Source organism: Stenella coeruleoalba (genome assembly GCF_951394435.1).
Source record: "Stenella coeruleoalba genome assembly, chromosome: 8".
NCBI classification, from domain to species: Eukaryota; Metazoa; Chordata; class Mammalia; order Artiodactyla; family Delphinidae; genus Stenella; species Stenella coeruleoalba.
Genome location: NC_137154.1, coordinates 47,981,055 through 48,261,052, shown reverse-complemented (window position 1 = coordinate 48,261,052; position 279,998 = coordinate 47,981,055). Strand labels below are relative to the sequence as shown.

At 49.6% G+C, this 279,998-nt stretch overlaps 13 protein-coding genes across 26 annotated transcripts in view; 4 read left to right on the top strand and 9 right to left on the bottom strand.

The window, feature by feature from the left end:
- Positions 1-27,234: 27,234 nt before the first annotated feature.
- Positions 27,235-31,811, top strand: SMPD1 (sphingomyelin phosphodiesterase 1). Of its 2 annotated transcripts, XM_079928174.1 has the most exons (6): positions 27,235-27,724; positions 28,649-29,421; positions 29,959-30,130; positions 30,438-30,514; positions 30,718-30,863; positions 31,052-31,811. In XM_079928174.1, exons 1-6 carry the CDS (start codon positions 27,425-27,427, stop codon positions 31,459-31,461), a joined length of 1,878 nt encoding a protein of 625 aa, XP_079784300.1. In that variant the 5' UTR covers positions 27,235-27,424; the 3' UTR covers positions 31,462-31,811. The 2 variants fall into 2 exon arrangements, with proteins under 2 accessions (XP_079784300.1, XP_079784301.1); XM_079928175.1 differs by lacking the exon at positions 29,959-30,130 and having other exon boundaries at positions 28,649-29,461.
- A 142-nt stretch (positions 31,812-31,953) lies between these two features.
- On the bottom strand, positions 31,954-56,894 carry APBB1 (amyloid beta precursor protein binding family B member 1). 4 transcript variants are annotated; one of them, XM_079930441.1, is made up of 14 exons: positions 55,205-56,894; positions 46,998-47,726; positions 41,048-41,226; positions 40,897-40,953; positions 40,728-40,813; positions 40,550-40,613; positions 39,963-40,112; positions 39,460-39,587; positions 38,944-39,058; positions 38,711-38,795; positions 38,353-38,436; positions 32,932-33,047; positions 32,612-32,788; positions 31,954-32,519 (listed from the first exon to the last, which is right to left on the bottom strand). In XM_079930441.1, exons 2-14 carry the CDS (start codon positions 47,710-47,712, stop codon positions 32,352-32,354), a joined length of 2,124 nt encoding a protein of 707 aa, XP_079786567.1. In that variant the 5' UTR covers positions 47,713-47,726; positions 55,205-56,894; the 3' UTR covers positions 31,954-32,351. The 4 variants fall into 4 exon arrangements, with proteins under 4 accessions (XP_079786567.1, XP_079786568.1, XP_079786565.1 ...); XM_079930442.1 differs by having other exon boundaries at positions 55,255-56,894; XM_079930439.1 differs by lacking the exon at positions 55,205-56,894 and adding an exon at positions 54,800-54,922 and having other exon boundaries at positions 41,048-41,223.
- Positions 56,895-60,136: 3,242 nt separating this feature from the next.
- HPX (hemopexin) lies at positions 60,137-69,092 on the bottom strand (the record flags this gene model as incomplete). The annotated part of the gene is made up of 10 exons (XM_079928790.1): positions 60,137-60,396; positions 60,533-60,695; positions 60,776-60,906; positions 65,061-65,168; positions 65,432-65,644; positions 66,338-66,485; positions 68,093-68,214; positions 68,393-68,464; positions 68,563-68,627; positions 69,010-69,092. 10 exons carry the CDS (start codon positions 69,090-69,092, stop codon positions 60,137-60,139), a joined length of 1,365 nt encoding a protein of 454 aa, XP_079784916.1.
- A 7,619-nt stretch (positions 69,093-76,711) lies between these two features.
- On the bottom strand, positions 76,712-101,208 carry TRIM3 (tripartite motif containing 3). Its single transcript, XM_079930471.1, has 12 exons — positions 101,006-101,208; positions 92,819-92,984; positions 87,116-87,347; positions 86,740-86,891; positions 86,332-86,512; positions 85,318-86,050; positions 85,109-85,212; positions 79,218-79,385; positions 78,860-79,028; positions 78,535-78,605; positions 77,371-77,511; positions 76,712-77,248 (listed from the first exon to the last, which is right to left on the bottom strand). Exons 2-12 carry the CDS (start codon positions 92,947-92,949, stop codon positions 77,096-77,098), a joined length of 2,235 nt encoding a protein of 744 aa, XP_079786597.1. The 5' UTR covers positions 92,950-92,984; positions 101,006-101,208; the 3' UTR covers positions 76,712-77,095.
- A 1,303-nt stretch (positions 101,209-102,511) lies between these two features.
- Positions 102,512-108,201, bottom strand: ARFIP2 (ARF interacting protein 2). Its single transcript, XM_079929304.1, has 8 exons — positions 108,091-108,201; positions 107,147-107,287; positions 106,793-106,889; positions 105,942-106,060; positions 105,544-105,765; positions 104,868-105,025; positions 104,544-104,718; positions 102,512-104,101 (listed from the first exon to the last, which is right to left on the bottom strand). Exons 2-8 carry the CDS (start codon positions 107,243-107,245, stop codon positions 103,946-103,948), a joined length of 1,026 nt encoding a protein of 341 aa, XP_079785430.1. The 5' UTR covers positions 107,246-107,287; positions 108,091-108,201; the 3' UTR covers positions 102,512-103,945.
- A 137-nt stretch (positions 108,202-108,338) lies between these two features.
- TIMM10B (translocase of inner mitochondrial membrane 10B) lies at positions 108,339-121,811 on the top strand. Of its 7 annotated transcripts, XR_013829348.1 has the most exons (7): positions 108,339-108,429; positions 108,621-108,716; positions 108,914-109,046; positions 113,828-113,939; positions 114,653-114,894; positions 115,152-115,583; positions 121,695-121,811. XR_013829348.1 is itself a non-coding variant. In XM_079928738.1 (5 exons), the coding sequence occupies exons 1-4, from the start codon at positions 108,388-108,390 to the stop codon at positions 109,361-109,363; spliced, it is 315 nt and encodes a 104-aa protein (XP_079784864.1). In that variant the 5' UTR covers positions 108,339-108,387; the 3' UTR covers positions 109,364-109,408; positions 113,832-113,864. The 7 variants fall into 7 exon arrangements, 6 of the variants coding, with proteins under 6 accessions (XP_079784864.1, XP_079784863.1, XP_079784860.1 ...); XM_079928738.1 differs by lacking the exons at positions 114,653-114,894; positions 115,152-115,583; positions 121,695-121,811 and adding an exon at positions 109,320-109,408 and having other exon boundaries at positions 113,832-113,864; XM_079928737.1 differs by lacking the exons at positions 113,828-113,939; positions 114,653-114,894; positions 115,152-115,583; positions 121,695-121,811 and adding exons at positions 109,320-109,408; positions 109,693-113,811.
- DNHD1 (dynein heavy chain domain 1) lies at positions 115,364-180,774 on the top strand (the record flags this gene model as incomplete). The annotated part of the gene is given in 43 exon segments (XM_079929559.1): positions 115,364-115,490; positions 117,747-118,413; positions 121,695-121,868; positions 123,186-123,389; positions 123,469-123,579; positions 125,577-125,733; positions 131,622-131,876; positions 131,986-132,123; positions 132,257-132,308; positions 143,163-143,428; positions 143,519-143,762; positions 148,197-148,354; positions 148,836-149,005; positions 149,007-149,320; positions 154,517-154,644; positions 154,746-154,944; positions 155,316-155,410; positions 155,947-156,154; positions 157,540-157,665; positions 157,973-158,070; positions 158,175-161,070; positions 161,271-161,448; positions 161,619-161,811; positions 162,042-162,330; positions 163,491-165,090; positions 165,284-165,492; positions 165,693-165,897; positions 165,973-166,075; positions 169,816-169,965; positions 170,215-170,397; positions 170,523-170,954; positions 171,171-171,642; positions 174,908-175,189; positions 175,434-175,586; positions 175,762-175,940; positions 176,073-177,035; positions 177,235-177,421; positions 177,616-177,738; positions 177,824-178,025; positions 178,827-178,918; positions 179,080-179,229; positions 179,453-180,240; positions 180,424-180,774. Coding segments are annotated over 43 exon segments (14,271 nt in total).
- Positions 180,775-202,695: 21,921 nt separating this feature from the next.
- Positions 202,696-207,138, bottom strand: RRP8 (ribosomal RNA processing 8). The gene is made up of 7 exons (XM_079930321.1): positions 206,880-207,138; positions 205,308-205,677; positions 204,651-205,104; positions 204,431-204,560; positions 204,172-204,278; positions 203,991-204,087; positions 202,696-203,762 (listed from the first exon to the last, which is right to left on the bottom strand). The coding sequence occupies exons 1-7, from the start codon at positions 206,976-206,978 to the stop codon at positions 203,643-203,645; spliced, it is 1,377 nt and encodes a 458-aa protein (XP_079786447.1). The 5' UTR covers positions 206,979-207,138; the 3' UTR covers positions 202,696-203,642.
- A 72-nt stretch (positions 207,139-207,210) lies between these two features.
- Positions 207,211-213,809, top strand: ILK (integrin linked kinase). 4 transcript variants are annotated; one of them, XM_079930322.1, is made up of 13 exons: positions 207,211-207,292; positions 207,682-207,862; positions 210,978-211,143; positions 211,326-211,421; positions 211,609-211,705; positions 211,804-211,887; positions 211,999-212,084; positions 212,218-212,327; positions 212,438-212,565; positions 212,657-212,778; positions 212,878-212,977; positions 213,086-213,216; positions 213,400-213,809. In XM_079930322.1, the coding sequence occupies exons 2-13, from the start codon at positions 207,774-207,776 to the stop codon at positions 213,547-213,549; spliced, it is 1,359 nt and encodes a 452-aa protein (XP_079786448.1). In that variant the 5' UTR covers positions 207,211-207,292; positions 207,682-207,773; the 3' UTR covers positions 213,550-213,809. The 4 variants fall into 4 exon arrangements, with proteins under 4 accessions (XP_079786448.1, XP_079786450.1, XP_079786449.1 ...); XM_079930324.1 differs by having other exon boundaries at positions 207,228-207,292; positions 207,728-207,862; XM_079930323.1 differs by lacking the exon at positions 207,211-207,292 and adding an exon at positions 207,321-207,427.
- Positions 213,810-213,812: 3 nt separating this feature from the next.
- Positions 213,813-215,239, bottom strand: TAF10 (TATA-box binding protein associated factor 10). Its single transcript, XM_079930326.1, has 5 exons — positions 214,936-215,239; positions 214,642-214,796; positions 214,337-214,401; positions 214,134-214,248; positions 213,813-213,950 (listed from the first exon to the last, which is right to left on the bottom strand). Exons 1-5 carry the CDS (start codon positions 215,165-215,167, stop codon positions 213,861-213,863), a joined length of 657 nt encoding a protein of 218 aa, XP_079786452.1. The 5' UTR covers positions 215,168-215,239; the 3' UTR covers positions 213,813-213,860.
- Positions 215,240-215,826: 587 nt separating this feature from the next.
- On the bottom strand, positions 215,827-222,621 carry TPP1 (tripeptidyl peptidase 1). Its single transcript, XM_079928173.1, has 13 exons — positions 222,563-222,621; positions 222,376-222,447; positions 221,973-222,112; positions 220,993-221,143; positions 220,659-220,786; positions 220,345-220,556; positions 219,965-220,163; positions 219,647-219,835; positions 219,338-219,407; positions 218,789-218,909; positions 218,546-218,704; positions 218,252-218,377; positions 215,827-218,078 (listed from the first exon to the last, which is right to left on the bottom strand). The coding sequence occupies exons 1-13, from the start codon at positions 222,604-222,606 to the stop codon at positions 217,938-217,940; spliced, it is 1,752 nt and encodes a 583-aa protein (XP_079784299.1). The 5' UTR covers positions 222,607-222,621; the 3' UTR covers positions 215,827-217,937.
- An 849-nt stretch (positions 222,622-223,470) lies between these two features.
- DCHS1 (dachsous cadherin-related 1) lies at positions 223,471-258,581 on the bottom strand. The gene is made up of 21 exons (XM_079929049.1): positions 258,343-258,581; positions 242,339-244,243; positions 236,416-236,604; positions 236,094-236,325; positions 235,728-235,964; positions 234,371-235,396; positions 233,956-234,149; positions 233,649-233,745; positions 233,389-233,546; positions 232,354-233,218; positions 232,019-232,258; positions 231,799-231,924; positions 230,795-231,004; positions 228,887-229,765; positions 228,649-228,762; positions 228,266-228,477; positions 228,022-228,176; positions 227,696-227,826; positions 227,297-227,580; positions 226,830-226,968; positions 223,471-226,500 (listed from the first exon to the last, which is right to left on the bottom strand). Exons 2-21 carry the CDS (start codon positions 244,121-244,123, stop codon positions 223,889-223,891), a joined length of 9,885 nt encoding a protein of 3,294 aa, XP_079785175.1. The 5' UTR covers positions 244,124-244,243; positions 258,343-258,581; the 3' UTR covers positions 223,471-223,888.
- A 15,140-nt stretch (positions 258,582-273,721) lies between these two features.
- The window catches only part of MRPL17 (mitochondrial ribosomal protein L17), a 7,092-nt gene continuing 815 nt past the window's right edge, over positions 273,722-279,998 (bottom strand). The window contains exons 2-3 of the mRNA XM_079929453.1: positions 279,902-279,970; positions 273,722-279,548 (exon numbers count right to left, since the gene is read on the bottom strand). Coding sequence (XP_079785579.1) covers positions 279,273-279,548; positions 279,902-279,970 — 345 coding nt within the window. The 3' untranslated portion in view covers positions 273,722-279,272. The remainder of the gene's footprint in view (positions 279,549-279,901; positions 279,971-279,998) is intronic.

The window sequence follows — 279,998 nt, the reverse complement described above, 5'->3', positions numbered from 1 at the left end:
CCCCAGGGCCAGGCCACAGATTGTTACCAGTCCATGAAGAGACAGTTCAGAGATGAAGTGCTTAGAAACTTTTATATCAGTTTGACAGAATAATTATATGTCATTGGAACCTAATAATAAAAAGTGCAGTGTGGTATCCCAGATTGGATCCTGAAACAGAAAGAGGACATTAGCAGGAAAACTGCTGAACTCCAAAGAGAGTCCATAGTTTAGTTAATGGTACGATGTTAATTTTTAGTTTTCACAAATATACTTCAGTTATCTAAGATGTTAGCATTGGGGAAGTTGGATGAGGACTATACAGCAACTCGCTCTCCTCTCTCTGCAACTTTTCTATAAATTTACAATTATTCCAGAATAAAACCTCTATTTTTTAAAATATGGGCTTATACTTTATATGGCTTTTTTCTTTTTTTTCAGCTCTTTTATTCCTTTAACACCTTAACAAGATTCCCCAAAGTTTAAAAAAAAACCTTTGAAAAATATACGGTTTCATATTATTTACATAACATATGAGCACGGGTTCCAGTATCATACAAACATTGTGATGTAGAAATACAGTGGGAAGGCATGATGTAACTCACCTTGTATGGCTCTTTTCAATTTCATTTTTCTAGCAATTTAATTGCACTTTACAAAAGTGTCGGTCCGTAGTGGATCCAAAATGGAAATTTAAAAAATGAAACTGGTCTTCCATCACAAATAGTTGGCAAAGCACTGCTTTATACACTGTACCCTCCTCAGCACTTGTCACCATGATCATTATAGATGCCAATCACGAATTCTTGTTGATGACGGCCAGACCCACAGGTACAGGTTTTGAGACCAGTTATTGCACTCTCTGAATAAAGTCACAGCCCAGGGCCCTGTCGTCACTCAAATCCAGGCACATTTCAGTGTTTGGTCATGTACTCAATATGTCACAGCTCAGCTGTCACATCGCAGATACTATCACAGCTCAGGGCCAAGCATGGGCTGTGACAGCACCCTGGGAAGTACCTGTATATAAAGACTGACAGTCCAGGCCCCGGGCTGTTCTGTGTATGAAGGGTGACAGGGTCCTGCAGGATGCCTTTATCCACGGGATGACAGAGCACTGCTCTGTAACTGTATCTGGGGTATGACAAGGCCCTGGAGTGTGACACAGTTCTGGAACATGACCAGGCCCTGGGATGTGTGCTATCAACAAGTTCTGGGCTCTGACAAGTTCTGACCATGACAAGGTACAGAGTCTAATTCTGTCTGGGTTTTACAGGACACCAAATGCTCTGGGAAACAACCTCTCTAATGTTCAGGGTGGATCCTAGCTTGTCTGGGATTTATGGACGGGGACATCTGAACCAATCCAGAGGGGATAATATATCTGGGTATGTGTGGCCAGATTTGGAGTAGAGTTTGTTCTGGGCTCCGGAGCTATTGATCAAGCCTGTCCTGGCTCCTGGTGTACGAAACACACTCAAGACTCCTAACCCACAGCACAGAATTCTCTGCTTCCAGGGGATCTACCTTGGGCCATCACCCCAGGGAGTTTGGCCAGAGTTCAGCTAACTCCCCACCTCCCCTCCGACCCGCCCCTGCAGCTCCTGAATCTGGTGAAGCAGGCTGCGCCTGAGCCCATCTCAGCTGAGCTTCTCCACCCCAAGGACTACCTGCCCGGATGGCCCCCCAGTCTGAGATCAGGCCATGTGTGAGGCCACAGTGCCATCTGCTGGCTCTCATGGGCCATGCTGGTCAGGCCGGGAACATGCTGAACAGATTGGGGGCCCTGGGAAGCCTCCCCCATGCACCTCAGCTCAGGATTAAGAGTGTCCTCCCCCTTAAGCCCCCAGTGACCAGGGCCCCTCACTCAGACTTGAGTGTTCAGAGGCCCCCCAGTCAAGCCCTTTAGTGGCCATGGCCCCCAGGACAGGTCCTCAGGGATCAGGCCCCTCACTCAGCCCCCAATCCCCTCCCCCAGAGACCAGGGCCTCTTTCTCAGGCCCCATAATGACCAGAAACCTTCACTTGAGCTTCAATGGCCAGAACCCCTCACTCAAGCCCCATAGTGACTAGGGCCTCCCTCTCAGGCCACTCAATGACCAGGACTTGCAGCTCATGAGTCCCAGAGACAAGAGCCCCTCGATCAAGCCTCAGTGACCGGGGCCCCTCAGTGACCTTGAGTCCCCTCATTCAGGACCCTCTGCCCCTCAGTAACTAGAGACCCTTACTCAGAGCCCAGTGGGCATATAGAGTGGCATTTGGGAGGCTCTTGGCCCCCAAGAGCTGAGCAGGTCCCACCTGGTCTCCCAGCTACCTTCCCCCTTCCCCCCAGTCTCCAGAGAGGCCAAGACAGGGGCCTCTGGTCACCAGGGCTTTCCATGTTGTTTTGCCTTTGCTCCTGGGTCCCTATTTCAGACGTGGCCACAGCTGTGCCCAGGTCTCATGCGGAGAATGGGCCCTGCTGAGGCAATTGATCGCATCCCAGGAACCCTGGCCTGAGAGGACCAGATTCTGTCCAGAACAGAGAAGCCCACCCGCCCCCACCTGGGGCTCACATCTCCTGGCTCCCAACGCCAGGTCACACGTCTGGGTCACCTCACCCCTTCTCCCTCACAAACAGGGCCTCTGTCCCATCACAGTCCTAGAAAGTTGAGAGCTCCTCAGACCCAGCATCCCGCTAGGCCTGACACCTACCCCAGACCCTAGTGTTACCGGGGCCCTTCTCAGATTCTTGGACAGCAATACCATAGAAATGAATATCCCTTCCGCAAGACTCTTAGGCAAGCAAAGCTTTTTATTTTAAAGAGATAACTTGTGGGACTTCCCTGGTGGTGCAGTGGTTAAGAATCCGCCCGCCAATGCAGGGGACATGGGTTTGAGCCCTGGTCCGGGAATATCCCACATGCTGCGGAGCAACTAAGCCCATGCGCCACAACTACTGAGCCTGCGCTCTAGAGCCCATGAGCCACAACTACTAAAGCCCGCGCGCCTAGAGCCCGTGCTCCGCAGCAAGAGAAGCCACCGCAACGAGAAGCCCGCGCCCCGCAACGAAGAGTAGCCCCCGCTCACCACAACTAGAGAAAGCCCGTGCACAGCAACAAAGACCCAACGCAGCCAAAAATAAATAAATAAATAAAAGAGATAACTTGTGCACAAGGAAGAAGGCAGGAAAAAACAAAATGCCAACTCCCACAGAAGGGGCAAGTTGCTTTTATAACAAAAGAGATCTTGTGATCACTGAAAATTTCCAGAAATCGTCAAGCTTCTTTGACCAGCAGCAGGTGACTCCATGGTGGCTCTCAGGAATTGGGAGTGCTTCTGTGAGGGGAATGGAATGCATGAGCATTCTCTGCAAGAAAGCGCAGGGACACGTAAGTTTAAAATTTATAGCTGAGCTTCTTGTCTTGTGGCAACTAGGTATACTTGTTAGTGTGACGAAGATAAAGTTAATCTTTTACTCCTGCGAGCCTGGTTTTTGTCTCCAGGGCTCAGGTCCCCAGGGACTTTGTCTTTTTAACTTGAAAGGCCTCTTTTGTCCAAAGCTGTTCCCCAATCCTTTCCCCAAATGGCTGTACTCCTGTCTTCCTATCTCACTAGTGCAGACTCTCCCCGTCTCTCTTTCTTCCAGACCCCAGCACAATTCAGGCCCTTCCCTCCTCAGTCCTCATGCCACTCCAGTCCATCTATCTATTCAAGCAAACATTAAATGAGCTTCCACATGGAATCATGCAAAGGAGGGTTGGGGTCGGGTGCGCAGCGTACAGCAGCACAGAAGAGGCATTTGGGCTGAGATTTGAAGGACGAGTAGGAGTTTGCCAAAGGGTCAAAGGACAGGAGGGTATTTGAGGAAGGAACTGTAGGTACAAAGGCACAGAGAGGGCCGGTGGGTATTCCGAGAACTCCACGCCGACACAGCTGCACATAAAGTGAAAAGCAGGCAAGAGGGAGAAGAGAGACGTGGAGCGAGCTGACTGTGGGAAACAGAGCATGGGGTTGGGAGCAGGAGAGGAAGCAAGGACACCAGTTAGGATACCTTGAAGCAATCTAAGCAAGAGATGATAGTGGCTTTGGCTAAGAGGGGAGCTGCAGAAGTACTTAGCAGCAGCAAGTTTTAGGATAGACTTTGGAGGAGAAGTAGACATAACTTGGTGATAAATAAAAGTTAGAGATAAAGGGAAATGAGAGGGCTTCCCTGGTGGCGCAGTGGTTGAGAGTCTGCCTGCCGATGCAGGGGACACGGGTTCGTGCCCCGGTCCGGGAAGATCCCACATGCTGTGGAGCAGCTGGGCCCGTGAGCCATGGCCGCTGAGCCTGCGCGTCCGGAGCCTGTGCTCCACAACGGGAGAGGCCACAACAGTGAGAGGCCCACGTACTGCAAAAAAAAAAAAAAGAAGGGAAATTAGAAGCCAAAATCGACTCAAGTTTCTGGTACGAATAATGAAGACTGGAGCACCGCCAAATCCAGGAAACAAGATCAAAAGTTCCGTTTTAGACTTAGTTAAGTTAGACATGTCTGAGCTCAGCAGCAGAAACTGGATATATAAATCTGGAATCATCAGCATAGAAAGAGTCTGCGAGGCCGTTGGCGTGGCTGAGATCACCTGGTCCTCAGGAGGCGCAGGGATGCCTGGTTCAAGCTGACCAAAAACAGATCCCAATATAGGCAGCAGATCTTCCTTAGCACTTTGTGGACAGCTAGCTTCCCCTTATCTAATTTTTTTTTCTTGGTCAGGAGTGAATCTCTGCTTTCTAGTATGGCCTTTAGACTCCTACAAGCAAGGCCCCTGCCCCAATCGCACGACTCAGGGGATCCCTGCTTTGGAGTGCCTTCCTCAAAGTTTGCTGTCTCCTCTGGTGCCTGGGACTGGCTGGGGCCAGGAGTGCTGCCCCTTTGGGTCACCCTAAATCTGTATCAGGATCTCTGTGTGCCACAGTCCCTATTTTCTCCCTTCAGAAGAAAGCACAGGATTTTTCTAAAATGAATCCTGGAGTATAGAAGATCTTTCTAGATATGTCACAAAACTCATAACCCATAAAAGAAAAGATCAAAATTTCAACAATGTAAAATAGAAATTCTGTATTGCAAAAACCACCGTAAGCAGGCTTCCCTGGTGGCACAGTTGTTACGAGTCTGCCTGCCAATGCAGGGAGCACAGGTTCGAGCCCTGGTCTGGAAGGATCCTACATGCCACAGAGCAACTAAGCCCGTGAGCTGCAACTGCTGAACCTGTGCTCTAGAGCCCGTGAGCCACAACTACTGAGCCCACGAGCCACAATTACTGAGCCCACTTGCCTAGAGCCCGTGCTCCGCAACAAGAAAAGCCACCACAATGAGAAGCCCCCACACCGCAACAAAGAGTAGCCCCTGCTCGCCGCAACTAAAGAAAGCCCACGCGCGGCAACAAAGACTCAACACAGCCAAAAATACATAATAAATTTTTTTTAAAAAAGAATATACACATGGTCCTAAATATAAAAAGATGCTCAACTTTACTCATAAAAATAAAAGGTGCAAATTAAAACAACTCAGAAATATTTTTTATCCGATCAGATTAGCAAAGATAATGCTTTGTTATGGTGAAATTGTTAAGAGATGGGCACTCCCAAATATTTGTTTTTATATTCAAAGATCATCTCTGGAAAGATACCAAAGAAATTAGTAATAATGTTTGCCTCTGGGAAGGGGAACATGGTAGGGGGAAGATTTTTTTTTAAATTCTGTATCCTTTTGTTCCTTTTGAATTTTGAACCATGTGAATGTGTTACCTTTATAAAAAATTAATAAATTTTTAATTAATAGAAAATATAAATAAATATGGTTGTCTGAGTCCAAATCTATATTTGGAAATTTTTTTGGAGGATGCCGCCCCCGTTGCTTGGTCTATCCAAATCCTATACACCCCATAGGGCCCAGTTCAGGTACTGCTTTTCCTGAAGCCTTTTTTTTTTTTTTTTTTTCCCGCCACGCAGCACGTGGGATCTTAGTTCCCCAAGCAGGTGTCAAACCCACATCCCCTGCACTGGAAGTGCAGAGTCTTAACCACTGGACCGCCAGGGAAGTCCCCCCACAAAGCCTTTCTTGATCACTTAGCCCATACTGACCTCTCCCTCCCCTGAACACAGTGACCTTTTCTTTACAGTCTGGGCCAGGTAAGTACAAGTAGTTAAAGAACACCAAAGTAAAAATAGAAAGCTTGAATTCTTATCTAAGCTCAAGCCCTTAAGTCATTCAAAAATTCAGACCATTCTCTGAGCTTGTGTGGGCCAGACACTGTGCAGGGGGGTGAGTGCAGAGAGGGAATACCAAGATAAGTTTAATTAGACCTGGCGCTGAAGAGTTCCACATTGTGCTCTCCAAGAGCCCTGTTCCCTCCTTCCTCGGCCCACAGCCAAACTAGGTTCCCCAGGCTTTCTTTTCCCACTTCCTGCCAAAGGAATGTGGGCAGTGACGGTGGGTACTATTTCCAAACTTGGTGCATAAAACTGCTTCCAAGCCTGGATCCTCTGCATTACCCTCTCCCCCACCCCCACCTGCCGCCTCCCCCTGCCCCATCTGATGTCTGGATTTCCACATCTACAGGAACTTCAGGAGTCATGAGTTGAATATGATAGAACCTCTATCTCCCTGGGTCCCCCTCATTTCTCTTTCACCACAGATCCACGCTGGACAGTGACAACTTATATCAGGTTAAGTCACTGATATTTTAGGATGTTACTTATAGCAGCTAGTGTTACTTATCCTGATATACAAGTATGGAAATAGAGTCCTAATAGTCCTATAAACACAAAATTGTCCTGCAACATTACTATGCTTCCCGAATCAAATGGCTTCTGAGCTATCCACAGCACTATTTTTTTGTTTGTTTTTGTTTTTTGCGGTAGGCAGGCCTCTCACTGTTGTGGCCTCTCCCATTGCGGAGCGCAGGCTAAGCGGCCACAGCCCAGGGGCCCAGGCGCTCCGCGGCATGTGGGATATTCCCAGACCGGGGCACGAACCCATGTCCCCTGCATCGGCAGGCAGACTCTCAACCACTGCACCACCAGGGAAGCCCCACAGCACTATTTTTAACTTTCCTCAAATCATCAACTTCCCATCCACACGCCCTTCATTTACATCTTCATACTAAGGTGATACAAATCTGCCTGTCCAGGGAGAGACAGCCAAAGCCCCATCCTTAAGCTAAGGAATCGGATCACTTCCTTAGTCATTTCTTACACTTCCTGCTGTCTTCTTACCCAGGCAAGGAGTAGAGAAAAGACCTTTCAATTATTTGTTGTAAAGTTACTCATTATGTTATTGGTAGGCATTGCAGTGTCACACACGTTTCCCACCTTTGCAATAATGTCCCGTCCCTAAGGCACACTATCTGAGAGGCTTACACGGCACCCGAAAACTACTGTTTCCTAAATTGGAAGAAATCTGAACATCTCATAGCTTGTGTGACTGGCAAGATTTTCACAGTGGAATGCTGACAGAGAGAGGCAGTGCAATGGAATCACTGAGAGTACAGCCAGGCTCTGGACAACCTGGAAGCAAGTCCCAAGCCTAATTCCACCACTCACTGGCTGCATGACTTTATTCAAGTCATTTAATCTCTGTAAGTCTCCGTTTCCTATGAACTGAGGATAATTATAGTACCTGTCTCAGGGTCATGTGATAATTTGATTAAATTTTCTGGTCCTTCCAGGCTTCCTCTCCCCATTCTTAGCTGCTAAGATACTAGAGCCCAGCTCTAGAATCAGAATTTGTAAGCCCCTCCAGACTTTGTAGAGTAAATCTCTGACTGCAGCAAATAAAAATTAGAACTCCACCATTTGCATCCAAAGAAACGGTGAGAGGGACAAATTAGATTTCAACAGAAAGAATACCACAGGCCCGGCAAGTTCTGGAAGGTCACCTGCCCTGTCCACACTGCACAGCTGCCCAGCTCTGGGAAAGCAGCCAGCTCTTCAGTGAGGTGGGGACTACAGGCTTTTGGCCACAGAGACTCCCAAGTATCTTTGTGTGATTCATGTGTTAAAGCGTCTGCTTAAACACAGGAAAGTTAAAGCAGGAAGCCTGCTTTTTTTTTTGGGGGGGGGGGGGCCGGGGTACGCGGGCCTCTCATTGTTGTGGTCTCTCCCGTTGCGGAGCACAGGCTCCGGACGCGCAGGCTCAGCGGCCATGGCTCACGGGCCCAGCCGCTCCGCGGCATGTGGGATCTTCCTGGACCGGGGCACGAACCCGTGTCCCCTGCATCGGCAGGTGGACTCTCAACCACTGTGCCACCAGGGAAGCCCCTGCAACCCTCTCCCCAGATTTGCCTATAAAAACTTCCCTGAAACCCATCAGGGAGTTTGGGCCTTTTGAGCACGAACGGCTCGTTCTCCCTGCATGGCCCTTGCAATGAACCTTTCTCTGCTCCAAACTTCAACGTTTCCGTTCATTTGGCCTCACTCTTCGTTGGGAACACGAACTTGGGTTCGGCAACCGGAAGAGCGGGAGAGTGTGGCTGAGACTGCTATTGTTCTCCAGTAGCCACTCTCCCATATTCTGCGGTGCTTGAATCTATGAATGGGATGAAACAGAGAACAATAAAAGAAGTATTGGCCTTTGGTAGAAAGAGGAACACTTCCTCTATTCAGAACTGAGCTCAACACCTTGTGTGATCTTAGGCAAGTTCCTTAACCTTTCTGCACCCGAGTTTCATCATCTGTCAAATAGTGTAAGAGTAGATACACACACAATACAGTGCTATATAAATGTTCGCTGTGGCTGTTAGGACACAACAGAAGGGAAAGGGAGAGGATAGCTATAGATGTGAGTAGACTTTTAATTTGTTATAGCAAAAACAAGGATGTTTCTTTGTGGTGGCTCCTAAATCATCTGTGAAATAGAAGACAAAATCCTTAAATGCAACTTCATGGTGTGGGAGCAGATGAATCAGAGATACAAAAAGATTTACAAAGTCTACAAACAATAAATGGAGAGGGGGCTTCCCTGCTGGCGCAGTGGTTGAGAGTCCGCCTGCCGATGCAGGGGACATGGGTTCGTGCCCTGGTCCGGGAAGATCCCACGTGCCGCGGAGCGGCTGGGCCCGTGAGCCATAGCCACTGAGCCTGCGCTCCGCAACGGGAGAGGCCACAGTAGTGAGAGGCCCGCGTACCGCAAAAATAAATAAATAAATAAATAAATGGAGAGGGTGTGGAGAAAAGGGAGCCCTCCTACACTGTTGGTGGGAATGTAAGTTGGTGCAGCCACTATGGAAAAAAGTACGGAGGTTCCTTAAAAAACTAAAAATAGAGTTACTGTATGATCCAGCAATCCCACTCCTGGGCATATATCTAGAGAAAACTCTAATTTGAAAAGATACAATCACCCCCATGTTCATAGCAGCACTGTTTATGATAGCCAAGACATGGAAACAACCTAAATGTCCATCAACAGATGAATGGATAAAGATGTGGTACATATATACAATGGAATACTACTCGGCCATAAAAAAGAATGAAATAGTAATAGCATGGACGAACCTAGAGATTATCATACTAAGTGAAGTAAGCCAGACAGAAAAGGACAAATATCATATGATATCACTTATATGTAGAATCTAAAATATGATTCAAATGGACTTATTTACAAGAAAGAAACAGACTCACAGACATAGAAACCAAACTTATGGTTACCAAAGGGGAAAGGCTGCAGGGGTGGGTGGAAGCGGGGGATGAATTAAGACTTTGGGATTAGCAAATACAAACTACTGTATATAAAATAGATAAACAATAAGGTCTTACTATATAGCACAGGGAACTATATTCAATATCTTGTAATAACCAATAATGAAAAAGTCTATATATATATATGTATATATAACTGAATCACTTTGCTGTACACCAGAATCTAACACAACATTGTAAATCAACTGTAATTCAATTTTTTAAAAAGGATTTACAAAGTTATGGGACAAGCTGTAGAGAAAATTAGGGCAAGCGGACTAGAGGAAAGTAGAAAACTGCCAAGCAGCACTGATGGGCCATGTGAAGCTGTGGATTACGAATTTATCATCATATCAATCTTCTCCCCTACAGAATTTTCTATAACAATTTCAGCCCCTAGGATTCAGTAGTAGAAAAGCCAGATGAAAAGGACAGCGGGAAGAGGAGCTAGGGAGCTGCAGGTGTCTGTGGAGAATCATTATAATGTTGGAGTATAGAATATGATCTAGAAAGAACGTGAAGCCAGGAGGGGTGGATAAAAGAGGGAAAAAAAATAATGACAGATTGAAGGTATTAGTAAAGCCAGAGAGCTATTGCAGTGGTGAGGAGTGGTGAGCGCATCCAGGCTCACCACTCAGTCGCACATGTCCGCACAACTATATATATCGGTTTTCTAATTAAATTCCTGATTTCTGGCTGAAAAGTGCCACCATGGCTTAACTTCTATGGATAGTAGAGATGCTAATAAATGTAAATGATCCATAGGTTGTGGACCGGATTCCACCCCCCCCCCACCCCCCACGCCCCCCACCTCCCCCCACCCCGCTCAGCCCCACCCCAGTACAGGATGGTCCCTCTGGCATTTCACTCCACCCATGGTGTCAAAGACCTGATCATCTGCTTCAGTGGAGCTCAAAATATCCTGAGTCACTGAAAGTGGGGTGTCCGCATGGGGCAGTATGGTTGGGGTGCAGCACTGTCTCAGGACACCCACAGGTAACCTTCATCATTAGTAACGTGCACGCATAGTGGATGGGGAACCTCCTCCCGATGATGACTGGGAGATCGTCAGCCAACACTGGTGACATGGGGTGGTCGTGTGACTGTTGACAGGCCGTCCACAGGGCATGGCTTCTGCGCAGCTTCCTGATTCTGGCTGGTGGAGGTGGTACGGGCTCAGGCATCTTGGTGCTGACCCTGGAATAAGAGTCACTCCCGGTCCAGACTCCCAGCCTACCTTATCACTACCGTCTCCTTGCTATCAGAAGTCCCCATGATCCTTACCTAGTTTCTCCGGGGCAAGGATGTGGGATTTGAATTACCTGCCTATCCCTGTTCTGTTCCCTATCTATTGTAATGGCATAAACTCCATGCCTTGATCCCCTTCCTTTTTATTCCCCAAAGCTTGTTTGAAAATAAACACTACACCCAGTTATACACACACACACACACACACACACACACACACACACACACTACTCTAAACATTAGCCCTTTGCTTCTATTTGCATTCCTCCTACTAGCGTAATCCTAAATTTCCTTGAGGTAATATGTATTTCCCACTGTCTAGAGCCCTGGGCAGCAAATATTTCCTGTAAAGGGCCAGATAGGAAACACTTTAGGTTCCAGGGTCATAGAACCTCTGTTGCAACTACTCAGCTCTGCCATACTGGTGTAAAAGCAGCCATAGGCAATCATAAACTAGGGAGGGTGTTTGTGTTCCAATAAAACTTTATTTATAGGCATTGAAATTTGAATTTCCTGTAACTTTTATATGTCACAATGTATTATTCTTCTTTTGATTTTCCTTAACTTTTTTTTTGTTGTTGTTGCATTGGGTCTTCGTTGCTGCGCATGGGTTTTCTCTATTGCAGCGAGCAGGGGCTACTCTTCGTTGCAGTGCGCAGGCTTACTGCGGTGGCTTCTCTTGTTGTGGAGCACAGGCTCCGGGCGCATGGGCTTCAGTAGTTGCAGTACATGGGCTCAGTAGTTGCAGTGCGTGGGCTCAGTGGTTGTGGCTCGCAAGCTGTAGAGAGCAGGCTCAGTAGTTGCGGCACATGGGCTTAGTTGCTCCGCGGCATGTGGGATCTTCCCAGACCAGGGAGCGAACCCATGCCCCCTGCATTGGCAGGCAGATTCTTAACCACGGCGCTACCAGGGAAGTCCCCTCTTTAACTATTGAAAAGTGTAAAAACCATTCTTAGCTTATAGACTGTCCCAGAAAAACAACAATGGGCCAGATTTGGCCCATGGACAGTAGTTTGCCCACCCTCTGTCTAGAGGAAGAATATGCAGAAAGGAAACACACACACACACACACACACATACACACACGCACACGCACACACACATAAAGAAAAATATTCCAGGATATCTCATGATTATTTATAGTGGAATACTAAACTGCTTTTAAATTTTAGAGTAGAAGGTGCTTATTACAGCATTCTTCAAGTTTTCATAGAGGGGAAGTACTTCTGTTACATTTGTGAGCAGATAAGGTAGGGGGTCTCCAGGGAAAGAAAACCAGGAATGGCTTTCATGACATAAGAGAAGCCATTTTTTTACCTAAACTTTGTGGTCTAAACCTGGCCACAATGCTAGCCCTTGAACAGGTCTCAGTAATGAAGGATCTTAAAGGAACAAAAGAATGCAGAAATAAACTGTTATCAGGCAAGAGAAGTAGCAATAGCAAAGATAACAAATTAGCTGTAAAGGCTCCCAGTTCTGTTTCAAAGACTACCCTAAAGCACTGTCTCGAGCTGTTTTGCAGAATTTAAACCTTCCTCAGGTGCTCAACCACGAGACCAACTGGAACCTAAGGGATGAAATGTTGACCTTTTCTGACCCTCATGACTTCTCTCAACTAAAGCTTGGACTCTTCAGTCACCCAAGCCCCTTCATGGATATGCATGTGCCCTTAACTTGAAACTTCCCTGATTTTGCTGTTCGTGGAGACACTGCTTTGGGAAAGATCCCTAGTCTTTCCCAAAGATCCCTGGTTCTCCTAACTTGCTGCAGGTAATAAATCCTTCCTTCTCCCAATCTTTGCCTTGGTTGTGTCTTTTAGCTCGACACCCACCAAGAGGTGAACCCAGTTTTTGGGTAACACGTTCTCCACAAGAGAACTCTATTGAAAGAATACTTCAGGTCTCTTTCTCCTCTCGCCAAACTCGTGACTCAGTTGGTGAAATGAGGCAAGTGGCTGCTAAACCACAGCCCAGTCTTCTGGCTTTTGCTCTCACGTGGGACTTGCAGGCCCACACGGAACACACTCTTTCTCCACTCTCATTCTCCTCCTTCTGGAGCAGCAGAGTATACACATCCCAGGCAGTGCACCGATCAATCCACTGAGATGCGAGAATAAAATATGAGACTATTAGAAGAGGTATCTATTTTTATTTATTTCCTTCTCTTAAATTTATATTTTAATAATTTTTAAAGAAAAATAATGCAACAGTAAATTTATATGAAGTGATTTGTAAATGAATGAATATATGAGAACGTGTACTCAAAAATCATTAAAAAAATTTTTTTTTCAAAAATCATTTATTCATAGGAATTTGCCTGTAAAAAAGTGTGTTGCTCTCTCCCAATAGATGGGCTATGGGCCAGGCTGTGATCCTCGATGCTCCTTGCTGAGTAAAGAACTGCTCTATAGCCCCAGTTCTCCCCACAGATTGTCCCAAAGGCTGAATCTTGCTGCAGGGTGGCTTCAGGAGAAGATTCATAGGAGGTCTCATGCTGGCCTCCAGCCTCAGCGTCCTCCTCCAGCACAGCACCAGGTTAAAGCAGAGGGTGCCCCTCCATCCCCATCTGCCTCTGGCCATTCTCCCTCCACTCAGAATCCAGTGAGGACCCCTGTGATTAACTGGCTCCCTGGAACCACCCCAAAGTTAGCGCTCTATATGTTGACATGAAAAGATACTTTGCTAAGTGAAAGAAACAATGTACCTTTTTTCCTTTGTGTGTTTTGTATTGTTGCCCATAAGTACATATGCAACGGAATATTGAATGAACTGAACTCAGTGAAGTACAATCATGTCTCAGCTTTCTTTCCTACCACTGCCTTCACACAGGCTGCACTGAATTCCCTTTCACACCACCCTTCCCATGATGTCTCAAGCAGATCTCATAGATTTCTGGTCACTTTCAGATGGAAAGAGTCTCACATTGGTAATTAAAACTAAACTCAGGATTTCCCTGGTGGTCCAGTGGTTAAGACTCCATGCTTCCTCTGCAGGGGACACAGGTTCCATCCCTGGTCAGGGAACTAAGATCCCACAGGTCGCGCAGTGAGGCCAAAATAATAAATAAAATAAAATAAATAAAATAAAACTAAACTCACTTCGAGGTAGTGAAATGATTCTGTTCTGCCTAAATCAAAATTCAAGACATTTCCAATTCAGGATTTCCCCCATTAACCTTGCACTTCCAGCTTAGGCCAGTTCTGTGGCCTGGGGACATGTAGTGATGAAAGAAGTTGTGAATAGCTCTTTCATTCTCCATCCACCTCCTTCACCTCCCACAGCTGGCTCCGCCAGAGTCCCCAGAGCATGTTTGTACATGAGTTTACTTGAAAGACATAGCTGGAAAGAAGGCAGCAGACTCTGTGTCACATTTCAGCTCTTCCAAGAACTCTCTCACCACACTTTGCCCTGGTAACGTCACTGAGATTGCACTGGGTATATGTTTCTGCAACTCTCCCAAGACTTTCTCCCCAAGAAAGTTACCAGGTTCCCAATCACTCTGAGTGGTTTTCTTGGAACACCACGCCCCTCCCCCCATCTGACACACACACACACACAAACATACTTAGAAAACCATAGCACTTGCCCCTTATGCTTTAACTTTCATAGAATTTCAGACTTATTTTATATAGACTGAAGGTGGATGTTAGGGTGAAGGTCAAAGGATCTATTCAGCCAACTTTTAAGTAATCCTTTGGGTATGTGTATTGCCTAAGGCTACAGCTTTTGTCAAAATATTTAGATATCAGAAGTCTCACTCGGGCTTCCCTGGTTGCGCAGTGGTTGAGAATCTGTCTGCCAATGCAGGGGACACAGGTTCAAGCCCTGGTCCGGGAAGACCCCACATGCCGCAGAGCAACTAAGCCTGTGCACCACAACTACTGAGCCCATGTGCCACAACTACTGAGCCCACACGCCTAGAGCCTGTGCTCCGCAACAAGAGAAGCCACCGCAATGAACAGCCCGCCCACCACAACAAAGAGTAGCCCCCACTCACCACAACCAGAGAAAAGCCCGGGGGCAGCAACGAAGACGCAACGCAGCCCAAAAAATAAATCAATAAATAATAATAAAAATAAATAAATAAAATTAAATAATAAAATCAATTTATTAAAAAAACGAGTCCCATTCAACATTCTGTTACACAGATGTACACACACACACACGTTATGGCAGGAACATTCTACAAACACACAGAGAAGTAGTCATGTTTCTCTCCAGAGAAAGGCTCAGGAGTTTGGGGTAGGAAGAAGGCATCCTCTACCTAAAGTATACCCATTAAAGTACTTAAAAACAATTTTTAACATGTGTGTATATTACTTTTTCAATTTTAAGAAAACTGGCCGCTAAAAACATTGAAATCCTCCCTGTTCATTCTCCCATCTCCAACATGGTCTCTGAAACACCTTACCGGGGTATGGTGCCTACCCAGGTGTAACAGAAAAGTGTGGGGGGTCTTACACAAAGCCAAGCAATGGTCTTGTCAAAGCAACTTCTCAGACAAGTTGATTTAATCAAGGGTTAAAGTTTTATTCTAAGCTCTCCCTCAAGGGATCTAGGCTTCCAAGAAACCCAGTTGAAAAAAACTTTTTCTTTGGAGGAAAAAGGAGTATGTAGATAAAATTATTAGATAAGATGCAAGAAAAATACGTTTGGTTAAAGATCATTAGGCTCATGACAAGACTAATGGGCAACTGAGAGGGTCAAATTCTAACTTTCTAAAAGGGACTGTTAACCAGATCAAACAACAAAGTTCTTTGCCATTTAGTCTATCCAAGTGGTTCAACTTCACCATCAAGGCAATAGCATGAGAGTTCATCTTTTCTCAGGTTTTGGATCATTTTTTTTCCATATCCATATCTGGATTCCCAGTCTTTTTTGTTTTCAGTTTTATTGAGATATATTTGACATATATCTCTGTGTCAGTTTAAGGTGTACAGCATAATGACTTGACTTACATATATTGTGAAATGATTACCACAATAAGTTAACATCCCTCATCTCATGTAGATGCCAAAAAAGAAGAATAAAATGCATCTTTCCCCCTTGCAATGAGAACTCTTAGCAACTACTCTCTTAACTACTTCCAAATATACCATATAGCAGGGTTAACTACAGTCATCCTTTTGTACATGACATCCCCAGTACTTGTTTATCTTATGATTGGAAGTCTGTACCTTTTGACCCGGATTTCCAGGCACACTTGTCAATAAGGTTGGTTGTTTCTCCTTAAATTCTTTGTCCTTCTGCTATCTCTGTACTGTCAACATTCTCCTCCAGACCCCCGCCTCAGCCTCACTCCTTTCTCAGAAACAAACACACAGGGAGCGCCATTCCAGGAAATGGGGACAGAGCGGTGACATGGAAGCTGCGCCCTCGCAGACACCCGGTAATTGGGTAACTGTCTCAGGCTGGGTGCCTGACGTGTGTGTTGTGTGGAGACGCACCCTGTGAGTGCCCTGCCCGAGTGGCTGAGCTGAGACCTCAGCCGCTAGGACCTGTTAGATGAGGGAGAAGGCAGTACAGACCAAGGCCTGTGCGGCCTCAAACTCCTACCCGCTGGAGGCCACAGGGACTTTGAAATCCCTTCACTTTCTGTCTTCTTCTCCCCCTACACAAGGCTGAAGTACAGCACCTTCAGCCTCAGGGAAGCAGTATCTCTTTTCTTGTCCCGGTCCAACACTTACACATGTGCTCCATCTGCCTATCTCCCAAGCCGGAAACCCTGCTGTCTTTAACTCGAGTATTCACTTTTTTCACTTATTTACCTATGGATCTGATGTGGCTGCTTGGAAGGTATCAGGAGTTCCCTCCCCACAGTGTCCAGTTGGTTCTTTTGAGGCCGCTTTCAAACATCTCTTCTATCTGTATGCCCAGCAGAAAGCCCCTCTTCAATGCCACTTTTCAAAATTCATCATCTCTAACTTGACTTATCACCATTCTTCACCAGCTGATCTTCTGGCCCTTCCTCACTGCAACTCCATAGCTTATGGGGACAAACCCCTGATTAAAGGATCCTTTAGTGACTCACTTGTCCAGATTGTAGCTAAACTCTTCAAGATCTGGTCTCTGGCCACCCACCTCTCTTGCATCTCCTCTCAAAAGTGCCCTTCATCTAAACTTTCAAAAATTTCCCCTTGTTGCATAATATTTCATACCTTTTGTTCTTTACTTATACTCTCAAGTCTAATTTATTTAAGCAACCATTCTTTTTTTTTTTTCTTTTTTTCTAATAAATTTATTTATTTATTTGTTCTTGGCTGTGTTGGGTCTTCGTTGCTGCACGGGGGCTTTCTCTAGTTGTGGCGAGCAGGAGCTACTCTTCATTGTGGTGTGTGGGCTTCTCATTGCGGTGGCTTCTCTTGCTGCAGAGCACGGGCTCAGTAGTTGTGGCTCATGGGCTTAGTTGATCGGCATGTGGGATCTTCCCGGCCCAGGGCTCAAACCCATGTCCTCTACACTGGCAGGCGGATTCTTAACCACTGAGCCACCGGGAAAGCCCCCACTGAGAGACTTTTATTGTATTTTTGTGCGTTCTTATCTGTATCTTCCTACGGGTCCACAGAGCTGTCTGAGGGAGCTGCTGCTGTCTTTTTTTTTTTTTAACATCTCTATTGGAGTATAATTGCTTTACAATGGTGTGTTAGTTTCTGCTTTATAACAAAGTGAATCAGCTATACATATACATATGTCCCCATATCTCCTCCCTTTTGCGTCTCCCTCCCTCCCACCCTCCCTATCCCACCCCTCTAGGTGGTCACAAAGCACCGAGCTGATCTCCCTGTGCTATGCGGCTGCTTCCCACTAGCTATCTATTTTACATTTGGTAGTGTGTATATGTCCATGCCACTCTCTCACTTCTTCCCAGCTTACCCTTCCCCCTCCCCATATCCTCAAGTCCATTCTCTAGTAGGTCTGTGTCCTTATTCCTGTCTTGTCCCTAGGTTCTTCATGACCATTTTTTGTTTGTTTTTTAGATTCCATATATATGTGTTAGCATACGGTATTTGTTTTTCTCTTTCTGACTTACTTCACTCTGTATCACAGACTCTAGGTCCATCCACCTCACTACAAATAACTCAATTTCGTTTCTCTTTGTGGCTGAGTAATACTCCATTGTATATATGTGCCCCATCTTCTTTATCCATTCGTCTTAGTCATCTCTGTGTCTCATGCTCCCTGGCACAACACGGGGCACAGAGTAGACTCCCCCAAAGTGTTTGTCACCTGAATGGCCAGCTGGCCAGATGAAGGAAGGAATAAAATTAATAATAAATACACCCATTCCTTTGAGGATTAAGACTAAACTCTTTAACGCGATCCTCTTAATTTCAGCCTGTGCCGGCCTCTGCAGCCTCAGCTCTTGGCCCTTTCCAAGTCCCACTCCCTCTCAGGGCTCCCATCTTCTCTCCCAGTTCCCGACCCTGCCCAGCCCTCCCTCGCCGGAGGACGGTGCGAGAGGCAGCCCTCCTACATCTATGCACACAAATCTCTTCCTCTGGAAACCTCCGCGAGGGCCCTCAGTTGCAGGGGACACTCCTCCTCTCTGCTCCCACGACTCCGCTCGCTTAAACCGGTGAAGCACTCGTCCGACTGATTAGAATTGCTCAGTTACCAGCACGATCGGTCCTCAGTATCCATGAGTTTGGCATTCACGGATTCAACCATCTGAGTGGTTGGTTAACTCCACGGGTGCCAAACACGCGCATATGGAGGGCGGACTGTACTCATTGTACGATGCCATTTCATACAAGGGACTTGAGCATCTAGTGGATTTGGGTACCTCCCAAGCTCCTGGAACCCAATCTCCCACGGATACGACGGTCAACTGTATAACAATATAGAGAAATTTCTAACTATATTTTTCTTAGATGCAGAACTAATCCCTCTCCTTTCAGAGGAGAATTGTTTGTATTGAATGAATCCTTTGATGAGAAGTCTAGGGGTGGGGAGATTTAGGCCCCGGAAGGCTGCATGAATAACAATACTATACAGTAGGGCTTTTTTAGGGAGACTGAATTCAATGAGGGTTTTGTTTTGACAAATCAGTGTGTATGTGTTTTGAGTGAATGAATGCATGACTTCCTGGCTATAAAAGGAGCTGTTACTGTCTGTTAAATAAATGTTCCCTACATCTTAGGTGGATGGGGTGGGGGCGATTTTTCAAAGTTTCCCACATTCTTTCCTTTGGCCTTCACCTCACTGCAGCCAGAGTTCCTTTCCCCTGACAGTGGACACCGTGAATAGGGGGTGGGAAGCCGGGGAGGGCTGGGAGTTGGACCTCATTAAATTAAATCAATGATCGTCAATACAGACGGCAGATGACACTGTATTGCTGTGCATTGCTCTAAGTACTCTTTAGCTCACTGAATCTTCACCACAACCCTGTACTATTATCTCCACGTCACACAGGAAGAAAGTGAAGTTCAGAAAGTGACGTGTTTTGCAGGGTCACACAGCCAGCGAGTGGCAGAGCCAGGATTCTAACCTAGAAGCCTGATTCTAAAGCCCAAACCCTTAGTCACTGCCCTGCCACAGCGGGTTCTGTACTCACTGCGTTGGAACTGCCTGTCAGAAGAAACCATTTCTTCAGGGTCTCTGGTACTCCCTAAAAATTCCACAAGAGGGAGACATTTCGCCATCAGTTCTTCGCTGCTGATGAATTACAGATTTAATTTGCAGTTTCGAAAGCAGCCCAAGAATCGACTGGTCACCTGTATAGAATCTGAACAGGTTTCCTGACAAAATGGAACATTAGGTACCCTAAATGGGATCAAATTAGCCCAAATTAATTAGGAAGTTCACAGTCCCAACCAGGCAGCCCATATTATCCCTCTGCCAATCACTCTCCTAGACTGGAACCCAGTTTGCAATGGTGGCAAGGGCTGTGTGAGCCTTGGATCTTTAAACACTGGGGCCCCCCTTCCCTTCTCCAAGTTCTCCCCATTGTCCAGGAGACTGGGAGCCTCAAAAATAGGTTTCAGTGGTTCTAAAGGCTGGAGAAAATCGAGAATAAAGTTGTCCTTGACCACTCTCACTACCAGCCCTGCAGGGCCCCACTCATAATGACTCTTAGGCCACAGTATATCCCAGCTGTCTCTGTGCCCTATCCTAAGACAGACATTGGGAATAAGAGCGTGGTGGACGTGGTGTTATGCCCCCAGGTTCCCCTTCAGGTATGAAGGACTCACTCCTCCAGCTGCTGGGGTGCTGCTGGAACATGGTCCTCAAGGATGAGGCACTATAGGAGGCTCCACCTGGGACAGCCACCTCGCCCAAGGCTATACCCCCTTTCTGGGGCAGCCCTCATCCTATGACTGATCTGTTTTGGAGGAGAAAAAAGGTCCAATCCCCTTGCCTCAGCTTGGAACAATCCTGAAGGGTCATCTCAGCTTCAGAGTTCACTGTAGGGTCAGCTGCGGCCTCTGAAGGGAATGCATCAAAGCTAGTCCTCTCTCTCTGCCCAGTCCTACTTGCTTCCTTTCTGCCACAGGTGGTGATCCTGAGACCACTCCCTAATACACCTGCTGCAAGTTCATCTCCATCCTAGGGTCTGATTCTTGGGTAACTCAACCCGTAACGGTTGGTACCAGGGGTCTCTGAAAAAGCTGGGATGGGATTTGGGATCAGCTGGATCACTCACCACCCAGCTGACAATGAGGACCCTATCAGTGGTCAGGTGGAGCTTGGAGAGACCGTACTGAACTGGGATGGTCTACCAGTGGCAAGAAATGCATCAGGCTTTTGAGAAACATGAGGGAAATAGTAACTATAAGGATAAGGGAATTGCTCAGTCTTAAAAAAGAATGAGGGCTTCCCTGGTGGTGCAGTGGTTTAGAATCTGCCTGCCAATGCAGGGGACACGGGTTCGATCCCTGGTCCGGGAAGATCCCACATGCCACGGAGCAGCTAAGCCCGTGTGCCACAACTACTGAGCCCACGTGCCACAACTACTGAAGCCCGTGCGCCTAGAGCCCATGCTCCGCAACAAGAGAAGCCACCGCAATGAGAAGCCCGCGCACCGCAACAAAGAGCAGCCCCGGCTCGCCACAACTAGAGAAAGCCCACACGCAGCAACAAAGACCCAATGCAGCCAAAAATAAATAAATGTCTTCAGAAAATAAAAATAAACAAAACGCTCAGAAAGTGGGCATTGAGAATGGGTATATCAGGCTGGAAAACCCACTAAATAATTATGTTCCTTGGGGCAGCCTGGAGGATACACAATTTATGAAAGCAATAAGGAATGCGTGATGAGAAGGGCGCCAGCATCACTAAGAATCTCCGTCATGGCTCTCCTGTATAGGCCAAGACCAATGGTAGGAAATGTCGCTACTGAGCTGTGCGCACGGATAGCAATGGAAATGATAGTACTTTCCCCCCAAAATCGAGGCTAGGTGGCAGCATATAACCAACAGAAGCCCACTAGCATAGGCCCAATAGCAAGGGCTCCCACTTACCAAGGCTGACACAGCTGACAGTGCCTAAGCTGCTAGCAGCAAAAACAAGTACCATCTTCCAGCATGCAGTGTCTCCTTTAACACAACAACCTTTATATGGAGCTGTGTGCCCAACAGACAGAACACATGAGTCTAGAAACAAGGGGAGAGGGAAACAGGAATGGCGTGCTTACCATCACTCCTGTGATCCGCTTGGGCAACTGGTATTTCCTGCCCCTACAACTCTACGACCTCATGTTGAGAGTTCCTGGCTCCCAAACAGAAAACGTGTCCAACAGGAGAAGGAGTATGGCTGCTGTATCGGAACTCTGGGCTCCTTGTGTGAAGGGACCATCAGGCAAGAAGAGGCATCGCCATGTGGACTACAAAGTAAATCCTGATCACAAGAACAAGGGGAGGCAGGATGGGGGGAGTTCCCTGGTGGTCCAGTGGTTAGGACTCCGTGCTTTCATTGCCCAGGGTGCGGGTTCAATCCCTGGTCCGGAAGCTAAGATCCTACAAGCCGTGCAGCACAGCCATAAATCACCTAATATCAGGTTAGCCAAAAAGTTCATTTGGGTTTTCATGTTACAAAAAACAGGAACAAACTTTTTTGCCAACCCAATAAATAAATAAGGGGAGGCAGGATGGCTGTTACACAAAGGAGACGTAAGGGAATGTGTTTGGCACCAGCTGGTCCACTTGGGAGCCTCTTGATACTCCCCTGCTCTGCTCTGTTTGACAGTAATAACAAGTGCAGCTGCTATGACTTGAGGAGAGCATGGATGCCACGGCTCAGACCCCTGAAGGGAAAAGTCTGGGTCGCATCATCAGGTGAGCCACTGAAATCAGCAGGAGTGCTAGCTAAGGCAATCTAAAAGGTCTAGAAGAGGAAATCGATAGGTAACAGTTGCCGTCCTGAGATCAGCTACTGGGATTTCCCCAAATGAAGCTGCCCCTCACCCTATTTCAGGACAACTCTGAAGGGTCATCTCAGCTTCAACACTCCCATAAAATCCACTGGGTCTTCTGCAGAGACAGCATCACAGCTCCACTTGTCCCCCTGCTCAATCCCGCCACCTTCCCTTTCGTTCCACAGCTGTAGATTCCAAGAGCACCTCCTAATAAATCCCTTGCTTTTTCTTTTTGTTGTTTTGGCCGTTCCTCTTAGTTCCCCGACCAGGTATCAAACCCGGGCCCACAGCAGTGAAAGTGCAGACTCTTAACCACTGGACCACTAGGGAATTCCCAAACCTCTTGAATGTTAATCTCTTTCTCAGAATCTGATTTCTGGAGAAAAATGTCGCCCATGTCAGAGGAAGAGGGGCCTTTGATCACTTATCCATAAGGATAAGGATGCTTGATACGCAGCAAGTGATGGTTCCATCAAAGGCAACAATATATGTGAAAACACTGTGAAAAGAGGATTGGGCAAATGAAAAAGGAGGGAGTGATCAAGGATGGTGTTATTGGAGCTTCCCTGATGGCGCAGTGGTTAAGAATCCGCCTGCCAATGCAGGGGACACAGGTTCAAGCCCTGGTCCAGGAAGACCCCACATGCCGCAGAGCAACTAAGCCCCTGCATCGCAATTACTGAAGCCCGTGTGCCTAGAGCCTGTGCTCTGCAACAAGAGAAGCCACTGCAGTGAGAAACCCGCACACCGCAACGAAGAGTAGCCCCCACTCGCCGCAACTAGAGAAAGCCTGAGCACAGCAACAAAGATCCAATGCAGACAAAAAATAAATTAATTAACTAATTAATTTTTTAAAAAGGAATGGTGTTATTAAGGAGATGGGATATGAGTGAAGGATAAGACTGTCGACTGAAAGAAAAACGCGCAATGTAAATTTGTGAGTTAAGACCTTACTTCGGAACTATAGCCCAGGAGACAGTCTCTAGGATAGCTCTGAGGAATTGCTCCAAAGAAGTAAGGGAGGAGCCAGGGTATAGATGAGGTTTTTGCTGGGAAAAAACAAACATATAGTTGAACATCAAAAGATTGCTGCTAATCACAAGAACAGGCATCTCAAGTTAATTATTTTAGTTCTTTTCCATGTATGGGAAGATGCAAGGATCTTGGTTCATTGAAGTTATTCTTTGTTTTTGTTTTTTTTTGGCCATGCCATGCGGCACATGGGATCTTAGTTCCCTGACCAGGGATCAGGGCCGTGCCCCCTGCACTGGGAGTGCTGAGTCAACAAAATGGACCACCACAGAAGTCCCTGAAGTTATTCTTTAAACATGCATCTTAACTATCTAGGCAACTGCAGTGCTTGAGCCTTGTAGAACTGGAGTGATACGCAACATTTTTTGTTCATGAGACTTTGGAAGATAAGGTCTTGGAGAACAGATAGAATGTGGGCCCTGAGGGTCATCAGCGTCCTACATGAGGAAGGACAGAGACGCAGAGCAGTAGCAGTTGAGGAGAAATGGGGCTACTCGAAATCCCTTTCTTAATAACCATCTAAAGATATCCACCCTGTTGGGATGAGTCCCTTGATTCTCCCATCCATGTCTCCCCATTCTCTTGTTAATTAATATAATGTTTTTATTAGCATCTGTAAGACCCATGAAGGGAAGATAACAAATTCAATATGACTTCTTGGACTGGTGCTCCATTATGTAGCAGTAAAGTTACACGAGGTGTCAATGCAAAAGTGATGCCCATGCAAAAGGAGCCTGCTTAACCATAGCATTTCCCATGTCCTGCGTAATGGGTATAGTCAGTGGGTGAATACTCAGGTCATCATAAAGCCAGTTCCACGTGGCCTGCATGTGAAGCAGATCAGCTGCTTTATCTGACGTGTTCCACTTGACATTTATGAGAGTTGCTGAATAATTACCCTTATCAGGGTAAACAGACCTTACAGTGGCCTTTATCCAATCCAACAGCCTGGCCATTGCCTCAGGAACAACCTGCTGTGTGTCTGGATCATATAACCATCTGTAATTGTTCCCTAGTAAGCTATGGGTCCTGTATCAACCCAAACACCCTCTTCCATTCGGTAGCATTTAAAAGCAAAGATACTGCCACCAAATTAATCATTCTCACAATCCATTTCAGTGAAGATTATTTAGGAAGTTGATGACACTAATCTATAAAATATAACAACTCCTTCACATTCTATCTCCCGGTTTTAGTAGTTTCTTGGTTTTGTCTTCTCCCAACATGTACTACCTTCTTGGTGACCAGAGTCTTAGAGGTACCTGCTGTCATCCCCACATAATTTTTTCCCTGTGCAGGTGGCTCTGAGGCTAGAAGCCGAAGCTCAGACCAGTCAAGGTCCAAGCCAGCACTCTCTCTTACTTTCATTTTGGCTACTACAGATATCAATAACCAAGAGATTACATAGTTTGCTTTTTTCTTATCAGTTTCCATTTCCTCAAGTACCTAGTGAACCAATGCCCCAGGAATTGGATCTATCTCTAAATTCCACTGGTAAAATTTACCTCTTGCAATTGATTACAGCACATCTGCTGCTTCATACCATGGGTGCCTATGTGGCCACCCAGAAATCAAAGGTTCCTCGTCCTCTGCCCTTTCATCCTACCTCTTCCCAAACCACTTGTTTCCATGAGCCAGGGCCAAGCTAGCAAATCCTACTTCTGACACCAGTTCTGCGGGTGCTTTCTTTGACACCAACCAATTCTCCAACACCAACTAATTTTACAACAATTCAATTAAATTCTGATACTATCTACCTGGAGTTAGCATCAGATTCCACAAATTAAAGGGTTCAGTAACACAAGATTGTCCCCACTCCGGCGGCCAGTCACAATGTTAACAGAAAACTGGGTTAACCTCTCAGTGGATGTCAAGGCAAAAGACACAAAGGAGACAGAGATTAGGAGGAGGAAGGGTTTATTACTTGTAGCAAGTAAGGTGAACACCAGGAATCTTTCCCAAAGCAGCATCTCCCTGAACAGCATGATTGGGGAAGTTTTAAGCAAAGGGCTCATACGTATTCACGAAGGGGCCTGAGCAAGGGAATTCTTCATAGAATTGAGGCAAAGGTCGAGAGAGTCCCAGCTTTAGTGGACTGAAGTCAGAAAAGGTCAACATTATCATCCCTTAGGTTCCAGTGGCTCTGGTAATTGGGTGCTCACTCAGAGGAGGGGTTTAAATTCTGAAAAACAGCTCAAGCAAGCGCTTCAGGCTGATCTTGAAACAGAACTGGGAGTCTTTGCAACGGATTTGTTGTCTCTTTGCTATGGTTACTTCTCTTGCCTGCTAACAGTCTTGTTTTTTCCCTTAAGATCTTTATTACTGAGACCTCTTGAAGGGCAGGCATTGTGCCAGGCTTAGATCACAAAATGGCTTAGGCCAAAAACGGCTTCTCTTATGTCAAAAAGCTATATCTGATTCTTTTCCTCTGGGGACACCCTAACCTATCTGCTTACAAAAAGTCCCAGGTTGCCACCTATACTTCTGACCAACCAGCTGTAAGTTCTAGGGTTCTATGATCCTCTACTCAGGTTTGAAAATTTGCTTAGAACAGCTCACAGAACTCGGGAAAACACCTTACTTACATGTCCTGATTAATACAAAGGGTATAATTCAGGAATAGCCTGAAAGACATGCATAGGGCAAGGCACGCGTGGCGGAATGTCACAGAACTTCCACGCCCTCTGCAGGTATACCCCCCTCCCAACACCTTGATAATGTTCACCAACCCAGAAGCTCTGCGAGAGTTTTTATAGAGCTCGGTCTCCAACCCCCTTCCCCAACCGGAAGACTGGGGGTGAGACTGAAACATCTCACTCTCTGATCAGTTCTTTCTGGTGACCAGCCCCATCCTGAGGCTATTCAGGGGTCCCACCTTAACTCACCTTATTAGCATAAATTCAGGTGTGATTGAAAGGGGCTTGTATAAATAACAAAAGACACTCTTATCACTCAGGAAATTCAAAAGGTTTTAGGAGCTTAGTGCCAGAATCTGGAGATAAGACCAAATATATTTTCTATTATACCATAATTACTCTATCTGATATGATTGGGGTGGGAGGGGCGGGGAGTCACTTGAAAAAAATTCTCAAAGGCAAGCACTGACAGGACTTGGTAGACCTGTGGATCCTGGAGAAGCACTGAGTTACACAGTTTAGGTTTTAATTGCTATTCTGCCACTTAACTTTCCTATGCTTCAGTTTCCCCATCTGTGAAATGGAGGTAATAATAGTATTATACTTACTTCTTAGGGTTGTCGTTAGAACTGAGGATTAGTCATTATAAAGTACCTGTTTCAGTGCCTGGGGCATCCTATAGAGCTCAGTAAATGATAGCTTTCACCATCATGGTTACAGGAAGGTGGGAGACCCAAGTTCTAATCCCTGTTCCTGTCTGTATAGTCATTACCCCTTCTTGGCCACTTCACCATTTTTGAGTCTGTTTCCTCATCCATATAATGAAGGTATGGGTGTCCCCGCATGAGCCCAGGGCCCCTTCCATCTGGAGAAGTCTGAGTCGAAAAGATGATCAGTCAGGGCGACTCAAGGGTGTGGATAGCAGTGGCAGTACATAAGAAATTGAGGGTCGGAGCCCTCTGGGCCGGAGAGGTAACAGTGTGAGAATCCCCGCCCCGCGGTGCTCCCGGCCACCAACACCCCCCACGCCCTCTCCACTTCCCCAGTTTAAAGCCCGGTGGGCCAGGCACTTAGCTATTCCAGGAATTTGAGTGCAGGTTTGGAGAGAGGAGGGGCCTCTCACCAGCCACACAGGATCGGCTTCCGCAAGAGCTGGGCGGCTACAGCGGCCTCGCACAGCTGGCAGAGCCTGGGCGGAATCGCAGGCGGGATCCTGGGCGGGTCCCAGGGGCGCCCGGCCCACTCCGCCTGCACCTCCGCCTCGCTAGGCTTGCCCAGGCTGCCAGCCACCGCGATCAGCTGCGGCGGAACCGAGGCAGAGGAAGGGGCGGAGCTGCTTTGTGGCTTGTCGCCGAGCAGTCAGCCGACTGCCGCGGGGACTGATCGGTGTCCCTGGCACCGCCAGGGATCCTGAGAGCCGACCAGGGCCTACGCCATCCGGGGCCGGGTGCGCGAACCTGCCTGGTCTAGGAAGCCGGGCGATGCCCCGCCAAGGAGTGTCTTCCGGCCAGGGCCGCCCCAGGTCGGGCCGGGAGCAGGCACTGGACAGGTCCTCGGGGGCCCCCAGCCTGAGGCTCCTGTGGATGGGCTTGGCGCTGGCGTTGGCCCTGTCCGACTCCCAGGTTCTCTGGGCCCCTGCCGGGGCCCACCCTCTTCCCGCCCAAGGCCATCCCGCCAAGTTCATTCGCCTAGCGCTCCAGCTCCGGGAAGGCTTTAGCTGGTGGAACCTTACCTGCTCCGCCTGCAAAGGACTGTTCACCGCCATCGACATCAGGCTGCAGGTGAGCGCTCAAGGGGCTGCGGGAGGTGCAGGCCAGAAGGGAGGGCTGGCGGTGGCGGCTGGGGCTGAGGCCGGCGCTCCGGGGTCCCCAAGAGCATCGCTGATGGAGAGGCTGTCCTCCACAAGCCTTTACTGAATTTGCCCCCCTTTGGGGCCCCCCGCGGCTGCACACCACCACCATCACTACCTCCACTGTGACCTTCTGAAGTAAGGAAAGAGCGCGAGTTACATGCTGGGCACCGTGCCAACCCTTTTACACAGGCTGAATCTAGCCTGAAAGGTGGTTTCATGACTGTGGTTATCTCTGCTTTACAAATGAATAGAAGCCCCGGAGCTGAAGTCACTTGTAGGAGGGGCCGGCTGCTGGGGGGTGGGCTGGACTCCCACCCTGGCGTGCCTGACTGAATCCCCTCCGCCTTACACCTGGCACCTCCGGTGCCTGGGACCAGCTGCTCACTCAAAGGGGACCTGAGTCAAGGAGTATCCAGAGGTGTGGGACTCGTTGGGGCTGGGCTGCCTTGACTGACCCTGATGGGGGTGTGAGGAGCGCTGGTTGGTGGCCGTGCTTCGTGGGGCTCCTTGGGGCATCAGGGCCCTCTCCTCGTGTGTGTCCCCAAACCCTGGTCAGTCTGTCATTCCGCCCAGCCCAAATTCCAGAGCACTCAGCAGACAGTGCCCGAGAAAGCGAGCTGCGCAAGCAAAGGCTTGAAATGCCACTGAGCTGAAAAGGAAGTGCCGGCCTGGTGACGCCCGAGTCAGGGCAGTGTCTGTGAGAGGCAGGGGTGAACCGACATCTCTTCACCACGTGGTACTGAGTCCATTCTAGCCCCGGTGTGGATGTGGAGGCCCACGGGTCGTATCCAGGTGTTGGCCTGGTCCCTGTGCTCTGTTTCTGACTTCTCGCCACTGGTTCTTCCCGCCACAGAACGAGGCCAGCGTGGCCCACGTGGGCTCCATGGCCATCAAGATATGCACGCTGCTGAAAATAGCACCTCCGGCGGTGTGCCAGTCAGCCGTCCAGCTCTTTCAGGACGACATGGTGGACGTGTGGACGCGCTCGGTGCTGCGCCCGTCTGAGGCCTGTGGTCTGCTCCTGGGCTCCTCCTGCGGACACTGGGACATCTTCTCATCTTGGAACGTCTCTTTGCCGGCCGTGCCAAAGCCATCGCCCCAGCCGCCCGAGCCCCCGGCCCCAGGCTCCCCTGTCAGCCGCGTCCTCTTCCTCACTGACCTGCACTGGGATCAAAGCTACCTGGAGGGCACAGACCCCAACTGTGAGAACCCCCTGTGCTGCCGCCAGGATTCTGGCCCGCCGCCTGCCTCCCGGCCAGGTGCTGGATACTGGGGCGAGTACAGCAAGTGTGACCTGCCCCTGCGGACCCTGGAGAGCCTGTTGAGTGGCCTGGGCCCCGCCGGCCCTTTTGATATGGTGTACTGGACGGGCGATATCCCTGCCCACAATATCTGGCAGCAGTCTCGTCAGGACCAGCTGCGGGCCCTGACCACCGTCACAGACCTCGTGAAGAAGTTCTTGGGGCCGGTGCCCGTGTACCCTGCTGTGGGCAACCACGAGACCACACCCGTCAATGGCTTCCCTCCCCCCTTCATAGAGGGCAACCAGTCTTCGCACTGGCTCTACGAGGCGATGGCCAAGGCCTGGGAGCCCTGGCTGCCTGCTGAAGCCCTTCGCACCCTCAGGTATTTGAGGCCCACGGAAACCCAGGAAGGGAGGAGAAAGATGGATGAAAGTGAAGGGAGCAGGGAACCTAGCATTATGTGTGACTACTCTAGGCTGAGTCCTCAGCTCTCTTCGCTGGCCCTCCAAATCGGACCCCACTTTCCATTTCCACCCTTAGCTCCAGCCACCCTCCTTCACAGGGTGAAGGGCTAGCAGCGCACCTCCTCCGCGGTAGTCCGGTCTTCTCTAAAATGCCTTCCCCTCTCTAACCTCCCAGCTTTTCCCAGCTTCCCCAGGCCTAGGTCCTCTTCGCTCTGGATGGCCTTTGCCTCTTCTCGCTCACTTTTCTGTCTCCTAGAGCCTTCAGTCCTCGGAGCCGCTTGCTTCAATCACACGGGCCCTATAATCAGTGCTGTCTGATCTTCAGCTAGAACGTGGGCTTGAGAGTAGGGATGACGTCCTAGGTGCCTCTGCCCTCACCCAGATTCCCTGCACAGGACTGGGCATGCAGGGCTAGGGTTATGAATGCATGCTGACCCGTGTTCACTTTGTTTCAGAATTGGGGGGTTCTATGCACTTTCCCCACGCCCCGGCCTCCGCCTCATCTCTCTCAATATGAATTTTTGTTCCCGTGAGAACTTCTGGCTCTTGATCAACTCCACAGATCCTGCTGGACAGCTCCAGTGGCTGGTGGGGGAGCTTCAGGCCGCTGAGGACCGAGGAGACAAAGTGAGCAAGAGTGGTGGGAACCCAGTGGGGCAGGTGCCGGTAGGGTGGGAGGAATAGCAGGCCCTTCACAAGTAGACTTCTCTCTGGATCCGGAGCACCTGTGAGCAGAGAAGCTTGATTTTCGGGCACTCCCAACAGTGTTCCTTGGGGTTTCAGCTCACGGTCACCCTTAGAAAGTCCTTTCATTTGCTCCCCCTCTCTCTGGCCAGGAGTGCCAGCCACTGTAGGAAAGATGAGTACCAACTAGCCTGGCCAGGGCTTCCTGGACCCCTCTTGCCCTCATAACCTTCCTTAACTCTCCCCACAGGTGCATATAATTGGCCACATTCCCCCAGGGCACTGCCTGAAGAGCTGGAGCTGGAATTATTACCGAATTGTGGAGAGGTAGGAAGGAGGTGTGTTGGGGGCGAGTGGGTGAAGTCTAAAGGTCAGAAACTCCCTCAAGCGTCTCACCATCCCTGCTGCCCCACTGGGGTGGGGACGCTACTTCCTTGAAAAGGATGGAGAAAGAAAGCATCCAGTCCTCCCCAGGTCTCCTCTTCCCCCTTGCTTGAAACTTCTGAATATGATTAGTGTCTTCTGGCCAGGTATGAGAACACCTTGGCTGGTCAGTTCTTTGGCCACACCCACGTGGATGAGTTTGAGATCTTCTATGATGAGGAGACCCTAAGCCGGCCGCTATCGGTTGCCTTCCTGGCGCCCAGTGCCACCACCTACATCAGCCTCAATCCTGGTGAGTGAGGTGAAAGCAAGTTGTTGGGATAAAGGAGGTCTCTGGGATAGAGGAAGCTGATGAGAGGGAGGAAGTTGTTGGGGTAGAGGAAGGAGGGTTGGACCCAAGGCCGCCCAGGGGCAAGGTCTGCCTCCCCACTGGAGTTGCCTTTGTCCTTTCCCTCTCTGGTCAGCCCTCCCTCCTTGCAGGGTACCGTGTCTACCAAATAGATGGCAACTACTCTGGGAGCTCTCACCTGGTCCTGGACCACGAGACCTACATCCTGAACCTGACGCAGGCGAATGAGCCCGGAGCGACACCACACTGGCAGCTCCTCTACAGGGCTCGGGAAACCTATGGGCTGCCCAATGTGCTGCCCGCCGCCTGGCACGACCTGGTGTACCGCATGCGGAGTGACACGCAGCTTTTCCAGACCTTCTGGTTTCTCTACCATAAGGGCCACCCGCCCTCAGAGCCCTGTGGCACACCCTGCCGCCTCGCCACTCTGTGCGCCCAGCTCTCCGCCCGGTCAGACAGCCCTGCCCTGTGTCGCCACCTGATGCCGGACGCAAACCTCCCTCCTGGCCAGAGCCTGTGGCCAAGGCCACCATTATGCTAATACCCCTAGGGCCCAGAGGTGGGAAAGTGCTTGTCTTAGAAAAGGAGCGAAAACCCCAGAAGGCCACTGTGGTGAGAAGAATGTCTGGTGGAAGAGCTTATCCCTGGGCCCAAGCACACCTCGGAAACAAGACCTCCTTTCCTGGATCTGGTTTAGCAAGATATGGGAGCGGGGCTGGCTGCTCTGAGGCTGCTATCCTTTCATGGCCGTGGAGCAGAGGTCTAAGTTTGCACTGCCCTGGGAAGACCAGACAGAAGCTGTCACCCCAGGCCTGTGCTGGCCAGCCAGGAACCCTGTACTGCTGCTGCTGCTTGGTTGCCAGGCTGTTAAAATAAAAACAAGAGACTTGGACTCCAGACCCTGCTGTGACTGTCCCAGTTTCTTGTTTTGAGGCAGGAAGGTCAAGGGGGCCCTGGAAACGAGCCTAACTGAGGGATCAGGGTACCAGGAGTGATGGTGTGGTACAGGCACAGGAAGGCACACAGCTCAGCAGGGCAGACTTTATTAGTGATATCAGTACAGCAGAGGTGCCCATGGAGCAAAGGGGAGGGGACCCATGCCGGGACCGGTCCCCTCCTTCTGCCCCTGCAGGACCCTGCGAAGATGGGGCCTGGCCTAGACCAGTTCCTCCCGCTCCAGTGGAAACGTGGCGGTGGAGAGCCTGGGGCTGGCCTCGCTTCTTGCTCCTCTTCTCATCCACCCAGTATTGTCACTTCCTTGCAGGATTAGATCTCCCTCCCAGCCCCTAGGCAGGGAACCCCGGCTACTGGGGAGGGGCAGCTCTGGTGGGGGGGCCCTGAGGTCTAAGAATAACCTGTAGGGCCCCTCCCTGCCCCGTGCCCTTGAGTTCCCTGGGGCCCAATGCAAGCAGGTGGAGGGAGCAGAGGGCTTCAGGGCGTGTGCGCCCCCAGCCGTTTGGGCTTAAGGGAGCCCCACAGCGACTGAACGCCCCTGCGGACGGTCCACCCTACACGCCGCGCAACAGACTCAGCTGGGGGTGCCGGGAGGCAGGAGGTGGAGGCCTGGGAGCGGGCATCCAGACACTTCTGGTAGCGGAGCTGCAGAGAGGCGGGGGCGGGGGGGGGGCGGTCACGCTCCAGCCTGCCCCGTGTGGGCCGGGGGCCACCGCTCCACCACCCTACCCGCTTACCATGCACGCAGCCTGCACGGCCTCTGAGAGGCTGGCAGCATTGGGCTCGCACCAGAACATGTGGCAGCAGAAGGAGGCTGGGCCGGCAGCCATGATGAATGCAAACGTGTGGACATCTCTGCCCACGGCCAGGAAGGACAGGAAGCGCACTCGGCACTCCCCCAGCACTGCCTCCGTCTGCGGGGAGGGGAGCCAGTTGGAAAGGAATAGCCCGGCCCTCTTATACTGGGTGCGTCCATCTTACTGACGGCCCTTCCCCTCATTCCCGGTCTCCCCTCCCTGGCAAGGCCCCTCCATACCTTCTCCACCCAGGTCTTTACCTGCTGGTGCAAGATGGTGAGGGTGGCAGGGGCCACGCTGACGTGACTTGGGGTCCACTGCTCACGGCTACTGGAGGACAGGACCGATTCCAGGGCCCCATTTATCACATCTACCCCTGAAAGGTAAGGATATGAACATGGCACTGCCGGAGGTGGAGAGAGGATACCCCCGCTGTACGCTAGACTTTCCAGCTCTGCCCAGTCCAGCCCAGGGCCTTTGCTCCATCCCTACTTCACTAGCCTACAGCCCCGGCTGCTGCTGTATCCCTTCCTTGGTACTCTCCTGCTTGGCTTCAGTGACTGGCACTTTTCTAGCCTCTTCCACCTTGAATCCTAAGCTTGGTTTGCTTCACTGACTCTCCTTCTCCAGCCTCCTAGGCAGACTGACCCCCCAAAGCTGTCCTCTCCATACCCTGCTCTCCACATTCAGACACTCCAGCGCTTCACACCACAATCCCTTCCAAATCAGCCCCTATAGGCCAGTCCTATCCAGTCCTCAAGACCCAACCTTCATTTTTGTTTTAAAGATTTCCATTTGAGGAATGTTTACTCTTGTGTCATACCAGTGCTAAGTCATTACAGTGCACTATGTCATCTACAATCTCACAAAAGATCCCTTTATCTCCATTTTATAGATAAGGAAACTGAAGCTGATAGAAATCAGGTAATAAACCTTAGGTCACACTAAGAAATGGGGATCTGAAGGTAAGCAGTCTGATTCCAGGGCCTGGGTTCTTAACCAGGCCTCTCCCCTGCCCCTTGCCTATAGTCCTAGTTTCGGAACGAGAGTGCTGTCAAAATCTTAGTTGTGGGCTTCCCTGGTGGCGCAGTGGTTGAGAGTCCGCCTGCCGATGCAGGGGACACGGGTTCGTGCCCCGGTCCGGGAAGATCCCACATGCCGCGGAGCGGCTGGGCCCATGAGCCATGGCCGCTGGGCCTGCGCGTCCGGAGCCCGTGCTCCGCAACGGGAGAGGCCCCAGCAGTGAGAGGCCCGCGTACCGCAAAAAAAAAAAAAAAAAAATCTTACTTGTACTCAGTAATTTCTATGACTTGCTCAAAAGCCAAGGAACGCAAGGTTCCTGGCCTTTACATCAATCAACTTTCCCTTGTAACAATATCTCCTCTACTTATAACTGCTGCTAAACATTTCCACCCGTGCGCCCCACTTTTGCTTGTACTCAGCAGAGAACCAAGGCAGGAGCACACCGGCATGGTGGGGCATGGGTTCTGTTCCCTGCACTGCTCGTGAGCTGGCTGTGGCATCTGGGTACCATCGCAGTGAAGAACTTAGGGTGAACGATGCCAACGCAAAAGCACACACCTCTGTGGTCTGCTCTTGGGCCCTCGTGCCCCTTTCAGTGCCTCTGGGCTCCCACCAGGAGCAGAACACATGGACCCTTTGAGGGCAGAAAACAGATCTTCCTCGAAAGTCCTCCCTCTTGGCCTTGCTAGCCTTACCTCTGGCTGCATCAAAGCCAAGCTCCTCTCCTAAGCATGAGGGACTCCAAAAACTGGCCTCATCCGATCTGTCAAGCTTCATATTTTACTGCTCCGTGAGCTTCAAACGATTTATGTAGCATTATTAACATCTAATCTTGGCGAATGCCCAGCGAGGCAGATGGGGAACACAAAGTAAGAGAAGAGGATGCCCTTGAAGGACAGGCTGTAACTGAGGGAAAAGCCTCTGTCTAGAGGGCCCTTCCCCTCTTGACTGTCTGCGAAACTCCCAATTCTCACGCCTCAGAGTTCCCCCAGGGCCCACCTGGGAGGCCTTCCCTGCTGTAGGGCAGAGAGGGTGTTGCTGGGACAACTCTCAGCATATCTTGTAACTGCTGGGAACCCTTTCTCCACACTGGGCTGTGGCCACCTCAAGGACAGAAACCAAGTTTCATTCATGTCTGTGTCCCCAGTCCTAACACAGGGATTATCTACTGAAGGAATTCCAGATGCTTGAGCAAGTCACCCGCGAGGCAACATGGGCAAATGCACCCAAACCGGTATAACCAAGCAACCCAGAAGCCACAGGAGGGTGACAACACAGGCAGGAGTGGGTGGGCCAGGGCAGCCTGCAGAGGGCTCAGATGTGAATGACATTGATGCCAGTCAATGGAAAAGCTCAAAGATCATGCGTGTAGACCATACATCAAACTGCTTAATAAGCAGATGGAGCTGCGGAGGTGGCACCTGGCCCCAGGATGGGGAGCAGCAGCATGCAGGCGGGGAAAGCAGTGGAACTAGGTGGCCCGGAAAAAGTCTATTTGGTAACAGCTCAGGACTGAAACCTACACCCTGACCCCAGCCCCAAGCTCCCAATCCCCCTTATATCCTTATTTTTTTGTTGTTTTTGTTTTGGTTTTTTTTTGCGGTACGCGGGCCTCTCACTGCTGTGGCCTCTCCCGTTGCGGAGCACAGGCTCCGGACGCACAGGCTCAGCGGCCATGGCTCACGGGCCCAGCCGCTCCGCGGCATGTGGGATCTTCCCGGACCGGGGCACGAACCCGTGTCCCCTGCATCGGCAGGCGGACTCTCAACCACCGTGCCACCAGGGAAGCCCAATGTCCTTACTTTTTTTCCATCTCAGTTGTAGCCTTCTAACATACTATATAATTTACTTATTTTATCTATCCTGAATAGAATGGCAGCTACTTGAAGGCAGGAATCTTGGTCAGTTTTGCTCATTACCACCAAGAACCTAGAGTAGTGCCTGGCACAAATGAGGCACTCAATAGTCATTTGCTGATGAACGAATGATTAATGAGTGAATATTGCAGCTTCAGGAGGGACCAATGTTAAACTCATGGAGGTTAAAAAGGGAGCACAAATAAAGCATGAAGTGGGACTTCCCTGGTGGCGCAGTGGTTGAGAATCCACCTGCCGATGCAGGGGACACAGTTCGATCCCTGGTCCGGGAAGATCCCACATGCCGCGGAGCAACTAAGCCCGTGCGCCACAACTACTGAGCCTGCGCTGTACAGCCTGCGAGCCACAACCACTGAGCCCACGCACCCCAACTACTGAAGCCCGCGTGCCTAGAGCCCGTGCTCCACAACGAAGAGGAGACCCCGCTCTCCGCAGCTAGAGAAACCCCGCGCGCAGCAACGAAGACCCAATGCAGCCAAAAATAAATTTTTAAAAATAAATAAATTTATAAAAAAAACAAAAATAAAGCATGAAGTGAGTTTAGGGACTACTGTGTGAAAGCTGTGGCTTCCGCAGAGCAGACCCACTGAGCTGATGGACGGCAGAGGGGCCGGCGAGGGCTACAGACAGTTACTTTAACGTGGTGAGAACTTATGTGAGTGGCAGGGGGACAGGGGAGTAGGGTAGTAACTGCAAGAGGCATGAAGTTGGGGGTGAGGGAGAGGAGGAAACTAGCACAAAGGTGAAGGGCTCAGCCACACCTCCTTCCTGCTCCCCCAGCAGGACTTTCTCGCCTGCGGTGGCAGTGCCACGGAATCCAATCCACTCCTCTCTGCTAATCCAGGCCTTCCTTCAAGCCCCAGCTAAATCCCCACCCTCTCTAAGAAGGTTCCCTCACTGAATGGAAGGTGCTGGTCACTAGTCAGGATGGTTTGAGAGGAAGAGCAGAGAAATGAAGATGACCAGGGTTAGAGTCCTTGGTCTGCCATCTCCTGGGCTACGTCATCTGAGGCATTCTTTCATCTGTGTGTTTGTTTATCCATTCACCCAACACTGTCGAGTTCTTCCTAAGTGTCTTTTGACACGACACCCAAGCATTTCTTCAAGCCGTCTCTTTTCTTCCCCTCTGACCTCACTCCTCCACTGTCCATTAAATGTTGGAGGGGCTCACCGCCAGGCCCAGGCTCGTTTGCCTTCTCGCAGTGGCTGCCCACTTTCCGGGCTCGATCTTCTTCACACTCGTGGCTTTGATTACCTCTCTAACCCAGTGGTGCCCACACTTGTATCTCCAGCCCAGACCCCTCCTCCGTGAATCCAGATGCCAATGTGAGTTTGCCACTCACCTTCCTGAAGGCACATCAGACTCAGGATGCCTGAAAACTGAACTCAAACCTCCAAACCCAAACTGGCCTCTTCCAGTGCTTCCTACCTTTAGAGAATTGCACCACTATCCGGTTAGCTCCGAAAGCCAGGGGTCAGTCTTAGTGCCTCTGCCCCTCACGCCGCATCCAAACAATCACCAAGGCCTCTGCTGACTTTAACTGTCTAATCGTCTCTTGAATCCACACACTCCTCTTCAGCCCCAGCACAGTCCAAGATGTTCTCATTACTGGCCACAACTACTGCAAGGTCCTCCTGGGTTCCCCACGTCCCCCTCCCCCTGCTGAGCAGCCTTCTCCACTGGTATAGCCAAGGTGAGCGGTACAAAACTCAAATGATTATGCCTAGCGCGCTCCAGAGAAATCCTCTTATAACTCCCTGCCGCTCCTAGGACGAAGAACAAATCACTAACGTGGCCTACAAGGTCCCGCAGGGCCTGACTGCCGCCGAGATCCCAGCCTCATCTGGCATGGCTGGCCTTCTCTCAATGCCTTTGAAGTACCAAGGTGCCTCCCGTGATGGGTCCTCACACCGTCCACTCTGCCTGGAGCGATCCTTCCCACTTTACTCCTGTCTCCATGCCACCTGGCCACATTAGATCCTACTCATTTTTTAAATCTCAGTTCAAATGTCACTTTCTCAAGTCTTTTAGGACTCCCTAGCCTAAATGAGGCTCCTCTGTTACACAGTTTCATAGCATCTTGCTACTTTCTTTCAGCAAATGACTCAACTTGTAATTTGACATTTATTTATGTGATTATTTGATTTATTCCTCTTTTTTTCTACTGTAATCTCCTGTAACCTCCATGAAAGCAGGGCTGTGGCCATTGTTCTCCCAGGACCTGGTACATGGTAGGCTTCATAGGTATTGGCTAAGTGAATGAACAAGTGAATAACAGGTACCGTAAAAGCACTAGAAACGTGAGTGGACCTAACAGTCTCTAGCCTCGGTTTATCTATAAGATGGGTATCATCATAATCCCAACCTCACAGGATCCTCAAGGATTAAGTGACACATAAGGGAGTACTTTACAAGCAATAAAGCACGTTGACAGATATGCTCACTGCTTCCTCTCTAGATGCTCACAGCCCATACCCAACCCAGCCCCCGGCTGCTCCAGCGTTTCCAGTCATCGAAGACCCGCCTCCCAGCCTAACCAAAGCTTTTCTGTGGGATTCAGGAGTGGGTCTCCCTATATGCCCGGTTCACTGGTTCCCAGTGAGTGAAGGCAGGGTACGGAGTGCAGCTGGGACAGAAGTACAGGAGGTGGGATGCATTTTGAAGGGCAGGGAGACGTCAGCATGAGGAAGGTCTGGTAGAAGGGGCACTGGGAGGCAGAGGGTGGGAGCAGAGTTTGGGGATCAAGGAGGTGGTCCCTGCGTGAAAAAGGACACACATACCAACAGGCTTAGCAACAGGCACGTTCCCCAGGTAATAGACTTGGAACTTTTGTACCAACTCATTCTTAGGCGCTGGGAATTCCACTGCGGGGAAGAAAGGAGAGGATCAATCATAGCGGCAGACCTTGCTCACTGCCAGTCCCCACCACCAGGGTATAAGCTGGACATTCACCCGGCCAAGGCCCTACCTCCACCCCCTCCCCCTGCCTCCCTTTAACCAAAGTCCCTCCACTTATTTGACCCAAAGAATTGAGCCTCCATTTTTCTATCACTCTGTCCAGTAGCTCGTGCCTCTTCTTGGGTCACCCCACCCTTGCCCACAAAGCTGAGGCAGACCTGGCAGGGTTGTGACACTGACCTTGGAAAGGGACATCCACAAGTTTAGAGTGGTCCAGAGAGAGTCCATTTACCAAGCAGCGGGCGTTGCGCCGTTCGGCCATGATCTGCGGAAGGGGAAAGGGGGAGGGGAAGAGCGAGGGAGGGTGTGTTAGGCTTCACAGCCCTGGAGCCCCCCACCCCGCCTCAGTGACCCCACCCGCATCCTCGTAGAGCAAAGGTGGCAGCTAGCCCAGGGTGCGGAGGGGGCCGTGCCTTAGAGCAGATCTCATGCAGGCTGGTGGCGATGTTCTTGGCAGGTGCCTCACAGCGAAACACGTGGCACTTGAGCATCTGGGTCAGCTTATCGCGAGCCACGTAGGCAAAGTCCCTGTTGGGGGGAGGGGCACCTCAGCATCTCCCAGTGCCGTCCAGTGCCGAGCCTCATTCCGCCCCACCCACGCCCTCCCCATCCATCGCAGCTCCTCCAGGGCTTCTGCCCTCGGGATGGGGTGCTGCGGGTGCTGCCTCCTGGCCGGAGGATAGACAGGCAAGCATGCCGAGGTCGAGGAGGACGGGCGAGCACAGCGGGCAGGAAGGGGCAGGGCAGAATAGGGGAACTTGGGTGCTTCATGGCATCTGGTCCAGGTGTGGGAAGAGGAACGGTCAAGGCAAATTAGGCATAGTACCTCTCTCTGGGTCCGGCAGCACAAGAGAGGCAAAGAGCAGAGTTAGGGAGGAGGGCCCCACTCTGACTGCCCGCCCCCCCAGGACCCCTGGCCCTGCTCCCACCTTCCGCTGTCCCGCCCGACGCCCCACACGCGAATGCTGACGATGGGCTGGGCGTGCAGCAGGGCCTGACTGTGCGGCTCCACCAGCTTTAGCGTCTCATCCTCCAGCTGTAGCAGCAGATCCTTTCCCTGCAGGCCCAGGAAGCGGACGCTCAGCGGTGCCCCAGCTGGGAAGGTGGCTGAGCTTTGCCACTTCCAGCTTGAGGGAGGGTGAGCCCCAGCTCGAGGGCCCTTGCTTTGGTGTCGGACCAGCCACCCTGCAGCCTCCCTCTAGTAAAGGTCCCACCTGTCACCTCTAACGAGACTCCTTTTATCATCCCCATCGCCGTTAAACAACCGTCTCCCAAGGTCCCAACGTGGAGTCACACGTCCATCTCACAGGCTGTCACCTGGCGGGTGTGCACCTCCCTCCCCAGCCCTTGGGGCGGCAGCTGGGCTCTCCCAGCTCTCACAGTTCCCTTCACTTCTCCGTTGCCCGGCCCCCCTGCCAGCTCAGGCCCTCACCTCCCCCCAGCCCCCAGACATGGGGTCGTGCAGATTGTTTTTGTGGTAGGAGAGCTGACGGATGCAATTGTTGACTGCCACACTGCTGCGGCCAGGGGCCAGCTCCTCCTCCGTCATCTCCACCCAGCCAAGGGAGCGCACGGCGAAACACTGCCAGACACAAAACAGGGGGCGGGAGATAGAGGCTCTGAGCTAAAATCGGAAGAGCCCCCAGCCCAGGACGCAAGGAGGTTTGCTGAGACCAGAGGAGTTCCTGACTCAGAACACAGTGGGTGGGAGGGTATAAGACTAAGAGGCTCTACAAACAGGATATAGTTGCAGGAGGGGTGCTGGTCTCAGAGGAGACCCCTGCCAGTCGAGGAAGCATCTGAGCCAAGCCTGGAACGGCCCCCTGCCAGGCCACGGGACTGGTTGAGTTAAAAACTGAAATGCCTCCCACTCAGACACAGGGGTCTCTGCTGAGACTTCAAGAGCTCAGGACCTGGCAAGCTGTACTGAGACCACAGAGGCCCGCAGAACATGACCCAAGGGGCATTCCTGTACACAGGGGGGCCCAACGTGGGAACGGGCATTGGTCTTGAACAAACCTTGATCCCCGGGTTGGCATTCCGTGGGGGCAGCTTCTCCTCCTCTTGGGGCAACGGCTCTGGGCTGGAGGCAGGTGGTAACACTTGGTACAGGCCCCCAAACGGGGAGCTGTCCCATGGTCCCTTCCAGACAGACCCATCCCACTGTCAGCCCACTGTGTCATGCCTTCCCACTTACCTGAGGCTCTGAGCTGGGAAAGGCAACGTCCCCTCCTCAGGGTCCTTCAGTCCCAAATCCATCGGGGCCTCCTCACTGGGCTCATCCTTGGGAAGGGGAGAGAGGAATCAGGACCAAAATGATGCCCCTTCTCCAGCTCCTCCATTGTGAAGGAGGTCCCCTCACTCACCTTCCAAAATTCTCCATCCTCGAAGCCTTCTCCATGCGTGAAGCCGGTCCAGGTGAGCTAGGAGGGGTGGGAGCCAGGGGTGGGTGGCTCATCTAGCAACAGCAGCGCCACCCTCCCCCCCGGTCAAAACCAGCAGGCCCGCGAGCCTCACCTGGGACTCCTCGCGGGGGCTGCTCCCCTGTGATGGGGAGGCCTGGCCCGGGGGCTCCCACTGAGTGGTCCCTGTTGGGATGTGCCAGTAGTAGGTCCCTGAGGTGTCCTGGACCCTCATCCATCCAGCTGGCAGGTCGGAATCCGTCTCGAAGGCGTTCGGGTTCCAAAAGGAATCTGCTAGGTGGGGGGTCTTGGTGAGGGTCTGCCCACCCAACCAGCAAATCATGGGTGCTATGCCCAGTCCCCTCCCAAGACCCCATGGTGGAGGAAGGGCAGGGGAAGGGCTCCAGCACAAGGTTCCTGATCCTCCTAGAGCTTGAAGTCTGGAGTCACAGCATGGGGGGCCCCCAGCGTGAGACGTGACTCAGGTCTCCTCCTGGGCTCTGCTCCTGGCTAACATGGCCAAACAGAGGGAAGGAGGGAGGCAGAGAGAAGGGAAGGAGGTTGAGTGACCCCAAATGACCTCCTGTCAGACATGTCCGGATCCCAGGTGCACACACTTAGCGGCTCCTGCACACACGGGTGCACACAGACATACAACATATACAAGCCCTACGACATACCTGTGCAGCCACCACAAACCCAAGGGCGTACACACACAGGAGATACCCGCAGACAGCAGGTATCGCATACAGGTGCACGCGCACGTGCAGGGGCAGACACACACACACCAACTCCAGCCATCCACTGATGCGGCCACCATACACAGAGGAGCGCGCACACACAGCGATACAGTCCAGCCCCTGCCACATGTGTGTGCAGAGACCACACCCACAATGACCCCCAAAACATGTGTGGGTACCACACAGACACCGAATACACATTCAGACACACAACATATGTCAGCCTCTGCCACATGTGTGCAGATACCGTAGACACCCACAACCTAACCCTTGCCACACACGAGTGCAGGCGAACATTCCATGCACATGCACACACACCACGCACCTGTGACACAGCCCCTCCTCCCCCGGCAGAGCCACGCCACTCCGGCCCTGCAGCCCAGCTCAGGCCTCCACCACTTCTGTGCTCCCTGCCAGCCCCGCCCCACATCACGCCCGGGGCCCGTGCTGCCCCTCACCTGGGCTACTGTCCTGCAGGACGATGGCCAGGAAGAAGTCCTGGGAGAACATGGCGCTTGTTCCCAGCCCCTCCTGCCTCCACCCTCCCTCCTCACAGCCCCTCCAGCCCAGCCAGCTGGGCTCACAGCCTGGTGCTGGGCTGCAGAGAAAAGCTCATCCCGCCCCCTTCTCACCAGGGCAGAGCGCCTGCCAGGCAAGATCCTCCCCCGCCTGGAGCTCACTAGGGAGGGGCCAGGACCACCAGGTAAGGGGACCCCACTGGGGTGGGGATGTGGGGTAGGGCTCATGAGACCCCAGCCTTCCCTGCTCACATCTCTTCTTTCTAATCCTGCGTCCCCTCCCCCCAGTCCTGAATCTCCATCCCACCCCAAAGCGGTCACCTCGGTGCCACAGTCAAGCCCAGTCTTAGGGACACCAGGAGGCTCAGGCCTTCAGGAATCCCCCAGCTACCTGGGGCCCTGCAAAGCCTAGAGCTCTCAGTACAAACAGGGTGTGGCTTCAAGGCTCCCGGGGATCCCTCCCCTGCCCAGAACCTGCCCAGCAGTTCGAGCGGAGAGTGGGCTTCAGGGTCTGGGCCCCGGCAAGCTTGAGGCTGGGCTTGGGGCTTCCCAGCACCAACCCCCCTCACCTGCCAGGGCCCAGCTAGGCTGCAGCGTCTCCTCGGCAACCGCAGCACCAGGACCGGCTGGGAGCGCCCAGACTGCTGACGTGCTTCCCGTTACCAGGGAAACCAGGAATCCTGACTGGTCCAAGAGGCAGCACTGAGGGACAGGCAGTCCCCAGACCCAGGCTGCTGGGCAAACAGGCACGGAGGGCTGGGAGTGGGCGTGGTTACACCAAGGGGGCTGCATACCTGATGTGAGAGTCATTGGAGCGAGGTGCCTCACTGCCCTCAGCTTCCAAATGAGGTGGGCCCACAGAGGAGGGGCTCTTCTTGCCCATCCAGCCTCTAGGTACCCATTACTGCCTCTTTCCCCCCCACCCTCCCCTCCCCTCAGGCCCTAGGGAATTAGAATGCCCGCTTTTCCCCAGAGACCCTCCATCGTCTTCAGGGCTCTCCCACCAAACCTTCCAGGAACCCCACACGCAGGGCAGCCGTGCTCTGCAGAGCCACACCTTTCTTCCTGAAGGGTCACAGACCCCTTGAATCTGCGGACCAGTTCACCATCTTCTGACTGAGTCACACACACCAATCCATCTGCCATCCCTGTCAGCCTGCACCTTCCTGCTTCAAAGAGCTTCATCCTTCCGATCTGTCCTGGAGGGGCCGCTCTCCCCCCCTGACCATCTGGGAGGCCCTTCTGGAGCTTGGCACGTCTCCCTCCAAGCACAGCCCCACCCCGGCCTTTGCTTCCACAAGCACGCATTTATTCAGGAATGTACACTTTCACTCCTGCACCAATTCATTCCGGCGCTCCTTCACGCACTCAGAGGTTCATGTATCATTCATTCACCCACGCATGCCTCCCAGGCTAAGCCAGATGTAGTCATTTGCTCAGGAGTCAGGAACGCTCTCCTTTCCCCACCCCCATGCACGCCCGTAGTCCAGACTAGTATCTTCTACCTGGGTCAATGCAGCAGCCTCACGAAGGGTCTCCCTCTCCCTGTTTAGTCTCCTCCAGTCTGAGCTGCAGGCTACATCCCAAATGATTGTTCCAAGATGCTAACCTTCTCTCCAGTTGAATCCTCTAATTGTTTTCTCCTTGCCCTCAGGATAGAACCCAAATTCCTCTACAAGGTTTGTTTGCTGTTATGAGCCCCTAATCGCCTGCCTCTCAGCCTTACCTCTGACCACCCTCCATACCTCTGGTCTCTCTCTCCCTGCCTGGGACCCGCCCCTTATACTCCCTGAGCCCAGCCTCCCTCCCCTCAATCTTGACCTGGCACCAGCCACTCCTCCTTCCAGCATCAATGTAAAGGTCGCTTCTCAAAACTGACCCACCCCCTCTCCCCAACCATGCACACAGGCAGGGTGCGGGATGTCCCTCCTGCACCTCCCCCACCCCAGGGCCCAAACAACCTGTTTACTTCTGTCTCCACCCTAGACTGTGAGTGCCATTGAGGGCAGGAACATCTGACCCCTGCAGTATATATTCTTAGCATTTAGGACAAGGCCTAGCAATGAGTATGAACCCAACACAGTGGGTTCCCAGTATGAACCCAGCACAGGTAGGAAAGTTCATTCATTCAACATTCATCATTTGGTCATCATTCATTCATTCATATACGTATGCATGCAATCAACAACTTGGTGGAGATCCTAGGGTGGGAAGGAGAAAATAATGTTTGCTCAATTCTACCACATTCCTACAGGAGCCCAGACCTCCTCTGTGGCCTTCCTGGTCATAGCAACACAGTTACAAAAGAGGCAGTGGCGCAGCCCCTTCTGCTAGCAGCCCCTTCTCCAGCAGAGCTCGATCCTTGCCCATCCTCTCGCCACCCCAGCTCACTTGCTGAGGTCACTGCCCACACCCAGCATACCCTTCCCAGCTCTTCAGCAGTTCTGTCCTCCCACTCCCAGAAAGCTCATAGGAGCGGCCACTACAGTGACCATTCAGGGGGCCCCAGAGCAGCCAGGCTCTCCATTATTTGGCCCAGATTCACATCCCCTAAGGCAGAGGTTGCAAATAAGCAACCTGCAGTCTGATGTAAACCTCAGATAGATTTTGTTTGGCCTGCATGGTGCTTTTTTAAAAAACAGACTTGGTTGCTAACATTTAGAAATTGGGATGTTTCACATCAATATCTAGTTTTCAGTTTCCCTTGAAAAGTTACATGAACTGGCTCCATTGAGACTACATTTCCCCCCACCTAACCCTATAAAAACCAGCTGGAGTGGAGTAGTAGCTGTTCCCTGCAAAAGGGACCCAGGCGATGACCACTGACTGCCGCTAACATCCCCCTAAAGACAGGCAATCAGACTTTGTCCTTGGTAGAATTACTCAATACCGCCTGTGAAGTGTTCGTACAAAAACAAAACACAAAGAACCCCTCAAATCTGAATCTGATCAAGGCTCTAGAATTCACTGTCAATTTACAGGAAATCCAGGGAAAGAGGAACATGTTCAACACCACACAGGGAGGGTCTGCAAATCCAGACCACGGAAAGCCCAGGGCAAACAACACAGTGGCTTCAATTAAAACAACAACAACAAAACACCGAGCAAAAATAGAGAGATGGAGGAATAATGTATAGATCAAAAGAAATCTTGACGTATTGACTATCAAAAGGTCTGTTCCTGGGCTTCCCTGGTGGCGCAGTGGTTGAGAGTCCTCCTGCCGATGCAGGGGGTGCGGGTTTGTGCCCCGGTCCGGGAAGATCCCACATGCCGCGGAGCGGCTGGGCCCGCGAGCCATGGCCGCTGAGCCTGCGCATCCGGAGCCTGTGCTCCGCAACGGGAGGGGCCACAACAGTGAGGGGCCCGCATACCGCAAAAAAAAAAAAAAAAGGTCTGTTCCTATTTGGATATTGATGCAATGAATCAAAACTTTTTAAAGAGTGGGGAGACAACTGGGAAATGTAAACATTGACTGGATATTCGATGATATTAAGGAATTATTGCTAAATTTCCGTAGGTATGATATTGATATTGTGGATTTTTTTTCAAAAGAGTTTTATCTTTCAGAAAGGCATGAATGAGTGGGGACTTCCCTGGTGGTCCAGTGGTTAGGACTCCGAGCTTCCACTGCAGGGGGCATGGGTTCGATCCCTGGTTGGGGAACTAAGATCTCGCATGCCGCACGGTGCAGACAAAGAAAAAAGCATGAGTAAACATTTACCGACGTATTTGCTTCAAAATAACTTAGGCTGGGGCCCAGGAGTAGGTGCGGGTATAGATGCAGCAAGGTTAGCCACGTGTTGCTAATTGTTGAAACTGGGTCATGGGTAAATCAGGCTCGTTATTCTATTATTTTTGTATATGTCTGAAAATGTCCATAGTAAGTTCTTTGAAAGGGGATGACATGCTGCCCTTGGCTCATCTGAACTGCATGCTCCCTGCAAAGGTCCCCCAGTTTGGGGTCTGGGTAAGGTGCCTGCTGCCTGGTGTGGGAGGAGTCTTTCCTGACACTAACATCCAGCCCAGGCTTGTGGCCGCAGCCCATTATCTCTGCCCCTTGCTCCTCAGCCGTCTGCATCTCTATGTGACACTAGCAAATGCAGAGACTCAACTTATTTAAATGGGACACATTTAATGGTCAATCCTGGGAGTCCTAATATCTATCCCCCCCACCCCAACAAAGCATATGTTTATTCTTCCTTTGCTTCCTTTTAGTCAATATCTTATTCCTGACTAAACAGTACTCTTGCAACGTCCAGTGTGGTGCTCTGCACACAATACCCCATTCTTTTCCAAATAGACCTCTGTGGGGAGGAGCTGCCTCTAACTAACAGCCCGGAGTGCACCTGGGCTCACCGTGCTGTAGGCATCGGTGACAGCTAGGGCCAGGAGCTCGGGTCTGCACTTGGACTTGGTTTAGATCTCAGTTCTACTGTGATCTCAGACTGTCTGTGACCCTGGGAAAGGACTAAACCTCTCCAGGCCTCTATTTTGTCACCTGTAGTATGGGCATAAAAAAATAGGATTCCATACGACAATGCTGAGCACAGTGCCAGTACCTGGTAAGTGCCTCATACACAGACCTAGGCCACCATCCACCGGGAGTGTGGGATGGATGGGTCTAGTGCTTGTTCAAGCACTCTCTGAACGTAGGGGCCACGTCCTTCAGGAAAACCTGGGCGTGGCCTGCTGAGGACTGAGGATACAGGCTCTGTGACTCACGCCCAGGCTGGCCCTCTGTATGGAGGGACCCACCCCCCCGCCCTCTCGCCCTCCCACATTCCCCACAGCAAGCTCCACAAGGTACCTGTGTCCTCCGGGGAGCCATAGGAGGGGCTGCCCTGGGATAAGGTGGCCCAGCTCGAGTCCTCGTCACTGGCCGCGCTGTTCCGCATGCCAAACAGAAGGCTGGCACTCTTGCTATGCTCTCGGGGGCCATCTGCGAGGGCCTGGGGCCCGGGGGGCACCTCCGCACTCCCCAGGGGCGCCGGCAGCCCTGGGGGAGAAGACAAGTCGTCCTCGTCCTCCTCCTCGTCCTCGTCATCCTCCTCGGCCTCCCCTGCTGCCTTCTCCTCTCCCTCCTCTGGGCCCTGCTCTCGGGTGCCGATGATCAGGCCGGGTCCTCGGAGCCCTCTGTTGGCCGCATTATGGGCGGAGAGCTCCAGCTCAGAGTACAGGTGCATCAGGCCTTTGGGGCCCAAGGGTGCCATCTCGGGCTCCTGGCTGGCTTCCTCAGCCAGGGTCAAGGTCACGTTGCGATTCTGGTCACGGTGGGCTGTGGCGGCCCGCCGGAGCTGGTTCTGGCCCTCCTTTAGCCACTTGGCATTGGCGGGGCCCGGCTCGGGTCCCCCCCCCTCCCCCATGGCGCTGCGCAGGTCCTTGGGTCCCACGGCCGTGGCCTGCAGCTTGGCGTTGAGCAGCTGGTTGTGGGCAGCGTGCAGGGGCAGGGGCAGGCTCAGCGCGGGGCCTCCGTGGCTGTTGGCATTAATGGCCGACTGGCTCAGGGATGATGGAACAGACATGGCCTTGGCAGATCCTGCAGGCGGGGAGGGGAGACCACGTTGAGCCTCCAGGTCAGGATAGCAGCACCCCTGCTTCTGTCCCAGGCCTGTGCCCTGCACCTCCTCATCTCCCTGCGCTCAGCAGGCCAGCACACACCGCTGTGTCCGCTGAGCTATTTTCTCAGGAGAATAACTGGGCTCAACTTCTGTCCGCCATCACCACCACCACCGGCTCAAACCCCACCCCCACTGACAAGGCCCAGGCCCACAGTCCACCCCATCCCCAAATCCCCAGCGCTGAGCTTGCTGGGATAGCACAGCCAGCCCCTGCTTTGCCCTCACTCCCAACTGCAGAGACTCCACACAATGGCTCTCTGTGCATCCCCACCCCCAGCTCATCCAACTGGGGCTTGCTGTGCCAGGGGCACAGATGGTGAGGGACTGGCTCGTGTGTTCTGGACACTGGACACTGCCTGCCCCCTTCCTCCTGCCACACCGCTATGCACAGCCCCACCACTGTGAGCTCCCCACGCTCTGTTCCTATCGTCATAAATCGCTGGGTCCAATCAGCCCCCGAGCTCACCCCATCCTAGAGACCATGAGGACAAGAGAGAATGAGCATAGACCAAGCCCTCAAGGGCAAGGTCCTAGGAAGGCAGGTCATAAAGGAAGGGCCTTCAGCTCCAACTCGTGGTTCCTTTGACCAGTTGAAGCAACATTTTGGTGACTGTTTCGATAAAGTATCTCACCTCGGGTATCAATTCCTCTGCCAGCCCCTATAATGCCCCATGCCTGGGTCACTGCAGGAGTCTTTGATCTGGACCCTCCAGCCCTTCAGGTCTTTGCCCAAATGTCACCTTTTCAGTGAGGCCTTCCCCGGATACCCTTTGTAAATCTGCAGGCCACCGGGGCCCCTCCCAGCAATCCCCAAACTCCCCCCAGCACCCAACACCACCTGACAAGCTAAGTTATTATTTACTTTGTTCAATGATTGTCTGCTCATGACTGTAATTTCAGTTCCATGGTGGTGAGGATTTTGTCTTTCTTGATTTTTTTTTTCAATGTAGTATGCCTAGGGCTTAGCACAGTGCTGACACAGAGCAAGAACTCAATAAATATTTGTTGAATCAGTGTAGGAATCTGCCCTCCCATCTGCCCCAGGCCCCATTTTGCATCTCCTCTGCCAGTTTCAGAAAACATACTCCAGTCGTGTTACTGTGTCTCAACCATTGCTCACGATGCCCCAACCAAAACTCCACCTGCCCTTCAGGTGAGGTCTCCTGTCCCACAGTGAAAGTCCACCAGTCCTATCCCCTCGGACCCCCTCCTGCATCCTCAGAAGCGCTTCGTGGATCACCTTCTCCTCCGATCAGCCAAGCCCATCACCCTAACGACTGATCTCACCCTCAAAGCCCCATTCCACCCTCCCCATCTCCCTGACCTTCCACTGCTAGGCTTCTCTCCTTCCCTGACCCCGCTATAATGTGCTCACTCCCTGGACCCTCCCTGGCCACCCCCTCACAGTTTATTCTCCCTGACCAACCGTTATCCGACTGTGTCTCCGCCTGACCCTCTTAGACACTATCCTCCCCTCCCTGATACCCTCACTCAGAGGTCTCTTCCTACCTGACCTCCCCGCAACATGCAACTCTCCCCTACGGACCGCCTCCCAGGCACACCTTCCCCTCAGACTCCCGCTGCACAGTCCTTTCTCCTCAGTTTCTTACCTGAGCACTCTCCACCTGCCTGTGTGCCCTGAGTTCTTTCTCTCCTTGAACCCATGGCCCCAGTGTTCTCTGTCTCCACAGCGCAGCTCTCAATCCTGAGCACTGACAGCCCGGAGGTGTTTAGGCTGCCCCGCAAGGCTCTGCCGTCTCTCGGGTGCAGTGCCGGGTCCTGGGGCAGGGGCCATAGCTCGCCTTTCCATCACTCCTATCCCCTCAGACCCTAGCACAATGCTATGCACACATCTGTGAAATAAATGTGAGAAGGTCCCTGTCCACATGTCTGCCTCACGTGTAACCACCTGCTGGTCTGCTCGGTATGGCTCCACCTCGGCAATGAGAAAGCTCGTGGCCACCAGCATAAATGAGAAAGACAGACGGCCCTGTCTCTGCCCAGAACCACAGTAATCTTCCAGAAATGGAAACCAGATTGTGTCACTCTCCAGCTCAAAAAGTCAGATGGCTCAGGACTGCCTTTAGGATAATGTCTGTACTCGTTAGCAGATCACCAAGAGCCTCCTTGAGCCAATGCCTATGACCTCTCGGGCCTCCACCCCGTCCTGCCTCCTTCCCACCTTACACTCCAGCCACAGGAAGTATGGTGGATTCTAGAACACGTCACACTCACATGGCCCTGGCTCTTTGTTTACACTGATCCCTCGGCTTGGAATCCCGTCTCCCCTTGTGAGGACCTCTGCTTATGTTTCACTACTTGGCTCAGCGGTCAAAGCTCCTAAGCAGTAAGTCTTTTCTGTTCAGTCCCCTATCCTCAACCTCACGTGCCCATTCCCTCCCTGGCTCACCATACCCAGTACTGCATTCTGTCCGAACATCTGAGATCCTGTCTCATTCAACTTCGCACCCCATTAGCAAAGAGAGTGTGCTGTGCGTCTGCACAGAGTGGGCCCCTGGTCAGGATGGAGGGGTGAGAGGAACAGGAACTAGGAAGCTCAGAACTAATTGGGGATAGACACTGAGACAGGCTTGTGTGGCCTCATGGGCTGGGGATGGGAGTGTCAGGGAGGGTGCTGGAGAATGATGAAGGGTCCCTGAGCAGGAAGTAGGATGGGGTCCTGGACAGGTGAGGCCTGAGATCTAGGAAAAAAGGGAGGGAGGGAGCTAGCTTAAGCCGATACCCTAGCTCAAAGGCTGTTCCTTTGAGTGGCATCTCCAGGAGTTTCAGGAGATGGAAGGCCCCATGACTCTGCCACACTCAGAGCATCACAGGGGTACCAGGCCCTTCTCTGAAGCAGCAGTGTACGGAGCCAGGTTTCTCAGTGTTCAGGCCAGGACCAACCTCCTTAGCATCTGGAAGTGTGGTCGGGGAAGGGCACGTGCCCCGTGAGGCTGGGACAGTGAAGAACCAGGGTGACTGCAGGGCAGTCATGGGGGCAGAAAGCACTGGGGGAGGGAAGGGGGAAGTTCTGCTGTGTGAAGAGTGCTGAAGCCTGAGCGCCTAGCCCAAAGCAGTGCGGTCTCCTTCACCTCACTCTTTAAGGTCAAAGGATGACCAGTTGCCCAATACCTTCAAGAAGGGGCACAACCTAGCCTCTCCCCTCTCACTGGTGCTACCCATACCTGGAGCCTCTCAAAGGATGGAAAGAGACAAATGAATTCTGGCTCAAGGCAGGCAGCTGGGCGGAGCCCTCAGGGGAGGAGCTAAAAGAGTGGCCACTAAGCCTGAAGGGGCTGATAGGAGACCACACTGGTAGACAGGCGAGGCCTGCTCAAGGTCAATGGTCTTCTAACCTGACCACTTACTATATGCCAGGCACTGTGCTGGGCATGGGGGGAGAGTGATGAATAATAAAGAAATGACTGTTCCCCGAAGGAGCTCACAGTCTAGCAGGGAAACAGTCACTGAACACCTCGTTACAATGCAGTGTAATGGCAGTACCTGGCACTCGAAGCACTCCCTATTTGTTGAATAAGTGATTGACTATTTTGATGGGGAAAGAACAGGGCACTATAGGAGCCCGAGGCTTACTTTGACCGAGACATTGGCGAAGACCTGCCTGAGACAAGAACACGACTCTCCTTGGACCACCCCCTTCACCATCCCTCCCTCTCAGAGGATGACCCCCAACGCACTCCCAGTTCACGGAGGAAATGGCAGCTATCAGCCAGAGAACATCCTCCAACCTACAAACTCAGCACCTATCCTTTTACCTCCTTTTTCCTAAAACCAGTTGCTTCACCTGTCACTTAAATCCCTCCTTTCATGCCTTTCCAGGAATCGTATGCCACTGTTAATCCATGTTTTTCTTCTACCTAATCAACCACTCCTCAGCGGGATCCACCATTTCCCGACTTAAACACAGAGTCTTTCTTGACCTGACATTCTTCCAGCGCCACTTGCTACTCTCTTTTCTCCCCCACATCCGCAAACTTCTTGAAAGAGCTGTCTTCACTCATGGCTGCCGTGTCCTCACCTGGGTCTCACTCTTCAACTATTCCCAGTCCTGCTTCCACTCTCAACATGCTTCAGTAACAGCTCCTACCAAGGTCAACATGACCCCTGTGTCATTTAATCCAACAGACCCTTGGAGTGCTCACCCTGGTTGTACTCTCAGCAGCATCTGACGCCATGGGCCTCTCATCCAGCTTTCATCCATGGCTTCCACACACTACCTCTCCTGGTTTTCTTCCTACACTCTAGTTACTGCCTGGTGGTTTCTTACACTCCTTTGCTGGCTCTTCATCCTCCGCCAGCCGTTACACGCTGGAGTTTCTCACAGCTTGTTCTTATGCCCTTTTCTCTTTCTCACCCGATATTCGACACAGGTATTCATTCATGCCCGTAGCTTCAGGTGCCCCCTACAAATTGATGCTTTCCAAAAGTACACCTTCATTTCAGACCTCTCATCTGAGCTCTAGACACACACATTCAACTTTCTACTCAACATCTCCACTCGGATGTCTCAAAGGCCTCTCAAACCAGCATATCCACTCATGTTTCTCTCTCCCACACCTTAACTGGTCCTTTCAGGATCCTGGCTCATGGAATGACATGACCACCAGCTCTGTTCTATAAACCAGAAGTAGCAATACCATTCTTTTTTTTTTTTTTTTTTTTGCGGTACGCGGGCCTCTCACTGCTGTGGCCTCTCCTATTGCGGAGCACAGGCTCCGGACACGCAGGCTCAGCGGCCATGCTTCACGGGCCCAGCCGCTCCGCGGCACATGGGATCTTCCCGGACCAGGGCACAAACCTGTGTCCCCTGCATCAGCAGGCGGACTCTCCACCACTGCGCCACCAGGGAAGCCCAGCAATACCATTCTTGACACCACCTTCTCCCTCAGTCCCCACATTCAATCCATCCCCAGGTACTGACGATTTTCTATCCAAGAAAAATTTTTGGACTTGATCGACTCTCTGCATCCACTACCGTCAAGAGTCCACACCAAGGACAAAGACTTTAAGATCAAAATTCCTAACATGCCCTCGATTGTCCGGCCCAGCCTTCCTCTCCAGCTTTGGCACTCTGCTGTCCAGCATCACTGGCCTGCTTTTGATTCCTCGAAGACATCATGCTCTCTCTTTCCATCAGGTGTCTGCACGTGATTCCCTTCTGCCTGGACCCTCCTTCCCCTACCCTCTCAGTCTAATTCCTTTGCCTCTTAGGTCAAATGTCATGTTCTCAGAGACGCCTTCCTTGACCCTCTCTCCCTACCTCCTAGTCCAGTTTAGGTGGTGCTCTTGTGTGTTCTCAAGGCACCATTCACCTTTCCCTTCATGGTATTTATTACATTCGTAATTTTATTCTTATCTGATTTTCCCCTTAGACTGTCAGCTCCATGGGGACAAGGACACAGCCTATTTTGCTCGTAATTATATATTCAGTGCCTGACAGTACCTGGTATATATTAGGCGCTCAAAGTATACTTGTTGAATGAATAAATGATCAGATAGTTTTTTTTTTTTTTAAGGAAAACACTACGTTAGAGTATTAAGAGGAGGTAGGCAAGAGGGTAGCAATCAAGGAAAAAAGGGGGTGTGTGGCCTAGATTAAGTTTGGCAGCAGTGGGTAAGATGCAGTGAAATGAATGGATTTGTAAAATACTTAGGTAGTGGATGTAACAGAACTTGGTGACATAAGATGTACAGAGTGAGAGAGAGAGACATTAATCTAGAATGTGGCCTAGGATTCCAGCTTGGGTAGCTGATTGGAAAGTATCCATTTCTGAGAGTTGAAGGAGGAGCAGATTTGAAAGAAGGGGTAGAGAGGGAACATAGGAAAGATAATACAGCTTGGGATCAGTAAGTCTGGAAACTCCTGTTGGATTTCCAAGGGGATGTCATGAGGCCAGTTGGATATTGCGTCTGGAGTTCAGGAAAGAGATCTGGGCAAGATGTATAAATCCGAGAATCATATGTGTGTGTGTGTATATATATGAAATTTGAAGCTTTGAGAGTGAATAAAGGACCCGAGGAGAAAGTGCAGAATGAGCGAAGATGGCCCAGGAAAGAACCAAGCGCCTCGCCAGCATCTAAAGAGAGGGGAAGGAGGTAGCAAATGAGATTGAGGAGCAGACAATGCTGCAGGACAGAAACGAGGAAAACGTTTCAAGGAGAGCTGACGCACACCACTAATACTAGAAAATGGAAGGCGGATAATAGGAAAGTGTCCATTGGAGTTGGCCACATGGACATCTCCAGTGACCTTGGCTTGAGCAGTTTCCGCGGGTGCAGAGACAGAAGACCGAGTGAAGTGAATTAATGGGACGTGAGGAAATAAAGACATCAAGTGTAGGCGAGGTTCTGGCTTTAAGGAGTGGAGAGAGCTGGGCCTCTGAGGTACTGGGAAAGCAAGAAACGCACAGGCAGATTCAATAGGTTCGAAATATCCTCTGAATTGGCAGCGGGAAAACTGCTCCTAATGGGTGCTCCTGCCAGTGCTAGGCCTCCTGGCCGAGGGGGGGCCACAGCGGCCCCAGGGCACACCCCTCGGTCGCCGAGGGCAACAGAATGCGGCTTGACAGATGCCAGGCCTGGGACCCTGCAGGAATCCGTGCAGCCTCTGAGCTTACCTCACCACACGTCCTCTTCCCAGTCCTTGACCTCCCCTCCCCCATCCCCTAGTCCCCATCCCCCATCCCCCCACCGCCCCTCGCTTCCCTTCCCCTGTTCTCGCTCCCTATTCATCCCGGAGAGGCAGGAGGTAAAGGTCGGGGAGGGGACGGTGTGAGGACCGAAGTAGAGTCCGACCTTGTAAGGGGGAGAACAGGAGGGTAGTCGGAATACGCGGTGGGAGGGCCGCGCGCGGGGATGGGGCCTGGCGGGGGGACGCGGGCCGCCGCGGAGCTCGGGCTGCGGGGTCCGCCGGCCACTGGAGGCCGGGATCCGACCGCCCGGGCTGGGTCCCGGCAGGGGCAGCTCCTACCTGCGCGGGGAGGCCCCAGGCCCAGGTGGCGGAGGTGGCTCAGGCTGCAGGGCTCGGGCTCCGCGGCGGCTTCTCCATCACAACATCCCCCGCCCAGGAGCGCGCGGGCCGCGGGGCCGCGCCCGGAGCAGCGGAGGCGCGCGCGGGGCAGCGGGTGGGGGAGGGGCGCCATCTTGGGCCGGACGCGGGCCGGGGAGCGGGAGCCCCTCGGCGGCGTCACTGGTGGCAGCCGAGCGGAGGGCCCCTCCCTGCGGGACCCTCGGGCCTCGATGAGTCCAGCGGCCCAAAGCCCCTCGCCGGCCGCCATCCCTGCGCCCGGGTCCCACGGTTCCAGAGCGCTGCCCCAGCCTCCGCCGACCCCCGCCCAGCCCGGCACCGCCCTCCACCACGAGGCCTTGGACTCACCCTGTGCGGCCCACAGGGCCCCGGCCCCGCACCCCGGCGGGGCGACTCACCGAGGGGTTGGAGCGGGAGCGGCTGTGGCAATGCCAGGGCCGCGGCCGCGCGGGGAGGGGCTCCGAGGAGGCAGCCTGCTCTGCTCTTGCGGCAACACTCCGTGACGTCCTGGTGGAGAAGCGATGAGGGCACAGCGTTGGTGATAATAATAGCTCTTATTTAGTGGCCGCTTACACGGTGCCAGGCTCTGTGTTAAACCCGTTATATGCATTCGTCCTCACATCAGCCCTGTGAAGTCGCCACTATGATCATCCTCAGTTTTCAGAGGCAGATGCTGAGGTTCAGAAAGGTAAAACGACTTGCCTGCAGTCACAGGTAAGTGGGGGAAACAACCTGGAACCCAGATGTTTCTTAACACCCTACCACTGCTGCTGAACATGAAACTGTGACACCAAGGCCTTGCAGATGTGAAGAATGAATCGCTCCCCGGTGGAAATTCACAGGAGGGAAGGAAGAAGGGGGAATGTGGACGAATAGTGTGAAGGAAGGAATGATGGGGCCCAATATTGCACAGACTCCCTGGATAGTGAGATAGTTCCCAGTGGTCAGGTCAGCGGCACAGAGGCTTTCAAAGACAGTGAGGGGGAATATTACCATCCAGACCCTCTCCTGGCTCATTCCTCTAAGGCAGACGATTTAATTTATTGTAACTACTAAGTACTGAGCAACTGACTCAAGATGCCCTCAAGGTACCTAAAACTAAAAATGTCCAAATCTAAATTCATTGTCTCATCCCCTTTATTGACCTTCTAAGAAGTTTCACTGGGGTGAAAAAAACCCTCCCCAGTGCCTGTGTGCACGAACACGAACACACACTCATACACACACACACTCACACACACACACACACACATGACTGGATGCAGCTCCACTTTATCCATCCCAGTGAGTGGCACCACCATCTACTGCTTGCCTAAGCCAGGAGCCTCAAGGTCATCTCTGACTACACTTTCACTTGATTTGAGGTGAATATAAATGTCTTAACTTTTTGTTATGGAAAATTTCAAATATATGTAACATAAGGAGACAGAACAGTATAATGAACCCTCATATACCCATCATTCAGCTTCAAACATTATCAACTCCTGGACAAGAATTTATGATGACTTGACAAGCTTCTATGATATATGAATCATGTACCAAGTCCCAAGCTAAGTCCTAGGGACCCAAAGATGAATCAGATTTAACTGTCACCCAACCTGGAGGGGATAACATGTGACCTTTGTCCCTGAAAGGTGAGTAAGAGTTACCCAGAAGAAGAAAGGTGTCCTCATTCATTTGATCATTCTCTCTCAACAAATCATTATCATGTGGGAGGCACTGTCCTTGGTGCTAGGAACTTGTAAAGAAACAATATTGAGTCCTTGCCCTCAGGGAGCTTGAATAACAAGGGAAAGAGATATTAAACATATTAGAAATGTGATGAGTATTTTGAACATGTACATGATGCTATGTGAATGGACTAAATTTGGTCTGGGGAGGTTTGGGAAGGCTTTCATATGGAAGGGCACTTATGTGAAGGGAAGGGGTGAAGGAGATAGAGGTTATCCAAAAGAAGAGAAAATGATTCCAAGTCAAAGGGGAAGTCCAATAATGGGTGGCCGGTATGGGTGTGGAGAAGAATGGCATAAGGTGAGGTGGAAAGGTGGACAGGTACCAAATCAAGGAGGGCCTTGTATGTTAGGCTTAGGGTTTTGGACTTTAAGGGCAATGGAAAATCAACATAGAGTTTGAGGCAGGGGAGGGACATGTTCACCCTTGCATTTTAGATCACTTCTGGCTGCTAAGTGGAGGATAGATAGGAGGAGAGCAAAACTGGTAGGGTGGGGACCAGTTAGAAAGCAATTGATATAGTCTAGGTAGGAGATGACTATAGTGGTGGGAGTAGGGATGGAAAAAATTGCATAGGTTTAATAAATGTTCAGGAGGTGGAATTCACAAAAACTGGTGATCAGTTGATTGATCAGCTATGGTAGTATAAAGGGAAGGATGACTTCCGGATTTCTGCTTGAGCAAATGAAAAGAATCCAGAAATATTGCTCATTTACAAGCAGCCCATCAGAATACTTGTCTTGCCAGTCCCATTGAACAGAATGGCTTCAGTATCCAGGGAAGTCTCTTCAGGTAATCAGAGGTTCGCAGATAGGATGGTCAGGATGGGGAGAGGAGTCTACTTAGCTAAGATGAAAAAAGTAAAGTGTGCAGTTCACACACAGTGCAGTGTGACCCACACACCATCTTCCTGAATCCCTGATCTCCTAGGTCTGCAAAGCCTCCTGATCAGTGGGGAGTCAACCTGTGCCCTTCATCCATCCCTTCTCTATTGTATCACATCCCCCTTCTGATGCTTTCTAGAGCAACCAATAGCCTATGAGCCACCTCGGATGCTATGTGTGGTTTTGACCAATGTGGGTCCCTCTGAGGCAGCAAACTTTTAAAATGATTACCTTGGACCTATCAGGAAAAACTTGGATTAGAAGCAAATCCATCCAGAGTCATTAACCAAGAGTACTGGCTTTATGCTATTTGGTTTGCTAGATCAGCCTGGTGGACAACTGCATTACCAGGCAGTTGGCACCCAAATCACCTGTAGGGAAGAATAGAGCTTACAACTCAATTAGCGGCAAAGACACTTTTGGAGCAAAGGCAGCCTTTTCTACCACTACATGTAAATATTGCTTTGATATTGTAATTTTTCTTGTAGTTGATCCAATAAACCCTCTTTCTTCAGGGTGGTTGTTATCATTTGGGAAGTCCAAAGGAGTAGAATCTTCCTACATATTATATCCCAGTGGAATTCATCAGTCAGTTGCTAGTCCTGGCAAGGACTTCCTCAACACCCTTCTTGAACAGGATTGTTCTAATACATTCCCAGGAAGAGCATATAGGATGAGAAAAGAAAAGGTTGGAGGATTGAACTCTGGGAATGCCAGCATTTGGCAAGCCAGCAGAGGAAAAGAAGGCCAAGAGGAAAGCTGAGAAGAAACAGAGAGTAAGAGACGATCAGGAGAGAGCAATGTCATGGAGGAAATCCAAGGGAGGAAAGACTCAAGGAGGAAGACATGGTCCACAGCATCAAATGCACTGCCCTGAACATAGGAGGTACTAAATGCATGGATGGAAGAAGCATGAGTTGGACCTTTTCTGGGAGTCCTTGGACACAAGCTAGAGGCTTCCCTGCAACAGAGCAGATGGGAGAAGAGAAGAAAGAGGAGACTTAAGTTCTCCTTTCTCAATAGAGAGGAGGAAGTTAACCTTGAGTATCCAGCAGAGTTGCTGGATAACTGTTTAGACACCTCTAGCCTCCCTGACATGATGCAGGGATGGCCCCGTAGGTGACACATGGACTGAATAAGGCCCAGAACTGAGACTCTGGCCTTGTTCTCACCCCTCAGACTGAAGGAGGAGCAGCCATCCCATGAGGAGAACCATCCAGACATCTTCCGGGTTGGAAAAGAAAGCTCAAGACACTCCTTGGAAGTAGACCCCACAGCCCTGGTGCCTGGCCCCTACCTTAGTTCCCAGCCCCAGCCAACCGCAAGTGCTGGGTGGACCCTGATCTAAGGGGCCCAGGTTCATCCCCTGCTTCCCTTCCTAGCTATTGAGGCTGGGCAAGGAACCTCAGGCAATTCAACTGAACCGCAGGGGCCTGGTGCCTATTGGGAGCCACTCTATGGCCTGGCCTCCCAGTGCAAAGCTTGTCCATCTACTCTTCTACCCATGAAAGAGCAGGAGGCCACCAGGTCAGGAGGGGCTGACCCTAAACCAGGAGAGGCCATGGGCCAGAGTGTGGGTATCCTTTCAGGCCCCTTCCGGAGTGAATCCAAGAGATGGGTTGAGTTCCATCCATACTCATTGTCACTGGGAGGTGTCTAGTATTATACCCATTTTATGGAAGAAGTCACTGAGGCTAAGATATGGAAGCTCAGAATGAGGGCCCTCTGCTAGAGTCTGAGGCTATTTTTTTGAGCCCAAAACAAACAAACTTTCAAGCTCAGGTGGGTTGGAAACGTAGAGGAGGAAAAGGGTCTCACCTGAGACCCAGTTGTCTATAGTCCAGGCCAATCCCCAGTCAAATGGTTGTCAGTAAGTTTGGAGCCTAAAGCCTTGGTCAGCTTATGACCTGAAAAGAACAAACCACTGCAACCTCCACCCAGACGACACTTGCTGGCCTAGATGGTGCAGATACCCAGGGGACTTAGCCAGCAGGACCCCCCAAGGGCTGTGTGACGTTTTGCAGATGTGTTTCATGGTGCCACCCCCCCGAATCAGGCATCCTCCCCCTTCCCCAGCTTGCCCCAGGTGAGTGAAAACGCTCTGTTTTCATTCCACTTGTTATGCCTAACTCATAGCAACCAAAGACTTGTCTTCTGGAGTGATGCTCCCTGGACCCCCTGGACCTACGATTTGAGGGCCCCCGCGGCCCTCCGTGGCAGCACCGAGCCAACCCACTTTGCACAAACGTAGCCGCCTCCAGCCCTATTTTCCCAATGTCCTGGGGCCAAGCTGTGGTCAGTTATTAGCAGGTGGGGGCAGAGTCCCTGCTCTGCCTCTTACGTGCTGGGTAGACACAGGGCTTCCTTTCTCTACTTTGGTTCCTCTGTTTCCCTCTCTGTCTCAGTCGTCTGGAAGAAGTCAGTTTATGACCGGGGTTCAGGAATCACCTGTGCAGAAATGAGGTCTGTCCCTGAGCCCTCCCCTCCCTGGTCTCCCACAGCCTATTTAAGAGCCTCCAAAGAGAGGTTACGAGCTGCTCAACTCAAAGAAAGAAGGGAGATTGTTCCACAACCAGGCCCTTTGATCCAAGCGAGGGAGCACTCTGGCTTTATTGTAAGGAAAACCAGGAGAAGGAGCTGGGCCAGCCTCACATCAGCAGTGCTGTCAGTGAGGGCAACCCAGGAGGCTGTTTACTTTCTGGGGCTGGGGAAGGGCCTTGGCCACATTCAATTTCTCCACGTCTCCGTAGCAGTACAAATTGGGGCCTTGGACGAGGTACAAGCCGAGACCATTGGCGGAACACGAGCTGGGGCCCAGAGACTTTTCCATACACAGGGCCGTGTCAACCTTTTCATGGGGCCAAGGAAGCTCTGTCCACGTGGCTTGAGCTCCTAACTTCAGGTCCAGCCACCACAGCCGCCGTCCTGGGAAGAAACACCGGACATAACATGGCTTCCACGTCATGGGGATCCTGACCTGGCTCTTCTCACGCCATGACGGGGATCTGTGCCACGGAGAAGTAGCAGAACAGGCCCCCCCTCAGCGCCCGACACCCCTCACCTGCCATGATGTGGAGGCGAGAAGACCCAGGACAGGTAAAGGCTGCATCCACAGTATCAAGGTTGATCCCATGAGGGCTCCCGAATTCCTTCTCCAGCCGCTTTGGATAACCATCTACTAGGATATAGCCTCCCTTTGTCAGGAAGATATATACCTGGGTGCCCTGGAGGACAAAGGACATTAATCAGCACAGAGCTGGGTATTTTCCCAGTCTCCACCTCATGCGTCACTCCCAACACACACCTGGATCAGATAGACCTTATCATCCCAGGAAAAGGCAGTATCCACTGTTGAAGGACCATGGGGCCACAGATGCTCAATGGGCCAGCTATGCCACCCATCCTGGCTGCTGTCCAGACGCCAGTAGTGGGATCCTGTGGGGTAGCAGAGGTACCTCTAGTACTGGTGGTAAAAGGCCAGGCAGTGAAGAGGCAAGTGACAGAGGCAGGGGTGAGTCTCGAGAGGGAGGAAAGAATGCATCCAGAGGCCAAGAGGGAAGAGGCCATGTGAGGAGCTGAGGAAGACTTGGTTGGCAAAGTTGGGCATTGTGACCTAATTGGAATCGGAGTCAGTAGGGGCCTGACGGAAGGGCGAGCTTGGAGAACAGTGGCCAAGTTGCCAGGTAAGGCCAACGTCCGTCATGGGGTTCAGTGGGGTCTCCTTATGCATCTCAGATGTCTGTGTGCAGAGATGCTACAGTGAGACAGTGGCCAGGAGTTCAAAGGGAAGCAGCGCAGCAAGCTTCCCCTGGGCGTTCTCACGCTGGCTGTGTTCTCTAATCCCTTGAGATGGTAGGATACGGAGGGAGTAGCCAGACCAGCACCCTAATTTTCCTCTCCCCTTTTCATAACAACTTATTAGAGGAATTGTCTAAACTCTCATTTACCTTTGCTTCCTCAGCCCACTTCACTTACATTCCTGTTTCCCTTTGCCATTGAGATTTCTCTTTTCAAGGTCACTAGTATCCTCCAACTTGCCAAATCTAATGTCTACATCTTACTCTACCTCTCAGTGGCATTTGACTGCTCACAGGTCCCTTCTTTAAATATCTTTTTTGGATCTTGGCTCTGTGATTCCAGACTCTTCCAGGGTTCTTCTTAACTTTCTGACTCCTCTTCAGCCTGATATCTATTATTGGAATCCCCCAGTTTGGACCTCTGCTCTATGTATACTCACTCTCTTGGTGATTTCACCTAGTCCAGGGCTTTAAACACCACCTATATACTGATGACTTTTGATCTGTTCCCTTTGGATCTGATGGACTGCTTCTTTGAGTGTCAGGCGCAAACTCAGCTGCCTACCTGACCTGTCCATTTGGGACCATTAGACACCAAAACCCTAATGTGTCCAAACTTATTTCTGCCCCCACCAAACACACACACACACACACACACACACACACACACACATCTCCTTCCCTAGTCTTTCCCAATTTTAGAAAAAGAAACCACCAGTCACCTAGTTTCCCAGTCCCTAAAAGCCAAGTCATTCTTGAAACCTCTCTTTCCCCTTCCCCACTCCGATCAATACCCAAGGCATTGGTTAGATGCTATGGGCCCGACTTCCAGAATACGTCGCGATGACCCCTCACCACCTCTGCTGCTGTTATCCCAGTCCAAGCTGTCATCACCTCTAATCCAGACAGCTGCAAGAACTCCTTGCTGGATTCCCTGCTTACACAATTGTACCTCTGTGACTTATATTCCACAAGAAGCCAGGATGATCTTTTAAAAAAAATAAGTCATGGGCTTCCCTGGTGGCGCAGTGGTTAAGAATCCGCCTGCCAATGCAGGGGACACGGATTTGAGCCCTGGTCCGGGAAGATCCCACATGCCACGGAGCAACTAAGCCCGTACGCCACAACTACTGAGCCTGCGCTCTAGAGCCCGCGAGCCACAACTTCTGAAGCCAGCGTGCCACAACTACTGAAGCCTGCGCACCCTAGGACCCGTGCTCCGCCACAAGAGAAGCCACCGCAATGAGAAGCCTGGGCACCGCAACGAAGAGTAGCCCCCGCTCGCCACCAGCTAGAGAAAGCCAGCGCACAGCAATGAAGACCCAACGCAGCCATAAATAAATTAAATAAATAAATAAGTAAGATAAAAAGACAGATGCTTAAAAAAATAAGCCAGAACATATCACAGCTCTGATCAAGAGCCCTTCCCGGCTTCCTTTTACAGTTGAAAATCCTTACCAGGCCCATGTCATCTGACCCCTGCCTCCCTCTTTTCAAGCCACTTACCTGGCTCCTTCTCAGCGTGTCAGCCACACTGGCCTCCTTTCTTGCCTCCCCGAAGTATTTGCTGTCTACCCTCCCTAAAATGCTTCTCCTCCAGTGCTTTACGTGGCTAATTCCTTTTGATCACTGAAATCTCAGCTCAAAAATCGTCTCTTCAGTGAAGGGGCCCCTAATTCTCTTCACCTCTATCCCATTATCCTGTCTTATTTTCTTCACAGCTTTTTGGGGACACTTAACATTCTTTTATTTTATATTTTAAAACATCAACGACTCATACATTCATTTATTCTAGCTTCAAATGGTATTTGAGAATAAGAAGCATTCTGATGTTCCCAGAACACATCACAGCTGTTAACGCTGCCTGAAAGTATTCTCTTTCACTTTCTCTTTTTTACTGTCCTCTCTCCGTCTAGCAGGCTCTCTGAAGGCAGGTGTCTCATCTGCCATGTTCACGACTGTATCTCAGTGCCTAGAAAAAATGCCCAGTGCCTATCAGGTACTCCATTATTTTTTGGTGCTCGAAAAATAGCTGGTATTCCCAATGCAACCACAAGTTCTCCTTATGGGTATTAACTGGGCAAGTCCCAGTAACTACCTATCCACCTTCCCCTCCTGCTGAAACTACGCTGCTCGTGGCCCCTATTTTGAGAATCAGAGCTGCGCTGCATTTTGTGCAGAGGAAGTAAGTGCTGAGCCCCCAGTCCATTAGAAGTCGATGCAGAGGCCGACCAGCAGCCACTCGAATGTGGTCTGGAATAAAAATATAGGCTGAGCCAGTCCCATTCTCTCTCTGGAAATCCAAGTAGGAAAAAGAGAGCCGAGGCAGTTATCAGTCGGATCTGAGGCTGAAAGATCCTGACTAGAGAGAAAGTAGAGAGGGCGTGATGGTCCCTGTGCGAGCCGAAGTAGTGACAAAACGGAAAGAATGGATTAGCAGCTATGAGGTACAGACAAGAGACTTATCAATAAGGGAGAGGGGAGGACCAGCCCTGTGCTGAGTGGCTGGGTCACACTGGTGTTTTCACCAAGACAGTGAGTTCCCACCTCAGCTGGGTATTTTTAACATAACAATGTTCTCTCAACAGCTATAGAACATCTCTAATACTCCTGATTTAGGAATTCAGCTGCATTCTACTTATGGACACATGGTCTTGAGGTTCCGTGATCTCTCCATGGCTGGGTGTTCTCTCTACATCTCTGTGTGGTCCCTGTGGCCCTATTTTCTTAGTGTCTCTATCTCCATATCTCTCTATGTTTATCTCTCTATCTCTGTAAGCATTGCTATTTCGCTCTGTGTATGTGTCCTCCCCATGGTGCCTCGCTCTCACCGTAGCTGCATGTGCTTCTGACACTTTTGTGTTCTTACTCTGGCATATATTCTCAGCATAGGTCTACCTTTTCACTACAGGTGTGTGTTTCATCACGGAGGCACGTTCTCATTACAGCACGCATTCCTGCTGTGGGCATATGCTCTCCTTGCAGCTGTGTATTTTTCATTCTAGCTTCGTAGTCATATCTGATCAGATTTATTCAGGGATTAGGAGCAAGAAAGGATTTTCACTCTTCTGTATTCTCACCACTATTTTACATTTGTGTCTGGTCATACATATATCTTAGGCTGAGTGTAATGTGGTAGGTCACTCCTTCTCTTGGAGCTGTCCTCAAGTATAGATCAAGACTTATCACTACCTGTCTGACTAGCCCCAGAACATCCTTAGGTATCATCCGATGGTTTTTAATGTCACAGGTCTGGGGAGAGGGGTTTCTCCTGGTCACTCAGAGGAGAAATCTCTTCAGGCTGGTGAAACTATTGCCTAAAGGTCTAAGGGACTGAACAGTTGTTGGCCGGTTCTCAGCAAGGGGAACATCTCATCCCCAGGTAATGCTGTGCCCAGAGGCCTGCACATAGGAACCAGGCACCTGGAACAAGATGGAGCTCCTGATGAGAAGCTCAAGGTGGGGAGGGCCAGAGGACCCTGCGAGACATGCAAGAGCAAAGAGAATATGAGGAGTCATGGGGCCAGGAGGTCCCTATGTACCAACAGATGGTACTGGGAGGCAGACAGGTGAAGCTAGAGGCCTCAGCGATGAGAGACAGGTTGAACCATATGCATTGGACGAAGTGAGGGGTGAAAAGGGGCATGATAGCATGTAAGGATGGGGGCCGACGGGACAAAATATGGGGCACAGTGATGAAAATGGAGGAAATGTGCCAGAGATGGGAGACACACGTGAAAGAGACGGGAGGTATGGAGGGCAGAGATGGGGGAGTTGGAGGGCATCTCTTACCACTGAAGGCATAGGTGGCACCGTGTTTGTCAGACAGCAGTGCAGACAAGACTAGATCTGGGCTACAGCGTTTATCCCCATGGCGAGTCGCATTCCCGTGTGCATGGCCTTGGGGGAGAAATGGGTGAGGGGGAACACAGGAAGGCAAGAGGTCAGAATGAGTTCCGAGGTGGAAGAGATGGCTGGGGTTATTGGGGGTGCAGGTTGTCCCCATATGAGGACAGCTGGGGAGAGCCAGAATGGAAGTGGAGCTAGGGCAAGGGCCAAGGTGTCATTCCACAGGGTGAAGGTAGGAGCTGGCTTATATGGGGTCCGCGAACTCAGGGAAGGTGGACAAATTCCAGGAGGTCCCAGGGCTTGGGCTTTCTCACCTCTGCCAGGGCAGGGCATAAAGTAGTCTCGGACATCCAGAGGGTATTTAGGAAACACCATTCCCGTGACAGGGTTGAAGCGCAGGAATTGGTTACCCCGGAAGCAGTAGTAGCGGCTGAGCCATCGCATGGCAGAAGAGCAGTTGCCAACAGCCTGCCAGGAACGTTCCTTTTTGGTTTTTGTAGTGAAATCCCAGAACCACGTGCGGTTGCCTTTGTCCAATCAACCAACAAGCATTCAGTGAGGCCGGGCTGTGCCTTCCCTTGTGTTTGTACTGGCCCCAGGATGGACCAGATATGGTCCCCATCACGTGGAGCTCACAGCCCAGCAGGGAAACAGTTGAGGAAAGTAATCATACAATAAAATGGAGCAGCAAAGTACACGTGATCAGCTCAGCAAGGGCGGTGGGACGAGTCAGGGAAAGCTTTCCAGAGAAGGTGATACTTAAACTAAAATCTGAAGGAGGAGTTACAAGGCAGACAAGATGGGGAGATGTAACTCCAGAAACAAAAGTCTAAAGCATGAAGCAAATTGGGTGTACAGGGAACAGCATAGCGTTTCTGGGGCTTCATGTTCAAGGTAAGCGTTTGATGAGACTCAAGGCTGGAGGATCAATAGGGACTTGGTCATGGAGAACCTTGTATGTAAAACTAAGGAACCTAGATTTGTCCTAAGGGTCATGGGGGACAATGAGGGACTTTTAGCAGAATTACACCCAGTTACCTTCTCCAGGATGACTTCCCCTCCTTCCCCTACTTGACCACTAGACCATAATTGGCTTCTCTACTCCTTCCCTTCATCAGGAAACCATATAGTGGTTCCACCACCACCACCATCCCTACCACTACCTCTATAACCACCAACCTACCACTACCCCAGGCTCTCTTATTCCAGCCTGGACTGACCTTGGAAGAACAAGACACCCTCATTTCTGCATTCTTCAGTGTGACATTCCACAGCTGCATCCACTGGGGATGGGATTCCAGGAAACTCCTCTTGGAGCAACTTTGGATATTCCTTCTTATCATGAGGGTATACCCAGACTCTGTCCCCCTGCATGCAAAAACATGCTATTTTTAGTATGCACGCCAGATACTGCCACTCTGCCGTCCCACACATCTTTGATCTATTGCACTTACATAATATCCTTCTGCAGTCCCACACACTCTCAGTCCATCTGTGGACAACAGTGTGCTGTCCCCTTGCACAACTTCAGTTTGTGCAAATCCCATCACTGTTACTGTACCACACACAACTGTCTATGTACAACCAGATACTCCCATGGCACAATTATCTGCAATACCACTGGTTTTGGCAAACACATCCACAAATAGTCATCCTGCAATCATCCATCCATTCATACATTCATTTGTTCATTTATTCACTCAAGAAACAGTTGCTGAATGACTTACCATATGCCAGGCATTGTGAGAGGCACTGGGGATAAAGGGGTGGCAAGACTCTGTCTCTGCCTTCAAGGAGTTCACTGTACAAAAGCAGAAAGGATCCTACAATCCTAGCCATGTGAGCCCCAAGGTGGAGGCATGTGAAGTGCACTGGGAATAAAGGGGGAATACCTAAGTCAACCTAGAGAATTCCTGGAAGGCTGCACAGAGGAGGAGGCATTTGGGCCAAGAGTTAAAAACTGAGCAGGAATATTCCAGGTAGACAAGTGTGGACTGGGCGTTATCAGCAGAGGGAGTAGCATGTACACAGCATGCTCATGTGGCTGGCACACAGTGAATGTGGTGGAGGAGGAGATAAACCTGTAGAGATAACCAGGGTCCAGGTCTCAAGACCCATGTGCACCTGGCTTGCAGGAATCAGCACGTGGTGGTACCATTTGCTGAAACAAGGAACTGAGGAGGAGGGGTCAATTTGTACAGAAGATACTGAGCTCCGTTTGGGGGATGCTGAATCTGAGGTGCCTACGGAACGTCTAAGTTGAAGATGTCAGCCTGGAAATCAGAAAGAGATGTCTGGAGCTCCGGGGAGAGATCCAGATCTGGGGTCCACAACGTGGAGAGAACTCAGAGCCGTGGCAGTGGTTGAGATCACCCAGGCAGGGTGTATGGAAGGGCTGGGGAGGATCCCCAAGAAACATTCAAGGCGTGGCCCAGGATGAGAAGCCTGAGAAGAGCAGGAAAAGAGGCAGGAGGGAAAACAAAGCTGGTAGCGAGGGCCGCCCCGACCACACAGCATCCTTGTGCGAGTCAGGGGAAGGTGCTAGGAGCAGACACAGGCTGGGCCAAGGCCTGGGACTTGACAAGCACAGTGGGCTGGATCTCATCCTCCACTTGCCCCTCGGCCAGGTACCACTGTGTTGTGAACAACCTGGCAACCACAGGAAGAAGACTTGACGCAGGGTCGTGGAAGCAAGGGAAGAAATTTCCCGGAAGGAAAGGATGGTGGACAGATTGAGGAGTAGCAGAGAGGTGTGGACGCAGATTAGGACTGAGGAAGAGCCACTGGCTGTTGTGCTTCCCAGGCCCGCGTGCACACCGACTCCCCTAGCCTGAGCTTTCTCAGAAAAGGCAGGCGCAGGGGGAGGAAACCTGGAACCTGTTGGTAAGGGCTCCATGCCAGGGCCACTTGGCGGAGGGTCTCTAGTGTTGATTCCAGCACTTCCTGGCCTGGCCGTGACCTTGGCCCAGCCGTACCTTGATCAGAAAGACTCTGTCATGACCATGGCGGAATGCAGCATCCACGGGGCCAGGGACATCCTTCCACCTCTCTGAGATTAACTCCCGAGTCCAGTCTTGACCCTTCCACACGAACTCCCCTGCAAAACGCACACTCACTGAGGGACCCGGAACAAACTTTTGGCCTACTGAGCTAGTTACAAAGAAGCTATGGGTGATACTCTCAGATAATTCCTACGATCTCCTGCAGATGGATACACCCTCGATGAAGGGGACCAAGTCTGAGGTCCCAAATGCCCCAATCCCAGCCCCTCCTACCTTTAAAAAACAGCATAGTCCCATGCTCATCCAGGGTAGTAGCATCAAAGCCCCAGCCATCCGAGCAGCGTTCTGGGAAGGAGGTGGGGCGATAGCAAATAAAAGGCCAGTCAGATGATACAGCGCAGAGACACAGCTAGACAGATAGACTCAGGAAGTCAGGGTCTCACCGATCACATCGGGGTCCAACTTGGTTGCATTCCCATGTTCAGCTCCATGCCTAGGGGCATTAGCCCTAGAGAGAAGACACGGAGATGTCTGGCTCCACAGGGTCCAATCCCTCTCCTTTAGCTCCTGACCCCAGACTTGCCCCAGACCTAAAAACTGACCCTAGCCCACTCTTTTTTTTTTTTTTCTTTTTTTTTTTTTTGCGGTACGCGGGCCTCTCACTGTTGTGGCCTCTCCCGTTGCAGAGCACAGGCTCCGGACGCGCAGGCTCAGCGGCCGTGGCTCATGGGCCCAGCCGCTCCGCGGCATGTGGGATCTTCCCGGACCGGGGCACAAACCCGTGTCCCCTGCATCGGCAGGCAGACTCTCCACCACTGCGCCACCAGGGAAGCCCCCTAGCCCACTCTTAATCTGGAGCCCGGTCCTCCTCCAGCCCCGGCTTCACTCACAGAGAAAGAGGATGGGCGTTAGCCAGAGACCAGCACAAGCCCAACAACCACGGTACAACTGGTGTTCCCAGTGCCCGAGCCATGATGAGCTGGAGAGGCCACAGGACAGTTCTGGGCCCCTGGATGAGCCCCTATATAGGCATGGCAGCAGCACCACCCCACCTCCAAGCCTGCTGGGAATGAGATCTCTCAGGGCTATGCCAATATTGGCTGATTACATCAGTGCAAATAAGGTCAGGGTCTGGACAGAAATCTGAGTCCAAGACTAACTCTTCCCGGCAGGAGAGCCATCCCCCTTCAGTGACTTTTGAGCAGTGACTAGCCCAGCCCACTGGTGTTCGACTGTGACTCTCTTCACCTTGGTGATGGGTCTGAGTGCCCATAAGGTCGGGAAAGGGGGTAGATTGATTGAGGGCCACCTTTCTGTGGTTGGATTTACCTCAACAATGCAGGAGGAGAGAAGAGGAAAGGAACATTTTTGTGTACGGTGCCATGCCCAGCTCTGAGACCCCTAAGGACACTGACACTTACATATACTGAGTAACCACACACATACACTAACACACTTAGAACTGCTCAGAGAACAGCTTCTTCCAAGCTCCATCAGGGGCCTTTTGGGGGCATTCCCCAGCCTCTTTAGCTTTACACTTGATGGGTCAATAATATTTCACTGTTGCCAAAAGTCCAAGTTCCACCCTAGCCCCCACCCCCATTGACAAAGAGCTTTGCAAAACTCACCTGGGAGGGAAGGGCTGACAGTAATGGTGCAGGAAGAGGTGTCTCTCTTCCAGAGAGACCTACTAGTAATTAGACTTTCTCCGTAGTTTTATGTACCATTACATTTTTTAAAAAAAATTTTGCCACACCACGCAGCATGTGGGATCTTAGTTCTCCAACCAGGGATCGAACCTGTGCCACTTGCATCGGAAGGGCAGAGTCTTAACCACTGGACCACCAGGGCAGTCCCTGTACCATTACATTTTCTCCGTCTAGTACCTGGCATGTACAGGCATACCTCAGAGATATCTCAGGTTTGTTCCAGACCCTTGCAATAAAGTGAATATTGCAATAAAGTGAGTCAAACAAATTTTTTGGTTTCCCAGTGCATATAAAAGTTATGTTTACATGGGACTTCCCTGGTGGCGCAGTGGTTAAGGATCTGCCTGCCAATGCAGGAGACACAGGTTCAATCTCTGCTCTGGGAAGATCCCACATGCCGTGGAGCAACTAAGCCCGTGCGCCACACCTACTGAGCCTGCACTCTAGAGCCTGCAAGCCACAACTACTGAGCTTGCGCTCCAGAGCCTGCGAGCTACAACTACTGAGCCCTCGTGCCACAACTACTGAAGCCCACATGCCTAGAGCCCGTGCTCTGCAACAAGAGAAGCCACCGCAATGAGAAGCATGCCCACCACAACGAAGAGTAGCCCCCACTCGCCACAACAAGAGAAAGGCCGTGTGCAGCAAAAAAGACCCAACTCAGCCAAAAATAAAATAAATTTTAAAAAAATAAAAAATTTTAAAAAGTTATGTTTACACTATACTGTAATTTATTAAGTATGTAATAGCATTAGGTCTAAAAAAAATGTACATACCTTAATTTAAAAATACTGAGCTCCGTTTGGGGGATGCTGAATCTGAGGTGCCTACGGAACGTCTAAGTTGAAGATGTCAGCCTGGAAATCAGAAAGAGATGTCTGGAGCTCCGGGGAGAGATCCAGATCTGGGGTCCACAACGTGGAGAGAAGGTGCAGCTCCTTCAGGGAGTTGTAATCTTTTTACAACAGTAACATCACAGATCACCATAACAAATATAATAATAATGAAAAAGTTTGAAATATTTCAAGAATTACCAGAATGTGACACAGTGACATGAACTGAGCAAATGCTGCTGTTGGAAAAAAGGTGCCAACAGACTTGCTCAACACAGGGTTGCCACAAACATTCAATTTGTAAAAACAATGCCACATCTGTGAAGTGCAATAAAGTGCAATAAACAAGTATGCCTGTAATAGATGCTCAATAAATATTTGTTGAATGAAAAAAATTAATTTCAAGTACTGCATAGTGTTACTAATGTTGCAGCCAAATTGCTAACAATTTTCCTGCTTCTGGGGTAAGGAGAATATCGGGATTGGGGGTGTGTTACTTTGGAGGCATGTCGTGATCTAAGGGTCCCAGGTCTCCTTGGCACTGACCATCTTATGGTCTTGTTTCTCTCTCCAGTGTCCTTGCCCTACATCCCTCTCCTCCTCTTAGCCCTGCTATCTCTGGTACCTGCTATCTTCGGCACTCACTGGGGCTACTCCCAAAGTCTGCCCATTTCTATCTGAGATGTAGTTACAGGAGACAAATATGGGCAGAGTCAGCTCTGGGCCAGGCTGAGGTTCCAGGATCCCTGTTCCCCAGTCCAGCCTGAAGGAGCCCTGATCCCTCTCAGATGCCCTTGACATATATAACCTTAGCAAAGTTCTCACTTCCCTTATCTACTCTGCGAAGATTCCTCCTAACAGGAAGACAGAGATTTCTGGGACCTCTGGAACAGCGTGTCATCACGCCTCTGCCAAAAGCCTCAGCATCCTCTCCTGACTTGCAGTGGAGACAGCCATGTTAACAGCATTCCTCCCCTTAGGTTAGTGAACAAAGCTGGACTCCCCGGGCCCTTGGCAGTATGGACAGTGCCTCGGCTCCCTCAACACATACCTGACACCCACCTTCTCCCACTGCTGGGCGTCTCTGACTGCACCTGCTTCCCCCCAGCTGCTGGGCACTGGGCACTGGGGGCCGCTACTCCCAGACTCCCCCTCTCCTGTTCTTCAGCCTCTCAAACCTTATATAACCTTCCTGGGATTCTCCCTCCTTGAGCACCCCGTGAACCTTTCATCAGCAAACCCCTCAACAGCTGTCTCTAGCTCCAGAACTGTGTCTGCGTGTCCTGCAGATTTCACTGAGCCTGCCTGGGGAGATGGAAGCGTTCACACCGAGTCCCGGACACCCCTCAGAAAACCCACAGTGAGGGTCTTCGATAGTTGTACTGGCAGGGCCCCGCACGGGCCTGCGGGTCCAGGCAGCAGCCTCCCTGTGCCCTAGCCGGGCTCTTTGAGGGGAGACAGCACATATACTGGATGGCAGTTTTTCAGCTCAGCCTCTTCTTTCCCACACAGCTCTGGTCCCCTTCATGGCACCCCTATCTACCTGTCGCAGAAGAGTGATTTGTGGCACTTTTCCCGTGTTGTTTCCTAATTTGCTTGTCTACCCTAAGGTGGCTTAGATGCCATAATTGGAAGCCTTCCTCCTTCCTCCCGCCCACTCCCATCCCCCCAGCCTCTCAGGGACTAGACTAGCACAGAGTCTTCTACATGGCAGGCAGCTCAGGTCGAAGCTCATATTCTGAGCAGGGGCTGAGAGGCCATTTGAGAACCCAGGCTGTGGATATGTTGGCCATCCTGGTGCTGGTAACAGGGCACAAGGCAACTGTTCTCAGGGGCCTAAGATAGGGCTGGCCTTGCTTCTCTTCTCCTCACTTGAGACGGCTGTTTCTGCTTGTCCTGAGTCTTTCCCAGCGCGCTGGCTTCGGCTCAGGACAAAGCGCTTGCCCATACTTGGGCCTGAGCGCCCCCTGGAGGCCGAAGGGATCAGTGCGCTCCCATCCTTCGACCAGAGGCCACAGCCCCGGAGTTTTTCCTCCCAGAAACTGGCTCCCTACAGCCTTCCTCCTTCGCTCTTCTCAGCCTGGCTGTGGGGCCTTGGTGCCACATCCTCTCCCTCTGCAAATCTCTGCTGCCCAGAGCGGGTGTGGGGATCTCAGTCTCTTGCTTGATTTCTTGGGGAATTCAAGCCCAGAAATATACAACCGTCCCCTTTTCCATGTAGCCTTCCCAATCCTCATAACAAGCAGCTTTCTGGCTTCCCGCTAAGGCAGTCTGAATATGGGCCTGCAAACATCTTCATGGACAGAGCTTTCCCCTGCATTGCCAGGGACCACATTTAAGCCGGACACTGACGCACTGTCCCTTGGAATGGATGTGTACAGCCTGCCCTGCTGTCATCTGAGTTCTCTGACCTCACTTACTTCTCCTGGGTCCACTGAGTGCTGCCTGTGCTGGGCCTGCTGCCTGTGGCTGTGTACTCCAGGGAGCAGAGACTGGATTCTCCCTTGCCCTGGGCTTAGAAGAATTGGGATACAGCTCCAGGTACCAAAAAGTGCTTGCTGCTCCCAAACAACTCCTCCAGGATTTTCTCTTGCTCTGTTTCTAATGGACCTTCCTGCATAGTCTATTCTTGCTTCCCTATGAATAACTAATTATAATAATAATTTGCTCATATCTGTTGGGCACATGTACGTGCCTGGCATTGTGCTAAACACTTAACATGGATTATTTTATTAAATCATATTATTGGTATGATTTAATAAAATATATACTGTATTATTAGTCCCATGTTACACATGGGGAAACCGACTTTTGGTGTCTTAGCCAAAGCCCACTATTAGCAAGTGGTAGAGCCATGATTAAGATCTGACTGCCTGACTCCCTGGGGTGTGCTCTTTACCCTCTCAAGGGGTGTCTTGTGCATGTTTAACAGCCAGCTTTCCAGAAGGGAAAAAGCCCTGATTTGTAGCATTTATTAGTTTCTGTGGTGTAAATGCTCCTATCACGGCCATCTTCAAGCTACCAACAAGCATCTTCAAGCTGCATCGTCTCATGGAGTTGAGAAGAAAGGCACAGTAACATACTACTTACTATGTGGTATTTCCACCTTGCAGATAGGACACATATAAATAAGCCCAAGAGCACAGGTAATAGTAAAATGCAGTAAAATAATTAGGAAGTGATGAGTTTTGAGTATTTATTATATTTGATTTTAATAAAATGAATTTCATTTTAAATTTACATAATTTAATTTTTAAATAATGGCTGAGTTTTCAACAATCAGTTGTCAAAATTCCTGCAAATTTTGGGAATCCCCTGGTGGTCCAGTGATTAGAACTCCGAGCTCTCACTGCAGAGGGCCTGGGTTCAATCCCTGGTCGGGGAACTAAAATCCCACAAGCTGTGTGGCACGGCCAAAAAAAAAAAAAAAATTCCTGAAAATTTGACAGTGAGCCCTCGTGGGCCAGTATGAACCAGCTCCAGCACTGCACTGTTCACCATCCTGCTTTAATGAACAGGACCAGGATTTTATCTGCTTTATTCAATGCTGTATCTTCAATGCCTAGAGCAGGGTCTGAAACACTGTATGTGTTTAATAAATATTGAATTCTATTGTTCCTACTTCCTAATTAGACCTAAGAGTGCAAACACCATCATTTCTTATCTGATTAGTGAAACAGCCTCTCCCTCTCTGCTTCTCCTGCCCCTCTATAACACATTCTTTGTAGCAACCATGGTACTCTTCAAAAACATATCTGAGACCACATTATGCTCCGGCTTAAAAGTCTTTTTTCTTGAAGATAAAAATCAGTCTTAATTCTACTAGCCAGAGAACACCACTATATATTGACATTTTGTCTATTCCAGTCTTTTTCTATTCTTGCAATTTCCTTTTTAAAACAAAGGTATGATTTTATAAACCTTTTTTTCTGGGACTTCCCTGGTGGCACAGGGGTTAAAAGTCTGCCTGCCAATGCAAGGGCACGCGGGTTTGAGCCCTGGTCCAGGAAGATCCCACATGCCGCGGAGCAACTAAGCCCATGCGCCGCAACTACTGAGCCCACATGCTGCAACTACTGAAGCCCGTGCGCCTAGAGCCCGTGGTCCACAACAAGAGAAGCCACTGCAACGAGAAGCCCTCAAGCAGCAACGAAGACCCAGCGCAGTCAAAAATAAACCAAAAAAAAAAAAAACGCTAACTTTTTTTCTGTTAACAGTGTGTCTCAGACTTTGGCATTTTGAAAGGATGCATATAATTCCATTATACGTGTAAGCAGAACTTTATATAACCATTCCCTGCTGATGGTCATTTAGGTTTCCCCGGGATTTTTTTTTTTCTATTATAAATAAAGCTCTGATACACATTGCTACACACACCCTCTTTGGGCATTTGCCCAATTATTTTCTTAGCAGACATACCTAGAAAATTGCAAGACTATAGATGATTTTAAGGCATCCAAAGTCTTAAAGAGGAGCAAGTTAGAGATGTTTAAATTTCTTTTGTTTTTCAGATTCACTTCTCTTCCCACCCCACAGAAGCACTGTCCAGCTGCCAGTTCATCCCGTAAGGCATCCCTTTCATCCCTGTCACTCCGGGCCCGCGGAGTGGCTGGGCCCGTGAGCCATGGGCGCTGAGCCTGCGCGTCCGGAGCCTGTGCTCCGCAACGGGAGTGGCCACAACAGTGAGAGGCCCGCGTACAGCAAAAAAAAAAGACTTAGGCCAAATAAGTCAAGGCATAGCTTCCACTCCCTGTCACCCCTTCCATCTACTTCTGGGCCCAAGGTCTGAATTGGAAATAAAATGCCCACTGTGATCAGATCTAGGAAAAAGTGAGTGACTGCCCCCCCACACACCACCCCCCGCCCTGGCTTGAGATGACTTCTGCATGGCTTAGGCTGGTGCTGGGTGACTGACGATTGAGCACACCATCTCTGCTGGCCAGGGCATGGGCTCAGGCAATCCTACTCCTAATTGGCGCCAGGCCCTGTAACACTTGCCCTAGAGCCTTCAGGGAGTTCATCTGTCCCTCCACCTGCTTACCAGGTCCCAACCAGTGGGCCAAAAAGCACCAGGAAGGTGAACACACCATGTGGTCCACACGGTGTCCCTTTGATCTCTGCAAAGCCCCTATGGTCTTCCACAGGTCCATGGACAGGCCCTCCCACCCTAGCCCTGGGAATCATGCTACACCAGGACGAAGTCTTGAGCTTCCCCATGACCTCTTATAACCAACCTTCCCAGATCCATGACTCCCCAGATATTGTTGAGTGCCTTCTCTGCCAGTCACCATGCTAGGTGCAAGGGGCGTAAGAATGAGTAAGGTGCTATAACTTACCAGTTAGGAGTATGACACCTACAGATTCAAGACTGGGCTCTGCTCTTACTCAGCAATGAAGAGCAGCTTCAGCCTTTTGTAGACAGGGAGAATCACAGTCCCTACCTCCCAAATCACTGAGAGCTAGTGGTAATCATCTCTGGAACTGGCAGCCAAACCCTGGCAGAACAGAGCTCAGGAGGGGATGCTAGGACCCTTGTTCCTCTGTGGGGAAAGGGCAGCAGTCTTGGCATGAACAGCAGGAGGGGGAAGCAGAGCTCCGAGCCTCCAGGACTGAGTTCTAAAATCGGCCACGGAGCCTCCCACAGCCAGCTTCCACCTGGGCTCGCCCCAGGTCCCTAACCCAGGCCTGCGTTTCAAGGATTGCTGTCATCCCTCCAACTGTTCTCCCTACAGCTGCTGGCTGTGTTCTAGGCCAGGGTCATTTCTCAGCCCCAGAGCAGATAGCCAAAGGACTTACTATTTCTGCAGGAGACGTGGGTCTGGGGACAGGCATTCAGAGGTGGCTGAGCCCCAGGCGTTCCCCCTCTCTGCTCTCCTCTCCTGAAGCTTCAAAACATCAGGGCACATTTGGGAATCGGGGTCCCCTTCCCAGCTGCCTGCCCACCTTTTCGTCATGAGGTAGTTGCACCCTCCCCTCCCCTCCCAGCCCCGGCCCACAAGAAAGCAACAAAACCATCGTGGTGAACACATCTATTTAATGTGAGGGGTGGGTACTGCTGTCTCTGTCAGTGTGTATGGGCTGGTAGGGAGACAACCAGAGGGACTTCTGCCCTGGAGTAAGAGGCTGCTCTGGCCCCAGGCTGGGGGGGTGGGGAGCAGACCGAGGGATGGGGTGATGTGTAAGGAGGGGAGGGGAGGGTGAAGCTCTGCACACATCCTTGGGACCATGGTCCAGGCCCACCCAGTCACCAAAGCAAGAACCGAATAAATAAAGTGCAACCGTGGGGTTGGGAGGGGGGAGAGGGAGGGCACCGGGCGCACCCGCGCCCGCAGCCCACATTCAGTGCTGCCAGGTCTGGCCCACCTCCTGGCCAGACCATCTTGTCCAATCACCCCTATGTCCGTCCCTCCAAGAGCCAGGCAGGTCCCATGCAGCTACTGGAGGTAGCGATAGGCCTTAAAGCAGTGGTTGCCCGCGTCGGCCACCACCACGTGGCCATCCGAGGTCAGTGCCAGGCCCTGCGGGCCATACAGTGGCTCTGCAGATGTGTTGATATAGGACAGGAAGGAGCCAGAGCTGTCGAATACCTGAGGGACGAGCGGAGATTGGAGGGAGCCGTGAGATCAGGCAGATGCGTGGCATTTGGGGAGGGGGTGCCTGGGGCCCAGCGGGAAACCTCACCCTGGTGCCATCCCCGGGCCTTCCTCACCTGGATGCGGCTGTTGCCCCAGTCAGCCACGATGATGTTTCCATTGGAGTCCACGGCTACTCCCGTGGGGGCATTGAACTGCCCATTGCCCTCGCCGTGGGAGCCGAACTTGAAGAGGAACTCTCCGTCGGCACTGTACACCTGGCAGGGGAAAGGGCTGGGGACTGGGGACCCGGCCTCAGGCAGAAGGCGGGGCCTTGGAGGAGGATGGGGTGAAGCCCCAGGGCTGAGGACCCCCAGATGTGCAGCTATAAACCAGTTCTTCTTCCCAGGCTTCACGTCCATGCATGCCACTGCCTACTGGACATCTCCAGCTGATGTCCCTTGGGCAGCTTATCTTCCCTGGAAAAGTCCTTCCCATCTTTCTCCTTCCCAGTGACTGGCAACACCCAGGTAGCCATGAGTCATTCTCGACTCCACCTTCTCCTCTGTTCGACGGCCAATGAATTACCACAACCCGCTGATTGTATCGCAAATCTGTACCCTATGCATACATTGCCACTGCAATGGTCCTCAGCTAGATTACTGTAGAAGCCTGATCTTCCTGCCTCTAGTCTCGCCTCAGCCAGAGCGATCTTTCTAAGACACACAGGACTGCATCACCCTCCTGCCTGCAATCATTCAGTGACTCCCCATAGCTCTTAGGAAGAGAGCAAGCCCCTTGAGGGAATGAGCAAGCCTCATTCTCACCTGGCGCCACTCCCCGCTTCAAACCTCATCTGAACTACTTGTAGTTTCTTGACTACATGGTATGAGTTCCCACCTCCTTGGCTTCTCCTGTCCCCCTACCTTCTGGTGAGTTCCCACCTGTGCTTAGTTCCACCTGAATCAAATGCTCCTGCTACCCACCCCCCCCCACCTCACTCAGTTTCCCTGCACTCTCCTAGCACAGAATGCATCCCATCACACTGTAATATCCTGGTACTTTCTTCTCTTCCCCACTAGACCATAACCAATAAGATAGGGAATGTATTTGCTTTATTCATCACTGTATTCCCAGCTTCTAGCATAGTGCCTGGGACAACGCGGCCACGCCATAAATGTTAATTGTTCAAATGAATGATCTCAAGGGGGAGAAAAGGGAGGTAGGTGAGGGAGAGAGGAGTCTTGTGCAAGAGGAAAGGATGATGGAACTGTGGTCATAGAGGGAGGGAGAACACTGACCTTCACTGAATGGTTATGGAAATCCGTCACTACAATCTCATTCTTGTTGTTCACAGCCACAAAATGGGGCCCTGAAAATACAAAGTGGGCTCTCTGGCAGTAAGCCAGGATACTGAGTGGGATGGGGGAGAACATCTGGGATGACAAAGCTGTGGTGTGAGGAGAGGGGTGGGGTCTCTGGGATGATGGTGCTAGGGTATAGTGAAGGGACGGGGTCCCCTAGGGTCAAAATATAGGAGGAGGGGGTCTGTAGAGCTGGGACATCCAGGGGAGTTCTCTGGGACTGGGGTATCAGAGACTAGGTCTCTAAGTTCTTTCCCAATACCTGCAAAGTGGCGGTCGGTGGCCCCGCGGCCCCCAAAACGGCCAACCAGCTTGCCATTGGGCTGGAAGGTAAAGACGCAGCAGGACTTGTTGTCGACCACGATGATATGCCCGTTCCGGTCTACAGCCACTCCCTTGGGGCCCATGAGGCGGCCAGCTCCAAGCTTGGTCTGGAGGAAGGGGATATCCGTTAGGAGCTTTATCCCGCCCCGTGGGGAGAGTAGACCCAGCCTGGCACCAAAGCAGAACCTCAGGCTGAGGATGGATCGAGCAGTCCAGGCCCTGACCACCAGAAGGCACTAGAATGGTCATCTCAGCTGGCCACCAAGGGTGCAGAGTAGAGACAGCAGGCCTCTCACCTTGAACTTGCCCTCAGGGGAGAAGATGCTGACCCAACGGTTGTCATAGTCTGCCACGATAATGTCTCCATTGGTGTCCACGGCCACACCTGTGGGACGCTGCAGCTGCCCAGGCGAGCGTCCTCGGACCCCAAAGCGGAACTTGAACTGGCCTTCATTGGAGAAAACCTGGAGCAGAGGAGCAAGGGAGGGAGGGGGCAGGAGGGGAGAGACTGTGGTCACAGAGGGGAGGGAGCAGGACCCTGAGGGAGGAGACCCACCCCCATTCATTCAGCACTCAACAAGCACTTTCTGACACCCTGCCGTGGGTAGAATCAGACGTTGCCAGCGCAGACCTTAGGGGACAGGCAGCAGAGGCGTGAATGGGACTGTGAGAATGTGAAAGGGGTGAGAGGTGGTCCAGGAGCAGGGGCAATCTGAGCTAAAAGCCTAATAAGGACGCCAAGAGCTGAGCCAAAGTTGGCGAGTAAAGAAGGAGGAAGAAAGGTGTTTAAGCAGAGTCAGCAGTACGCAGAAGGCACAGAGTCCAATAGGGGCGCTGCTTGAACTCAGTATGGGCCCTACTTGCCTAGTGTGGATGGAGGGCAGTGGGCACTCCCGTGAAGAACAGAAGGAGTAAGGTTTTATTCTGGGTATGATGAGAATTCACTGAAAATTTCTGAGCAGGAAAGTGACAAGAGGAGATCTGACTTTGTAATATAATAAGAAATATATTTGAGGGACTTCCCTGGTGGCACAGTGGTTGAGAATCTGCCCGCCAACACAGGGGACACAGGTTCGAGCCCTGGTCCGGTGAGATCCTACCTGCCGCGGAGCAACTAAGCCCATGTGTCACAACTACTGAAGCCCGCGCACCTAGAGCCCCTGCTCCACAAGAGAAGCCACCACAATGAGAAGCCCGTGCACCACAACAAAGAGTAACCCCCGCTGCCGCAAATAGAGAAAGCCCACGCGCAGCAACGAACCCAAGGCAGCCAAAAATAAACAAGTAAATAAATTTGGGGGAAAAAAAAAAAGAAATATATTCGGCCTTTGTACCCAGTGCCTGGCACAGAGCTCCTCAAACCCTTAAAATTTCCTGATCAGTAAGTGTCTTTTGTCATTCATAAGGAGTCTCTTTTGAGTTTATGCTAATGAGGCGACTTGGGTGGGGGTGGGGGGGCTAGATTGCTTCAGGATGGGGCTGGTCACCAGAAAGACCATCTGATTAAAGGGTCGGAACTTTCAGCTCTACCCACCAACCTCTGGGAAGGAGAAGGGGTGGGGAGCACAGATTAAGCTTTATAAAAATTCTTGAACAAGAAGATATGATGAGCTTCCAGGTTGGTGCCAGGAGGGTGTGTACCCCAGTTCCACAGGAACCAAAACTCCTTATACTAGGGACTCTTCCAGACCTCACCCTATGTATCTCTTACCTGGCTGTTCATCTGTATCTTTTATAATATCTGTTACAGTAAACTGATAAACGTAATTAAATGTTTGTCTGAGTTCTGTGAGCTGCTCTAGCTAATTAATTGAACACAGGAGTGGGTTGTGGGAACTTCCACTTTATAGCTGGTTGGTCAGACTACAGGCGACAAACTGAACTTTCGATTAGCATCTGAAGTAGGGGCAGTCTCATGGGACTGAGCCTTCAACCTGTGGGATGTGATGCCATCTCCAGGTAGATCATGTCGGAATTGAGTTGAATTTAAAGGATCCCTGGTCAGTGTCCACTGAGAACTGGAGAACTGCTTGGTGGTGCTGGAAAAAGCACATGGGAGCTTTTTCAGAAAGAGCACTCTGGCTGCAGGGAGGAGTCGAGACTGGAAGCTGGCCGGCCAGGCAGAGGTGCTGCAGTGGTCCAGGTGACAACTGATGATGGCTTGGACAGGGCACTTGCTGGAGGGAAGTAGATGGATCGAGAGACATACGGGAGGAAGACTCCACAGGACTTAGGAGCAAACAAGAAAGGGGTAGGTGAGGGTGGGGGAATGGACATGGATTAGCCCGTCCAGGCTATGAGGCTGATAAGGTAATCTAGACAGAGGAGACCTTTCAACCTCTCACCCTCTTGTACTTCTTCCACCTTAGCAACATGCTCAGGTCTCACCCTCCTAAAAGCACCTACGATTTTAATGCTCCTCTCCTCTATAGCTAAGCCTTCTTGCTTCTCCTTCACAGCCACAACATCACTCACTGCATAAGGCTCACACATTGCTTTGTTATAACTCTAGGGACACAAGATAAATCAGAGCCAGGAGCAGCCTTGGAGGACTCAAGTTATGGGCCTTGGCCTTGTTCTTTGATCCAGATGTTCTCCCTCCTGCGTGGACTGAGCCCCCCGCCCCTGCATCATCTCTATTTCTTAGGCCCGCAGGGCTGTTTGAACTGGTCTCACCAATGGACATCACTTCCTCCTGATGTGGACCTCCCATCATGCCCTTCCCTGGCTGATCAGAAATGCCCCTGACTTCTGCCCTGGTCCCCTGTGGTTGGACAGCACTTGGAGAAGGTAGGCGCCATGGGCTAAAGAGGTGCTGTGAGAGGGACGAAAAGGTACCACCAGCTGGGTAGTGAGGCAATGTGTCTGCCTCCTCCACTCCGAGCAGCTTAGTTTCTAGCTCAACACTGAGGCTTTAGGGGGTCTTCCTCTTCCCAACCTATCCTAACCTATCCCACCCATTACACCTGGCCAACTCCTATTCATCCTCCAGTTCTCAGAATTTCCAGGTCACTTCTTCAGAGAAGGTTTTGTGTGTTTTTTTTTTTTTGTGGTACGTGGGCCTCTCACTGCTGTGGCCTCTCCCATTGTGGAGCACAGGCTCCGGACGCGCAGGCTCAGCAGCCATGGCTCACGGGCCCAGCCGCTCCGCGGCACGTGGGATCTTCCCGGACCGGGGCACGAACCCGTGTCCCCTGCATCGGCAGGTGGACCCTCAACCACTGCGCCACTGGGGAAGCCCCAGAGAAGGTTTTAATGAACAACTCCATCTCCTAAATCAATACACACACATAAAGTTAAGTCTCCGTGATATATGCTTTTTAGCTCTTTTCATAACGACTGTCACTCCTGTCACTAAATAACCGCTAAGTATCCTTGTCCCCCATGTAAGGACGTAAGCCCCAGGTGGGACAGGGACTGTGTCTGTTTTGTTCGCTGCTGCATTTGCAGCACTGGAATAGCAACTGGCACACAGCAGACATTCAACAAATGAATAAATCCGTCAGCTCCCTCCCAGACCAGAATCGCACACCTCCCCTTGGATGCCGCACAGCTATCTCAAACCCACCGCAGGCAAAAGTGAATTCATCAACTTATTCCCAGGCCCGCTCCCAAATGGCAACACTGCCTACTCAGGTCACCAAGCCCGGTGATTCTTGATCCCTCCCTCTCCCTGGATATCTGATGGCTCGTCAAAACCTGCCATATTCGCTTCCTTATCTCTAGAATCTGCCAGTGCCCTAATGTGATCCTTAACATCTCTCTCTTTTGCCACGGTAGCAGTAAGCAACTTCAGGATCTGAGTCTACTTGGGGGAGAGGCCAAAACAAAATAAAACGAACAAACCAGTGATTCTGGCAGAGAATGAAAAGTGCTATATGGCAAAAGGCTGAGGGAGCTTGGAGGAGAGTGTGATTAGCATTCTGCCTGAAGGAAATGAGGCTGTTTTCACAGAAGAGCTGATAAAATTTCTGGACTCAGACCATTACACAAGGATGTAATATATCCAAATCAAATTCTTCATTCAGAATCACAAAATGTTTCTTCTTTTCTGTCAGCTGATGCTGATTCAGCACAAGGAGAGGATTTGCCTCAGCTGCCACCACAGCCGGGTCCTGTGGAGAAGTTCACGAGAGCCCCAATCCTCATGAACTGAGGGGGAGTCACAGTGCATCTGGGAGCCTGGCCCATAGCAGACCCTGAGGACCCCAGAGTGAGAGAACCTCAGCTTTGGAATCGAGAGCCAGGCTCCTAGCAGCTATGAGGTTGCTGCATGGGTGGCAGCAGGGGCAAGGAGGACTGAGGTAGTAGAAGGAAGTGTTTGGAGGGGGAGGGGCTGCACTAGGCCCTCCCTCTTAAGTCCCCACCCTGAAACAACAGACAGACACAGGCCCTCGTGAGGGAGACCAAGTGGCACGTCTTTCCGGGGATATGAGTACCCGTGTGTGTGCACCCCAGGGGAAGTTTCTCAAACCTCAACTTTTGTGCCAAAAAGCATCCTTGGCATAAGAAGGCAGAACGGAGCTGGAGGGTGGAGGCTGCGACGGAGCAGGGCCTCAGCGCCACCCCTACCCATCCAAACCCCTCCACTTCTCACCATCCAGCCTAGACCCAAACGCCTCCCTGCGTGGACCTGAGCTTCTCCTTTCCTCTGCTCTTAGGAACAAGGTGGGAATAAAGGCGGGCTAGACAGGCTTGGGAATATAGCCATGGAAGAGTTCCTGGCTCTTTCAGTCGGCTAGGTGGAAAGCAAGGGCCAGGAGGAGCTGATGCTGAGGTGACAGGCCTTTGACAGAGCTGCATCTGTGACGGGGGTACTCAGGCAGAGGGTCAGGAAGAAGTTTAAATGTACAGATGGGAAGTAAGGATCTTCAGGGAAAAGTTTTACTACCTGACAAAACGTTTCCAAGAACTGAAAGCTTACAGTAGTTAGAAACAATCCTGTACAGAATAAAATCAAAATTCCACAGCTTCCTCTCCAAAGCCATTTACAGCGTGACCTCAGCTACTCCACTTCTGATAGCAATCTCCCTCCAGCCACTCTGGGACCCTTCCAGTTCCCTGAACAACGCCCTATAGCACCTTCCCACCTCCTGGCTTTTGTCCCCACCTGGACAATGGTATTTTCAACAACAGCTAAGAGTCAGAAGGTTCACTTGGTGCCAGGCTCAGTACATGATGTCATTCAATGCTCCCAGCAACCCTCTGAGGTATTCTTTTCCTAATTTTACACATGAGTTAACCTAAGCTCAGGGAGGTCACATGACTTGTCAGTAAGTGGCAGCGCTAGGATCCAAGCCCAGGTGTCTGGTTTCAGAGCCTGAGCTGTGAACTGCTCTGCTGCGCCTACCATACTGGTGGCCGTCACTGGCTCTGCCTGTTCGTAGGCTCACTACAAGGAAAAGAGAAAACCGCATTTTCTGGCTTTATGGAGCTCAGAGTGCAGCAGAGGCTACGTCCATTCAAGTGGCAGATGCTTTACTCAGGTGTGTGAGGCGCTGGGAGGGCCAGAGGCAGGACCACCTATGAGGATGCGCTATAGTCTAGCCACTGGAAGGCACCCCTTTTCACAAGTTATCCCCGTTTGACTGTCTAGTCAACTGGACGTTTGCAGAGACGGGCACAGACGACACGCATTCTGGGTCCACACAGGCATGTTGGAAGATAGTGCGGAGCTGCACTTTTGTGCCAAAAAGCATCCTTGGCATAAGAAGGCGGTCTTAAGAAGTCCGGCATAAGAAGTCAGTCCGGCGGACATAAGAAGGCGGCATAAGAAGTCAGCCTGCATCCTGACCACTGTGGTGGGCAGAAAGTGAGCCAGCCAGGGACTCAGGTGGAGGCAGAGGGGAGGGAACAATGAGCCGGATCTTTGGGGTCCAGGAGCTGGTCTGGCCTGAGCCACAGCCTGGGAGGCAGAGGCCGCCAGCACAGTCAACCCCAGTGCCTAACTGTGAAGGTGCTGGTTACTGCTGTGGCCCTTGTGGAACGGATGGCGAGTGAGTGGGGGAGGGGTGGTGCTGTGATTCATGGCTCTTCAAGTAAAGGTACTATCTGTAGGGTTTCACCCTTCAGGAGGCGACCTGTATACTTTGTTGGGTTTTTGTTTCTTTGTTTTGTTTTTGTTTTGTTGTTGTTTTACTAGGCTGTAGCTTGAGAACTTCTATTTTGGTGTTAGGGGAGAGCTTACCTGGATACATTGGTTGTTGCTGTCTGCTACCACTATGCGGCCGCTGCTGGCTGCGGACACACCCTGTAAATTGGTGAATTCACCCTTCTCCCTTCCACGACTGCCTGTGGGGAAGAAACGGGATGGAAGCAAAAAATTCACACTGAGGTCATTTTGAGTCTCTGGCCCCGCCTCATCCCCCCTCTGCCTCCGCCCAAGGCTCTCTGTACCAACGCGGAAGACGAGCTCGTCCTCAATGGGGTTGTCCTTCCGTTTGCCGCCGGTGCTGTACATGGAGCTGGGCCTACGCACCGCCTTCTGGCGCACGTGGCTGCCTGGGCCTCCAGGGGACTTGACGCGGCGCTTGACATCGTCCGGGGAAGGTGGCAGGTCCCCAGGACGCAGGGCCCTCACGCGGAAGGGGCTGCCGCGCACCGGCTGTCCATAGAGCAGCACCGAGAGGAGCAGCTCGCCTTCGGAGCGCGCCGTGTACACCAGCTCGTACGTGCCGTTCTTGTGGTCCACCACGGGCACCGGCAGGCGTGTGCCGTCGGGGCCTGTGATCTCCGCGCGCAGCTCGGCGCTGCCTGTGCGCACCAGCCGCCCATCCTTGTCTTTGGTAGTGACAGTGAGAGAGGCGGGCTGGCCCACCAGCGCCTGGCGCAGGCCCTCGCCAGTGGCCACCGTCTCGTGTGCAGTGGCGCTCGTAGTGAGCAGCGCACCCAGATTGAGCACCGATCGCCGCAGCCCATCGACCTCGAGGACCAGTTCCAGCTGCGCGTTCTCGTGGGGCCGCTCCGGGAAGGCCTGTGCTGCCAACGCCGCCAGCCGCTCTCGCATGTGTTTGCGCACGAGCAACACCTCCGGGGCCGAGCCCAGGCGCAGTGCCTGCTCAGCGAAGCTGCAGCTACTGCCGATGTGTTCCTGCCCCTGGCGCAGTGTGTCTAACTGGGTCTGCAAAACCTGAGGAGGGGTCAGGGGAGGGTTGGGTAAGCAGGCTTGTGGAGGGGAAGGTGAGGGGGGTGTCTCTGTGATCCCTGATGAACTTGTACTATGGCATGAAGGGAATACAAGAGGGTGAGTGTGGACGAGGGACACAGATGCCCGCAGTACCTACTGGCCACGCCAGAAGGGGGCAAGTATAGACTAGGGGAAGGGGTGCGCGCATGTGGGGAGCAGGGGACGCGTGGAGGCGACAGGCCATCTCATGATGGGCGGTGGTGGGAAAGGGTGAGCGGACACACCTTCTGCTTGGCTCCACAAATGGCCTCCAGGTCGCTGACCAGGGCCTGCTTGCGCTGCTGCAGCGCTTGCTCCAGGTCCTCGAAGGCCGCGCTGATCTGGGCCAGGGCCTCTGCCTTGCGCTCCTGCAGCTGCTGGTTGATGCCCCCCACTAAGGCGATGGCAGCGGACAGCTGTGGTAGTCTGGGGAGGGGAAACAGCTCATACCAGGGCTGCTTGAGGATGCCCTCAAGAAACTGTCCCTTCTCCCTGGAGACCCTACTGCCGCCCTCCAGGATTTCCGCTCCCTGAGACCCCCCCCTACCCTCCCTGAGAATTTTATCTCCACCCTCCCGAAGGTCCCTCCTCTGCCCCCGCTGAGACACCATCCCAGACGGCCCCACCAGCCCGGGCTCCCGCCGGGCGCCTACCGGCCGCGCACCGCCTCGAGCTGGCGCTGCAAGGCCGCCTTGTGCTGCTCCACCACGTCGCGCAGCAGCACGGTGCCGTGCTCCCGATGCTCGCCGGCGCGGCACTCGCCGCACATGGCCGTCTCACAGGCCTCACAGTAAAACTCCATCGTCTGGCGGCGCAAGGACTCCCATCAGGCAACGACTAGACACCACGCTTCTCTGTCCCCTGCCCTCCCCCACCCCACCTGCCTTCCTTGCCTCTCACCTTCCAGGTGCACCCCCGCTACCTGGACCACTTAGAATACCCTCTGACCCGCAGCCACTCGGCCCCTCCCCCGACCTCTCCTCCCCCTCCACCCCAAGTCCTGGCCTCACTGGGCCTGCTTGGGCCCACCTTGCCTTCATGGTTGGGGCAGGAGAGGGGGCGGCCAGCCACTGCGCTGAGGGGGTGGGGGTCCTCGGGGTCGTGGGCCCCATCAGATGCCTGCTGCATGGCCTCCATGAGGCTGCTGATGAAGAAGTTGTTCTGCAGCGCAGAGACGCCCTGCTCAGGGAGGATGGACGTCTGCCGACACACTGGACAGGACAGCGTCAGGCTCTGGGCAGGGATGTAGTTCTGGAGGCATCTGGCCGGGGAGGAGGGGGAGTCAAAGGGATGAAGCGGCAGGGCGGTGTCAGTGCACCCCTCCTGTCACCTGCCATGGGCGCCAGTCCTTGTGCTCACAGCTGTGCTGTCACATTCGTTTAGAAACCTCTCTGGCCAGCACACGCATCTTGTCCTAACAGCAGGGGTAAAAGGCCTCACCTCTCACAACTGAGTGGCAACACATCCCTGACGTCTCTCAGAGGATCAGACATACACGCATTCCTCACGGTGTGCACAGACACAAGTTCACCTTTCACAGGTGTTTACAAACCCTTCTCACAGAAAATGTGTGACTACCTACCCCCGCACCATTAACTCATTAAACATTTACTGACTACCTGCTCTTGCCAAATTTATGCCAAGCTCTGGGGATACAAAGATAAAGCACAGTGCCTACCTCTAAAATACTCCCCGTTTGTAGAGAAAAAAAGTAACAAAATTAGAGTTTGTAGAAGTAAACAGTGTGATGATTAAAGGCATGGGTCCTGGAGCTAGGCTGCCTGGGTTCAATTCCCAGGTCAGTCAACTATTATACTGTATGACCCCTGACAAGTTACTTAACTTTTATGAGCCAAGGATCTCTCCTTGGTAAGACGGAGACAGTACAGGCTTCACAAGGTGTGGAGAATTAAATGTAAAGTGCTGACATGCCTGACTCAGAAAGTACGATATATTGTAGTATTACAATACTATTATAATACTAATTATAGCTATTAGTATTACCTGTCATTAATATAAGGAACACAGAAGGGGCCTCTGGTAGTAGAGAGGGTAGCCAGAAAAGGCTGAAGAGGAGGTGACGTAAGCAAAATCTTCCTGGACAAATAATTGTTTTTTTTTTTTGTTTTTGTTTGTTTTTTTTTTGCGGTATGCGGGCCTCTCACTGTTGTGGCCCCTCCCGTTGCGGAGCACAGGTTCCGGACGCGCAGGCTCAGTGGCCATGGCTCACGGGCCCAGCCGCTCCGCGGCATGTGGGATCTTCCCGGACCGGGGCACGAACCTGTGTCCCCTGCATCGGCAGGCGGACTCTCAACCACTGTGCCACCGGGGAAGCCCAATAAATAATTGTTAGTCTGACCAAGAAAGGTGCAGGGAGAGGAGGAAGGGTGTTCCAGATACAGAAGGTGGCCAGAAACAGCATGTATGAGTAGGGAATTATAAGCAGTTCAAGGTGGCTGGAGAGGACGCCCAAGGCAAGGAATGGTAAGGGAAGTGTGGAGAGAGAGGCGTGGGCCAGTTCATGGAGGGCTCCTGGGTCACGTCAAGGAGCTTAGACGTTATCTCAACAGCACGAGCGAGCTGCAGGAGCATGGTACAGCCAGGTTTCCATTTCATCTGCCTCCGTGTGGAGGGTGAATGTGAACATGATGAGACAGCAGACAAGGGGCAGGAGCACCGTCCTCCTCAGCATCCAGCTACCATTTATTAAGCACGATGCGGCAGGCTGTGCTTTGCACTTGGTGTTTGCTAATGGACTCAGAAAGGGTAAGTGGCCCAAAGTCACAAAGCTAGTAAGCACGAGAGCCAGATCCGAGGCGAAGCACGTGCTTAACCAAGGTGCTCTTGTAATAGTCCAGGCAAGAGGTGAGGAAGCCCTGCATTTAGGCAACAGCAATGCAGACTGAGGTGGACCAAATTTGAGAAGTATTTAAGAAGTGCAGCCAGTGGGCAGTGTTGTCTGATTAGATATGGGGAGGGAGAGATGAGTCTCAGTTGACTCCCAGATTCCTAGCTTAGATGACTGAGTGACATTCACCACGATGAGAAACACAGAAAGAGGACTGGTTTACAGGGAAGTTCAGCCTTGCCCCGGTTGAGTTTACTGTAACGGTGGGACATCCAGGCAGAGGGGATCGGTAGACAGCTGGGGAGAAGGCAGGTTAGAGATAAAGACAGGGAGGCCATCAACATTTAGATGTAGCCATGGGAGACGATATGATCACCAAGAAGGGGATTACAGTGCCAAGAGCAGGACAGAGCACCCAGCAAATACTGAAAGAGGAGAGCAAAGAGGAACGGGCAGAGAGGTAGGAGGAGAGAGAGTGTCAGGGCAGCAAAGTGAGTAGTGCAATTTCAGAAGCAGGGAATGAGTGGTCATCCGTGTCAAAAGCAGCTGAGGAGTCAGGGAAGCTAAGGACTGGAAAATGCCCACGGAAACTGGCAACTGTAAGAGTACTTTTGTCTGTAAGGAAAACAGTGAGTGGAGGGAGGGGTAGAGGAAGGAAGGCTTGACTCTTGCCAGTTGAAGAGTGAATGGGAGGTTGGAAGTTTGAGTAAAAAGTAGGTTGATGGGTTAGATGGCAGCTGGGAGGGACAGAGGGACAAAGGAGGGTTCTTATCTGTTGGTAACGGGAGGCTTGAGCACGTTTCTAAGTTGAGGAGCCAGTAGAGAAGGAGGGAGGGAAGACACTAGAAGACATGGGACGAGGTCTGGGGATGGGAGAGTGGCTCAGGCTGGCTTGAAGAGAAGGAGTGGACCCCATCCTCTGGATGGAGGGAGGGGAAAATGAGGTAGATGCACTTGAGCACAGGGGGCAAAATTAGAGAGAGGATGCCCAACTTGCCTCCGGCAAGGTCAGCTGCTGAAAGCGAAGGAGTGGGGTGGTGGTGGGAATCCAGGGGGACAGGGAGGCTGGGATCAGTCACTGAACGGAGTGGGAGAGGAATCTTACTAGAAACAGACTGACGGTGGCTGTGTTTGGAGACCACAAATTTGTGGAGGGAAGATTTACCTGTTGCAAAGTTTCCCATATCCTCAATCTCTTCTCTTAACGTTCTCTACACTTCTTGATCTGAATTAATTAATTTTTCTTTATTTAACAAACACTATGTGCCAGGCACAATGCTAAGTGCTTCACAAATATTAACTTATTTGTGACCTAGATTCCCCTTCAGTCTTCTCGAGTTGAGAGTGTTTTTTGTCTCATACTCCACATTCCTCAGGACCAGAAGGTGGGGTTGAGTCCTCCCCGCCCCCAACTGGAACATTTCTAAATTCTTCTCCTCCAGCTCCTTGGAAGCTCAGGCCTGTCTACAACACCCCTCCCTGACGTTGTCTCCACTGACTCAATGGTTGCTTCCCCATTGGCCGAAGTCTTTCTTCTGGCTCACTCTCTTCTGTTACCCTCCCTCCCACCCCAACACACACACACTCCTGCCATCATTCTCGGTGGCTCTGACATCCACAGGGTGACCCACCCACCATCAAGATTTCTTAGTTCCTAAGCTTCCTCTCAGCCCCTCCCCCTGTGATCTTTTCTTCCAGTTCACCTCAGCTATCCACTCCCATGCTCCCAGCACTACCTATGTCTCATCACCCATCACGGCATCAACTACGAAATCTGCATTTCAACCATTCTACTCAGCTCCCCTGTAATTCTCTCCCCAGCTTTGCTGAATCTGGAGTTTACCCTGAATACCTTTGAACTCATCAAGATCTCCGTCCTGCGTGTCGCACATACCTGGCTTACGACTGCTTCCTAACTGGCTTCCTGTTTCCACTGTTGCTTCTCTAGAGTCCACTCTCCAAACGACAACCAGAATGAGCTTTAAAAAAAATCTAATTTATGGAATTCCCTGGCAGTCCAGTTGTTAGGACTCCGTGCTCTCACTGCCGAGGGCTCGGGTTCGATCCCTGGATGGGGAGCTAAAATCCCATAAGCCATGCGGCGCGGCCAAAAAACAAAAGTCTAATTTATGTCACATTACTTCTCTGCTAAAAAAAAAAATCCTCCGGTGGTTTCCCACTGCATATAGAACAAAATCCAAAACTTTCCTAAAACCGCCAAGCTCCCCCGTGAACTGTTCTGACTCTTTCAGACCTCACTTCATCCCACTTTCCTCCTCACTCAGTCACGCTGGCTTCTCCCCTGGTCTCTGAACATGCCCCACTCACTCCTTTCTTAAGCCCTTTGCATGGAACAGCACGAAGATAATCCTGTTGCCTGGAACAATCTGTACATGTCTGTTTCCTTCTCATCCTCAGGTCTCAGGTCAAATGTCACCTCCTCGGGGAAGCCTTCCCTGATGACTCTACGTAGACTAGCCCCTGGCCCAACCGCCCGCACTTACTCCCTGTTTATTTCCTGGAAAACACTTAGCCCAAGCTGTGACTCTCCTGTTTGATTATTTGCTTGCCTGTCTGTCACCTCCCACTAGAGCATAAGTCTTTGAGAGCAGGGACCAAGGGATAAATGAATGAGTAGTATTAAGAGAGAAGGCTCTGCAGTTAAACCTGGATTCAGACCTTGACTATTTACTTGCTGCGGAGCCTCAGAAATATCTCTTAATTACTTAATGACTCTGAACTCTAGTTTCCTCCTCTCTAAAATGGGGATAATAAAGTATCTGTTGTGAGGATCAAGTAAATCAATATGTGTAAATCACTTAGCCAGTCCCTGGCAAACAGTAAGCAGTCAATACACGGTAGCTGTTGTTATAATTTCTCCGGCACTGATTTTCTCCAAGAGTGCTCAGTGATCTGGGTATAGGAGAAGGTATGGAGCTTTCCAATTACAGCTCAGATCCAGGACTGAGCTTCTGCCACGTGGGTTTAGAAAAGGAAAAAGGCGTGTGGGAATTGTAGAGGCCTATGGTCCACCATGGGATTCAGGATGGGTAGGAAAGGAAGGGAGACCAGGAAGGAGATGGTGGCTGGGAGAAGACGGAGCAGTCAAGGGCATTGGACATCTACATCCAGTCAAAGCTGGTGTAGTGAGAGTGGGGTAATGGAAGCCAAGAGTGGGATACTGGAGTCTGTAACCACAGAAGAAGTGGTGTTATTCTGGGTGATGGCAAGATGCAGGGCGTCGTTGGGAGGGTGTCTGACGGAGGTGGCACGGACTACATTTATCTGTAGTCTGACTGTAAGATGATTTGATTACTATCTTTCTCCTTCACTATACTGTAAGCTCCTTAAGAGCAAGGATCATACCTGTTTTTGCTTATCACTGCTTGCCCAGTGCCTGGGACAGGTCTGGCACATAGTAGTTGCTCGATAAATAAATATTTGTTAAGTGAATGAATAATAGATAGAAGCCCAGAGGCTGGGAGGGGTTGCCTTTCATTCAGTGCCTCAGGACAACAGTGAGGACAGGCAGGGAGGACAGACCTAGTTTTGAACATCCTCCCACTGGTCAGAAAGTTCTGGTGCCAGAGCTGGTTGAGAGTCTCAGCTCTGCCTGATTTCTCTGGTGGTGTCGAAGGCTGCCTTGGGGTTTGGGCAGGGGCAGAGGAGGCCCTGTTCTGGGCAGGGGCCACAGCCCAGTGTTAGGAACCTCTGGTCCTCTCACAGGTTCTTGCACCGAACCCTTACCTCCTGTAGGCTGGGGTTCATCTCCTCCCCTCCATGTATGCACACACCTCCCTCACCTCTTACAGGTTTACACATGCCACTCCCTTCTCCGGGGGGCCTGCGAGGTCCTCATCCCTCCCCGGTACACACACCCTCACCTCTCACAGAAGGTGTGCAGGCAGGGCAGAACCTTGGGGCACCGGTACCGATCCAGGCAGATGCTGCACACCAGGAACTGCTTGTCCATTGGCTGGACCTCTGGGCCAGGGCTGTCCTCCCTCTTCGCCATGGTGCCCGCGGATGGCACCTGCCACTCACACCAGCCTGTGTACGGAAAGACGGTCAGCACCAGGGAAGCCAGCAAACCCTCTCCCCACCTGATCCCCCACAGAGCACTAGCCCCATCTCTTCTCTGCCAGGGACCGAGCAGGGTGAAGAACATGGACTGAGTATCCTCCGGGCCTGCTGCTCTGGTTAAAAGCACAGGCGTCAGGTTAGATTGATTTAAACCCAGCTCAGCCTCTTGCCAGCTATGTGACCTTGCACAATTCATATACCCTCTCTGAGCCTCAGTTTCCTAATTTGCAGTTATGGAAATAATAATCCCTACCTCAAATGGTTGTTTTGAGAATTTGCGCTAGTGTATGTCAAGTGTGTGGCACGGGGATGCCCTTCACTGACACACCCAGCCTTCATCTCCTCTGCCTCCCCCAAACCCTCCCCCGGGAGACTTTCCTGATGGAGTGTCTCTCCTCTGACCACCTGCAGCCCTTCTATCTATGCTCTGACCCACCTCCCAGCACAACTGCCCGGGATCACATTCTTTTCCACATCCAATCAGTATCCAGGTCTCGTGGATTCTGCCTCCCAAATACCTTATCCCCTTTTCTCCAATTGCACAGATACCACCCCAATTCAGGTGCCACCAATTCTCTCCAGCGATACAGCAACAGCCTCCTAACTGGTGTCCTTCTCCTCGCCTATGCCTTCTCATCCCTCTCCCTCACAGCCAGAAGGAGGCTTCTGAACACACATTCCACCTTATCACTAACTCCCTGTTTAAATTCTTTCAATGGTTCTCCATTGTCCAGAGGACAAAGTCCAAACTCCTTAAATTGGCCAACAAAGCTTAGCTTTGGCCCATACCTCCCTCTACCACCTCACGTCTCAGGATTCTATGAGTAGTCACACTGGTTTCTTTCTTTTCAGTTCCTGGAAAACTCCTTGTTCTCTTTTGCTTCTGGGCAGTCACACATTCTGTTCCCTCTGCCTGAGATCCTCTGCTCACCCCCACTTCGTCTGGCTAACTCTTGCTTATCTTTCAGGTCTGCACGTAAATGTCACCTCCTCCAGAAGGCCTTCCCTGATTTCCTGAAGTCTGGTGAGGTGCTCCACCTTTATGTCACTCTGCACCTTGTCTTTCCTCCATCCTGGCCCTTATACACTATACTGTAATTTTCTTGTTATTTCTCTGCTTTTTCCAGAGTTCTTGAGGAGAGGCATTATATTTTATTTCTTTTTTATTCCTAGCACTTAGCACAGAGCCTGACATAAGGATTGGTCTATATTTATTGAATTAATTCAGTAATTCAACAAATATTTATTAAGTGCCTACTTCGTACAGGTGCTGGGGATAGAGTGATAAACAGAACAGATATGGTCACTGTCCTTGTGGTGGGGAGGTAGTGAAAAGTAAATACATGAATAAATATATAATTACAGATTGGGAGAGGGGAGTGCTATACAGAAGAAAAGGATGCTATGAGAAAGAATGCTTTTTTGATTGGGTGATTGGGGAAGGCCTTTCCAAGCAGGTAACTTTTAAGTAGAGCTTTGAGGGCTAGAAGGAAAATAGTAGGGATGAGGGTGTGGGCATCAGAGAGTGAGGGAGGGAAATCATTCTAGGCTGAAGGAACAGCATGAAGGAAAGTCCTTAGGCAGAAACTCACTGAGAACCCAAAAGGGTTCATGTGGTCAGAGCAAAGGGAATGAAAGGCCACAGGGGAGTTTGGGAAGGTAGGCTGGAATGAGATCACAAAGGACCTTGATGTTAAGAATCTGGGTTCTATCCCAAATTGGGAGGGAAATGATGCAATTTACAAAAAATAAATTAAAAAGCTACACTGGCAGCTATGAGGATTGAAGAGGAGCCAGGGTGGAAGCAGGGAGACTGCTTGGGAGGCTACCCCAGTTCTTCAGGTAGGCTGATGTTGGGTATTAGCAGAGCTATATGCAAAAAAGTGGACTGATTTGAGAAATAACCATGAGGTTGAGTCAAAAGGACACCACGATGGACTGGATGTGGGAGGGGAAAGGAATGACAATAAGGCCTCCCAAGTTTCTCCCCTGAGGATGCTGGGCTATGCCTAGAGACAGTGAAAGCTAAGGAGCTGATTTGGGCCATTCCATTTTAACCATGAGACGTCTGAGAGGTGCCTGTGTGATACCCAGGTAGAGATGTCAAGTAAGAAATAGAATATAGGAGCTCCAGGGAGAGGTCTGGGCTGGTTTTTGACTTGGAAGCATTGGCATATTAATGACACAAGGCAATGATAATGGATGGGACCATCTAGGGATAGAGAGTGAAGAGCGAAGGAGAACTCAGAGAGATGGGAGGAAGACCAAGAATGTGTGGGGTCAAGGAAGTCAGGGGAGGAGGGGCATTCAAGAAAGAAGGAGCGGTGAAGTAAGATGAAGACTGGAGAGCATCCACCAGATTTGGCTGTGGTGGAATGGGAGGGGCAGAAGTCAGGTCAGAGTGATGGAAAGATGAATGGAAATGAAGAAATTAACACAGCAGTTGTAGACAATTCAGGAGAGAAATCTGGCCATGAAGGGAAGCAGAAAGAGAGCCAGACTACTTCAAAACAGGCAGTGACTGGGAGCAGGTCACCACTATCTGTGCCCAACTCGATGCACCATGGCCCTCTCTAAAAACAACGCGTGAATGAAGAATGAATGCAGTGGGGCCAGTCCAGAGTCCAGAGCTCTCTCCAGGTTTGCGGAGGGGCAGGAGAGGGGCTCAGCTGCATGTGCCTTATGTTTATGTGAGGGTGGGCATGGATAGGATAGGAAGGGCATCCCTGAATGTGGACAATGGGATTCTGAGGTTCTTTCTCCAGATGTGCAGGGTTCTGAACCTGGAGACTTAATACAAAGACAACAACATAGCAGGAGGAGGACAGCCCGAGGGTTGGCAGAGGGAGCAGGAGGCCGGAGCCAAGCTGAAGCTTCTGTTTGGCGAAGGGGAGGGCTGAGAGGAAGAGTAGGAGTGGTCTACTGGGCCCTTCTGGGGCAGCTGGAAGTCAGGCTCCGCCTCTCTCCAAGCCCAAGGGGCTCTCCCAGCCTGTCACACAGGGGCGGTGATTGGGCAACATCCAAGCACGGACAGCTCCTCCCTCCCTTCCCCTTCCTGCTTCAGTTCCCCACCCAGACGTGCTGGGCATGCAGCCGCTGAGGTCACACCCCTGCCTAAATCACCAAGACTCCCTTCCCCTCCTGGGCTTTTACTCCCACCTCTCCCATCTCGCTGCTCCTCAGAGATCTGCCCCCGAGGTCCTACAGGCCATGGTTTAAATAGACTGTTTATCACAGCAGGTACTTGGAAGATCTTGAACTCAGAGCTGAGATTTCACCCTCCTTCCTCGGGCTGCCTACTGCCATCTCTGCATCCCTTATCCTTCCCATCTTTTAACTGAGGTTCTAAAGGCACTTCATTTCCTTTTTCAGCATTCATTCAACACCTCTGCTAGGCCTGGGGATACAGAGATAAATACTCACAGCTCAGCCTTCATGGATTCCACAATCTAAAAAATCAATTAATGTAGTGCAATATGGTGAGGGCTATGACAGGGAAGCACAGATTGCTGAGAGTCACCTAACCTAGATCTGGGGCGAGGGAAGGATGTACAGAAGGCTGGAGGTCCAGAGAGTCCTCCTGAAGAAAGGGCCATTCAAGAGCTCCAGGATGGGTAAGAGTTAAAGAGAGAATGGTGCCTTCTGCATCAGGAGACTGAATCAAACACTGTGACAGGGGAGGACTAAGAAATGAGATGCAGTGGTAGGCAGGAGCTAGATCATACAAATCTTTGTTGGCCTTATCGAGGAGTTGAGACTTTACCCTTCCCTGCTAGGGGATTAAGGCTTTATCCAAAGAGCAAAGGAGCAGGGTGGGGAGGTGAAGAGGGTTTAAGTATAGAGTGAGAGAGCAAAAAGAGTAAATTTTTGACTGCACAGTGGGAAACAGTTGAGGGGTATCATGAGCAGAAAGTTAAGAGACTGCCATGATATCGTAGAGGAGAGATGACGGTGGCCTTGATTAGGGGAGTCGCTAAGGGGAGGTTGACAGAAGTGGATTTTATAGGGAGGAATCAATAGAACTTGGTGACCAGTTGGTTAGATATGAAGAGTAGAGGGAGAAGAAAGAATTAGAGATGATTCCTAGTTTTCTGGCTTGAAAACTCTGAAAGACAAGCAGTTTGGATGGGAGGGTGACAGGCTCAGTGTTTAGTAAGAGGAATCTGAGGTGCCTATGGGACATTTGAGAGGTCCAGCTGGCAGGTGGAAAGACAAGCTGGAGCCTAGGAAAGAGGTCTGGCCTGGAGATATGGATTTGGGAGTTGGTGTAGAGATGGTACCTGAAGGCATGGAAGTGGATGACATCACCCAGAGAGGGCACAAGATGAGAAAGAAGAGCCTGTGACTGTGCCCCAATGAACCTCAACATTTAAGGGACAGGCCCAGAAAGCAAAGCCTGAAAAGAGGGCTTCCCTGGTGGTGCAGTGCTTGAGAATCTGCCTGCTAATGCAGGGGACTCGGGTTCGAGCCCTGGTCTGGGAAGATCCCACACGCTGCAGAGCAACTAGGCCCGTGAGCCACAACTACTGAGCCTGCATGTCTGGAGCCTGTGCTCCGCAACAAGAGAGGCCGCGATAGTGAGAGGCCCACGCACCGTGATGAAGAGTGGCCGCCGCTTGCCACAACTAGAGAAAGCCCTCGCACAGAAACGAAGACCCAACACAGCCAAAAATAAAAATAAATAAATTAAAAGAAGGCTCAACATTTAAAAAAAAAAAAAGCCTGAAAAGAAATTGAAAAGGTGTGGCCAGAGAGGCAGGAGAATCAGGAAAGAGATATGAAAGCCAAGGGAGAAGAGAGCTTCACGAGTAAGAGAACAAGCTTCATTGTGAAATGCTGCAAACAGTTCCCATGATCTAAAGCCCAAAAGAAGCTGGTATTAACCTCAGGGAGTGTGGTTTCTAAGGGCTGGAGGAAAGGAAGCCAGATCCAGGGGGCTGAAGAGGAAGTTGATTGTGAGCAAATGAGGACAGCCAGTGCTGATTCCACCTGATCTTTGACATCTGCAAAGGATGTGTTTCAAGGCTTTTCAGTTTCTCCAAATTCTCAAACAGCATCTAATTTCCTCCATGACTTCCTCGTACAACCTCAGGAGAGTCCCAGTATACATGACTGACACAGCTGTGAGTGAAGGTAGGTGACCGAGGCATTGTTAAAAAGTGGATGCAAGAGGCCAGTTAGGCTCACTTGCTTCTGAAAATGACTCACTCCTGGTCACTAGCCTCCAGGTGTATTTGATCATTTTAGGCTTCAGTAAAATGACAAATGACTGCAGGCTACAGTCTTTGGGTTTTCTTTGAAACAGATGAAGCCTTGGAGGAGGTGAAGTCCTCAAAGCCAAGGAATCCTTGCAATAAGATTGGCAGGGAAGGAAAATGATGAAATCTGCAGTACCAACTCTCCCACCCACTACTGCCAGACTGAGTAAGTAGGTGAATGAACCATTCAATGAGCTGATAAACCTATCAAACAATCAAACTTCCTGGGCCCTCTGCACAAGGCCCTTAAAGTGGTTACTGGAGACACCATGCTGAAACAGACACACTCCCTGTCCTTCACAAGTTCTCAGACTAGTGTGGGAAACAGACATGGAAATATACAACTACCATGTGATAAGTGTCATGATATTGACATATTCAAACTGCTATGGCAGCAAAGAGGAGGAAGTACCCAACTCTGAAGGTGGTGGAGAATAAAGAAGACTTGCAGAGGAAGGCATATATGAGCCCGCTCTTGGGGGACAAATAGGAGTTTGATAGGTACACTGGGAAAACAGTGAGTAATGGAACAGAAGCATGAAAAATTAAGAAACACAGACCAGGTGGGCAAGAGAGCAAGACTCAAAAGGGCAGAGGCCGTACTTGATGCTATCACAACCCACTCGATGCGAAGTCTCCACTTGCCTCTCTGGCTGCTCCTTCACTGTCCATTCCTTATATGTCTAGCTCCTCAGGGCTTTGTTCTAGGGCCTCTTCTCCCCTCACTTTCATACTCTGTCTGGAAAATCTCACCATCTCCCATGGTTTCAGTTACCATCCACTTGCTAATGACTCCCAAAGCCTTACCTCCTGTGCAGAAAACTTCTTGAACCCACACCTGTATATCCAGCTGTACCTTGGACATCTGTACAGGGATGATGCTAGAGACTAGTCTAAAACTGAATTCATTTTCCCCTAACCTACTCATCTTGCTGCGTCTCTCATCTCAGTAAAAGCCACCACCATCCACCTAGCCACATCAGCCAGAATCCTGGGAGTCTTTTCAATTCCTCCTCTTCTTTCAACTTTCAGATATAAGGTATGACTATTATCCTTGCTTCTGCTCCTAAAATGTGTCTAGGTTAAAAGTCAGGAGATCCAGGAGTTAGTCCTGACTCTCACTAATTTCACCAATGCAAGGTAAGACTCTGGACTACTCCATCCCCTTACTTGCAAATTGGGGGAGGGTATCTTTTTCTTCCCCAAATCTGAGATTCCCAAGGTTTCCTGTCCAGCCAAAGGTCCCTACAGACTGTAATATGCGCCCATGATTAAATCCAATCTAGTACTAGCTTGAGTATGATTGCTGGTTTCCACAGGAAGGCTAGGTGTGTTAGAGAGTGGCTGTAGTTGTCCCTACCTCCCTTCCAAAATAAATGTTTGCTGAGTTTAGGGCACCCATGACACTCCCCCTGGGCACCCCCTACCCTAGCCTAGCAAAATGGTTTTGCTCCATTTTTCTGAACACAGGCTGTACTATATCAACTATGGGCCTTTGCTCAAGCTCTTCTCTCAGCAAGAATGCCATTGTCCCCTAAGTGGCTGAGGCAGCACCTGGCACACAGAGGGTGCTCAGTATATGTTGGTGATAAGAGAGCCATGTTTAAATCACTGCAGTATCCTCTCACCAGACAGAGAGGCAAAATCAAAGGCAATAACAAGACAAGTGAACGAAGTTCCAAGGAAAACGACCTCCACTTATCATAAAGAAGCTTTCCCATAGCGGAAGTGGTAAGTGCTCTGTCACTGGAGGCATGCAACCCAAGAGAAGCAGGGCACCTGTCAGGCCTGCAGCTCTGATTCCAATTCTGCAGCAAGTCAGAACCCTGCTTAGGGGATGAATGGGCACTGATGAGGTGGACAGACAGGCAGGGAGAGACCTGTGAAAAGGACCTCTGCACCTGCTCCAACCTACCAGATCTCATCTTCCTACAGGGGCCAGTCCTGGGTTTTTGCTTTCCACATCGGAGACCCACACACCAGGAACAAGCCCAGGGCTGGCCTTTAGTGGACTGACCTCCCTGGGGTGCAGCCTGCCCCTCCAACCTGCAACCATCTGTCCCTGCAGGTTTGCAGCCCATGATCTGAAGCCAAGTCCAGAAGGGAGGAGGCCAGAACCAGGGAGGAGCCTGGGGTCCTCCAGGCGGGGCCCAGGCTGCAGGGGAAACAGAAGGGTCCTTTCCTACAAGAAACAGCCTCCGGATGCGGCTTCCTGTCCAGAGGCCAGTGCTAGAGGAGGAAAGGGTGTCCTCTATGCCCGCTGGTGGGCCTCTAGGTGCCCGAGGAGGGAGGGGGTAGCAAAGGGTGGAAGTGTCTGCACCAGGGAGAAAGGAACCCTCGGACAAGCTGGGCCACAAGATTCCAGAGTCCCACTCAGCAGCCCCACCCGCTCCCCCACCCCCCACCATCCTCGGCCGCAGCGTTCGACACCCTCCGCCAACATACACAAGCTCCCAAACCCCGCGCTCCTCCAAGGAAGCATCACCCATCCACCCGCGCCTCCCCCCTCAAACATGGACCTCACGTGAGCAGCCACAGCCCGAAGAATCCCCCCACTGCTCTCACGGACAGGGACACGCCTCACGTGGACAGAGACAGGCACAGCTTTTGAAAAGCATCTATGCCCTCACCCACAGACACTCGGACAGACACACCGCCGCTCGCACCCGGACCGGGACCTGGGCAGACAGGGATACAAACGCACCCCTGGGGGCCGCCCGTCGCACTCACCGCGGCGAGGCAGGATGGGAGGGCCAAGACCCGGACTGCGGCCACTCCGAAGGGCCCGCGGCGCTGCTGCTGCCAGCGCCCGTCCGCCCGGCTCTGCCCGTGGCGCCGCCCCACGTCCCGCGCCTCCGCCTGTCCCCGCGCCGGCGCCGCCGCCGGACCCGCCGCACAGGCCGGAGGGAGGGGCCGGGGCGGGGCTGCGGACCAGCCGGGGGAGGGGGCGGCTCGGAGACCGAAGACCCACCCACGCCCCGCCCGCCGCCACGGAGGCCCCGCCCGCCCCAACCCCACCCGCACCGCTCCTCCAACTCTCCCGAAGCTCCTGCAGGAGCTGCCTACCCTGTCGGGCTGGGGAACCCTTGAGCAGGATCCCGGATCCCGGATCCTCGATCCCCGCCAGCCGCCTCTGGCTCCCGACGGCTCCAGGAAAGGGCAGCGCAGTGGGTCTCAGGGACTGGGCGGACGCTCCGTCACGAAAAGGCAGCTGGACAGCAGGGTGTTCGGACTCTGGGAGCCGGTAAGGGCTGTCTTCTGGAGGTGCCCTTCCAGGCTTTCCTGGGGGGGCTCCTACGGACTATGCTACTGTGGTCTCTGCTGAGCAGGGGGAGACAGGGATCGCCTGTGCCTCGGCACGGATCTCTGGGCGGCGGACGAGCCCCAGGGTAGAAGGGCAGTACGCAGAGCTCTGGGGAGAAGGGGCTGACGGGGTAGAAAGATGGGGGACTTAACTTGGCTCAAGGTGCCTGGCTCTCTCTCAGGAGCCCCCTCGCGAGGAAATTATGGTTCAGACCATCCAGCGACTCCCTTCCACCCTCCAAAGACCAGAGCAATTCTCAGAATCATCACCTTGTGGAAAAGCAGCCCCGGTGGAAAATAATAAAAAGTATAACAGTTAACAAGGACTGAGTGCTTATTATGTGCCAGACACCTAACGAATCACTTTACATATATTATCTTCTTTAGTACACATAATCTTAATAGGTAGCTTCTTTTATTAGCCGTGTTTTGCAACGGAAATAACTGAGGGCCCTTGGCTCCCCAGACATTAACCCTGATCACTCAGGCAGAAAGTGCTGGAACCAGGGTTTGAGCTCTGCTTATAGGTCCTGCCTCTAGTCACTTGGAACCTCGGTACCTTTCATGTTGAAAAAGCCCCAGTGGCCCATAAAGTGAGGGGCCACCCCACTCTATAATGAAGCTCCAGTCAGATAACTGCACCCTTCCAGAGGTAGGGGAGAATGCTGAAAAAATCTGGAGCATTCCTTGGTCAAGGAGCATAGGGTGATGGTAGCTGGTCCCTGAGTAAATCAAAGTGCTATTGGGGAGCTTTCTTGCATCACACAATGTTCAGATTTGGGCTCAACACCGGGATGCAGCAGGGACCCTGGGAAGTGCCTTGACTTCTAATCTGCCTCAGTTCTGGCACCCAGCGCAGGTGCTCTGGTGCTTGCTCAGACAGGGTTCACCCTTGCTTTGGAATATGGGGCCAGGGCTAAGAGACTACTCAATATGAGGCAACTCCGGTCTGTATAACACTATTTGAAGCCTCACAAAGACTTCTTTCCTCAGTCCTAAACTCCCCTGTCATCAAACATCTGCTGATAAGGCTTCACAGCTCCTTTGAACAAAGGGCAAAAGTCCGTAAGCAGCCTGAAGAGGCTCAGCATGGTCTACCACCTTACCTCTAGAGTCATCCTCTAGCCACTCCCCCTTCATTTTTCCCAAGCTGAATTCCTTCCTGTTCCTACTCAGGGCCTTCACGTATGTTGGCCTCTTTGCCTAAGATGCTCTTCCCCCTACTCTTTACCTGGCTATCCTCTAGTTACCCTCAGGTCTCAGCTTTCAAGTTGACATCCCCATCTCCACCTATCTAGGCTAGATGCCCCTCCTCTGTGCTCCCATAGCCCCCTGTACTTCTGTATTTCTGTATCCTAGTACTTATCACTGTATTGTAGTTGCCTAACTTGCCTCTATCCCCCACTAGGCTGTAAGCACTGTGGGCAGGGACCGTGTTTTATTCCCTGATGTTTCGCCAGGGTCTAGCGCAGTGCCTGGCAAATAAAAACACTCAGTAAATATTTGCTGTATGAATGACTGGATGATGGAGGTCAGTGGGCCCAACCCGCTCTGGGCCCTGTGTTTTAAGATCCATTGCTATCTTGGTGCTAGCCTAAAGGGCAAATAAAGCTTTGGCTCCTACTGGGGCTGGGGGAGGAGAGTAGGCCCTCAGATTGTTCCTGAAACCTGTGACTTCAGCTATCTAGCCCCAGCTCTCCTGAAATGATAGGATTTTGGTGTGTAATTAGACTGTTTCTCTACCCAGACCACCCTCCTAGAGTCCCCCACAAATTGACCTCACTGGGCCTGCTTTTATGAAAGGTTTATTCCTAGTGCTAGGTCCCAATCTTCCAGGACTCTAAGCACAATTAAACTGGGTGGGTAGGTGAGGGGAGACCCATTCAGATGCAGGGCCAGAAATGGGGCTCCCCATATCCCCACCCCTTTGGTCCCAGTCCCCTTCTCTGCAATGGGCACGCATTGAGGAGGGACAAAGGATATTGGAGGCAACATCATTGGCCCAGGGGAGCCCAAGAAGAGCTGCCATTGGCTGACAGGGCCTTTTGAGGCTCTGCCATTGGTCAGGGGGCACACCCCAGGAACTGGGATAGGCCTGAGGAGTGATGCCATTGGCCAGGGAGTGGTTTTTGTCATAGCCTTTGGCTGTGGAGTGGAAGGAAAAGATCTGGGAATGAAGCCCAGTGGCCAGGAAGATAAAGGACAGGGCAGCAGCTGCTGGGCCTGCAGACCTCCTGTCAGGCCCCAGCCAGGGAAAGGGAACCCAAGCCAGAGCGCAGGTGGCAAGGGATGTCCCATGTCCAAATCTCCCCCACCCTGGGACTGCCCCTCCCAATGTCCTTGACAGCCAGGTTGGGCTGGAGTGGCTCACTGCTCCTCCAGCCAGGAGGGCTTCTCAGCTCCTGGAGGCCGCAGCTTGATGTTGAACTGCTGCAGGGTCTGCTCCAGCTGTTTCTGGTTCCCAGCGAAGTAGGCTGACACGGCATTGTGGAAGAGCAGCAGCTGCTTGTGCATCACCTTAATCTGGGGGGCCAGCGAGGTCAGCCGAGACTGGACTCAGACACCCTTCCTGAGGGGCTGTGAGCCTGAGCCCAGACCAGGGGCACATGGACTCTGCTCTGATCGTGCTTTTGGAGTGGGGGCTGACCTCCATCAAGGGAGCCAAAGGATAAACGCCAGTGTGATAGGAGAAACCTGACCTGATTGGCAGGGCCAGAGGTTCTGGCACCCAAGCTTAAGGGGTGGGTTTTTCCCAGTTATGTTCTTGGGATCAGCAGTCAAATCCTCAAGGGATCAGAGGGAGGGTGACGGGAAAGGCCCAGGGCTTGAGTGGGCTGGGGAAGATCCCACTCCTTAGCCAGGCCGCATTTCCCCGTCCAATAATGGGGAGGTCTTTTTTTTGGGGGGGGTGAGGTCAGTGTTACAGATGGGAAGGTGGGCTGGGTCAAAGGGGTGGGGTTAGCACCTTGTTTTCTTCCAGGAACTTGAGCTTGATGGCCACATCTCCCCGCAGCTTCTCATATTTGTCCCGATGGGCCTGGAAAGTGGCCTGGGCACTCTCAAGTCGACCACGCATCCCTGCATCACGGGGGCCTAGGCTCAGCTCCTCTAAGTCTGTCCGGTAGGCATCGTATTCCAGCCTGGGGAGGGGGTGATATGGGCTGGTCTCCACCCCTTTGCCCTCCACACATACTCTCCTTTCTTTTCTCAATTCTTGTGCCCCTAAAGCTCAAACTTCCACCCATGCCAGCCAAATGCCCCAAACCCTAGGCCCTGCCAGTGCCCACACCTGGCAGCCTCATACTGTTTGACAGTCATGAGCGTGTCTTCCATGGTCTTGGTTACCAACGTGTTGATGCTAGAGACAAAGAAGTTCACAGCCCCTAGCAGCGTCTCTCCATTCTTGCACAGCAGCTTCTGCGTCTCTGCATTGTAGCCAAATTCCTCCTGAGGGCAGAAGGGAGGGACAGGCCTTGAGTAACAGTCCGGGCTGTAGGGCCCTTCTTTCCCCTCCTCTCCCGGGAGGAACCAGCCATTGAAAGTGGAACAACCCAGCACTGCCTCCAGCAAGGCTCTCTTAGCCAGAAAGTTAGTGGGGCTGCCCTGGGGATGCCTGGGACAGGAATGTGGGAGTGAGGGCCTCAGATGAAGTTCACAGAACTGGAGTAGGGAAAGCTAGTGCAGCAGGCAAAGGAGGGGCTCCGATTAGGCTGAGCACTGAAGGCATTCCTGTCAATGCAGAGAGGGGTACTTGTGAGGCACCTGGTGTGCCGCCTGCCCCACCCCCTCCAACTTCTGGACCTCCGTACAAGCCCCTGCCTCCACAGGTGGGTGCTGCTGGGGGCAGAGCTGGGCCCGCCCTGGAGGGGTTCTCCCTCTGGGCTGCAGGAGGGAGGGAGGCTGAGGGGTGACTGCCTGGCGGGCCCGGGCCCAGTCCCCCACCCTCTCAGGCCTGGCTGAGGCACCTGAAGCTCTGGGGACTTCTGGCTGAGGTCAGCAAAGGCGTCCCCTAGTGCATGCTGGGTCTGCAGCAGGCTGTAGAGGTGGGCTGTCAGTGCCCGGCCCAGCTGCAGGACACTCTCATACTTGCGCTTCGTCTCACGCAGCAGCTCAATCTGCAGCTCTAGCTCCAGGTCCACAGTCCGGGAGCCTCGGCCAAATCGCTCTGATAACAGCTGCTTTGTACACTGATTGGGAAGTGAGGGAATAGGTCAGAGACCCTAGCACCCTGTCCTCCCAAAACGTACCTACCCCAGCATCCCCAGGCTCCTAGTCTCAGCCATAGATGGGACATTAGGATCTGGAAGATGGGGAAAAGGTACCCAGGGGAGTTTGGGGGAAGGGAGAGGTGCTTGAATCCCACCTTATATGTGTTGATGCCCCATTTCTTGACGATGTCAAACTTCTCTCCAGCGATGCCCCGAGCCACCTCATCTCCAGGGCCAGCAGAGTTGGTATTGTGAGATGGATGGCGGCCAGACCCTAAAGGACCAAGTTCTCTGACACCAGCCTCTCTCAGATACAATCAGACACCTCTGTGGTTCCGCCCATACTTCCCTCCCAGCACATGAAAATGACTTCCCTGAAGGAGCAGAACCTAGAGACAATTAGATTCTCCTACTCACTAGAAGGAACTCATACATTGTGCCCTGAGAGCCAAAACCCAATATACATCCGGCCTCCTTCTGAAGTGGCGGTGGGGACTGAAGAAGGAGGGAAGAGGGAGTTGCTAGTGTACAGGGGTAGAGAAAACAGCAGGAAATAGGCTGAGTATGGGGTGACTGATCAAGGATAGTGGGTCCATCAAACAGAAAACCCGGCTGACATTCCCACGTGGATACTAGTCAGTGTGAGATTCAGAGCTGTTTGTTCCTCTAAATGTTAGAGTCTAAAGTAAAACTCTGAGAAGCCTCACAAAGTTCCAAATCAGATTCAGGCTCCAGAGCAGGCAGGGGAGGCCTGGGAAACAGAGTTCTTTGCTTGACTTAGGTGGTGACAGCAGAGAAAGGACAAGTGGGGCTAAATGACAAGTGGGAGCAGATGGACAACTCTGGGAACTGGCCTTGGGCTGAGATTCCATAGGGTTCATACTAGCAGAGTTTCCCAGGATCTCCAGACATAATTCAAGCCTTCTTAGACATACTCTATGCTCCCTAGAACCACCACTCTCCCCCTCTCCACTCAAGCTTCCTGTCCTGTTCTGATCATTCATACCTGTGGGGATGAGTCCATCACCAGAGCCCCCATAGCCACCAGACACAATGCTGGTTTCATTGAGGTTGGGTCCTGACACCATCACCTGCTGGAGGTCCTATAGGCCAGAGAAGAGGGGGGCTTCAGGAACATAGGGGCAGCTGAAGCATTTTGGGGGTGAAAACAAGCTTGGATTGAAGCATCATAGAGAGAGCACACAAGGGAAGTCTGCACAGAATCAGAACAAAGATTTGTAAAAAGATTGAAGGGAGATTAGGTAAGTTAGGGGAAGGCTACTGGAATAGGGACGAGGGTTCAGGGTTTATGAGTTGGGATTCCTCAATTGAAACAATATGAAGAATCAAACAGAAGCACCTGCTCCAGCCCATCATCCTCAGGAAGCTGCCCAGCTTCACCATTCCCGTGGATGGGGATCTCCATTGTGGCTGCCTTCCCTAGGATCCCGTCCGTCATGGCTAGCGAAGGGACTGGAGTCAAAGTCTCTACCCCAGCGCCCTGCAAAGCCCAACACAGACAGTTCTGGAAACTGGCCAGGACTCCAAAGAGGAAGATCTCCCCTGCCATTTCGGAGGTTGTCCCAGGGCCTCAGTGTTCTGGGGTTTGGCCACTACTCTTCCCTGAAGTATATGTGTTTCTCCCCTCCAAGGTGCATATTGGTAACACGCACACCCAGGCCTCAGGTGTGCCTGACCTGAGGTCATGTTCTCATGAACCCCCCTATCCTACCAGGACTCCGGTGATCATTCATGCATTCACTCACTCAACAGACATTTAATGAGTGCCTACTATGTGTCATGCACTATTTGAGGCAATAGAGAAACAGCAGTGAACAAGAGAGATAAAGTCTGTGCTCTCAAGAAGCATATGCCCATGCAGGTGTTTCTCCCCATCAGGAGATGAACCCCTTTCCCAGGGCTCAGGTGTGTACCCCCATTCAGGTATGTTCTCCACTGCTCGGCCTCTCACACTCCTTTAGTGTTTCTTCCTCTTTCCTGCAGGGGGTCTCCCCTTCCTCTATCCCATGCACCTCCTCTTCCTCGGGCCCTCCCCCTTCAGGCCTTTGTTGAATCACTTGGTATAAGTTCACGACCTCTGGGAAAAGCCTCTTTTTCCCAGTACATAGGTAGGTGATCCCTTCCAAAGTCAGTTATGTCTCCCCAGGTGTGTGAGTCTCCGCCCTCCCCCCATACACCTGGGCATCAGGTGTGTCCTCATCCTTCCCCAGGGTTCAGAGGCATCTTGCCCTCACGTCAGGTTCGTGCATTCAACTTGCCCTCGCCCATGCACGTCCCTCTCACCTCGGGCCGGGCGGCTCTTCCCCTCAGGGCGCCAGGCCCGGGCCGCGCGGGGACCTCGGGCTCCAGTTCCTGTCGCGATCCTAGCAGCAGGTCAGGGACTCGGCGGAAGTGACGTCCTCTCACGGGCAGAAGAAGCCGGCCACGTCGCAGATTATGAGGGCGGAAGTGACGTTGGCATCTGGGGGCAGGGCTATCCTGGAGCCAACCTCTCTGTCCCTGGGGAGTCACGAGAGGTCACTTCCGGGCGTTACCAAGAAGCTGTGAAGGAAGTGACGTAGGGCACGCGCCGGTGGCGTGATGGAGCAGCAGCAGCAGCAACAGCAGCAACAGCTCAGAAACGTGAGTGGGAGCTTTGGGGCCACGCGTTCAGCTAGCATCCCTGTCTGCATGGCGGGAACCCCAAGGAACCAGGCATCAGAGGGCTGGGAACGTCGGGCCATGGGGTGCGGTCCTGGGAAAGCTCGGGCGGCGCGGCCTTGAATTGAGATGTGGCCCCTCTTCGCTGAGTTCCTTGTCCCCCTTCTTCCCAGCTGCGGGACTTCCTGTTGGTCTACAATCGGATGACGGAACTCTGCTTCCAGCGCTGCGTGCCCAGCCTGCACCACCGAGCTCTGGATGCTGAGGAGGTTAGGTGGGGGAACCGAGTAGGGAGATTACCCTCGATCCTCAGAGTTAACCGTAGACTGCTTCCCTCTTCCGCCACTTCCCCTACCTCTGGCACTGGCCTTTCTGCGACCCTAGCCCCTAGGCTGGGGATGGGAAGGAAGGAGACGGACCTGACGAGACACCTTTGGCTTCTACTTCCACCCTGTCTTCCTTCCAGGAGGCCTGTCTGCACAGCTGTGCTGGGAAGCTGATCCATTCCAACCACCGCCTCATGGCCGCTTACGTGCAGCTCATGCCTGCCCTGGTACAGCGCCGCATCGCAGACTACGAGGCTGCCTCATCTGTGCCAGGTGTTGCTGCCGAACAGCCCGAAACCTCGCCATCAGGGAGCTAGCCGTCCCCAACCCCGGGAAGGGAGGCACTGGATGGACCCTCATATTTAAGGAGCCAGTGGACCTTGGGCTGGGTGCGACCTGTATATAGAAAGTGAGGAGTTGCCTGAGAGCTGGGTACTGTTGCTCCTTTTCCTGGAGCTAATAAACCCACTTTTACTTTGTTTGGTTTGTATTCTGGGCAAGGAAGCTTTGCCCACTTGATTGACACCATCTTTATTATTCTGTCAGGATGCTTCAGCCCTGGCAGCAGAGAAATTGCCTTCAATGTGTAGAAGGAAAACGTCAGCATTCCCAGGCACCTGGTTAAAGCGACATCTGTGGGTACAATTTTAAGACTGGTAATAGCGACAAGAAGTTGGTTTCTGCCCAGATGACAGAAAATGGGAACTCTGTCTAGCTGTCCTTAAATCTGTCTGACTTAAATGGCTCACTTAGAGATATCTAAGGACAGCAGATTAAGAATCCACAGGGCTTTTAGGCGCTACCTCCTGGGAAGTCAGTAGCCTCAGACAGAGATGAAACCTGTAAGAATTCTGGGGTGTTCTGGAACGTCAACCACTTCCTCAAGTTGTTACTTACTTAATATTTTCTGTCTTCTTAGGATGAGCAGTAAAATCTTTAAACAAAGAAGATCTGTGTGCTTGTCTTCAGGAGCAGTCAGAAAGGGGAAAACTTGTGGAACCATATTCTGCAATACAGTCAGACTCGAGGGATAAAAACCTAAGGGAGAAGTAGATGGTGATGGTTATGGGAAAAAAAGGAAGAAAGCCAAATCTTCAGGACTTCTTGAATGTTACCTTAATGTCTCACTGCTTGTCTGTAATCTCCTGATTCCATCTCTTCCTCTACCCCAGATTGTTCCCACTGTGCCTGTTCTGTGATTTCTAATTCCAGCCTGTCTGTTCTTTCCTCATTATTTCCCTCCGTGTGGAATTTACTTCTGTATTCAGCAATCTGAGTGGCCTGTACATCACTGAATTTTCTTGCCATTTTTGTGTCCTTTTTGTATCAGCTGTTTTAACATTTCTGTTCCTCCATTCACACTGCTAGAGAAAAATAAAGCTGTGTAGTGAGTGCCACTAAATATTCAAGATCTCCAACCTCAACCAAGCCCTCGTTACAAACAAGCAACCCTTTGTGAGTTCCTGGTCTGTTTGCTCTCCTAATCACTACAGCAGTTATTTTACACCTTCATTGCTCTCCTTAATCCCCTGCCTCATCCTTGACTATTCCCCATCAGGTGACCATGTTTGATTTTTAAAATGGAAGTAGAACTTCTTAGACATTGGCTCCTACAATCATTAAAAAAAAAAAAAAAACGAAATAAAAGAAAACTTACAACCATCCACAAAGCAGATGTTTCCTCTCCTGTACAGATCAGGGCATTGAAATTCTCTGGTAGCAGACCCTGTCTGAAAATGCAGACCTGTCTTTAAAATCTTTTACTACACCAGGCTGCCTTTCAAAATATCTGTTGAGCACCCGCTTTGTATAGGTTCTGGTCTTGGTATTATCCCCACTTAACAGATGAGGAGGCAAGAATTCAGTATGTACCAGAAGCCCACCTTATATGCAGTTACCTATTGAGAAAAGTGGCTCTAATCAGCTTTTTGCCTCATTAGCTGAACAAATCTTGAACAGAAAGGTCTGCTAAGACCCTTCCTTAATAAAAAAAGTTGTTGATCAGGAACTTTCCTACTGAGTGGCTTCATGTCTGCCCAATAAAGTTCTCTCCTTGAAAAGTGTAAATGCAGGTAAAGCAGCTTGTGAACTTTGCAATTCCCAGAGACAGGATTGGGGACCTGGGATATTCTGATAGTGGGAGGATTCTTCTCCATCGATATTTATGTATATCCCTGCAATAAACTTCCACTGTGAATTATCTATGTTTCCATGTCACGTAATTAGTAATTGCTGGAGAAGGGCTAGGAACACAGATCTGTCTGACTCTAAAGCCTATGTCCTTTGAACTTCCAGAGCTTATATTTGCCTGCTCATCTGCAGTCAACTTTTCCCTAGGCATGGAAAGACAACTGTCCCTCAGTCTGATCCACCAAGACTTTTTAATCTCTTCTTTCCTTTCTGTTTCTAAATAGGTTCAATACTTAACGAAAAGTACCTTCTTCCTACTATCCGTCTTCCTTTGTCACTGAAATCTCCTTGAGGTCTTACCATGACGTCTTAGCCATTGGTATAATGAGCAATGTGATGTTTCAAGCACAACACGAGGATAAATGTTGACAAAGCTTTATCCCTTTATCACAAACACATATTTGAGACAGGGTTGTTCTTGCTATTGTGGCTTCAGAACTTAACTGCCTACTCCTTTGCAAAGTCTAATTCCTTTGAGCCTATTCAACTGTATCACCTCTCTTATTACTTATCTGTAGTAACTGCCACTCTCCTACTTTCCTCTGCAGAGCTAGCCGTTGGTCTTCCTCTTGATACTTTAATGTTACACAAGAGAGTCCGTTCAGTGTTTTTTGTCTCTTAGTTCCTTGACCCAATCTCTAATGATTTCTACTCTGTCTCAGCTACTCTTACTTACATCCTTTGCATTGTCCACCACCCCAAACTGTTCCATCTTCAAAATACTATTACTTGCATCTTATTCACTGACTGTATTCCTTCCTCTTTGTTTATTGGACTATTCCTCTACCATTTTTTTTTTTTTAAATTTCAATGCAGCGTTCAGACCATTGCTTCTACATTCTCTCCATTAACACCTTCCTGTCTTTAGATTCCTGTCGAGCTTAAATTCTAGTCATTCTTGGGACTTCGCTGGTCGTCCAGTGGTTGAGGCTCCGCACTTCCACTGCAGGGGGCCTGGGTTCGATCCCTGGTCTAGGAACTCAGCTCCCGAACACTATGGGGCGTGGCCAAAAACAAAGTCCTTATGAAATTCTAGTAATTCTTTTGGAATAGGCTAAATTTCCTTCCCTCTCATTTCTTTGTTGGGCCTGGGTAAAATGAAACATTTGTGCCTGCATTTGGACATCTAAAAACTGCCCAAGGTAATGACTATAGAGCAGATTTATATCGCTATGAATCCATGGTTATCAACTTCAAATGGAGTCTGAGGCCCTGTAATCCCACTAGATTTTTCTAGTCGTCTTTCCTGTTCCCTGCAATGACTATTTCAAATCAATATTCCTTTTTTTATATAAATTTATTTATTTTTATTTATTTATTTTTTGGCTGCATTGGGTCTTTGCTGCGCATGGGCTTTCTTTAGTTGCGGTGAGTGGGAGCTACTGATCATTGCGGTGCGGTGCGCGGGCTTCTCATTGCGGTGGCTTCTCTTGTTGCGGAGCACAGGCTCTAGGCACGTGGGCTCAGTAGTTGTGGCTCATGGGCTCTAAAGCGCAGGCTCAGTAGTTGTGGTTCACGGGCTTAGTTGCTCCACGGATCTTCCCGGACCAGGGCTCGAACCCATGTCCCCTGCATTGGCAGGCAGATTCTTAACCACTGTGCCACTAGGGAAGCCCCAAACCAATATTCTTAAGCCTCTTATTATCCCCATGATTCTCTTCACTTTCCGCAGGTAGCCTTATTTTAACTTCATAGGCAAAAGTAAAAGCTATCAGTTAGGAACTTCCGTAACATCTTGCAACTCAAAACTTGGTCACCCGTCTACATCTGCATCATTCTCTCCTCTTTCCCTCCTGTCTAAACAAGACAAATATCGCTCATGGCCAGTGCCTGTTCCTGTGCACTGAATCCTAGTCCTTCCTTCTTTGGAGATCTCTGACTTTTTCCCACTTTACTAAATTCTCATCAGTGTTTAAGCATGCCGAAGACTCCCGTTACAGCAAACAAACCACTCTACCTCACAGGTACCGTCCAGTTTTTTTCCATTTTATGGCTAAACTCAAAACAGTGGATACTTTGGTCTTCTCCATTCCCACTTCTCCCCCCACCCTATTTTGACTTTTGTAACCTTTCTTCTATTGAAATAGTTCTTCCTGAGGTCACCCTAGCTCACCAAGTGGCCTTCATATCCCTGAATCCAGTGGTTATTTCCTCAGCTTACTTCACTTCTTAGTGGCATCTGGTACTATCGACTTGTTCCTCATGGACACTCTCACTGGTGTCTGTGATTCCACTTGTGTTTTCACTACTACCTCTGGCCACAGCTTCTTAGCCTCCTTTGCGGGCTTACCCACCTCCAACCATTAAATCTAAAAGTTTCTCAAGGTCCTGTTATTTCTCAGTGTAATTTTTCTGGGATTGTTTCATCCCCATTTTGAGCGTTAGTCACTGATAATTCAGAAGTGAAGTTATCATCAGAGAGTAAAGCCAAAGAAAATGGAAGATGAGAAAGTACAGCAGAAGGTTTGAAATAGTCATTGCACAGAATGAGAGAGTGAACTGACAAAAGGAACATAATTAGATTATTAGGTAGTGTTGAAGGCTCAGTAGAGGTTACTGAACAGAATTCCCTTTTGGCTTTGTCTGTCTGGAAAACTTTTTTTAATTGAAGTATAATTGATATACATAGTTATATTAGTTTCAGGTGTGCAACATAGTGATTTGACATTTATATACCTTATGAGATGACCGCCACAGTAAGTCTAGTCACCATCTGTCACCATTTAAAGTTATTACAATATTATTGACTGTATTCCCTCCTCTGTGTATTACATCCCCATAATTTATTTTATAACTGGAAAAAACTATTATTTTAAGGCCTAAAACTTTAAGGCCTACCTGTAACTCTTCCTTGCCTTTTCCAGGAAGGATTCTTATTTGTGCCCTCATTGAACCCTTTTATGTCTCGTTCACCATTACGTCCACAGCACTTGGTAGAGTGCCATAAACAACAACAAAAGCACGCAGCTCACACAGGTCAGTTATATCATGTGTGTACTATCTACCAGGCTCTAGTCTAAGCATTTTATATACATTAACTCAGTTAATTCTCACAACAACCCTATAAAGTAGGTACTACTGTTATCTTCATTTTACACAAAAAAATAAAATTGCAGTAAAATATCCCATGACTAGCAAGTGGTGGAGTCAGGTTTTCAATCCAGTCAGTGTGACTTCCAGAGTCTGTCCTGTTTCTCACTAATGACGATTGATTGCTATACATTTATGCCTTTGTTCCACAAATATTTTGTGATCACCTACTCATGGTGCCTAGTACTAGGGGCTGGGGGTACAGCAGAGAGCAGTCAGAAACCGCCACCGTGGAGCTTATGCTTCTAGTCAGGGGAAACAGACAATAAGCAGTTAAGTAAGTATTGATATGAGATGGTAATAAGTGCTATGGGGAAAATCAATGCAGGGTAAGAAGGATAAGGAAGCTGGGGACAGTGTTGCTATTTTAGGCTAGGTTGTCAGAGAAGAACTCACTAATGAGGTCTCCTTAAGCAGAAACTTGAAATGAGGGAGGAAGCCTCGTGGACATCTGGAAAAAGAGTGTTCACTGTGGCATCAGCCTCTACTTGCCCATAGCATCCATCGTCCCCTTCTTCCTTTACTAATAGAACCCCTGACTTTAACCTGGGCAGATGGTGGCTGAAAATAAAGATCAGATTTTGCAACTTTCCTTGCAGCTAGGTGTGTCCATGTGATCGAGTGATGCATGCATTGCCAGGCTGTGCCCTTAAGGGTAAGGGTGGGCCTTCTCCTACTCTTTCCCCCATCTCACTACTTGGGATGAGGCCCAACACACATGGTGGTGAACTGTCTTGGACCTTGAAGATAAGGACCACTTCCTTGAAGAAGGCAGAACAACTAAAAGGCTGCCATATTAGCCCTGGAGTACTTATTCCTGGACAGTTGTGTGAGAGAAAAAGTAAGCTTCTATTATGTTTAAGCCATCGTATTTTGGGGGTCTTTTTGTTATTACAGCATATGTGTAGTAGACAGAATGTTAACATGGTGCGCAAGATTTCCCACCCCCCTGTGTACACACCCTGTATAATCCCTAGGACTGTGAATATGACAGATTTTACTTCTGTGATTAGGTTGTATTATATGACATACTTGACTGTAAGAAAGGGAGATTATCCGGGTGGGCCTGGCCTAACCACATGAACTTTTTAAACGCAGGGAGTTTTCTCTGGCTGGATGCAGAAGAGAATGTCAGAAAGATTTGAAACATAAGAAGGATTTGAGGCACTGCTGCTGGTTTGAAGATGAAGGTGCCATATGGCAAGGAAGACAGGTGGCCTCTAGGACCTGAGAGTGGCCCCTGAGGCCCAGGAGGAAACAGGGACCTCAGTCCCACAACCGCAAGAAACTGAATCTTGTCAACAACAAGAATGAGCTTGGAGGAGGATTTTCCCCCAGAGCCTCCAGACAAGAACTCAGCCCAGATGACCTTTCAGGCTTATGATATCCTGAGCAGAAAACCCAGTCAGGCCATGCTGGGCATCGATGTACCGAACTGTGAGATACTAAATGGATGTTGTTTTAAAGCTGCTTAGTTTGTGGCAATTGGTTACACAGCCACAGAAAACTTCTCTGTCTTCTAAATGAACCGTAAGCAGAGATGTACTGTATGGAGGCTCTGGCGGGGTTGGGGGGGGAGCATGCTCAGTGTGATCCAGGCACAGAGGAGTGGTGTGAATAGGGATAGATGGTCAAAAGGCCACAGAGGTAGCAGCCAGCTGATGAGATAGCAAATTGTAGGCTGTGTAGGACTTTGGCTTTCCTGAGGGAATGAGATGATAAGGCATTAGTGAGTTTTGAGCAGAGGAGTCATAGGATCTGCCTGTATTTGAAAAAGGTCACTGGCTGCTCTGAAAAGAGCAGATTGTAGGGGCAAGGGAGGAAACAGAGACCAGTTAGAAGTCTATGGAATAATCTAGGTGAGAGGTGATAGTGGCCTAGACCAAGGTTTAGCTCTTAGGGTGGTGAGAAATAGTTGGATTTTGGATATATTTTGAAGCTATAGCTTAACAAAATTTGCTAAAGCATTAGACATGGGATGTGTGTTGGGGGAGAGGGGAGTCAAAGGTGACGCTAAATTTTGACCCAAGCAACTGGAAAAATGGACTTGGTATTTACTGAGATGGGGAAGACAGTGAAAGGAACAGGTTTATTTGGAAGGAGGCAGTTAGGAGTCTGGTTTTGGACATTTTAAGTTTTTAAGTTTGGGATTCTTATCAGATTTATAAAGCAGAGGTGGGACTCTATCACGTGCTGAGTTTCTATTCATTGTAATCATTCAGGCGTTCCCCCCACCTCCAACCCCAATTTTGAGCTCCCTGTGATCAAGGAGTGTGTCTTGTTTGGGTTTTTTGCAGGGGGTGAGGTGGGCTAGGCAGATACTTGCGAGTGTGTGTCGGGTTGGGGAGTGTCCCAAAGACTGCTTGCTGGTGCCCGGGTTGGGGAGTGTCCCAAAGACTGCTTGCTGGTGCCCGTGGCAGCTTACAGGCTCAGTAATAGATAAACAGGCACGTGCATTACACCTGCCCACGACGCCCTCAGGATTGCGACTTCCCCAAATCAGCCACGTAGCTCTTTTCCAGACCCAACCGGTCAGACGGCCTGTTCCCAAGGCCGGCAGGCAGCCTGTAGGTTGGGCCTGGGCTCGGCCCCTCCCCCCTAGGCCCCGCCCCTTTCTGGTTTCGCCCGGGCTCTCAAAGGAGGCTCGGGCCTCAAGCGATCCAGTAACTGTTCTAACCGCTGGGAGGGGGTGGGGCTGCGGGTGAGTCTGCTGCTGGGGATCAGCTTCCTTTCGCACCGCCCCCTAGACACCCACTCTCGCCACTGCCCCCAGGCGTGTCCCCTTCTCCTGCGCTCCTACGGACCCTCATCCCCTCCCTTTCCTCCCCTCCTCTTCCTTCTTTCCTCCTCCTTCCAGCCTGGCCCTCTCCGGTCTACCCCGGGCCCCACTCCATCCAACCAAGTAGTTCTCTGTACCCACCCCTCTGCTTTCTGTCCTCAACACATCCCTCAGCCCATGGGCAAATGGGACTGGGGCTTTGCTGCCTCTGAGTGACGACCTGTTCCTCCCTTCAGGCGATCGCCAGGCTCCAATCCCAGTGACAGTTCCCTGCTGTTCTAAGGTCCTCTGAGTGAGCCCTTTCGGTGTGTGTGTGTCTACAAGTGATCACACGTGTGTGTGCGAGTCTCTGGGTGGAGGTGGCTGTGAGTAGAGCGAGCCTGTGCCTGGGACCCGAGTCTAAGTTCATCCATTTTTCCAGCAGGCACTTCCCCATGAAACCTCACCAGCAGATGCCGTTCTCTTCCCTTCCCTTGCCTCCTGTGCCCCTTAGGCCAGGTGAGGGGACAGTGTTCTGGGCAGTGGGAAGGGACTTTTGTGCGGGGAGGGCCCTACCTCTGTCCTGGGCCTGCTTTTTAGCAGTCTTGGGGGAATCTGTGGGGTCGGTTGAGGGTCTCAGGAAAGGCCCTCTGCTGGTCTAGCTCTGTCCTGCAGCTCCATCCATTTTCCTGTCCTAAGTCCCTCCCTTCCCCTTTCTCCCAATCCCTTTGACCCTGCCCAGAGCCTAAGCCCCCTTCTCTTGCCCTCTCTTGGGCTGAACTAAGCAGGTGAGATCCAGCAACCAGGAACCTGGAACTGGCAGTCGGATCCCGAGCAGTGGGCAGGGTCAGTCCGACGGCAGTTGAATGCCTGGCTCCTCTTGGTCTCGGATGAAGAGGCGTCAGCTAAAGCCCTTGAATCTCGGCACTCTGTAGGTGTCCTAGACACAGCAGAGCAGCGCTGGGCCTGTCAGGGAAAACAGAGGCAGTTTCTGAAGGCAGTGACTCAGCCAGGGCGGCCTGCAGTGCTGGAGCTCCTGGTAGCTGAGCTCCAAACTCTGTTCTCAGCAGTGCTGCAGGATGGCGGCCCTGCAGCTTGGTACTACATGTACGCAGTGCTGGGTCTGCTGCCTCCATATCGTGCGCTGCTTGTTGGTCGCCTTGATTTGCTGCCTTTCCTGGAGCGGCTATACCGCTGGGCACCCTGGGTCCAGGCCCAGCTCCAGCTGGACCTGCTAGGTGCCATGGACCAGGCCTTTCCCCGAGACACCTCTTTGTTAGAGGGCACCTCCCATGTTGACTGCTATCCCCAGAAGCAGAGGTTCCATCACGGGCCCCCACGCCCAGCCTGCCCTTTTGTGCAGGCCCGGTGGGGAGGGCAGCAAGTAGAGGAGGGGCTGGCCACATGGCTACGACCATTGACACTGCCTGAGCTACAGCACAGCCTGGGTATTGTTGGTACTGAGGTGGCCCTGGAAGAGGCCCACTGGCTAGATGGCCTTAGCCTCCTGCCCTTGGCACTAGCGACGGACATCCCTGTACAGTATGAAAGCAGTGACGGTGACAACGCAGAAGAGGAGCCTGTCGGAAGAAGAGAGACTAAGTAAGTGAGGGACCTAGTCTGGGGCTTTGAGCAAAAGAGAGGAAGAACCCTCTTCCTTTCTGTCTGCAAAATAAACCCAGCGGTCTCAGTGTTAATCCCCATAGGGAAATGCAGACATGAATGAAAATCAAAAGTCAACGATGAGGAGGCCAAAGCTTCAGACAATAGCTTGAGTTTCCAGAGTTTCTAGACTTCTTTTTCATATAGCGCTTAGTTGTTTTTCTCACTTGTTCGTAATCCCTGAGTCTGGCCTCTGGGCCTCCCTAGTGCTGGGTGCCGGATGTTTGATCCAGGTCCTTCCCTCGGGATGCTCCTAGGTGAGTGCTTGTCTGAGGACCCTTCCCACTCATGTCTGTGTGAACTAAGGCACATTACAGTTGGCAGCACTGACAGGTAGGACTTTCATTCTGACCTTCCAGAGCCTTCTTCCTGCCCTGCGAGTGAGGGGATCCTGGCCCCTGGAGAGGTGATTTTCTCCGCAATCTGGCTCTCACTGCTCTCTTCAGGGTTTCAGAATGCCTCCAGAGACCCCCTCTTCTGAGAGTTCTCTAACTCTAATCTTGGAATTTCTCCTTGTCCTCTGGCCAGCTTGTCTGTGACGTATTCACTGTCTGGGAAGAAGGGTAGTTTTACCTTTAATCTAGCTTGGCTTTCTCAATTTTTGCTCTAAGTTAATGGCGGGGTCAAGTTTTTCCTGAAGTCTTACTGGTGGGCAGATAGGCAGGCTCCTGGGGGCCTGATGACAGGTGGCCAGTGCCAACAGTGTATGCCTTCAGTAACCCCAGCAGACTCTTCTTGTCAAAGATCTTCCCTGGGCCCTAAGTATAAGTCTCCTTTCCCGGGGGAACCTAACTGGAGTGAGAATGGGCTGAGATGTTGGCAAGAAGCCAAGTTCTTTGTCCTCTCTTTGGAGCTGGCGGTAAACCTCTGAGGCCTAGCTAATGTGACTTAATTTGTACCATGTTCCCCAGGCCTGGCCTCCCAGGCATTGATACATTCAAGAAGTATTATTGGTTATCTAATATGTATCAGGAACTGCTAGATGGTGAGGATACAGAAGTGGTAAGATAGACTCAAGCTCTTCCCTGGGGTTTTACAGCTTAGTTAAGGGAGATAGATGTTAAGTACGTTGATTTAAGTAAAATATCGTGACGATTTGTGTTAAGTGCTATATAAAAATCAAAGAACACGGCCTTTCCCCTGGCTGCTCCTCTGGAGTGTGTGTGTGTGTGTGTGTGTGTGTGTGTGTGTATACACATCAGAGTTAGGGGAAAGCACGTCAGAGGACTTTGGGTTTAGATTAGGGTTAACAAAATATCTTGAAGATTAGGAGGTGAAATAAAGAGGAAAGTTTCAAGGAGGAGGGAGCAGTCAGTAGTGTTAAATGCTACTGAGGCAAGTAAGAAAAACCTGAGAAATACTCATTGAATTTAGCAATAAGGAAGAGGTTGGTCAGAGTGGTTTCAGTGGCATTTTGTGAGGAGGAAGGCAGATTGTAGTGCATACAGGAGTGAATGGAAGGTGAAGAAGTGGAAATCACGTTTTGTTATTCTTTCATGAAGCTTGGCTTGAAAGGGAAAGAGAGAGATTAGGACAGCAGATTGAAAGAATAGTGGTGTCTGAGTAGGACTCCAAAAAATGGAGAGATGTTTATAGTCTTTAAGACGGTGCTTGAGAAGTAAGTGCTCAATAAATATTTGTAGAGTGAATGAATAAATATAGGCTAACAGTCAAAGAAGAAGAGATTGAAAATACATCATGAAGGGAACTTCCCTGGCGGTCCAGTGGTTAAGACTTCACCTTCCAATGCAGGGGCTGCGGATTCAATCCCTGGTTGGGGAGTTAAGATCCCACATGCCTCAGGGCCAAAAAACCAAAGCATAAAACAGAAGCAATATTGTAACAAATTCAATAAAGACTTTAAAAAAAATGGTCCACATCAAAAAAAAAATCTTAAAAAAAGAAAAAATACATCATGAAGGCGGGATAAGTGATCCTGAGCACAAATGGATGAGTTAGCCTTGCAGAGAAGAAAGTCACTCCTTCCTCGCAAATTAGGAGACAAGATTAGGATGGAAATATGTACAGATAAATGTGTGGAAAGGCAGCTGAACTTGAGGGAGTTATTTCATGGCTGAGAGCCTCAGTTTCCCCTGGGCAGAGATGGAGGCAGAGAAGGTGACTGGGAGCTCAGCAGGGCTGGGCATAGGTTGAGGGGGTGGGTAGGTTGAGGCCTGGAATAGCAGCTGAGGAGACTGCAAGGGGTAGCTCCCTGAGGACTTGTACTAAGACATCGAGCAGAGTGAGCCCACAGATGAGACTGGACACCAGGAATCTATAGAGGAGCTGATGACATTCCTTTGTTCTGAGATCTTTTGAACCTACTTAGATCATGTAGCACTTTAATTATTGAGGAAATGAATCTTTAATAGCAGTTACACCATTAAGATGTCCTGATCTGACGTCAAAATCATAAACCCTACCGTTGATGTGAACTTTAGAATAGGATTGCACTGTATCCCTGGGGTAACTTGTTCTGTTGATCTAGATTTGGGTCAATTAATGACACAAAAATACTTTGATTAATTTTTCAGAGTTTTATTTTTGTGCTCTAACCAAAATTATTAGTCCAGGTAATTGACTTTTGGCTTCTTGAATAATTAATTTTAATACCAATTTTATCGACTGGTATGGTAGAAGTGTAGGAAGATTGTTGGTACTGGTGCAGGCTTGAGTGGGCTGAAGGATGCATCATCGGATCCCGGCTGGGAAGAGATGGATGTGAAGCTGGAAGTTGGGTGATGATAGAGGAAGAGTAAGAAAGAATCACAAGCATGGAGATCACGCAGGGTTGGAAAGCAGGTATAACGGGGGCAAAGATAGGAGATCAAGAATGTTAGGAAGGCTGCCAGAGGGAAGAAATCCAGGACCGTGCGCTTGCAAGGTGATGAGTTGGGACAGCCAAGTATTCCCATTACTTTTACTCAGTATTATGTAATACTGACGTCATAGTAATCACAATCAATCCAGAATGATTATTCACTTATCAGAAAGAGAGAGGTTATTCACACACAGGTGTACGAATATAGTTGCCTGACTGTATCTCCTCATGGGCTGTATTTGCTCAGTATGTGAACCTTCGGGTGTAGATGGTCGACAGGCTCTGACAAGGTCACATCAGGTCCTCTCAGGCACCTGATCTAGCTCCTTCATTCACTGGCTGACAGTGCCCACCTGACCGCTTTGCTCTGCCTCTTTTGTCCTGATTTTTTATCATACAGGTCTCAGCTTGACTCGGAAGTTCCTGGGGAGGAGATCTTCCAAGAAAGAAGCACTGGCTTCTTACCGCAGACTTCCCTCCTGGGTAGCCAGATAATGACCGTAATGAAGACAGAGAGATACCTGAAGAAGATCCACTTCCTCTATCTCAACGTGGCTCCCAGCAGCGACTTTCGGTGAGAGCGCCCGCCTAGACCCCTGTCCTACTCCTCCCGCCCCCGGACTTCCTCCCGTGCTGCCTCCCCACCCCCCTCCTCCTCTCTAGACCCGCTCCTCTCCTATCTTTCTCCTCTTCCCTCTCATTTCTCCTCTGTCTCCTGGTTTCCCTCTGTCTTCCCTTCTCCTCAGCTTCCTCTCCACTCTTTTTTTTTTTTTCCGGTACGCGGGCCTCTCACTGTTGTGGTCTCTCCCGTTGCGGAGCACAGGCTCCGGACGCACAGGCTCAGCGGCCATGGCTCACGGGCCCAGCCGCTCCACGGCATGTGGGATCTTCCCGGACCGGGGCACGAACCCGTGTCCCCTGCATCGGCAGGCAGACTCTCCACCACTGCGCCACCAGGGAAGCCCCAAAAATAAATATTTTTAAAAATGAATAAATGCTTTATTAAATGTGCCCAAACATAGCATTATGGCAACTAGTTTTCTGCAACTACTATATAGTTACATATAAATTGTATTTAATGTGGGATGTAGGTGCATTTTCTTGAAATAAGACAACTTAGTAGGATGTTAAGATGGCTCTGGAGGTACTTGTCTGGTTCACTAGGTGGCAGTTTTCCTCTTTATTGGCCTGTGTCTAGTCTTCTAGTTACTCTTGCTTTTCCCCATTCTCAGTTACTCCAAACAACATTCCCTGATTATCTCTGCATGTTATTTCAGCATCTAGGGATATACATATTTTATCATTTCTAAGATGCACATTTTTTTTCACATTTCAACATCTCTGAAATTGTGATGCAGCTTACAAATTGGTGGCATATCATATTGGTGGCATTTTTTTAATTTTAGCATTTCATAAGAAAATGTTGCAACTAGGGACTTCCCTGGTGGGCCAGTGGGTGGGACTCCTCGCTCCCAATGCAGGGGGCGCGGGTTCAGTCCCTGGTTGGGGAACTAGATCCCGCATGCATGCTGCAACTAGGACCTGGCATGGCCTAAATAAATAAACAAACAAATAAATAATTTTAAAAATGCTGCAAGCTTACAATTGATGGCATCTTAGATTTGATGGGATGTTAGCTCTCTGGGTCTGGAGATAGGAACTTCTTGGGACTGGCTAGGGGTCTTTTTCTTTCTTCCCACCTATTTTTGGCTTCTGTTTCTTCTGAATATTCCATCTTTCTGGTTTGAAGATCATTCTGCTCTCTTTCCCCTCTTCCCACTTTCTTCCGCCTTCTTTCCTGCCTCCTTATTTCCCCCTTCCTGTCCTTCTTTTGTCCCTCCCTGGAGTCTGCACAAGTTTGCAAGGCTCTGATCTGTGCCCTTTCTTAAAGACCTTACAGCCTGATGGTGGTACCACCCAACAAGGTGAATTCTGAGCACTACATCTTCTCTCCCTTTGGGGTCCTGCACGTACATCCTGTGGAGGGCAGTGAGGCAATGACGCTGGGTACCTGGCACCACCACTCTGTCCTCTGGCAACAGCTCCAGTTCATTCCGTTCTTCAAGTATTTCCTCTTACGCAAGGCCTTGGCCTGGTAGGTGATGACGGGTATGGGATTTGGGAAGAAGTGTCATAAAGAGCAACAGCCACTGTCACTGCCCTCTGATCTGTAGCTGGAAGAAGGGTGTGAAGTTTCAGAGGCTGCACCGGCACCGGACTTTCCTAGAGAAGCATCTGCTCTTTGCCGTGCCCCACTTTGGAGTTGGGCTACTCCATATTAGCAGGTGAGGTCTTCAAAACACAACTTCAATGAACTTTAAAAAATTATTTTACAAGAAGTAACAACACGTTCATCGTAGAAGATTTGGAAAATACAAAAAAAAAGCACAAAGGAAGAAAATCTTCAGTCTCACCATCTACAAATAACCATGACAAACATTTTGTTGCATATCCTTGTAGTCTTTTTTCCATCACATATACCAATGTGATCATACTTTACATATTGTTAAGTAACCAGTTTTTTTCTCTGAATAATATATTCTAAACATAGCTCTATGTATTAATTAGTTTCTACATCAACTTGCCCCAGATCATACATTATTAAATATCAAATTTGAGGATGATAATGCAGGTGTTTGAAACTCTGCTCTTACTATGGTATTAATTGGATTCTTTTTTTTTTAAGAAAAGCTTAGTTACTCCTATTTTCAGTACTTTCTTGCTTTCTCTGCACAACTCTTCAACCACTCCAGTTATGTTCTGTGATAGGAGTTGCAAGCTCAGATGCCTACAGGTCCCAAGGAGGAGCTATGGAAGAAATGCAGTGGGTTCGATTCAAGACTTTAGGGAGTGTGGAACTGCAGTCAGTCTGGAGATTGCACCTGAAGAGAACAGTCACTACTCAGTTCCAACTGACTGTTGCCATGGGGAACATGGGTCCAGTGTGTCAGCCACATTATTTTTTCAGGATGACCTGGGAATCCACATTTTGTTGTCAAATCTCTTAATTTTACCTGGTTAGTGAAAATTTTTATTAAAACACTGTGCTGGCCAACTCTTAGTGGTACATATACAAACCTTTTCAGTCTGAACTCGGCCCATGGGCTACCAGTTTGCAACCTCTGCTCTAGGTATCCTCCAGTCTAGCTTAATCATCATGGCATAATTGGGCGGCACAGATCTGAATTTAAGTCCTGAACACTAGCAAGGGACTTTACTCTTTGAGCCCCAGTTTCCTGATCTGAAAACAAGAGAGGAAGATTTCTGCTACTCACAGCTGTAGTGAGAATTAAATGAGATTGTGAATATAAAGTACCATGTTCAGTGCCCCAAGAGGTACTGAATAAATTACACCCATTGTGATCATCCTCTGCTTATTAGGGGGGTCCTTCATTTTTTCCAGGATATTTAGAGATGTAGATTTTTCAGGGTGGTTGTTTGGGGAATGAATAAGAGAAGTGGGGTTTCGTCAGGGATGAAACTTCCCCATAGGGAAGTTGAAGGTTCCTCACCTTTGATTCTAAAACCTACCTGTCCTATATACACCACCAAATGTAAAATAGATAGATAGTAGGAAGCAGCCACATAGCACAGGGAGATCAGCTCGGTGCTTTGTGACCACCTAGAGGGGTGGGATAGGGAGGGTGGGAGGGAGACGCAAGAGGGAGGAGATATGGGGATATATGTATACATATAGCTGATTCACTTTGTTGTACAGCAGAAACTAACACAACATTGTAAAGCAATTATACTCCAATAAAGATGTTAAAAAATAGTAAAAAAATAAAGAAAGAAAGAAAAAATAAAATAAAACCTACCTGTCCATCTAGACTGTTAGGGCCCTTGGCTTCCCCTATTCCATGGAAGAAGCCTCTGCAGTCTCTCCTTCTAAGTCACACCTTGGGATCTCTTTGACCCTCTTTCCTGGCAGAAAGGTAACTCAGTGTAAACATTTACAATAGATAACTAATAAGAACCTGCTGCATAAAAAAATAAATAAAATCCAAAAATTAAAAAAAAATTAAATACATAAAACAAAAAAACAAAAACATTTGCACATACCCCAAGCCTTTCCCAAAGAGTTCCCCAGCCAGCAACTTCCTGGGCTTAAACTCTTCCAAAGAACCCTCAAGAGGAGGCTATCACTGTTGGTCCCTGGGAATATTATAACCTCTCTAAACCTTTGCTCATTCTGATGTGAGCTGGGCTAGGAAGAAGTCAAAGGTGTCCAAGGTAAGAGGGCAGAGTCGCTGGCTCTGAGCAGTTTAGTCCTTGATTCCAGGCTTCTGCAGGAGCTGCACTCTGTGTCCTGGCTCCCCCGTGAAGCAGATCAGTGCTACGAGTTGCTGGACCTACGGCGGGCTCTAGCCAAGGAAAACCACAAAGCTCTGCGGCTGCTCCATCGCTGCATGCATCTCTGCACATCCATCCTTCATCTGGTAAGAGGCTCCGATTTATTGGGAGCTTTTTCTCCAAGCTGAACTCGCCAGTGTTTCAGCCTTCTCTTGGCTTAAGCTTGCCTGTGTGTTCTGGACTCTGCAGTTGGCTCAGAGCCATTGTCCTGTCCAGCAACAGCAGTCTCTGCTCTAGGTGGATGGATTAATAACAGGTAGGCAGAGACTTGGACTCAACCTTTTCCTAAAGCCTTGAGCAGAGAGGAAAAGGAACATAACAACGTCTTTTTTTCAGTTGTTTGTGCCAGGAGTGTTAGAGAATTTGAGAGTTGGAATCCTCATCTTTCATGCTGCTAGGCTCATGTCTGAGCATATCTTGAACCTTTGACAGGACACTGTGGCTGGTAGAAGCATCCAGTCATGGAGTCCTTCCTTCGTGTGCCTACTTTGTATCTGTGATACATGCCACCTAAATACAGTTTATTGAAATTTTTGCATATGTATACACCCATGTAACTACCAGCAGGTCAAGATATAGAGCATTCATAGCACCTCAGCAAGCTCCCCGGTACCTCTCTCATCAGTGCCTCCACAAAGGTAACCACTGCTCTGACCTCTGTCACCATAGATTAATTTTGTCTGATTTGGAATTTCATGTAAATGGAATCAGACAGCATGTTCTCTTTTTCGTCTGGCTTTTTTCCACTCCACATTATGTTAGTGAGATTTATCCATAACATCGCAGGTAGTAGTGGCTCACTCTTTTGTATTGCTATGTAGTGTTTTACTATAAAAATGTACCACAGTTTACTTGTTAACTCTCCTGTTGATGGACACTTATGTTGGTTCCAGTTTTTTACTATTGTGAATAACTGTTATGAACATTTTTGTATGTCTTTTTTTTTTTTTTAAGATGTTGGGGGTAGGAGTTTATCAGTTAATTTATTTATTTTTGCTGTGTTGCGTCTTTCGTTTCTGTGCGAGGGCTTTCTCTAGTTGTGGCAGGCGGGGGCCCCTCTTCATTGCGGTGCGCGGGCCTCTCACTATGGCGGCCTCTCTTGTTGCGGAGCACAGGCTCCAGACGCGCAGGCTCAGTAGTTGTGGCTCACGGGCCTAGTTGCTCCGCGGCATGTGGGATCCTCCCAGACCAGGGCTCGAACCCATGTCCCCTGCATGTCCCTCTTTAATTACTCTTAACAAGGTTTTGTAGGTTTCCTTTAGAGGTCCCGAAAATATTTCATTAGATTTATTACTAGATATTTGATATTTTTTGTTGCTATTATAAAAGGTGTTTTAAAGCATTACTGTTTTCTAATAGTTGCTATACCATACACAAAAATTAATTCATGGTGGGGCTTCCCTGGTGGCGCAGTGGTTAAGGATACGCCTGCCAATGCAGGGGACACGGGTTTGATCCCTGATCCAGGAAGATCCCACATGCCACAGAGCAAGTAAGCCCGTGTGCCACAACTACCGAGCCTGCGCTCTAGAGCCCGCAAGCCACAACTACTGAAGGCCGCGCGTGTAGAGCCCGAGCTCCACAACAAGAGAAGCCTGTGCACCACAAGGAAGAGTAGCCCCCGCTCACTGCAACTAGAGAAAGCCCGTGTGTAGCAACAAAGACCGAATGCAACCAAAAAAAAAGAAAAAAATTAATTCATGGTGGATAAAAGACATTAAGTATGAAAAGAAAATCCGAAAAGCTTTCAGAAGATATTATGGGATAATATTTTTATCATCTCAGGGTTTCTTAAAATATAAAAATTATAAACCATAAAATAATACATTGTCTATATTAAAATTAATTTTTAAAAAAATCACCATAAAAAGAGTGAAAGGACAAGCAAATGCAACAGTTACCTCTTTCTGTGCTGCTATGTGGAGTGAATGGAACCTGTCCCTGTTGGCAGTCACCCCAAAGGCGGGGGGGGGGCAGTGAGGGAAGATGAGTAATCAACACAGCTGGCAACTGGATTGTTACAGAACCAAGCTTGTAATCTGTGCTAAATAAAAACATGCTGCTGCCCGTCAAAATGTAGCATTACTGAACAACTCAAATAGATTAGAAACAAATAAATAATGATATTAAATGAGAATGTTTGGTAGACACTCTTACCAATTTTTAAGGAAGTTTCCTTCAATTCCTAGTTTGTTAAGAGGGTTTTTTTCATGAATGGGTGTTGAATTTTGTCCAATGATTTTTTTTCTACTTTTATTTAGATGATCATGGGATTTTTCTCCTTTAGTCTGTTAATATGGTGAATTCTCAGTGTTAGACCACCTTTGCATTACTGGGATAAACCCATTTCCTTCCTTCCTCCCTTCTTTCCTTCCTTGTGTAACTTTTAATTTTGATATAATTTCAAACTTATTAGGAGAGTTGCAAGGATAGTGTAATAAATTCTCATATACCTTTCACCCAGATGGTTATTTTTGTCCCTTTTATGTTATCCTTTATGCTCTTTTTATTTCTCTATGTGTATATACATTATTTTGCTGAACCATCTGAGAGTGAGTTGCAGACATCAAGTCCATTTACCCCTAAATATGCCAGTGTGTTTATTGTAAGAACAAGAACATTTTCTTCCATAACTATAGTACAATTATAAAAAATTAGGAATTTCACTTTGATATGTTCTACTATCTAACCCACAACGCTTATTAAAAATTTGCCAATTATTTCAATAATGTCCTTTTTAACTATGTTTTCTTCCCTGCTTTATGATCCAATCCAGAATCATACATCACATTTAATGGTCACTGAGAGATATACATTAAAAATCCCCTCCTATGGGCTCCCCTGGTGGCGCAGTGGTTGAGAGTCCGCCTGCCGATGCAGGGGACACGGGTTCGTGCCCCGGTCCGGGAAGATCCCACATGCCGTGGAGCGGCTGGGCCCGTGAGCCATGGCTGCTGAGCCTGCGTGTCCAGAGCCTATGCTCTGCAACGGGAGAGGCCACAACAGTGAGAGGCCCGCATACGGCAAAGAAAAAAAAAAAAAAAATCCCCTCCTATGACTATAGATTTATTAATGTCTCCTTGATGTTCTTTAGGTTTGCAACATGTACTTCAAAATCATGTTGTTATGTGCATAAAGGTTCATAACTTTATTGATATGAAAATGTCTTCACTCTTATTACTACTTTTCTACTAGAGTTCTCTTTTGTCTGATATTAACAGCATCAAGCATTTGCTTGAACTATCTTCTTCTATCCCTTTGTTTTCAACCTCCCTTTGTTACTTTGTTTTATATATATCTCTTAGAAAGAGCTGGGAAACGTTTTGTCTGAGGGTCTGTTACAGGCTTGGCTTTGTTTTTCCCATCTCATTTTGGTGTTTTCTATTTCCTATGCTTTCTATTTGAGTCTTCCTTGTGTTTTTTGTCCTTCATTGGGTTGTTTTACATTTTTGTTGCTATTGCTATCCTCTTCTGATTTGGATGTTATACATTTTATTCTTCTCGTGATTGCCCAGGAACTACTCAGTGTCTACTCATCTTTCTTAGTTTCAGAATCTTGATTTTATTTCTTTTCTTAGACTCCTACCTGGAGAAAGGCTTGTAACTCAGTTCTGGGCAATGAAACTTAAGTGGAAGTCACTGGGAAAACTTTTAGAAAGAGGCAGATCCAACTGGAATGTCTTTGGGGACCTTTACTCCTGTCTTATTGCCTAACCCTTGGATGAAATTTCTGGTGCTGGGGAAGCCATCTCACCACGATGAGGGCGAAAGGCATATTGAGGATGGAAGAAGAGGAAGATAGAGGGAGCTTTGTTCTGACTGATATTATTGGGGCAATATGCCATCCATGGATTTCTTACTGCATTAAATAAACCTTTACTTGCTTAAGCCATACTTTTTCTGGTTTTCTCTTCCTTGCAGCTGAATGCCTATGTAAGACATTTATACACCTGCCTAACAGAGGTAGCTGTTCAATTTATATTTTTATAACAATGTTTCTTTCATGTCTTTTCCTAAAAACACCCACTCAGAGAGGCCTTCTCTAGTCACCCTATTTGAGATTGTGAAAGCTCCATTATTACGAGAACTCCTGATTCCTCTTCTTCTGCTCTGTTGTTTTTTTCACAGCACTTATAATTTTCACATACAATATAAATTTATTATTTATATGTTTACTGTATATTACTTATTTATTATGTTTCTTGTATTCCCCCCCAACAAGAGGGTAGGGATTTTTATCTGTTTCATTCACTAACATGTCTCTATTGCTTACTATAGTGTATGCCATGGAGTAGGTGCTCTGTGAATATTTGTTGACTGAATGAATGCCAGGTTGAGTTTGTGTCTATATCTTTCTTCTAAGCAGAATAAAACCTTAGCACTCTTCTAATTTCCTTTCTCTCCTCTCTTCCTCTCCCCACTCTCTACCCTTCTCATTATGCTTTTATTGATATCTCCTGGAATTTTAGTTCTAGATTGTTATGAACATTCTTGTTTTACAGCTACTCATTTAGAATTAACGATGTGTATCACAAATTGTTTTTTGCTCATCAGAGCTTCTTGTAGACCACTTTATCCTCTTATATTCATTTTCCTCTGTCAGAAATATACTGTTGTTTATTTTTTTTTCCAGAGAGAATCTGTGGATGGTGAATTTTTAGTCTTTGTATATCTAAGAATGTCTTTATTCATCCTCAAACTTTATTCATCCTCAAACAAAAAGTGATACTGTGGCTAGATACAGTATCCTAGGTTTTAAAAATTTCCTTAGAACTCTAAAGATATTGCCCCTAATGATGAGGTTTTAAAAACATATACTGATAAGATGTTATGGAAAAACCTAAACAAACTTTTCGGCCAACTCAATAACTATTGTTGTTGTTGTTTTTATGGTTTTATCCTAGTTATCACTCAGTAAGCCCTTTCAGTGTGAGGTGGTACATTCTTTTTATGAACATTTACTGTGGAACGGGCCATGCCAGGCACTGTGTTAAGCAGTAGAGACATGAAATAAGGTGTGACGGAGGCCTCCTTGGAGAATTTACAGTGTAGTGGATGAGTCACACGAGTAGATAATGGTACACTGGACTAAGGACTATGACGTGGGAAGCACTGGGTATTGAGGGTATTGCTAGAGCACAGGAGAGGACACCTCGCCAAGTCCGAGGCATGTCCGTATATGACACGCCTAGCAGTCTCAACTGCCTTGGGTCTGGATCTCAGAAGACTGGGATCTGAGCTCAGAGTTAGCAGAATACAATCCACAGACCACTCGTAGTTCTAATCACAAGCTCTGTTGAGCATCAGAAAGAATAGGAGAGCAGCAAGGACAAAAGGTCCATCTGGCCAAATGTGTCTTTCTGGTGTCTCCCCGCTGTTCCTCAACAGGACAGGCCCAGAGGTGGCAACTATCAGCCACCTGTGTAGGCTGAGGAACTCCCCAGTTGCGAGAAGAACCCACAAAGAGGTCCCCAGGCTTTCAACCCTATTCCCTGTCCCCCACTAGAAAGTCTATGTCAGTAGCCAGAGACAGCTTCTACTCTCACAGAAGGCAGTGTTGTGCTGGTCAGCAGGCCACATCACCCAGGCCTGGTGATCGGACTCCATATCCTGGAATAATTGCTGAGCCTTACTTAGCCAGTCTCTCTTTTTCTTTGTCTAATCTATGCATTGTGAATCTCTCTATTTACACATGCACACATTTTCTATTTGAGTTCCATCCTGGGGGCTCTTGGCAGACAGGCCTGGCCTATCAAAATAACTCACTGTAGCTTCTCCATGTATCTTCTCCATTTCACGTCTTCCCTGGTCGCCTAAAGATTTCCAGGGCCAATCTGTACTAAAAAGCAGCCATTCATGTGTATATCTAGGTTTTAGGCTCCATGACCTGAGGGCTTTGCAACGGGCCAGTGGGTGGCCAGTTTGGTCTCCATCCCCCTTTCTCCAGTGAATTTTCCACTCTCTATTCTGACAGATTCACGAGGATACCTACCACATGCAACAGGGCCTGCAGGAGCAAGTGAAAAACTGCAAGGGGATCAGGACAGGACAGGGCTCCCTATACCTTCAGAGGGTGCAGTGCCAGCAGCTGGAGCAGAAGCTGAAGCAGGCAGAAGCCTGGTTGCTGCAGATGGGACAACTGGCCCGCCTGGTAGACTACATGATTTGCCAGAACCTCGTGTCCATCATAGAGGACGAGATAACCTCTTTTGTGGCCAACATCTTGCAAGTGAGGTGGTGGGTGGCATGTGTGGAGGTTGGCGGGCAGTCAGGGGCCAGCTGGTAGGGAGCGGATACTGACATCTAGCCCCACCACCTCTCCTAACCCTCTTTTACAGGCTCCAAGGCAGGAACCCTTTCTCTCAGCGCAGCTGGTCTTTGACAGTTGTGGCCAGCTGTCTCATGAGCCCTGTATTGAAAATATGATCCAGATTATAATTGGGGGCCTAAGGTCTACGAAGGTCTCTGCCCTGAAGGTATTCTGGATTGGACAGGGGGCTGGCTGTAGGAATTCCCACTTCCTATCCTCTGTATAATCAGAAGCTCTCAGCCTGGTCTGAACCCTCATTGTTTGCTATCTCTGCCCCTTCTCTGTACCTTGGCATGAAGGTAATGCAGTGTACAGACCCGAAGACCTTCTGGGATTCCCTGTATTTTGAAGGTATTTAAGGAGCCCTAGGCAGCGGGGAGGAAGGGTGGAAGGAGGGAGAAGGGCACGTGCAGTGTCCTAATGGCCAGAGAGTTGGGCACTGGGCATGCATGGAGCAGCTCTAACCTGGGTCTGCACATGTGTTGGGGGGTAGGAGAGTGGAGGCATGTTTTTGCTCACTCGTGCATGTGCCTATGTGTATGTACGTGCACGTACCTGAGTGCAGTGAGAGGTGTATGAAAGAGTGTGAATACATTGTCCTTTGATTTGTCCTAACTCCATGAGGTTTTTCTCTAATGTCATAATGGCGTTTCATTTACAGTTGGATTTGATTGCTAAGTTAATTTGTACTTGTTTGAAGAACTCTGCCTGTTCAATATTTGCTTTATTTCATGCAGCTCTTTTTCATTTCATATAGAATAATTCATTAGTATTATTGAGCTATTTTATAGTTACCAGTTATCATTGATTATCAGTCCTCAAAACTAGTAAATCGTCAGGGAGGAAATACACCTTCACATTCCCTTTATTTGGAATACTCACGCTGTCACAGATAAAACCATTAAATGCATTCAGTCACCTCTGACATGTAGGTACTTTTTCATTTTCCCATTCAACTAGTACGTTTTCATTAAGATAATGTAAAGACACCAGGTTAATTTTAGGAATTAGGTGACAAGGAAGAAAAAGGGTCATTGAAAGGAGCCTGTGTTTTTCTTTCCTTTGTTTGTTTTTTTGGCCGCGCCTCGCAGCATGCAGGATCTTAGTTCCCCGACCAGGGATCGAACCAGTGCCCCCTGCAGTGGAAATTCGGAGTCGTAACCACTAGACCTCCAGGGAATTCCCGAGCCTGTGTCTTTGACAAATCACACCAGTTGCGGCACATTTTTTTCTCAAGTGAATCTAGATTAATCAATAGAGATTACTGATGTTTGTTTTACATGGTACAGTGGAAAAAGGAAGGGCTCTGAAATCAGACAGGCTAGTTCACTAATCTGTAAAATGGGAAAACAAAAATACCTCACTTGCAGCATTGTTTTGAAGAATAAAAGAGTAATATGTTTAGAATAGTGTTCAGCACATAGTAGTACATGTTACAGATAGTATCTTATTAGTAGTAGTATTAAAGATTTAGGTAAATCATACATTTCACAGTGCTTTCTCATTATTCATACTGTGCACATGCTCCAGTGTTTTCCTTTGAATGGCAAAACAAACAAACAAAAACCCTTCAACTTTTATTCTAAATCCAGCGAAAGGGAGAATATTCACTTGCAATGTCTTGGGTTATCCCTTCTACTTTTAGAAAAGCATCAGGGACTGATGTATTTAGGGGTGAAGTGTCACGATACTCATATCTTGCAAGTATTGGGTTGGCCAAAAAGTTCATTTGGTGTTTTCAATAACTACGGCAAATCCTGAATGAACTTTTTGGCCAAACCAATAGTTTAGGGAAAAGAAAAATAGAAGGAAAAACAAAAAAAGCAATGTGGCAAAATGTTAATAATTGTTGAGTCTAAGTGGACAGATAAAGAAAGGAGTGTGTAGATCCTTTAAACTTTTCTACATGTTTGAGATTTTTCAAAATCAGAATTTGAAGGAAAAAAACAAGGCCAGCATGGAAAATCAAGTTAATATCGTGGAGGAACCAGAATCAAAGTTCTGATTTGGGATTTTTCTCTAAGTTCTTTATGAAAATTAGAGTAATATACAATAAACATGTAGCAGGTAAAACACTACAAGTAGTCTTTAAGAAATACATTCATCTGAGAAATCTTTTACTTAAATGAGGCAAAATTTGTATGGCATTTTAACCAAATTACAAAATGATTTCAGTACCTCCATTTATACCCCAAAATATGAAAAATAAGCCCCTTATAACAGAAAATTATATATTTACTAGATTCTAGTCCCTAGAAGAATACCCAGTGCTTTACTAATAAAGTGCTTGTAACATATTCTCTGTTCATAAGCTACGTTCTATGACATTTTCCAGAGGACAGTCTTAGAACTGGAACATTTTGAGACCAAAAAGAGGTTATTAATGTTACTATCGGATGCTCTTACAGTCTTATCAGGAATATTCTGCAGTTTAAAACTGAGAAATACAATCAGATAATCATTTTCCTCATCTGGCAGGTGTCAAGTTCAGGAACTATTACCTTAAAGTTCTTACTTTAACTTTACTATGGCAATATCCTACCAAGATTGCAATATCTTTTTGAGAAATGAAGGAAACAATAGCAAAGATCAACAAAACTAAAAACTGATTCTTTGAGAAGATAAACAAAATTGATAAACCATTAGCCAGACTCATCAAGAAAAGAAAGGGAGAAGACTCAAATCAACAGAATTAGAAATGAAAAAGGAGAAGTAACAACTGACACTGCAGAAATACAAAGGATCATGAGAGATTACTACAAGTAACTCTATGCCAATAAAATGGACAACCTGGGAGAAATGGACAAATTTTTAGAAAAGCACAACCTTCCAAGACTGAACCAGGAAGAAATAGAAAACACGAACAGACCAATCACAAGTAATGAAATTGAAACTGTAATTAAAAATCTTCCAACAAACAAAAGTCCAGGACCAGATGGCTTCACAGGTGAATTCTATCAAACATTTAGAGAAGAGCTAACACCCATCCTTCTCAAACTATTCCAAAATATAGCAGAGGGAGGAACACTCCCAAACTCATTCTATGAGGCCACCATCACCCTGATACCAAAACCAGACAAAGATGTCACAAAAAAGAAAACTACAGGCCAATATCACTGATGAACATAGATGCAAAAATCCTCAACAAAATACTAGCAAACAGAATCCAACAGCACATTAAAAGAGTCATAGACCATGATCAAGTGGGTTTATCCCACGAATGCAAGGTTTCTCCAATATATGTAAATCAATCAACGTGATAAACCATATTAACAAATTGAAGGAGAAAAACCATATGATCATCTCAATAGATGCAGAAAAAGCTTTCAACAAAATTCAACACCAATTTATGATAGAAACTCTCTAGAAAGTAGTCATAGAGGGAAACTACCTCAACATAATAAAGGCCATATATGACAAACCCACAGCCAACATCGTTCTCAATGGTGAAAAACTGAAACCATTTCCTCTAAGATCAGGAACAAGACAAGGGTGCCCATTCTCACACTATTATTCAACATAGTTTTGGAAGTTTTAGCCACAGCAATCAGAGAAGAAAAATAAATAAAAGGAATCCAAATCAGAAAAGAATAATTAAAATTGTCACTGTTTGCAGATGACATGATACTATACATAGAGAATCCTAAAGATGCTACCAGAAAACAACTACAGCTAATCAATGAATTTGGTAAAGTTGCAGGATACAAAATTAATGCACAGAAATCTCTTGCATTCCTATATACTAATGATAAAAAATCTGAAAGAGAAATTAAGGAAACACTCCCATTTACCATTGCAACAAAAAGAATAAAATACCTAGGAATAAACCTACCTAAGGAGACAAAAGACCTGTATGCAGAAAACTGTAAGACACTGATGAAAGAAATTAAAGATGATACCAACAGACGGAGAGATATACCATGTTCTTGGATTGGAAGAATCAACATTGTGAAAATGTCTACACTGCCCAAAGCAATCTACAGATTCAATGCAATCCCTATTAAACTACCAATGGCATTTTTCACAGAACTGGAACAAAAAGTTTCACAATTTGTATGGAAACAGAAAAGACCTCGAGTAGCCAAAGCAAGCTTGAGAAAGAAAAACGGAGCTGGAGGAATCAGGCTCCCGGACTTCAGACTATACTAGAAAGCTACAGTAATCAAGACAGTATGGTACTGGCACAAAAACAGAAATATAGATCAATGGAACAGGATAGAAAGCCCAGAGATAAACCCACACACCTTATCTTTGATAAAGGAGGCAAGAATATACAGTGGAGAAAAGACAGCCTCTTCAATAAGTGGTGCTGGGAAAACTGGACGGCTACATGTAAAAGAATGAAATTAGAACACTTCCTAACACCATACACAAAAATAAACTCAAAATGGATTAAAGACCTAAATGTAAGGCCAGACACTATAAAACTCTTAGAGGAAAACATAGGCAGAACACTCTATGACATAAATCACAGCAAGATCCTTTTTGACCCACCTCCTAGAGAAATGGAAATAAAAACTAAAATAAACAAATGACACCTAGTGAAACTTAAAAGCTTTTGCACAGCAAAGGAAACCATAAAAAAGACAACCCTCAGAATGGGAGAAAATATTTGCAAATGAAGCAACTGACAAAGGATTAATCTCCAAAATTTACAAGCAGCTCATGCAGCTCAATATGAAAAAAACAAACAACCCAATCCAAAAATGGGCAGAAGATCTAAATAGACATTTCTCCAAAGAAGATATACAGATTGCTAACAAACACATGAAATGATGCTCAACATCACTAATCGTTAGAGAAATACAAATCAAAACTACAATGAGGTATCACCTCACACCGGTCAGAATAGCCACGATCAAAAAATCTACAGGGCTTCCCTGTTGGCGCAGTGGTTGAGAGTCCGCCTGCCGATGCAGGGGACACAGGTTCGTGCCCCGGTCCAGGAAGATCCCACATGCCGCAGAGTGGCTGGGCCTGTGAGATATGGCCGCTGATCCTGGGCGTCCAGAGCCTATGCTCTGCAATGGGAGGAGCCACAACAGTGAGAGGCCCACGTACCGCAAAAAAAAAAAAAAAAAGAAAAGAAAAAATAATCTACAAGCAATAAGTGCTGGAGAAGGTGTGGAGAAAAGGGAACCCTCTTGCACTGTTGGTGGTAATGTAAATGATACAGCCACTATGGAGAACAGTATGGAGGTTCCTTAAAAAGCTAAATATAGAACTACCATACTACCCAGAAATCCCACCACTGGGCATATACCCTGAGAAAACTATAAAAAGAGTCATGTACCACAATGTTCAAATTGCAGCACTATTTACAATAGCCAGGACATGGAAGCAACCTAAGTGTCCATCGACAGATTAATGGATAAAGAAGATGTGGCACATATATACAATGGAATATTACTCAGCCATTAAAGGAAATGAAATTGAGTTATTTGTAGTGAGGTGGATGGACCTAGAGTCTGTCATACAGAGTGAAGTAAGTCAGAAAAACAAATACCATATGCTAACACATATATATGGAATCTAAACAACAACAACAAAATGATTCTGATGAACCTAAGGGCAGGACAGGAATAAAGACACAGACGTAGAGAATGGACTTGAGGACATGGGGAGGGGCAAGGGTAAGCTGGGACGAAGTGAGAGAGTAGCATGGACATATACACACTACCAAATGTAAAATAGATAGCTAGTGGGAAGCAGCTGCATAGCACAGGGAGATCAGCTCGGTGCTTTGTGACCACCTAGACGGGTGGGGTAAGGAGGGTGGGAGGGAGACATAAGAAGGAGGGGATATGGGGATATACATATGCATATAGGTGATTCACTTTGTTATACAGCAGAAAATAACACAACACTGTAAAGCAATTATACTCCAATAAAGAAGTTTAAAAATAAAAGAATATATTTTTGATATTTGTGGTAAGATAAATCTGTAACCCTGAAAAGGGACAAAGGATTACTTCATTTTTATTATAAAAATTTCTTGAAGTAGATTTTTGTTGGAATGGTGTTGAAGTTAGCTTAGAGATATAATGCAAAGAACGAAACTGTCCTTAGTATATATTTTTCCAGGGGGCTGCATATGGCAGGGAGGGTCTCTTGGGAATGTGAGGTGTGAACAGTATGACCAGCAAGAGGAAGTATAGATGGAAGCAGTGTAACAGTGAGCGGGTTCATAGATGAGAGGGGAAGGAGTTTTTTTTCTTGCCACTCTGTAAGAAATTTTGAAACGATGAAAAGTCCTATAAATATGTTTGACAAGTTGCTTTGCTCTGTGTGAAATGTCTGAGTTACTCCTTCAAGGAAACCTACTGTAAAGACCTATCATTATTTAGGTCTTTCAAGTTGGATGGATATTTTAAAATGCAGCTCCATGTTGACTCATATGTATTATACTAAAACATATATATTTTAAATGGAAGCCCAAATCACTCAGCAGTGACAGGTAACTTATGTTTCTTTGATTTACTTGATATCAGTTCTCTTTATTTCACTCTTACTCTGGCTAAGAAGTCATTAGTGTTCTGTGCTGTTGGGATATTGCATTCGCCAAATTATATTAAAAATGCACTAGCTTTTCTTTCCATTGCTCAGAAGCACACATGAATTGACTGTATAGCACCATATTGCCTGAGTGCTCTCATGGGTCTTGGCACCTTGAATCACAGTTCTCCAACCCCATCTTTGTTTTGGAGCTCACAAAACAGAGAGTTACCAAATTCAAAGGCAGAAAAGATGTAGCAGCACCAAACTTCAGAGAAATTGAAACTAGAAAGTCAGGAAGAGAGTCCCTGTCTCTCAAATTGCTGATTAGCCTTTCATCTCTACTTCTGCCTGTGCTTCTTCCCAATTCCCCTGATTCTCTCCTAACACTAGCTGTCTCTGCTTCCTTTGAACTTTCTGCTCCCTTATAACCATTGCTTCCAAAGGACTTAGACTTTCTATGCCACCAGCTCCATTCTTGACTCTATATATGATCTTTCAGTTAAGTTTTCCTGATTGTGTGACTTAGTTCAAATTTTCCAGACAAGAAATAGGATTGATTCAGCCTACCCTACAGAGAGTCATGTATCCGTAAGATCTGGCAAGAGCAATGGGCCATGGTACGAATTAATTGGTTTTCGCTATAGGTCACAGCATATCCTCTTAGAAGGGTGTATATGGTGGAGGAGGCTCCAATCTTCAGCTATGCTTGTCCTGGCTCTAAACATCTATTATATGGGCCTAAATGTGCAAGTTGGTTTTGGATTACATATCCTAACTCAAAACTAGCTAAGGAAAAGGGGAGATTTTTTACTGGCTCCTATAACTAAGAAATTAATGAATACAGCTGGATTCAGGCTCAGCTGGATTCAGGGCTCAGGCAATGTCATCAAGGCTTTATCTCTCTCTCTTAGTCCTTTGATTTTACTTGTGAGTTTGAATTCTAAATCACTGAGAATGCTGTCAGCTGGAAGTAACAGAAGACCTAAGAGTAGCCTAAACAATACAATCATCTCACCTAACAAGAAGTCTCCAGGTAGCTTCCAGGGTTGGTTCAGTGGCTCAGAAATGTCATCAAGTACCAGGCTCTTTATATCCTTCCCCAATTCCATTCTGGGTTTAGCTCTAGGTAACGACAGATCCTCTTGGAAGGGTATGTGTGCTAGGGGAAGCTGCAGTCAAAAATCCTTTTTCATCCTCAGGCTATTACATTGTAGTTGCAAGACAAGTTGCAGCTCCATGCATCCCATTCTCAAGCAAAGCCATGTTTTAAAAAGGGGAGGCAAGGTTAGAGAGAAAGCTCTCCTTGCCTGACTCTCACTTATTATCAGAAAAATAAATCTTCTCCAGAAACTCCCCAGCAGATGCACTGTTACAGCTCATTGTAAAAATCCAGGTGTGGGAAATCAAAGGGCTGATATTTTTAGTTTCTCGCGGAAGATAGGCTCTACCACCATGGAAGAAGGGAGAAGCGAATGGCTATTAGTTGGTCAAGCAATATGCCTTCCAAGGTTTCATTCTTCAGATAGGCTCTCTCCTCCTGGCAAGGAAGAGAATCTCCAGCATTCTCTACATTGTCATTTCTGCTATATTCTTACCCTTTTAATAATTTTATTATTGAATAAAACCTCATTTGAGTTCTACAAGTAACAATATCCTCACTAGCAGTCCTTATGTTGATGTCTCTTTTAGTCATTTTGTTTGTCCAATGTTCATTCTCTATTTAGATTCCTCAGGATGGGCTTGTGGGAGCAGAAGTCTCAAGTTCTTCTATGTTGATAATAGTTTGTACCCTTTGAAAGTTAGTATTACCAGTTGTAAAATCATTGCCTCATATGTTCTTCCTTTCCATATCTTAAAGATATTACTCCATTTTCTTCTGGCATTAAAAGTTGTTGTCAAAAAAATCTGATAATAATCTAATTTTATTTCCTTTATAAATCACTTGCTTTTTTTTTTTTTTTTTTTGCCTAGATACCTAAAATATTTTTTCCTTGAAATTCAGTAATTTTAGTAGAATATGTCTCGGTATTGAACATTCTAAGATAGTATTCTCAGGTATGCTCCTTTATAATGCAGCTTTAAGCCTTTTTTATTTCAGGAAAGTATGCTTGAATTAAGGTTTTTAGTATTGTTCTCTTCCCTTGCTTTGGATTTTTCTTCAGGGACTCATATTACATGTGTTTTAGATCCTTATCACTTTTCCCCCAATGTATGTTCCTTTCTCTTGAAATATATTCTTTTAATCCTTATTTCTTTTTTATTTTGTAATTATCCTTATTTTTACCTTCTATTTTTCTTAAGACATTATTTACCTGTTAAGTTTATTTGCTCTTATCTTCCTTTTAGTTCAGTTTCCATTCCAAAATTTTGCTTTCTTTTATTTCTAATTCTTTCCTGAGTTCTGTTGCGTAATTTCTGAGTTTTTCTAACTCTGATATGTGGTTTTCTTTCATGGGTTATGCCGTTTTCCTGGTGTCTTTTGACTTGTTTTGAAATGGGCTTGATCTGTTTCCTGACATGCTTTCATTGTCTATAAAGATGTTATTCTACTCCCCATTCTCTTTTTCCTTATACTAGCTTTGTATGGGGTTTGATGTTGGTACTTTTCTGTTACTCATTTCTGAAAAGTTCTCTTTTACTAACTTTTAGGAGACAGCTTGGTTCTCTAACCTTTCAATTTGCTTTTCTGTTGATTTTCTGTAGTGTTCAAAAAATGAGGGCTAACTTTCTGAGGTTTCCTGGTTTCTGTTTCTCTCTCCCAGTTTTATTTGGACCTTTTCTTTTTCTCTATTGCTTCCATTCTGCCCCCTTTTTACTTTACCCCCAGCAGTTTCACCTTAGTGCTGAGTACTGTCCCAGAAGGGAGCCCTCGCCGGTTGGTTTTAGGAGCTCATTGGGCATAGACTGCTAAAGCTTCTATGGACCTTACCTACCTCTACTGGAGCGGGCAAATCCCCTTCCATTTTTACCTGCTGTTCTCGAATTAGCCCTCTTCTTTCCACAAAATGTCTGTTGGCTGTTGCGGAGTTTTCCTAGTCTCAGGTCAGTCTGGTATACCATTGTTCTCCTCTGCTTCCTTCCCCATAAATGGCGATGCCACTTGGGACTTGAGGCTGTAGGTGGTTTGTTCCCACCCACTTATATTTTAGTGTTTGTAAGGATCCTTTGTCTTCATTTTGTTAAAAAATGTTATCCAGATGGGTTTTTCGTTTTACTGTCTAATTGCTCTGTCAATTTTATATACCAAATTCATGTGGGAATTTGGAATAGATTTCAAAATTATGCTGCCACTTCCACCATCTTCCTTGAACCCCTTCTGGCACTATTTTTAAAGGATCATTCTGGATATGCAGGGCAGACTGCAAAGGGATAGAGGCAACGACCAAAGCAGGGAGACGAGTTAGAAGGGTATTTCAATAATGCCGTGAGATTTGATGGTGACTTGGGCTGGGGAAAGAGAAGAAGGCAGTGGTACAGGTGGTGAGAATCGGTTGGATTTTGGATATATTTTGAACATAGAGCCAATTGGATTTTCTGATGGCTGGCTGTGTTGTATGTGAGAGAAGAGTCAAAGATAGCTTTAAAGTTTTTGACTGGAGCACCCGGAAGAATGGAGCTCCTGTTTACTGACGTTGGAGGACTGCATGAGGAGCAATCTGGGGGCGGATAGAGATCAGAGCTCATTTTGGGCTGTTGAAAGTTTGAGGTGCATATTAGGCATCTAAGTAGAGATGTAGACTAGGCAGTTGTTTAAGTGGGATTGGGATTCAGGGAGAGATCTGAGCTAGACATATATTTCAGAGCAAATAGGTGGTACTTAAAACCATGAAACTGGATGTGCTCTCCTAGAAAGTGAGTACTGACGGGGAAGAGAAGGGATCTGAGGATGGGCCCTTGCGGGCACTGTGGTGCTTAGGTGTTGGCAGTATGGATCTAATTTCTGAACATTTTGATGCTTCTTCTCCCTTTTTGTGCAAAGTTTTAACACAAATACTAAAATTGGCAATTAAACAGTTTCTAAGAATCAAGGGGGAGGCCAAGTTCAAGGATATTCCTTAAGACGGATACTGAGGACCGGCTTGCTCACCTTCCTTTCTCACCTCCTCCTCTGTTCTGCAGAGGCTAGAGTGCTATAAACTGTGCTTCTCAGACCCCCTTGCGGCTGGGAGTCACATGTGATTTAGATCTATATGTGACTTCAGCTCAGAATTGAGGTAAGTAGGGGAGAGAGGCAGGGCATATGCCGTCCACTCTGATGGTAAGTAGGGGAGAGAGGCAGGGCATATGCCGTGCACTCTGATGGTGGGGCTCATAATCGCTTATGCCCATGTGCTTATGTAGCTGGTGGTATGGCAGTGACATCCCAGTTTGCCAGGCAGCACAGAGCCATAGACACTTGGCCTAGAGTGTTTTTGTTTTTCAGCTCTTGCAGTTATTCATAACCCATGTAATAATCTCTAATAATTTCCTCCCTGCTTTTACTAGCTAGACTGAATTCTGTTCTCTGCACCTGAACCCTAACTCATAAATTCCCTCGGTGGGTCTGGTACCGTGTTTATGATGTAGATGTACGTGTAAACTCACTCATGAACAGAGAATGTGTGTGTGTGTGTGTGTAATGTGTATGTACACACTCAGGGTAGAGGGAGAGGTTGTATGTGGTCCCTGGAGGACACTCAGGGACAATTATGGCATGTACCCCACTAGAAGACCATGAAAAGGAGGACTCGGACATGGACTTCATGATGCCCAAGTTGCAGGACCAACCCAGAGATGCTGTGGACATCTTCTGCGGCCCGAGCATAGGATTGGTGTGGCCCTGGAAGTCTCACACAGTTACTGAAGCCCTGGAGGTCTGTGGGCACCGGCTGCGGGGCCAGTACTTGCCCCCCAATTATAAGCAGCTGCAAGAGGATCTGGACAACAGCCCTCGAATCCAGCAGGCACTGGCTGTACAACAGGCCCTGCTGGAGGTGAGGACAGAGGTCTAAAGAATGGGACGGTGGCCACCACTTCCCATCATAGCCACCCACCTCTGCCCTAAACACCTTGTCTGCCCCTAGGGCATGCTGCGGGAGGTGCAGGAGTTCTGCAGGGACCATCACTGGATGAAAGGCATTTATGAGTTCCTGCAAGCCTGGGGGCCTCAGAAGCTGGAGTCTATGAGAGGTTGTCCTGTCAAGAACTACGCGATGCTGGTGAGCTGCCTGGATGGTTGGCGGGCCCGCGTCTCCAGCATCCCCGTGGAGCTGATCACAAAAGGCAGGCTGCTGCGGCTGAGCTGCCGTGACATACAGGTGGAGATGGGTGAGCGCTGCTTACCCCCCCCCCCCTTTGCCTTCTGTACCTTATCCGCACAGCCCTTCTTGGGCCTTCAGTGTCCTCCAGGGACCTTTGGTGCAGGCCCCTCATTGGACCTGTAGAGCCTCCCAAAGCCCCAGGTCCCAGGCCCTTCCCTTTGCAACCGAAGGTGCGATCACTGCAGAGGACAGCCTCTCCGCCTGTCCTGACTCTACTCATTCCCCACACTCCCTAGGAATTGTGTGTCCTTGTCTCCTAGCACCTTCTATTCTCATGGCACGGAAGTAGTTCAAACCAAATGTGACTGAGAAAAATCCTAGCCCGCTCCTTCGGCTAGGAGAACTCAGTTTCTCTATAGAGATTCCCAGGAATCAAGGGTGCCCTCTGCCCACGTGTGGCAGTCAGAATCGACACTACAATTTGCACGTATAAAAAATTACTCTCTTTAACTGATCTTGGCTTAGTCTGTAGCCCTAAATTCTGCTGATGGTGAAAAAAGAGACCGTTGGCCCTCCCAATCTGCGTGTTCTGTGTCTGTGGATAAAATTCCAGAGAGTTCCAAGAAGCAAAACTTGAACCGATAACTGTTTATATAGCATTTACCTTGTATTTACAACCATTTACATAGCATTTATGTCATTTTAGGTATTATAAGCAAACTAGAGATGAGTTAAAGTATACAGGAGGACATATATAGGTTATATGCAAACACTATGCCATTTATAAAATGTGTGGATTTGGGTATCCTCAGGGATCCTAGAACCAATCCCCCAAAGGGACAACTGTATTCCAATTGAAAGTGCACATTTTTTTCTTTTTATTTAAAGCAGCACTTTTGGTCTAATTCAGTCTATTTTGGGTATTTGGTCAATTCAAAATTCATACTACGGTTCTTGATTGTTTTGATTTTCGAGTGTCCTCTACTCCTTCTCCTCCCCAAGGTGGCCCCCGGCATTAGAGAGGGCTTCTGGGCTGTGTGCTCTTCTTTGCTGGCTTCTGCTGACTTGCCTGAGGTCCCTGCCCTCCTTCTGACCTTGCTGCTCCTGGTGAAGCTGTGTCCTGAGCTGGTGTAGCTGGCGTGTGTTCTCCTGGCTAATAGGAGCCCAGAGTGTCTACCTCTGCTGACTCGGCTCTGCATTGGCTCTGCTGACATTACATATCCTTAGGGTTTTAGTGAACCCTTCATCCAGTCTTTGTTTTAGGCTGGCCACCCCATAGCTTCTGCTTAAGGGTCCCTCGCCCCTCAACACAGGAACCCTATCTGGGCCCACTGGCTATCAACTCTCCACTATCTCCTGTATCCCCTGCCATTTGGGAGCTGTGGTGGACTTGGGAACGTTATATTTGGCCCTCTTTCTGCCACAACACATCACACCATGATTTCTGCTCTGCTGTGACTATCTCATGCCACATGACCATGAGGGCGCCCTGCAAGGAGGTATCTTCCCAAAGTGATACACGGAGAGTGGAGCTCGAGCCCACTCTGCTGTCTGTTCCCTGCTCAGCCCATCTCAGTTTCCCACCTCATGTGTCTACCTACCCCCGCGAGGCCAAGGCCTAGTTGGTCTCCCTGGGTCTCTGAGAAATCTGGTTTAAGACCTAACCTTGTTCGTCTTTTCTCTTCCTCCCTTTCCATGGGAAGGATGTCTCGTACTACTGGTTACTAGCTAAGCGCCTCCCCCCAGAGATGGCTGTGGAGAAACACACAGAGGGGTAGACTGGGAAGCTGCTGATTTGTTCTTCTGGGAAACAGAGAGGTTTTGTCACCTAACACCCATGAACGGCAGTAACCAATCGTGTCTGCTTCCTGCAGAGACTAGATACTCTCACATCCATGGCCTCCAGGCCTGCTTTCTTTCTTTCTTTCTTTCTTTGGTTGCACCAGGTCTTAGTTGCAGCAGGCAGGCTCCTTAGTTGCAGCTCACCAGCTCCTTAGTTGCGGCTCGCCTGCTCCTTAGTTGCGGAAGGCAGGCTCTTTAGTTGTGGCATGTGAACTCTCAGTTGCGGCATGCATGTGGGATCTAGTTCCTTGACCAGGTATCGAACCCGGGCCCCCTGCATTGGGAGCGCAGAGTCTTATCCACTGTGCAGCCAGGGAAGTCTCCAGGCCTGCTTTCTTTATAAGGTGGGAGGCCTTGGAGCTGGGCCTGAAAGAGTTTGCCTGAAAGTGCTTGCCTGCCTAGCCCTCCCTGCCTTTGCTCTTCCGCAGATGAAAGCACATACCTCCTTAGGTATCGTCTAGACCACAGAACTCCCCGCTCTTTCCCCAAGCCTCGCTCCTAAATGCACAGGGGATTCAGGCTGGCCAGGCAGAAGAAGGAGGACCTGTGATTGGCCTGCTTTCTTTCTGACCCTGTTTTGGGCAGGCTTCGCTCCACTCTTGCTCAGGAAGTCAGTGTGCTTTCTAGTCTGTTGGCTTCTTGGTCCTTAGTCCAGGTTCAACTGGCCTCTTCAAGAGGAGCAGATGGAGAGGTAAAAGCACAGGGCTCAGAATCCTGGCTCTGTTTTTTACTGGCTTGCATGACTTCAGATCACTGAGCTTCAGTTTCTTTATTTGTAACATAGGCATAACAGTGCAGTCGCTCACAGGGTTATGGGAAGGAGGATTAAATGAGATATTATTTGCAATGTTCCTAGCATTGAGTATGGCATGCAGTAGATGCTTAACTGTTTTCATTTCACCTTATTCCCTTCTGTCCACTCTCATCCTTCTTGCTGATCTAATTCTATCTTCTTATCCTGCAACTTTGTTCCTCTTCTACTTGGGCTCCCTTGAATACTTGAATTACCTACTGTTATGAGCTGGCCTCACCAGAAACTTGACTTCATACTTTACTCTTTCCCTCTCCCTAACTGCACCACGTCCAGCCTGTCATCAGATCCTTTCCATTCTTCTGCCTCCTACATATCTCTCAAATGTGTTTTCCCATCCATCTCCAACTTCCAACCCCGAGGAGCCCGGGTATTTTATCAGTCCATTGCTCCCTTATACCACACGGTGTCACTGTTGAGCTCTTCTCTGTCTTCACTGGCCCCGTGCTGCTGGTCAGAAGGCGGCACCATTGCAATAGCCTAGCTACTGTCATAGGTCAATGGGATAGTTTGAAAAAGCATAAGTGCACATCTTTGTGTTCTGTTCAACCTTGGGTACCCCTCAGAAGTTCCCTTGTCTTGGTTTTCTCAGTCTCAGCTGTTGGTGCCATGTCCTATTCGTTACCTCCTCCAAAGCTCCCACAGGTCCATTCCCTGTATGTCTCAATTATCTGTGCCTGGAACTCACTGTCCTACTTTCCAGTTGCAGAGATGCTCATGGAGGATGAGTTAATTTACTTTTCACCCTTCAAAGCATAAAATGTAACACAGTGGAGCCAGACTGCCAGAGTTTGAATCCTTGCTCTAGCATTGTGTGATGTTGATATTTAAACTCTCTGAGTCTCACTTTGCTTATCTTTAAAACAGGGGCAATAATAGTATCTGCCTCAAAGGCTTTTGTGAGGATTAAATGGGTTAATACAGGTAAAGTAGCTGACACTGTGTCTGGCATGTAGTAAGTACTCTATACTATATTTTGTGGCATACTCCATGCCCTATTTCTATATTGTATTTTGCTGCTCTGTGCATATTTTAACATCTCTGAACTTAAGAGGTGTATTATAATTGATGGCATCATTTTTTCTTTTTTCATGGTGTGTGTAAAATAATGGTGCTTCTTACAATCAGTGGTATCTCAGATCTGACGAGGTTTCGTGTTGGTATTATTCCTGTCCTCGGCGACACTGGAGGTGTTCATATTGCCAAAGCCAGCTTCCAAGATTATCTTCTCGCCCCAAGTCCACCTGACAGCCTCTTTCCTTTAATCCTTAAAAACAAAAGGCAGATTACACACTCTTCTTGGTACCTCTTCTACTAGAGCAGAGGCAGTAAGACTCCTCAGATAGAAAATGTTTATCTGTGGTGGGCAGTCTGCTCTTCATGGACACGGCATCCCTGTGCCTTTGCACATGGTTTCATCCACTTGGCGTGCCCCTGGAAGCCTTAGCCACTCAGTACAGTCAGCTCCAATGTCCCCTTCCCTGAGGAGGCCTTCCCCAGCATCCTCAGGCCTCCTGCCCCGTCACTGAGCCAGGTTGAGGGCTCTTTGAAGAGCATCTACCACACTGGTATGTGATTATCCCCTTCTATGTCTGTCTCTGCTGCCATATTGTGAGCTTCTGAGGGTGGGAACACTTTCTGTCTCACTCATCACTCTTGTCTACCGGTGCCCAGCACAGGCCCAAGTGCACTGCAGCTGACTGGACACCAAGCAGGGGTCCAGTAAGTGTTCAGCGACTGGGGGAACGAATTCACGTTCTGGCTGCCCCTTCAACCTGCTCCCACTCCGGCCCCGCCACGCTCCCCTGGTACTTCACCCCCTCATGCCTAACTCTCTCCTGTCTTCAGAATCCAAGCTGGTGGGCATCAGGAAGGACATTCTTGAACGGATACAGAACGAATGCCGGAGCCGCGGTCAGCAGCTAATAACAGAGCTCACAGATTTCACGAAGGCCTTCCGAACCTTCAACACCGACATCCACGCCCTCACGTGGTGCTCCCAGAAGGTGGGCTCTCCCCATCCTCCTTTCCCAGCTCATCCAGGGCCGTCCCGCTCGCATGCCCAGCACACTCCCTTCAAGTCTCAGCTGAGCTCTCGGTGGGGCGTGACGCTCTTAAACTGTGCTCACATGTGTGGTCTGCCCTTGCCAGCTCTCATCCTGTTCAAACGTGGCCCTCAACATCCTCATGAGAGGGGGAGGTCCTGGTGTTTTGAGAGGGAGAAAATCTGGCTTTCAGAGACCGAGTTCTGCTCTCTGTACAGTCAAGTAGGGATCCAAACCCTGCCATCAGGGCAACAATCTGATGGGGGAGGAACTGTGCTGTCTTCAGGGAGACCTAGGTCAGATGGGGGATCTGATCCCAGATTGCCCTGATCCCAGTTGGTTAAAAGGCGGCTGCTGGGGCCTGGAGCCTCTAGCAGGTGGGAGTGTCCCTCAGGATGTAAAGGGCTGTGGGAGTGCTGGTCTCATACTGTTGTCCCTGCAGCTGAACGAGGCCAACGAGCGGTACACAGAGCTGGAGGAGCGAATGGAATATACGCGGTCACTCTGTGAGCTCGTCCGCAACCACTTTGGCGTCTTCAGTGCTGAGAATGAGGCACTGGACATCTCGGTGAGAAGGCATCTCTCCCGTCTCTCCCAGTGCCCCTCCCCCATAACCACCTCTGCTTGACTACCCTCTGCCTGCCCCGCAGCTTCTGGACACGTGGGAGTCATTCCAGTTTGAGAAAAGCCAGGCCTCGGGGTTCCTGCTCAGTAAGCGACACGCCATTGTGCCTAAGCTGCAGCAGCTGATGGCGGCGGCGCTGGCGGAGCTGGAGGGCCTGATTGCGAAGGCCCTGTCCGGTCCCTTCATGGACCCTGAGCAAGAGCAGAGGAGCACTGAACGCCAGCTCATCTCCCTGGAGCGTCAGTTCCAGAACACAGCCAGCGGCCTCAGTGAACTGCACCATGCCTACACCACCTTCACTGGTACCGAGGGTCCCGCCCCCTCCATCGCCACCCTGGGATGCCCCCTCCCACTGAGATCAGGGTTGGGACTTAGGGACCTGCATCTTGGGTGACCCGAATCACATACCTTCATTTTAGTCTATTTTATATGTGAAAATTGCAGGACAAAATCTAAATACATTGGGTATGTCAAGTGTTGTGCTTAGGGTGGGGATGGGGGGCACACGGTCTGGTAGAGAAGGCAAATAGGTGAGCGTTCCATCAGAATGTGAAGGGGTCAGAGGGCTAAAAGCCTGTGCAGGAGAAATGTAAAGGTGTCCTCATCATAGTTGTGTAGCCCTGTTCAACCCAGTCCTACACCAGGCACCAGGTCCCAGATAAAAACGGGTCATGATGCTCCACGGCCACTGCTTCCAGCCAGTGTGGTGGAGAGAGGTGGCTGCTAAAGGCCTCACCGGCCCCTAGGAGGAGACCGGGACAGAACTTAGCCCTTAGCCCTTAGCCCTTAGCCCTTCTGTGCAGTGGTGCAGCTAGGCTGGCTCCCCTCTGCACGTAAAGAACTTTGCGGGCTCCAGTTTCTTTTCTCAGGTGCCGTCACTTCTGTCGGTCACTCGTATCCCTTGGAAGGGCACACTGCTTCTGACTGGCCTCTTGGCCAACCGCCAACCGTTACTATCCCTGCCTATGGGATCCTCAATCCCAGGGAGGGCCATTTGACCAGATGTGAGGTGGAAGACACTCTGGGACCATCCTCAAACAAGGGGCTTTTTCTTTGGTCAAGTATTGGGAGACCCTCATCCTATATTCTAACTGATGTAGACCAGACCTTGACCTTTCCTGCTAGTGGTTGGGGTGTTTGTGGAAAAGCAGAGTAGGGGACTCAGGCCTTGTGGGGTTAGGCCCAGGAAACCCCACAGCATTGCTTTTACTTCCTTCTTCCATCCCTGTCTCCTCACCAAACTTCCGGTTTTTAAAAATAATCTAGGATCTTAGATCCAGACCATTAATACTACTCTATATTTTCCACTACATATCTTTTATTTTACTTACTACCTTTGACATTTTTTTGTTCTGTAACTGTGTTAACAACTACTTTGATATCTAAGGTTTAATGGTTTTGTTTACCCACTGCCAATTTTTAAAGTACTACATCTTTTCATTATTTTCACTCCTTCCTTGGATGGCTGCAATAATTCTTTGAGTATTTCTTTTTTCTAAGAAGGGAGTTGGAGGTGTTAAAATCTCTAAACTTCTTATGGCTAAGAATGACTGTATAATGTCCTTATATCACAGCTTGGCTAGATATTGAATTCTGAAGTCACAACACTTTTTTGTCCAGACGTAGATACTACATCACTGTCTTCTGACATTTATCATTTTGGACAAATCTGATATCAATCTGATTTTCTTCCTTTGTAGGTAATCTTTTTTTCGATTATTTGATAATGGCTCTTACAGTTGCTCTGCTCCCGTTTCAGAATTTTTATCTGTATGTTGGATTTTCTGGATCTCTCCTCCATTTCTTTCATCTGCTTCATCATTACTTCTTTTATTCTTTTTTTTTTTTTGAGTTCTGGGGAAATGTGAATTTGTCTTATAAGCTTCCATTTTCTGTGGTGTCTACTCTGTAATTTCTTTCTTTTTAAAAAAATATTTATTTATTTATTTATTTACTTTTGGCTGCGTTGGGTCTTCGTTGCTGCACGTGGGCTTTCTCTAGTTGTGGCGAGTGGGGGCTACTCTTTATTGCGGTGCGCGGGCTTCTCATTGAGGTGGCTTCTCTTGTTGCGGAGCACGGGTTCTAGGCGCACGGGGTCCAGTAGTTGTGGCACGTGGGCTCAGTAGTTGTGGCTCATGGGCTCTAGAGTGCAGCCTCAGTAGTTGTGGCGCATGGGCTTAGTTGCTCCGTGGCATGTGAGATCTTCCCGGACCAGGGCTCGAACCCGTGTCCCCTGCATTGGCAGGCGGATTCTTAACCGCTGCGCCACCAGGGCAGTCCCTGCAATTTCCACTGCATTTTAAAACACACATACACATGTTGTATTTGTATGATTAAGTGCACATGTATATGTATGTAAGTGTATGTATATGAGTATATATACATGAACATATTTCCTAGCTCTGTCTACTGAAGAGTCCAAGAAGGAAATACACTCCAATAGCAAGGAACCACATTGTGCCCAGATCGTAGTTTCTAATACCATTCCCCACTAAAAGAAATCAGGGCTCCTCAGAGAATGAATGATTCCAGGGCCATGGCAGGGTAGGTACAAGATGAGAGTGGAATATCTTTTTAAGCCAGAAAGTAAGGAAGTGTTAAGTTCTTTTTAAAAGTGATGGGACATGGGCTTCCCTGGTGGCGCAGTGGTTGAGAGTCTGCCTGCCGATGCAGGGGACACAGGTTCGTGCCCTGGTCTGGGAAGATCCCACATGCCGTGGAGCGGCTAGACCCGTGAGCCATGGCCGCTGAGCCTACGTGTCCGGAGCCTGTGCTCCGCAACGGGAGAGGCCACAACAGTGAGAGGCCCGCGTACCGCAAAAAAAAAAAAAAAAAAATCCTGATAAAATTGATGGGACATGGCACAAGGACACAGAAGGGATGCTAACTGGACAAATCTGGGACAATTTGACCACCAGGGTAAGTACAAAGTAAACTACTGAAAAAAACAGGAATGTATTATCCATACTAGTACTAAGTAGATGATAAATCAGTGAGAGAGAAATGAGGACTTGTGCTTATAGTAGAATGCCAGAGCCAGCTGGGCAGTGTGAAGGGAGGGCTGGAGAGGGAACACCACATTTTGCCAACCATCATGGTAAATACTGGATTGGGTGAGGGGATCATCAATGAATGCCAAATTTGGGGGCAAATTTGACGAGGAACAGAATATTTGTACTGTCTTAAGAGAGTCTCCCTCAGAGACTACTTATTAGTTGCAAAGGTAATAATTCAGTGGAGAAATTAGGCAACATTTTGAAGGTGATCAAAATTAATATCTCCAATGAGGGACAGATGAGACACAAATGGACATCACGTACCTCCAGATGTGATACCCAGAGGACACAACATTACCGATTCAACAGTCCAGCTGGGAGTGATTTTACAAACTCAGCCATGAAAAGAAGCATACAAACACAGCACAAGAAACTTTCTGTTAACAAAAAAGGGAGAAAGGGGACTGTCTACTTCAAAAATGTCTATGTTACAAAAGACTGTGGGGAATGTTCCAGATTAAAAGAAGTTGAGGAGACATGACAAGTAAATATGGTACTTGACCCTAGACTGGCTGCTGTACTTGAGGGGAAAAAAATGCTATAGGGGACATTACTAGGCCAACTGACAAAACTGAAATATAGACAGTAGATCAGATAAAAGTATTATATCCATGTAATATATGAAGTTGATAATTGTACCAACGTTGTAGAAGAGAATATCCCTTTTCTTAGGAAATACACACTTGAGTATTCAGGGGTAAAAGGACATGATATATGTAACTTAGTTTAAATAGTTCAGAGAAGAATTATGCGTTTGTGTGTGTATACACACCTGCCCAGACACCCACAGAGCATGTAAACACAAATGGTAAAGAGAATAGGTAAAATGTTAACAAAAGGTGATCTTGATAAAAGGTATACAGGAATTCTTTTTACTATTTTTTTTTTGCAACTTTAAAAAGTTTGATAGCATTTCCAAATAAAAAGTTTTAAAATGCAATGGAATTTACGAAATAGATAATCCTCAAGTTTGTCTTTATCTTCTCGTGTGTCTGGAGATACTATGTCTGCTCCTTCTTACAAAGAGAGTTCTTTACTTGCTCAATATTTAATGTTAAGACAACTGCTATCAAACATTGTATGGGGGGAGTTCCCTGGGGGTCTTGTGGTTAGGCTTCGGAACTCTCTCACTGCTCTGGCCCGGGTTCAGTCCCTGGTCTGGGAACTGAGATCCTCAAGCCTCGTGGCACAGCCAAAAAAAAAAAAGATTATATGGGTTTCTAGCTGGATCTTTTGAGTTCAGACAAAGGAAGATTTTATTAAAGAGTTTAATTTACTTTGTATGTGTGGTTTTTGGGTTTTGTTTTGTTTTGTTTTTTGGTTAGATCGGAGCTCTGATAGCCTCGTGATTCTCAGACCTCCATGGTGGATGACGCATCTTGTAAGATGCATGGTTCTCAGCATTTGGGTGTAGCTTTTTCACTTTTTCTCTCACTCAAGAAGGTACAGTGGAATTCAAGTGAATGAGGATGACAGTTTTATTGCAATATTCTTGAATCTGGTCTGATGTCTTTTAAGTAAATTGCAAACCTCAGTACTATAATTATTATTAATAACAAATTATTTTTGACGCATATCTCAAAAATGAATATAAATTTTGGTTAAGAACTAACGCAGAAGCTTGTGAGATGAAGGGAGGGAATAATGGTCAGAGACAGACACGATAGGGAGCGTCACCATTCGCCCCTACGGTCCTCCCTGTGGGCCAGATCCTTTCTCATATGCATCTCACTGAACTCATTCATTTGTCCAACACATATTTGTTGAGTGCCTACTGTGCACCATGCGTGAAGTATATCAGTGAACAAATGACAAAACCCTTGCCCTCATGAACTGAACGTTCTAGCTGGGAGAGCAAGACAACAAATAATAAACATAAAATATAACCAAATGATGGAATATGTTAGAAAGTGATAAACGGTATAGAAAAAAAGTAGAGCAGGTTAGGAGGGGCTGGGAATGCCAGGGAGGGTGGCTAGCAGTTCTTAATGAGGTGGGCTGCGTAGGCCTCATTCGGAAGGTGATACCTGAGCAAGGACTTGAATGTGGTGAGGGAGTGAGCCATGTGGTTTTCTAGGGGAAGTGTGTTCCAGGAAGAATGAACTGCCCGTCAAAGGCCCTCAGCAGGAGGGAGCATGCCTGGTGTATCTGAGCAACAGTAAAGAGTGTGGTGTGGCCAGAGTGGCATAAGTGAGACAGAGACTAATAGAAGAGGAATCCTTCCCTTTCATCACTATCACATTTTCCTAGATATTCTTTCCTTGGACTAACTCTCCCTTGGATTATTGTACTGAACAATTTTGGACAACCACACCCGCCCCGTCCCTGGCACTTTAAGGACCCTCCCTTCTGTCATTATGGGCTCTTGACTGACCATCCCCCATCATGCCCCCACCCCCAGCCCTGCACATAGCCTAGGCCTCATCAAGCCCTATCCCACAGGGGACGAGAGTCCTGTGCCCTTGCCAGCCTGTGGGACCCGTCCTATTGTGCAGCAGCAGCGCATCTGGCACCTGTACCGAGTCGTCTCTGAAAGTATCAGCGAATGGAAGTGCATGGCTTTTGCCAAGGTGCTGACACCCTCCCTGGACCCCCTGCCTGGGAGTGGAAAGTCTGCATGGGTCGGGGTGGGGAAGGGTCTCCAGCTGCCAATGTGCCTTTCTCCCTACAGTTCAATCTGGCTATGGCCCAGGAGAAGACAGATGGCTGGCTGACAGAGGCGGCCCAGATGAGTGCAACCCCGGGGCTGCACAGCCCAGTTCTGCAGCGCTGCATGCACGTGCTGGAGGAGTTCTGCAGCCTCCTGCCATTGCTCACCAGGCTGGGCAGCCTCCAGCTGCAGAACGTCAACTTCCAAGCCCTCCTGCGAGGTGGGTTTGGGTAGAGTCAGAAGGGAGGGGAAGGGAAGGACGTAGGGTTTGAACAATGGGACAACTAAGTTCCCTATTGCTCTTTTTGGAAACACCTTTCCTCCCCAGGTTGCCCTGGCCTTCCCTCACGGACCACAGCCTCCTTTCCCCCACAGGGACAAACATTCTTAACCTCTCACACTACCATGTGGGTCCTCTCTGCTGACTTGGGCTGGGCTGGGCTGGAGTCTTACCTCTGGACTGAATTGTGCTCTGGACCTTAGGTTCTGGGCCCTTGCCTCTGTGTCGTGCTGTCTGGGAGCTGGGCTGGGCTGGGCTGGACTCTGCCAAAGACCGAGAGCTGCTCTGACTTGTTGTCCCTCCCCCTCCAGACTTAGGTTTAGGCGATCTCCACAACATAGAGCTCCTAACAGTGGGCCAGCTGCTCTCTTGTCCCCTGCTGGAGTTTACAGATCGAATCAACCAGGTGGGCTCACCCCCGCTCTGCGCCCACAGAGGAAAGGTGGTCCAAGCCCAGGTCCTGTTTGCTAAGCTCTAATAGAGCCAGTTAATGCTTAGCAGCCCCTTGAGACAAGGGGGACAGTGGGTGTTGGCTTGTAGTGGGGTGGGGTTGAGATTGCTAGCCTGCCTGGAGGGTATGGGGATCTGATGGCTAGTTCCAGAGGCTCTGTGACGGAAAGTATGTCCCTTCCCTCCCAGGGGAAGGAAATGGGTGGCAGCCCTGAAGCTGTGGGCACACAGGATGGCAGATGTCCCCTGGCCCAAAAGAGCATGAGCTGACTGAGGCATTGTCTGCTCAGCTGGAGCCTTGCAAAAAAGTGGGTTTCAGGGCAGCAGCCCTAGGTCACAGTGTGATGCTGGTGGCCTGTCTTTGAAGCCTGATGGTCCCACTCTCCATCTCTGAGACCTCCACTCTCCTGGGCCCTGGCCCTTGAGTCCCAGCTCCAAGGCTATCCCCTGAGCCATTAGCCAGTCCTGGTTCCTGAGACCCAACTGTTCCAGATCTGGCGGTGTGAAAACATACGGACTCGTGCCCAGGAGGCCCTACTGCAGCTGCAGCGGGCCTGGGAAGCACGACAGCTGCGACTGCTCAACTTCATCCTGCACGTGCCGTACGAGCCCCCAGCTTCAGAGCGCTCCAAGAGACAAGCGCCCCGCAGCCCCCAGTGGCAGGTGGTGGGCAAGGATAGTGGCACCTTCATCCTTTCAGGTGAGACCCAGCCCTCGTGGCCCAGTGAAAGCCCCTGCTGCTGGGGAACGTATTCATCCCCCAAGCCCTGCCAGATCTGGCTTCTCTAGCCGGGGCCCCCTCCCCCCTGGACAGCCTGAGCCATCAGTCTGTTCTGAGACAATATCTTCCATGTAGCCCTCGTACAGTCTTAATCTTCTTGGGAGCCCCCCATCCACTCCCTCCCACCCAATGCCTGGCCTCTTCAGCAAAGGTCCTCCCCTTTCTGGGTGTGCTAAGAAATTCCTCGTGGTCACGTCTCTCCAGCTTTCAATGCTCTGTCCTCTAGACTGCACCCACTCATTAATTCCTTTGTCATTCCCTCATCAAACTCACCTGCCTCTTCTGAACCAAATGCAGGGGACTCTGAGATTTACAGACCGAAGTCCCGTCCCTTGCGGACTCCCAGTCCAGTGAGAGAGGGACAAGAGAACAGAGACAGGTGCATGACAGAGCACCTAACTGAGGGCAGTAGCATCTCAGAAAGAGGACCAACATCAAAGGACCGGGAGAGTTAGAGAAATCTTCCCTTCCCTTAGGCAAAGGCCTCATTCTGACTTCTGAAGGAGTAGGAGTTTGCCAAGTTTGCAAGGGGAGAAGGGCATGCCACTCAGAGGGAGCAGCATATGTACGGGCACTCAAGATGGTACAATTAGGGAAGTAAAGGAGAAATTCTCTTATCCAGCCTAATTGAAACCCAACTGGCAAATTCAAAAAGTTAGTTAAACAGGGAAATCATAAAATATGCATACATGGCTTAAGATTTTTATTTTAGCTTAAATCATATAATGTACATTTATTAACTAACCTTTTAATCTAAAGACGAGGTTTTCTTTGATTTGCAGTCAAGTGATAGAAGCTCCTCACTGCCTTTCTTGCGTTAATACATCATCTGCTATTTCCACTTTCAGTTTCTGTAAAGTTGAGAAGTGACGTGAGGACATTTGTAAAGCTATCTGAATCCAGAACTTTTCTAGATTTTTATTATAATTTCACAATCTTAAAAAATCGCCTTGCCTATATCTAATTTAATATCATGTTTTTATTGGCTTACTGAAGCCCTTCCATGGTTTCCATAGAACCAGCAACTATTTTGCCACCCATATTTCAGTGGTTAACATGATATAAGATTAAATTCTGTAATTAAAATTATAACTCACACAAACGGAACTCACGTAAACAAGTTTGCAAACATACTCTGACTCTTGGTGAGCATACTAGGTTCAACTAGTAGAAGCAAAAAAGTTTGTGTCGTCTAGAGAGTAGTTTGAGATCTGTGAGTTTCAGTGTATTTTGGGTATCAGTCACCCCTGCCCTTGCCCCATCTGACTGCCAGCTCAGCTCAGCTCGAGCCCACTCTTTCTTAGATTACAGCAACCTGCAGGATTCTATCCAGGAAAGTCTTCAGGTGTTGTTCAAGTTCCTGGCCACCCAGAAGTCAGGAGACTTAAACAAAATGGCTTTGGAGTGGGTGACTATCATGCATGGCCTGAGTGAGTGCAGGCCTCTAGCTGGGCTGATGGGTGGGTCCTGAGGTGAGATGGCCCAGAGGGATGGGGAGAGAGGTCGGGGGTGGGTGAGGACAGAGTGAGGACCTCCTCCAGGGCCACTTCTTGGGCTGAAGTGACCAGGTCTTTATTCACGCTGCAGGTTTTCTCTCCTTCGAGCAAGGTCCCTGGGTCCTGCTGAGCAGAGTTTTTTGGGAGTGGGGCATCCCAAGAGGGCAGGAGCAGGCTGGACCCCCTTGCAGAAGCTGGAACCCTAGTCTCCCTCCAGTGTTCCCCTGGCTGCTTCTCACAGGTGCCCTGCTGCAGGTGTGGGTGACTTTTCAGCAGAAGTGGATCTTTTTGAATAAAGTTCTGCATGAGATGAAGATCCAGTTTCCTAGTTCTGACCTGGTAGGGAAGGGGGTGTGTGGCAGGATGGACAAGTGCTACTGGACAGTGGGGCTCAGGGCGGGAGGGGGATGCCGCCCTCACTCTCACCTTCTCTCTCACCACAGCGCTCCCGTTTCGAGGCCGTGGACGAACAGTATCGGACCCTGATGAGGATCTCTGTAGCTGACCCCCTGGTTCTGTCACTTATAGTGCCCAGTGCCAAGCGGAGCCCTTCTTTCCAAGGCCAGCAGCTGCAACAGCTGCTGCAAGCGGGCTCCGTGGAGCTGGAGGGCATCATCGTGGCTCTGGAGAGCGTGCTCTATGCCATATGTGCTCACTTCCCCCGCCTCTTCTTCCTCAGTGGCAGTGAGCTGGTGGCCCTGCTAGCTGCCCCGCTGGAGTCCTGTGAGGCCCAGCTATGGGCACGACGCTGTTTTCCTCACGTGCATGCCGTGAGCTTCCAGTCCAGCCGAACTGATAGAAACACGGATGACCGGGAGTCAAGCCCAAGCCCAAGCCCACAGACTCAGGTGGAGGCGCTTGCAGTGCTCGGGGCAGGTGGGGAGGAGGTGAAGCTGCCGGGGTCCCTTCCTCTGCATTCAGATCTCCCCAGGTGGCTGGCCTCCCTGGAGCAGGGTCTGCGTCTGGCCCTGGTGCACTTGCTGCAGGACTGTGTGGCTGCCCGTCTTGCTCTGGGCCCATCCCTAGACAAGGCCTTCAGGCAGCTGCCCCAGCAGAGCCAGTCGCCCCCGCAGATGTATGTCCAGCACTGGCTGGACCTAGTCCAGGCCTTCCCGTGGCAGTGTGTGCTGGTGGCAGAGGAGGTGGTATGGCGGGCCAACATGGAGGAGGCTCTGCTTGAAGGGAAGGCCCCGGCCGCGGTCCCCATGCACGTGCGCAAGCTTGACGTACTGGTGAATTTTTTGCGGGCCCAGAGGGCCTCTCGGGGTGAGCAGCCCCTGCCCTCTGTCCGCCAGACCAGCCTGCTCAGTGCCCTGTTGGTCATGACAGTGACTCACCGGGATATAGCACAGCTGCTGCAGGAACGCCAGGTCAGTGATCTGACGGACTTCCACTGGGCCCGCCAACTCAAGTACCGCCTGGCTTCACCCCACACCGCTCCCCAAAGACCCCTGCAGAGTCCCAAGTCTCTCGCACCTACTGAGACTTCTCTGTCACCAGCTGCATGCTGGATAGATGTGCTGGGTCGGTCTTTCCTGTACAATTACGAGTACCTGGGTCCCAGACTGGGGTCTCTACCCAGCCTGCTTCCTGAGCGGCCGGCCCTAGTGCTGTTATTGGCCCTGGAAGAGGTGGCCTGTGGGACCCTACTGGGCCCTGATGGTGTGGGCAAGGCAGCTATGGTGAAGACGCTAGCGCAGGCCCTGGGGCGCCAGCTGGTGGTGGTGCCCTGCTTGCCTCAGATAGAGGCCCAAAGCCTGAGCAATTACCTGAACGGTGCCCTGCAGGGTGGTGCCTGGCTCCTGTTAGAAGCAGCTCAGCGCTTGCCCCTTGGCTTACTCTCTGCCCTGGGCCAGCGCTTGGCCAAACTGCGCCACCTCTATGCCCCACTGTACCAGGAAGCTTCCCGAAGTACCAGCACCGTTGACCCCGCCCACCCCCAGCTCCTCGGCAGCGGCTTCTTTGAGAAACATCACGTGGACGTGCGCCTCGGCTACGGCTGTCTCCTGACACTGCGTGCCCTGAGCCCTGCCGTGCCTGCCAACCTGCGCCAACTACTGAGGCCTGTGGCACTGACACTGCCTGACCTGCGGCAAGTGGCAGAGCTGACCCTGCTGGGTGCGGGGATACGGGACGCCTCCCGCATGGCTACCCGGCTATCCAAATTCTTCTCCCTTGAGCGTGAGCTGGTGTCTGGGCCCCCGCCCTGCCGCTTGCCCCTGCTCAAGAAGGTGCTGGAAGACATGATACAGGCTCTAAACGTGACCAAGGGGGATCCCAAGTCCAAGCAGCCCTGCAGCCTAGCCGCCATCGAGGAGGCCGCCCTACTGCGCGCCCTGCTGCGCTCCCCGCTGTTCAGCATCCCGGATGGGGTCCACCTGCGCAACCTCCAAGAGCTGCTCTGTGGGCTCTTCCCTGCCGCCAGCGAGGTGCTGGCAGAGCCTATAGCCCCCGGGCTGAGGAATTCACTGCTGCTGGAGGAGTTGCAGCAAGGAGGCCTGCATCCCAGCCCTGATATTCTGGGGTCCCTGGAGCAGCTGAGTCAGGCCCTGGGCCAGGCCTCAGGTGTCTTGCTCCTGGGCCCCGCAGGCAGTGGCAAGACCACATGTTGGCGCAGCTTATTTAAGATCCAGAATTGGTTGGCAGCCATGGTGGACCCCTCGACCCAGAGCTGCTGCCAGCCTGTGGAAATTACCCACCTGTATCCCAGTGTCCTCAGCCCCCAGGAGTTCCTGGGGTGGCTGGAGGGCCCCTGCTGGAACCACGGTGTCTTCCCCAGGCTGCTTCGTGAAGCCAGTCGGTGTAAGACTGTGGGCGCAAGGGGGCAGGTGCAGGAATCAGTGGGGATTCATCACTGGATAATATGCGATGGGGCTTCCGGTGGTGCTTGGCTGGACTCCATCACTTGCCTCCTGGGTGACCCCCCCCAGCTTAGCCTCCCCAATGGTCAGCAAATAGCACGACCCCCAGGTACTTTTCTTCTGATGGAGGTGGGAGATGCGACAGGCATGTCTCCCACAGCGGTGGGCCGCTGTGCCCTAGTCTGGTGCCGTGGGGAGCAGACTTGGCAGGCTATGCTGAGCGCCCTGATGGCAGCCCTGCCCCAGGAGTACCACTTGCAGCTCCAGACTGTCACTGAGCTCAACCACCTGGCAGAAGTGCTGGTGCCTGCAACGTTCCGATTCCTCACCTGCCAGGGTGCCAGCTCCCTGCTGCAGGTACATGGGCAGCAGGCCGTTTGCCCAGGTGTGGCTGAAGTCACCAGCTTGGCCCGCATCTTGCGTTGTCTGCTTGACCCACACCTGCGCACAGATGAGAAGGAGAAGGCCCATATCCCAGGTGAAGGGAAGGGCTGATGTGAGAGCTATGTGGCCTTGAGGATAGCTGGGATATAGCTCGAGCCTGTGGCCCAGGTTCTTAGGTGGACTTGGGCCTGGGGACTGAAAGTGAAAAGTAATAGCCAACCCCTACTCTCTTCCCCCAACTCCCTCCCCTTTTTCCTCCTGGGGCTCCGATTCTGGCCGTGGTGACCTTTGCAGAGGACCTCAGCTATAGTGACCCTGTGGCCCGAAGCTTCAAGTCCTCGAAAAGAAGCTCTCTGCGCCTGTACCAGGTTGACAGTGACGCTGTGCCTCGTAAGCGCAGGGAGCACTTGCTGGCTGTCAGCAGCTTTCTTTTTGCTTTGATCTGGGGCTTTGGAGCCCACCTTCCCTCCAGGTATCTACAGGGATGGGGGATGGGGCATGCAGAGGGCTGAGATGGAGTGAGTGGCCCATGGGAGTCAAAACCCAGGTGACATTGTTGGGGGAGGGTGGAGTGTGTGAGTGTATCGCAAATGGAACTGTTGTAACTGTCTGACACTTTTGCCTGTATGTCCAACTGAGCAGGCTCTGGCCCCTCTTTGATACCTTCCTGAGGGATTCTATTAGCTGCCTCTCCAACTACCCTGAGCTACCAGCCTCAGCCTTGGTGTTTGATCTACATGTATGCCCTGAAGATGGGACGCTGGCCCCCTTCACTGGCCAATACCTGCGCAGCCGCATCAAGGGAACTCAGGGCACCTTCAACCCTTCTCCTCAGGTGTGAGGACAGTGGGGCAGTAGCTGGGGCTGGGGCTCAAAGAGATATCCTGGGGCGGTCCATGTCCTAGGCCTACCTGCTCCCGTTCCTTGAAATGTTTTCACAGTCTCCAGAATGCATGCAGTGTTCTGCAAATACAGCTTTAACACAAGATTCCTAGACCTTTACTTTCGGCTAGATCGCTGTGCTAACCTGGAGCTGCCACAGTAAGCCCTGCTCCTGTCCTATAGACCGAACGGCTCTTGTACGTGGTGGACCTGCTTCTGTCAGAGGGACACCCGGTGCTGCTGGCTGGAGAGGCAGCCACGGGGAAGTCAGCCTTTGTGCACATGCTAGTGGAGCCACAGCACCCTTACGTGTCCAGCCCCATCCACCCTGCCGTCAGTCCCGCCCACCTTCGCCTCCTGCTGAGCCGGGGCGTCCAGGGCCAATCACAAGCCAGCCCGTGGCCTGGGCAGCATGTGGACTGCAAAGGCTTTCTCCTCTTCCTGCTGGAAGATCTGCACCTGGCTGCTTCCGGTGAGGAGCTGGGAGGAGGGAAGGTGTCATTGTCGTCTCTTGAGACTGGAAAAGCCCTAGCAATATTCGACTCTCAAACATATACCTACAGACCAAACTTCAGTGTTCCATTCTTAATATCTTCTCAGTCTACGTACGCTCCCTGAATAATCCTGTCCTTTGCGTGGCCTCATCCACCATCTCTATGCTCTGACTGCTAAATCTCCGTCTCCAAGATCCCCTTCTAAGCACCAGATCTGTCTATCTAACAGTCTGCTATATGTCTCTACCTGGTTGTCCCATTGACACCACGGATCCAACTCTGAACTCATCATCCTCCCCCAAAACCCTGCTCTCACGTGCCCTCTCAGTACCTGGTACCACCATCCATCCAGTCACTGTAGCCAGAAATCTTGTTGACATCTTCCCCTCCCTCACCAATATCCAGTCACCATGTGTCTTCATTTTGCCTCCCAAGTATCTCTCAAACCTCTCCAACTATTTCTGTTCCATCTTCCCTGGTTCAGGCAGTCATGACCGGGAGCTCTGGCAAATGCTCTTCAAGGTTTCTTGTGATGAGTCTTTCTTCTGTAGATTTTTATGCTCTATCCTCTAACTGGATTCAACTTTGTAACGCAGGCATCCAATAAGTTAGGCTTCCTCTAGCCTCTGGGATCGCCATCCTCTCGGCCTTCTCTCCTGCATTTATCTAGCTAAATCCTACTTATTCTTTACAAATAATCTCAGGCAGTATCTCCTCCAGGAGGTCTGGGCCTCCAGGCTAGGTTCGATACTCATCCTGTGCTCTGTACAAAAATCTATGACAAATATGGTTTTATGACTGTACGTTTACTAGCCTGCCTCTTCCATCCCACTCTGAGCATGTTTCCACCAGTCTCGGTTTCCAAACCTTCCTACTCATTAACCTTCAGTTAAGGAATATGTAATTGGTCTTAGAGGTAGGATTTGGGGCAGAAGAGGGGGAAAAAAGTCACTCACTCCTAAGGAGAGTGCAAGGGAGAGAGAAGAACTTACCAAGTCCCAACACACCAGATGCATAAAATTCCTTAGAACCCCGTGTGTGCCAGGAGCAGACCCAGTGAGGCAGGGAGAGGAAGAGTGGGGTGACACTGTCATGTGGACTTACGCCTGTTCTCTCTGTTATTCTTCACGGCCCACAGACCCAGAGAAGAGCTGTCAGCCGGTGTTGGAGACTCTGCGCCAGGCCATAGACGGCACCGTGTACGCCCACAGCACCTTGGAAGTGCAGACGCTGCAGCCTATAGTCAACTTCCTTGCCACCGCCACAGTGCCAGGCTTCTGCGAGCTCCCGCTGTGCCCACGCCTCTCTCGGCTCTTCACCGTGCTGGCCCTGGGCAGCGTGACCCTGGCCACGCTGCTGAGCAGGCACGTGCCCAGCATCCAGGCCTGGCTCGAAAGCCTCCCCTCTGTGGAGCGGGAGAGTGTTCTAGCAAGAGCCCTGGTCCAGGCGTCGGTGGAGGCCTGGGAGGCGGTGCGCAAGCGCTTTCTGCCCTCACCCCTCCGCCCACACTACCGCTTCTCCCTGCACTCTGTGAGCCAGCTGCTGGGCAGCCTGCAGCTGCTGCCCATCAGGGTGGGCTCCCGGGCTTTTGTGGATTGTCCCAGCCACCAGGAGCACCTGCGCCAGGTGTCCGGCCTATGTGGCACCCGCCTGGCAGTCACGATGGCCACGCGCAACATAGTGCGTCTTTGGTTGCATGAGGCACAGAGAACCTTTTGTGACCAGTTGAGCAGCCCCGGGGAACGCTCCTTCTGTGCCAACCTGCTCCTAGAGGTAGCTCAGAATGTTTTCTGCTGTGGGCCAGCGCCCCCGAGCCTGGGCAAGGGCTACGAGGAGGAGGAGGGGGAAGAGCAGGTGCCTGGAGTGGAGTCCGAAGGGGAGCTGGACCAGTGGGGGGACCTGAGCGACAGCGGCAGTGAGACCGAGGAGGACGAGGACCCGTACTGCCTGCAGGTCTGCACAGGCTCCGTGTCCAATGATTCAGCGCCGTCCAGAGCACCAGTAAAGAGGGTGGCCACAGGGAGCCTAAGTCAGAAGATAAGCCAGGAGGAAGGCACAAGGACCTCCAACTGCAAACTCCAGCTGAATAATAGAGCCAAGAACTGGTGGCAGAAGACAAGCCAGGTAGACGTGACCTCCCCGCTGTTGCTCCAGGTGCTACTGCTCTGCCCCCAGGAAAAGCCCTCAGACCTGGTCTTCAGTCAGGAACTGACACTGCGGTCCAACTCGGAGAGCTCCAACCTGTACGTGGAACGGCAGTGGGTGAGCCTGGAGGAGCAGCTGGCCACATCAGCTGCGCAGCTGAAGCTGAGCCCCCACCTGGCCCGGTGCCACTCGATGGCCCGGCATGTGGCCCGCCTGGTCCGGGTGCTAGCCAGGCCCAGGCAGCATGGCCTGTTGCTCTCAGGGGCTCAGGGGACTGGGCGCCGTACTGCCGTCACTCTGGCTGCTAGCATTTGTCAGGCCCGCCTCTTCCATCTGCCACGTGGATCAGAGGAGGCCATTCTCCAGTGTCTGCGGGATGCCAGCTGGCATGCTGGCGTGTTAGGCCAGCCAGTGGCCCTGCTGGTGCCCAAGGGTGTGGATCTCACTACCCTTCATCGCCTGCTGGCCCTGGCAACCTCAGGCAGGTTCCCTGACCAGTACACAGAGGCAGATCTGGACAACATTGAAGAACATCTCCCCAGGGACAACCTTAGTGTCAGGCAGAACGTCAAGAAGGAAATGCTGTTGCAGAGGTGAGGCCCAGAACCCCAAGCTAGGGGCTGCTCTGCCCTTGCCCCACCCTGGCCAGAGGCCCAAATCCCCCACACAACCTAAGGGCTGATGTGAGGGCACAGAGAGCAGGGCTGAGGCGTCAGGTTGGGATGGGGGCCTTGATGGGCAAACAGGGATAAAGGGGAGGACGGTATCTGAGCTCCTGCCCCACAGGTTCTACCAGCAGGTGTGCAGCCACCTGCACATGTTCATCCTGATCGGCGATGACCAGGCCCACGAACAGCTGCCTTCCACCCTTTTCCTGAGGCTCCTTCAACTGGCCATCGCCAGCACCGACCGCTACGAACCCTGGGACCAAGATTCCCTGGTCAGTGTGGCCCAGCACCATCTGGAGGGGGCTCAGAGCCCACCCCTTGATGACGGTGAGCCCTTTTTACCTGTCCTTGCCACTCATCTTGACCAGGTTCTAAAAAGGATTATTACTTAGGTCAGTCTCTCTCTCCAGAACCTAGCTGAGCCCCCTTCACCTTTTCTGCCCTCCTTCCTGAGCCAGGAGAGAGGGTCTCTGTCATTTCTTCCCCTACGAACTCACAAGTCCAGGCTAAAGCCATGCCTGTTGCAGACTTCTTGAAGTGCCCAGACCTTCAGGCCTCAATTCCCAGTGTGGCCAAATCCATGGCTCTCATCCACCTTTCGGCTGCCAGCTACCACCGGCACCTGTGCCCGGAATTGCCTCTCGTCACCCCCAAGACCTTCCTGGACTTCCTGGACAACTTCGTGCTGCTGCAGCAACAGATGACCCTGCAGATTAAGAACAAGGCCCAGCGGTGAGTGGCCCCATTCCCTCCCCTGTACCTCCTTCTGCTCCCTCAGGTCCACTCACTGGCACACTGTGTCTTCAGGATCCAGGAAGCCCTGGGAATTCTGAGGATGCTGATTGAGCAGCACAGTGCCCACGCCCACCTGGTCGTCAGCTTGGAGCAGCAGCTGAAAGACTCCCGCAAGGTAAAGGGGAGAGGATTTTGAGGCGTGCACAGTAGGGTCAAAGCGGGAGCCCAAACGGGGACTTTGGAGGAACCATACAGACTGAACCTTAGTTCTTGTCTCCTGAGAGTCCCCCTTTCCCCAGGGGATCTCTCTAATTCCTGCCACCTCCTCCTTTAGAGCTCAGGCTCAAAGTTCCCCATGGCACAGCTGAGATCGGGCTGGTTCCTCTAAACACGTGAAACCCAAGTGTCCGCTTCTTGTTGTCCCTGGTACCTTGACTGTGTGAATTTCAGTATGCTCCCCAAGCTCTCCAGAGATCCCCGTTGGGGATGGGGCAGGATTACATCCTCAAGGTCCCCTCTCATTGTAATCCTCTTTTCTCCTGGATTCTCTGTCACTGCTAGTTGGCACACCTCCTGTAGCTGTCCTCTCTTCCCATGCTGCTTTGTCCCTGCACGGCTTCCTTCCACAAAAGCACCAAATACACAAATATATACACTGTATATATATAAATATACACTGTTATGTACAGCGGATGGGAGATGGCTGTGGGGGCCATTTACATTCTAGAACAGAGCCAGAAATAGATTAAATGGCATACTAGACCTCAGTGTCCTGAATTTTTCTCTGTCACCTTCCTCTACAGGGCATTTGCTAGTGACGGACTTTTCTATCCTCCTCCCATCTCCACAATACTGTTCCGCAATGCTATTCAGCCACCCCACTTTCCCTTTAGAGCTCCCCAAATACAGTGCTCATGTAATAAGAGATTTTTCTTTCTAGTCCAAACCCTAAATCCTGTTGCTTTCTTATACAGAGCAATTTTCTTCTTTGAATAAACAAACCGCTCATATCTGGCTAAAACTGGTAGCAATGGGGTCATCACACCTTCTGTAGTCAAACACTCTTAGTTAATAGTGTTTTCCTAAAATAAAGAGACTTTTTTCTTTTGTTTTTAATAAGAGGAATTCTGAAATTGCATTTTCTTTTTCCTTCCTGCTACACAAGATTTTTTTTTTTTGGTACGCGGGCCTCTCACTGTTGTGGCCTCTCCCATTGCGGAGCACAGGCTCCGGACGCACAGGCCCAGCGGCCATGGCTCATGGGCCCAGCCGCTCCACGGCATGTGGGATCTTCCTGGACCAGGGCACGAACCCGTGTCCCCTGCATCGGCAGGCAGACTCTCAACCACTGCGCCACCAGGGAAGCCCTACGCAAGACTTTTTGATGAAGTTTCAGGGATAACTACAGTGAAGTAAACTAGTGATCAACTTATGAGCAGATAATCTGAGTTACTTTCTACTGGACTTTCAGGGCTTCCAGCTCCCAATGCCTAACCCGCCTCTTCTGATGGGTGCCCTCAGGGCTGTCATCCAGTGTTACGCAACTCCGGGGGCATGGCTTACATTGTGTCTAAGTGCACGTATCTACTCCACATGTGTTCTGTGCAGTCCTCATAGTACTGGTGCCCGCCTACCATCAGCCACAGAGGATCACTAGCTTAGATGAAACATGAAGACTCAGTTGAGATGCAAAAAAATTGAGACGTTCATAGATGGACAGGAGTCCTCTTTCCCATGTTTTCCAAATTCCAGTTTCTTGTCTTGGACCTTACGTTTTCCCAAAATGGATAATACCAGGAATTGTTGATATGGCTTAGGGACGTTATTATTCTTTGATCCCTGGGTCAGTTGCATCAGAGCACAACATAAGAACCCCCAAATCTGGATATGAGATTTTCGTAGGCTCAGGGGCACTCACTCAACAGCCATAATGGTGTGTACTTCTTTCAACGTTGTCTACCTCAGGAAATGGCCACCATCCACTTAGTGAATTAAGCTAAATCCCAGGAGCCATTCTGGGCCCCTCCATCTCTTTTCCCTCTCATATTCAGTTGGTTCATTTATTTATTACTGTACTCAGAAAACTTAATTGAACTCCATACTTTTTGTCCGAGCACTCATTAATATTTTTGTCCATGTCTACATCTATGCTTACATCTAGATAGGTAGACAGAATTTTCGCCTCAACTTTTCTATGGAGGCCATCCTTTCTTCCGTTTTACAGATGAGAAAACTCAGATCCAGAGAGGTCAGGATGAGAATTAAATGAGATCTTACATGTAAAGCACTTCAAAGTGCCGGCACATAGCAAGAGCCCGATAAATGTTATCATGTATTAGATTGCCTCCTAATAAGAAAGATAAGACACTGCCCTTGCCTTCGTGGTGCCTAGTTTACTGGAAGATATAGGCTCATGCAGGCGATTACAAAACAGTGTGTTATGACAGAGCAAGTCCAGGATACTCTGCAAGTCCAGCAAGTCCAGCAAGTCCAAGATACTCTGAAGTATCAAGAAAGACTTTCTAGAGAAAGCACAGTGCCACACAGTATGTAACACAGAGGCACGTGTAGAACACGGCAGGTGTTCAAAAGCATTCCTTAAATATGTAAACGAATGAATGAAGTATCAAGGTCCATACCTGAAGGTTAGGTAAGATTACATATAAAAGGGTTTGGGAAGAGTGTCACAGGCTGAAGTAACAGCAGGTGCAAAGGCCCACAGGCAAGAGGATGTGTGTCACGTTGGAGGAGCTGAAAGTCAGGAATGGCTGGAGAGCAGAGTGCTGGGAGAGGAAAAGGAAATGAGGTTGGAAAGATGAGTAGAGGCCTCCTGGTCATGGAGGCATTGTAAACCAAATGAAAAAAGTGGCAAGTGTTAAGGGACCTGATGATATGATATTTGGCTTTGAGAAAACCAATTAGGTTGCAGCATGAAAAGCCAGTTAGAGGATGGGAGTAGGAGTTAGGAAGCCAGTGCAGAAGGTCAGGAGTGAGAGAGCATGGGCGTGAATGATGGCGTTGGGGATGGGAGTAGATACGAGAGACGTTTAGGAGGTGGAACCAAAAGGCCTTGAAGATGGGTTGGGTTTGGGGGACTAGAAGAGATGGAGTCAGGGTAACAATTAGGTTTCTTCCTTGGGAAACTTCCATGTACTTTGCCGCAGTTCTCTGAGAAAAGAACACACGAACAGATGAGTAAGATTGCAAGAGATCTGACGAGGCACAGCTAATACGTTCACTTCTGGACACGTGGAGTCTGAGGGGCCTGTGAGACACCAAAGAGGAGATTCCCACTAAGCAGATGGACACGGGGGTGTGGGTCTTGGGAAAGAATCTGGCTAGATATACAGATTTGGAAGTTGTTAAGGTATAAGTGGTAATCAGAGACATGAGATTAAGGAGGATGCCCAGAAGTGTAGGCTGAGAAGAGACGGGGGCCCTGAAAACATTTCTGAGAAATATTTAAGGGATGGCACCGGAAGAGACTGAGAACGAGCAGCCACAGAAGTTGGAGAAAGACAAAGAAGAACATGGGCTCATGAAGGTCAAGAGAGGAGAATGTTCAAGAGGGAGGAGCTGCCTTCTGCGGCAAATGCCACTGATGGGTCAAGTAAGATGAAGAGTGTAGCCCAGTGGTTAAGTGTGTAGGCTTTGTATTCAGATTTCCTGGGCCTGTATGGTAGGTCAGGAGAAGCACCCACCCACTCGGGGCTGCATTACTAGATGTATAACTCACAGATAAGAAAATGACACTTTCAGAGCTCAGCATGTATCTGTGGCCTATGTGGAGTTCAACTTGGTCACCCTGACTATCGAATGAGGAGTATGCCTGAGTCCAGGCCCATGGGGTCTTCCCTTGGGGTCTTCCCACCTGGCCCGGGATCTAGAGCTACAGAGCCTGAACTCTGTTCACAGAGCCTCGGCAGACTGCATCAGCAGCTAGACCAAAACAAGCTTCTGCACAAGCGGCAGCTGGCAGGGTGTCAGCAGCAGGAGAACCTCATTGAGAAACTGACCAAGCAGCGGGATGCCCTGCAGGCTCAGCATGAGGCTTTCCTGGAGCAGGTGGGCTCTTCCTGCTGCCTGCCCTGCACTGCTCCTCTCTTGGAAGAGGACAACCCCTCACAGGATGCCCAGAGGAGAGGATGGGTTGACTTGTCATGAAGTCTCCTGGGGGAGGGGGTAAAGGTAATAAGATGGCTTGGGGTGTGGTCCCTTTGGGGACCCTAGGAGAAGATGATCCCTCCTGGAAATACATTGAAGAAAGAGGACTTTCTGGGAGCTCACTTCAAGAGCCCATCTCTCCTCATTCAGATGGGCAAGGCATTCCTGGGGCCCCTGAGCCAGCTACAGGTGGCTGACTTTGAGGAGATACGGAGCTATCGAGTGCCACCAGAATCTGTGGTCCAGGTGACCGATGCTCTGTGTGACCTCTTCCACCGTGAAACAGGCTGGGCCAGTGCCAAGCAGCTGTTATGCACTGAGGACTTTTATCAGGTAGGGAATGTGGGGCGCCATGGAGGAGGATAGTGGAGGCATGGAGGGGAGACTTGGCAAGGCTGTGGGGCAAGGTTCAGAGCACCTATGTCTTCCCCCACCCTTCTTAACACACACTCTCCCAGGAGCTGGTGTTCTTCCCTAAGGAGAAGATGACAGACTCAGAGATTATAAAGTTAAACCTAGCTCTGAAAGCTCCAGGCATGAGCGATGCAGCCTTGCGAGCAGTGAGCACACCTGCAGCACGGCTGGCAGCCTGGCTCTGGGCCGTTCTGGACTACGGGCTGGCACGGCGCCGAGGGCTGCCCACGGGCCTGCTGTTGCAGCAGGCGGAGGCGACACTGGCTCGGGAGCAGGCCCGCCTGGGCCAGTACCAGTTCCAGGCCCAGGAGATCCTAGCGTACAGTTTGGCCCTGTCCAAGAAGCTGGAAGATGCCCAGGCTTCCCACAAGCATGTGGCAGAGAAACTCGGTCAGGCTCAGCGTGGCCATCATCACAAGTGGCCCATCAAGGCTGCACTGCTCACGCCCATGCACTCCTGGACTACAGAGCTCCAGGTAGCCAGCCTCTCCTAGGCTGCCCCCTAAAGTTCATTTCTGCACCACAGTCCCACTCCTCTGCTCCTCCCCGTGCCCTCACTGCCTTCCTCTGTCCCACTCTGCCCTCCTTGCCACGCTTTCCTCCACACCCTGCCTTACTCCCTCTCTGCCAGACCCTCTGCCTCTACCCTCCCCGCTGGCCTACACACCCTCCGGTCTTCCCTTCCGCACCAGAAGTTGAAGGGACACTGCACGACTGTGTTCGGAGATGCTGTCTTGTGTTCAGCCGCCATCAGCTACCTGGGTCCCTTCCCACCAATGCGGCGCCAGGAGCTACTCGACAAGTGGCTGGCTCTCTGCAGGGGCTGTGAGGAGCCGCTGGGCCCAGATGACGTGGCACAGGCACTGAAGCAGATGCAGAAATCTGTCATCACGCCACCAAAGAAAGCCCTGCTCTCCACACGCTCTCCCTTCAGCCTTCTGGCCTTGCTGAGCTCTGAATCGGAACAGTTACAGTGGGACCGAGACCTGAAGCCCCAGGCAAAGTCAGCCCGCCTGGAAGGCCTGCTTCTGCGAAGTTACACTCACTACTTCAGTTGCCGTTGGCCCCTGCTGCTTGACCCCAGCAACCAGGCCCTCACCTGGCTGAATCCACTGCCTCTAGAAGAGGCTGGATGCTCGGCCACAGGTCCCACCAAAGACAGAGGTAAAGCCAGGGAGAGTAAACACAGTGCATCTTGGGTGTCTGAGCTGCCCAACACTCTCAGCCACATGTGCTCTTCCCTTTCCTAATGAAGACACTAAATTTTTATGGCCAGGGTATCCCAGATTTCATCAGCCAACACGGTATTTTTTAAAAATATTTATTTATTTATTTTGGCTCTGCCGGGTCTCGGTTGCGGCACGCGGGATCTTTAGTTGCGGCACGCGGGATCTTTAGTTGCAGCACGCAGACTCTTAGCTGCAGCATGCATGCGGGGTCTAGTTCCCTGACCAGGGATCGAACCCGGGCCCCCTGCATTGGGAGCACGGAGTCTTACCCACTGGACCACCAGGGAAGTCCCCAGCCAACATGATATTAATAAATTAGGTCACATTTACATTTGGGGCCCATATTGCAATGATTCTGAATCTACGTGGCTGACCGTGATCCGCATCCTGATCTGCTCAGCACTATTAGAAACTTGAACTACAACTCAGAGCTTTACTACCCAAATTTATCCAATGTTCAGGAATTCTGGGGAAATATTTCTATTGGTCCTGCTTGGATCAGGGACCCATCTGGGTAGAGCATCGGAGGGAGCATTTCCTAGGGGAAGGGAGAGTGTTTATTTCCCAGAAGAAGGGGTTGAGGGTTGTACTGGTAAGAACAATAGACATCTAGAATAGAAGGCGTATAATTAATTTGTCTGTAACACGGGCTCTATAAGCAGACTATCTGGGTCAATTATCTGTCCTTTGCTAGCTGTGTGACCCAGGCAAGGTATTTAACCTCTCTAAGCCCAAGTTTATTTGCCAATAAAATGAGGGTCTTAATTATACCCATCTCATAAATTGTTGTGAGTATTAAGTAAGATAATTCATGAAAAAAGAGTTCACACAGTGCCTAAGACATAATAAGTTCTCAGAAACATTAGTCATGGGCTTCCCTGGTGGCGCAGTGGTTGAGAGTCCGCCTGCCGGTGCAGGGGACACGGGTTCGTGCCCCGGTCCGGGAGGATCCCACATGCCCCAGAGCGGTTGGGCCTGTGAGCCATGGCCGCTGGGCCTGCGCATCCGGAGCCTGCGCTCCGCAACGGGAGAGGCCACAACAGTGAGAGGCCTGAGTACAGCAAAAAAAAAAAAAAAAAAATATATATATATATATATATATATAATGCCTCTCCTCAAGAACTCTGCACAACTATACTAGTTGTGGCTCACGGGCTCTAGAGTACAGGCTCAGTAGTTGTGGCGCATGGGCTTAGTTGCTCCACGGCATGTGGGATCTTCCCAGACCGGGGCTTGAACCCGTGTCCCCTGCATTGGCAGGCAGATTCTTAACCACTGCGCCACCAGGGAAGTCCCTGTTTTTTGCTTGTTTGTTTGTTTGTTTTTTGATATTGAGCTATATGAGCTGTTTGTATGTTTTGGATATTAATCCCTTGTTGAAAAGATATATGCACCCCAGTATGCATAGCAGCACTATTTACAATAGACAAGACATGGAAGCAACCTAAATGTCCATCGACAGATAAGGAAGATGTGGGTGTGTGTGTGTGTGTGTGTGTGTGTGTGTGTGTGTGTATATACATGCACAAATAATGCCCTTTGCAGCAACATGGATGGACCTAGAGATTATCATACTAAATGAAGCAAGTCAGACAAAGACAAATATATGACATCACTTATATGTGGAATCAATAAAAAAACACACAAACTTATTTACAAAACAGAAATAGACATACAGACATAGAAAACAAAGTTATGGTTACCAAAGGGGAAGGAACGGGGAGGATAAATTAGGAGTTTGGGATTAACAGATACACACCACTATATATAAAATAGATAAACAACAAGGACCTACAGTATAGCACAGGGAACTATATTCAATATCTTATAATAACCTATAATAGAAAAGAATCTGAAAAAGAATAAATATATATATACGTATATATGTGTGTGTATATATATATATCTGAATCACTTTGCTGTACACCTGAAACTATCACAACATTGTAAATAAGCTATACTTCAATAAAACAACAAAAACAAACAAAAAACTCCAAAATAGTAAGCCTGGAAGAGCACACAAGTCCCAGATGAGCACCGCAGCCCCAGTGATTTTAGCCTTTTTTTAAAAAAATTAATTATTTATTTTTGGCTGAGTTGAGTCTTTGTTGCTGCACGTGGGCTTTCTCTAGCTGCAGCGAGCGGGGGTTACTCTTTGTTGTAGTGCGCGGGCTTCTCGTTGCGGTGGCTTCTCTTGTTGCAGAGCATGGGCTCTAGGCTCGCGGGCTCTAGAGCGCAGGCTCAGTAGTTGTGGCACACGGCCTTAGTTGCTCCGCGGCATGTGGGATCCTCCCAGACCAGGGCTCAAACCTGTGTCCCCTGCACTGGCAGGCGTATTCTTAACCACTGCACCACCAGGATAGCCCGATTTTAGCCATGATTTTAGCCCAGTGTAACTCTGAGCAGAGTGCCTGATCAGGCATCTAAGCTACTGAAGTGAGAGATAATAAATGGGGTGTTGTTTTTAGCTAAGTTTGTGGTAACTTGTTAAGGAATAGGAAATGAACACACCAAACTGTGGACCTGGCAACCTCCACTTGCCCACTTCTTGAACACTTAATATTTTTAAAAATCCTTAAAAAATTTCTTGATAATTAAAAAAATAAGTATTTATCTTTTCCAGATCCTGCAATAGAGGAGGCAAAGGAGAAGGGGGCTGCAGACAGCTGCTGGTCAGCTAGCCACCCGGTGCACAGCACTGTCCATGGCGTGGCTAATGCCACAGTCTGTGGCCTTTCTCCTACCAGCTGTTACTTCCAGGCAATGACCTCTATGCTAGTGATGACTCTTGTAGTTGTTAGTGACAGAATTTGCTTAGGCAAAAAGGGAAATGCACTGACTCTTCTAACCAACCTACAGAAAAGCAGAAATGGAGCTGATTTCAGTGGTGACTAGAACCCCTCCCTGGAATTTTAGAGTAGCAATAATGAGAGCTACCCTTTACTGAGTGCTTGGTAGGTACCAGCAAAGTGCTTTGTATGCACTGTTCCATGTCATCTTCACAGTAACCCTATGAGGTACTCACTACTATCAACCCCATTTTGCAGATGACGAAATTGTGTCACAGAGAGCTTAAGTGACTTTCCTAAGGTGTCTTCTCGCAGAACTTCCTTCATGAGCTGGAGCCCTTGGGTGAACGGGGCTCCCCAGGAGCCTGAGTCCCTCCCTGAGAAGAGCCCCTCTTCCTCTTTCTGCCACAGGGAAGGGCTTCAAGAGAAATCAAGGAAAAGAGTCTAAAGAGGAGGACACGGAAGACGAAGATGATGAGAGCGACGAGTGTTACAAGACAAAAGAACAGAAGGCAGGAGAAAGGGGAATCACGGAGAAGAACAAGGAAGAGGAAGCGTCGCAGGAGGAAGAGGAGAAAGAACAGGAGGAGGGGGCGGGGACTGTGACTCAGTCCCCGCCCCCTCCCGAACCCCGAGTCCTCTCAGGCGCTGACCCAGAGCTGGGGCCTCAGCTCCAGGAGGCAGCTGCCGGTGGTGAGAACTCGTCCCCTGCACCCACGTGTCTCCTGTGTCCTCCCCCTACTCTGTGGCCCCACAGGACTCCAACACCCCAGTCTGACCTCAGCTCCCACCTCTACCCTGGGCACTAACTCAGTGGAAGAGCCCTGAGGGAGCCTTCCCGTCAGCCAGAGGGGAGCAAAATCGGAGCCCGATTTTGTGCATGGGGGTGCCCAGGTGCTGGCATGGTGGGTAGGGTGTCCTTGCCTCCCCCTCGCAGGCCTGCCGGTGCTACTGACCAACATGGAGCTGGGCCTAGAGTGCCCAGAACTGCAATGGCTACTGCAGCGGGAACAGCTGTGCCCACCCCAGTTGCAGCCTGGCTTCTGTCTCTATCTGAGCACTACCCTTCCCCTCAGTTCTTTGGAAAAAGGTGAGGCCCAGTGGGTAAGTCGCCAGCACAGCTTTGTGGGAACACCAGGGCCTGAGCTTCACTCAGTCTGGCCCAGAGCGGGCTCAGGACCGTAGCAGGGAGCCACACTCCCTGTGCCTCTCACCCCTGGCTCTGCCCCAGGGAAGAGGTTAAGCGTCTCCCATGTGATTCCAAGTGCTAGGCTGTGAATTGCTGAAAGGGCTGAATGTGCTGGACCTGGGCATGAACATGGAAATCCTAGAAGAACAGATGCTGCGTGAAATCTTGTGCACAGAGCGTCCTGAGCTTGAGAGCCACTGGCAGGACCTGAGGATCAGATTCCTGGACGCCTGGGAAGCTGTGAAGGCTGCTGAGGTACTTGGGGGGTCCGGTCTGTGGGCTGGGATGAGCTTTGCAGCGGCCCAGGTGCGGGGGTGGAGATGAGCGCTGCTGATCGGGAGCTACGTGGGAAAGGGCCGGATCCGCGCAACAAGGGACTGTTTGCAGGAGCGGCTGCTGACGATGCTGCTGCTCCAGAACCCAAGGCGTCAGAAACCAGCCAAGTTCCTGCGAGACATGGTGAGGGCCCAGGCAGAGCTGTGTCGGCTGCGTGCCCGTTTCGAGGAGTTAGAAGAGCTGAGGAGGCAGGAGGTGGCATCGTGGGCACCGTATCGGCATGTGGTCTGGCATGGAATGGCCATTATAAAGGCTCTTAGCTCACTGCAGAACCTGCTACCGCTTTTCCGTATGAGTCCAGAGAATTGGCTGGCAGCCACCAAGCGGGCTCTGAACAGCATGAAAGGTGAGATTCATCAGCAGGAAGAACTACCCTGCCATCTGCTGCAGTTAAAAAGACAGCTGACCCGCCAGCTACTGGGCAGCACTGCCGCTACACTGGGCCTAACCCAAGTACCCTTGGTGGGTGCCTTGGGTGCTCTGGCTCTGCTGCAAGTGGCAAGGAAGGCACCGGAGCTCGAGAGGCTGGCCCTCTGGCCTGGACTGGCAGCCTCTCCCAGCACAGGCTACAGAAAACCAGACCCAGGTGTGGCTCGACCGGCCTGGCTAGGGCTGAGAGCCTGGCACGAATGTGAGATGTTGGAGGTACTGCCCCCGTATGCTGGGCTGTGTGCATCCCTGGCAGGCCACTCCAGTGCTTGGCAGGCTTACTTGTCACTGTCATCCACAGTGCTGGGTCCTGCACCGGGGCCTGGGACTGACTCATTCAGCCTCCTCCAGAAGCTGATCCTGTGGCGTGTGCTGCGCCCTGAGTGCCTGGCCAGTGCCCTGGCAACCTTCACCACCAGCCTCCTGGGCCGGCCCCTGGATGAAAACCTGCGTGCTCCCACCATACCCTTTGAACACAGTCAGGCTACTCAGCCCACGCTGATTTTGTTGCCACCACCTGGTCACCCCACCGCCACCGTGCACCCCCTGACCATCATCCAGAAACTGGCTGCCAAACACGTGCAGGTTCGAGCCTGGCCTCTCGGCCACAGAGCCACCGGGCTCTTAGGGCTGGGCTGGGGTGTGGGTCTCCCCTCCCAGCATTCTCATGGATCTTTCTGGATTACTCAGGGACTTTTCAGGTCATCTGTGGCATTACTCTGGGTCCCTTGGGTCACCCTAGGATCCCTTTGAGTTACCCTGCCATTTTGCTGTTGGTCCTCAGGGGCAGAAGCATCTGAAGGTGATAGCTCTGGGCTCTGAAGCCTGGGACCCGGTCTCGGATGTGGTCGGCATTCTCCGCAAGGCTATGCACAGCGGGCACTGGCTGGTGCTGGAGAACTGTCATCTGATGCCTCACTGGCCAAAAGAGCTGCTACAGCCCTTGCTGGGGCCGTTGGCCAGAGCCAAGGGTGGGTTTGCTGCCTAGAGATGGCTTCTAGGACCCTATCCTACACTTGGGCCTGAGCTTGAACTCAGATCTCATGGCTGATCCCCTAATCACCTTTGTATCTGACTCCTAACCCCCTAGCCTCAAGTCTGATCTCTAGGCTTATGTCTGACCCTTTACCCAGCGATTGATCTCAGCCCCATGTCTGACCCCTAGTGGTCTCCGACCTGGAGTTAGAACTGCTTTCTGCTCAACAAGCAAGAGAGAACGTGGCCACTGTCCACAGAGATTTCCGTCTTTGGCTTATTGTGTCTGCAGAGGCTATTGCTTCCTTACCAGGTGAGGAGCTTCCCCCCACAGGCTCTCAGATTGGAGCGGGGAGGTAACTGTATTGTGCTGACTCAGCACTTTCCTTCCTCCCCAGCCGTGCTGACTCTGCACTCCATGCCTATTTTCTGGGACCAGTCCCTGGAGCTGTCCCATGTCTTGGTCGACAGTGTGGAGCTAGTCCAGCAAGGACTCTGTGTGCAACCCCCAACCAGGGTGCTGCCTCTGCTCCTCCTACATGGCCTCCTGCTACACCGGCAGCTCTATGGAATGAAGCTGCAGGCTCACAGGGGGTGCTGGTGAGGGACCCCGCCCATCCTACTCTGTCAGTCACTCAGCAAACACTGAATATTTTTCACATGCTGGGATTCATCTCTGGGGAGCTCCAAAATGTGAGGGCAGGGGGAAGTCAAGGAAGGCTTCTCCAAGGACTTAGGGGTCTCACTTTGAACTGAGTCCTGACAGCAGAGGCAGATCAGGTGGAGATGAGGCCTTTCTGAGCAGAAGGAACTAAGCTTAGCAGGAGAGAGGACTTCAGTGTGGCTGAGGTGGACATGCTGGGGCTTGAGTGGGGAGAGGTGAGGCTTGTGGTAAAGGGCCTTTAAGACCATCACAAGGGACCTGATTGGATCCTGAGGACAGTGGGAAGCCACTGAAGGGTTTTAAGTAGAAGACACATGATCCCATCTGTGTGTTGGAAAGATCACGCTGGCTGCAGCGTGGAGAATGGACCAGATGGGGCAGGGCTGGAGGCAAGCACAATAGTTTTGGGAGGCTCTGGCAGGCTTGAGGAACGAGGTCATGGTATGGGTGGTAGGGACTAGGGTAGTCACAGTGGGGAGAGAGTAAATATGGGGTTAGGAAGAGGGAAGAGTCAAGGAAGGCTCTCAGATTTCTGCCTTGGACAACTGGGTGGGTGGTGTGGGAGGAAATGATGATTTCAGTTGAAAGGAAGTCGTATTTGTGGTGCCAAGTGGCGATGACTAGTGAGCCCTCGTGGGTCTGGAGCTCAGGAGGGAGGTTCGGGCTGGAGAGAAAGATGTGAAAGTCCTCAGCATATAGATGGTTTTGAAAGCCTACTTCCTGCTCTCCACCCCCAGGAGTCAAGGGACGCTGACCCGGATCCTGCAGATCCAAGACCACCTGTGGGCCAGCCTGAGCAATCCCAGTGCTGCCATGCAGGAGCTGGCTGGTGAGACTCCTCCTGTCCCCCATGCAGTCACCAGCCCCCAGGAGAGCCCAGAAAGGGGGAGGGAGGGGAGCACTGAGATGGGGACATAACCTACAACCTTGGTTTGGGAGGTGGTGGAAACTGGAGGGGCTGTAACTGAGGGGCTCTGACCTCATCCTCAGCTTCAGTTTTCTATGGGGGTCCTGTGGGAGACGAGAAGGACAGGGAGGTCCTGAATAGCCTCACGCAAGCCTGCCTGAGCTCCAGCAGCAGGAACCGGGCCCAACCACACACACCCCAGTATCTGCTGGCCACTCTGATGCCCAGCCCGGGTAAGCTGCAGTCAGGTATCTGCGTTGAGGTGGGGAACAGCCCAGTAATACCACCTTGCTCAAGGGAATGTAACAGAGGTACCAAAAAAGGTGTAGAAGGGGGCAATATTCACAGTTACGGGATGATGATGGTTTAAAGTGTCAGAGAAAGGCCTACTCCCTTGGGTCTGGGGTGGGAAGAGACAGTCTTATCTCTCACCCCTCACTCACCTCCACCCCCAAGAACTAGGGGAGCCGGATGCTATGGAAGAGTGCAAGGCCCACATGCATCTACTGCCCACACCACCTGAACCCCGGACCTGCGGACTGAGTGCTGGCCCCCAGACCTGGCTGCTGCGACGCCAGAGTCGCGCTGTCCTGAGCGCGCTGCAGCGGTGTTCGCCCACTTGGGTTCCGGAGGCCAGCGGAGGCTCCCGGCGCGCCGAAAGGCGGCTGCGGCAGCGCCTGGTGCAAGCCAAGCGGATGCTGGAGTCACTGCAGGCTCTGCTGACCGAGACCACTCGCCAAGCTGAGTCTGGTGCGGGGTGGGGGGAGCTGGGGCTGAGCGCGCGGCGGCCTCTGGAGGGCTTCCTCAAGATGGAGGTGCTGGAACTGAGCCAGCTGGTGGGCGCGCTGCAACGGGACCTTGATTGCCTGTTGCAGCAGCTGAAGGGCGCGCCCCCGTGTGCCTCCCGGCGCTGTGCCGCGGTGGCTCACGCTCTCTGGACTGGCCGCCTACCCTCGCCTTGGCGACCCCACGCGCCTGCCGGGCCTCAGCCGCCCTGGCACTGGCTGCGACAGCTGTCGCGCCGTGGGCAGCTGTTGGTTCGCTACCTGGGTGTGGGGACCCAAGTACCAGAGCGCATCTTTCACCTGTCAGCCTTTTGCCGCCCGCGCCGCCTGCTGCTGTCACTGCGTTGGGAGGCTGCCTTTGCTGGGGTTGACCTGACGAATTTCCCTGGTTGCCAAGGCTCTAGCTCCAGTCAGCTCCCCCATAAACGTCAGGAGCTAAACAGCCCTCTGCACCTCCAGGTATCCTCGTGCTGCCCCTTCGTTTCCAATTCCGCCCCTTGAAGTCCCTGATTACACCTCTTAGTTACCCCACCTTGCCTCTTCTTGGTTTTACTCCCGCTAGCCTCATCTGCTTCTCTAATCCCGCTCCACCACGACCCCCCAGCTTCTCAGCCTTGCCTGACCAGTTTCTGGCGCCCCCAGGTGGTGAACGGCCCAAACCCCAGGGTTCCAGAGGTGGGGCTGCTGCTGACTGGGCTACAGCTCCGGAACGCCGAGTGGGACCCGCTCGCAGGGGCCTTGCAGGACAGTTCTTCCAGTCAGCCCAGCCCTCTGCCTCTGGTCAGAGTCAGCGCCCAGGCCCCGGGGGCCAATGACATGCCACCCCGAGCCGGCCTGGCCGTGTATTCCTGTCCTGTGTACTTGGAAGGGCCCCTCGGCACCACTAGGCTGCACAGCAGGAAGATCCTGATGCACCTGCCCCTGCCCACGAAGCTCAGCCCCGCCACCTGTGCCCAACGGAGAGTCCATGTGTGCAGCCCACCGCTGCCCTGAGCCCTCCGCCAAAATAAAGTTGGAGTGCTTTGATGAAAGATTTCTGAGACTTAATAAGGAATGCAGGTGTGTGCCCACTGAAAATGCGACACACTGAGGGGAAAGCACAGTGTACACGACTGAGAGAGGTGGTCTGTTCACAGTGAAGGCAGAAGAGGGTGTGTGCCTGGCGATGGGGAGAGGGGAGTGTGGGTACACTGTGGGGGAGATGGGCCTGGGGCTAGTCCTGTATCCAAGGGGCTAGGCCCCCGAGATGGGCCTGGGGCTAGTCCTGTATCTCAGGATGGCTAACACACAGGACTTGGAATCCCTACCCAGCTCTCGACTGTGCTCTCAGCTCTTGTGCTAAACCCGCAAGCGATATTTTTAAAGGGAGAACATTAGAACTCAAGAAAATTTCTTCAGGCACTTAGCAGTACTATTGGGAATGCCCCAATCCTGCCCTACTGGTCATCCCCTCCCCCAGAATGGATCCTGAGTGAGTCGTACACACACACACACACACACACACACACACACACAAGCGAAATAAGACACAAGGTCATATGTTCATTCAACGATTAGTTATGAGCACTCCTCTGAACGAGGTGCTCTTCCAGGCACTGATGAGGTTGTTCTAATGCCGGGAGACAGATAATAAAAGGCCAACATATAAATGAGTTAAATTTGATGACTTTTAAGTGCTATAAAAAAAAAAGCAGGCTGATGTGTCAGAGAGTGACTAGAGGGGAGCAGTTAATCTAGTTTGGGTGTTCAGGGAAGGCTTGATGAGTATTTGAAAGAGCTATTTGAAGATCAAGGAGGGTTTCAGGTAGAGCCCTCAGCAGATGCAAAGGTGCTGAGGCAGGAACAACCTTGGGGTGTTCAAGGAACAGAACATATAGCTGGAGCACTGTGAGTGAGGGTCAGAGTAAGCCAAAAGGATGGAAAGGTATAGAAAGGGGCAGATCACTAGAGCCTTTTCATGAGAATGAGCTTGTATTTTTTAAAAGAAGGAATCTATTAGTATTAGTTGGGAAATGAGCTTTATCAAAGATCACTCTGGCTGTTCTATGGTGGGTGGATGGATGGAAGGAAACCCAGAGTAACAAGGAGGAAGATTTGTTTGGAGGCTATTGAAGTAATTCAAGTGAGAGATGATGGAGTTTGGACTAAGGTCATTAACAGTAGAGATGGAGAATTAATGGATTTAGGAAATATTCTGGAGGCAAAGCCAGCAGAACTTGCTGATGGATTGAATGCGAAGAGTGAGGGAAATGGGCAAATCTACCGTAGGATGACTGAGCAACTGGGTGGATCGTGGTGTCACTAACTGAGAGAAATATGAGAGACAGGTTGGAGGTAGGGAATCAGGCGTTCTGCTTTGATACGTTCAGTTATTATCAGTTGCATGATTGCTTGCTACCCCAAGGCAAACCTCTCTGACAAAAGCTGGGTTAGAGTATAGCAGACAACACCAGCTAAAAGCCAACAACAGCTCCTCTCCTTGCCCCCAAGCACCAAATCTTACTAGGTACAACTTACTCCCCTTGCTGTATGATTCGGTACAAGCTACATGGTGGAAGGAAATGCAGACAGAGGTGTATACTGAGCATCAGTGCACAACCTCTTCACAGTCATCCCACTTGCTGGTGACTGCGGTGCAACTGATTTCCTTTAACGAAAGGCTAAGCAAAGAGGCAAAAGCTTTCTCTTTCCTCAGAAACTCTTCCCTTTTCCTTTCCACACTCAACCAGGGACATGCCTACTCCTTCAGGAGAGGAGATTAGAAGAGTATTAAAGAAGTCCTTCTGGATAAATGAACCCTCTGTCCATATTTACCATCAGTACTATTTTCCCCAGTGGGAACAGGGAACAATAGTGATATACGAGTAAAACCATCTGAAATTGGTTAGCACAGAATAGTTTCTACAAATCCACATCCTTCTCTAGGCCAAAATTTATTCTTTTTTGTAACCTAGCATTTCTTTTCTTTTTTTAAATTTCAGCTTTATTGACGCATAATTGACTGCAATTCATTCTTGAATTATGCCCAGCAAATTATTAAACTTAGTCAATCAGAGATTATAAAATAAGTACCAAGTGACAGCACCGCTCAAATACAATGAATGCATGTAAAAATGTTCCAGATTTGACAATTTCACTGTTGAAATTGTCTAGCAGATAAATTAGAATCTCATTAGAGAGAATTCCCTGGCAGTCCAGTGGATAGGACTCAGTGCTTTCACTGCCAGGACCTGGGTTTGATCCCTGGTCGGTGAACTAAGATTCTGCATGCTGCTAGGTGTGGCCAAAAAAAAAAAAAAAAAAAAAAAAATTCATTAGGGAAGTAAAGTCTCAATGAAAGGAAGGCGGAAGTAAGACACATGACAAAGGGGAGAAACATGTCCCATCCTGTCTGGACAGATGGGGTGGCAGGGGTGGGGGGGATGGATGAAGGAGTGGAATCAAGGCAGGGAGGACTATGACAAAATCAACCTGATCTGGGACTTTAGCAGTAAACTGAGGTACTGAGGGCAGAGGCTTTTGCCCTCTTCCCTAACTGGGACTTTAGAAGGGAACTGCTCTGCAGCATGGACCTACTGTGGCCCCAAGAGGATAAAGAAGGCAGAGGGACATGGCAAGGAAGAAGTGTCCCTTGATCCCTACATGGTGTGGAAACTGAACAGAGACCTGTCAGGCTCGAGGGAATACGAGGCAGAGAATCACTGGGGTCTGCAGCACCAAACAGAGTTGTTGAGAGGAGGCCAAATTGGCAGGGAGGGGCAAAAGGCCCTGACAGCTGAAAAAGACAAGACCACGAATTCATCAACTTTAGAAGCAAATTCTGGCAGGATGCCCATGGGTGGAACTGGGCCAACCATACCCAGAGAATTCCAGCTTGTGCACACCCAAGAACCAGTATTAGGCCAGGGACCCCTTCCTTCTGACATCAAAATGACACACAAGCCCTCCTGTCTACACCTAGATGCCACTCTGGAGAGGAGCAAAGGTAGAATGCTCAGAATTTGAAATTCTGAGCCTGTATTTCAAAGAGAAAAAATGAAACCTAAAGAGAGTGAAACAAATTGATTTCTAGCCTCTTCTACTATCCAGCAGAGTAGAGAATGGGAGTGAGACTTGTGAGGAAAATCAGATCAGTAATTGAGAAAGGAGCTAAATTTTATTTGCATATCCAAATTTGTGAGGAAATTTGTGACCTGCTCTGTACACTATATGCACTAAGAATCCAAAGACCAAAAATTTCATTCATTAGTGCTCTGCAGCTCACCTGAAACTCTTATTTTTTCAGCTTTTCAGTCTAATTTGAAATCCTCATTCAGAAATAGGATATATAGGAGAAATGTCTGAAATAGAAAAAAAAAGTGCCAGTTCACCCACTAATGCCTAAGATGCCCTGGTAGCTGTAATAGTAGCTATAATAGGTACTATTATTATTCCGTACTACAGATTAGGAAACTGAGATACGATTCAGTCAGTTATTCAAGGTCATAAAGTCAGAGCCAGTTTGTTTTTTACCTTTATTGTCTATACTTTCTTAAAAAAAAATTTAGTCAGGGCTTCCCTGGTGGCACAGTGGTTGAGAGTCTGCCTGCCGATGCAGGGGACACGGGTTCGTGCCCTGGTCCGGGAAGATTCCACATGCCGCGGAGAGGCTGGGCCCGTGAGCCGTGGCCGCTGAGCCTGCTCGTCCAGAGCCTGTTCTCCGCAACGGGAGAGGCCACAGCAGTGAGAGGCCCACGTACCGCAAAAAAAAAAAAAAAAAAAAAAAAAAAAAATTTAATAGTTATTACAACAAAATCATAGCTGGGTCTTATTTTAGGCTAAGTATACTCTTACTCAGGTTTCAAGTTCTTACTCTGCTTGACATACTTTTCTCACTTTGTGAGAGAAAACTGGACCATTTTAGACCATATGACTATGAGCCTGTGCTTGAGAGCCATGCAAGGAATGGCATTTTGAATAAGAGTATTTTTAAACACTTCAGGATGACAAATCCTCTTGGATGGGACCTAAGACAGCACTACTTTATATTGAACTTTTTTCTGCATGATAGTAAACATCCAGCACAGTCGTCACTGGCCCTGAGGATCTGAGCCACTGGTTAGAATGGGGATTCAAGTTCGCCCCACTGAATATGGCTTTCTCTAGGTGTATTTGAGTTGGGGGAAGGAGGCCCCTCTTTGATCTTGGATGAACGATTAGCCCAACCCCAGAGAGTATGGGTCTGCTGGAAGACTGGTTGGTGCCAGCACTGAAGGTAGAGACATGGGCCTTTTGAGTGTTTAGTCTTTTTAGATTGAATAGATTAACCCATTTTGGGAAGCAGATCCTACAGGCCATATGCCAGGTCCTAGAGGAGTCACTTTCAAATCGGTTCTCTCCTTTAATCCTTTTAACAATCCTGCGAGTGTTGTCAACCCCCCCCCATCTTTTTGCACTTTTTAAAATTGAAATATAGCTGATGTACAATATTACATACGTTACAGGTACATAATATAGTGGTTCACAATTTGTAAAGGTCATACTCCATTTATGCTTATTATAAAGTATTCAGAGCCAGGTTTTGAATCCGGGCATTTGTCTCCAGAATCCATTCTCGCTATGGCATTCTATTGCCTGTAATGTAACAAACGTTGGGTAGACAGTGGAAAACATGAATCCTCATGCACTGTTGGTAGATGGGTATACTAGTGTATTCTGGGGAGCACTGTTGGTAGATGGGTATACTAGTGTATTCTGGGGAGCAATCTGGCAGCACGTAGTGAAATTAATTAAATACCATATGTCCTAGCAATTTCACTCCCAGGTTTAGGTCTTAGAGAGTCACACACAAAATGAGTTGGGAAGTGTTCTGTCCGACTCTGCTCTCTAAAAGAGCTTGTGTCAGAATGATATTATTAAAATGGTTGATATAATTTTCCAGTAAAGCCACCTTTTTAGTTTTGTTTTTCTGAGGAAGTTTTTAATAACAAATTCAATTTCTTTAGTAGGCTATAAGGTAGCCTGATATAAGGCTATCAGGTTTTTTTACCCCTGAGTTTTCAGAGTTATTTATATATTCTAGATACTAATCCTTTGTCAAATAGGCGGTTTGCAAATATTTTCTCCCAGTCTGTACCTTCCTATCTTAATAGGATTTTTCATAGAGCAAAGGTTTTAAATTTTGATGAAGTCACCATTTATCAATTTTTTCTTTTAGGAATCATGTTTTTGATGTCAAGTTTAAAACTCTGCCTCACCTTAGATATCAAAGATTTTCTCCTGTGTCTCTTTTCTAAGGGTTTTATCGTTTTATATTCTACACTTAAGTCCACGATCCATTTTGAGGTAGTTTTTGTACAAGGTGTGCGACTAGGTCAAGACAGATAGATTAAAACTTATGTATTTCTGTATGCATTTATTTTTGCCTATGGATGTCCAAGTTCTCCAGCTCTACTTGATGAAAAGGCTACTTTTCCCCCATTGAATTGTGCCTGCACCTTTGTCAAAAATCAGCTGGGCATGGTTGTATGGGTCTGTTTCTGGGTTCTCTGTTCTATTGATTTATGTATCTACCCTCCCCTCCATCAATACCACACAGTCTTGATTACTGTAGCTATGTAGTTAAGTCTTGAAATTCGGTAAACCGATTCCTCCTACTTTATTCTTCTTTTTCAAAACTGTCTATTTATTCTAGTTCCTTCGCCTTTCCATACAAATTTTAGAATACAGTAAGTCTCCTACATACGAGTGAGTTCCGTTCTGAGATCACGTTCATAAGTCCAACTTGTTCCTAAGTCCAACGAAGTTAGCCTAGGTACCAACTAACACAATCAGCTATATAGTACTGTACTGTAATAGGCTTCTAATACTTTTCACACAAATAATATATAAAAAACAAACACAAAAAATAAAGAAAACATTTTTAATCTTACAGTACAGTACCTTGAAAATACAGTAGTACTGTACAACAGGTGGCATACAGGGGCTGGCATCGAGCGAACAGGCAAGAAGAGTTACTGACTGGAGGAGGGAGAGGAGGTGGGAGATGGTAGAGCTGAAGGACCGTCAGCAATAGAAAACGGAGGGCAAGCTGCATGTGACTATGTACGCCAGACATGTGAACTAACTTACGTGACTGGACATCTGGACGCATGTTTGCATCTTTGAAAGTTCAAAACTTGAAGGTTCGTGTGTAGGGGAACTACTGTAATCTTACCTGTGTCTACAAAAAGTCATGCTGGGATTTTGACAGGAATTGTGTTTAAACCTCCGTACCCATGTGGGTACACAACTGATGTCTTTACTAAGTTTTGCAATCCAAGAACATGGCATGTCTCTCCATTTACTTACAACTTTGATTTCTTTCATCAGTGCTGTAGTTTTCAGCACAGAAGTCCTGGAGACTTTTTTCTTGGGAGTTTTAAAGTTACAAGTTTAATTTCCTTAATAGTTACAGGGTTATTTATTTATTTCATATTGCATGAATTGTAATATTGTGGTGTCTTTTTTTGGGGGGAAATTGTTCCATTTCAACTAAGTTGTCAAATATAGGTCCAGAGTTGCAGTATTCCTTTATATTTGTCTGCACAGTCTGTAGTGATATTTGTTGTTTCATTCCTGATACTGATAATCTGTGTCTTTTCTGTTAGTCTTGCTAGAAGTTTGTAATTTTATTGATCTTTTCAAAGAAACAGCCCTTTGTTTCATTGATTTGTTCTATTCAGGTTGGTTGTTTGTTTTCAATTTCATGAAATTCTGCTCTTACCTTTATTATTTCCTTCCTTCTGTTTGCTTTGGATTTATTTCCCCCCATTTTTCCCCTAGATTGAGGTGGGAACTTTGATTACATTCTTTTAAGGCTATCTCTTTCCCAATGTATACATTTAGTGCTATACATTTTCCTCTCAGCATTGCTTTAGCTATGCCTCACAAATTTTGATATGTTCTATTTTCATTACATTCAATGTATTTTTATATTTCCCTTGTGACTTCCGCTTTGACCTATAGATTATTTAGAAGTGTATTGTTTAGTTTCTGAATGTTTGGAAATTTTCCTGTTACTAATTTCTAGCTTGATTTTTTTGTGGTCAGAGAACATACTCTATATGATTTCAAATCTTAAAATTTGTTGAAATTTATTTTATAGCCCAAGATGTGGCCTATCTTAATGGTATGTTACATGGGTACTTGAAAATGATTTGTTGGTGGAGTATTCTATAAATGTCAGTTAGAGCCTACTGGTTGAAGGTGTTGTTGAGTTCTTCTATGTACTTGTTGTTTTTCTGTCTAGTTGTTTTACCAATTGTTGAGAGTCTCCAACTGCAAGTTTGGATTTGTATATTTCTCCTTTCAGTGATATCAGATCTACTTCATGTACTTTGCACACTGTTGTTTGGTGTGTACACATTTAGGATTGCTATGCTTTCTTGCTGCATTGACCCATTTATTATTATATAATGTCCCTTTCGCTCTCTGTCAAAATCTTTTCCTCTGAGGTCTACTTTATCTGATATCAATATAGCCACTCCTGGTTCCTTTTAAATAATGTTTGCATGATATATCTTTTTCTTCCTCTTACTTTCAATTTGCCTATATTGTTATATTTAAAGTGAGTTTCTTGTAGACGACATATATTTTGGTCTTTTTTTTTCAAATCACTCTGCCCATCTTTGTTGTTTAATTGGTGTATTCAGTTCATTAACATATAATTATTGATATGCTAGGGAGTAAATCTGCTTTTTGTTTTTCTGTTTACTCTCTCTGATTTTTGTCTGTTTTCTTTTTTCTGCTTTCTGCGAGTTAACTGAATATTTTTTAGAACTCCATTTTGAGTTATCTATAGTGTTTTTGAGTTTATATCTTTATATAGCTTTTTAGTAGTTGTTTTATGTATTACATTATATATACATTACTTAACATGGTTTACTGATGTTGTCATCTTGTTCAAGTGAAGTACTGAAACCTTACTTCCCTTTATCCTTCCCTGTTTATAATGTAATTGTCTTAATACATTTAGAACCACATCAATGTTATAAACTTTGCTTCAACCATCAAACACAATTCAGAGAACTCAAGAGAGGGAAAGCTAGCTGTACATGCATACATGTTTGTTTACACATATATTTGTGCCCTTTCATCCTTCCTGATGTTCTAAGACTTCTTCTTTTATTATTCCCTTTCTATTTGGAGAACTTCTTTTAGCCATTCTTTTAGGGTAGGTCTGCTGGTGACAAATTCCCCCAGTTTCCCTTCATCTGAGAATATCCAAATTTCCCCTTCACTCCTAAAGGATATTTTATTTTCACTGGGTATAAGTTTCTGTGTTAACAGTTCTTTTATTTCAAAATCTGAGAAAAATTGTGCCACTCCCCTATAGCTTCCATGGTTCCTGATAAGAACTCTGCTGTCATTCAAATTGTTTTTCCCCTTTAGGTAAGGTGTCATTTTTCTTTTGTTGTTTCAAATTTTTTCTTTTTATTTAGTTTTCATAAGTTTAATTATATATGTTTTAAATGGATTTCTTCATGTTTATTCTGTTTGGGGTTCACTTGCTTCTTGAATCCATATGGATTTCTTACCAAACTCGGGAAGTTTCTGGATATTTTTCATCAAGTGCTTTCTCAGCTAAATCCTCCTTCTCATCTTCTTCTGGGACTTCAATGACACAATGTCAGACCTTTTGTTATAATCCCACAGGCCCCATCAATTTTTTCAGCCTATTTTCTCTGTTGTACGAATCAAGTACTTCGTATTATCCTTTTTTTTTTTCCCTTTAGTTATTTATATTTTTCTGTTCTAGAATTTCCATTTCATTCTTTCTTGTAGTTTCTATGTTCTGGCAAGGTTTTCCATCTGTATATTCGTTGAGGCCATATTTTCCTTGAATTTCTTATCCATATTTTCATTTTATTATTTGGACACATTAATAACAGCTACTTTGAACTCTGTGACAACTAAATCCAATATCTGAGCCCACTAGAGTCAGTTTCTATTGAGTGTCTTTTCCCTTGAGTATAAATTACTGTTTATAATTTCATATTTTTATAATTATAATAGGGCTATAATTTCCTATTTATTTGCATGTCTCGTAATTTTGGTTGAAAACTGGATATTGTGAATAATATGTTGTAGAAACAGAAACTACAAGAAAGAACCAAATGGAAATTTTCATTCTGTTATGTTCTGAAGATTTGTTGTTGGTGTTGTTATGAAGGAATTTTGGGATGGGGGGGCCTCAAAATGCAAATTTTATATTTCCTATGTTGTGCATACAACAGTTGACATATCTACTTAGTTCTTTTGGCTTCTAGCAGCTGCTTTTTCAGCCTAGCCTCAGAGCATCTCACCTGCATTTACGTAGGTTAGTCACTGGCCAAAGACTTGGACAGATTTTGGGGGTTCATCTCCTCTATAGTGCTTTTGCTTCTGGGATTTTCCGTTTAAATTTCCAGCTGCTCTCCACTGCCAAACCCTGTCTTCTGACACTTCAGCTGCCACCCAAGCTGGACATGAATTGAGGAAATGTATTCAGGCAAAAAAAGCAGCAAATTTGCATATCTCACTCCAGTGCATTTCTGTCATTCGAAGATAGACTCCACACTGGATTCTGCCAGCTATTTTTGCTAGGTCCCACTGAGTCTCCCCTTTGCATGTGTAATTTAGTAGTCATCCAAAGATTTGGGTTGAGTTTGTCCAAATTTTGGTTTCACCCCTTATACCACTCTCTCTTCCAGGATTTCTGCTCTTAAATTTCCAGCATTTTTACCAGCCTTGAACTCTGTCCTCTGCTGTTTTGAGTGAGTAAGGCTGTGGTTTTCTGCGTTTGGAACTGGGGGATAGGGTGGGGCTGGAAAATGGGGTGGGGAAGGAAAACCTTCAGACAGAAAGACCACAAAAATCACAATTCTTACCCACTGCAGCTAAAGTCTTTCATGGGTAAATTCTCCTCTGCTTTCTGCCTGCTTTTGTTCACTTTCCAGGGCCTTCAAATATTGTTTTTTGTTTGTATTTTGCTCAGATTTTATAGTTGTTAATTGTGGCATAACTGGCCTGACAAAGTAACTCGAAATCTGGAACCAAGACTCATATATACACTGTATACATTTAAGAGAACATTTATAAGAAAATCCTTCCCCCATTTTTTTGTAGTCACAAGGATTTGGATAATCTAAATGTCTTTAGAGGAATGGCTATGTTAAATTTTCTAAACAAATACATGTTGGAACACTAAACAGATGTCAGATGCAAGTATGTACTAGATCCCAGGGATACAGTATTAAATAAAACAGATAAGTCCCTACTCTCTTAGAATTTACATTCTAGTGTGGGGAAATACATAATAACTATATAAACAAATAAATATGTAATTTAAAAGGTGGTGATTAGTCCCTTGAAGAAACACTAAGCATGGTAAGGCAGTAGAAAGTATTGGCTTAAAAAAAAAAAGTTAAAAAAAAAGTATTGGCTAGAGAGAGGGATTACCTGATAGATTGACATTTGGACAGAGATCCAAATATAGTGTGGAAGTAGGCCATAAAGATAACTGTGAAAGTATATTCCAGGTAGTTGAAATAGTACAATGGCCCTGAGGCAGGGGCATGCCTAGAATATTCAATAATTAGCAAAGTGGACAGTATGGCTGAAAAGGTGTGTATGAAGGGGGAGAGTGTTAGAGAGGTAACTGGAATCCAGATAATACAAGGGGCTTTTCGGTTATAGTAAGAACTCTGGGCTATATTATGAATGAGATGGGAAGCCATTAGAGCATGTGAAGAAGAGGTTAAAGTGAGTTATAGGTACATATAGCAACACGAAGAGAACTTAAAAGCACTGTGTTGAGTGGGAAAAGGAAGATTTATAGGAAGATATCACTTATGTTCACTCATGAGCACAGATTAAAAAGTCCTATACAAAGTATTATTAAACTGATTTCATCAATATATAAAAAAGATATAATCAACTAAGCTAATTTTATTCCAAAAACTCAAGGTTGATTTCACATATGGAAATATCTTTTACTTGCTACACTGACAGAATTTTAAAAAATATATGATCATCTCAATTCAGAAGCAGCATTTGACAAAATTCAAAATCCAATTCATGATACAAGTAATAGCAAGTAGAGCACATTACTGATCTGACAACCATTAATCAGAATCTCACTTCCAATACCACACTCAATGACAAAATACTGAAAGCTTTTCCTTCAAGTCTGATAGTGATTCAGACTTCCACCAACATCACTCTTCTTGAACATAGTGATGGATCTCCTGGCCAGTGGAGTATAGCATGGATAAGAATAAATGCTATAGAATTAGAAAGGGTGAAATAAACTGATATGATGTTCAGAGACGATATGAGTATAATATATGTAGAACATAAAAGAATACAGATAAATTATTAGTTAGTAAGTGAGGTTATTTAGCAAGGGTGCTGCTCCATGGTCAACACACAAAAATTGGTTATATTTCTATATAAAAGCAAGGAGAAAATGAAATTTCTAAAGATCCCATTTGCAAGATGTTTAAAAAAGCAACAGTAAATGCCTAGGAATAAATATAACAAAAGATGTGCAAGAAGAACTTTGCACATAAATCTATAAAACATTATTGACAGCAATTAATGAAATGGCGCACACAGACCACAGATTTGGAAGCCTCAGTATTACAAATGGATCAGTTCGCACCAAACTGAGCCTGCGTAAGAAAATCCCATCAGGGTGTTCAGGGAACTTGACAATCATGGAAATGCAAAGGTCCAACAATAGTCCTTCTGGAGATGAAAAACGTGTGGGACTTGCTGTACCACATACTAAGACTTATTAGAAAGCTACTGTAGTTAAAACAGTGAGGTACTGCTGTGAAGACAGACGTACAGACCAAGGAATGGATTAGGGTGCCCAGAAACAAACTCGCACTTAACAGAAAAATATGGAAAGGTAGAGAGTAACAGGAAAATTTTTTTTTCAGTGAACAGTTTTGTATTAATTGGATATCTAGATGGAAATAAAATTCAACTTGGCTCCTATTCTAACCACACAGAAAAATCAGTTGCACATGGGTTGTAGAACTATGAAAAGCAAAATACTAACACATCCAGAAGATAAGTTAGTAAGATATCTTCATCATTTTGGGGTAGGAATGATTCTTTAAATAGGCACACACAGCATTAACCATGAACAATCGATAAACCAGGCTACATTAAACTTCTGTTCATCAATAAACACCCATTAAGAGAGTGAAAAAGGAAACCACAGAATGGGAGAAGATACACGCAGTACATATAACCAGAAGGGATTATGGGTGTGTGTGTGTGTGTGTGTGTGTGTGTGTGTGTGTGTGTGTGTGTGTGTATAAAATACAAAATCAACAAAGAAAAGACAATCCATTAGAAAAAGTGGGCAAGAGACTTCAACAGGCACTTGATCGAAGAGGATTTTCAAGTAGTCAGTGTATGAAAAGAATTTTCAAGCAGTCAGTATATGAAAAGGTCAATCCCATTAGTAATTAGGGAAATGAAAAGTTAAACCAAAGGACATAACATAACACATATACTGGAACTGGGGGACAATGCCACAAGATAGCAAAGATATGGAATAAAGTGAATTCTCATGTGGATTAAGTGAACACTCATTTCCCTGGTGAAGGGAGTATAAATTGAAAAATTTGTAAACAGTCTGGCATTAACTATTAAAGTTGAGGATATACATACTTTATGACCAGTTTTCTCCTAGTTATATTCCCAAAGGAAGCATGTGCACATGCACAAGAGGCACTTGCAAGATTGTTCACAGCAGCATTGTTTGTAGAAACCACAAACTAATCATTAGGCAGTTCACATTCTGTTTCTCTTCCTTCCGGGTACACGGTAGGCTCATACGGGAGGTATATATGGCAATGAGACTTGTTTTGGCTAATTAAACGGGGCAAAGAGGACATGTGTCGCTTCCAGAGTGAAGCTTTTGGTGCCAGGGTGTGATCTGTCTTGTTCCCTTTTCTCGCCTAGTGATTACGGAAGCATGTATTGCAATGGAGTTTCATTAGCTTGAGTACCTTAGTGACTACGAACAGAGTCCCTGCCAACCTACAGCAATAGTAAAAAATTATCTTTTGTGGGGTGAAGCCATTAATATTTTGGGTTTTTGTTTCCTGTAGCATGATCCAGCCCATTCTGATTGATATATAACTCAAAGGTACATCAACAGTTGAATCAATCAATAAACTGTGGTTTCTTCACAGAATGGGATATATTTCTACAGAAATAAAAATGAATGAAATTCAGCTGCGCTCAACACATGGATGAATCCCATCCATGGGATGGGAAGAAGCCAGACACATGGAAATATATACAATTTAGGTATGGATGCTCAACTGGTAAGACTATAAAGAGAAGCAAGGAAATCAATGTCATGAAAGTTAGGGTGGTGGTAACTTCGCAAAGTCAAGAGAAGAAAGTTGGGAGGTGACATAAAAGAGGCTTCTGGGTGTTGACAGCCTTCTGTTTCTTAGTCTAGGTGGCGCGTACACAGGTACCGGCCTTGTGATAAACCATTAGGCTTAACATTTTTGTTTACTTTTCTGTATGGGTGTGTGTTTTGTTTACTTTTCTGATGTGTTCAATTAAAAGGGATTTAAAAAAAGATTACTAGCCGCTGTAACAACAAACCAAGGGTATAATGGCTCAAAAAGATAGAGATTTCTTTTTCACTCACGTGAAATCCAAAACAGATGTTCTTAATTGGTGGGTGGCTCTCCTCTAAGTGATGTTCAGGCTCCTTCTACCTTTTGGCTCCGTCATCTTCAACGTGTAGCTTTCAAGGTCATATGCTCAAAGGCCAAAGTGGAAATAACATGGGGGACTGTGCATAGGAAAATTTAAGGACCCAAGTCACAGAAGTAGCACACCTTAGTTCCACTACCATCCAACTGGCTAGATTCAATCACATGGCCCGACTTAAGAATAAGGGAAGCTGGGAAAGAATACAGCTGATTTCCCAGGAAGAAGAAAATGGGTGCGAGGAACAGCTGGCAAGTCTCTGCCACAGCATGCATATACCAAAACCACCATCTATTTTGCCAAAGATACACAGGTGTCCAGGGGCACACAACAAACACATTGTGGGGTACAAGAGGAGCAGAAATATGAATCAGGAATAAAGTAAACAAACAAAATAAAGAACAGGAGAGGGGCCTTTCTGAGCCGGTCCTAATATAGCACCATGAACCTAGAGGAGGATTATCTCAATTCTCAGCATCAATCTATGTACCCAAAACAGTGAGAGTAAAGTCAAGTAGCAATGGTGACAGCAGTGCCATCCTAACCAGACTGACTAAAGTTGACCTTAGATTTTGCACCTGTTCATCCTCCCTTGGCTCCTGTCTGTTCTCTAAGCCTCACTCCCTGGACTTTCCATTAGTTCTCTGAGTAACTTATTGACACCCTTCCAATAATTTTTCTTCTTAACCATCTTATTAAAGCCAAATTTGTACAGAGCAGATTTATTTTACCTACTGCACTTCCAGAATATGCTGAACTTTCGCCCTTACAGCAGGCACCCTATTCTGTCCCTGGCTTCGGCGGGACGCTGCTGCAGAAAGCCCAGCGCTTACACCTGCCTCCAGCAATAACAGCCAAGCGGCAGGAAGATGACCCTTACCTCCCAAATCTCAAATGAGTGCATCTAGTCGGGGGCACTTATTTTGTACTCAGAACCCTAGCTGCAAGGATTTTAATTTCTCCAGATGGCAAAGAATTTGAGGCAACCAGGCCAATATGTAAGTTTACTATGGTGGATGCATATTATGAAGTACTTCACAGCTGACAGAAGCAACAATCTAGATGTATGAGCAGCTACGTGGAATATACTGGCTATTTACCTATTTTCTTTTGGCTCCTACACTCTCCATATCTCCCTCTGCAGCACACCTCCCTCTCAGCCCCCACGTACACACACTCTGGAGTTGTGTTGTTGCAGCTGTGACTCTGCAGAGTGTATTTCCCAGAATCCACTGGCAGGTGGTTCCATTAGGTTCTGCCAAAGGATGCCACAGAGGGAAACTGAAAATGAAAAAGGGGGGAGAGTCTTCATTCCTGTTTTCCGGTTGCTGTCACAGTATTTCAGCTGCAGACAGTTGTCTCTGGCTACTAGCTTCTTTTGCACTCAGCAGCAGCTTTGCTACACTTCTGAGACACCAGCAGCAGATCAGCTCCCCCCTTGGCAGTCAGAGAACAGTCAGACCTTGCTCCCTCACCCTCAAGGCCATTTCCTTCCTCAGAAGTCCAAGCACCAGGTATGTGGAGGGAGCCTCCCCATAGAGATCTGAGTACTGACCAGTTAAAAGTGGTCCCTTTTCTGAGCTCCTAGTTTCTGGTAATTATTTCCCTTCTTCCCTTTTGTTTTCCCAGGCCTTAGGACATTATCTGATTTCTCCAGTTCTTAATTTTTAATTACATCAAGCATCTTCTTTTGTCTCAGCCTCTATCACTTGTAATCAATTCTCTGCATTAAATGCCCTCTATTTGAAACACTTAGTACTGTTTCTATTTCCCTGAGTGGGCCCTGATTGATAACATAGATGGATATTAAAAACACAGTTGAGTGATGGAAAAAAAGAAGACAAGATTTGTTGACAATACTGTATAAATAAAGCACATGCATGAGAACAATTCACATTTTACAAGAATACTTGCACAAGTAAGAAGATGTTAAATAAGGGTGCTAGATACACCTACACAGAATTTACTCTAAGGTAATAAAGCTGATCCAGGCCCACCAACCTTCCTATTGTACGTGAAGTTAGAAATGCAAGCTTCATTGACGGGAATTTTTAGGAATAGAGAGAACTTCTCCCTGAAAGGTAAAGAAGCAGCGCTGTCCCCTCCATCCTAAATCAAGCGAGGAAGGCTCCAACACAACCACTTATAGTCATTTCATGTTCCCAGGAGAGGGAGAGACCTTATATTCATTCAGCATTACATTCTCTAGCAAGACGCTTGCTACACTCAGAAACTTATAGACCCGGCTCCATATGGCCACTGGGGTGGAGCCTGGGGCAGAGGCTTCTTGGGAGAAAGTAACCTGAGTCACTTGTGAGGGTTTGGAGCCAGAGAGAGAGAGATGGAGAGGTCAGAGTCAGGCTAGCTGGGACAGGGCAAGGGGAGTCAGGGGCTGGCGGGGCTGCACTGCTGCTGTTTGGTAGGACAAATATGCATGAGTTTCCCGGGAGCTCCCAAAAAGGTAACCACTCCTAAGGTATTTGTTGGAACCTCTCCCAGGAGGGCTGCCCGCCAGGGTGAGGGACTTCAGCACTAGGACGCTGTGCATACGCTGTCAGTGTCGGGAGCTGAAGAGCCGAGGGGGAGTGTGGGCTGAGTATTGTAAGCAGGGAACCAAAACCAGTTAGTGCGCAAGTGCCATGGCGGGACTCCAGAGAACCCCACACACTGAGCCAACATTTAAATGCCTGTCTTAGTAGAACACACTGATGAAGCTAAACTAAATCAAAGTTTAGCCTTTGTGCCTCTAACATGCCTTCCCCCATCCCAGTCCTAGAAGTGACAGAGGAGGTGGAGAATGAGTGAAATAAACAGACCATGAAGGTTTCCCCACCCCACTGAGCTGGAGGGAGAACAGCTTTGAATTGGATGAGTTGCTGACAGGCCACTGAGATGTGGGAAGGGGCGGGGGAGACAAATATATTTAAAATAGTAATATTTCAGATTGGTCTCAGCCATGTTATAGGGAATAAATGGAACGTATTTACACCAGAGTACTAACAATGTAGAAGGACCCTTGAAGTAAGGCCAAAAAGATAGGGGCTGTGGCTACCTGTGCGACTCCTGAGAAGGGTAATAGTAAGTAGGGTGTCTCTGCTTAATCAAAACACATCATCTTGTGACCATGAGGATCAAGAGAGTCACACAGACCTAACTGCTAACATCCTTGAATTCCTGAACCAATGCCAACAACCACCAACCATCAGGTTTCTAGTTTTACAAGAAGAAAAATCTAATTTGTTTAAGATATTCTTTAGGGGGATTTCCTTTTTTTGTTGTTGCTTTTGTCACAATCAAAATGTAACTGATAAACTGATAAAATCAGTATCTCAACTTCCTCATGTGAGCATTTTTTTCCCCAGTTAGGAGCCCAATTCATAGGACTGGGGAAGTGTTGACCGGCATCTGGTAAGCTAATTAAATGTCTGAAGCACCCTGAAGGAAACAGAAAGGGTTCTGTGATCAAGACAAGGTGGACAGGGTGGCCAGAGAAGCTATATTAGCCAGGGCATATCATGCTAAACACTAATGCAACAGAGGTTATTCCTTGTTCAAAGAAGTGTGGATATTCTCGATCAAGCAGTTCTCCTCTAAGCAGGGACTTAAATATCCAGACTCCTTCTATGCTCTGACTCCATCTTCAAAACACGTGCTTCAAGGTCACCCTGGAAGGCAGAGGAGGGGGTGGAGAACACGGAGAAGGCTCGTCCACTCTTGAACTGTCTTGGTCTGGTAGTGAAACGTCACTTCTGCTCCCTTTCCACTGGGGAGGACGATGCACACAGCCCCACCTTGATGCAAGAAGCTGGGAAATGTAATTTAACTGTGTGTCCAGGAAAAGGACATTTTGGTGAGCATCTAGCCCGGTTTTTCCACAGAAGAAAAGGTGATGCTGGTGTGAAGATCTGGAAGATAAAAATGAACTCACCAGGGAAAAGTATCCTGAGAAGATGGAGTGGCAAATGTAACGACCCAGAAGTAGAAATGGCTTGGAACACTTGAGGAATGGAAAGAAAGCCTGTGTGGCTGCAGTTTCGTGTGGAAGCAGTGGCTTAAGGTGCAGCTGGAGAGGGAGGCCTGGGCAAGATCACACAGGGCCTGGGAAGGAGTTTGCCTTTTGTTCTTAGAGCACTGTGAATCCACTGAAGGATTTTCAGCAGAGAAGTGACATATCTGACTTACATTTTAAAAAGCTCACTTGGCTGAGTGGAAAATGAATTGCTCTGGGGACAGGAGTGGAAGCAACTGGACCCGTAAGGTGGTTACTGCAGTAGTCGAATGTCCTAGAACCAGGCGGACAGCCTGGGAGGTCACCAGGGATGGAGGACAATGTAATTAGAGGTCTCTGTGAGAATCTGTAAAGTGCTTCGTGAAATTACGTAAGTGGTTGTGTGACTGGAGCCGAGCTGTGTCTCTGCCAAGACCACGTTGCTTCTTTGGGAACTGTGCTCCCTTAGAACAGTGTTACAGGAACAAAAGCTGGAGCACCCCAATGACTGCAGGGGCAATAAGCCTCTAAAAGGGATGCTGAGGAAGCATAAGCACAGACTGCTAGCCAAACCCAACTTTATTCTCGTCTCTCACCACGCCTCCAACCCTTTTTCATTTAGAGAAAAGCTGCAGCAAGCCTGTGACTTTTCAGCTCATTCTTAGTTCACAGATGTCTTAGAATCAGTTTAAGATACAAAACCAGTCTCAGATGATTGCAATGTCTAATCCTACATTACAATAAATAATCTGCACCTATTGTAGCTTTACCTATTTTCGCCTCCCAGCTCTGTCCCACTTAAGTCAAGGAGCCTGCACTGGGGAAGGGAGGAATGGTCTGGATGCTCTCTGCTCTTCTCACCTCCTCTCCACCTAAGAGCTGCTGACTGCTCTGGGCCCAGCTGCAGAGAGGAAGGGGATAAAACTGTGCTTGCTTGACTGGGTGTTTCTGTGCCCCACGGGCCTGCTAGATATTTAAAGGGAGCATCATGCTGTCCCTTTTCTGCAGTCCCCTTTACCTTGGTGGATGCAGCTTTATTCTGGGTGGTTTCCTGAGACTCCCTCCTCAGCCCACATGGCACACTCCTAGCTTCTTTGTGCTAAGGTCTCCTTGCCTCTTCAAATGGTCCTACTGGACAGGACTCAAGACCAGCTGACACTTCCCTCTCCTGCAAGGTGCAAAGGATACACTCATGCATGGCTTACCACGGCAAATTCTGGGAACACAGGCCAATGCAAAAGCAGCAGCACTCCCCTGGCTCCACCCCTGAAACAGTTAATGAATCTCTGTTTGCCCTCCGCATTTCCAGGGCAGGAGTCAGATTCCAGGTTCACCATTTCTTGGCTTTAGGAATAAATACCTCAGGCTTCCCAAATGCTCCCAGTGGAATCTCCAATTACACTCTTTCCCACTCTTGTTTACTTCTTACTATGACTGCACTCCTTCATTCTGTTCTCCAATTGTTCCTTAAACTGATCTCACTGTTCCTTAAACAGCTGGCATGCTGTTATTTCTTAAAGAAATATATATTGTTCTCTCTTCAGTCTCGGCTCTCAACATTAGACACTGAAGCCCAGGCATGGACTTGAAGAACAGCTTGTCCTGAAGCTGACGATGGAGCAGGGGGGCACCCAGACTCAGGAAAGTCCTGCTTTCAGAATTGATAGAAACGCAGATGGAGGCTTGGCTGAGTTAGGGGGAGCCGGGGTCCTGAGTGAGACCCAGAAAGATGTTTATGTAGGTGGCTGGAGCCAGAACAGGCAAAGAAAGAATCCAAATTTTAAGTAAGGGAGGAAAGCAAAAGAGGGAAGAAGGCAGACCCCAGCTGTCCTGCTGAGCATGATAATAAAGCAGGGAAAATTAATCAAGATCTAGGAATATAAATAACACTTGGGAAACAGAGATATGGAGCTATAAAAAGGTGACGTGTGCACTACAGTGAGACAGATGCCCTGCTACTCCAAAACATCCCTTAGACTTTATGGCTTGCCTCCCTCCCTGTTATCCCAGGAGATTCCTGTCCCATGGAGCTGCCACAACAGTTGTCTCCCCAACAATCCCCAGTGAATCCCGCCAAGCTGGAGAGGACTGTCAGGGTATTTTGTCTTGGCTGCCTGGTAGCCAGCTCCACTCACCAGCCTCACATCACCCCCAAGAGGGAAGTCTCTCTAGTAGGCTGTGTGAACCCTCTGTCCCTTTGAAATTCACGCTATCCCGCCTCTCCTACTCTTTGCAGATCTCCTGGATCTGCCCCCATCTTCAAGAGGTTGGCACCTGTTCCACGCTTATGTCTACCATCATCCTGGAGACTTTCAAAGTCCACGCAGAACCTCTCTCAATACCTGAGGCCTCCATGCATTAACCAATCTCCGGGCAACCTCCCTGCACACCTCTCAGGCACTCACCCCTATAACTACACTCTAAACTTAGCCATTGCCTGGAGCTGCTCTGCTTCCAATATGAATTATTCAGGCATTCCAGTTTCTGACCACAGTCTCCCATCCTTCTAGGTTACTTGTTCAGTTACCCCCAATGCAACAACCTACTCCTGTCTTTACTCCACTCACCTGTTCTACCAAATTCCATGGTCCAGCATAGCAATCGCTTACTTACGAACGGTCTGAAATTCCTTTGCTCATTTATTTCAATTGCATGGCAAGTTTCCAATCCTGGATGATCCCTCAGTACTCATTTTTTCCACAGCTACACCTAGATTCCTGAGTACGTAGAGAGAACCACAGCATTGGACTCACTATAAATTCATGAATAATACCACTATAAATTCAAACCCCAGGCCCTCAACATTATGCAGCAATCCTCTCCCTGCTGCGACCTGACCTCTCTCTCATCTTAATAGACCTTTCAACAGCATCTGTCGGCCTAAAACCTCCCCACTCCTTCCACATTAAGAAATTCATTCTCCTGGTTTTACTCCTCCATCTCTGGCCCCACCTTCTCTTCTTGTCCCCTTTATTGGTTCATTGTCCTTTACTCATCCATTAAATGCTCCTGTGAGTTCTATTCCAAGCCACTTTCTCTTCTCGTTATCTTACTTTGGATATCTTACCTATTCCTATGACTTGAGTTACCTCCTCTGGCTGCTGAGTTTCTGTCCCACTTCCAAGTGAACATCAAGGTACCAAAAACCCAACCTTTTGAATGGCGTCACCAGCCCAACCAGTTGCTCAAGCCAGAAACCCAAGACTTGCTTCAGATTCCTTTCTCTCACCAAGCCGCAATGTCCCACCAGTTCTACTCACTGAAGTTCTCCCAACCGCCTCCGCCTATTCCACCGTCACTAGTTCACAGTGCCCTCATCATGTGCCCGAACCTGGGCTCCTGCAACACCCCTGCTTCTCATCGGTCCCACTCAACTGGACCCTGTCATCCTTATCACCTCCTTAGATGGATCTCAAGTGACCAGCTCAGGAATACAAAGATAAATATGAGTTGAGAAGACTGCAGCCTAATGCACAAAGCAATCGCCACACAGTATTTAGATGCTGAAACTGCACTCTTCACGTAGCGCTTTGAGAGTGCGGATGAAGAAGTTAGTTCTGCTTTGGGAGTAACGGAGTAGGAAACAACTAGGCTGTTTGGAAGGATGAGTAAGACTCTGCTGGTCAGATGAGTATTCAGCAGAGAGAAGCACATGCAAAGGTACTGAGCAGTAGCTGCTGGATGGTTCATAGCCCAGTCTCCAAACATGCCCTCTGGCCTACACAGCCTGCCTCAAAACACCCACCTTACTGGAGGCACCCAACTGGCTCAGAGCCCTGGAACCTGTGTCCCAGTGGTCACTCTCAGTTCTTGTTCTTTGAAATAGGTAGAACAGGCTATATCTTTATACCTGGGCTCATGGCAGATGCCTTCTGGAAGGGGCCAAGGACCTATCATCCCAGTTCATCTTCTCCCGGCACTAGCCTTCCCTGCCCATAGCTTTCCTAAGACATGCTGATTTGGGCCCACTACAAGGCAGAAACAACAGACAGACCCTTCTGCCAATGAACAGCCCAATCTCCACCCCAAATAGCATCAATCAGGTGTGATTTATGAAGAGGCCCAGCTCCTGCACCACCCCCCCCCCCCACAAGAACAGCTCACAATCTGTCAAGAATCTCTAAAAATCCTATAAAATAAGCCTGTTGAAAGGCCTATCTTGAGCTCTCCCAGAGTCTTCCTCAGTCAACAAGTCCATTCTTTACTCTTCAACCCCTAACCCTGCCTGGAGAAGGTCTTTAGAAAACAGTAATGCTTACAACACACATCAGCCACAGCTACAGTTTATTGTGCACCTCCTGTGCACCCAGCCCTAGCTACAGATTTCCTCATTAACCCACACCACACAACAATCCCATGAGACAAGAATCCTACCATTTTCCAAATGAGTAATATGACATTCAAAGATTAAAAGACTCAGCAATCAGTGGCAGGCTACCTGATTCCAAATTTGTGCCCTCAGCCAGACACACACCAGGGCCCTATGGGACAACAGATACTAGGAGTAGTTTGGGCCATACAGCTCCAAAGATGGAGATAAGGATCAGGGGAAAGAAGCACTCAGTACAGGGACAATCAAACCATCCTGACCTAGAAGCCCAGACTGACGTGCTCAGCCAGGATGCTGGTGGGCTACCAGCTGCCCCAGAGCCAAGAAGCAATGCCTGCCCCAGGCCTTCAAGGCCTGGGCAAACCAAAGCTGTAGAAGCTATGGGTAAGCAGAAGGAGCTGATGTGCAAACAGGAAAAGGACAATAGAGGAGAGTGGAGATGCTAGGACAGAAAGCCCACGTGGCTCCTGAGAGATGGAAAGAGGAGCCACACCCAGAGATGCATTGAATTCCAAACCATGTCGTTTCCATGACACTAAGGGCATCCACAATTCCCAGATAATCCTGAGTTCTCACAGTAACTCCTTATTCTTTAGCTAGCCCAAATGACTTTATGCTTCCTGGAACCAAGAAGCCTTCATTAGAGCAGGGCTGAGCCAGGGGTTTCATTACATTTTGTTCTTGGGATGGAGTAAGGGTGGTACCAGGCCCCGGGTCACAGCCTGAGTACTTCAGAGTACTGAGCCTGGAGTTTAAGACTTGCCTCCCCTTTCAAGGGGGGTCCAGAGGTCACCTGCGCTTGTAGAGACAAGGCTGGAGCTTCAGGCCTGAGAGCTGAGCCTTGGGCCCGACCCGAGGAGGCCCAGTCTTTTGAAAGTCAAACAAGAAGAAGTGGCTGTTGGTCAGGTCCTAGGGACAGAAAAGACCCAGTGAGCTCTAAATCCTCACCCCAGCTCCTCAAACCACCTCCATCCACATCCCGTCCCTGCTCAGAAAGCTTCCCAGGGCTCTCCCACAAGTCATGCCTTCAAGGAGCAAACGTCTGTGTCTGATTATGACCTCCATCCTGAACACCACTACTACCCTGAAGGGCCACACATGTGACAAAGATACGGACAGACTTCTTGGGGCCCTCACCTTGGAGATGACCTTGAAGCCCAGTTTGGTGACAGCCCCCAGAAAGGTCCGAACATCTTCAAAGCGGCTGCTGACCTCAGCCACTTTCAAGAGACCCCTGAAAAGGATGGAAAGTTCTGGGTAAATGCACAGACACACGCACGTGCACATATACATGCATCTGTTTCCTGGGGACTCCTACCCTGGCTTCAGCACTCGATTTGCCTCCTCTAGGAAGTCTCTGATGTTGGTTCCCATCAGTGAAAGGCAGAACACAGCCACGTCTACAGATTCATCCTCCAGAGGCACCTATGAAGAGTATCGTATGAAGCACACATTATGGGGAGGAGAAAGCCAGCACCGAGTGCTAGGGGTGCCGGGCAGAGAGGGCATGTTAGAGATTAGCCCATGAAGTTTGGGCCTAGGGCACAGGCCAGATACGTGGAAGGAGTGGGGTTTACCTGGGCCATGTCACACACAGTGACCCGGGGGTCCAGAGAGGCCAAGTCGAAGCAGTGCACAGGGTTCCGGATACTTGAAGCCAGGCGGCAGTCCCCACAGCCAAAGTCAGCCACCACCAGGGACGCAGGCCTGGAAGTGGAAGGGAGGAACAGCTCGCTGGTCTGGCCTGAGCCCGTGACTGACACACCTCGCTTCTCACAATGCCCAACTCCCACTCACCGCTGGTGAAGATCCCTGGCAATGCGGTCCACTGGCTGCAGTGGCCACTTCTTGACTTGGCTCTGGAAGCCACGGTGGTAGAGGAGAAAGGCCTCAGGGTCTTCCTGGAAGAGGCGCTGCGCAGCACTGCTGGGCCCTGAGTACAGCTGTTCATTGAGGTAGCGGAACCGGGCACCATCCAGCCGCTGGGCCATGCGGGCTCGCAGAGCCTCCGCCCGGGCTCCATGGCTGTCTGGACTGGGGGCAGGAGGCACCTCTGTCTCCTCTGTGGCGGCTGTGGCTGGGGCCTGCTCTGGCGCCCGAGGAAGCCGAAACTTGTTCTTCTGTCTACGCTTGTTCTTCTGCCGGTTCCGCCACTGCTTGCGACTCAAGGTGTGCGGAGGATTAGAGCAAGGGGTCTCAGGGCTTGGCTTGGTGGAGTCATTTGCAGCACTAGAATTCCAAGCTTTGGAACCTGCAGGGAGTGAGATGGGAAGGCATATTTGGGGCGATATCCCCTGAATTCAGAGGCTTAGCAAGAGACGAAACCTGAGACAGAGATTGTGGCCTAGATGAAAGTACTTCTTATTCCCTAACCCCAAATCTAGTGGTGGCAGATAACCTCTGTCATATGTAGGATCAGCTGATCCCCCCTCCCTGTCCCACATGCACTAATACCAGTTTGGTCAACATTGTCCAGGGGCTGGGCAGGATTTGAAGGGTCCTGTTTCTGGCATTTCCTCTTTCTTTTCTCTTCTGCAGCGAAGTCATTGCCAAGAAGAGCCCCTTTGTGGCACTTCTTCCTTTCCACTTCCCCTTCCTTGGAGCCACTGCTAGGTGGGCCCTGTTTTTGACGTTTCTTCTTCCTTTTCTTCTTTACTTCAGGAGAAGTGCTGGCAAACAAGACCTTTTTTGGGCGTTTCTTCTTTCTTTGCACCACCTCCTCCTCGTCCTCCTCGTCACTGCCAGGCAGACTGGGGGGCTGCTGGGGAAGAGATGCTGCCTCCAGGGCCCGTAATGTGGCCAAGAGCTGGCGGTGCTTGGAGCCCTGGGGGAAAACAAGGGATGAGAGCAGGGGCGAGGAGAATGGATGGGGCCTGGAGAATAAGAAAGGAGAGATGGGGACCTCATTCAGACACTGGTTAGAGGCATATGGATTATTCCCAGTCAACTTAACTTGTCATGAAGACTGCCAGACCCTGAAGAACTTTCAAGTCGCCATCCCAAGGAGGGCAGAGAAATCAGCCACCCCACTTTCTTCATTGTGCAGATGAGGTAATGGGGTTCCCCAGAGAAATGTTCTCTGCACGTGCTTTTCCTTCCAAGCTACAAGATCAAGGCCAGGGACCAGGAGTTCCAACCCTCAATCTCAGGCTTCTACCTCTAACTAATATCTTTTTATAAAAGTTAGGAAGGTTTCTGAAAACAAGAGTAACGGGATCACATGTGTGTGTATTAAAGGTGCCTCCTTTAATAGTTGTAGTGTAGAGAACAAACTGAAAAGGACAAGCTGTAGACAGAGGCCAGTGGCACGGACTACAGCAATGGGTTGAGGGGCTGAAGAGGAGGGAATAAAGCAGACAGATTCCATGTTGGAGGCTGACCGAAGGGTAGAAAGAGCCTGAGCAAGTGCAGCAGCCCTCACATCGGCAAAAGCTTAAAGGAGAAAGGTCTGCTGTCTGGGAGGCCATTCTAGGTTGAAGTCCTACTGGGTGGTCCTAAACCAGGCACTTATCTTGGAGCTCCCCTCAGCACCACCTCCCTTTGAAAGGTAGTGCTGACAACCCTTCAACGTCGCTTACTCTTGCTCTCTCCAGTGTCCACACAGCACCCAATGACCTTTTCAAAATGCAAATCTGAAGAAATCATTCCTCTGCTAAAACACTCCACCGGCTTCTCTCTCTCTTTACCGTATGCAAAGCCTCTAATCTAGCTCTCCAATTTATACGGCACCCCCTCTCACTCTCTCCGTTCCAACTACACAGATTATTTCTGTGTAGGTGTGTGACCCTAGCAGAACATGCTCTCTCACACCAGGGTCTCTGCACGTGCTTTTCCTTCCAAGAAACCCTCTTTGCGTCACTAACTTCTACTCACCAAGTCTCTCTCAGTTCCAACATCACTTTCTTTTGGAAGTTCCCGGATTTTCGGGCGGTCGCAGGCGTCCCCCTCCCCCTAATACACATGCGGCGCGCCCCAGCTCTGGGATCCAGCGGGGTCCGTTCCGAGTGCCCCTGCGGGTCCACTCACCTTGATTTGCGAGTCGGCCGTGGTCCGAGGCCGTAAGGCTACAGACCCGAGGTCCGCGACTACTGGGGCCTCCTCGGCCCACTCCGGCTCCTCGAACATGGGGTTGGGGAGAGCGAGGTCGCGCGATCCACCAGCCTCTCCACGTGCCCAGCTAGTCTCCAGGAGTCAAAGCGCTCAGAGCCTCCAACACAGGGCCGGAAACCAAAGAGTGAAAGCTAAGGCGGCTAGAGCAGCCGGCTCAGCGCCGAAAACCATCGAGTTTAGACACTGGTGGGCTAGAAGGTCAAGGAAGGCGGGCTGGAGGGCTGGGGGAAGGAGGCCCGCGCTAGCCAGAGAGGGCCAGGGGCGGGGCCGGGCGGCGGGCGCGGCCGGACGGGAGTTCCCCGGAGAAGGCTCCTCCAGCCCGAGTCCCGGTGAGTGTGGGAGCACCCGTGCCCCCTCCCCAAGTCTCAAGCTCTACGAGGCGGTCACCCCTCACTCCGCCTACTCCATTCTGAGTGGGGAACGAAGGCCATCCCCGGGAAGGACCTCCGATCCCCTCCCCCAGGGTATAGGGCGCCTAAACTCCCCCCTCCCCCCAGCTCTGTCCGCGGGTAGGGTCTCTGTGCTTGCTCTCTGACATCCCTTCGGGAGGTACTGCCTCTTAATCACCCCCTACTTCGCCCGACCCGCCTTTCCCTCGCGCCCAGGGGACACAGTACGGGATCATCCCGCTGCCCCCCTAACCCCTTCACAGACCTCCAGTAGCCGGGTACGCAGTGCCCAGACCCCCACACCAACACAAACACTTCTCTTCTTTAAGGGACAAGGCTTGGGGCTCACCCCCCCTTCCCTGGATTCTTCTACAGTCCCCACGCTTTCCCAATCGAGGGGACTCAGCGCCGGGACGCTGCTATGGACGACATTTTCACTCAGTGCCGGGAGGGCAATGCGGTTGCCGTCCGCCTGTGGCTGGACAACACGGAGAACGACCTCAACCAGGGGTGAGCTGAAGTGGCTGGTGGGGGAGAGGAAGGGTAAAGACATGCTTCTCTCCTTGATGTGGGGTGCTCACGTCTGGTGCGGGCTGCTGACTTTCCTATCTAGTGTGATGAGGGCTAAGCACAGCCAGTCAGCGGGGCAGAGGGTCTCCACACAGGAAGCTGTTGTTTGAGCTGAATCTGGACTGAATAAGAATTTCACAGGCAGAGGCTGCAGAGAACTTTTCTAGCCTCAGTAAACTGCATGGGCAAAAGCTAGGGGGCAAGACACCCAGAAGAGGGTGCCCAGAAATTGTCCGGAGTTCCATATGGCTAGAGGATAGAAGACCTCTGTGGGCTTCTGTGAGCTGAAGCACTGGGTACAAGCGGAGAACGACAGGAGATAAGATTGGAAAGGTCTGCAAGGGTCAGCCAGATCATGCAAGAATATTTAGACTATAATAATGCATTTATTCCAAGAACAAGGGTTTAAAGCCATGTAATGATATGATGAGACTGTCCATTTGTTAAGTGTCATCTTGGATGCTTTGTGAAGAGCAGGTGGTGATGTGAAGAGTGGCACCAGAAGTGGTGATAGCTTGGACTGGAATTGGGGCAGGTAAAAAAGAAAAAAATGATCAAATTCCTGAAATCTTTAGGATAAAGAATTGGTGAGACTTGGTGTGGGAAGTGAGGAAGGTCAAAGATGATGACCAGGGTTCTGGCTTGGGCACTTGGGTAGATGGTGGTTCCTTTTACTGACATGGACAAGACTGAAGGGTGATGAGTTCCACTCTGGACATGTTAAAGTGACAGTACAGTGAAGTGGAAATGTTGAGTAGGCTGTTGGATTTCAAGAGAGAGATATGACTTGGAGACAGATTTGGGAGATATTAGCATGTAGGTGGCACCTGAAGAGGAGGGTGTGAAACAGAGGGGATGAGAAACCTACAAGACCAAAAAGGAGCAACTGGAGGTTGAAGGAGAAACAGGAAAATATGCTAGTAAGGCTTGGAGAAGTGAATGTTTCAACAAAAGGGGAGTGGTCAACGGTACTATAGACTGCTGAGAGGTCAAAGAACTTGAGCACTTTAAAGTAACCACTGAATTTACAATTAATTATATGTTTGATGATCTCTGTGAGGGCTGCTTCAGAGGAAAACAAGTGAAGAAACTAGACTAGGTTCCTTCATTTAAAGAACTATACTGAACTTCTGTGCTGGGTGCTAGAGGTCCAGAATCAGACATAATGCTCGCCTTCAAGGCAGCAGCCCTGTGACAGGTTGAATGGGAGGTAGAGAAAGTGAATGTAGACAAGTTCTTTAAGGCTGGCTGAGACAGGAGGACAAGAAAAGCTGTAGTGATGTTGATTCAGCATGGTGGATTTTAATTTTATTTTAAAATTTTAGTTTTTGAGGTTGGGAGATTTTATTTTTTAGGTTTGAGGGGTAAGGATCACCTGTCATCTTCATCCAGGCTTTACAGTTTTCCATTAGGCTTCTATGCTATTTCTCCATAATTCGCAGTCACTCCTTCCGTTTTTCATATAATTCTTCAAAGGGTGCTCTGATAAAGACAGCGAGTGCAGTTAGTATTTTGTTGGTGGGGTTATAACGGGTCAGGTGAGGTTGTCCAGTGAGCCTGGCATCTAGGAAGACTCAGCTGCCAAAAGGTGAAGGGGTGGCATTAGCGTAACCGGTGCTGGTTTGAGTAGATAGGCTTTGGGGGCCCAACTGGCTATATGCTGGATATGAAGTGAGGGTGAACTTCCTGCTGGCCTCTTCGGGACTAAAGTTCAGGTTCTGAGGTGACCAGCAGCCTGACAGTGGGCAGAACCCTTGTGCCTATACTTTTGCTCTCAGGCTCTGGCCTGCCCTGGGGCTACAGACTGCCAGAGGCTGATAAGCTGGGGCACAAATTAAAGAGCTGGGATGCAAAACTGACTGATACGCAGGGGGTGGTGATTGCTTTAGGAAGAGGAAGGGGAATACCCACCTCCCAGGAAAGGTTTTGGCTATCTTTGGGAGCAGATGAGGGCAGCTGTGGAGGGAAATCTAAGTTAAAGGCCACACCCACCACCCACATTGGCTGTGGGGACATCTGGGTGGCCCGCGGTGGCGGCTCCAGGCCCCGCCCAGAGCCCGCACACGGGAAGTGACCGCAGCACTAAGGCATCCTGAGGCTGCCGGCCCAGACCACGGACTGCCCCCCTGCTCCGCCCCTTGGATCTGCAGCCCAGGACTGGAGGGAATTTCCTTTTATGGCCCCAGGCTGTCAGGCCGGCCTAGCTTCCACACAGTTGGGTTTTTTTTTTGTTTTTGTTTTTTGTACACTTCTTTTACTTTATAAAATACAAGTTCTTGAGAAAAGAAAAAAGTCAGGTGTAGCTTTCTTTCTAAAGAAGCCATTCTCATTTTCTTGTTTTCTGTGCCCAGGATTGCTTGAGTAGAGGAATCCTGTCTTATGTGGTGGTATCTACTTCATCATGAATGACTTATCAAAAGCATTTCTCCTTTTCATTATAAACCCTTCCAAACCATCATTTTAATTCCATTTCCTTTTTAGATCTTAATTTCAGTATCAGAACCAATCAGTAAGCTTGCTTCCTCTCCCATGAGCTGCGGCTTTCCTTTTCAAACCTACTCCTCCTTCCCATTAACGTGCACTGAACAGCTGCCGTCACTGCTTTCTCTCAAGAAGCTTAGTCTAATAGACAAGACAGGCCACTAACAGATTTTTACAATCCAGTGTGACAAGTACTGTAGTAGGGGGATGTGCCAGATGCAGTGGAAAACAGAAAGGACCAACAGATGTTGCAGAAGGGGTGCAAAGGAAACCAGATGAAGAATGTTACCACGTAATGAGGGCATGCCAGGGAAGAAAGGCTAGTGGGAGGTGGTGATGGAGACAATGAATCATGTGGATTTGTTGGGATTTCAGGTAGTGGTTGGTTGGGTTTGAAGCTCAGGGGAAGGTCTGAATTGGACAGCTTTGGGAGTTGCTGGCATGAATGAGAATCAAAGTCCTAGAGGTAAAGTTTCTCAGGGAGAGTATGCAAAGTGACTATCAGTTTTTTTTGTATCAAAGCCTTTGCCCCCATCCCACCTCCAGATCAATGACCATTGCCCCTTCCTCAAAGGGACGATCATGGCTTCTCCCCCTTGCACTGGGCCTGCCGAGAAGGCCGATCTGCTGTGGTCGAGATGCTGATCATGCGCGGGGCACGAATCAATGTGATGAACCGTGGGGATGACACCCCTCTGCACCTGGCAGCCAGTCATGGGCACCGTGATATTGTACAGAAGGTATGTATGAACCCCTGCCTCTGTCATCTACTTGATGTACCTGCCTGGAAGTCAGCCATAGGCACTATAACATACCATAGAAAGTATGTATACTCTTCTCCCTCCTTGCATGCCTCAACACACATCTCTCATTTGGGACTGACTGTACCTTCTGCCTCTTTCTGTTTGGCCATGGGGACCAGCTGCTGCAGTACAAAGCTGACATCAATGCAGTGAATGAGCATGGGAATGTGCCCCTGCACTATGCCTGTTTTTGGGGCCAAGATCAGGTGGCAGAGGTGAGTACTCAGGCCCAGAGTTCTGGGATGGGTGGGAAGCAAAGTCTAAGCTTGAGTGGGAGATTCTAGAACCCTCAACCCATCCTATGAGTACTGCCCAGTACTCACGACATTCACAGGGTTTGTACTGCATCTACATTGATGGTTGGTTGTGACTGCCCTCATCACAGCCACCTTTTAATTCCAGGACCTCGTGGCTAATGGGGCCCTTGTCAGCATCTGTAACAAGTATGGAGAGATGCCTGTGGACAAAGCCAAGGCACCCTTGAGAGAGCTTCTCCGAGGTCTGTCCCCACCCACCGCTCATGTCTTATCATGTTTCAGCCTATCTCCTCCCACCACACAACAGCTGAGGTCAAGACTGTTTGTCTTTCTTCCTTAGAGCGGGCAGAGAAGATGGGCCAGAATCTGAACCGTATTCCATACAAGGACACATTCTGGAAGGGGACTACCCGCACTCGGCCCCGTGAGTCAGTTGTGAGGGGAGGGGTGGTGATAGAGAATAATCCTGGGCTCCTGGGGCTGGGTGAGAGGGAGCCTGGTTAGAGGGAAGTACCTGACCTGCCCGTACTCTCAGGAAATGGGACTCTGAACAAACACTCCGGCATTGACTTCAAACAGCTCAACTTCCTGGCGAAGCTCAATGAGAATCACTCTGGAGAGGTGACCCTTGCCCTTGCCCTCCCACCCCCCGACACATTACCTGCTCTGCACTCATTTTAAGTTTTTCCTCCAGTTAGTGGGCAGGAAAGCAGTGGCCTTAGTTAAAGCCTTCTAACCCATATCTGTCCCTCAGCTATGGAAGGGCCGCTGGCAGGGGAATGACATCGTCGTGAAGATGCTGAAGGTTCGAGACTGGAGTACAAGGAAGAGTAGGGACTTCAACGAGGAGTGTCCCCGGCTCAGGTGCGGCAAGGCCTAAACTGGAAGCCTGGGTTCCAAGGAACCCTGCCCAGCACCCAGAGGGAGATCTTTTATGCTGGGTCTCAGCCAGGGACACTCTCTCCCTCTTCCAGGATTTTCTCCCACCCGAATGTGCTCCCAGTGCTCGGTGCCTGTCAGTCCCCACCTGCTCCTCACCCCACCCTCATCACACACTGGATGCCATATGGATCCCTGTACAATGTGCTACACGAAGGCACCAGTGAGTAGGGGATGCCAAATCTCATCGTGGCGGGGGAGGGGAGAGAAGTGTAAGCCTCTCCAAACTACTTAACTCTTGCCTCCTCTTTTAGATTTCGTTGTGGACCAGAGCCAGGCTGTGAAGTTTGCGCTGGACATGGCAAGGGGCATGGCCTTCCTACACACACTAGAGCCCCTCATCCCACGACATGCACTCAACAGTCGTAGTGTAATGGTGAGGTCACAACTTCACTCCCGGCCCAGGCCACAGAAGCCCTTTCCCTATCTAGAATAGGACTTACCTCCTTCCACACAACTATCTTCTCCTCCTCAGATTGATGAGGACATGACTGCTCGAATCAGTATGGCCGACGTCAAGTTCTCCTTCCAGTGCCCCGGACGCATGTATGCACCTGCCTGGGTGGCCCCTGAAGGTGAGTGAGTGCATTATATTGGGAGGCAGAGAAGGAGCAGCTCAGTAGTAATGGAAGGGAAGCAGAGACAGGTTAGGCAGCTGGAACAGTTAAGTCCTGTCCCTCCAGCTCTGCAAAAGAAGCCTGAAGACACAAACAGACGCTCAGCAGACATGTGGAGTTTTGCAGTGCTTCTGTGGGAACTGGTGACACGGGAGGTACCCTTTGCTGACCTCTCCAACATGGAAATTGGAATGAAGGTGAGAGCATAACTGGATATACTTGTGTTGGGGGAATGGTGGTGGTAGTGACAATAATTGTAGTGGGGCTGGGCTCTTCCTACATTTGTTCAAATATACAGAATCCTGTCCTGAGGGCTAGAGGCCGCTCCCCACATGAGACTCAAGTTCTGAGAGCCACGTTGTTTTTCCTTGTGCTTGCAGGTGGCACTGGAAGGCCTTCGGCCTACCATCCCACCAGGCATTTCCCCCCATGTATGTAAACTCATGAAGATCTGCATGAATGAAGACCCTGCTAAGCGGCCCAAGTTTGACATGATTGTGCCTATCCTGGAGAAGATGCAGGACAAGTAGGGCTGGAAAGTCCTTGTCTAAACTCCAGAGGTGTCAGGACACGGTTAGGGGAGTGCACCTCCCCAAAGCAGCAGGCCTCTGGTTGCCTCCCCTGCCTCTAGTCATGGTACTACCCCAGCCATGGGGCCCATCCCCTGCCCCCATCCCTACCACTGTGGCCCAAAAAGGGAATGGGCTTAAAGCTTTGTCACTTGCCACACGGTGTCTCCCAGCATGGGAGGGATCAGCCCTGCCTGTCACAATAAAGTTTATTATGAAAACAGGCTGGTGTGGGGACAAGGGGATGGACAAGTACATTTAGACTGGGTGGCTCAGGTGAAGTAGTGCGGCTTCTTCACATTGATGCCATACTCGCTGAGGGCAGGGGTCAAGTCCTCCATGGTTAGAGTGTACTTGCGGTCCTGAGGGAAAAGGGAAGAGCACCAACTGAACACAGGAATTCCAGATTTCAATCCCAGGTGGGTGACCCTGAGTAGGTCTTTCACCTCCCCTAGGGCTTAGTTTCCCTCAAAGGGGTTTCAGTATAATTTAAGCCTCTGCTGCTGTAGGAGGTAATAACTGACTCAACGAGCCTCGCCTCACACCTTGCTCTTGCTTCGGGAACTGCCAGAGGCTGTGCCCTTCATTTTGCAGTGCTGTAGGGCATCGTTGGCAATATCTGAGATGAATTTCTGGGCAGCTAGGGAGATGAGCCGAATTCTAGAGAGAAAAAGATGGTATGAGAAGGAGGTGGGCAACAAACTCCACACAAGCACCCAAGGCTCTAACCTGCCCGGAGTTTACTCACATGCGTGGGTCCGAGGCCTCAAAGCCAGCACGGTTCAAGTAGTAACCAGTCACTGCATCGGGGATCTGAGAAGTCAATTAGACGACTGTCAGTGTTAGCCCTGTGTACTGTGGGGCTGAGAGTGGGAGGGTACGGGAAATGGAGGGCAAGCCTGGCTACCAGGAAGCTCCTCATTTGGGTGGGCAGAAGGGATAAATCACAAGAGCTAGTAGGGGAGTAAACGCAAGAGGACGCTGCAAACACAGGCGGCGTGGCAGAAGCTGACGTGACAGCGGGCCAGCAGCCTGTTCAGGCGGGAAGCCCACCGTAGGCGTGTAATCCTCCAGCTGCATCAGGAAGTCCACCAGAGGCGTGCTGGACACCACCGGCTTCACGTCTCCGTTGGCCGCGCTTGGCAGCACGTAAACCCCGTTAGACATGGCCCCCTCCGGGGGCGCCGCGCCGCCCGCCGTCACCGGAGCTGGAGGAGAACCAGCAAATTGAGACATGGAGGTGGGAGGCGCGGGGGCCCAGCTAGGTCTGCCTTAACCCTCTGCCCTCACCCGCCGCTGGGGCCAGCCCAAGGCGCGGCCCTCGCCCTCACCCGTCCCGGCCCTCACCCGCTCCGCGCCGCTCGGCCGGCTCCCCGGCCCGCGCCGCCACGGCTCCCGTGCCCCCTGCCGCGGCTCCAGCCCCAGGCCCCCCAGCTGTCCCCGCGGGGCTGGCCTTGTTCTCCGCAGCGACGCCAGCGGGCAGCGCGGCGGGGGCCGAGACCGCGGGTGCCGGGCCCGAGGCCGAGGCGGCAGAAGCCGGCGCCGCCTCGGGGTCCGCGCCGGAGCCGCTGCAGCTCATCGGGCCGGTGGGAGAGGCGGCGAACAGAACCGCTTCCGCTTCCGTTCACGTTACGCACGCACCAGGGTTGGCGTCACACGCCTCGCGACTCGCCCCTCTCACGTCACGTTCGCTCCTCCCTTAGGCTGCTCGTCTCTTTCCGCGGCCCCTCCGGCGGCTAGATGACGAAGACCGATGGGCGGAGACAAAGTGTTGGAGAACCGCGATAGCGCGAACGTTTCTCCTAGGCGGATCCGCTGGGATGGGAACGCTTGAATGTCGAGGAGTCTCTTCCGTAGGTCTGGGACCCCTCACCCAGCCTGACGCCCGAAAACCTTGCTTTGGGGCCCATCGCCCCGACACCTCTCGACCGTTGGTCGCCTGCCAGTCTGCATCCTTCCTAGTCCCTTTATTCAGCCTTTTAAGGGTTTGTAGTGGAGTTGGATAGCCTCTCTCGCTGGCAGCTGCCCAAAGAAGTGAGGGCAACAGGAGAAAGTGCTGCTGCAGATGGGGAGGGAGGTACAGTCCACCCTCCGTATAGGTGGTGAGGGGTGGGCAGTATTGGTTCCAGGACCCTCCCCCAAACCCCCTGTCCCCCTTCCCCCCCTCCCCCGCCATGGATACCAAAACCCATGGATGCTCAAGTCCCTTATATGAAATGGCATAGTATTTGCACTGTATACTTTAAATCATCTCTAGATTACTTATAATATCTAATACCATGTAAATGCTATGTAAATGGTTGCCGGTAAATTCAAGTTTTGCTTTTTATAACTTCCTGGAATTTTTTTTTTTTAATATCTTCAATTCATGGTTGGTTGAATCTGTGGCTGTAGTATGTGAGGATACAGAGGGACGGCTGTCTTTCAGCCTGAATAAACAAGATCTGAAAAATCACAGCTAGTGAAAGAGTGGGTTTTTCAATGCAGCAAACATTTATTTAATTCCTATTTGCCAGTCCTGAGCTAGGGCCTGCAAATACAAAGTTAAGTAGGACAAGGTTCTAGTCCTCTAGGCACCAATAGTCTTGGAAAGGGAGGCAAAGAGTTAACTGGCCATTTCAACAATATATGGGGGTTTAAATACTGGAGGTAGACACAGAGCGTACAGTGCAAGGGAGGAAGGGAACTAACAGCTGCTGCCTGTATCTGTGTGTTAGGCATTCTATTAACTTTATCCCGTTTAATGATTCCCTGAATATTAGGGGCAGGTATCAATATCCTCACATAACAGATGAGGAAAAAGCTTCAGAGAGTTGAACTTACTTGTCCAAGGCTCTCGCCTAGTCTATATCAGAACCAAGAATCAAACAGGTTTGTTTTCAAGAATCTAGGATTTTTCTGTCATACAAAAATCAACTAGCTTCAGGGAGCCAAAAGGTTCACACGAGAAGGTGACTTCTGAGCTGACTCTCGAAAGAATTCTGTAAGTCAACCAGGCAAAGGGAGCCCGGTGTAATGTTAGGGCCCAGAATATCTTGAGCAAAAGTGAAAGTGTCTGTGGGGAGGGCAGGAAAGGATAAACAATTTGTTACTCAGGAACAAATGGCAAGTAAGGGATTAGGTTTTTAAGTCATGATAAAAAGCCTGAACTATATCCAGTAATCTTTGAAGGGTCTTAATCAAGTAAATGACCTTATGGGATTTGCATCTTACTCTGGTAGATGGTTTAGGGAAGGGCGGAAAGTAAGGACACTTCTTGCAAGGGCCTCCTCAATTCAGAGGAGAGGGAATATGGCTCAGGGCTAATGTCGTAGCAGTAGAGATGGAGAGAATTCGATGAGTTCTAGATATACTTAGGAAATACAAATGGCAGGACTTGTGGATTGGTAAAGATATATTTAAGAGTTTTAAAGTCAGCAGGACTTGTTGATTGAAGATGATGATGGGAGGAGGTGAGGAAAAGGGAGTCTAGGATGACACTTTAGGTTTCTGGCTTGGTTGGAAGAAGCATAGTGTCATTTACAAAGAAGAAACAGAAGAGAACAGTTTGGGATTGGGAAGAAGGGAGATGAAATATTGAGTATCACACATATTACTTTTGAGGTATCAATCACTGTTGGATAAAAACTCTGATATAGGGAGATGGTGATGGCTGTGGATGCCAGTGATTGATTTGTTCCAGGGTCAATGAGTAGAGTGAGAAGAGCAAAAGACTAAGGATGGAGCAATGAAATACAACAACATTCGATGAGGAAGCAGAGAAAGAGAAAGAAGGAAGAGGGAATGAAGGAGGAATAGGGAGTGGTCAGAGGAGAAGTTAAGCCCTGGGCGCTAAGGAAGGAGAGGCAGTAGACTACTGTGACAGCCCACAAAGCAAAGATTGGGAAGTGTCCACTGGATGAAGCAGCAGGGAGGCATTCATTTCTCAGTGTTTCTCAGGGGAGGAAAGAGTGAAAAATAAGAGCAGAGGTCTGGTCTCATGGCAATGAATTGAGGAGTGAAGATGAAGTGAAATAGTGTACTACACAGACAGTGTAAACAACTGAAAAAAAAAAGTTGAAAAAAAAATAAAAGAAGAAATGGAAGAGGGGGCGGTGTGCGGAGGACGCTCCCAAACAGTGCAGGTTATAGCATCTGTAGAGGAACCTGGGCCAGGGGCAGGGGTACCTGAGTATAAGGGAGCAGGTAGCGTTGGGAGTCAAGTCAAGCTCACAGCATTTCTGGGTTAGGGAGATAAGCTGCAGCAGTCAACAGTTGAGGGTTTAGCAGGGCTCCCAACAGTGCAGAACCAGGGACCAAGCCACCGGCTGTGGGGCAGTGGACAGGCCCACTCTTCTAGCAAGAAAGGATCAAGGGTTAATTAGTGTCTTCAGCAGAGCTGGGAAGTTGGGTGTTCCCCAGCCTGTCACAGGATCCCAGCCAGGGCCAGAGCAGAAACCTTGACCCTCCACCTCTTCATTCAGACAGGACTCATGGCAGCCACGTGTTACCTAGGGAGAAGGTGGGCATCAGATCCCGGCTTGCTGATACTAGGAGACTGCAGCACCTCACCTTGTATTCACATTCCAGAGGCTATCCCACCCCATCAGAATTGTCCTCAAGTTCATCTTAGCACTCGACATACTCTTACGTAAGTGGCCACACCCCTCTCTTCCAAACTCACATCAAAGAGTCCTTCCCCATGCTTCTGGTAGAGCCGTGGGTTGAGAAAACCAAGAGGGGGGAGGCCTCTGAGGATTCTGTGTTCATTTATCAGGGATAGGAGTCCCCCAAACACTGGAGTAGAGGCCTGCAAGGGTGAGGGTACAAGTAGAGGTTAGGGGTTCAGAGTGATTGGACTTTTTGGGAGGGATGGATCAGAGGTCTCTGAGGAATCAGGGGTTCTGGGTGTAAGGTCTTGGGGGTGGAGGGTGAGGGTAGTCCCTGGGTGGGGGTTTGGAGCCAGGCTAATTCTCACCGAGGTGCCAGACACCCATGGAATGGGCACATGGTTGCTGACCACCCAGTAGCCATCAGAGAGTGCAGCCACGTCTGGGTAGGCACGGCCGCTGGCATTGAAGTAACTGGATGGTGGCAAGTGGGGACTGGAGCTCAGGTACTGGGCTACAGCTTCCTCCTAAAAGGCATTCTTGAGTGAGTATCATCTGCTGAACTGAGGATCCCACCCGTCCCCCCTCCATCCACACAAACACACACATACCTGGTATGAAGGCCGTGGGAATACATTGCTGAAGCCGCCACCACTGATATAGTCAACAACCTCATCTGTGACTCGGAAAGGATTCTGGAAAGATGTGCCTCCCACCGTGGTGACATAGGGGCTGAGGACAGAAGACAGCATTCAGATTGCAGGGTCCAAAGGGCACCTCCAAGATGCATGGGGATGGGTGAGTATGGGTCTGGGTCTTGCTGGAGGGACTGGGGAAGCACTCTGGTGAAGTATGTACATGGGGATGACTGAGAGATCTTGGGTCCTCAAAGCATGGCCTGAGGTGACTGCACACTTTTTCCTACGGAACACCCACCAAATCTCCCCCTAAAATGCCTGGAGACTGAGGAAGTGGAACACTGGGAGCTATGTCCTACTCAGGAGACTCGGGGCCTGCGACCTACAGGAAGAAGAGGGGGGTGCAGGTAAAGTTGAGGGTTGGGCCACAGGAGCACCTGGTGTGATCAAGACAAAGGTTCCAGATCATGAGGACATAGATGAATTGGTGGCCACAGGCAAGTGGTGGACCGGGGTGCTTACCTGGAGGCAGGGAAGCTGGGACGGAACCGGTGTCTTCCCGAGACAGACCAACACCCAGCCCCACTGTCACCTGGGAGAGAGACCAAGTTTGCCACTCAGTTTAATTGGTCAGAGTTTGGAATGTGGGTTCAGATGTCGGAGAGGAAATTCAAGTGTTAGTCATTACTGCAAGAGGTCAGAGTTGAGGTCAGGTCAGTGGTCCCTGTTGAGTTCAGATTATGAGATAGAGATCAGGTCCAGGAGTCACTGCGGGGTCAAAGTTCTGAGGCTGGGTGGGTGTGGGAGTCTAGGTTTAGAGTAGGAGGTCACCTGAGGCAAAGAGCACAGTAAGACCCCGAGCAGCAGCCTTCATGAGCTCGGTGTTGACCCGCTGGATGTAGGCGCTGCTGAGGGAGTCCTCGTCATCTCCGTAGCTCACGGTGTGCACATGTGGCAGGGCTGACTCATTACTGAGCAGCAGGAGCCACTGCAGGAAGGGCTCCTGTGACTCATGCCGGCCTGGGGCATAAAGGCAGTCATTTGGGAGGTTGTCAGGATCTCCCTGGAGCTCACGGGATTCCCTTGGGGAAGCAAAGACCACCACTCACCCCCACCTCTATCCCCACCAGCCAGTCCCCTTGGCAGTACCAGGGCTACTGTAGACCCAGGTGGAGATGTTGGCGCCAGCACTCATCAGGTACTCTACATCTAGGCTGGCCTCGATTCCGGCCTGGCCCCGGCCCTGCTGTCCGACCACACGGGCTACTGATGCCTGGTGTGCAAAGCTCCCACCGAAGAGGTGCATGAACTCAGCCAGGTCTGACTCATGGAAATACTGCTCCAGGAACTATGGAGGGAATCAGAGGCGATATCATGGGTCAGAGGACACAGCCCCAAGGGTCAGGTCAGGGGATACTGTCCCAGATCACAGGATTGGGGGTGAGAGCCCAGGGGTTAGAGTCAGAGAGTCAGCTGGTCAGGCACCTTGGGGAGGTGGTAAGGACCCTGAGGCTTTCCGCGTGGCTCACCTGGGCACAGGCTTGACTGTTGTTGGTCGTGCCAGAGCCCACGTCTTGTGCCGTCAAGTTGTACCGCTCACGGATCACAGATGGGGTCACCCCCAGGTGTAGGCCAACAGTCCCTGGGGTCACCCCCAGGTGTAGGCCAACAGTCCCTGGCACCTGTGGCTTGGGGCGTTGCCTCAGGGTTGATGTGGGGGGAAAGCGGTGCAGCCCCCCCACTGTGGGGAGGAGTCAGCCTTGAGGAAGAGATCCTTTAGCCTCCAACCCCCCATTTTATCACTGACCCCCCCCCCCCCGCCACCAACCCCACTGGGTGTTACCAAAGTCCACGTGGGAGGCCAAGGCCTTCGGGAGCCGGTAGGGACGTGGGGACCTTACAACATGGGTCTCTGCAGGTCCCCCCATATAGTGATGAAACTCAGCCCCAGAGAGCAGCAGCTCCGCTTGTCTGAAGTCAGAGATCAGAGAACAGAGGTCAGAAAGCATGGAACAGAGCTGAGGAGGCTGCCTGAGCATCACGGGGCAGTTAGTCGTTATCTCCCCAAGTGTTTTCACCCACAGGCCCTGGCAAGCTCTCAGCTCCCTTCCACTGCAGTGACGAATCTCCCTGATGGGATGATTGGTGCCCTCCATGAGGCAATTATTCCCTCTTACCGGACACTCAGCCAGCAAGTCAGAAAGTCCTGTGTGGTCACTGAGTGGCAGTTCCGGGCTCCAGCAGCCAAAAGCCATTTTTGGACTGTGTGGAGGGTCAGTGGTGATGGCCGGACCAGTTCAGCCACATCCTCTAGGGTCAGGTACTTTCCTGCAGGGATTCAGTAGAGGCTCTTGCCTTCATTCCTTGCTTTTCTAAGTTGCCCTTTTTGAACTTTAACCAGGAGACACTGGAGCTTAACATGATGGCGAGTCACTGCTCTCCTGTGTGGATCAATACACCTCCCGGGTGAACCTTAGACTGCCCCCCTCACCACGCAGGGCTTCCAGCAGGGGAAGCCCACCATCCAGCTTGACCATTGGAGCAAACCATGGACCTTCTGGAGCATAGTAGCGGGTAAAGTGGGGAGAAGAGTGGAGGGGAAGAGACTGCAGACCGGTGAGGGGGCTGGCAGCAGTCCAGGTGAAAGAGTAATCAGCTGAGTTGGTGGCAACAAGGAATGGTGAGACAGTGGAGTATTTCAGAGCTGGAACTGGCAGCCTTAGGGTTGAATGGAGGAGTAAATGAGAGTGAATTTAGTGGGGGGAGGTGAAATTTGAGGTAACGAGCACTTATATGTACTGGATGCTACTTCCCCATTTGTCTGGTAGTTGGTAAATAGTAGAGGCAGAATTTGAATCCAGATCTGATCACCAAGCCTGTGCTCTTAACCATACCCACTTTCAGTTTTTGAGCCTGATGAACATAGGTGGAAAGTTTTGGAGGAAAGAATGTGAATTAGTTTTGGACACTCTAGTTCCAATTCACCTTTTTATTCAGAAACTCTTTAATGAGGGTCACTGCCATTCATCTGTCCTATACCACCCCCTCGACAGGCCCCAAGAGCACATCCCTGACATGACCTGCACCGTCCCACACTCAGCCCAGTCCTGTGTCCCTTTACTGCATCCCACATCCCACCCCCAGTCCCATCAGGCACCATAGCGAGAAGAGCCGGGATCCGACACAGCCTGCACCAGCTCGGACAGTCTCTCCAGGTTCTGCTGTCTCAGGGCAAACGTGAGACTCAGCTCTTCCTCAGGGTCCGCACGGCCCAGAGACACCCAGCCTGGTGGCAGCCTGTAGGGTCAGGGGTCAGGCACATGGCCTTCATTAGAGTAGGGATGGGAAGGTTCACCATTAGAACCTAGAACTTGGGGAGGATTCCAGAAGCAGATATGGATCACAGGAGGTGGATTACCGGGGACTGAATCTGGGAACCTGGGAATAAGGCTATGGAGTGGGTACCAGGAGCTGGTAAGGGGGGTGAGGGAGGCTAGAACCAGGAAAACGGGTACAGGAGAGGCCATGGGGTAGGGGTTGTCAGTGCTAAGTCAACTCACGTCCACTGCTGGTCAGGCTCCGGGCTGTAACTGCATTTGCCGGCGACAAAGAGGGCAAGGAGCCCTAGGAGGCTGCAGGGGCAGCACATGGGTTTCAGCAGGAGCTGGACTGTCATTATGTTCCCACCCTCCAACATATACTCCCTCCAACATGATTCCCTTCTCCCAGGGCCCCCTAGTTTCTTACCAGGCTCGGGGGTCCATTCTGCCTTTCTGCAGATCCGCTGTCATGTGACAGATCACATGAGCCCTATAGTGCACCACCTCCCGTCTCTGCCTAGAAACTAGTGACGATGCTGGCTCCTCCCTTGAATGGGTGGTCCTGAATGCTGAAGAAGGGGCGGGGCTGCTCCTCGGGTGCTCCCTCTGTGGACGGTCAAACACTGGGTACGCTCAGGGCTCCCCACCTGCTGCCAGAATCCAGGACTCGCCACAGTGTAGGGGGTGCTTCAGAAAGGGGCTTTGGAGGCCCACAGACCCAGGTTCTTACGAGCTGTACGGAGCCTAGGTTTCTTCATGTAGAATATGGAGACTATTATGTTAAAAGTGCTCTGCCTCAGAGGGTTGCAGTGAAAATTTACAGAGATAAAGCAGGTGGACCCCTCAGCAGAGAGCCTCACATGGCAAAGGCTCAACAAATGTGTGCCCTTATTACACGCGAGTATATAGGGGCCCCATGGAAAACAAATACACCACGAGGCTGCTCTTGTACCCACCCCCACCTCCCTGAAGACCCTCAGGCCTAGAGCTGGTCATCTCCAAGATCTCTCCCCAGCCAGCCAACCCCTCTCTAGGTCACTGCCACAAGCAAGCCCCTGCTGTCTGCCATCTTCTGGCCCCCTGCCCCCGTTAGAGGGAAAGGTCAACTGCAGAGAGATGTGATAGCCTCAGGTTGGGCTCGGGCTCCCAGTGCCATCCCCACTCGCTCCCACCCTAGATGCCCCTGTGTCCACCAGCTTCTGTGACTCCTGAGGTGTCCACAGTGTGCCAGGTGGCTTCCCATCATCCCCCCACCCCTACGGCCCCCACAGAACAGAGCCGGACACTGGGTACAAACTGCAGTTTATTAAGGCTCCAGAGTGAGAATTGGCACTTGATTCTGGGCAGGGGCAGGGGTGTCAGTGGAACCCAAAGGAGCTGGGCCCAAACAAGTTAGAGGGACTGCCCCCATTCCCCCTACCCCCCAATAAATAAAGTCTCAGCTCCATCTCAGGGTGCTGGCACAGGGCAAGAAGCCCTCACTGAGGAGGACCCAGGGCTGCTGCCTACTTCATCATCTTTCTCTCCACACCGGACCCGGCCACAGGTCAGTGCCCAACAGGGCCTCGTGGTGCTGGTGCTCTGACAGGGCCAGGGTGAGACGTGAGACCTGTCCCCACTGGAGGACTCTGGGGTGGGGATCTGGCCTCCCCCGCGGCCAATCATGGTCCGAGGCTGCCCAGGGCAGGCTCAGATGGGGCCTGCATTGGGGACACTGTGCGCATCCCAGGTCGGGGCCCAGCCTGGGCCACAGCTAGATATGCAGCTCCGTGTCATCGGGTGGCTCCAGGCCGGACTCTGCACTCAGTGCTGAGGCTGAGGGGCCCTGGGCCACCCCAAATGGCGAGACGACAGGTGAGCGAGCAGCCAGAGGAGACAGTGAGGGCGAGAAGCTGGGGGACATGGCAGCTGAGGACAGGGAACCTTCATGGCTGATGGGGGAGCGGTGAGAGGCTGGTGGGAAGATGGCCCGGGTCGTAGCCGTGCTGGCTGGCTTGGGGGGCACAGACTTGGCTCCTGGGTGGGCCACGGCAGTGATGAGGGGTGGTGGGTCAATACGGGGAGCCGGGGGACACGGCCGAGCCTCATCCTTGAGCCGGGCGATCTCTGTGAAGACGCTGGCCAGCGGCTGGAACTGAGGGCACCAGCTCAGCAGGTAGTCCCAGTTATAGCTGCCACGGAGCTCCTCCTCCCCAGCCACAATGGCCGTCAGTGCTCCTGCCACACATGGCTTGCCATCTGCTGGAAAGCCATAGTCCCCAGTGGGTGCAGGGCTTAGGCCACAGCCCCCCAAGAAGGCTGTGGCAGCGGCTGGGGGGCCCTCCTCTCGGTACAGAGTGGCCCCTGCACCCGGCAGCAGCAGCCCTGCCTTGCGGCCCTTATACCAGGTGTCGGGGGCAGGTGGCTCGCAGGACGTGTCACTCAGTCCATCTGCATCCTGCTGGATGCCGGAGTCAGGGCCACGGGCAGCCAGAGAGGAAGCCACACTGGCCACACGGGGGAACTCGTTGATCATGCGGATCTCGTCATCCTCTGCAGCCTCCGCTGAGCCTCGGCCGCTTGAGTGTGAAGGGTCCAGGGAGCCACCACGGGGGTAGGGTCCTCCAGCTCCTGGCCCACCATAGCTGGGGAGAGTCTGGTGATACAGGTGCTCTGAAGGCGGTGGGCTGGGTGGCTCTCGGCCCAGCTTCTGTAGAGAGCCACTGGCCAGGGGTGCTGCCTGTGACATCGGGCCAGGTGCCGCCTCAGCCTTGCGGCTCCGGGCCCGCACCAGCCCTAGGACCAGGGCTGCCAATGCAAGCACCACTACGACTCCCAGGGAGGCCGCCACAGCCCCCACCAATAGCAGGTTAAGGTCAGGTGCCAGGCCCAGCGCAGTGTGGGTGATGTCCACAGTTACGGGCACTGTGGCACTCCGGGAACCAGGCAGAGGCCCCCGTGCTACCACCTCCAGCCTCAGCTCCCGTGGTGCCTCACGTCGGGTCCGGCCCCCACCCCCAGAGGTGCCTGTTCCGCTGCCTGGTGCCCGGCTGTCCACCCGCAGGTACAGGGCACCTGTAGTCTGGTTGATACCAAAATAGGGGGAAGAGGTGGCAAGGGAATAGAGCACCAGGCCATCAGCACCTCCATCCTCGTCTGTGGCCTGCACGTGACCCAGGCTGTGGCCACGCCGGGCACCTTCCGGCACTTGGAAGTGGAAAGCTGGAGCCAAGAACACTGGGTCATATTCATCCTCACCAGTCACCAGCACTGACACAGTGACTGAGGCTGACAAATTCCCAGCATCAGTAGCACCCACCAGCAACTGGAAGCTTCCTGTGTGCTCATAGTCAAAGGCCACTCGTGCCCGCAACTCCCCTGTTGAGCTGTTCAGCGCAAATGCCTCACGGCCCTCAGGCCCCGGCCCAGCGTCCAGCAGGTCGTAGCGGAGCCTTCCGAAAGCCCCAGCATCGCCATCCGTCGCATGCAGAGTAGTCACGAGAGTGCCTGGAGGCTGGTTCTCTGCCAGGCTGGTGCTGAGCAAGCCCAGCGGGAAGGCTGGCCTGTGGTCATTCACATCCTGGACTTCGATGGTCACTGGTGCCAGAGCAAAGTGTGCCCCGGCAGGGTCGGCAGCCCGCACGACAAGCTGATGTCGAGCCTGGGTCTCACAGTCCAAGGGGTGGGCCAGTCGCAAGTCACCCGAGCTCTCATCCAGCTGAAAGAGCCCAAAAGGGTCGCCTGAGCTGAGGGTGAAACGCACAAGGCCGTGCGGGCCTGGGTCAGCGTCGGAGGCCTCCACGTGCAGCAGCTCGGCTCCAACAGGTGTGTCCTCGGGTACTGCCACACGGTAGGATGCTCGGGTGAAGACAGGTGGGTTATCATTGACATCCAGCACAGTGACGGTGACCGGCACAGCCGAGCTTCGAGGTGGCTGCCCCCGGTCAGCTGCAGCCACAGTTAGATTGTACTGGGTTAGGCTTTCGAAGTCTAGAGGCTCAAGCAACACCAGGCAGCCCAGGGCCCGGGGGCCTAGTCCATCACTCTCCCCAGTCTCAGCCAGCCGGGGTTCCAGCTGGAAGACTCGGCCCCGGTTGCCACTGACAATGCTGTAGTCCACGGTGGCGTGGGTGCGGCTTCCGTCGGCATCTGTGGCCTCCAGGGTGAGCAGGGTGGAACCAGGGGGCAGATCCTCAGTTACCGCCACACGGTAGTGTGACAATGTGAAGCTCGGGGTGTGGTCGTTCTGGTCCTGCAGCTGCACGTGCACTGTGGTGCGTGCTGCCCGAGCCGGCGTCCCATGATCTCGTGCTTCCAGCACCACGTCCACCACTCCTGGCCCTTCATGGCCCAAGGCCATTGTCCCCACTGTTGTGAACAAGGTCCCTGAGATGAGAAGGGAAGAGAAATATGCCATCAGCAGAGGCTGTGGGTGAGCAGAGTGACCCTTCGAGGACTGGGAAATGGCCTTGGAAGTCAGACTCCAGGGAGTGGCCCGTGTGCTAGGAGATTACAGAGGGGCCTCCAGGATTCAGAGAATGGCTTCTAGGCATGCAGTCAGGACAGTGCTTAAAATAGAGACAAAGGGCAGAAAATGTCCTCCCTGGGTCAGAGATCTAGGGAGTTAAAGAGTTCAGGCAAGAAATTCCAGGAATGAGGTCAAAACATGGCCCAGCACAGTCAAGGATAAGGGGTAGATCCCAGGAAGGACGCACCGTTGTTGGGGTCAACACTGAAGCCCTCAGCAGGGGAAGCCAGGTGGTAGGAGACATGACCATTGGCACCTGAATCCCGGTCAGTGGCAGAGACGGAGAGAATGGCACTGCCTGGGGGTGTGTGCTCAAGCAGCATCACCTGAGGTGTGAGGACAAGGGTTTAAGGCCAAGCGTCCCAGCTGCCCACTCAGCCTATGTTCCGGAGCTTGGTCTCATGAGCTCTGCTTGGCATCCGTCCTAGCTTGGAGCGCATCTACCCCTTAGAATTTGGACTGTGCCCCTTCCCCCATTTGTGGGCACCGGATGAAGAACCTGGACACAGTTCCCAGGACTTATAAGGCTGGTCTTACATCCCCAAAGATCCGTCCCCAAGTCAGTTCTGACATCCAGCCCACCTCAGATCCTTCCAGCCTTGTCACTCCCCTCCGTTGTGAACAACTCTGGGCCCAGAGGTGGGGCATCAGTACCTGGTAGAGGGTCTGTGAGAAGGCGGGTGCATTGTCATTGACATCCTCCACGAGCACCGTGAGGTTGGCACGGCCCTCGTGAGGCCCGTCATGTGCCAGGAGCTGCAGGTGGTAGCGGTCACGCTGCTCGAAATCCAAGGGGCCCGTGAGGGAGAGGCGGCCACCATAGCGGCCTACACTGAAGGGATCCTGGGGCCCAGAAGGGCTCAGCACATACCACAGTACTGGTCCTGAGTCCACATCATTCCCTGTTACCTGTGCAATCTCTGAGCCCAATAGTGCATCTGCAATACATGGGACAAGTGTGTTTGGCATGGTCCCAGAGGCCCCTGGAGCCCCAGAGTGGGGAAAAGTGCTTCCCTACCGCCCTTTGTACCTCTCACTTTACCCAGTCCTCACCTTCCGACACTCGGAGCTCCCAGGGCTGGGGGATGGTGGGGCGATTGTCATTGGTGTCGATGACCATCACCGTCAGGGTAGCTGAGCCCACCAGGGCTGGGCTTCCTCTGTCTGTGGCCATCAGCACCAGCCTGAACACAGAGCACAATCGGGGTGGGGCCTGGGGATAAGGGAGAACCTTGGGCAGGGATAGGAGGGCTCAGGACAGGCTGGGGGGTGGGGAACTCAAGACGTGGCCTAGGGATTGAAGGGGATTCCATGCGGGGCTCAAAAGTGGATGGACCTGGGATGGAGTCTCAGGGTCTACAGACCCACCCGAGCCTCACCGTGTTTCGGCCCAGATCTCACGGTCCAGGATAGCTGTGGTAGTGATAGTGCCTGTGGCGGAGTCTACACGGAACAATCCCCGGGCTGGCTGGGATGCGGCCAGACTGTAGGAGATCTGTCCACTGGGGCCTTGATCCAGGTCATCTGCTTCGACCTGGGGAAAGCAGGAGGCTGCTGGCACTGGGCTGGCCACAGACAAAGTCCGCCCAGCCCTGCCCCCCATCTTCCCGTCACACCCCACACCTGCAGCAGGGGTCCCTCCAAGGGCCTGGACTCAGGCAGGAAGGCCACGTAGTGGGGCCGCAGGAAGCGGGGAGCATTGTCATTGGCATCTTGCAGGGTTAGGGTCAGCACGGAGAAGGCAAAGGCTCCTCCACTCTCCGCCTGCAGCACCAGTCGCAGCCGTGGGTTTGCCTCAAAGTCCAGCCCCTCTGCTGAGCGAACCGTGACGGCTCCTGGAGGGAGGTGGAATGTATCACCGACAGACCTCTTGCTTGTCCTAGAGCCTCCTGTCTGCGGCCCGCTACTCAAGGGCAGCCTCTCCCCAACCAGAGACTCCTCGGGCCCAAAGAGGACCCCCGCCAGGAGCCTGTCCCCTCACAGAGCCCCCTGCTCCCGCCCCTTACCTGTACTAGGCTGGATGGAGAATGTCCCTTTCTCATTCCCACTGAGAATGCTGTATGTGATGGGTCCACTTGAGCCCCCTGTATGGATAGCCTTGGGGGAGACAATGGGAGTCCCTGCAGAGGGGATGATATTGGTTGAAATGTGAGCACTAGACTGAGGGAGTCTGGGGACTATTTTCAGTTAGTAACCCCAACCCATCCAGGGATACAAAGCGGGGCGACACGGTTGGGCACCCACCTGGGGGTGCATTCTCACGGAGCATGGCTTCACTACTAGCCCGGGGAAAGCGGGGTCCACGCTCAGACTCTCCCTGCAGCCCAACAATGACCACACCAGTGGCAGAGCGAGCTGGACGGCCAAGGTCGGTTGCCACGATGAAGAGGACACGATCCTGGGGACCCAGGGATACAGGGGAGCGGGCCACACGGATTTCACCAGTGTAAGAGTCCACAGTGGTGCCAGGAGGTGGTGTGCCTGCCAGCCGGTATAGGATAGAGGCATTGGCACCAGCGTCACGGTCTTCAGCTCGCAGAGTGGCCAGAGCCAGGGTTGGGGTACTGAGGCTAGGGCCTGGGCGGGGCAGGCGCAGCCTCAGGGGACTGGTGGGGAAGGTGGGCGCATGGTCATTGACATCGCGCACCATGATGGTGATAGGCACCGTGGTGCTTAGGGGTCCAGCAGCTGCACCATCCACTGCATTCACGGTAAAGGCATAACTGGGACACTGCTCTCTGTCCAGGGCTGTGGCTGTGCGCAATTCCCCAGAGCTGGGCTCCAGCAGGAAGGCTCCTGCTGCACCTGCACCCAGGTAGTAGGTCACGCGGCCATTGGGCCCAGCATCAGGATCATGAGCCTGTAGCTGCAGCAGCAGGGTCCCTGCAGGTGCATCCTCAGGCACCTCCACAGAGTAGGCAGGCACAGGGAAGGCGGGGGCATGGTCATTAGCATCCAGCACTGTCACTGTTACAAACAGAGTAGCACTGAGAGCTGGCTGGCCTCCATCCCGGGCTTCTATCTGCAGCTGGAATGCTGGCTCCACCTCCCGGTCTAGTGGCCTCATGGTGCCAAACTCCCCTGAAGCTAGGTCCAGAACAAAGGCTTCTGATGGGTCCCCATCTGCAGAGAAGGGCATGCACACATAAACATACATGTGTCAGCCCATGGGAGTGGGGGTGATTTACAGGCAACCTGGCAAAGAAAGAGAAAGAGAGAGGGAGAGAGAAAAGAGGGAAAGTGGGATAAAGGCAGAGAAACAAAGAGAAACACAGAAGGTAAAGAAGGACACTGCAAAGTAGCTTTTCTAAGAGTGTGGTCTGCAGACCCCAGGGATTCCCCTGAGACCCTTTTGGGGAGTACATAAGATCAAAACTATTTTCATAGTAATACTAAGACATTATATGACTTTTTCATTCTCATCAACTCACAAATGCAGAGTGGGGTCCGGATGCTACATGACATGTGATGACATCATGACTTGGATGGTTAATGGAATGTGTGTGCTTGTGTAGTCTTGTGTTTCCCAGAATATTCTAGGTAGAAAGTTTAGAGCATAAATATGTGTTGTTTTCAGAGATTCACTCGTTTTTGCTGGCTTGCGTTCGGTTATACATGCTGTAATCTTTGTAACCTCATTACTGTCCAACAAATTGTTAGTTGAAACCCTAACATTTCCTTGGGCCTACGCAGAAATACAGCAAGTGGTATACTTCATTGGCTTGTTTTGCAATGATATTTTAAAATTTTCTCATCTTTAATATCAAATATTGTAAATACTGATATAATTTGTTTACTATATATTTTATATATTAAATTATTATTTCACATTTTATTATATCAATAAATGCTGACATCATATAAGCCAAAGTTCTTTACAGTTCTCAAAAATTAAGAATGTTAAGGGTTCCTGAGACGAAAAAGTTTGAGAACAACTGCTCTACAGGGAGAGACAATCAAGAAAGAAAAAGAAAGAAAAGAAACAAAAAGATAAAAAGAGACAAAGAGGAGATCAAGAACTGGAGGGGCACAGAAATAGATGCTTGGAGACACAGAAACATAAAGAGAAGGAAAAGGAGACCCGGGCACGCTGGGTCTGACACAGGCCAACAAGGAGTACACCTGGGCAAGTGGGTGCGGGAAGGTTCTCACCCAGGATGCGGTACTGCAGCTGCCCGTTGGCTCCCACATCCGGGTCAGAGGCCCGCAGCGTGGTAAGGGTCTGTGGGTCCTGGCCCTCAGGCACCTCCAGGGAGAGATGGGCACTCCCAAAGGTTGGGGCGTGGTCATTCTCATCCTCCACAGCCACTCGCACTGTGACATGGGTCAACAGCGGAGGCGAGCCCCCATCCCGGGCATACACTATCGGGAAGCAAAATCAGTGAGATCCAGCCTGCTCCCATCCCATGGAGGAATCCACACCACATAGTGTTCCCCAGGTGCACACAAAAATCAGAATATGTCCCTCTCTCCACACCCCGCAAGCACACAGGCACACATACATATATGTGGTGGTGTGACAGAAAAGGCACTAAGTGAGGTAACAAAAGATCTGAGTTCAAGTCCCAGCTCTGCCACTTCCAAGTTGTGTTAGCCTAAGCAAGTTACTTAATCTCTTTGGTACTCAATATCCACTTGCTCCTCTGTTAAACGGCTGCAGTGTAACCTGAGGGAACCCTAGAGGGCATAGCTGCGACATTATGCATTTGAGAGTTAGTGTGATCACACTGGTGACAGCCTAGACGTCAGTTCAACTTGCACTCTGCCAAACTCTTGACTCCCCAAAAGGATTAAAAATATAATAGAGGGCTTCCCTGGTGGCGCAGTGGTTGAGAGTCCGCCTGCCGATGCAGGGGACACGGGTTCGTGCCCCGGTCCGGGAAGATCTCACATGCCGCGGAGCGGCTGGGCCCGTGAGCCATGGCTGCTGAGCCTGCCCGTCCGGAGCCTGTGCTCCGCAACGGGAGAGGCCGCAACAGTGAGAGGCCCGCGTACCGCAAAAATAAATAAATAAAATAAAATAAAATAAAATAAAATAAAAAAATATATATAATAGAAACTGTGCTGTAAGCTTATAAAATGTACTTTGCGGGTCCTGCCCATGTAACACTGCTGTTTACAGCGCCTCAGGTTTTGGGGATCCTGCAAACGCGCACCTGTCAGATTGATCTCCTCCTGCTCCTCCCGATCCAGGGCCCGAAGAGTTGTAAGAACTCCAGTGTCTGGGTCCAGGGAGAAGCTTTCGCCAGAGATGCCTCCATAAGTCACTTGCCCATTGGCCCCTGAGGAGGGGCAGCGTGGGGGAAGATCAGAGGGTGAATATAACCTTTCTTGACCCAGTCCATCCCTCTTTCAACCCATCCCCCCAGGCCTTACCCAGGTCTGGGTCGGTTGCCCGCAGAGTGAGCAGAGATGTGCCAGGCGGGCTGTTCTCACGCAAGAGGACGCTGTACTCCTGCTGTTGGAAAGTGGGTGCCTCGTCGTTGACGTCGGCGACACTGACAGTCAGGAGCTGTGTGGCTGAGCGCGGCGGGGAGCCGTGGTCGGAGGCCACCACAGTCAGCAAGAACTCAGCTCGCTGTTCACGGTCCAGGGACCGCACCACGGACAGCGCTCCTAGTTGAGCGGTAGGGCGGGTTGGAAGGAAACCTCAACACTCGCCCCACATCAGCACCCTCCTCGTCCCCACCCCCACCCCCGGCCCAACTCACCGGTACTGGGGTGTAGCCGGAAGTAGCCGTCCCCGCCAGCTGCCAGGCGATAGGACACGCGTGCAGCCTCGCCCAGGTCCGGGTCCCGGGCTACCACGTGCAGCGCTGCGGGCCCCGGCGGCTGATCCTCAGAGAGGCGCACACGTGAGGGCGACGCAAAGACCGGAGCGTTGTCATTCTCATCCGTGACAAAGACGCGCGCGGAAACGCGTGCTGCGCGGCGGCGGCTGGCATTGGCAGGCCGGTCGGTGGCTTCCACGAGCAGCAGCAGAGCGGGAGTGGTCTCCCGGTCCAGGCCTCTCGGGGCGCTGAGCGCCCCGGTGCGTGAGTCCAGGCGAAGCGCGGGCACGGGCGGCTCCTGGCGCAGCAGACGGTAGCGCACGTCGCTGTTGGGGCCCGGGCCGTCGGCGTCCGACGCGCGGAAAGTGTACAGCGCCGCCCCCGGCTCTGGGTTCTCCGGAAGCGCCACAGCCAGCGGGTCACGCGCGAAGGCCGGCGCATGCTCGTTCTCGTCCTGCACGCGCACCTGCACTCGCAGCAGCCGCGCGCCCGCGCCTCCCGGCCCCTCGGCGCGCACTGTGAGCGCGCGCCACGCCGGGCCCGCCTCGAAGTCCAGGGGCCGCGCCAGGTACAAGCGCCCGGAGGCCGCGTCCAGCGCGAAAGTGCCCTCCGGGTCCGCGCCGCCCACCAGTGTGTAGGTGAGTGCGCCCACTCCCGCCGACTCTGGCGGCGCCACCGAGCCCAACAGAGAGCCGGGCTGGAGGCCCTCGGCTGCTGTCACGGTCAGCACGACAGGCACAGGTGCGGCCGGGTCTGGGTCTGAGGGTTCCGGCGGAGGCTCAGCCGAGCGAGCTGAGGGAAGCACCTGTTGTGGACCCAGAAGGGAGTACGGAATCAGGCGGACCCATGTAAAAGGGAATCTGGGCTGGCCTGCTGAGTAGCAGGAAGGGCGGTCAGAGTGGCCTGACTAGAGGAGAGGATGCCCACACTGGTGACCAAGGAGACGTGGACAGATTGGAGGAAGGGCAGCCATACCTGCACCAGCAGCTGGAGGCTGGAGCTCCGAGGGGGGCTGCCTTGGTCGTGAGCACTTAGCGTCAGCACATAGTGAGGCCGCTCTGCTCGGGTCAGGGGTGCTGCAGTGAGCAGCTCCCCTGAGTGAGGGTGCAGAGAGAAGAGCTCTGAGCCAGGACCTGGGGACAGGCAGAGGAAGGGCGAGGCCTTGGGTTCCAGAGCTGGGCGTGTCATGAGGGCCTGCCATCACCCACCAACTCCCTTCTCTCCAGCCCCCGTACCAGTTAGCATGTACAGGATTGTTCCATTCTCCCCCTCGTCCGGATCCCTGGCCTGCAGAGTTGTCACCAGCGTTCCTGGAGGCACACCATCTGGTACCTGTGGGAACACAACTCATCTACAGTTGTCTCCTTCCTGTTCTTGAGACAACTCAGGATGGAGTTCCCATCACCTATGTTCAGGCAGAGCCCCGTTTTTGCTCTCAAACCTGTTCCAAGACGCAGACTCTCTTACTTACACCTACAGTTCTAAGCAGAGACCCACATACCCTCTTACTTCTTCAGGGCAGAGTACTGCAGCTTCACATACCTGTATGGGGAGGCCCCCACCAGCAGCCCCTGAAGCCTGCAGGAAGGTGGGGCTGTTGTCATTGAGGTCGAGCACTGCAATGTGTATGGTGCCTGTGACACTGCGGGGTGGGCTCCCCCCATCCTGCACCTGCACCAGGAGCTGGTAGCTGCTCTGCCGCTCACGGTCCAGAGTTTGGAGTGTGGTAACCTCTCCTGGGAGTGCAGGACAGACAGAGATCATGTATGGGGTAGCTAGGGATGCAGAGCCTGAGGTCCATGAGAGGCTGGGGTTTGGGGAGTGTGGAAGGGAATGCCCGGGTAAAACTCTAGCTCAGTCCTGGTCCTCGTGGCCAGGCTCTGGGGAGTGTGTCTGGGTGCTCACCCAGTCAGAGGATGAGGCTTTGGGCTCTCAGATTTTGGGTCCCAGTGCTCACCAGTCTGGGGGTGGATGCGGAAGGCCTTGCTGTCTTCTGACAGCTGTCGCAGGCTGTAGGTCAGACGTCCATTGGGTCCTGAGTCTCGGTCAGTGGCAAAGACCCGGCCCACACTGGTCCCTGGGGGCTGGTTCTCAGCCACAGCCAGGAAGGTGGGCTCCTCAGACAAGCGGGGACTGTGGTCATTCTGGTTGAGGATGCTGACCCTCACGGTGGCTGTGGCTGTCTGCTGCCCCAACTCAGCTTTGGACCCAGACACTGCCATTACTTTCAGCGTGTATAACTCCTGGGCCTCACGGTCCAGTGCTGCTCGCACCCATAGCCACCCGGTCTGTGGCTCCAGGCCAAAGAGGCTACTTGGCCCATCTGCTGCAAGGCGGTAGGTGACAGGGCCCCCATCTGGTGCTCGAGCCTGCACTTGCAGGACTTGAGTTCCAGGGGTGGTGCCTGAGGGCAGGTCCACACGGTAGGTAGGGCTGTCGAAGTGGGGAGCCAGACCACGGGTCCCCAAGTCCTGTACCACCACCCGCAGTCGAAAGTGGCTGGTGCGGGGTGGGGAGCCGCCATCCCGGGCTTCCAGCTCCAGTTCATGGGCTGGCCCCCCTGGAGGCCCCAGAGGTCCCATAAGCAGTATGTGGCCTGTGGTGGGGTCCACAGTGAAGGCCCCGCCACCCCCAGCAAGCAGGGTAAAGGTGACTCGACTGTTAACGCCTGAGTCGGGGTCCAGAGCCCGCAGTGTATAGATGGGAGTCCCTGGGGCAGTGCTTGGCGGCAGCAACACCGTGTCTTCAGGTGCAGGGAAGGCAGGGGAGTTGTCATTCACATCATCCAGCAGCACACGCACCCGAGCTACGGCGAAAGCCGGGGGCACTCCACTGCCTGCCCGTACCTCCAGCTCTAGCACTGGTCCCAGCAGCTCCCGGTCCAGAGCTCGAAGCGTTTGTAACAGCCCTGTGGCCCCATCTAGGGAGAAGAGTCCTCGGGGATCCCCACCTGATAGGGTGAGGGTCACAGGCCCCAGGCGACCTAGGGAAGAGGAAAGAAGGGTCAGAAAAGAGATGGGAGGGCACCTATTGAGTTGGAGCCCAGACTCTGATCCCCAAAAGGGCTAGGCAGTGCCCACACCTGGGCCTTTCGAAGTATTAGGGGGAGGGGCAGGTGTTGGCAGAGAAGCTGGGTGGCACCAGGGTGACATTCGTGTACCTGGGGATGAAGCAGAGTGCCTGTACCATGCCCACGGAGGTGGCGGGGATTGGAACCAGAGTGTTTTGTATTGGGGCTATCAGTGGTGTGATACTCGAGGGTTATGTTGGGGTGTCTGGGTACGGCACTGAATGGATATAATGATAAGTGATACCTGATGGATTGTGTGCTTGGACTACACCCACACTGGTGCCTGGTGCCACATCCTCTGGCACAGAAAAGACATACTGTAGTTGCTCAAATACTGGTGGTATGGGAGTTCCAGGCACAATGCTGACGTTGACTCGGGCACTGGGCTCTGCCTGCAGGCCACCTCCATCCTGAGCCCCGATCTCCAGCTGCACCACGGAATTGGCCCGTCTGGCCAAGGGCCAGGCTACCGTCAACAGCCCTGGGAGGACGGAGAAGTGGAGAGGTATAAGGAAACAGAATAGAGCTGGAAAGGTTGGGGGGTGGGGGGCAGGCAGTGCTTCATTTAGGCAGATGGGGAGGCAAGCCCTGGGAATGTGAAGATCCTCACCTGAGTGCTCATCCAAGGCAAACAGTGGGGGGCTATTGCCAGCCAGGATGTGGTAGGAGAGTCGCCCGTGGGGTCCCTGGTCAGGGTCATGGGCACGCACCCTCAGCACAGCTGTGCCTGGGGTACTGTGGGCGCTCAGACTGGCAGCATACTCCCGTGGATAAAACTGAGGTGGGTTGTCATTCTCGTCTGACACAAACACCTTCACATACACCATAGACTTGAGGCCTCCCTGGTGAGACATGCAGCCATTAAGTCAGGTGGCCCTTGATTGGCCCTGCTGAATGCCCTACCCCAGTCTGCCCACAGACTGTCCACTCACCCCATCCACAGCTGTCACTGTGAAGTCGAAGCTTGAGGGCCCCTGATCGCGGTCCAGGGTCCGGGTCGTGCACACGTCGCCACTGTGGGCATCGATGCGGAATGGGGGAGACCCCGAGGCCCCAAGTCCGGCACCCAAGGAATAGGAGAGGAGGCCAAATGGGCCACTGTCTGCATCTGTGGCTGTCACCTGGGGAGAGGCTGGGGTGAGTAATGCCCCGTCTTTTTGGCCAGAAAAGCCATAACTAAGGGGCAACTGGAAGGAGCAGGCCCTGGGCCAGTTGGTGCCCAGAGTCTTGGGATGGTGGACACACAGAAGGGACTAGTAGGACACGGGCCAAAATCCAAACCCAGCTCAGACCTCACCACTTGCGTTAGGTTCCTGTGAAACTCTGATCACAACATTTTTGTCGACTGGTCAATATAGAACTTTGTTTTATGTGTGTTTCTGTTTAAAGGCACCTTATTTAATATATATTGTTGGTTCATTAACACTGAATTCATGGCCAATGGCACAACTCATAACTAAATGAAACTTATCTAACACATGTATTTTCTCCATAAGGCACAGCACAGCCTTCTTGTGTTTAGGAAAACAGACATCACTTCAGCACTACAGTTGGGGACAATTTTATACTGCAAAATCACCAAACAAAAAGCACAAAAATGCAAAAAACGTGGCATTAAACAGACCACGAAAAGGACCCTTGTTTACCATATAAGAGCTGTAACATGAAGGCAGAGCATTGCCTTGTTCGACCTCAGCCGGGAATGTGCTTGTCGAGAGACTTGAATTTTCCATCCTTCTGCACATGTCCGGGAATGACTGTGAAAGCTCCATGAGTATTGATTCAAGGGTTACAAATAGATTTTAGAGAGTTGGCGAATTCACAAATACAGAATCTGCAAATGATGAGGACCAACTGTACTTAAAAGGAGAGTGCTAAGGGCTGTGATAGCAAATTCCAGGTGGGTCACAGGGAGTTAATAACCATCGCCAAGTCTCATAATCACTCCAATCAGAGAACTGGCTGACCGATAGAGTTATTGAGACTGATGTTATAGGCCTGCTCGTTATTGCGTTTGGTTATAAAGTGGGATCCGATTGGTACTCGGATCTGGTAACTGGAGTGATCAGGATCTGCACTATGAATTTATGGGATGTGGCTCAGGCACCTTTAGCGTCCCTTCATCTCTCAAGCCAACCTCATTGGAAATGAGAAAGGGAGAACTGCAGGTCTATAGGAAAATACCGAGGTCATTAAGTTCCAGGGGCTCCCCAAAACTAAGAAATAGGGGAAGGTTTTCCTGGTGACTTCTCAGGCATCTCCCAGACTGGCTCAGGAAGAGTTTATGACTGGACACCAATGTCAGGAGCCTCTGAACATTTCAGAGCCAGATCAGTAGGAGACACCATTCCAAAAGCTTCTGAGCCTAGGACAGGGCCAGGCACACAGTAGGTACTCTATGTATATTTGTTCATTGAGTAAACAGACATTCAGATTGCCCTGCCTTACAACAAAAGCTTCTTTCAAACTAAGTTTTATAAATTGGGTGCACATTAGGCCCTCAGTAGTGAGTTAGCTGGTGCAGGCTGCTGTAGCTTGTGACAAAGTACTCTTTGTGGCTACACGGGCCTCAGGGTCATGATATGCTGCAAAAGGAAGCTGGAGAGTTCCCCTTTCTTGGCCAGAAAATGTTGCTCAGAGAGAAGCCTAGCCGAGGATTGCTGATCGTTGCCCGGGCCTTTGACAGAAGTGATTTGTGCCATTGTTTACCCTCCTGAGAGACACTAAGACCTTGCCATGCTGAACCCTGGAAACAGCTCCTGCCCCAACTCTTTACTATGGCTGTGGGCCTGGATATCCCAGGAGACAAACTTCCCCCTGGATCAGTCTGGCGGGCTGCAGCACAGCTGCCGCACCGTCTCCAGAAGCTGTTAAAGACCTCTGCCCTCTGACCCGCTGCAGGAAGAAAGCAATAAATAGTGGTCAAGAGAAGTTGTCAGGAAGTGACCCCAAAAGGCGCAGGGGCCGTTGACTGGAAATGACCAAGGCAGAAGTGAATTTTCTGGCCTGTGCAGCCCCTGCTCAGAGGTCCTAGTGCAATTGCAGTCTCCAGTTTCAGCAGGCTCTCAGCCTTGCTACATAGTCCAACCTTGGTCAGCTCCCACTTCCAGCTCTGCCTGAAAGCTGTAACTAACCTCATCTCTCTCCTCTTGTCCCCACCCCACCCCACCCCTAGCTCTCATCACATGCACTAGTGCAAGGAGAAAATAAAGACCTTCATCTGTGAACTCTCTAAAATTCCTAGCAGACCACAAACTTACTTCATCTGCCCCATGCTGACCTCCTTCCCAGGTGTCCCTCCTGCTTTGACACTTTAACACTGCTCTCCTGCTTCTCCACCCACTGCTTCCCCACCCCCAGCCTCCCTCCACCTCTCCTTACTCTGTCTGTTATACACTGTTGTTCTCTGGAATCTTTCCTTGGCCTCTTCTCATTCTGCACACGCTCAGGGCCTTCTCTTCCACTGCTGTGGCTTTGACCCTCATCTGTACTTTGACCCAGACCACTCCTCTGTGCTCCAAACTTGTACATCCAGATGCCTGCTCAACATCTCCACTTGGACGTCCCACAGGCCCCTTAAATCCAACCTGTCCTAAACTAAACTCATGATAATCCCAACCCCTCTCTAATGATTCCTCCATCCACGCAGTTGCTCGAGCCAGCAATGTGTTCTTCCCTTTTCCTCTCTTGGCATATCAATCAAGCAGGGACTAAGTAAATCCTCATTATCCCTCTACTTGTCTGTTGCTCTCCATCACCATTATCACTGTCCTGACTTGGGCCTGAGTCGTCTCTCCCCTGGACTACTGTAGCTCCCTTCTCATAGGCGCCTGACCCTCCGATCTGTCCTCCATACCAGGACTTCTCAACCTTGGCATGACTGACATTTTGGATCAGATAAACTCTTTGTTGTTGTGCTGTCATGTGCATTATAGGATGTTGACAGCATCTCTACCCACTAGATACCAATAGATCCCACCAGTTGTGACAACCAAAACTGTCTCTAAACATTGCCAGATGTCCCCTCCAGAGGGCAAAATCACCAGCCGTTGTGAACCACTGCTCTACACTAACTAATAAAAGCATCTTTTGAGAAGACAAATGTCATATTATTCCTCTACTCAGATGTCTTCAGTGTCCCCGAAAGAAAAATGCTCCAACTCCTCGGCTTGGCTTGACTCCTCACTGTCTGGCCTCCTGCAGTCTCGTCTCCCACTCTTTTATCTCACACCTTAAATTCCAGAGATACCGAGCCACTTGTAGGCCCTTGAACGAGTCAGACAAGTCAAGCTCTTCCACTTCTCTCTGCGTGTCACCTCTGCTTCAACCCTTCCCTTATCTCGTCCCCTCATCAGCTCCTGCTCATCTTTTAAGTCTCAGCTCAAAGGTCCTTTCTTTTGAGAAAACGTTCGAACTGCCTATCTGTACCTCATGAATATCCCCATATAGAAGTTTTTATTATTGGAATAAAACTGTTTCTCTGCATATGAATCTCACCTCTAGACTATAAACTCCATGAATTAGGTAGTGGTTACTCAGTCATTACTGTGTTCTGGGTCCCTAAAACAATGACAGGCACATGGCAGATACTTGATAAACGAATACTGAATGAATCAAATATTAAGACTTCTTGTAACAGTTATGAACACCCAACGGTCATTTTTACCCCTGCTTCCCTATGATTACTACTAGTAAAAACTCCAGGAAACCACCTGGAGAGATGCCCTCTTGCTTCAGGCACTAGTGAGGAGGGAAGACGTTTGGAAGCCACAGCCCATTGGTCCTGGGCCAAGAGGGAGAGTAAACACATGGGAGAGTGGGTGGGAGCTGGACAGCAGTAGGCAGGCAAGTACCCAGAGTCTGGCCAGACAGGAGGTCAGCCAGGCCTAAGCACTGGCTTGAAAGTCTAGGCCAACAGGCAGCTCCTAGAAAATGCTCGGGGATCTGCTGGACTTCTGAGACATAAAGACTTCAAGCACGAATCTCCTAAGAGACCACCCTGCCCCCAGTCTCCTCTCCTGCATCCATATTCCATGGGGCAGCCAAAGCAATCTTTCCAGAAGACGTATCAGATTTGCCTAGAGCCTCTCAATGGCTCCCTGTGATTTCTAAAATAAAGTCAAAGCTTGGCAGCTGGTCCCTGTCTACTCGCTTGTCTCACCTCCCCATAACTCTTTCTCATCAGCACAGTCGAGGCCAACTTGAACAATGCAGTTCCATGAACACATCATGGTGTTCTGTAGCTCTTTCTGTGGCCTTGGAGTCCCTGTCCTCATACCCCATGTTATCCACTTGGCAAAGTCTCACTGCTTCTGCAAAGGTCTGCCTCTAGGCTTCCACAGCACCTCATATGCAGCCTGATGCATTACTAGTTACTGGTGTGTCTCCTTGCCTAGACTGGGACCGGCCTGGGAATAAGACTATTTCCTTTCTTTGTTCTCAGGGCCCAGCAGAGTGCCAGGCTTACAGTGGGTAAGTTAATTTTTGAATGTATCACTTACCATTGATCTAATCTCTCTTTCACCCTTAAAGCAAGTTAGCTTCCAAAAAAAAAAAAATACAAAAATGGGACTTCCCTGGTGGTCCCAGTAGTTAAGACTGTGCACTTCCATGCAGGGAGCACGGGTTTGATCCCTGGTCGGGAACTAAGATCCCACATGCTGTGTGGCACGGCCAAAAAACAAACAAACAAACAAAAAAACAATCTGTAGTGAGGAGGGAGGGATGAATAGGTAGAGAACAGAAGATTTTTAGGGCAGTGAAACTACTCTCTATAATACTATAGTGTATGTCATTATATATGTCAATTATATATATACTTTATACTTTTGTCCAAACCCATAGAATGTACAACACCAAGAGTGAACCCTAATGTAAACTATGGACTTGGGTGGCAGTGATGTGTCAATGTAGGTTCATCTGTTGTAACAAATGTACCACCCTGGCGTGGGATGTTGATAATGCGTGAGGCTATGAGTGGGGGCATGGGGTATATGAGAAATCTGTACCCTCCACTCAATATTGCTATGAATCTAAAACTGCCCCCAAAACATAAAGTCTTGAAAAAAAAAACAAAACCAAATTTGATTATGCCTTTTCTGCCTCAAAGAAGTTCAGTGACCTCTTTTGCCTTCCAAGTAAAGCCCTAGCCCTTCACGGCTTGGTGTCCAAGGACTTCTGCAGTTTGGCCTCAGCCTGCCTCTCCAGTTTCATGCTCCACCCATCTCCTCCAAGCCTGACTTGCAGGAAGCCTGTGGCCCCCACAACCTCTCCAGGGCTCCTGCCTTTTCCTCTGAGGTCTTCCTGCTCTGGACATTGGGATCTCACTGGATACTTCTTGTTGTCTCTCATCCTCGTGCCTGAGCCCAAGTGTCCCATCAAGGCTCAGTTCCAAGGGCAGGGATGGGGGTGTATTCCAGGACACCTCAGCACTAGACTAGGGTTGGAGAGATCTGTAAATGCTGGCATCTCCCTTGGGGAACAGGAGCCACATGGGTGTGCAGGATCTCCGTCTCTGCCCTGCAGAACAACTTTGAAACTTTAAAGAGTCCTCTCTCATTTCCTGCCACCGCAAGACACATTTTCTCTATATCCAATCTTAATTCTCTCAACTGCCAAGATTACCTGGCCCAGCTCTTGTACCCTGCTTTCTCGTCTTCTCATTAATCCTCACCCTCCGCACAGACTGTGGAGCTCATCGAGTAGGACCGAACCCTCTGGCATATGTCACCATCAACAGATGGCACCTGCAAGGCTTGGTGCCTGCTCTGAGGTCCCCTGTGACCCTCTGATCGACCCACTCCTGCCCACAGAATCATCCTGCTGTGTGCGGGGTGGTGGTGGGGGCTTACCCACCTGCAGGAAGCAGGTTCCGGGCTGGGTGCCCTCAGGCAAGGAGGCATTGTAGAAAGTCCTCTGGAACTGCGGCTCATTATCATTCACATCCTGCAAGGCCACACTCACTGTGGCAGAGGAGATGAGAGGGGGCAAGCCCCCATCCGTGGCCACCACAATTAGCTGCGGCTGTGGCTCCAACTCATAGTCCAGTGAAGCAGCTGTGGTGATGATGCCTGAAGTGGGGTCGATGGAGAACCAGCGGGTGTGGGCACCTGGGGCCAGGCTATAGGTGACCTGACCGTTGGTGCCCTGGTCAGGGTCCCGGGCCATCACGCGCACCACGAAGCTGCCAGGCAGCGCAACCTCAGGCAGGGGCTCGGGTCGGTAGAGCTGGCGGTCAAAGGCAGGGGCGTTGTCGTTGACATCAGTGACATGCAGCACAAAGGCAGCCTCGGCTCGCAGCGGGGGTGAGCCTGAGTCTGTGGCAGTAACTCGCAAGTTATAGGCATCCCTTTCCTCTCGATCCAGCTGCCGAGCCACGCACACCAGGTAGATGACGCTGTCCTGGGTGCTGAGCGCAAAGTGGCCCTCTCCACCCTCCAGGGACACATTGACATGGGCAAAGTCACCATCGTCTGGGTCTGACACAGAGATTCGAGCAACAAGCTGGCCAGGGGGGGCAGCCTCAGACACTCGGGGGGAGCCGTCCGCACTCAGGAAGATGACAGTCATAGAGGGCTGATTGTCATTGGCATCTCGCACGTGCACCGTCACAAAGGCCGAGCCCAGCTCAGGGTGAGCCCCTCCATCCCGTGCCTGTACCACCAGTTCATGGACCCGCCGTTGCTCGAAGTCCAGTGGCCGCTCCAGCCGCAGCAGCCCCGTGTGTGCGTCGATGGAGAAGGGTCCGTCACCCTCGCTCTGCCTCCGGTTGATCTCATAAGTTACAGCCCCATTGGCACCGGCATCGGCATCAGAGGCATACACCTGCAAGACAGGACTGCCGGGGGCCAGGCTCTCGGACACCACAGCGTGGTAGCGGCTCTGATTGAAAGCTGGGGCATGGTCATTGATGTCCAGCAACGTCACGTCCAGTAGGGCCTGGGCCCTCCGGGGTGGTGAACCACCGTCGTAGGCCTCCAGTTGCAGCATGTAGTGTGAGCGGTTCTCTCGGTCCAGCTCCCCGGTAACTACCAGCTCAGGCACTGGGGCCCCATCTGGACCGGGACGTGTCTCCAGCCGGAAGGTCTCTCCAGCCCCATCACCAGACAGCGCATAGCCCTGGGTTCCTAGGCGGCCAGCGTCTGCGTCACGAGCAGGCTCCAGTGGGTAGCGGGTGCCAAGAGCGGTATGCTCAGGTATCTGCAGGACAGCTCGAGCCTGTGGGAAGGCTGGAGCGTGGTCATTGATGTCAGCCACTCGCACGGTAACTTCCACGGTGGCGCCATCAGGAGTGACTGCAGTGAAGCGGTAGCGATCCCGCCGCTCGCGGTCCAAGACCCGGGCTGTACGGACCACCCCGCTGTGCTCGTCAATGGCCAGGTCTGTGCCCACACCACTGCCCTCCTGGGCGGAGATGAAGTACATGGGAGGTGCTGCTGTGCCCGCTGGAAGCCCTGCACTGATGTCCCCGATAAGTGTGCCCGCTGGCTGCTCCTCGTCAATCTGCAGGTCCAAGCTCCCAGCCTGGCCCCAGGCGCCCGGCACCCCCGCGCCCAGGAGCAGCAGCAGTGATAGCAGGGGTAGGGGCCTGGGGCTCTGCATGCCTGGGCAAGAAGGTGCAATGCCCCGCTCCTTCTGCATGGCAGGGGCAGTCCAGTTGTGGCTCGGGCTCCAGCTCCAGGCCAGGCTCCGGGCCCAGCTTGATCTCAGGCTTTGGATCAGATCCAACTTGGACCCTGGCTCCAGCTCACGATTCCTGGCCTGGGAGAAAATCGGAAGCAAAAAGGTCATGATGGGGGAGGAATCAACCGTCCAGGCTGGGGTCTAGGCCACACCAGGACTCAAGCATGCTCAGTGGCCCTGCGTGTGCTGCCTCACACCGTCTGGGGCCCAGGAAGCTCCTCAGGACCCACTCCAGTCTTTACCTGGCAGGTCCCATCCCACTCTGATTCCCGTCCCCCCTCCACCCCCCAGCAGATTGTTTTTTCCTATTGTTCAGACCTAAATGCCTTCAGACTCCCTTCCTTCCATCTGTAGACTTAAACGTGTGGCCAATTCTTTCCCATTTTTCTTCTCATCCAGGATTAATACCTCAATAATCATGTGCTTGGCAACCTCACCCGAATCTCAACAATGTCCTCTCTGCCAGAGCCTTCTACCAACATTTAACTATGCTGAAGTCTCTCTTTCTCTCTCTCTCTCTCTATAATATATATATAATCTCTCTCTCTCTCTCTCTCTCTCTCTCTCTCTCTCTCTATATATATATATATATATACACCTTTAGCCCTACTTCCCTCTCTATTTAACAAGAGATTGAGCACCTATTATGTGGAGGCACTGGAGACACCTCAGAGAATACAGGAAACAGTCCAGGACTTGGACAAGTAATTAGAAGTGTGATAAGGGCTGTGAGGGAGGAGTGCCGGGAGCTGTGAAGGCATAGATAGAGGAGGGGCTTACCACAGTCAGGGAGTCAGGGAGTGCTTCTCTGAGGAAGCCACATTCAAGTCAGGATCTACTTAATGTAGGTATTTGCTAGACAATGGTGGGCGGAGAAGGGGGATACAGAAACATTCAGAAGAGGGAACTGAATGGGAGGCTTAGAGTCCGCAGTCAAGAAGGGGCTGAGGGTGTCCGGGCAGGTAGGGCACAACGTGTGTGAGGTGTAGAGTGCTGAGGCAGAAGGTATGAAATGGGGCAGGGGCTCGAAGGCCATACTGATGATTCTGACTTTATGCCGGGGACAAATGGAAGCCATGAAAGCATCTTAAGAGTGGGTGCTGCAATATGGCTTACGTCTTGTGAAGATCTCTATTGCTGCCCCTTTGTAAACAAGGATCACACAGATGGGAAGGTTATCTTAGGACAGCCCTTGTAACACACTTGGGGGAGTCCAGGTGAGGGTGAATTGACGGTGAATTGGATGAGTGTTAGCAATGAAAATGGGGAGAAGCGGATAGCTCTGCCGGACGTTTCGCAGGTAGAACAGGCAGGACTTGATGATGGCTTGAGGCAGGGGATGAGGGAGTGGGAGGAGTCACGGATAATGGGCAGATTTCGGGCCTGAACCATCAGCTGGACCAAGGCAGCCTTAACTGGCCAGAGAGAGAGACAGAAACAAATCCAGGGAAGGGCGGTGCCTCTGTGGCTAAGGGAGCCAGGGCTTCAAATGCTGCTGACGTTCAAGAAGGAGGAGGCCTAAAGCCCCATGAAGGCCTTTAAGGACTGAGTGAGAGCCGAATCCGTGGAGACATTGCCCTCTCTGAAAGGTTTGTTCACTTCCTCCAATTTCTCACCTCTCACCCCCTCCTCCATCTACACAGAGAGTCTTCCTCTCCTGTGACACTGCTTTCACTAAGCTTCCAGTCATCGCTGTACTCTACATCCGATGGATACATTTTTATCTCCTTGCTGGATCATTCTGGAACACTGAAACACTGATCACTGGCTTCTTGAAGCCTAGCCCTCCTGGCCTCCCATGGTGGCTCCCCACCTCTCACTTCCATTGTACTTCTGTGTCCACTCTTCAGTCCCCTGGGCAAGTTCTTCCTCTGCCCTTAAAAACTGGTGCTCCTCAGGACTCAGTCCAGGGCCGCATGTTTTCCCACTTACCACACTGCCTGGGTGATCTTAGCCACTCCCATGCCTTCAATTCAAATGTATCAATCATCTTCTGTACCGTCTATTTGCTGATGACTTTGCAATCTCCAGCTCTGGAGAGCACTGGAGACACATGTCCAGCCATACAATGGACTTCCTTACAATGTATTCCCAACCTTCACCTCAACCTGATTTTCTTCCTCCATTCCCTTTCCTGTGAACAGCACCACCGCTCAGAAACTCTCCTTGCTTTCCTTGCTTTTCTTCAGTCCTGATTTCCAATTAGTCTTCAAAACCTGACCATCTTAACTAGACATGTTTCAAGTCTGCCCTTTCCTATGTTTTCACACTGTTGCTGTCCCAGTCCAAGCACTGTCATCCCTCTTTTCGATTCCTGCCACAGCCCTTTAGTGGTCCCCATGCCTCCTGGATTGGCCCCTCTGATCCATGTCCGCCTGACCAGAGCTATCCTCACAACTCTCACCAAACCAGTCGCGACAAAAGGCTTCCATGGGTTTGCCATCACTGACGGCAGAAAACTGCTGCCCATTATGGACAAAACAATGCAGATGTACATCTACCCAAACTGTCTGCAGTTTCACGGGTTCATGGACACTAGGTATAGAACTTCTCTTCGCAAGACAAAGCCCAACCTCCTTAATATATCTTACTGACCTGAGCCCTGCCAACCTCTCCACTGTGCCCCACATTCACCTTCCCCCACTGCACCCTGCATTCCAACACTAAACCCATCACCTGATCCGTCCCAACTCCTTGCCTTGTATGTACCATGCTTTTGTCCTGAGATATCCTTTAAAAGTCCTGTCCAATTGGCCATCCCCTACTCAAACTTCAAGATCCCATTCAAACATCCTGTCTTCTGTGGACTCTTCTATGATATCTCTCTGACCTCCCTGCAGTGCCTACGGTATCCCCTACTGGGCTCTCACTGCCTTAGATGCACACTGACAATAAATTGCACAGCAGCCCTGATTTGTTCATGCGTCTGCCCATCACACCCCTCCCCCTACACCGAACTGAAAGCTCCTTGAGGAGAGCAGCTTGAGGGTCTTAGTTTCTGGTTCTCCAGCAGTTCCTAGAGGTGTCACGAGAGCAGGCGATCAGTGCTGAACAAATGTGCAGAACCTCGTAAGTGCACACCACCACCCTCACCTGCTGACACGGGGAGAAACGCCCCTGGACACGCCAACTCAGACGACACACACAAACACGTGTGAGCCCGCGCCCCTGAGGCACCATGGTCAGGAGTGTGGCCGTAGAAATGGCTGCAGAAGTGTGTCCTTTGGTCTTTCTAGATTTGCTCTGCTCTAGGACTTCCTGTCCTCCCACGGGATGAGAGTTTCTGACCCTCTACTTACACTTCCAACCCCAATGTCTCCCATCTGTGTGAGGCAATGAAAAGAGCTGGGACTCTGGAGTTTGAGCTGGCTTTGAGTCCAATCTGAGTGTTATTTTCCTAATCTATGTAATGGCCATGTTAATGCCTACTTTGTGGGGTTTTAGGAGAATCACAGGCAATGGAAACAAGGAGCTCAGAGTTGGGCATTTGGTAGATGCTCTCTCCTCGGTTCCCAACACCATCCTTGGCTTCAGAGCTCTAGGATTTACTAAGACCCCTCTCCCCAAGGCTCAAGTCTGTGAAGTCTGTGGAGCTTCCCCATGGAATAACAGATCAGAGGAATTCAGAACAAGAAGGTCAGAGTAAACACAGGCCTGACTCAGAGAGGGGAGAGGCTGTGTGCAGAGAGATGGTGCAGTGGCCAGGGCAGGGATCTAGGCCTAGAGACTGCGTTAGGAGTCAAGGGTTAAGAATTGGTCCTGTTCATTTAATCAGTCAGTGGAGAGAAAGCAGAGTGGGGATAATGGATAGTGAGATCAATGTACTTCTTACATTCTGTGTTAGGATTCTTTGTCCCCAACCCAGAATGTCAGCTGTTTGAGGGCCAGGACTGTATCTTATTCACCTTTGTGTGTAGCACAGAGCACGGCACGTAGCACATGATCAATGCATTTTCTGAATGAAAGGATGTATGAATGGTACGAGGTAAAACTCAGGTGAATGATCAGCCTTGAGGAGGAGGGATTCAGGCCCAGGCAGATGTCCCTTCTCCCAACCCGTGTAGACCCTGGTGCCCTCCCGGGTCCCTGTTCAATGCAAACTCCCCCATACACCCTCACAGTGGATGCACAAAGGTGCCTACTCACGAAGTCACAGACCCACACACAGCCAGGCACACAGATGCACAGACTCACATGCAGACAGGCACACTCAACACACACACTCACATGGACAGGAGCTACTCTAACATACACAGAGACGCCCAACCTCACAGAGGAGCATGTTATCACTCACACAGATGGGCATGTTCATTCGCCTGGAACCTTCCCCCACCCCACACACACGTGCAGGCACACATGGAAACACACACAGGCATGCTTTTGCCCACACAGACACATACACACAGAAAGACACTTTCTCGTGGGCCTCACACACACAGGCGCGTGCGCACACACACACGCACACATACACACAGGCACACTCACTCACACCCCCTCCCTCTCACGGACACAGACAAACCACTTTCACCCCTGCACAGACTCACGCTGGCAGGCCCGCGCACACACTTGCAGACGCACCCACACGCCGGCATGCTCTCACACACACTGTTGGGGCACTCGTGGTCAGCTCTGTGGCTGCAGCTGTGACCTCGAGGTCCCTGGGGCCTGTCTGGACTATGCTTCATCACTTCCTGCTCCAGGGCTTCTAGTTCCAAACTCGAACTCCAGACTCTCTCCCGAGACTGTCTCATCCCCTCTCCAACTCTCTTCTCAGCACCATCTCCCCATCTGTCCACTGTTTCTCACTGCTTCTTCCCCAAGACTTGCTCCTCCTCTCTGTTCCTGTCTCTTTCCCTCTCCAGGTTTGTCCCATCCCTTCCCCCAGACCTGGCCTAAGCCATCCATCTTGTCTCTTTCCCCAATCTGTCCTGCCCCCTACCCAGATGTATCTTCTTTCTCCCCCCAGATTGGTCACATCTCTTCCCCCACCCAGTTCTGCCTTGCTACATGCCCTCACCCTGTCCCGGTCCTGTTACTCTGTCCTCTGGCTCCATCCTGCTCTCCCCCTCTAGCCCCACATCTGGGCCTCTGGAACCACAGCTGGTTCTCATTAGGAGGGGGAGGGGCGAGACTGTTCATTGGGGCCTGCAATGTGATGTCAATCCCCACCCCCCCCCCCCAGCAGGCTGTGCGTCTATAGGACCTGGGAGCAGGGAGAACATGGGAGAGGAAAGAGGTGGGCTGTGGGGGAGCAGTAGGGGGACCATAAGGGAAAGGGTGCTCCAGAAGGAAGCAGAGGAATGGCCCAAGGTGCAGAGGGGAAGCAGGCTGGGGGAGCTGGCACCTCACAGGTCTCCTCCCTCAACTTCCTGTCCCAGAGCCAGGGAGGGACTTAGACCAGAAAGACAACAGGGTGAGGAGGGGGCTGCAAAAGGCAGATTGGCTCAGAAGTGGAGGAAGAAGAGGGTAGCTTTGGTGAGCAAAGGGAGGTGGAGATACAGGGCCAGGCGTAAAGGGGAGAGGAAGAGAGGCGAGAGTTCTCATGGGGGACCACGGGGAGCAAGACTGAGGGAGAGGGAGTGTGTATCGGCAAAGCAAAGAGCGAGTGGAGTTCATACAGAAAGGGGAGGCAAGTCAGAGACAGGAACAGCTGGGCTGGAGAGGTGGAGGGCAGTAAATAAAGGTGGGAGCTAGGGCTGGGGAGTCGGCGGAAGGGGGTAAAGAGGAGAGGAGGCATTAGTAAGGGAGGAGGGAGGAGAAGGCCGACAAGCTGGCTTCCTTGGATGTCCCCGGGACAACCTCATGGATGGGTGGCCCAGGGCAGTGCCCGGGCCTGGCTCTGTCCCTCCTGAGGACTGGTCTCATTAGGCACCTCAGGGAGAGGCCGGGGATGGATGTGAGCAGAGAAGGCAGAGGGAAGGTTTCTTTTCTGGACTGCTAGTGTGCTGGCAACTCATAGACGGTGCCTTATTTAATCATCTTAGCAACCGTGTGAAGAAGGCATCCCACCTTCCACTGAGGAAACTGGGGCTCGGAGTGAAACAACTGTCCTGAGTTAACACAGCCTTGATTTGATCCCAGGACTATGCACTCCATACTGCCTGAGATTCATGGAGAAGGGAAAGATGAAGCGAGGAAGAAATTTCAGGGGAGAGACCTAGGAAGACAATGGAGGCCTGGAGAAGAGAACCTCTGGGAGGAGGGACACCAAGGACAAGGTGTTTGTAACCCAGGTCAGCAGTAGCGGGACAGAGAGGACACAGAGAAGAAAGATGTGAGGAGGTGAAGTTGACCAGATTTGGCCGCCGACCCTTCAGGAAGGGTGAGGGAATGGAGGGGCTCTAGACTGACTCCAGGGTTCTGGCCTGATTACTACTGTGGTGCCATGAGGACAGCACAGAAGAGAAGCCATCTGGGGGCTTCCTGTTGAGGCCCCCCCATGGAGGTGTCCCAAACACAGCTGGATCTGCAGGTCTGGAGCTCAGGAGAGAGGTCTGGGTTGGAGATGGATTTGAACCAATCAAGGAGTAACTCATAGCCATGGGTATGGAGATCCATCAGGTAGGACATGTAGAGCGAAAAGAGAGTTTAGGACAGAGCCCTGGGGAGCAGTCACATTCAAGGGGCAGACTGAGGAGAGCATTATTCTTCTTGGAGGAGAAAGAGAAGGAGGCCATAGCTCAGAAGTTAAAGGAGGGAGCATTTCAACAAGGATGGAGAGATCGATAAGTGTCCAATGCTGCTGAAAGGTCCAGAAAGATGAAGACTGAGAAGTGGCCACTGGTTTTAGCAGTCAGGAGGTCATAGTGATCTTGGGGAGAATCGTTTCAGGAAGAGTCCTAAGGGAGCAAGCCTCCTGCAGTGGGAACTGATAGAGAATGAATCAGCTAACAACTAGCCATAGACCAGATGTCAGTATAGATTCATTCATCAACACATGCTTACTGCACTCCTAGAAAATGGAGGCAATGTGTCATGGTGAGGTAGGACCAGACAGTGCTGAAGACATGGACTCTGGGGGCAAACCAACTCTGGGATTTCTCCCCAGCTTCTCACTTGCTAGCTGTGTAATCTTGGGTGTGCCTCTGAAATGCTCAGTGCTTCCATTGCCTCATTTATAAAATAGGGACAGAGACTTCCCTGGTGGTCCAGTGGTTAGGACTTCGCCTTCCAGTGCAGGGGGGGCGGGTTCGACCCCTGGTCAGGGAGCTAGGATCCCACACGCCTCATGGCCAAAAAACAGAAAAACATAAGACAGAAGCAGTATTGTAACAAATTCAATAAAGACTTTAAAAAAATGGTCCACATAAAAAAAAATAGGGACAATAATAATACTACAGTGTACATGCAGTTAGAATAGTGTGTTGCACACAGTCAGCACACATAAGCATGAACACAAAGATGCTTGTATAAGTACACAAGCATGAACTCTTATTACAGTGGTTAAGAAGATGGGCTCTGCTGTCTGACAGACTCGAGTTCAAATTCTGACTCCGCCACTTATAGAGAAATCCTGGGAAAACTGTTTAACCTTTCTAGACCTAAGTTTCTTCTTTTGTAAAATGGGGATTAAAGTGCCTACTTTATATGGTTGATATGAAAGTTAAATGAAAGAATGACAAAAAAACTTAGCACAGTGGCTGGTACACAGTGAAGGCTCAATAAATGTTGGCTGCTATTGCGTGCCAGACAGTCACAATAACCCTGGGATAAGTGTTATTCCACAGCTGAGGAGACTGAAGCTCAGACTAGGTAGCAGAGAAACGTCTGGAACATAGCTCTGATGGACTCCAAAGCTAGTGCTTTCTCTTCCACAATATTGCTTCTCTGCTGGAGGGCTTGGAACAGTCTGATAAACGTTCATTAAGTGGCCAGGCAACCGAACAGGGAAGGAGCCTGAGCAGAGCTGTGCGTAGGAGAGTAACTCCAGCAGTACATGCAAGGTGGGTCGGAGTAGGAGGTGATCAGTGACGAGGCAGTTATGAATCCAGGTTGAGAGTCAGGTGGGCATGGTCAGGTGGTTAGAGGGGAAGTGACCAGAGGATGCTTGGAGGTCTCCAGGAGACAAAGGGAAAAATAGGGGAGGTGGGCCCAGGGCATGTGTGTGAAATGATTCACTAATAGATTTATTCAATAAGTACCTATTGAAGACCTACCATGTGCCAAACACCATACTAGGCACTAGAGACATAGCAGTGACCTGGACAGATCGCGTCCCTGCCTTCATGGTGTTCACGGGTCGGGAGGCCTGGGCAGGGATGGGCAGGGCAGGGTGAGGGAGCTACAGTGGTGGGATGAGCAGCAAGGACCTGGTCTTAAGATCTGACTCTCACAAGTACAGTCCGGGCTGCAGAGGAGGCCAGTGAGGCTGGAGCTAGCAGAGAAGCTGGAGACGTAGAGGGAAGAACGAGTCTGGGGAAGCAAGAGGTGGAGGAGAAGGAGAGAGTAGTAGAGGGGCTGAGATCTTGGAAGTGAAATGAACTAAGTTAAGAGTTGAGCACTTAATAGTTGTTTCCTTTCTCAATCCTCAGAACAACTGTCTTACTGTTACCTCCATATTCAACTGAGGAAAGGGAAGCTCAGAGAAGCTAAGGTCATCCAGGTGGTAAATGGTGAGGCTGGGAGGTGTGAGGTGTAGCCCCCCTTCCTTTCCTCCCTTTCCTCCTTCCTCACCAAGCATGTGACAGTGTGTTCTGGGCTCTGAGAGGAAACAGCTCCTTCCATGGAGCAGCTTAGACAGAAAAACATAAACAACGGGGCACTCCACTGTGCTAAGCGAACACAGAGGGGCATCCTGACTCAGGCCTGGGGGTTCTAGGCGGACTGCCGGAAGGAGGTGCCCTCTCACCAGGGGACACAGGAACTGAGAAGCCCCTCCTAAGTGGCAGAGGTTGAAATGCCCGGAAGTCAGAGGATTACCTGGAAACACTGACACCGGAGCTGAAGGAAGGGGCAGGCAGCAGGAAACCAGGAAAAAGATGGGATCCAATACCATGAACCCATGGGAGGGGCTTTGTCCAGTGACCTGGACAGATCGCGTCCCTGCCTTCATGGTGTTCACAGGTAGGGAGGCCTGGGCAGGGATGGGCAGGGCAGGGTGAGGGAGCTACAGTGGTGGGCAAAAGGAAAAGGAAGGAGAGGGCACCAGTATCTGGGAAGCTGATACAGGGAGGAGCAGGGGCCTGGGTGCCAGGAGTAGGAGGGTTCAGAGTGGTGTATGTGAGTGGGTGTTCGAGGAAGGAGCAGCCCGCGGCACCTCCAGGGAAGGGGGCCTGGTGGAGCAGAGCAGGTGGAGAGGCACTGTAGTCCTGTGGCCTGATGGCATGTCACAGCTTCCTCGTCTTCCACTCCCTCCAAGAACCCCAACAGGCATGTGGCCCAGTAGATTTGGATCTGCAAATTTCTGGTGTTTGTTAAATATTTGCTAGCTGAATGAAAGGGAAATAAAGTCCAATAGGGGAGCGGAAGAGGATCCAGGAAAAGAGAAGTCCAGGTGAAAGAGAGAGAAGAGGAGAGACAGTAGGGTGAGGAAGGACAACTTGTGCGGGAGGGGAGTGGAAAATGAACTAAGTTAAGTTCATGAACTAGAGACTTTCTGTCTCTAGTGGGTAAGTGGGCGTGTGTGAAAATGTCTCTACTGTGTGGGCAGCTGAGACCAGGGGTCAGTCTTCTGAAGAGTGAATGAGGGTGAGGGAGGTGCTGTGAGGTGCCTCATTCATTCATTCATTGTTCATTGCCAAGCATCTGTAGAGGGGTCCGGGGACACGAAGATGAATAATATACAGCCTTGTCATTAAGGATACCCCAGCCCAGGCAGAGAGACAGAAAGGGAAGAGGTAATGACAACAGTGAGACAAGAGGGTCCCAAGCTTGCCTGGTGGTCAGGAGAGACAGGGTTTGAGACTAGAGCTGAGGATGGGAAGGGGTTATCCAGGAGACAAAGGGAGTAAAAGGCTTTTCAGGCAGTACGTGCAAAGGGCCAGAAGCATGGAAGAATGCAGTGTCTTTGGGGAACTACAAGGAATTCAGTATGGCTGGAACTTGCAATGTGAGGGAGCTATGGAAATGGGAGAGGGTGGGGAGGCTGGGGGAGTCAGGTCATGACAGACCTCCTAAGCCTCCTTAAAGTAGAGATCTCACCCAAGACAGTGGTAGGACACTAAAGAATGCTGAGCAGGGAATGCCGTGGCTGGATTTGCACTTTAGGGAGATCCCTCTTGCCGCAATGAGAAGACTGGATTGGAAGAGGGAAGAGTAGACGTCCAGGGAGACAAGTTAGGAGGCTCTTGAAGTAATTCATGTGAAAAGATGGTGAAGGCAGTAGCTGAGGCCATGGATAAAAGGGGATGGGATATCAGAGACAGCTGGAAAGGAAGTAGAACCAACAGGTCCCAATGACTTTCTGGGTTATGGGACATGTGGAGAAGGGAGTGGCTACGGTTAATTTCTGGGTTTGTAGCTTGATAACTGAGTGGGGATGGTGGTTTGGGGGAGGAAGGAATGAGGAGATCAGGTCTGGACATGTTAAGGGGCTTATGGACTCTATAGTAAAGATCAGGTAGGAAGCAGACCTGCAGGTCTGGGGGTCAGAAGAGAGGTGTGGAAGAGATAGATATCTGGGAGTCATCAGCTTATACAGATGATAAGTAAAGCCCTGGAAATGAATGAGACAGATGACCAAGAGGGGTGTATACAGTGAGACAATAAGAAGGTCCAAGCCAGAACCCTAATAAACAGTAACATTTAGGGGCCACCCAAAGGAGCCCCCAAAGCAGACTGAGAAGGAACAGCCAGGAGGTGCTCTGAAAGAGAGATGCACAGATCCCACCCTACTGTATCATCTGCTTTTTTGCCTGTATCCCTTGCCAAGGGTAGGAATAGAATAGTGTCTCCTATTACAGTATCCCCACCACCTAGCAGTGAGCTCATTAAATACTGACAGAATAAAATAGTGGCTCAAAAGGCGTAAGAATGATTCAAAGAGAAAAAAACAGTCAACAATGTTGGACCCTGCCAGGAGGTCAAGCAGTTGAGGACTTCTGAAAAGAGCCCCTAAATTTGGCAGGTGAGAGGTCATGTTCTCTTAGGGAGAGCAGGTACATTGTATGGGGCAGGAGCAAATGGGAAGTGAGGAGCTCTGTGCGGAAGACCCTTGCACAAAATGTGGCAGGGCGGCAAAGTGAGAGAGCGTCTTAGTCAGGTATTACAGGGTTAATACCTGGAGAGGTATTATAACCTAGAAGGTAGGAGAGCCTGGAGGCTCTTCATGTGCTCACGGGAGGAATGGGTACAGAGGGAGAAACTGGACACATGGATAAGACTCAGAGTAATTTGTCAAGTGAGGCCGAAGCGGGCGGGATCCGCAACAGCCGAGGGGATTCAAACGGGATGGCCTCAATTCTCCGAGTGGCCGACAGACCAGGTGTGTCTGTCATGTCTACTCTTCCTCCCTTTCCTTCAGCCTCCACATCCATTCTGTCACTGAGCCCTTCTGACCCCACTGCCTAAAGAATTCTTGAAACTATCTACTTCCTCGTCCTCTACTGCCACTCCTCCAGTTCAGACCAGCATTATCCCCTCCTGGGTTCCTGCAACAGCCAACCATCCCTTTCTTCCCAGACTCCTCCCTCCAGTCACCACACTGCTGTCAGAGTGGTATTTATAAGACAGATCTGATCCTATCACACCACAGCTTCAAATGATTCGGTGATTTTCAATTATTCTCGGCTTCCATAAGCTTTCATATGGACCTGCAAGAACTGCATGACCTAACTAACCCTTCATTACCTCTGTCAGACTCTGTGACCTGCCCTCACATCATGCTACTAGTGCCAGGCTCACTGGATTGCTTTTTCCCTCAGACATACAATACTTTCTCACATGTGGGCTTTCCATTGCTGCTCCCTAGGCTTGGCATATTTTCCACCGGCTTCACCTCACCTCCACCTCTCCTTTGCTCGGTAGACTCCCTATGTATCTATCAAGCTTAAGCTTAAATGTCACTTCCTTCCAAAAGCCTCTTCTGGTCTCCCTACAGGGGCTCAGGTTTCCCTGCTATGTGCTGCCATGGTACAGCGCTCACCCCATAGCCTGTAAGCTCCATACAGGCAAGGACCATGGCTATTTGGTTCACCCTTGTAATGCCACCACCTACCACACCGCCTGGCACAGAGTAGGTGCTTAATAGGTGTTTGCAGAATAAATGGTCCAGCGAGTTGACTAATTAATCTGCTGAAAACAATGAGGGATGTAAGGTAAAGGGATGTGAAAAAATAGAAAAAATTTCATCTATTTATTTCTGGAGGGCCCAGTTGAGGGTGCAATTTATAGAAGCGTGAATTTATAGAAGCATAACTTGGTGTGGTTGAGAAATCATTCCAGCTAGGGCTGAGACTTTGTGGGATGGGTGGTCTCAAGGACAACAATAAAACGGAACAAAGAGTGGCCAAGGAGTGGATGAAGTGATGGTCCTGGGCATATAAACTGGAAGGAGAGCACAAAGCCAGAAAGGGGCAGATGAGGACAAAGCAAAGAGGTCAAGGGCAAGGAGTCATTATGAGGTTGAAAAGTAAGTGGAATGGGAGCAAGGGCATCCGGGAGCTGGAAGGACACTGGAGGCTCTGGGCAGAGTGGAATGTAGGAGTTCAGAATTTTAGAGATGGACCAATTATACAGAGTGGTCATGGGAGGGGAGAAGGTAACAGGAGCTAAAGAGCTCAAGAAACTGTGAGGCTACACTTGGAGGAACACTTGGAACCATGGCAGTGTATAGGGTGAGGGGAAGACTGATCTAGGTCCCCAAGTTTTCAGGGAGCTAGAGGGTAAGCCTAGGAAGTCTATGAGTGAGAAGCCATGGTGTTAGTATCGTAAGTTAATGGGAGTTTATTCAGCAGTTGGGACAGCTCAGTCTGTGGTGTGTGCAAGACACCTAAAACTGTGTTTCCTATGGGATATACAAACGGGTGTTGGTAAGGGTGACTGCAACACAGCCTCCTGTTAGTGTCAGGTCTCTGAGACACCTGCTATGTACAGGCAGTCCTGATGAAGTATAACCTAGAGGATGGGTTGGCTGTGACAGGGTTACCAGTGGATGTATATTGCTGTGGCAGTGTCTCCGGAAAGGTGCTGGCAGCAATGGTGTCTCCCATGGTTTGTGGTGGCCTTGACAATGATCCCGTGGGAATGTGTTGGCTGCACCATTTCTATCGTGGGTGTATGCTGTTCTGAGAGCACCCTCTGTAAATGTGTATTGGCTCTGACAGTGCTTCCGGGGGGTGTGTGATGGCTGTGAAGGCATCTCTTGTGGATGTGTGCTGCCTGCAACGGTGTCCCCTGTGGGTATTTGAGGAGTTGACATAAGCAACAATATTTTTCTGGCCTATGACCCCATGGCTGTGAGCCCGGCCCACGCCACACTGAGCTCATTGTACTTCTAGACCTCCATTTCCCCACCCCCTCCACGTGGGACCAGGCCCGCAGTGACCTCCCTCCGTCCCCTGCACAGGATTCCCATCTAGGCATCCTGGACACAAACTCAACACCAGTCTGGGTGACAGACCTCCAGTTCGGGCTTCGCCTGTCTCTCCTGTTTCTCTTTACTTCTCCCCCCTCAGTTTCTTTGTTTCTGTCTCAGTTTGTCTCTGTCACACACCCATCCTCCACATTCTGACACATGGCTCCCACAGAGGCAGGCAACACACACACACACACACACACACACACACACACACACACACACACTCCCTCACAGGGACTGGCTCACCAGACACATACTCACTCTGACCCACACACCCTCGGAGTGACACGCACGTACACACGGCCAAACACACACACACACACACACACACAACTCCCCAGTGACACGCACTGACTCACACTAGGCGATGCACTCGCGCTCACATTCACATTCGGAGGAGCACACACACACCCTGCCTACACCCCCGGCACACTCACGCCGCCACACATCCGACTCGATGACACACGCACACAAAGACCCCCAGGCCCTGCCCCCACGCTCACGTTCACGCTCGTCCTCGTCCCGCAGGCCCAGGCCCCCCCTCCCCCATTGTCTCCGGCTCCGAACAAAGCCCCCGGCTCCGTCGCCGCCACCGCCGCCCAGGAGAGGCCGGCGGCCCGGCGGGTGCGGCCGGACGGGCCGGGCGGCCGCGGGCACTGACCTCCGCGCGGCGCGGGCTCCCTTGCCCGGTCCTGGGGCACCGTCCGGCGCGGTCAGCCCCCTGGGCAGCGCCCGCCCGCGCGGGGCCTGGGGCCGCGCATCGTCCGCCACCGCTGTCTCCCGGCCAGCGAGCAGCTTCGGGCGGCCGGCCGGCCGTCGGTTCGCGAGCAGCCGCCCGTCGGTCGGTCCGTCCGCCGCCGCCGTCGCCGCCGCCGGGGCGCCGCCTCCTACACAGCCGCCCCGAGGAGGAAGCGAGATTCGCCGCCGCGGCCCCGCGCCCCCTCCCCTCCCCTCCCCCGCCCTCCGCGCGGTAACCCGAGCCCCCGCCCCTCCGCCCGCGAGCCCCCGCCCCCGCCCCCACCCGCGCTCCGCGCCGCTGCCCCCCCAGCGCCCGCCAGTCCTCCCTCCGCCCCTAGACTTCCCGGCCCCAGTCCCCGGCCGGATCCGGCCCCAGCGCTGCGCGGTTCCCGCGTCCCCGTTCTCTTCCCTTCTCCTGGTCCAAGCGCCCTGTCCCCTTCTCCCATCCCGTTCTCTACATCCTCTCTCCTCGTCCCCTTCTCCTTCTCGTCCTGCTCTTCCATCTTCTTTCCTACCCCTCATTCCTCCACCGTCCCCTCTTCTCCCTCACTGCCCTAATCTCCCTCCCAACCCTTTTCTCTCCATTCCCCTCTCCCTTCTACCTACCCTCTTCTTCTCGCCCCATCTCCCATCCTTTCCTCTCCAGCCCCTTGTTCCCATCCCTTCTCGATCCTTTCTCCTCAGCCTCTTCTCCACACCGGTTCTCCCCATGTCCTTTGCCTGCCCTTCTCCTTTCCCTGTCTCCCCACCTCTTCTCTTCACCTCTTTTCCCCCAACCCCTTCTCCCTGTCCCTTTCTCCCTGTCTCTTCCCCACATGGCTTTCCCTCCCAGTTTCCTTCTGTCATCCCTCTTTCCTCATCCTCTTCTTCCATATTAATCTTTCCATTCTCTCCTCCTGGTCACTTCTGTTTAACCCATGCTCTTTATTAGTTCTCCTTCCCTCACTTCCTCTTTCATCCCAAAGTTGAGGCTCCAGATGGAGGGTTTTGGAACGAGGAGATTTAGGGATGGTGGTCTCACTCAGGGTATACTCCTCAGAAAAGGAAAGCGAGATGGAAACTAGGCAAGGAGGTGGGAAGGGGCTTGAGGGGCCAACTGGCAGAGAAAATGGAAAGAAGTAAATCAGAGGCAGACAGTATTAAAGAACTGGAAGAGTTTTGATCCCTCCTCTTCTGTCCTTCCTGTGACTGAATATATCGGCTGTGAGTCCAAAGGTATTCTGACTTGAGACATGTGCAAATGGTACAAAGAAATCAGGAACTTCTGGGGTGAGAGAACACACTTTCAGTTAAAGCAGAAGGGAGTGTGATTTTGAAAAAGAGGAGTGAAGAAGAGGCTGGAATCCTTGATAACATCCAGGTTTCTGGCTTGGGCAGCTGGGTGGATGGTGGTGACATTCACTGCGTTGGACAAAAGGAGCAGGAGTTGCTTGCAGGAGGCTGACTTAGAAAGATGATGACTTTCAATTTGGGCTGCTAACTTTGAAGTGTCTGTCGGGTAGGTAGGTCTGCAGCTTAGAAGAGTGGTCTGGGATGGACATAAATATTTGGGAGTCATCTGCAAATACCGTATAAGCTTGAATATAGGGTGAGGTTTTTGCTGTTTTGTTTTTCTAAAATCATCCCAAGGAAAGAGGGAGTAACCTTATATTTGAGTCCTTACAAAGTCTCTCATATTACAGGGTTTGCTCTCATTTACTTTATTTTGAACAACAAACCACTGGATAAAGCAGTATGGTATGGTGACTAAGCTTGTGGACTCTGGGGCCAGACTGCCTGGCTTGGGGTCCAGACCCTGCCATTTACAAGCTGTGTGGCTTTTAAAAAGTTACTTAGCCTGTCTCTGCCTCAGTTTTCTCATCTATAAAGTGGGGCTAAGGGTTAAATTATTTAATATATATAAAGTGCTTCGTACCTGGCACATAGTAAGTGCTCCATAAATGCTAACTATTTTTACTGTTTGGGCGAGACCCATTAACCTGAAATGTCCTCAACAATGCTATTTTGGATGCCTGTATAGGTCATTTCCCACGGAATCAATAGTCACAGCTTTGATAGCTATTCCTGGTAACAGTCTCACAACTGCATGTGTTGAATGTTTCTAAATATGCTTTATAAAAAGTGCCTTTAAAAGTAATACTGTAGTACTTGGGAGGGGCTTCTAGGCTGCTGGAAATATTCTCTTTCTTGACCTGAGTGATGTTATATGGATGTTTTACTTTGTGACAATTCATTGAGCCAAACACTTATGACTTGGGCCATTTTCTGTATGAATATTATACTTCAGTAAAAAAAATTAACAATTAAAAAGTTTTTTTTAAAAGGCAAAACATTAAGTGACTTTTAGAGGTCATGAATATATTGCAGGATGCATGCCAAACACCAGCTGCCCTAGAGTGATGCAAATGGGGACCTGTGACTTGGGATACAGTTTCCAATGACTGCATCACAAATGGATTCAAATTGTGCTGTGTCCTCTCCGAAATTCTCCACGTAGACTGAAGAGAAGATCATCTGTTCTGGAAAATAGGTAAGATGGCTGAAAAAGTGACCCTCATAATGAGAAAGACGCTGCTCTGGAGAACTCATGTTAAAAGTATACATTAAATTGTTTATGGAATTATGAGAATGGAAAGAAAGGAATATTTATAAATGAATATATTACTTATAAATATTTATACTTCATGATGATATGTGAATTTAAATATATGTATAATAAAGTGAATTAACCGATAGAAGTAAACTTTTGGTTGTTTCATCCTCATCCCTGAAGGTATACAGTTTCAGAGTGATCAAAAAGCTTTTTGGATTTTCTCAGTAGGAAAATGAGGAATCACCTTGGGTTTGGGTTGGCTTATATGGGAAATGTGATAAATGGTAAATGAAGCTAAGGGAGTGAATAAGATTTCTCAGGAACAGCATGTACACTGGGAAGAGAAGGGGGCTAGGCAGACCCTAAGAAGCTCCAGCACTTAAAGGTTGAGGAGAGGAGGCACAGCCTTCAAAGGAGAGTGAGAAGGAGTAGCCAGAGAGGGAGAAGAAGGGGAGGAGGCAGTGCCAATGAAGCCAAGGGAAAGCCAAGGGAAGCCACGGGACAGAGAGTGTTCATCAGGGTTGACTGACACAGAGGAGGCCAGGGAGGCAAGGACTGATACGTATCCATTGGATTTGGCCAGAGGGAGACCACTGGTGACCTTGGGGACAACGGGGTGGGTGGAGAGGTCAGGGTGGAAACTAGTCAGCACTCAGTAAAGGAGTGGGGTAGGGTGGAGGGGGGGACTGGAGACATGGAGTAGAGCCTGTTCTTTAAAGAGGCTTGACTACAGGAAAGGAGAGAGATCTATAGCAGGGGGAGGGGACAGGTGTTTTAGGGGGCCAGAGAGTTTTTCAAATAGGAGAACCTAAATTTTCTTACTTCCTTCTATTTACTGAAGACACATATAAGTGGCCAGCTTTATACTTAAGATACATAGCTAGGATATGACTAAGGAGCTCACAGTAAGCTGTGAAGACAGATCTGCACACTGGCACTGGGTAGTATAATGATAGAGGAAAGCATGGGATTGTGGGCATAGAGAGGATTCTTAATCTAGCCCAGGGGTGGGATGTCAGCAAATGGTGTCACAAAGATGATGCTGGAACTGGATCTTCAAAGATGAGTAGAATCGTAGCAGAGGGAGAAGTTGGAGAAAGGACTTTCAGGCAGAGTAAACAGCACCATGTTCAAAACCACAAGAGCATGAAAGAAAATAGCCTTTGGCCGTGGAGGCTGGTGTACAGGTGGTAAGTGTTGGTGGTTCCTGAGTACATTGACTTGGCTGGAGTGTAAGGCATACGGGCTGGTGCGAAAGGAGAAAACAAGAAGGGTAAGTGGGGCCAAATCATGGAGGATATTACCTATCATGCATATAGTCCAGGCTCTGAGGAGCCATTGTAAGGTTTATTTAATAAGGAAAATGGTCAGATTATGTGACATCAGCATCATTTTGGCTTCAATACTAAGGATCAAAGGAAAATAGACAAGAGTCAGTTTCAATTGCCCAGCTTGTAATGAGGATCTAAACTAAGCTAGTGGTCGTGGGATTAGAAAAGAGGAGTTAAATATGAGAGAAGTTACAGAGACTACAGTTCTTGGTGGCTGACTAGATGTGAGGAGTGGTGGTGCAGGAGGAGTGTAGTGCAAGATGACTTCCATCTTCCTGGGACGTACATTAGTGATGTTACTCATGATGTTTGGGAAGAAAAGGATGAGCAGGTTTGAGAGGAGAGACATACCATAATGAATTTGGTTTTGTACATGATGACTTTAAGATGTATGTGAGATATCCAAATGAAGATGTCTAGGATGTGGTTGAGTATAAAATTTGGAACTCAGGTGAGCTGAGGATAGATATTTTGGAGACATCAGTCTGTCAGTCTATAGTGGTTAAGTGGAACCATGAGAATGGATGTTGTCACCTCCAGAGAATATGTAGTGAAAAGAGGGCCTGGGCAGCATTAAGGGTAGATAACAAAAGAAGAGCCGTGAAGGGGATTGGGAAGAGCAGCCAATGAGGTAAGAATTGAACAAGAGAGTAGTGCCCAATGTGTTATCATAGAAGCCAAGGGAGGAAACAGCTACTAGAATGAGAGTCGCCAGCAGAGTAAAAATACCACAGTAATATGAAGTCTGATAGGTCTCCATTAGACTTTGAAATTAGGATGTGGCTGATGATCTTAATGATTCAAAGACAGGAGAGGAAGAAGAAAAAAGCTGGAGGCATCACACTTCCTGATTTCAAACTGTATTACACAGCTATAGTAATCAAAACAGTATGATATCTGCATAAAAGCAGACACACAGATCAATGGAACAGAATAGAGAACCCAGAAATAAACCCATGCATATGTGGTCAATGTTTTTTTAATATTTAAAAAAATATATTTATTTATTTATTTGGCTGCATCAGGTCTTAGTTGTGGCACACGGCATCTTTGTTGCCACGTGCGGGATCTTGTGGGATCTTCGTTGCAGCATGTGGGATCTTTTTTTTTTTTTAATTTTTTTTAGTTGCGGCATGCGAACTCTTAGTTGCGGCATGTGGGATCTAGTTCCCTGACCAGGGATAGAACCCGGGCCCCCTGCATTGGGAGCGCAGAGCCTTAGCCACTGGACCACCAAGTCCCTGTGGTCAATTAATTTTTAACAAAGGTGCCAAGAATACACAATGGGGAGAGGATAGTGTCTTTAATAAATGGTGCTGGGAAAACTGGATATCCATGGGCGAAAGAATGAAACCAGACCCTTATCTGACACCATACTCAAAAATCAACTCAAAGTGGATTAGATTTGAACATTAGGACCTGGAACGATAAAACTCCTAGGAGAACTTCAACATAGGGGGTAAGCTGCTTGACATTGGTCTTGGCAATTACTTTTTTGGATTTGACACTAAAAGCAAAGGGAACAAAAGCAAAAATTAACAAGTGGGGCCACATCAAACTGAGAATCTTCTGCATATCAAAGGAGACTGTCAACAAAATGAAAAGGCAACCTATGGAAGGGGAGAAAATATTTGCAAACTACGTATCAGCTAAGGGGTTAATATCCAAAATATACAAGGAACTCATACAACTCAAGAGCAGAAAACCAAATAACCCAATTTAAAAATAGGCAAGGGATCTTAATAGATCTTTTTCCAAAGAAAATATACAAATGTCCAATAGGCACATGAAAAGTTGTTCAACATCACTAATCATCACGAAAACGCAAATCAAAACCACAATGAGATATCACCTTATACCTGTTAGGATTGCTGTTATCAAAAAAAAAGACATAAAAAATGCTGGCAAGGATGTGGAGAAACAGTGAACCCTTGGACACCGCTGGTGGCGATGTAAACTGGTACAGCCACTATGGCAAACATTATGGAGGTTCCTCAAGAAATTTTAAAATAGAACTACCATATGATCCAGCAATTCTGCTTCTGGGTATATCCAAAGGAAACGAAATCACTATCTCAAAGAGATATCTGCACCTCATGTCCATTGCAGCATTATTCACAAAAGCCAAGACATGGAAACAACCTAAGTGTCCGTTGATGGACAGATGAATAAATAATATTCATTTATGCTGAATATAAGAAAGAATATAAATATTCTTTCCAGAATAAAGAAAGGATGCTAGTGAGACAGGAGGGTGAAGAACTACTACTCAGTGAGTGCAGCAAGGAAAGAGAGAAAGGATGGGTAACAGGAGGCTGAGAGGAGGAGTGGGGAAGGGAAGGATTGAGGAACAGTTGCTGAGAAGTAAGCAGTGGGACCTCGTTTAACACCGCAGGTAAAGAGCTGATGGACAGGCAATGGCTAATGGAGCAAGGTCCCAGAGGAGAGAGGAGGGTCTGAGGAATTAACCATGGCTACAGGAAGGAATTGGTTTTTAACCTAGAGAGGTACCTCCTCCTTCAAGACTGAAAGGGAAGATGGGTGAGGATGCAGATAAGTGCATGCATGAGGGTATAATGGCAGTGCAGAAGGAGGATAGACAGGGTGGGAATTTGAGGCCATCATACCTGGTGATCCCATTCTCTCTGGAGAGGAGTTGGAGTTTGTGAAAAATGGGGCTTGAGGGAGGCAGTATGTTAGTGATTTTGAGGGAAGTGTTAAAGGAATGGAGACACTGTTAAGAGGAATGATGGCTGGTGGCCTTACAGGCTTAAAGGACCATGGAGTTGAGGATGCTGGTGAGAGAACAAAGGGTACAGGCACAGCTATACTAAAGTCTTTGATGAAAAAGAAAGGTCATTTCATGACAACACTGAGGAGGGTAGAGGCTTGAATAACAAGATGGTATGATTCTCAAAGACTGGGGGGAGGTGTGGAAAAGTACTTATGTGTGTTTGGGCCCTAGGGAGCCCCAAGAGTGGAGACAACTTCTCTCTCCTCCCTAGACTTGTGGCAGAATGTGAAGAAATGATGTACTTAAACAAAGCCAACTCTCCTAGAGGAAGTGGAGACTCGGGGGTGTATAATGGGGCTGAGAATTTAGGGGTTTCAGAACAGGAAAGATTGGGAGGAGAGTCCACGATGGAAAGGGCTAAACTCTGGGAAGCAGTGGAAGGACAAATTAACCAGGGGCAAGGAAGGACAGATGAATGTGGGGAAGATCGAATGGAAAAGGAAAGATGACCCAAAAGGCCTGCCTTGTAAATGATGCTCCTGAATGACAAGGATGGGAGGCTAACAATTCTCACTGGCTCTGTTATCCGATTGTTCCTTCTTAGTGCGTGAGGAGGCACCGGGCAGCATCATTGCTTGGTTGCAGACTGCTCTGAGACTGAGCCCCCGTTCAAATGCTCATGAGAGACCACAGTCATTAGCACTCTTCAGTAGAGCCCAGCCCTGGAGAAAGTGAGAAGGAGTATTAAAAAAATGGCCAGAGTCCAGCACTGTTTGAGCTGGGATCTTCCAAGACCAAGTATGTTTTCCAGGCTCTGAAGGATTTCAATTCCCTGCAGAGACTCTAGGAAAGAAAAAAGGAGACTCTCAATTCTCTCCCACAGGGCAGGAGCCAGAGAAGGCAGAACCAGATGGAATCTAGAACACAGGTGGAGGGATTAAATGTGGAGAAGAGGAAGGACTCCTATCCTCTGGGATAGGAAGTAAGGAGAGCCAGTTCTCTGAATTTCAGTTCACAGAATGATCAATTTGCTGAAATTCACCAATTTTCTCAATTTACCAAAATTTTGTTTCTTTTAATTATGTGTAAAGTTTACAACAATTGCATGGTTGTATGGATTTTAACTACTTTTGAACATTTCTACAAATTAGCAGTTGACTCATTTGAAGTGTAGTTTAGCTCAGTTTTAGTTTTAATTTATTTGCTGTTTCACTGAAGTCATTTTGCCATGGCTGGCCAAAGTTCAGTGTAATCTAAAATTTTCCTTACTTTGAATCTAAACTTTTGAGAATGAGAAGTTCTTGTGTATTTTGTTCTACAAGTGTTGTGCAATGACTCAAATGTCAAATATACAATCCCACTACTGGGCATATACCCTGAGAAAACCGAAATTCAAAAAGAGTCATGTACCAAAATGTTCATTGCAGCTCTATTTACAATAGCCCGGACATGGAAACAACCTAAGTGCCCATCATCGGATGAATGGATAAAGAAGATGTGGCACATATATACAATGGAATATTACTCAGCCATAAAAAGAAACGAAATTGAGCTATTTGTAATGAGGTGGATAGACCTAGAGTCTGTCATACAGAGTGAAGTAAGTCAGAAAGAAAAAGACAAATACCGTATGCTAACACATATATATGGAATTTAAGAAAAAAAAAATGTCATGAAGAACCTAGGGGTAAGGCAGGAATAAAGACGCAGACCTCCTAGAGAACGGACTTGAGGTTATGGGGAGGGGGAAGGGTGAGCTGTGACAGGGCGAGAGAGAGTCATGGACATATACACACTAACAAACGTAGTAAGGTATATAGATAGTTGGAAGCAGCCGCATGGCACAGGGATATTGGCTTGGTGCTTTGTGACAGCCTGGAGGGGTGGGATAGGGAGGGTGGGAGGGAGGGAGACGCAAGAGGGAAGAGATATGGGAACATATGTATATGTATAACTGATTCACTTTGTTATAAAGCAGAAACTAACACACCATTGTAAAGCAATTATACCCCAATAAAGATGTTAAAAAAAAAAAAGTCAAATATAAACAATCTTGCGGGGGGCGGGGTTCTCTCTTTCAAAACATTTTCAATCTAATAATTTTCCTTTTTAAAAACACTTTTTTGTGCACTTATAATTTTAATAGGAATATAGATATGGGCTGAAATATGGCCATACTGTATTTCCATACTGGTTGGTAAATGGAATTAATAGTTACTACAGTAAGTGATAAAATTAATTATATAAGTTCATTAGTTCAAAATAATTGTTCTAAGATCTCATGATGACCATTGATGAATGGGCCTCCTGCCATAGTGACATCGAAGAAACATTTGTAGAATTTCTGCCAGTCCCATTCATGTCACAATAGGATGACTGTAGGAATATCTCTGCTTATTCTTATCCTTGATTATGTAGTTGCTACTACTTCTAAATAAAGTTTTTACTTTGATTTTATTTATTTGTTTAAGTAACAGTTTTATTGAGATACAATTTATATACCATAAAGTTCATTCTTTTAAACTGTATAGTTCACAGTGGTTTTTAGTATATTCACAGTTGTATATCCATCAACCACAATCAAATTCCAGAATGTTTTCACTGTTCCAAAAGAAACCCCATACTCATTAGCAGTTACTCCCCATTTCCTTCTCCCTTCAGCCCCTGGCAACTAATAATCTGTTTTCTGTTTCTGTGGATTTGCTTACTTTGGGTATTTCATATAAATGGAATCATACAATAGGTAGCCTTTTGTGTCTGGCTTCTTTCACTTATCCTATTTTTGAAGTTCATCTATGTTGTAGAATACATCAGTATTTCATTCTTTTTTGTGACAGAATAATATTCCATTCTATGGATATATCACATTCTGTTTATTCATTCTTCAGTTGATGGACATTTAGATTTTTTGCCCTTTTTGGCTATTATGAATAATGCTGCTGTGAATATTTGCATACAAGTTTTTGTGTAGATGTACTTTTTCAATATCCTTGGGTATATACCTAGGAGTGGAATTGCTGGTATGATACACATTGTAACTATGTATTATAAACTATGTTCACCATTTTGAGGAAATATTTGAGGAAATGTGGCCAAACTTTCCTACAGCAACTTCACCATTTTACCTTTCTACCAGGAGTGTATGAGGGTTCCAATTTCTCTACATCCTTGCCAACACTTGTTATTGTTTATCTTTTTTATTATAATCATCTTAGTGGGTATGAAGTGGTATCTCATTGTGGTTTTGATTTGCATTTCTCTAATGACTAATGATGTTCAGCCTCTCTTTGTATGCTTATTGGCTATTGTGTAACTTCTTCTCTGGCTTCTTTCAAGATTTTCTATGTCTTTTATTTTCTGTGGTTTGAATATTTTCTGTAGTTTAAATATTCTGCAGTTTTGTACACCTAGGTGTAGATTTTTTCAGTGTCTATTTTGATGTCTTCTGAGCTTTCTGGATCTGTGGTTTGGTGTCTGTCATTAATTTCAGAAAATTCTCAGTGATTATTACTTCAAATGTTTCTTCTGTTTCTCTCTCTCTTTCTTCTCCTCTGGTATTCCCATTACATACATTTTGTTATTGTTCCACAGTTCTTGTTATTGTCCCACAGTTCTTGGATATTCTGTTCCTTAAATAATTATCTTATTTTCTTTTAAAAACTTTTTTAAATTGAATGATTCTTTAAATTCTGTAGCGCTTTAAATTTTCAAGTTTCACACATGATTTCATATAATCACATTAAATAACCCTTTTTTTCCCCACCCCTACGTTGCCCCTTCTCCCTCTCATTTTCCTTTTGTTGCTTGTGTTTTTGGCATTCTATCTAAGAAATCATCATCTAATCCAAGGACAAGATTTACTGCTATTTTTTTAAACAGTTTTATAGTTTTAGCTCTTTTTTAGGTCTATGATCCATTTGAATTAATTTTTGTATGTGGTGTGAGGTAGCGGTCCAACCTTAATTTTTTACATGTGGATAGCTGGTTCTATCATTATTTGTTAAAAAGACTTGTCTTTCCTTATTTGATTTTCTTGTCATCCTTGTTAAGAAAAAAATCACTATAAATCTAAGGGTTTATTTCTGACCTCTCAATTCTGTTTCCTTGATCTACATGTCTGTCCTTATGCCAGTACCACACAGTCTTGATTACTTTGTAGAAGTTTTAAAATGAGGAAGTATGAGTCCTCCCACTTTGTTCTTTTTCAAGATTATTTTGTGTGGCTATTCTGAGTCTCTTGAATTTCCATATGAATTTTATTATTTCTGCAAAAAAAAAAAAGCCGCATGCCTTTAATAGGGATGGTGTTGAATCTCTAAATCAATTTGGGGAGTATCTGCACCTTAACAAATATTAAGTCTTCAAGTCCATGAACATGTGTTATCTTTACATTATTTAGGCGTTTTACATTTTCTCTCAATAATCTTTTGTAGTTTTCAGTGTGTGAGTCTTGTACTTCTTTTGTTAAATTTATTCCTAAACATTTTATTCTTTTTGATGCTATTATAAATGGAATTGTTTTCTTAATTTATTTTTTGGATCATTCTTTGCTAGTGTGTAGAAATATAATTGATTTTTGTATACTGATTGATTTCAGAATGGTAACCAACCTTGTATTTCTGGTGTAAAGCTCACTTGGTCCTAGTGTATAATTCTTTTTTTATGTTGTTGGATACAGTTTGCTAGTATTCTGTTGGCAAATTTTGCAACAATTATTCATAAGGGATATTGATCTTCTCTTGCAATGTCTTTTTCTGGTTTTAGTATCATGGTAATAATGGCTTCACAGAATGAGTTAGTGCTGTTTTTAACTTTGTTTACTTGCTAGATTTTTTTTATCAGCTTGATCAAATGAGTATTATATATTCATTTTAGGCATCTGAATCCTAAGTTTCTGATATGAGTATCACACACAAAAGTGACATTCAACAGAGTTTGATTGAAATCTGGTTATACAACAGACCGAATGAGAAGACTCTGGTTAAACTAAAACTAAACTAAATCAAGCTGAAATTAATTGAAAACTAAAACTAAAAAAAAAACAACCAAAAGAAAAAAGAGTGAATCCATAAGGTTATTAAATCTTTCCACACAACACAATTTCTATAAATTTTATACATTATTGATAGAAACAAATTTTTGGTGAGTTGATAACTCTACCAAATAGGTTTTGGTGCTCAAAACTAACAATTTTTTTTTTTTTTTTTTTTTTTTTTTTTTTGCGGTACGCGGGCCTCTCACTGTTGTGGCCTCTCCCATTGCGGAGCACAGGCTCCAGACGCGCTGGCTCAGTGGCCATGGCTCACGGGCCTAGTCGCTCCGTGGCATGTGGGATCTTCCCAGACCAGGGCACGAACCCGTGTCCCCTGCATTGGCAGGTGGACTCTCAACCACTGCGCCACCAGGGAAACCCTAAAACCAACAATTTTTAAACTTGATAACTTTGGAAAATTTGATGAATTGAGCTTTTGGGAGCATGGTCATTGGATGAACTGTCTTCAATGAATAGATTTTCAACTTATTGCCTAGTTCTTAGATATAGATAAAGATCAGGAGGGTAGGGAATTGAGAAGACCATGCCTACAGACTCCTTTTTTTTTTCTGGGAAGTAGGAGGTGAAGTTAAGTGCTTATACTAAGAGATGAAGATGATACAAAGAGTTTAAGGAAAGTGGAGAAAGTTTGCAGGGGTCAAAGAGATGGTAGGATTGAGCAATCCAGGCTTGTTGTGTTCAGGGCCTGATTCTGTTGATCCCAGTGCCAGTGGTTGTGTGCTATTGTTTGTTCCTGGGAGCTCTTAGTGATGAGGGCACAGGAGTAGAGAAATCTGGTAATTAATAAGTGGGTGGGAGAGAAAGACATGGGGTTGAGTAGGGGCTGCCATGAGAACAGATGAAGTTGGATCATGATATCCAGGCTGGGTTGAAAAGGAAGAAAGGCCCGGTATATACAGGGAGCAATGAGTTCAGAGGACTAGAGTTTCTAGAGTTTGAAAATTTGCTATGTGTGCAAAGGGAGATCCAGAGGCAAGAAGCTGGGTTTAGAGAGTGAGATTCTGGAGGATAAAGCTTCAGGGCTAAAGTAGATCTGGTCATGAAAGGGTCAAAGTCCTGGTAAACAGAGCACGCTGGATTGATGGGCTTCAGTAGGAGAGAACAATAAAGAACTATGGGGCCAGAGTCTTTTTTTTTTAATAAAATTTTTAAAATTTTATTTATTTATTTATTTATTGGCTGCATTGGGTCTTTGTTGCTGAGCACGGGTTTTCTCTAGTTGCAGCGAGTGGGGGCTACTCTTCGTTGTAGTGCATGGGCTTCTTATTGTGGTGGCTTCTCTTGTTGTGGAGCACGGGCTCTAGGCACACAGGCTTCAGTAGTTGCAGCACACGGGCTCAGTAGTTGCAGCATGCAGGCCCTAGAATGCGCGGGCTTCAGTAGTTGTGGCGTGTGGGCCCAGTGGTTGTGGCACACGGGCTTAGTTGCTCTGCGGCATGTGGGATCTTCCCAGACCAGGGATCGAACCTGTGTCCCCTGCATTGGCAGGCTGATTCTTAACCACTGTGCCGGCAGGGAAGTCCAAGGGGCAGAGTGTTGAATGGGGCATCCAAGGTTGGGATGGTGAGTAAGACTCTGGGCCTAAGACTTGAATGAATGTGTGAGTGATCAGAAGCTGTCTTCCCCCACCTTCACCCCCCGTCAGCCTGGCATGAATGGCCCAGTCTGTTATAAAAAAGACAGATGTGGGGTAGGGTTCTTAGTGTTACAAAACCCCTCCAGAATTTTGACTTTTCCTGTACTTGCTTTTATCTCTGCTAGCTCCATGTTGACTTCTCAGTCATGTTCGGAATTCCTGATATTTTGTCTGTCTGCTGTAGCCCATCCTGTTAGGTCTGAGACTGACGGAATTTAACGATTCATTTTGTGACTAGCTCTGGGCTATACACTGTGCATGTTTTCTCCTCAAAGGCAGACACGTTCAAACTGCAAGCTTGCCAACCGACTTCCTGTACGTTGGGCCAGCAGGTGCTTTAGGCATCCTGTAGCAGCTAAGGCCAAGAACATCAGGAGGAGGTGGTCAACCAAGGTCTCGAGTCCCCAGAGAAAAGAGGCTTTACGTAAAGGTGGAGGAGCCATGGAAGCCACAGTGGCAAACGACAAAGCTCTCTTCCATCCCCTTTGCCCTCAACACAAGATTTTGGACTTTTCCCTCAAACCTATATAAACCCTTAAGTGTCTTATCTCCATAACTAAGGCCTGTCTTATCTCCATAACTAAGGCCATAATAAGTACTCATTATAAAATTGTCTTAGTCTGTTTGGGCTGTTATTACAAAATACTGCAGACTGGGTAATTTATAAACAATAGAAATTTATTTCTCATAGTTCTGGAGGATGGAAAGTCCAAGATCGAGGTACTAGCATGGCTGCGTTCTGGTGAGGACCCTCGTGCAGGTTCACAGCCAGCACCTTCTCACTGTGCCCTCTCATGGTGCAGGGAGCAAGAGATCTCTGTGGGGTCTCCTTTATAAGAACAATATTCCCATTTGTGAGGCTTCCACCCTCATGACCTAAGCACCTTCCAAAGGCCCCACCTCCCAATACCATCAAATTGGGCATTAGGATTTCAGCATATGAATCTGGGTAGGGGTGTGACACAAACATTCAGACCATAGCAAAAAATAAATACATTAATCTTCAAAATTCACTTTTTTTTGGGCGGTACGCGGGGCTCTCACTGTTGTGGCCTCTCCCGTTGCGGAGCACAGGCTCTGGATGCACAGGCTCAGTGGCCATGGCTCACGGGCCCAGCCGCTCCACGGCATGTGGGATCTTCCCGGACCGGGGCACGAACCCGTGTCCCCTGCATCGGCAGGCGGACTCTCAACCACTGCGCCACCAGGGAAGCCCCCAAATTCACTTTTTAAATCTCCTTTCCTCTCAAGTTGCTGCCGTATCTTCTCTTTTCATTGTCACCAAACTTTTCCAGTTGTCTTTATGGTTTCTGCTTTTGCCCCTCTCAAGAGACTGCTCCATTAGAGGCCAACAGTGAACATCCTAACTTTTAAGTCCAATGGCCAAAGATACTCATTAAACCACTATTCTGGAGCCTGGCCAACATTAGGTTCTAAGAATACAAAAATCATCTAGTGTCTGTCCTTAGGACCTCAGAATCTGAGGGAGATGTTTTTGACCCCACCTCCCTTGGATTTTGAGACACCAGTGTTCTAGCTGTAGTCCTTCTTTTCACCCTCCTCCGAGGGCTTCTCTTTTTTTCTGTCTGGCCTTTGAATATTGGCTCTATCCTTTTTCTTTTACTCTATATTTTTTGTCTGGGAAATCTCATCTAGTCCAATTGTTTCAATTTCCTCCTATGTGTGAATAGCACATCTGTATTGCTGGCTTACCTATATCCTTTGAGCTCCAGAACAACTGTTCACAAGACAACTCTGTAACATGAATACGTTTACAACAAAGCTCATCACAGAATCTCAGACCTGCTTCTCCTCTGCTATCCTCATTCTCTGTGAATGGAATTACTTCACCCAACTGCCCAAGTAGAAACTTGGTATCGTGCTTGACTCTTAACTTCTTCCTCTACCTCGTGTAGTCACACACGATGTCTAGTCTATTCTATCTCCTGTATATCTGTTTGATCTGTTGGCTTCTCTCCTTCCCCCCTGCTTCTGGCCTAGTCTAGCCTTCTCTCAACTCCCCTTGGATTCCTTAACTAGCCTCCTATTCGGTTTCCTTGCTTCTAGTCTTGGCCCCTAACCCATCTTCCGGTCTGATGGAAGAATGATATTTCTGAATTGTAAATCTGATCCCTTTTCTCTCCATTTAAAAATCCTTCAGTGGCTTCCCCTGGTCTTCAGGATAAAATCCAAGCACTTTATCATGTCTTACAGGGTCCTTTGTAACCTGATCTTGCCTGGCTTTCCTGCTTCATTTCCTCCACTTCTTCCTCAAAACTAAATCCCAGCTGTACCAAATTACTTACTTGGAATTTCTCAACCACTCCATTCTGTTTCATAATTCAGTGCACTTCTACCTGCAGAGCTTGCTGCCTGGAATGCCCTCCCAGAGGACCTCTCTACCCAAAGCTTGATGAATGCTTATTCATTCTTCAAGATGCAGCCCTAGCATTGTTTCCTCTGAAAAGTTCCTTATTGACCTCCTCCTTTCTTGGTACTCCAGTATGCCTTGTGCACACCACTTTCTTAGCTACCTGTCTTACTATCTTACACTTATTCATGATCTGTCTCTCCAACTGGCCTGATGGCCCCAGGAGTCATCCCTGTATTCTCTATACTAGCACAGTGCTTTGAATGAAAAAGGACTATGCTTGCTAAATTCATTTGATAATTATTTTTTGAGTGTCTCTTATGTACAAGGAAGACACTGTACTGGGTACTGTGATGAATTTTGCAGGTTCTCTTTCCTCTCTGTAAGGCACTTTCTCAGTCTCCTTCATAGATTCTGCATCCTGTCTGTCCTCTAATGTCTGACCTCAGTCTCCTTTCCCTCTACATATACACTCTGAGTCATCCCATCCATTTCCTTAGCTTTAATTGCCAAGAACTCCCAAATCTCTTTTCCCGGCGAAGAACTCTTTCCTAATCTCCACATGCTCCCAGGGATCTCAAACTCAGCACATACAAAACTGAACTATTTTTCCTTTCTTTTGTTCCTTTTGGGATAAAAGGAAAAGATAACTGTAGGAAAGCTTCTGAGACCATTTTAAGGAGAAGTTAGAAATTAAGTCAGAACAATGGCATTGAGTTTTCAGTGACATCTCTAGGTACAGCGTTTGCATTTTCATCTCCTTGAAGTGAATAGCAGTAAAACTTTAATGCTGTGCTTCCCATGCTGGGCTACATGGTGGTGTGCCAAGGCATATGTGAAGCCACAGCGTAAACAAGGCTCATCTTCTTAGAGCTTAGAGCATCAATTTTGATAGAATTGTGTGTGTATGTATGTGTGCAATGTACAATATTTAACTTGCAAGAACTAAAAACATTACTTTTATATTAAACAGATATACTGTGGAACAGAATGCAAAATATCAGAAAAGGTGAAACTTCTTTCCTCAAAATATAAGCACACAGACCATTTTTATTATTAGGGTATCTCAAATTTAACTACCGAATTCATGTCCCTGAGTCAGAGAGCTACAATATGGCCCCACATTTAAGGGCACGGACAGGAAAACCTTAAGGGTACAGACGTTACCCAGTAGTGAACAATGGGGAATCAGTGTTGCAGGAAGTTCATTTTCAGATGAAGTAAGAGGAAACTGGGGAAGGGAGGAGTTAGTAAACCTAAAATGCAGAGCTAGGCTGAAGAACTCAGTACAACAGACATTTATAGACGCCTATTTTGTTCCATGTTCTCTACTGGGTAGCCCAAGAGTTGATTAGGTATGTCCCCTACCCTCTAGGAATAAATCAGCTAGTTATGGGTGCTGAACAATGTAATTGTGCCATTGCTACAATGATGTACGTGTGAAACTGGACCACTGGAAAAGTCCCTAACTTAGCTTGCAGAATTCAGTGAATACTTCTCAGAAGAGGCATCAGATCAGCTTTTGGCTATGTCTTGGAAAATGTATAGGTATTTTCTGTCTGTAGGTAGGTTAGAAATATTTCAGGAAATTGAAATATGAAATGTGTGGGAAATGAATTAGACACATGCTTACATTCATGACTGTCATTATGAACACTTAAATCCCTGGAGAGGAAGGAGCCCATTTCTTCAGTCTTGGTATACTCAGCAGGGTAGCTTAGCACTGTCCCTGCACACAGTACCATGTTTATGGTTTTATACAGCTAAGCCAGGGAGTTGACTATGTCATAGACAACATGTAGCTTACTCCTCCTCATTTAATAAACATATATTGAATCAGGTCCAGTGGTAGGTATAGAGTTACCCAGAAGAATGAGTCCCAGTTCCTGTCTTTGGGAGCTCAGTTGAGTGAAGGCGTCAGTCAAGCAGACAGGCTACTGTAGTAGAGTGTAATGAATGCTTTGACAGACATATGACCCAAGGGCTATTACTGCACCCAGGAATGGACCTAGCCCCATCTGGAGGATGATGTGGAATTTGGAGAAGGCCTCAAAGCAGTGACTTTGAGTAGAGATTTGAACGACGTGTAGGAGGTAATTTGAAACAGGGCAAGCACGATAGTAAAGGCACCATCATGCAAAAAGGTATGCTATATTCAGAGAATAACAAGTTAATTTCCTGTGAAGGGTGGTAGCAGGTAATGGTAGGAGACGAGCCTGAGAGGTGACTGAGACCAGGCCATAGATGGCCTTTGTGCCATGATAGAAGCCTGGATTTTATCCAGCAAAGGTAATGGTGAATCACTGTAATGCTGGTTTAGATCAGTGTTTCTCAGAGAAGGTTGTAAAACATTAGTGAGTTGTAAAATCAACTTAGTGAATTGGGGCCATCATTTTAAAAAAGTAAACTAGAAGAGTAGACAGTATCGATGCACATGATATTTGTACAAATAAATAATGTTTTGTGACGCTTTTGTTTCAATTACATATATACATGTCATTTCGTGTTCTGATGTGTTTTTTGATCTGTGGGTCATAGTAAAAAAAATTTGGGGAAACAATAAAGATTCAACAGTACAAAATAATTTACCAGATTACTTTCAGTAAAAATTAACAGAAAACTCAGGCACAAATGGGAGTAGTCACTAAAGATTCTTACTATATAGTATCTTTTAGTTGTTCTGACCTGCCACTCTAAGTGTCATCTTCAGCCTAGAGCCAGTTCCCTGTGTTTATCAGAATAACAAGCAATCTTACTCTTATCTAGCAGAGTTGAGCCTGGATTCTCATTGCCTCAAATTATTTAAGGCCTGTCCATCCCTGAATCCATCAATAGCTAGGGGATGGAAGTAGCAGGACTGCCTTAAACTAACCTGGGGTGGATGTTTGGGAATTAACCCACTGCAGGGAATTGTAATGCAATGTGGTAAATCCAGTGCATTATGGGAATACCATAGTGGCACCTAGGGTCACAAAGTAATGAACTTAGGTGTGGAGATGGTCAGAGCAGTCATCCAGGAGATGCCAAAAGTTTGTGTACAAGGCAGGTAGGTAAAAGGGGGAGGGTTTTCTGGGTGGTAGATGAACAGAAGGTGTTAGGAAAAGACCTGCATAGGGAAACAGTCAAAATAAGGCCTTCCAAGCCTCTGGAGCATAAAATTAGAGGCAAGGGAAGAAGTTGGATCAACGAGCAGGTGCCTACTCACCGAGGGGAGTCATGGTAAGGAATCTGGACTCTCCCTACAGGAAGAGAAGAGCCACTGGAGATCAAGCAGAGAATTAAGATAGCAAATTCCTATCACCATGGCTGCAGTGGGGAGGAAGGCAAGTTAGGAAGTTATATTTCCGGGGGCCAGGAGGAAAAGCTGTGAGAGTCCAGACATAACTCACCTGTTACCGTTACTTAAAGATGTGGTTTTAATTTTAAGGAAAGAGCTTTCTCTAGGAGTCAAGGATGATTCCAAGACATCTGGCTGAGGTGAATGTTCGTACCAAAAAGATAAAAAGAGGGCAAATTTTTTTAGAGAAGCATTCAGAGTTGTAGGTTTATTCAATAAATGTTTTGAGGGCTTGCCTGGTGGCGCAGTGGTTGAGAGTCCGCCTGCCGATGCAGGGGACACAGGTTCGTGCCCCGGTCTGGGAAGATCCCACATGCCGTGGAGCGGCTGGGCCCGTGAGCCATGGCCGCTGAGCCTGCGCGTCCGGAGCCTGTGCTCCGCAACGGGAGAGGCCACAACAGTGAGAGGCCCGCGTACCGCAAAAAAATAAAAAATAAAAAATAAAAATAAATAAATAAATAAATAAATGTTTTGAGTGTCTACTATACGTCACTCAAAATATAATGTCAGAAAGAGCTTTCTGGCAATAGTGTGAAAGACCAACTGGAGTAGAGTAAAAGAGATGAGACCCCTGTTGGGAGCAGATAAGTCTCAGACTAGGGCAGCTGTACTGAAATAGTACCAGAATAGCTCTGTCACTGAAGCTAATATCTGTCTGCTAGACCAGTGACCCCTCCACCCACAGCCTTTTTATCTCAGACAATGGATGAGTTTGGTGGGCCAAACCCCCTCTGTAGGTCTGGCCTAAGATAAAACTCTGTTTTTTCCACTTTACTAGAAAGGTGGGATTTGCTAGGCCTTGCTGTCATGTGTTCATGCAGGGATGACAGCTCCAAGTCTTCCCACGACTATCACCCCTGTCAAGCCTGAGTGTGAGGGATGCGCAGCCTGCCTGGGCCAAATCTGGCTTCACAGTAACTAGTGCACATAAAGGAACTTCCTACTTTTCATATGCCCTGACCATTCTGAAGCCGGATGTCCTTTTTCTGAGTTCCCGGAGAGGCCCAGATTGAAAACTTCCAGGAAATTCCCACAGGTTTAACTTCCTAATCTTCCTCCCACTTCAACCCTCTCCTTCACCCTTCCACTCCCACCCCAAGAGGAAGGAGCTTATCCTGGAGTCAACATCCTCTGCTGAACACTTCTGCTCCCTTGGCCAGGGTGGTGGTACATCTGAGTTCTCAGGTCCTCTCCTCTGAGGCCTATTTGGGGCTTGAGGTGAACACTTAAGGGTGATACGTGATCTTGTCCAGAAACAGAGGAATGGAACCTTGAAGGTTCCTAGAGTACCAGATTATTACAGAAAGTTCACTTCTAGATGTTCACCCTCCCACCCGTCAGGAGGTAATCCTTCTCTAAGAAATCCCTGGGGCTCAGTCTCTATGCTAGATATCAAAACTCAATCACCTCTGGGGGCTAAGTTTGGAATTACAGGATACATACCCCATATAATCTAGCATTAAAAAAAACAAAACTGTGCTAACCCAACCCAACCCAGATTTAAGAACCAGAGACATACACCATGAATTTACTATCCCACACAGACTGAGCATGTGGGTAGTTCTCATTCTCCAGAAATCCCAAGGGGAGGGGAAAAGAAAATCAGTTTACATATAGTCATACACTGAATTTTATCTGTTGTGCAAAGAGAAGGTTATCTGGCTCCCAGAAGGTTTTGGGCTCCAATCAGACAGTTCATTTTACAACTCAAGATCCAGTTCTTCTTAAGAGATTAAAAGCGCTCCCAAGGCCTGTGGATCATGGGCACTGATGAGGGCCACATACCCTTTGGCTCCAGTTAAATCTCTGGTGTTTGAACTGTGTGGGAGCTGTGGGTGCTTGCTTCCTGATCCTTCCGCAGCCCCTGAAGCAGCTGGTTTAGGAGTGTGAGGTTGCTGTCTCTGTGAGGAAGGGGCAGGGGTGGAAGGCAGTTCCCTTTATACTCGATCACTGCCATCTTGGCCCGATCCTGCTTATTCCGGTTTGGGATCTGCAGCATTCTCGTGTAGCCCCCATTCTGACCTTGGTACCGAGGGCCCAGTACGTGAAACAGCTTTGGGATCAAGTCTTTCTCCTGGAAGGGGAGAGTTATCCAGGAGACAGCAGAGTCAGGCACCACCGCAGAGATATTTAAGTTTCAGCACTCCCAAAGGTAGGGTCCAAACACACACACACACACACACACACCCCTTCCCTCACCCTCTGATGTGGTAGAGTCAAAATTACACAGAGTGGATCAGTTTCACGCAGTTGTGCAGATTGAGATTCACATTGAATTCAACTTAGGACACAGATCTCTAATTTAGTTCACATTTGTCCATAAGCGCGTGCCTTATCTTCATTCTGCCCAGTTCCCTTTCCTCTAACAACCCCCTCCCACTTAGGGAGCAAAGGATGAGATTTGGGAGGCAGACAGGATGCACTCACCGTGAGCCAGAAGTCAGCCATGCGCATGGCTCGTTCGTTGGTGTCTCCCAGCTTCCCATAGTCGATGAGCTGTGAGGACATAACATCACTGACCCAA

What these genes read in the sequence shown, in the direction of transcription:
- ARFIP2 (XM_079929304.1), bottom strand. Translation starts at nt 107,245, where the DNA reads ATGACGGACGGGATCCTAGGGAAGGCAGCCACAATGGAGATCCCCATC. An exon ending in TGATGGACTCATCCCCACAG is followed by an intron (nt 106,061 to 106,792) that starts GTATGAATGATC and finishes TTGGTCCTTTAG; the next exon opens with GGTCTGGCCGCCATCCATCT. An exon ending in GGGGCATCAACACATATAAG is followed by an intron (nt 105,766 to 105,941) that starts GTGGGATTCAAG and finishes CTTCCCAATCAG; the next exon opens with TGTACAAAGCAGCTGTTATC.
- SMPD1 (XM_079928174.1), top strand. Translation starts at nt 27,425, where the DNA reads ATGCCCCGCCAAGGAGTGTCTTCCGGCCAGGGCCGCCCCAGGTCGGGC. An exon ending in CCATCGACATCAGGCTGCAG is followed by an intron (nt 27,725 to 28,648) that starts GTGAGCGCTCAA and finishes TTCCCGCCACAG; the next exon opens with AACGAGGCCAGCGTGGCCCA. An exon ending in CTGAGGACCGAGGAGACAAA is followed by an intron (nt 30,131 to 30,437) that starts GTGAGCAAGAGT and finishes CTCTCCCCACAG; the next exon opens with GTGCATATAATTGGCCACAT.
- APBB1 (XM_079930441.1), bottom strand. Translation starts at nt 47,712, where the DNA reads ATGTCTGTTCCATCATCCCTGAGCCAGTCGGCCATTAATGCCAACAGC. An exon ending in AGGATGGAGAATTTTGGAAG is followed by an intron (nt 40,814 to 40,896) that starts GTGAGTGAGGGG and finishes CCCCTTCCCAAG; the next exon opens with GATGAGCCCAGTGAGGAGGC. An exon ending in ATGCCAACCCGGGGATCAAG is followed by an intron (nt 40,113 to 40,549) that starts GTTTGTTCAAGA and finishes TGTGTCTGGCAG; the next exon opens with TGTTTCGCCGTGCGCTCCCT.
- TRIM3 (XM_079930471.1), bottom strand. Translation starts at nt 92,949, where the DNA reads ATGGCGAAGAGGGAGGACAGCCCTGGCCCAGAGGTCCAGCCAATGGAC. An exon ending in TCCATAACCATTCAGTGAAG is followed by an intron (nt 77,512 to 78,534) that starts GTCAGTGTTCTC and finishes TTCCCCTGCCAG; the next exon opens with GTGTACAGTGCCGACGGAGA. An exon ending in GGGGCAACAGCCGCATCCAG is followed by an intron (nt 77,249 to 77,370) that starts GTGAGGAAGGCC and finishes CTCGTCCCTCAG; the next exon opens with GTATTCGACAGCTCTGGCTC.
- TAF10 (XM_079930326.1), bottom strand. Translation starts at nt 215,167, where the DNA reads ATGAGCTGCAGCGGCTCCGGCGCGGACCCCGAGGCGGCGCCGGCTTCT. An exon ending in GGCCGAGCGGCGCGGAGCGG is followed by an intron (nt 214,797 to 214,935) that starts GTGAGGGCCGGG and finishes GTTCTCCTCCAG; the next exon opens with CTCCGGTGACGGCGGGCGGC. An exon ending in GAGGCCTCGGACCCACGCAT is followed by an intron (nt 214,249 to 214,336) that starts GTGAGTAAACTC and finishes TTTTCTCTCTAG; the next exon opens with AATTCGGCTCATCTCCCTAG.
- ILK (XM_079930322.1), top strand. Translation starts at nt 207,774, where the DNA reads ATGGACGACATTTTCACTCAGTGCCGGGAGGGCAATGCGGTTGCCGTC. An exon ending in GACTACCCGCACTCGGCCCC is followed by an intron (nt 211,888 to 211,998) that starts GTGAGTCAGTTG and finishes CCGTACTCTCAG; the next exon opens with GAAATGGGACTCTGAACAAA. An exon ending in GAGGAGTGTCCCCGGCTCAG is followed by an intron (nt 212,328 to 212,437) that starts GTGCGGCAAGGC and finishes TCCCTCTTCCAG; the next exon opens with GATTTTCTCCCACCCGAATG.
- RRP8 (XM_079930321.1), bottom strand. Translation starts at nt 206,978, where the DNA reads ATGTTCGAGGAGCCGGAGTGGGCCGAGGAGGCCCCAGTAGTCGCGGAC. An exon ending in CGGCCGACTCGCAAATCAAG is followed by an intron (nt 205,678 to 206,879) that starts GTGAGTGGACCC and finishes GTTTTCCCCCAG; the next exon opens with GGCTCCAAGCACCGCCAGCT. An exon ending in CTGTGTGTGACATGGCCCAG is followed by an intron (nt 204,279 to 204,430) that starts GTAAACCCCACT and finishes TACTCTTCATAG; the next exon opens with GTGCCTCTGGAGGATGAATC.
- DCHS1 (XM_079929049.1), bottom strand. Translation starts at nt 244,123, where the DNA reads ATGCAGAAGGAGCGGGGCATTGCACCTTCTTGCCCAGGCATGCAGAGC. An exon ending in GGAGGAGATCAATCTGACAG is followed by an intron (nt 231,005 to 231,798) that starts GTGCGCGTTTGC and finishes GCTTCCCGATAG; the next exon opens with TGTATGCCCGGGATGGGGGC. An exon ending in CAGTGTTGACCCCAACAACG is followed by an intron (nt 226,501 to 226,829) that starts GTGCGTCCTTCC and finishes TTCTCATCTCAG; the next exon opens with GGACCTTGTTCACAACAGTG.
- TPP1 (XM_079928173.1), bottom strand. Translation starts at nt 222,606, where the DNA reads ATGACAGCGGATCTGCAGAAAGGCAGAATGGACCCCCGAGCCTG. An exon ending in GAGCCTGACCAGCAGTGGAC is followed by an intron (nt 222,113 to 222,375) that starts GTGAGTTGACTT and finishes CTGACCCTACAG; the next exon opens with GCTGCCACCAGGCTGGGTGT. An exon ending in ACAGTCAAGCCTGTGCCCAG is followed by an intron (nt 220,164 to 220,344) that starts GTGAGCCACGCG and finishes TTCCCTCCATAG; the next exon opens with TTCCTGGAGCAGTATTTCCA.
- TIMM10B (XM_079928734.1), top strand. Translation starts at nt 108,388, where the DNA reads ATGGAGCAGCAGCAGCAGCAACAGCAGCAACAGCTCAGAAAC. An exon ending in AGCAGCAACAGCTCAGAAAC is followed by an intron (nt 108,430 to 108,620) that starts GTGAGTGGGAGC and finishes CCTTCTTCCCAG; the next exon opens with CTGCGGGACTTCCTGTTGGT. An exon ending in GAGCTCTGGATGCTGAGGAG is followed by an intron (nt 108,717 to 108,913) that starts GTTAGGTGGGGG and finishes TCTTCCTTCCAG; the next exon opens with GAGGCCTGTCTGCACAGCTG.